Raw genomic sequence first — 288,358 nt, 5'->3', positions numbered from 1 at the left:
AGTGTAAACACAATCCAGCCATCGTGTCTGCACTCCAGGTCGCTGTCACAGAAAAACCCTGCCCCCTCTCTCCCGAACTGTCAGAAGAAAGACAAAGGAAAGCGCCCTAAATTTGCAGAGCCACCCATTCTCTGTAAAGAACATGCTTTTTCCCACCACAGCTGGCAAAAAACCACGACCACATCTGGTTGACTATTCACTGGGGCCATCCTCTGCAACTTATTTAAATGTTGTGTGGGAAAGACAGATCCGACCAGTTATCCAGATAGAGAAGTCAGTTGATGTTGCCAAGTGTAAGCACGCAGTGTCCTGATTGACTGATGATCCGATCTGCTTGATCGGATCACGGTGACTGAATGTTAATGCCAAGCGTAAACACAGCCAGAGACCAATCAGTGTGTGCTATGTAACACTGATGTCACAGCTATCAGTTTGCACCATCTACAGTTTCAGTCTCATTTCAGAAAAGTAATCAGTTTGAAATTCACTGTTATTCTTTGTGTTATTACTGTAATTTCTCTTACGCTGGAATGTAATGGTTACTTTTCTCAAATGACAGAGCCTCTGTGAGGTATTCGACAAATGCAACCTCTGGAAATGTGACACAGCCAATGTTTTTGAACATTTTAACTGTCATTTTCAAAATCTTTATTGGCTCAAATAGTTTTCTTCTCACAGGATTGTTAATACACAACTGGATAACTCAGGAATGATATTTGTTGTTCATCTGTACCTGTCTCCAGGCATTTCAGAAGGGCAGAAAAGAATAAATCTTATTTTAAAGTTTAAAGTTTAAAGTTAATTGTGAGTTTTGAAATTTGCAGTGTTTTTATTGTAGAGTAACCTCTTGTGAATATCAATAACTTTTCATTTCATGACCCCTTTAATAAAACAACATTTTAATGCAAATGTATGTCCTTAATATTTTACCTAACAACAGCCTTTAGCTATGACACTAATCACAATATAACTTTATTTTTTCATTTTAAAACTATGTCTTGTAAAAATGATAATAAAAGGACATGAAGTGTGACGGGACCACCACCTTGGCTTTCTGGCCCATTATGAAGAGGTCTGTTCTAATCTTTTATTAATAAATGCTGGAAAGAATGTCTTTCGATGCTCTCCTCTTCAACATAACTGGCACATACACAACTTTCCTTTTATCTCTTAATAACAGCTAGCATGGGATGCCACTTAACAAGTGTTTCTTCATTACATTCTTCCATGTTCTTTTTTTGAGTCATTCCCAGTGCACATACTATAGTGAGTCCTTACGCTGTACTTGACTGGCCTGTGTAGAAGACTTTTCTAAAGTGTTTCATAATTGTGTGGTGGCAATGAATTTTTCAGATTTGTTCTTTTATTCATCAAATTGTGGCCACGGGACATTACTGACGTTTTATGCATTTGACACTTTGATAAGGGCATTTCATGTTCCTTCATGTTTCGCTATGTTGACTTTAAAGATAATAAAGCCTCTCTGGAATACTGAAGTCTGTTTCTGCACTGCTCTTTCTGGGATGAATGTTGTCTCAGGGTGAGGTACAAGTAGCGGTGAGCGATCTGCGCAGTGCTGATAACAAACACATGCAGTGCACGTTCAAAACATGCTCAATCTTATTTTCTCACAACAGTCAATTTGTCCCAGTTCCTTCATACATGTCTCTGTGTTTTGCTGCTGCCCTGTAGATAGTGACACACTTCAGCTGCACTTAAAATATATGAATGTCATTGTATTAGATAACAAAATAACTAGGGCTGTCAGTCGATTTAAAAATTCGAATTTAATCAATTAGATGATGTTTTGATTAATTAATCATAATAACCACAAAATAAATTTGACTGTGAAAATATTATTTGAAGCTATTTTGGTGTCAGTTGAGAACGTCAAGCAGACATGACAAAGTGCAGCTTTAGAAAGAAATATTTTATTTAATTCATCGTAAACATTTATTACACAAACATTTAGGCTGCAAACATCTCAGTATTTGTCCATACGAGTCAATGGTAACCAAAACAGCTTTGTTAACAACAGTCTTCAAAATACCTAGTGCGTTAACTGTGTTAAAATATTTTAATCACATTATTTTTCATAATTAATTAAGTTAATGCATTAAACGGACAGCCCTAAGTGGAACATATTCATAGTTATTACAGTGATCTACTCTGCTAGGATACCTGTGTGAACTTGAGGCTCACTGCCGCCTGTCTACATAGGCAGCTTCCTAGCCATCATGGAACCTCAGAAGTGACTTATTTGGAGCACTTTACATAGTCATGCAACAAGTAGCACTCCACACACAAACCACACAAGACACTCACAGATTTAAAGAGCACCTATTATGCAAAATTCACTTTTACATGTTGTTTGAACATAAATGTGTGTTGGCAGTGTGTGTACACAACCACACTATAATGATAAAAATCTGTCAGCTCCTCTTTTTTTTTTTTATCTCTATAAATCATGAGCAGTGTCTTATAGCTTTCTGATCACAGAATCCATATCTGTATCACATTTTACCAGTCTCACCCACCATAGTTTACTCACCCACCCTGAGAGATGCAAACACACTATCTGCCATGTTTATCTTTACACCAGAACATTTAAAAGCAGCATTCAAGTAAGACATGTCGTCTTATTACAGCTACTGTAGTAGTCAACATTTGAAGTGGATCAAAATAGTTAATCAAAGTTGTCTTAAGACAAGAACAAAATTGTTTTGGTTTTAGGACTTCAAATAACGTTTTAATCCACTTCAAATGTTGACTACTGTGTGTGTATAATATGTATGTCAGTGCTCAGACCATACGCTGCACATTGCAACAAGTCGGTTTGCTTTGGCACCATCCGAGAAGGAAGCCTTTTCTGAAGCTGGCTTAGAAGAAAGCCCGCAAACAGTTTGCTGAAGACAACCTGGAACCATGTCCTATGGTCTGATGAGACTAAGATAAATTTGTTTGGCTCAGATGGTGTCCAGCATATGTGGTGATGCCCTGGTGAGGAGTACCAAGAAAATTGTGTCTCTCCTACAGTCAAGCATGGTGGTGGTAGCATCATGGTCTTGGGGCTGTATGAGTGCTGCTGGTACTGGGGAGCTGCAGTTCATTGAGGGAAACATGGATTCCATTATGTACTGTACATTTCTGAATCAGAACATGATGCCTTCCCCTCCGAAACTGGGCTGAACAGCAGTTTTCCAACATTATAATGACCCCAAACACACCACCAAGATGACAACTGCCTTGCTGAGGAAGGTGCAGGTGAAAGTGATCTGACCTGAACCCTATTGAGCACCTATGGGGCATCCTCATGCGGAAGGTGTAGAAGCGATTGTAATAGATTCTAATTTTAATGAACCAATATCAATTCTTAAATCACAACCGATCTTTTGGTCTACACTATTTTTAGCTGATGAATGAACAGTACATAGTGCGTCTTCCTTCCAATAAATAGCAATAGGCTAGGCTTTGTGTTACTTTTGATATGAAACAAAGATTTCAAATACTGCCCATGTTATTAGGATATTCAATCAATGAATACAGTTTTGGTGCTCTTTAATGTGGCGTGATAGATCGTAATCTATTGTAAACTGTAGCTGTAATTCTCACCCCTGTCCAGCTGGTGGCAAGTGTGCTCCTGTCTGGCAGGAGAGCGCTGGATCCAGAGCAAAAACTAAACTGTCACGAATGTTTCCTGTGTTTGATTAAGCACAGATGAGTACACAGAAGCTACAATGATCTATCACGCCACATTAAAGAGCACCACAACTGTATTCATTGACTGAATTTCCTAATAACATGGGCAGAATTTGAAATCTTTGTTTCATATCAAAAGTAACACAAAGCCTAGCCTATTGCTATTTATTAGAAGGAAGACGCACTATGTACTGTTCATTCATCAACTAAAAATAGTGTAGACCAAAAGATCGGTTGTGATTTAAGAATTGATATTGGTTCATTAAAATTAGAATCTATTACAATCAGGAAGTTGATTTGATGTACTTTGATGTGAAAAAGTATTTGATGGACGTATACTGTGTGTTGCGAGCATTCACTCAGAATCATTATCTCATTTTTGACCGAGATGACTTTGAGCTGGCTTCGCATTTGAACTCTTCATATATATATATATATATATATATATATATATATATATATATACAGGGGTTGGACAATGAAAATGAAACACTGGCCAATATAGTGTTGGAGGTTTCATGGCTATATTTATGCAGCCTGGTGGCCAGTCTTTACTGATCGCACATTCCACCAATAAGAAGAGTGTGAAGGTTGACTTTGTGCACCCAATAGCTCAAACATTGTACCCTGAAGGTGGTGCCGTGTATTAGGATGATAATGCACCAATACACACAGCAAGACTGGTGACAAGAGTGATTTGATGAACATGAAAGTAAAGTTAAACATCTCCCATGGCCTGCACAGTCACCAGATCTGAATATTATTGAGCCACTTTGGGGTGTTTTGGAGGAGCGAGTCAGGAAATGTTTTCATACACCAACATCACATAGTGACCTGGCCACTGTTCTGCGAAAGGAATGGCTCAAAATCCTTCTGGCTACTGTGCAGGACTTGTATTTGTCATTCCCAAGATGAAATAATGCTGTATTGGCTGCAAAAGGAGGCCAAACGGCATACTAATTGTGGTCTAAACCCAGGTGTTTCAGTTTCACTGTCCAACCCCTGTATATATATATATGCTATTTTAAACATATTTTCTTCACTGAATTTAAAATGTCAAGTTGCCATGGCTTAACATGCCTTAACTGCCTTATAACAATTACCTTGGACTAAGTTATATTAAGATAAAATATTCATGAACACCTAAAATATCATACCTTAAGACATGTAACATGAAATAAAACAAGGGCAGCAGTCAACTAACTGATCATTTGGACTAGAAGTCATCCTGACATCACAAGACAAATAGTAAATTCATGTGACAATAAAATAGCAACAATGTAAATAAAGCTAGCAAAGAGTCAAACAATGTCACCATATGAATCATTCACGCTCCTGTGCACACTGAGAAAAGGACGAATGCTACTGGACTGTTTTTTGTGTTTTTGTTTTTTGTTTTTTTTTTCCCTTTCTCTAAAGTAGGTCTATTTGAACTAAAACAAATGCATCAGTCCGACTCACCCACTGCTTGCTGGTTCTGGAAAAAAAAAAAAAAAAGGAGAGAGATCAGAGTATATCATACTATAAAAGGCTGCAGTTACTGAAGCTTTGTAAGACTTACACATATTAAATCTTTTGTTATTTTTTAGCATTATTTGTTTTTTATCATTATTTGTGATCTGATAATTATTTTTGTGTCAACAGCCCGATAACCTTGATTGATTCTTGACTTTGAAACAAATTATTCATGGATTTTATGTTTAATAAAATATGATCATATCTCTGCATGTTTTTAGAATATATTTACAAAATGTAATTATACCCATGTCAACTGTTAATTAAATTTTAAATTTAAGATACATGAGAGGTGACTTAACAGGCTTAAAAAGGTACACTTTATTCTTTATTTCACTTCTTTTCTTGTTATATTTACTGCTTTACCTCAGAATTGCTTTTTCTCAAAGGACCAACTTGTCTATAATAGTTCAGTGAAGGGCAGTGGAGCGTGCCATCTCTCCCGGAGGTGCATTGTCTATTAATAGGTTTATGGGACATCAAGCACCCTTCCCCCTATTTCCACCAACTCCAGTCCACATGCCTCAGTGCAGCAGCGCTCTGCCTTCAATACTGGAAACGCTTACAAAGCGTCTCCTGCTGTACCTCGAGCATCAGTGTGCCACTTTCACATCTGTATGTCGCCTGGGGGGGATCTTTCCCCAAAGAAACACAAATAAAAGGGTTTGTGTCTGTGACAGTTAAAGGATGCTGCTTTTAAATGATTATTTAAGGTTATGATTGACAGAATGAAATGTTACAGAGTTTTCAGGAATTGCCAGATCAACTTGCTGTGGAGAAAATAGAGAGATCTAATTGTTTGGTAATGTGCTCACAGAAGGTTATATAAACATATAACATTTGCATGTCATTTACTAAGTACCTTCCTAATTTAAAATAAGTAAAATGCACAGTCAGTGTTTAAAGGTTTTTTTTTTTTTTTTTTTTTTTTCCTGGACTGTAGTGTTGGAGAGATGCTGTTCAATTCCTGCATCCTTCACTCAGAACTGATTTGCAAGATTAGGAATTACGCCATGGAAATTATTGTTGTTGAACAGATTTTGTGGGATTTTTTTTTTTTTTTTTCTTTGGGGAAAACTGTGTTTAATGAATCAAATGTGTAACAGAGACAGCCCATTTCAATAAATCACTATCAGCAGGTGCAATTCATTCTTAGGGATTGAACCCTAGCCCTAATTTACTAAAATCTCAAAAAAAAAAAAAAAAAAAAAAAAAGGGGGAATGATAAAGGGCTTGTAAAATCTACAAAATTGCAAGTGCCCTTTGTGGACCAGATGACTTACTACAATTAAATGCAAAAATAACCACACTTTAAAACAGATTGGACACTCTCCAGAAGGAGGTTTGCATGTGATAACTGCACCAAATGTTAGCCATGCTGCCTATATCTGTATTATAAATCAATACTTTTATTCAGCTAGGAATAATAATAAATTACCATCACTAGAGTAATGGCCACTGAACAGGAATCCTTGCCATTACAAAAATTAAATAAATTAAAATATAGAACAGTTATTTTATTTTGGAACAAAATTAGTTTTTTTGTTTTGTTTTGTTTTGTTTTACTATTCTTGATTAAATAGGTGCAGCCTTGGTAAACATAAGAATCATCTTTCAAAAACATTAATAAACACTTCATGAAACAGTGGTGTATATTTATTAAAGAAAAGTTGCAAAAACTGATACACTGTGTTATTGTGCATGCAGGAAAGACACATTTCCCCATAGACTATGTTCGTTCACATTTTTGTACAATATTATGCATGTAGTTAATCAAGGTCATAGTGTTTTTATATATATATATATATATATATATATACACATATATATATATACACACACATATATATACATATATTATACATTTTCCAGTAAAAGAAGTCAATGTTCTTTGTGATGTTTTGGTAACTGCTGGCATTAGTTTATAATTTGTGGATAGGAAATAGCTACAATATACCCACCATTTGACTTTTACAGTGTTGTTTATAACCTGCTCGTTCTGTGTCATAAATACGCCACTGGAACCTTGTTACGTGATGGCAGCTCTATGACAACACCAGTGTCAAAAGGTTCAACCAACTGCCATAACAACCTAAGATATACAACCAGCGGCCATTTTACTTTCATGCCTGACTGTGAACTGCAACAGTAGCTGTAAATGTCCTTGGCCAAATCAGTCTTTCTACATAGATTTTTTTAACACTAAAATACACTTACAAATGCTAAATAAATACCACAAAAACCATGCATTTTTTGTAATAAAATAAATGTCAACATAGTCCTGTCCCATTCAATGTCAGCTAAGCTGTCTAATTTATAGGTTGACTTAACAATGGCAGAACTGGGTCTCTTTTACTAATGGAATTTGCAGATGACGTAAACATACAACCATTATCTCAAATAAATCATGATTCATCAACAACTTTCATAATTAAATTCATTCTAAATAATAAACAAGGAAACAAACAAATAAATAAAATCCACTTTTATTATTATTATTATTATTGTTGTTGTTGTTGTTGTTGTTGTTGTTGTAAGGTTCACTGGTTAATATTAGTTAACATGGTTACATTTTATTTAAAGGTGTCCTTGTTACAGTGTAATTATACATTTAAATACTTAGTTACATTAACTACATGTACTTAAAATATAGTTAGGGTTAGGATTAGGGTTTGGTTTAGGGTTACTTGCATGTAATTATGCATAATTAATTGTTATTATTATAGAAACTACATACAACGTGTAACAAGGACACCTTTAAATAAAGTATTGCCATTAATCTCAGTTAATGTTAATCTCAGCATATACTAATGCATTATTAAAATCACAAGTTGTGTTTGTTAATAGTTAATGCATTGTGAACCAACATAAACAATGAAATAATGTATTTTTATTACTAATATTAACAAAAATGAATAAATAGTGCAATAAATGTACTGTTTATTATTCGTTCATGTTAGTTAATATATTAACCGATGTTAACAAATGACACAATGAACATATTTTTGAACAAATGAATGAACAAATGGATAAAAAATGAAGACTAGTTTTTACAGCCTTCTTTGGTCATATTAATTAAGGGTAGCAAAGGTTTTGACCATGACTGACCACTGACCAAATGTGTATGAGAGGTTAATGAGAGGTCTGTAATCTAGGTCTGTATAGAAGCTGTTTATTGTGTTTGAACTGGTTTTTGAGGATGAGTGATAGGAGGTTTGTGTCAGAAAGCCCTTTCATGGTAATTTTTGGTGTGCTTTATGGTATGCAGTCACTTTTACTTATAATACTTATAATAGGTCATTAACATTACAACAAGGTTATAAGAACAAAATAAATAAATAAATAAATAAATAAATGAGACCTACTATTACCCCACATTTTTCTTGTTCTGTTCAAGTCAGTGCAAAAGTGATTCTCCCATGTTGTTTGTTGACATGTTGTCAGGAATGAAACTTCGTGTTCCTGTGTTTCTTCGTGTGCATGAATGTGTGAACTAAATTTTGTCAGTCAGGAAAAGGATCTTGTAACTGACATGCCTCATTATTCACTGATCATTTTCACCTCCACTGCAGCACTTAAATAAAATATTCTGTCTATGGCTAAGGCTGGGTGTCAGTGACATCAAACATCATTAATTCTCGCAACCGAATGTCATTATGTCAATCCTGCAGCACAGGTGCCATGTTTGATTTGAGATTGAGAACATTTTCAGTGAGTAACAACTTATAGCTCAGAAAACTTAGAATAAAGTGCACAGGTCGTATGCTGCTTTTACCATGTGCATCTTTTGTTTATTCTATGTCTTATTTGAAGCTTAATAGTCCATGGCCATGAACTTGTATAGGAGCTGGATGGATTTTGGTCGGTTCCTCATCTGTGGGATGCTTTTGGTCTGTACTGTATGATGTTTTATAATGTGTGCTTGCATTAGTAATCAAATACTGAAATCTAGTGTTTTTGTGCAGGTTATGTAGTAATAGAGTCTGTTCAGTTCTCAAGTCAGTGGGGAAAATAGGACAAACACCATTTGGGGGAAAGGTGTACTGATGTAACGAGAAACTTCAAGACTCAGTGTCAGTACAAGCTGAGAGTTTGAACAGCTCAGTGTGCCTATCACAGGTCTGAGGTCAGCTGAGAGCCCTGGAACAAACAAACAGAGCATTCATCATTTTTCTAAGCAATGGTCTGCACACTCGCAGTCTTCTTGGTCATGAGCCAGTTCTGCTTCTACATTTGCATTTTTTTCCCCCTCACAAGAACTCAGTTTACTTGATCTCCAAAGCACATCAAGGTCATTCTATGCAAACGACCATTAGTGCATCTTCTAGTTTACTTTTATTTATTTCTTTTTTAAAAAGAAGCAGCAGCAGCAAAGTATCCACCAATGCCATTTCATGGGAATCTAATATAATGATTAGGCGAGTTTGTTCTCAATCTTGCCTTGGAGCCCGAGTGTCTTTGAGTGTTATGAGGAGCAAACATCATGATTTGTCATTCAACAATGGAAAAATACATTGATCAAGCCATCAGCTCACGGGATTCCTGTTGTGTTTTGTAGTTGAATGCTTTCATTAGAAGGATTGATTACACCACACCCATACCTTCCCAAGACACAGCGTTTGTGCTGGATGGAGGGCCAGTGCAATTCATTTCCTTTGTTGTTGTGGATCTTTATCTATTTGTACAGGCTTAACCAGGATAACTGTTGCTAATGCACGATTAAACATACGTACTGTATATATGCTGCAAATGTTTGTGATGGAGTAATAACAATGGCTTAAAGAATGCATTACTATCTTGGCATGCAAGTTTATGTTCTGTATAATTTAATTAATTTAATATAAAGGCTTTGCTAAGTAACCTTCTTTAGATATATGATACTCAGGTGCGTGTGTGTGTGTGTGTGTGTGTGTGTGTTTTAAGAAATATATGTTTAATTTGTCAAAAATCATCGGCAATCCTGAACCAGTTAAACACAATGCAATTTTTGCGGTTGCTAGGCTGTTCTGGATTCTAGCTGGGTCTCCTACAATATGTATATATGTATTTATTTATTTATTTATTTATTTATATTTTAATGAAAATCAATCAGCATGTAACAGAACATCTTTCATAAATAAGTCACATGATTTTAAGAACCATTCATATTTTAACCAAATATAATGTGGGATGAGTTATATGCTAAGTTGTGATAATTTGGGGTTATGGGGTTTTCTCAAAGATGTTTAATGTAGTAAGCATCTAAGCAACACAATGTCATGGCAATTTGTAATTAATGTATGTTTTGGTGGATTGGTCGCTATTGGTCAAAAGGTTGAGAAATCCTCAACAAAGAGAGGGAAAAAAAAAAAATAAAAATAAAAATAAAATAAATAAATAAATAAATACATTAAAAATGGTGCAGCGTGATGTGTGTGTGTATATATATATATGTATAATGGTACTGGTTAAGCCAGAAGTTGGCACGTCAAGCTGCTCAATTAAAGAAATCAATATTTGATAGCATCGCCAGACCACAGTGTTTACACTCTTCAGAAAGTTAACCACAGTATACTATTAATCTGTTTTATGAGAGTGGATGTTACAGTCACTCAAAAGACCTTCAGTTGTAACTGCAACATGATAAACATCATCAGCTCTGTTTGCAACCCTCTGCAGGCTCTATAACGCGACAATAATTGCTTATCATCACTTCAGCATGAAGAGCATTAAAGCCCTCAATGACATATATTAGTATCATTGGCTAAGGTTAACAAGATTCGTTAAGAGTCATAACTCATTTGATTAAGGCTCCAAGCCCGTCCTCTAATAACAATCACACTCAAATAGACCTGATTAAAAAACTAATCAGACATATTTTGATTGCCTGCAACTGCACTTCTCAACTCTGTTGTCAGGCTCGATCTATTACACTTTTCAGCCATTTTCATTCAGTCCCAGTGAAGAAGTATCAATGTGTTACAGAGCAACTGAAGCAGGGTAGTGCTGCCCGACTCCACCACGGTCCGGTTTAGATGATGAACAGGATTTTTTGCACTGGCCCCCGTGCAGATTCGTAACCCCCCACTGAACAATTGGCCATCAGATGGGGTCATCACTGATATCAGTCACATCCGAGCCCTTCCCAGCATCCTCTGTCATTCTGCCGTCTCGATTACAGTAACATATATTGTTCCCTGAGCTTTCCTGTGAAGCCTTTGTGAAGACACAATCAAGCTGAATTGATTGAATCCATCAAGACAGAACTAATATTGCAAGCGATCAGTTACGCCGTTACGCTATAACAATTTTGCTGTTTTCAAGCAAGCCACATACAAGCTGGTGGTATCATATTTATTATTTTGATTGAGATTTTTCAAAAGTGTGCTTGAGAGGACAAGGGTCTTCATTTGTTGTCTGCTGCCATCACTATTTTTTTCTTACCTTAGGGTTAGGAATGTGCTACAGACATGAATAATACTTCTAATCATGTTTTTTTACAGAGAAGAGATGTGTTATTTCTTTTATAAGTGATCAGATTTATGATTTTCACCTGGCAGATAATAAAATGGGTGAAAAACCTCAGATTTACCAAACATGTCCACTTGACATGGACTGAGCAGAGCTGAGTGGCTGTTGCCAATACATTGTGTGATTGACAGAAGAGCAGAGCAAGCATGGAGTGACATATGTCAAGCTACAATTTAAAGAGTATTAAATTGACACCGTAGGTACAAAAAAGCAATCACAGACTATACACACTTCCTTTTTTTCTGTTTTGAGCAGGTTTGATCAGCACCAGTGGACACACATGAAGGAGGGACCCGAGCCAGAATGTCACAACAACTTGGGGCTCAGCTTGGACTTGGTCCAAATAACCATTCAGGGCACCATACGTACCACCTGGCTTTGAAAAAAAAAAAAAAAGAACACCTAAGCAACCACATTGCAATGCCCTAGCAATAGTTCAGAACACACTAGCAACCACCTAGCAACAGTGTTGGGCAAGCTACTTGTTAGCTAAGCTAACACTTACTCTTCATTAAATGAAGCTTCACTACATTATAGCTAAAGCCTTGAGCCTTGAGCCTTGTAGCAAGCTAGCAACATGGAAAAAGTACTTTACTTCATCTAAGGTATTTTAAAAAATTATATTATATTATATTGAACCAACATCATACCAATTCCATGCTCTCTCAGTGATCACTAGAACTGTCAGTCAAACAGAGAGGCATTGTGTATTTTAGCTTTAATGTACTTTTTTTTTTTTAAAACAAAGCAGCTGATATTTGCCATAGCGACAGCAAGAAGGTAGTGGACTGCCAAATTGCTTTCACCCCAAAACGGCAGAAGCGTAGGGCTGCTGCAGGGCGCCACTGTTGCAATTAGAGGTCGACCGATATTGGATTTTACCGATACCGATAACTAGGTTGGACCACACTGGCCGATACCGATTAATCGACCGATAGTTTTTTAATTGGATACTTAATGGAAAATAAATAGTGCTCTATTATTTTAAAAAAAAGTAGTCTACTGAACCATACTTTGTAAATGAATAAAAAATATTAATAATAATTATATATTGATCATTACAGTTAGTTCATTGTTCATTAATGTTAACAAATGCAACTAAATATTTTTTAAAAATAAAGTATGTCAGTAGATGCTGAAATTAACACACTCTAACAAGGAACAATACTTCTATTCTACCGCTTTTATCAATCTTAATGTTACAAATGTACTCGTATTGTAAAGTGTTGCCTTTACATCAATAATCAAGCTAAAGATAGGCATCTTTAAATATCTACACAAAGGCCACAGTATTGAAATTGTATACATATGGATATTGTATACTTTCACAATTTAACTGCTTCTCTTCTAGAACATTTGTGGTTATCTAATCAAAATATAAAAATATGTTAGTCACACAACTGGCAAAAGTGCAGCGCCGCAGCTAGAAGAACTCACAGCTATCCGGCATCACACACACTGGACGCGTCGCGTTAAATTCAAGCGATGGTCTACGAGACTTTATCTGATCACCAAATGGGCAAAAGTATACAGCTGTCCTTTCTCCACTAATGAATCAACAAATTCATCACTTAGTAATGACATGAAAACATGTAATTGACATAAAAACATACTGTACACACAGTTTCATTGTCATTTTTTTTAATCCGCCTTTGAAGTGTCCCGCTTTGTGCAGCGTGCAGTGTCACGTGTCTAAACAAACAGCACGTGCTGTCAGTGACGTGCAGAGGCCACTCTCATGCTGTATAACAAAGACTATAGGGACTTTGCTGTATAATGACGACCTTCTCAGCAGCTCCAGCAATGGACCCAATCCGGAAAAAAAAAAAACTATCGGCTATGGATTTTTGCCGATAACCGATAGTTCCGCCAATCAACTATCGGTGCCAATTAATCGGCAAAACCAATACATTGGTCGACCTCTAGTTGCAATGGAACGTTCTACTGGCTTTCACTTCTTGTCAGTATAAGTTCTTTGTCCAGGATCAGTGATCCTTAGCAGTTATATTTCCGATTTGAGCTTGCGCTTTAGAAAGGTTGGATAATGTAGCTTTTGTTGATGCTACTGTGCCTGTTTAAAAAAGAGCTTCGCTACTGAAAAGCTATTTGATTAAGAAAACAGCAACACTACCACTACCACGTTATTGAAAAATGTAGTTAAGCTAGCAGCGTCACTACTTGTACTGTCCATCACTGCCTAGCAATGCATTAAAACACCAGAACACCTTAGCAACAACATTGCATTGCCCTAGCAACCACCAAGCTATGCACTACCCTTTTTTTTTTTTTAAAAAAAAAAGAGCTGGTTTGAGCTGGTTATAAGCTTGTTGCTCATGACTAGCTTGTCACCAGCTCTGGACCGGCTTAAACCAGATCATGGCCAACTAAGGACCATCTTAAACCAACTTGACTGTTTGCTGGAGCTCTAGAGGTGCAGTAAAATGCATGTTTAGCTACGTCCTTAATCACAAAACTATTGACCCTTCAGGTCAGGAAGGAATGTCTTATTCTTTTTCTATTTTTTTTTTCTTTAGACTTCCCATAGAATTTGGTTTGAATTGAGAACTGAATTGGGATTAAAAATCTCCTTTTTGTTCTTACAAGGAGATGAACTAAAGGTCACCTTTTCAAGGTTTGATCAGACTGTCAGTATTGTGCATTTAAAAGGGCACGGCATCTCAGCAGAGCGTCAGGCCCGACTATCTCATTCCCAATCTGTGCACTCCATTTCATTCACAGTGGGCTCATGTCCTGCTCATGTAATCTCGTCTGCACGGATAAGCCCACCCTGTGACATCTGGGCCTCCTCCAAAACACTGAACCATGACCCAAACCTTGAAATGAAAGGACTTGCCGCAGCCCTCGCTCCGATTTGACCTTTCAATCTGCTGTCAGTCACCCTGCCTCCTTACCTTTTTGGAATATGCGCAAGCCTTTTTTTTTTACTCTGTGCGTGCACAAATGCATTTATTGTACATTGCTAAGAATATATTTGTATCTTTTTATTTGGTACTTTTTGAGCTTGCTGTAAAGCTCCTTGCTGACAAATCTCAATATGAAAACCGTTCCAGCACAGATTTGGTTCCGAGTCCCAGCGGACACCATGAAATGTGGTTTTATTTAGAGAGCATTCCTGAGCCGCACTGAGAATAGCCATGAGATTATACATGCATCCAAGAATTGTCATTCAAGTATGCCCATTGTTGGCATCAAGGACACGAACGTCGTCATAGAAAGAAATCATCTGCCGGCCTCCAGACATCAGTGAGGCATGATCAGACATTACTACAGCTTTCTGCTTAATTCGTCTTTCCACCATTTTTTGACACGTATGCCAAATTTAATTGCTAAATTTGTGTTGCTTGTCATTCAAGGGCTTAATTTCATCCAAAGTGACTTATAGTACACAAATCCCCTTGCGGCAACCAGAGGTCAAGTACCTTGTTGGAGGGAATGGTGAGGAGAAAGCAGGTGTGTGATCTCGGTAATTCTAATTTCAGGCTTTGGGCTGAACCTGCAGCTCCCGCGTTAACAGCCGACATCCTGAAATATGGGGCATTTACCGCCATTTACAGCATCAAAACATCGCTGAATGAGCTGTTTAATGTTGAAAGTGCATGCGTATTTGAATTAAAATAACATTTTACCATATCCTGTGATATATAGGCTTTAATTTATTTTCTTTTTTTTTTTTTTTTTTTACTATTTTGCTTATTTTTGTAAATTGGGGCACAGATGTGACCTTAAACGGCTAGGCTACATATTGGTTTATCTTTTAAAAAATAGGTCTTATTTAATTATGAACCTTATAACAGGCAAGTCTGTTTGATAAGCTATGCTTCCATTTTATAGAGAACTAACCCAGATATTAGATTTAAGTAAAAACAGTGCCATCCAGTGGTATACATTTTACAATTTCTGTATGTAAAGTCACAACATTCATTTTATATTAGCCCAATTCCCAGTTAGAGTGTGTTCTACTTCTAGAGTGTTTTTCCCCATTTAAAAATGTAATTCATCTTACATACGATTAAAAAAAAAAAAATGCATAAAATATTAAATTGAGAATTATTATATATATTATACATCACAACATTATTTGAATATTAATGACAAATATAATTTTTCTTTCTTCCACATAGTACTTTATGTACATGTACACCTTTATTAAACTGCATGATTAATCTCAGTCTAATAAGCATATCTCGCATGAGCAGTTCTTGAACTCCATCACAATTGTTGATCAGTTCAGTTTACAGTATTTACATTCAGCATAATACAACATCAAAGTGATTGTAATGATCCCAGAGTTGTAGCATGTGAGGAAAGCAAATACGGATTCCAGCTCTAATATTCACAGAGTTGAAATTAATTTGTTTACATCAGTCACAGCTCTTTGCTCACCTTTAATGAGTTATGATAATTAGTTTGCAGCTTAATGGGTCACTACAATCTAAGCTGTGCTAATTACTGTTACCTGTTGTTCTTTCTGAGAGCCGCCTTTATCTCAATAATTAAATAATGAGCGTCTGATAAACTGTGGTATGTGTATTATACAGGATAGATCACCTGTGATCTTTGGATCTTTTTTAAACAATGATAAAATATTGAAGCTCAGATGTGTAGCTGCAGAACAGAGTCAAAGAAGTGTGTGACACATGAGACCTTCAGTTCACTTCAAATGTGTTTGTGTAAAATTTTCAAAAGCTTTTCAAAACTGAACGATACATACACACATATACACAGATGTTTACTGACAACATATAAGACACACACAGAATTTTGTAACAGTAACTCATTTATTTGATAGTCAGTGAATGCAATGTACTGTAGATTTGAATGTGTGTATTATTGTAAGATAACTGTGTAGCACAGAGAATTACTTTACATCTAATCTACCCTTAATACAGTCCACCATCCTGGAAATCTGTGACATTTTGCCTGGTCTGGAGGAGATATAAAGATATCTTGAAAGTGAATATGATATGATCATCTTTTGAACAGTAAGACATTTAATGTGGCCGAGCAGTGGTGCAGTACTGCTCGCATTTAACTCGCATAGGGAATACAGCATTGTGTTGTCTAGGTAACGTTAACAATGCTGTTTAATGCCTATTAAGTATTTAATGGCAAATAAAAACATCATATAACATGATGCAGTTGCTTTCTTTGATCAAAACATTGTTTGTCTGCAGTGCAGATGTTTGTTTTGGCTCAAAGCATTTAAATTCCCCCATGCTCAAAGAGAGAATAAAGAGCACCGCCCCCCCCCCCCTTCCCCCTGTATATTCATTTTATTATATTGTGTAAATTAGAGATCTGTGTTCACCCACCATTGTTTATAAAATAAAGATAACATATATGTATTATTAATATTGTGTGGTTTATTGTATATATTTTATTTATTTATTTTTATTTTTATTTTTTTACAAATTAACCAATTCACCAGGAAGAATGCTTCTTTCCAAAAGTGCATACAAAAGTGAGAGATGCTTTTTTAGACTGAACAGATGAACAGGTTTTATTTTGGGTAAGAGCTCCCAAACCAAAACTACAAATCAGCTGCATGTGAGCTGCAAACTCAGCAATTTGAGAACTGAATCAAACTGATACTCTCTTTGTTTTAAATAAATAGTATTAAATTCATCTCTCTGCCGTAGCTTCCATTAAGTGCCGTCAGTATAAGCACCAAAGTTGTATACATGATTAAACAAACAGGAGGACAGAAAATTACAAATGTCTTAAATGATTTGGTGTTTGGTAAGTGGAGTAAACAGCTTTGATGAATGTTTTGTTCAGCCTTCTTTGCTCAATCATTTTCCTTCTTAAATTGAGCAATTTGTTTGTCTGTGTGCAATCTGCTGATGCTGGCCTCTGATGAAAAATAGAAAGTACATCAAGTAACTCACACTATACTCCAACCCTCCCCTCTTTCTCTTCCAATTTCTCTCTCAATGCTTAAAAATGACAAACAAAGTGTGACTTGGGCAAGCCATTATGAGACATTAGAGTTGTAATTAGCATAATAAATCTTGTTAGAGACAGTTGGTGACTGGCATTTATCAGTTTTCAAATGGAATTACTATGGTGTCCACCTTTCCAATATTTATCATACTGTGCACGGTGGAACAGAGGAAGCAAGATGGTCTGTATCTGTCTATGCAACAGTTCGGCCAAAACTGAAAATGTTATCATTCACTCACACATGCTCATTTACTCTTTATATTATCACTCCAAACCAAAATGGCTTATTTTCTTTCCACAGTGCAGCACAAAAGACAGCGTTAAACTGTTTTAGGAGCAACGCAATATATTTCCACATTGTACAGTTATGTGAAGTAGGATTTTGAACCAATGAAATCTCATAGAAGTTTAGACAGTTCAAACACTCTTCTTTGACTTATTACTGATCATAATGAGAAAAGTTTAAGCAATGAGGGAAAAGAGTTTCAGTGAGTAAAACTTAAAGTAGAGTGAAAATTTTTCAGTTCCTTATGTACTGTAATCTTTTTTTTTTTTTTTTTTTTTTCTTTTCTTTGTTTTTGTAAGGTCTTGAAAGTTGATGCAACAAAGTCTGATCACTGGAACTTGGACTTGTTCATTATTACTTACATCAGAGCTACAGATCTAAATACAATAGGAATTTCTTGTGATGAGCAGGAAGTGTTCTCTTGAAATATATAAAAAAAAAAAAAATAAATAAATAATAATAATAATAATAATAATAATAATAATAATAATAATAATAATAATAATATTGAGCAAGAGATATTGCATAATATATATGCCCAGACTGTTTTTCTTTTATGACTGCTTTGGAAAGCAACATAATAGATTCACAAGAATGCTTAAAACATTTAGGGTAATGTCTAATGTAAAAGACGATTTCAATGTATTTTCTCCAAAAACATTAAGTACGAAGGCACTCACTTTTCTAAACTCCTGTTTGCCACTACTAAACTGTGTGAAGTGAACCACACTGATTGTTCTTCACAGCAGAATCAAGGGTTCACATACTTTCTTGTGCCAGTGTGCCACTTCATTACAATGAGTAGAAGAGCTAAAGAATAGCTCTCTCCAGGTTTAATGACAATGGTGGTAATGGTGGTGATAGTGGGAAAGATTCATTACAGGGCATTTTGTTTAACAGAAATATTGGACACACCCAAGAGTGCAAGATGAGTCATCAATATTTTTGGTCCATAAATTTAGCCAAGCGTCTATTTACACTAAATGCAAATAGCCCACCAGAGGCTATTTACACTAACTCTGCCCACCAATGTGTGATGGAGCCAGTCAACATTACAAAGGACGATCGTCTGAAAATAGTTCTGGCGGCTAGATAGTAAAAGTGTACAGTGTACGGTTGTCATTTTTGACACGATCGAGACGAGTTAGAATCCTTTTGCTTTCCCCCCACCCCTCCCTTTTCAAATCTCATATCACATTGAGAAGGCATTTATTTTCAATAAACATGAAGGAAATAATCGAAAATATTAAAAATAAAGTATAAGGTTAAGGGTTAAGGGTTAGGATAGGTGTAGGGAGGGATTTGTTGTCCAAATAAGGTGGCATCCATTTAATAATTTGAATGTACTACAATATTGAGGTGCAGATAATTGCCACTATTTGCAATAAGTAGAAATAGCAGAAAGTCCTGCTATTTTAACATAGTATATGAAGAATCTATAGCTGTTTGCACTTAGTGTAAATAGAAAATTGCTAAATAAATAAATAAATACTGCTATTTTCATTTAGCGTAAATAGCATCTATCACTGAGAAAACGTGCCATTTTCACTTAGTATAAATAGCATCTGTTGCTATTTGTACTTAGTGTAAATAGCCTAGCCTCTATCGCTATCTATCTACTGCTTAAATTTTGTCTTCCTGTATCTTTTACATCAGTATGACTAATGATGTTTGGGGCGGAACTATCTGTTTGTTTCACTAAAGACAAAAAGGCGAAACCTGTTTGAAAGCAGCGATTTTTGTCTGTCATATGTTGGGTGAGACTACTGACAGAAACTGCACACCACAGCTTTAAAGAACTGCTGTTTAGAGCAGAGTGGATTTGATGATTGGTGTAACCCCATTATGCGCGGCCATGGTGCTACTCCATTGCAAAACAATTGACCAGATAAAAGTTTGTTGGTTTCCCTACAGAAGAGATTTGCATTTATGTGTTGTCAATTTCTTCTGATCTGGCAGGAGTTTGTATTTCTTGTTTGTGTATAGTCTTCAGGGGCAGGTAACTCATAAACAATAGCAGTGAAAATCCATCCACTACCACAGCACAGTAGGAATTAGAGAGCTCATACATTTCTGTAAGGAATATTAGACTTTGCTTTTGTCTTCCCTATGGACAGCACTGAGGTCCTGTTACTGGTCAATGTGACCGGTCCCATATATATATATATATATATATATATATATGGGTCATTCTATAAATAGGGGGACATTTAGAATTTGTTTTCTTTTTTCCCCAAAACCCAAACATGACCTTACATAGTTTACTGGGTAACACAGTTGACAGGTAACTTAGCTGACATTTTTAGTGTTTTGGGCCTATACTCAACATGAAACCCTAGAACTACTGAGCATATGGTATGCTTTGAAATATATTTTCATAAAGAAAACATAAGTTTTAGTTAAATTGTCTCATTAAAATCTGCAGCAATAATACTTGTGTAACACAGTTGACAGTCAGTTAATCCACTCTTGACACAGGTGTGCTAGTTTAACCAATACTAGGGGAAAGAAAGAGACCATAACTACTAGTGTTTCACCCATGTGCTTCTAGAGGAAATATCATCATACTGTGTGAATTTTGCAAGAATGGGACAAACCATTCCTTTTTAAGGGGAGGTTTTCTGGTGGGTAACTTAGTTGACAACTTCTTATTTTTAAAGCGCACACCCAAATGTCTTGATAACCTAATCTAATTGAAGGCAAAACTATGAAATTAATTTATATTTGAGGTCATTTTCATGTGTAAATGCAGAGCAGAATGAGCAACTTTACAAAATCAGACAGTTGAACACCAGGGTTGCATGTGATATGAACATAATTTTTGAACAAAAGATATTGGCTTTTTCAACAAATAGTAGTGTGATTGGGAAAAATATAATTGTGTACTAGAAAATTAAGCATCAGGGCTTTATATTGATGAAAATATATTAAAAATATACTTCACTGACATGAGATGTACCCACAATCATAGAATGACCCATATACAAACAACTGCACTGCTATGGACTATATTGGTAATGGTAATTTAAAAATTAATCTTAAGAACAGCATAAGCGAACAAGAGACAGGAAATGCAATCTGCTACAATTACTGAAAGATGAATGACCAAAGGTTTATGGGCTGCTGCAGATTTCTGGCCAGTGGATGTTGAGTATGAGGTGAAAGGAAATGGCAAAAAGACAGTTTGGCAGATTTACGTGCCAAGATAACTGTGAGGCAGACCATTAGAGTGAACTACCTTGATGCTGAATATCAACGTGCCACCGATGTGCTGTATCTGGCCATGTAGCACCTGCTGCTCTGCAGATCATTCTGAAAAAACCCAGCATTTTTTTTTTTTATCAAGATCACTTATCATTTCAGTTCGAATTTAACAGATAAACAAAACATTGCAGCACTGATTGAGTTGCGAGCATGTAATGTAGGTTTGCAAAGAAGCTATCAGTGAAGGATGGGACAGCACAAACTATACTAGACCAAGTCCACAACCTGTGTGTGAGCACTGTAAAGCATGCCTCATTTCACATGCAAAGTTGGTTTATAGAAGTCTTAAAGGTGCAGCAACAAAAAAATGGTCTGTTTAATTAAAAATTTAATTTGGCACAAAATTTACAATATATGGATACTTCAGAGGAGAAACTAAGTCATAAGAACGTATATGGCACCTGTTGACCTTGTATTATATATATAAGACAGAAAAAAAACACTGTGATTACATAATTTTTAAAATAAAATGAACTTATGAATAAAGAAAGAAAGAAAATAAAAAATGCATCTGAAATGACATTAGATTTAATTAAAGAGTGTTTAATTTGGCTCAAGGGTGGTATAAATTTATTTACATTTTGCGTAATTAATGTGAGACTAATGTTTTAAATATAAGGTTAAATAAGTGCCTGAGAGTTATTTCTACAAACTCAGTAAATGAAGGAGTCTCCCTATAAACCAAAATGAATAAACTAACATCAGTAAACACAAATACATGTTTAAACATGGGCATTAAACAAACATCCAAGAAACATGAAAGGGAAACAGATTCTTACATTAAATAAGCAGAAATCTTTAAAATTCTTCATCTGGACTCTGAAAGTGGTTACCAAACACCATGCTGTTTAACTCAAACACATCTAACTTCTTCTACTATTCACTTCTACAAAATACTAAAGCCAAAAGCCAAAAGCCAAAAAAAAAAAAAAAAGAAAAACTCCCCATAGTGGCAGGTAGTATAATTACACATGGGACATACAACACTGTGGGTCTGTCCAAATACCCACACTTGCTGTCTTGGACATTGAGAGTGTAGCACACAACATGAAGTCTGTGTGCAAGACTGTCCCAGGTCTTAGGAACACCAAAACGGTGCACTTTAATGCACACTGAATCCACACTAAGTCCACCCATCATGCATCATGTTCTGGAAATTAATTGTGAGACTTTTTTTGCTGAAATAAAATGTTGCAGAAATCTTTCCATATAATTACATATATTACACATAGGGGAGACCGGGGACGAGAGTAACACTTTTTGTTTGAGCATCAGTAACTCAGTGGCTGTTTGTGCTGGATCTCTCAAATTTTGATATATGGTAGCCACATTTGTCTACTACAAATAAAACCCAATTGGACGTGTACTGCATAATCACAGATTATGTGAGTTAATGTCAAATCCAAAGAGTTCCATTGGGGTGAGTTGTAACACCGGCAGGGGATAGATTAATTAGATTAAAGAAGTAATTTGCTGAAATAAGACCCATACTTCCAATTTATGCAAAAACATGATTGAAGAACAAAGAATAACCTTTTTTCTTTTATTTTCTTTTATTTTTTTTTTTTTTTTTTTTTTTTTTTTTTTTTTTTTTTTTTTAATAAAGTGAACCATTTAAAGTGACAAAAACATTGTACTGTATTAATTTTAGGACTCATTTTAGCACAAAAACAATTGCTGTGTGTGTTTGTGAGAGTGTGTGTGTGTGTGTACTGTATTCAATCACTAGCTGTGTTGCCATCTACCTATTTTTATGTGAATTTTACGAGTGTATTTGTCCAATAAGAAGATGCGCATAAACTATGATGGAAACACATTTTACATAAGTCCCTTAATGTGCAACAAAAACCTGAGTCAACAGAGAATGTGATTTAATAATTGGACTCATTGGAATCATCATGAGGAGTTAGCTGTAACATTTTAATGAACTGTTACAACTATCCCCACCCCAAACAACTATAACATAGCAAACTGTTTTAATGTGTGGGTTTTAAGTTAGCATTAATGCAAAGTATCAAATTAAACTAAAGAAACCACTACTTCAGGTTATGTAAGTCAAATAATTGTATCTACAACACAATATTGCTAGGCAAAAAAAAAAATGATCTTAATTAAAACAATTACTTTCTTTCCTGAAGATCTTTTTTTTTTTTTTTTGGTCATAAAATCTACAAAGTTGCTCACATTCACATGCCACTTCTCCTGTAACATTAAAATGTGAATGGACTTTATGATATCGATAACATGCACCACACCTTTCTGACTTGTCAAACTGACAGTGTTACAACTAATTACATATAATATGGAAGTAGAACATAAAGTGTTGCACATTTTATTGGTACGAAGATCAGTATTTTTTATTGTTTACAACACTTGCAACTTCTGTTTATCATTTACTTAGAAGCACTGTTATACAGACTACTGAACAGACATTTAGAAGACTATTTTAAAATGCAAAGTACTGAAAATCTAAATAAATCTGTAAACACTTGCATTTTTACAACAACATTTTACAACCATTAGGGTGCCCCATTGGGTAATGCAAAGTTCTTCACATACTTGTGGTCTTCACGCCCACTTTTATGGAAAATACAGGAAATATGTCAAGTAGACAAGTGGTCAAATGCAAAGACCACAAGTAGGGATATTTGGACCAGCCCTGTGACTGGCAGGCCAAGACTGTTACACACTCAATCAATTTGTTCAAAATGTGGATACATTTAGGGCAGGGGTGCTCAACCCTGGTCCTGGAGATCGACTTTCCTGCAGAGTTCAGCTCCAACAAACACACCTGTCTGTAATTATCAAGTGCTCCTTCAGATCCTAATTAGCTGGTTCAGGTGTGTTTGGTCAGGGTTGGAGCTGAACTCTGCAAGAAAGTCGATCTCCAGGACCAGGGTTGAGCACCCCAATACATAAGCTTTCCATTGATGTATAGTTTGTTAGGATACAGGGGCGGACTGGCCATCGGAAGCACAGGGATAATTCCCGGTGGCCTGGCAGCCCATTTGGCCCGCTGCCCTCCAATTTATTCTTTATTTTTTTTTCTCAATATTGTTGTTGTTTTTGTTTTTGTTGCCTGGCAAATGTACTAAAGTGATTATTTTGGAATTCGCCATTCAATAATTAAACTCTTATAATAATCATGAATCAGTTAGTTTTGACTGGCAACGTGTTTCACCTCGTGCACGCTCCACTAAAGTTAAACTATGGTAACTACAAATTAAAAATGGTTTTGCTTCACTATATAGAATCACTATGGTATTTGTAGTAAAACTCTGGTTATACAAATGGGAATCAATCTGAGAAAAAAAAAAAAAACACAGTTACTATACGTTTATAGGCCCAATAATACCATGGTTAATTTTCCCTAGGACAAAACATGACCCATGATAATGCAAAAACATGTTCAGTTTTAAGATTTTTCTATAAGACATATTCAAGATGTAGCTAATATTGTATTAATTTTGACATTTAGGCAAGCTGAAAAACACATGGTCCTAATGTAATACTTAAATTTTTCTAAAATAAATTACAATGAGGTGGTTGATGTGTTGATGGAAAAAAAGTGACAGATACAAGAAAATGAGTGTAAAGTAAACACACACACATGAGAAACAGAGAAATTAAAAAGAGACTAGAAAGCAAAGTGGAAGTTCAAAAAAAATACCTTTAATTATTTTGCGCGGCCCCAGTCGATGTAAACTTTTTTATGTGATGATGATGATGATGATGATGATGATGATGGCCATACAAAAAATATTGTTGTCCATGGTTTGAAAATTTGTTGTGGTTGTATGGGATGGCCTGGGTGAGTGTGAGATTTCCCAGCCTGAAATTTTGTCCCAGTCCACCCCTGTTAGGATATGAAAATATTTGGCTGAGATACAACTATTCGAAAAATCTGGAATCTGAGGGTGCAAAAAAATCTAAATATTGAGAAAATCGCCTTTTAAATTATCCAAAGTTCTCAGCAATGCATATTACAAATCAAAAATTAAGTTTTGATATGTTGATGCTAGGAAATTTACAAAATATCTTAATGAAACATGATCTTTACTTAATATCCTAATGATTTTTGGCAAAAAAAAAAAAAAAAAGAAAAAGAAAAATCAATAACTTTGACCCATACAATGTATTTTTGGCTATTGCTACAAATATACTTGTGCTACTTAAGACTGGTTCTGTCATCCAGAGTCACATATAGCAAGAAAGTAAGAAAAGAGTGATCCCTTAATAATCACTGAAAAGCTGTCACTCATTTGAGTTTATCGCAATGTCATAAAATTCTGTTATAATCAATGATTCTCTCTACACTGCACAATAAATCTATTATTTATATTGCGTGTACATTTGGTTTGTTATAATAAGTGGATTACCTTGCAGAACTCAGGACTGAACAAAACTCCAGCATTTTGAGTGGATTCTGACAAGCTGAAACACTGGCCATTGATTGGCCATTGCATTCAATAAATCAACACATACGTCAGTGATTGGCTGCAATGTTCTGCGCTGCATAAAGCATGTTGTAAATCAAAACCTCCAATGCTGCCCAGAGTGGAGAAACAGAGACAGATATGCACTGGGGTCTGCCTTGAGGTGGCTGCCACTTACTTTCATTGTGTTGTTTATATTGTTTTTTTTTTTAATTACATTTGCTGGTTTCCACTTTCTTCTTCTCTGAGTCTCGCACTTTGTTACATATAAATACATATAACCACTGTTTTCAGTGAAATATGGGTGACATATCTCTTCCTGAAATCTTGACTGATGCTTTGTTTGATGTCTCTTATCAGCGCTTGTCAGGATCTGAGTGAGGGGACCCAAAAGGGCACAGGAGTACACAAATCTTGACACAGCTAAAGATAACTAAAGATAATGACCAAAGCAAAAGAGAAATCAAGACCAAAAATGCAGGTTCCACCACAAAACCTAAAGCAAAACTACTCATCTCAGTGAGAGGGACCCAAAAGCAGAATGAGTGAAACACAAAACTTTTTTGTACACGCAAAGTTCACAAGGTACAGGGTGAGGGATCGGACGATCCTCAAATGCACACTGTGTGTTTTGCCTCAGAGCAACCATACATTTGTGTTGTGTTTTGCTTTCTTTTTTATATATTCTTAATTTATTCTTCATTCATTTATTCATTTATAATCATTAATCATTAATCATTGAATCATATAATCATTTATAATAATCATTATAGTCATTTATATATTCATTTTATTGATTCATTAATTGATTAGTCATTTATATTATATTATAGTTGTTTTTTTTATATATATTTTTTCCATTGTTGTTTAGTCTTATGACCGTGTAGCTTCAAGGGCTATTTGTCTTCATGAATAAGAGATACAAGGGAATGTTTATGGAAACTCAAGGTTTATGGGATGTTGTTGTGAACCAGTTTGGTGTAACAATACTTGTTGAATTTGTGTTCTCCAGACAAAGTCTGAGCATTGAGACATACGCAACTAAGACTATTCAATAAACTCTGCTCCTTTTTACCATCATTACTTCGTCTCCTGCTTCTGCTCTTTACTTTCATTGGCTTTTTCCTCAGTCAACTTCTTGGCTGATAGAAGACTGTTAATAGTGTTTTGGGTATTTTTGGGTACCAGACAAGACCTCCTGTTAACAGGGTTTGGGTATTAGATCACTCTGCTGACGAGTTGTTCTGATACAGGACAAACTGATATTTTCTGACGGGATCTGGTGTCTGGGGCTGGATCTTATGGCATGGAGACAGCGATCTAATAAGGGGTAGACAAAGGGATATTATGCCATATAAATTTTTCCCCCACCCCTAGTTTCTGGTCCCAGTTTCTGCTCCACAGTGTATGGCCCTTGTCACTTGGCCAACAGTTCATTTCAGTGACTCATCCTTTCTCCTTAGTTTGCTGACGTTTTCTGGGATCCTCCATTCACTAGCATTGAGGCCTTCCACAGAGGTCTCTGAGAATGAAGTACCCAGGCTTTACTTCTGCCACTGTTGGTGTGGCTTTCTAAGGCCCTTGGTTCCACAACTAGAGCGGACGTAAGAAATCAAATGTTTTGCTTCAGAATACTTCAGAGATTATTACTTTTTTAAAAACAAATTGTAACTGTAGTTGTATCTGCCTGTTATTGTCACACCCCTGTGGACTGTTTATGTTGGTTTCTCCCTCTTATGTCCATATTTGGTTGTTCCTGTTTCCTGTCCTCGTTTAATCATCATTAGTTTACCTTGTTTCACCTGTGCCTTAATTAAGTTCATCATTATCACCTGTCTTAATAAGTTGCATTCTGTTCTGTGTTTGGTGTCTGGTCTTGTCAATGTATGCGTGTATCTACCCTCCTCCTGTGGATTTACCTGTTTTTGAATTATCTGTGGAATGTAATAAAGACTTTATCTTTACCTTTGTCTTCATTCGCCCCTTCCTCGCATGATATGTGACAGATATATCTGAGATATATTGAGAAATTGTTAGGTTTAGGGGCAGGGATTTGGTTACATGCTCATAAATGTGTAAATAGCGTAATGTGTTAACAAAAAATTAAATAAAAAAAATAATAATGCTAAAATTATTACCCAAGATTAATCATGATGATAAAATTCCCAAGGCCTTTTGCGTCAGCACATTGACGGCAAAGGTGTCAAAGCAACAGTCTTTAATATAAATTGACAACACTGGGTAATCCACACAAAAAATGGTTGGTGAACATGACGTTTTGAGACCCAACAAACACAGACTAAACAGACTGGGGCTTAAATACACAAGATAACAAGGACAATAGAGAAGACACACCTGAACCAAATGACAATTAACAAGAGACAGAAACTAGGTCACACAAAGCACATGGTGAGAAAACACAGACAAAAGGTGTGTTTGACTTAACGCAGCGCTGCGCAGCTCGATCAGATTCTGACTTGAAGCAGTATATGCCAGTTAGAAAATTTTGTCCAACTTGAGGCGGCGCCGACACCTTGTGACTGTCACGTGTGGCATCAAAGTACCGCAGTAGCGTTTTGAGAGCAGCCGGCTGACTTAGCCGGCGCAGTTTCTTCAGAGCAGCTGCATGAGCTCTGATGACCAGATGGCTGTTTCACTATCGGCCAGATTCATCGCATGACAACGATCACGTGTGTTTCGGGTTTATTCTAACATCCTCAAGTCCAATAATGCTGACAAATCTGTGTTTTTAGAACAATAAAAGTGTTTGTACTGTAGTCGCAATGTTATATTGAGTCAGATCTATCATAAAACACTGATAAAAGCATATGTAACCCCACTTTATTAGTATTCAAATAGTATATGTTTATGTCGATCATTATTCTTGTTCAGATGGTGCTGTATTAAGCAGTATATGAAATGTGTTTCATGACCAGAAAGTGTCTAACTTGACGCCTTTGTTTTCAACTCCGCCCACGACTGCTCTCGGCTACTCTCGTTGATCGCCGTCTGTAGCTGTGGATGAAGTCGAACACACCTAAACAGTCCTGGGGTGTGACAGCTTGCCCCCTCCCGGAAGGCATATGATCGTGCCACAGGGACAAACAAAGGGAGGGACGGAGGGAAACTTAGAAGGAGGCTCAGGTGGAGGACGGACATCCGGGAGGAGGATGGCAAACATCCAGGGTGGAGATGATGGAGGGAGGAGTCAGGGAGGAAACAGGAGGAGCCAGGGCAGACCAGATAGAGGAAGAAGCCAGGAGGGACTTGGAGCAGGAGGAGCCAGGCAGGACCCAGGCCACAGCCATGAAGGTTACCCACAGTGGAGCCGATGGAGGGAGAAGGGTTGACGAATCCAGGGCGCTGACCGAGAGTGGTGGAGCAGGTAGAGGTGGAACCAAAGGCAGAAACAGAAAGCCGAAGAGCCAGGGCGACGAGGACGATCTGGAGGGTCAAGGTGGAAAGGATGGCTCAGGCGACCGAGGCAAAGGCGGGGATCCGGCCGCTGGGTCGAGATCAGAGCAATATATAATCCATAAATCTTTAATATAATCCAAACACAGGGTAATCCACACAAGGAATGGCTGGTGACAGAAGACAGAAACTAGGCCATACAGAGCACACGGGGAGACAACACACACAGTCCTGGGGTGTGACAAAAGGTTTCTTAGTTAAAATTAAAAGATTATGCTAAAGTACCCTGTGTGCCAAAAAAGTGATCCCTTCCTGATCAAGTGTCAATATGTGACAAGTTGGGAATGAGAATGTGTTGCTGCTTACTCCTCGTCCATTGCTATGCAAGCCTCCAATGGCTGTCTTGTCAGCAACAGAACACGCCAACAATTAAAGTCCTCCTCAGGCCACCTCAAGACCTGGTTAGACGCATGAACTAATAAAGATAGTTTTTAATGTCATCCCATTGCTGGAAGGCAGGCTTCTTTACTTTAGACCACTGCCTTGGTTGACTCGGAGCAAGCTCCATCGAGAAGCCTATGTCACATGTAGGTGAGTGATGTGTGGATACTGTCTGTGTGACCAGTGTTGGAAGTTCCACCCACAGGAACTCATGGATCAGGGCCACCATTACCTTGCCAAATGTTGGAGCTAGAGTGATTGACCTGGTCCATGGTGAACTGGACTTTTAGAAGATCCTCATCCTCACCTCCTCATTCTCCATAGTTTCCACCCAGGCTTTATCCTCCTTAGCCACTGCTAGTTTAGCCATGGTATAATTGGGTCATAATGCTATGAGAGAGCCCCTGCATAGGGTCATGGCACCTAGCACCACAGGGACTTTGGAGGGTATAAGAGTATGTAAGATACACAAATTAAATACGAGGTCTACACCAGCTAAGGTTCATATGTCAGGAAGTAAAAGGCAGATTATTATTATGATTTGCAGGATTATGATTAAACAAGCTTATTGCTTAGTGCTACAAAAAAAAAATAATAATAATTTTTTGTTGAACAAATAATTTGTTCAACATTTGTTCAATTGATTTTTATGTATTAATTTTTTCTCTTTGTGTTGCTCTGGGTACTAATTAAACTTGGAGCTCTGTTGTTGTTTATGGTCTAAAAATCTTCCTAGATCTATAATAGGTTAAGATGGGGTTAGCCTGCGGCCCACCTTTAAATATTTGATTTGAAGTCAGCTGGTCAACCTTCAAAGCTCAGCCCAGCCTTATTGAAATTCCACCTTTATGCATATAAGAGAACAAAATAAGCCTCAGTCTGCAACAACATGAAAGGCTGTGAGTGCTGTAAAAATAATGAAAATGCATGTTTCATTTGAAGTATAGCATGAGATAGCACGCCTACTGTAGCATTATAGCATTAGTTCTTTCTTTCTTTCTTTCTTTCTTTCTTTCTTTCTTTAAGAAACAGTAACACACTGACATAGTGAGCACTGTATTTAGTGGCAAAATCACATTAGCGTGATTGTAAACTAAGTGTAAACAGTGATGTAAAAGACTAAATCTTAAGAAAAAATCTTACTGACCCTGGTGAATGGTAGCATATTATAAACTTTTACTTTAAATTGGTATGTGCATTTATTAGGTTATTATTTTAATACCTATATTTAATGTACAGTATTATCATTTTATCTGTCAAGTACTGCCTTACATTACCATGTTTATGCAAACATTAGGATTTTATACACTCAATATCTACAGTATAATCCACCTACAATTTCACCATTAGTTTGAATCTTATGTCTATTTGCGAAGATCCAAAGGCATGCTGTACATATGTATATTGACAAGTGAGCTATTGATCTGTTGACTGGAATTAAATGGAAACTTAACAGTGAATGAGGGCCACACTGACCGTTTTCCAATCATGGCCTCTCTAGTAGCATTAACTGTTAGGCATTCTGCTCACACACAAAAGTAACCGAAACAATTTGTGTCATCCATTTCAAATTACAGATGATGGTTTAATCAGAGTCAAAATTGTGCTCAACGCTAACACTCAGTTTCTATAGTGTGATCTTCACGGCACAGTAATTCTCCATTTTTACTCAATAAGCTTGACAGAGGCACAATCAAACATCACGGTTTATTCTGCCCTTGGAATGCCTGTGCTAATGCTGAAAGATTTGCTATAATTGAGGGCCAGCGATAAACTGGATTATTTTGGTTATCTGACCCGATATGTTATATGTAAACATGAAAGCTAATCTTTATTTAGCTAAATCTGTATTTACATGCTCTTACTAGCAATTCAAGGTCAAGCGGTAGATGAGAAACCTACTGTATATGGAAAGTCTGACCAAGGAAAAGAACTTCATTAAAATGTACACACACAACAGAGCTAAAATAACTACAAATACAAGTAATTCCAATAGGAAATCCACAAGAACACTTAAAATGTCTAGCAGTCTTTTTTTTTCTTCTAATTTTATTTTATTTTATTTTTTTAGTTTAGTTTAGCTTATTTTATTATTAATTGATTTAGCCATTTGTTTGTCTGTTTGTTTTTACAAATGCAATAATGCCCTCATAAGCAAGGTCTGCAGCAAGCACTTGCATACTAGTAATAAAAAAAAGAAAAAGAAAAAGAAAAGAAAAGAAAAAAAGCTTGTTTACCAAGATGACTTATAACATTTTGACTTTATTAAAAATATTAAGAGGATGGAGGTGTTGCTCACTCTGGTAATTATCCTGCAGTAATATCAGAACTCATCTCTGGATACAAACCACCTCCATAGGGACAAAAGATAACAGGGAAGAGCCAAAAGCCTCTAATTAAACTGTTTTGCTGCAAGTCTCATACAATTTAATGTAGTACTGAAAAGTGCTTTATTACTATCCATTAAAAGTCTCTGTGATATAGCAAGATTCATCTGTAGCACACATTTGAATTATTCAAAATAGTGCACAAACAGTCCCATCTCTTATAGCAACAATGCTAGTGGGTATTTGTTGTAAAGATAAGTTCTACTGATTGAGCTAAACAAATACAAAAGAAAAGTTAGCAAAACCAAACAAATCCAGCCTGGTTTAGACCAGATTCAGTGGGCTCACAATGCTCGATATAAACTCAGGGTTTGATCCAGAATTTGTAATTAAATCTGGAGCACCTGAAAGTATGACAGTCACACACAGCCAATCACACAGTGGTTTGATTCACTTCTCGCAAGAGTCGGCACAATTCACTTCTGTGCTAAAAATTAAGAGATGTCGTTATTAAAAATATAATGAATTTAAATACTTTTATAAGACAGGAACAAACACTGCTGCTGGTGCAAATTTTTGAGAAGGCTACAGAAAGTAAATATATGACTATGCAACTACAGAAGTTCAGTCATTTAAAAGCTTTATATATTAGAGTGTATTTATATGTATATTTTAATGTTAATTCCCAGTTCATATAATAATCAAATAAAATATTACTGTGCATTGTTGTGTGCCTTTGTAAATCCTGAGGTAGTTTTTAAACACCACAATAAAAATAATAATAATAATAATAAAATAAATAAATAAAAGGTTTGTGCTGGCACAAGTTATCTGGCGATTAGTGAGTTAAAGACAAATAAGACATCAAGTAATCAACTAACCATAACCTATTGAAGATGCCACAGTTAAGTAAAAAATATGATTCTGTAAATCACAATAACGAAAAATGTTCTTAGCATCTGATTATATTAAGAAACGTTCTCCTAATAATGACTTGGTTGTAATAGTGAAAAACGTCTCAGGTTACGTATGTAACCATGGTTCCCCGAGGGAACAAGACGCTGCGTCGAAACGCTTTGGGAACGCCTCCAGCGTGACCACGCTCTGAAACACGTGTGCAAACAGTCCAATGGAGAAGCGAGACGTCACAGGCGGGGTGACGTAGAGACCAGGAAGCTTAAAAGCACGTGCAGTGCATGCAGCCGGCAGCTTCTGAATAGAGAAGCAAGCGCTGCAGGGATGCCAGAAGTATGGCCCGAGACGCAGCGTCTCGTTCCCTCGGGGAACCATGGTTACATACGTAACCTGAGACGTTCCCCTTCAGGAACTCGAGCTGCGTCGAAACGCTTTGGGAACGAGATGCCCACGCCAGCAGACTTCAAATCCCTGCCCAGTGTGAAAGAGCACAGCTAGGGTGAGAGAAAAAGAGCCAAGTGGCACAAGTCCAGGAAAGAACCTTAAAGTCAAAGGGGTGGACATTCCACAGCATTCTGAAGCCAACTTAAGAGAAGAGAGCCTTGACCCCCAAGAAGGGAAGGTCAGAGGACTCAAAGCTATGAAATAGCATCCCGACCACACTTAGCAAGCTACACCTGGCCAGAGGCCTAGGCCTCAGCGCACCACGGAGGAAACGTGTAACGAGGGGGTTCCAACCCACTGAGGAGCCACCCAGAGGGGCGTGGTAGGCCGAAATAGCCGCCACGTAGACCTTCAGGGTGGAGTGGGCTAACCCTGTGGAGAACCGAACCTGCAGAAACCTCAGCACTGTACCAACTGGGCAGTTAACTGAGTCCTGCTGGCAGTCTCCACACCATGAAGTGAAAGGTTTCCACTTCAGGGCGTACAGTTTCCTTGAGGAGGGAGCTCTGGATTGGAGGATGGTCTCAACAACCTCAGTTGAGAGACCGGGAGCTATGAAGTGTGCCCCCTCAGGGGCCACACCCACAAATTCCAAAACTCCGGCTCCCGGGAGCAAAGCGATCAGGGGAAAGGCGTACAGACGAAGCCTCGGCCACATCTGTACCATGGCATCCAGCCCCCATGGAGCTGGATAAGTCAGAGAGCACCAGTGGTGACATTGCGCATTCTCTTTAGTCGCGGAGAGGTCCACCTGAGCCTGGCCAAACTCTCCAAATCTGCTTCACTAACTCACGGTGAAGCATCCATTCCCCGGGCCTCAGCCCCTGCCTCGACAGGATGTCTGCTCCCATATTGAGATGCCCAGGAACATGAACTGCTCTCAACGAAAGGGGTTTGTCCTGGGACCACACAAGGATCTGGTGTGCCAGCTTGTATAAGGGGCGCGGATGCAGACCTCCCTAGTGGTAGATGTAATAGACCACCGCTGTGTTGTCGGTGCGAACCAACACATGGTGGCCTATTAGGTCCGGGAGAAAGTGTTTCAACGCTCGAAACATGGCCAGCATCTCCAGGCAGCTGATGTGCCAAGTGAGATGGCGACTGCTCCACAGACTGCGGGCGGGGTGGCCACTCATGACTGCACCCCAACCGGTGAGAGACACATCCGTCGCTAGCGTTACGCGGCAACAAGGAGCTCCTAACACCGGGCCCTGAGACAGGAACCAAGGCTTCTTCCACATGTCTAAGGCACGTAGGCATTGCCGCATAACCTTGATCATGCAGAAAGGGCTTCCCCTCGGGGAGAACCCCTTGGTCCTGAGCCACCACTGTCGGGGTCTCATGTACAGCAGGCCAAAAGGTATCACGTTGGACGCAGCTGCCATCAGACCCAGCAGTTGCTGGGACTGCTTTACAGTGAGTGACCGGCCTTCTTTCACTCTCGTGACTGCAGTGAGGATCGACCGAACCGAGCAGGTGACAAACGTGCCTGCATCGTGGTCGAATCCCACACCTAGATAAGTGGTTCTCTATAATGGAGACAGCACACTCTTCTTGGCGTTCAGTCTCAACCCCAGCTCTTTCAAATGCGGGGGGAGAGTGCAAGGCTGACCAGAAGAACCTGATACTGGTAAGCTTTGCCCGTGAAAGCAAACCTCAGGAACTTCATGTGTTGAGGAAAGATGGAAACATGGAAGTATGTGTCTTTTAGATCTACTGTCACAAACCAGTCCTCGGACCTGATCTGTGACACTACTTGATTGATAGTCAAATTTTGAACATCAATGTCATTACTGAGTGATTCAGTAGTCTAGATCTAAAATGACGCATGCTCCCATCCTTCCTCGGAACAATGAAGTACCGGCTGTAGAACCCGGACTCCCTGACGTGAGGAGGGACCGCCTCAGTGGCCTCCTTCCTCAAGAGAGTTTCTACTTCTTGTTCCATTACCAGACCCTGCTCGGGGCTCACCACAGTGGAGATCCCGTAAAAAGGTGGCGGCGGAGCGCCAAATTGAATGCAATAGCCTCGCTCTACAGTGCACAGGACCCAAGCAGATACATTTGGCAGTAGTTTCCAGTAGTTTAAATACAGTCTCTCGAGACTGGCCTCTGGTATGAGCTGCTAGAGACCCCCACAGGGGTGGCGAGCTCCCCAGCTCCGCTACGTTTCCGGGCGGAAGACTGAGGTGTGGGCTCGCTGGAGACCGCTGCGCCCTGAAGCACCGGCAGGGTTGGCAGGCTAATCTCCCGAGGGCACCGAGGAGAGACGGGCACTGAAGAATGCGGCGGACCACGCCCTTTCCCCAGTAGGGCCTGCCCTCGGAGGTCCTGGACCAAATGAGTCAGGACCATAGTCTCATAGGTCTGGGTGAAAGCGTTTCATTAACTGAAACACGGCCAGCATCTCAAAACTGGATGGTGATTGCTCCACAGACCACGGGCAGGGGGGCCACTCATGACCACTCCCCAACCGATGAGGGACGCATCCATCGCTAGCATACGCGGCGACAAGGAGCTCCCAGCACCGGGCCCTGAGACAAGAACCAAGGTCTTCTCCACATGTCCAAGGCACGTAGGCATCGCCGCGTGACCTTGATCATGCAAAGCAGGTTTCCCCTCAGGGAGAACCCCCTTGGTCTTGAGACACCACTGCAGGGGTCTCATGAACAGCAGGCCAAAAGGTATCACGTTGGACACAGCTGCCATCAGACCCAGCAGTTATGAAACTGCTTCACAGTGAGTGCCTACTTTCACTCTCTTGACTGCCGCGAGGATGACTCAATCCGAGCAGGAAATAGACATGCCTGCATCGTGGTCGATCCCACACTATGCCTAGATAAGCGGTTCTCTGAAATGGAGAAAGCACACTTTTCTCTGCGTTCAGTCACAACCCCAGTTCTTTCATATGGGCGAGGACGACATCTCAATGCCGCACCGCCCATGCTCAGAATGAGCTAATACTGACAAAATGTCAATAAGGTTCAGTATGCAGATGCCCTGGCAGCCACAGCTACCACTTTTTCTTTATTTTATTTTATTTAGCAGCATCCACACACTTAGCGAAAGTACAGGGTGAGAGTGCAGTAAATAAATTTAATTAATCAGAATTAAATAACAATGGGAGAAGAACTAGACATTCAAAATGCACGTAGCTTTTTTTTTTTTACACATATATGAATGAATACAGCCCGCCCCCTCAAGGACGGATTGTACATGCTCAGCTCCCGAACAAACCACACATACATCGCTTGAATCCCCGTTCTTTTATTTATTTATTTTTTAAAAGCGAGAGCAGGAAGAAACGAGCAATCTAAAATGCAGTCAGCTCATATGCGGACAGCATCAATCTCCTCGGAGAAAGATGAGCTGCAGCAGCGCGAGCTCTCACTCAGAGGGGGAAGAACCGCAGCGCGGGCTTCCGAGCCCCGAGAGAGAGCGCTAGATCTAAGGAGAAAGGCAGAGAAAGGGCGGACCCGTCTCTAACCCGTTCACAGATCTATGCTGCGATCCCCACGGCCGCAGTCGCTGCTCTGCCTCGGCAAAAGCAGGACCGTGCCGCGGGGAAGTTCACGAAGACTCCCTCCTCGAAGAGAGTCCTCTGAGAGTGAACGTGAGCAGCGAGAGCGCGGGCCATCAACTCCCTCGAGAGCTGACGCAGCCCGCTTCGCCGCGAGCTCTCATTCAAAGGGGGAAGTACCGCAGCGCGGGCTTCCGAACCCAGAAAGAGAGCGCTAGATCTAGGGAGAAAGGCAGAGAAAGGGCGGACCCGTCTCTAACCCGTCCGTAGATCTAATTGTGATTCCCACGGCCGCAGTCGCCGCCCTGCCTCGGCAAAAGCGGGACCTGGGCCGCGGGAAATTCACGAGGGCTCCCTCCTCAAAGAGAGTCCTCCGAGAGCGAAGCGTGCGCAGCGAGGGTGCGGGCAGTCAGCCCCCTCGGGAACTGACACAGCCTGCTTCGCCGCGAGCTCTCATTCAAAGGGGGAAGTACCGCAGCGCGGGCTTCCGACCCAGAGAGAGAGCGCTAGATCTAGGGAGAAAGGCAGAGATAGGGAGGACCCGTCTCTAACCCGTCCGTAGATCTACATGCGATCCCCACGATCACGGCCGCCGCCCTGCCTCGGCAGAAGCGGAAGCTGAGCCGCGGGGAATGCAAACGCTGGCAGTCAGCTCCCTCGAGAACTGACTCCCATGCTTCACTCCCATGCTTCGCTCCCAAACAGACAACAAATAGGCGGTGTGTATCGCCACCCGAAATAGCACAGGCAGAGAGGAACACACAGTTGAAATGCCGCTGCTTATATTCGTAAGAATGCTTTGTAGGACATTGTGACACTCTCAAATAAAAGCTGTGCGAACTAGCACAAAAAAACAGAGTGACACACACACACACACAGAGCGCTTACTGACAGACAGAAGCTGCCGGCTGCATGCACTGCACGTGCTTTTAAGCTTCCTGGTCTCTACGTCACCCCGCCTGTGACGTCTCGCTTCTCCATTGGACTGTTTGCACACGTGTTTCAGAGCGTGGTCACGCTGGAGGCGTTCCCAAAGCGTTTCGACGCAGCTCGAGTTCCTGAAGGGGAACTAAGGCATTAGTATGAGAAGGCTTATCATTATCATGACATTTAAGTTTCTTATTATTATAAAATGTTTAGTCATTTGAATGAGAAATACATATGTGACCCTGGATGACTGTCATGAATCTGGTCGGTGACCTGCAGTCCACTCACCACCGGATGTCGCTCTCGCCCTGTCATCACACTCTGACTGTTGTACTACACGCCGGACTACTACTCCCATCTTCCAGCGCGCTGATTGGGTCAGCACCTGTGACCAATCAGGCACGCTATAAAAGCCCCGGTCTTTCCCTATGCGAGTGGCGTTTGAGTATTGTTGTTGTGATCATCATTGTGGTTGTTTGCATTGTTGTTTCCCGTTTCCCGTGTTCCTAGTTCCAAGTTCCCCTTGTATAGCTTTCTCGCCTGGCCATCTCTTCTCGGATTACGTTTGACATGGATCTACTCACGCCTGCTACACGGACTATCCTCACGCCTTGCCTTTGTTATACCTGTTTGCTACTGTTCTGACCCTGCCTGTTTGACCATGTATCTGTCTCGTCCCTTGAGTAAAAGCTTGCAAGTGTTTACACTCCGTTACAGAATACTCCGTCACACAAGGATCCAGCAGATTCTCACCCGGACAATCTACAGGTATGGACACTACAAAAATACTATTCCGATTAAAACAAGGACCACGTACACTAGAACAACACATCTGTGAATTTCTGGCTATCGCAAACCATTCCACCCTCCCGGACTGTATTATAATTGAAAATTTTTGTGATGGCTTAAATGAACCATTAAAGGCAAGGCTGAGACGCGAGGGTCCGCGGTCATCGCTAGCTGCTTTTATAGACTTTGCCCTATTGACTGTGGGCTCATCTTTCGCTGTGGGTGTGGCAGATGAGGAACGCGACATCCCAGTGATGCCGGCCGCTCAACCCGCACGTGAAATGGCGGCCGCGTTGGAGCGCGCTCATGTAATGGCGGCGACTGCGGTGCCCGTTCGCAAAATGGCGGCTCCGTCACGTCACAGCTGCCACACCAGAGCCATGTAAAGTTGCAGCTGTGTTTCCTGAGTCCAGTCAAGTTACAGCTGCGTTTCCCGAGTCCAGTCAAGTAACAGCTGTGTTTCCCGAGTCAGGTCAAGTTACAGCTGTGATTCTCGAGTCAAACAAGATTACAGCTGCTGTTCCAGTGTCAAGTCAAGTTACAACTGTGTTTCCCAGGTCAAGTCAAGGTAAAGCTGTGTTTCCGGTGTCAAGTCAAGCCAAAGCTGTAGTTCCTGAGCCAAGCAAAGCTAAAGCCATGTTTCCCGACTCAAGACAAGTTACAGCCGTCGTTCCTGAGTCAAGCCAAGTCACAGCCGTCGTTCCTGAGTCAAGCCAAGTCACAGCCGTCGTTCCTGAGTCAAGCCAAGTCACAGCTGGTCTCTACGAATCAAGTCAAGTCATTGCTGATCTTCACGAGCCAAGTCAAGTCACCGCTGATCTTCACGAGCCAAGTCAAGTCACTGCAGATCTCCATGAGTGTAGTCAAGTCACTACTGAACTTCACAAGCCAAGTCAGGCCTCAGTTGATCTCCATGAACCAAGTCACGTCTTGTCTGACCGTCCAGAGCCTCGCCATGTCTCGTCTGACACCCCAAGGTCACAGCCTATCATGACGGCCAGCGTGCTGGACCCATCACTAGTGTCAGTGCGGGCAGCAAACATCTCCATGGCATCAGCGCCTTCTAAACCAACTATTAATGAGGTCCTGCCACCTGCTGCTGCTCTTCCTTTAATGGCAGTTGCCATTTGGTGTGTGTGGGCTGCACACTGTGCTCCTGAGGTCACGTCTGTTCACAAGTCTGCTCCTGAGGTCACGTCTGTTCACAAGTATTCCCAAGAGGTCTCATCTGATCGCAAGTCTGCTTCAGAGGTTCCGTCTGATCGCAAGTCTGCTCCAGAGGTCTCGTCTGACCACGAGTCAGCTCCAGAGGCCTTCCCCGTCGGAGAAGCTGCGCCAATGCCTCCAGAGGTGTCAGCGTTGGCTGTAGAATCTTCTATGGAGGTGGCGTTATCCTTTGAACTCTCTGCTTCTCTCTCTATTCTGTCTGCCTCCTCTATCCCTGCTCTCCCCAGGTCCCAGTCCTTGACTCGGGTGCCTGCTCCGCCCTGGAGGGCCCCTGCGCCTCCTGCTCCGCCCTGGTGGGCTCCTGCCCTCCCGGTCCTGCCTCAGTCACCTGGTCCTCCGCAAGGACCTGGTCCCCCAACCCTCGCCCTGTTTCGCCCCCGCCCCACCACTCCCCTGGACTATTGGTGGGTTGAAGCGTCTGGAAGCCGCTCTTTGGTGGGGGGCTATGTCATAAATCTGGTCGGTGACCTGCAGTCCACTCACAACCAGATGTCGCTCTCGCCCTGTCATCACACTCTGACTGTTGTACTACACCCCGGACTACTACTCCCATCTTCCAGCGCGCTGATTGGGTCAGCACCTGTGACCAATCAGGCGCGCTATAAAAGCCCCGGTCTTTCCCCATGCGAGTGACGGAGTATTGTTGTTGTGATCATCATTGTGGTTGTTTGCATTGTTGTTTCCCGTGTTCCTAGTTCCTAGTTCCCCAGTTTCCGAGTTCCCCTTGTATAGCTTTCTCGCCTGGCCATCTCTTCTCATCTGTCTCGCCGCCTGCCCACTGGACTATCGCTCGTTTCTTGGATTATTCCCTCGTCTCGCTCCCTTACGGATTACATTTGCCATGGATCTACTCACGCCTGCTACACGGACTATCCTCACGCCTCGCCTTTTATTATACCTGTTTGCTACTGTTCTGACCCTGCGTGTTTGACCATGTATCTGTCTCGCCCCTTGAATAAAAGCTTGCAAATGGATCTGCTCGCCTCTCATCTCACTCACACCGTTACAATGACAAAACCAGTCATAACGGTCAATTTTTTCGAAATTGAGATTTAGACATCTGAAAGCTGAATAAATAAGCTTTCCATTGATGTATGGTTTGTTAGCATAGGGCAATATTTGTTTGAGATACAACTATTTTAAAACCTGGAATCTGAGGGTGCAAACAAATCAAAATATTGAGAAAATTGCCTTTAAAGTTGTCCAAATAAAGTTCTTAACAATGTATATTACTAATCAAAAATTAAGTTTTCATATATAGTAGGCATTTTACAAAATATCTTCATGGAATATGATCTTTACTTAATTTCCTAATGATTTTTGCCATAAAAGAAAAATCTATAATTTTGACCCATACAATGTATTTTGCTGCATATATACCCCAGCGACTTAAGACTGGTTTTGTGGTCCAGGGTCACATATTAGGAAAGAAAGAAAGAGAACAAAAACCTTTTTAAATATTGAATCCATTTTTTAAGAATAGCACTTCTTAAACATTCCTTCTTAAAAACATTTTTGTCTGCAAATTTGAGCAGAAAAACATTATTGTGCACTTTGGCTTGTGGTGTGATGCTACACTTTGAAAAATCTTGCCATGATGAGTTGAAGAGAAACCTTGAAGAGATGCATGAGTCATTACAGAGCATACATAACATGAGGAGTATAAAATGAATCTTGTGCCGTAGTTCCAAACTTTTGCTGTAGCAGATGTTTGATGATGCTCTCCTGCTTAAGTCTCTAAAGACTCCTCACTCACATCTGCATTCAGAACAAAGCTGGGATTGGCAGGCACATCAAAAGCGATGCTGTAAATCTTGAGAGTAGAGATCGGTGCTCAAGAGAATTCTTTAGCAGGTAATTTTGTTGCCTTCAAAGAAACAGAGCTCAGTGCTGACTTTTCTTGGATCTCATTCCAAACAGGCATTTGCAGTTTGAGGTCAGTCGGTTTGAAGGCGTAGGGTGCGTGGTGGTGATATCAGCTCACATCACCACTCCTTTCCACAGCATATTTTCCCTTTTGTGTTGGAGGACTGTAGAGCAGCTTGATGAGAATTAATTCATGTGACAAATCTCCAAGCATTCCCTAATGAAGGCAGCTCATCTTCCTGGAAGCGTTTCAATGTTTACGACAAGTTATATAATTCATCACATACTCATTAGTTTATAATGGCATACATGTGACCACTGTAGCGCAGTTGAATGATTTATGTGATCATAAGGGAAATTTAGCATTTGTCTGCAAATTTAGCTCAGCAAAATAGACTTGTTTTTTTCCTGGAACGGGGCATGCACAACAAAGAGCCTGTCTCAGCTGACACATCAGCGGCTTCAAAACAACACACATAATTACTCACGTACTAACCTCGGAGTGCACTGTACACCAGGTCAGGGCTTCTCAAAAGGCAGTCTAAACCTCAACAGTTACTGCTTTCGAGGACACTTCAGAGGCTCAATTTTGAAAACAATTCTGTCATTTTCTCTCTGAGCACTTTTAGTCACAGGGTGGGGGCGTCCATGAGGAAGGTTTATGCTTATACTTAAGAACAGACAAGAATCGCTGCACTGGATGACCTTTTCACATCTAAAAAAATATTCTTAGGGTGAAAATCAACATAGCTTCAAAGCTGACCCAGTTTTCTTAATGCACATTCCTAATCATATAGTGCACAATTCAGTGAAGCGATGAAAAAGAAACTGGCTTGTCTTTGTACTTTTATCATCAAAATGTAATAACTGAAACTGGTTTCCTTACTGTAGAGAATAAAAATAAACGTTCCAATGGGAGTTTTCACAGTGATGCCATAGAAGCACCGTTATTGGTTTTCGCTACAAAGCAGCTTTTGTGACATGGGATGCTTCCACGGATGTAAAAGATTTGTAATGGTTCCATAGATGCCAATAATGTATTATAAGGGTGTATATCTATGGATTGTAGCGTATTGTTTAAATGCATGTCAAAATAAAGTTCTGTCCTACTCTATTTTTTTCCTAACTCAATATTCAGTTTCACTCTGAAATGCTGGTGGCGAGTGTAGTTTCATGTTGGCTCTACTTACATTGGCTGCTTTCTAATAGGTTCCCATCACAGTGCCCCAATGCTAACATCTCTATTAGATAGAAACTACTGAAATAAAAGGAAAGCGTCTATGATTGAATTTCATCAGTCAAATGATACATTTATATTGCCCATCTCAGTTTCCACAGCTTGAATGTCAATGAGCTCTTGTTTTGGAGAAAAGGTCATTTTTATGGCATGTATGAGGTGTCGGTTTCATCAGGGTTTGATGTTATTGTAAGCATTTGTCACACATAAATACTCCAGAATAGGCTGATAAGAGAATTTACGTATTGTCAAGTCTTTCCCCATCCTCATTATACAGTGCATGGCTTAATGGTTTTTTTTTGTTTGTTTGTTTGTTTGTTTGTTTGTTTGTTTTTTCTCTCTCCCCCAGAAGGGCACTCTCAATGGAATCCATTATAACTTTAAAGAGTTTTCTTATTGCTTTAATGAAATTTCTCTCTGACTGACTGTTAATGTACTTTCTGTTTGCTCCTGTGGGGAGAGGCAGTAGTTAACCTGTCCATTTTCTACAGCAGAAAATATCCCTCTGGCCCTGGTGTCTATGTATGTTTTAAAGGTTAGAATGAATAAAGCTAGAATTAATAAGTTATTTTACTAAAACAATTCACTTTCAATTCTGCAGTGTATTTTACACGAATCTTTGTCTAATTTCAACTGAGCAGCAGTTATTTATTTATTTTTAAATGCATGAAAACTTTTAAGCATGTGCTATAAAACTGCAAAATGTGCATCTGGTCAGCGTCCAATGAATTCAGATGTTTAATTTAACAAACCATTTTCATTTTGCTATTTATTCTGCACGGCATGAGCAATAAGCTGGAGGTCACATGAAGAAATAAAATGTTTGTCAACCTCCATTTTCTTCAATAAATGTCTGAATCTGGCTACTGGTTATATGAAAGCCACTGGGTGTTTAATCATGCTGTCACATTTATGTGATCAAGGTTTGGAAGTGACGATAACAAATAGGATCAAAGACTCATTAGGATTATTTCCGTGGCAACAGAGCTGGACATAATAGCTCGATTAATGATGTTGTTCGTGAGCTAATTAATCAGATAAGTAGTAGAGCCTTCAGATAACTCACAAAGAATATGAACTTACGAGTGAAGACACATAAGCCTCTTCATCATATGCTGTTTTACAGCTTTGTAAAATATAAAAATCACCAGGTCATCAGTGATAATAAAATGTCACTAATGCTCAATGATTTTGGCAGAACCTCTATGTAAATAATACACAAAGGCTTACACAATACACAATATATTCTTATTAGTGGTGTTTTCTAAGGCAAGCATCACCTTTAGTTGACTGTTGCTCATAATATAGGGTCAAACATTTCATAAAACTCTTCACCCAGAGTAATAAACTGGTTACTTTTATTTATGAATGCATTCATACATATATGCATTATTGCAGGCTTCATATTTTGAAAAAAAAAACCACCAGCAATGTCAGTTTGATCAGCATTGCTGATGAAACATTGTGAACTTTGTGAATATTGTGATGGGGAAGATTTGAAGTTTTCCAATTACAAAAGATCCACAGGAAAAACTCACATTCTCACCCTGGCTAAGGTATGAATAGCTGTAGTTAAATAAGTGTACAGCTGGAAATCCTGATCCTGGCAATTTGATGAAGTTAATCCATGTAATGCAGATAAGTCGAATTAGGGGATTTTAACCTGAAATCTCTGTAATTGGCTCCTTTGGGTAAATGACTGAAGAAAAGAGCAAAATAAAAGCTGTAAGAGAGTACGCGTGTACGCGACAGGCTTCAGTGATTTTGGGCAACGAGTGTAATTAGGAAATTTCATTCCATACAATTATTTGAACTGTTAAACAATACCAGGGCCATTTTATGGAATGGGTCTCTGTCCCAGATACGTTTTGTAAATTTCTAAGCATTCAGTAGAGAATACAGTGTATTTATTGCTAATAAAGTATTTGTGCAATCTTAAGCTTATTTAATAACTTTGAATATAGAACACATACTTTATATAATGACTTCAGAAAGGTAACAAGGTTGGTATTAACAGGGCTGATTTTTACAGTTCAATTTGAAATTACAAGACCTGTGCAAGCAAGGTGTTTCTTGCTTGGATTAAACATGACAAAAAAAAAAAACATAAAAGAGGATTTACATTTGTCAAAGGATAATGACAATGTTTTTTTTTCTTCTTCTTCTTCTTCTTCTTCTTCTTCTTCTTCTCCTTCTCTTTCCTCTGGAATAGAAATCACTTTAAAGTGTGAAAATATATGAAGATAATAGTGTTGACACATAACCTGGGGACACAACTTACAGTAATCTTTATAATACATGGTTGACAAAAATCTAAATATATATACACTGAAAAGTTTATTTGCCATCTTTGTCCCCAGAAACATCTTTTGCAGTCTGCTTTATATGATGTTCTGGACTCCTACAATCTGCTGGCAGATCCATGGAAAGTGTCTGCCAGGCTAATGGCTTTGTGAGTTGATGGTGAGTGTCAAAGTTGTCACCAGCCCAGCCTCATTTCACCACATGTTCTTCATATCCTCCTCCATCTACCTGATGGAGCACGCTAGTCAACAGCAGGGCTGTACAGCTGTTTTCCTTCTTTGTACCCATACTAGCTAAGGAGCTCTGCCAATGGGTCCTGGACAGCCATGTGAAGCAGTTGGATCCCATTAACCAAACCTGTTTCTCCTACATGTTGATGAGGATCTGTGGCCTTCTAAACCTTTGCTTGTATGCTCATGCTTACTCAACATCTTTAAGAGTGGCAAGCAGATGCATTAAAACCGACAAATTGCTATTTCATTACACAATGACTGCACATTTTCCAGGTGAGTGCATCATGAAGACAGTTAATTAAGGGTTATTGAAGGTGTTTTAGTTTAATTTTCACCACATCAACCCATCTGTACTCTTCACTGCTCTCTTCACTGGAATGGCATACAGTAAATTATAATGCATTCAAAATGATGTGGCATGTGCCTTAGATAAATGGTTAGTTAAAATGAAATCAAATCATTGTTGAACTGTATACAGAAATCACATATAATCACACAAAACATGCATATTATAGTTAAGTATAATTAACCAACTAAATAAATAAATAAATGAATAAATATTGTTACTTGAAAAAAAAAAAAAAAAAAAACTTTAACTGAAGTAGATGAAGTTGCTTTGAAACAATCAGTATTAATCTTAACAAACACCAGAATAGCATTTCAATTATGCTAAAAGACAAAAGCACTGATCACATCTTACCTAGTTTGGTGAAGTCATTAGGTTAAAATGTTAAAAAGTGGAGAAGTCCACTTCCAAAACAAAGATTCACATATAATGTACTCACCCCCTTGTCATCCAAGATGTTCATGTCTTTCTGTCTAAAGTCGTAAAGAAATTATGTTGTTGTTGTTTTTTTTTTGAGGAAAACATTTCTTCATTTTTCTCCATATAATGGACCACCATAATGACATGGTGCCCTGATTTTGAACTTTCAAAATGCAGTTTAAATGCTGCTTCAAATGATCCCACACTGTAAAAAATAAAAAGTTGAGTTAACTTAAAAAATTAAGTTAATTTGCTGCACAGCAATTTTGAGTTTACTCAACTTTAAAGGAGGGAAGTTGTGCCAACTCATATATAAAAGTTCAGTGAACTTCAGTGAAGTTGAGTGAACTACCAGTCAGAGTTGGCACAACTTAGTTCTTGAAGTTCAGTAAACTCAAAAATGCTTTGCAGCAGATTAACTTAAATTGTTAAGTTGACTCAACTTAAAATATTAAGGTAACAAGCTGCAAAGCTTTTTTGAGTTTTCTGAACTTCAAGAACTAAGTTGTGCCAGTAATTTTTTGCTTGAAGTTCAGTAACCTCAAAAAAGCTTTGCAGCCGGTTGCTTTAGTATTTTAAGCCAATTCAACTGCATTTTTTACTATTTAAATGTATAACTTTAAATCTTACATCCAGACTCTAAGCCACATTGTATGCTCCTCCACATCCTTTAAGAATACAAATGCATGCAGCATGAACAATACTGTAAATATAACACAAACAAGATTTTGTCATCATTACAGAAAGTATTTATTGGCATTCTGCAAAATGAACACAATTTAGCTTTTCTCCACTCAAACTATGATGTAACTAGGATGTGACTATTTACAATAAAAACACTCTTAAACAAAAAACACACACTTAAAAAATATTTTTTAAGTGCCAGAAAAATGTAACATTAAAAATATTAAAATTCTGCAGCCTTAAGTAAAGTTTTAAATCAAAAGTCACAAAAAAACTTTTATATAATTTAAAGGAAGCTAAACTTTACCGTCATTTTAAACGTTCATCTTGCTCCATCTATTATTTTGGCGCATTCATAATGCAACAAACACACTGGATCAAGAAGCAAAATATTTAAACTATTAACACAACACTTAAAGGAATAATTCAACCAAAATTATTCTGAAAATTTATCATTTACTCACTCCCATGTTGTTCTAAACCGTTGTTCACACTCAACACAAATTAAAATATTTTAATGAAATTTGAGAGACTTCTGTATTGAAAGGCTGTTCACCCAAAACTTCAAAGCGTTCATAAAGAGATCATAAATAATTAAATAAATATATAAGTTAATATGAATTGAGCAGTTTAAGTCTCCTGAAGAGACGCAATTGTAGGGATGCATGAAATAGGATTTAGAAAATAGTTTATTTTAATTAATATTAGTATATTTATACCTTTGATACTAGTTTTACTTATTAATATTATTTACATATATTATCTATTAACATTTTTGTTTTTCCTATAATGTATTTTAGCCTGTATTAGGGTTTTACACACTCACACAAAAACTAAACAAAACAGCATGTAGTTTCAGTTAGGTACTTTAATTTTTTTTAATTGACATGAACTTGAAGCAAAAATGAAAATGCTCTAAAAACAGTTATTGGCTAAATACAAATAATAAATGACAGTTGACAATGAACATGAAAAAAATACATCAGAAAGTAAAAATAGAAATAGAAAATAAATGACAAAATTTCCAGGAATAATGTATCTTCAGGATCCTCTGTGATGCCTTTAAGCCCATCAATGTGGTGTGATTGAGTGGCAGTTTCTCTGCAGATGATGAGGTTGTGTATATGATGCATCTGAAATACACAGTTGAGTTTACAGTTAAAGAGTGTCCATGTGTTTATGTAAAAACAATTATGCTTATGAAGGCCATAAGCAAAAATTGACATATAAGCAGTATGCCCTTCAAAATATTAAAAAAAGAAAAAGTGATTTAAAGTGGGATCTTAGGATAGTTTTATATAGCTTTAACACTTAAGCATAGACTCAAGTAATAATTTTACATTACTTAGTGGAGAAGAGAGTATCCTTAACCGAACAGAGCTGGTCACACAAAAAAGAACCTAAAAAAAAGAAAAAGACATTATTGGCAATGGGAAACAAGGTACAATATGAAAGTTAACATTTTATAGACATTGTAAGAAAGAACTTCACCTGTTGAAACTGTGTTGATAGTCTGTGTAGCTGGATAGTTGATGTCCAGAATATGAGTAATGAGGTGTTTTGACAATTACAATTTTTTTTTTTTTTTTTTTTTTTTTTTTTTTTTTTTAAAGCCAGGAATAAAAAAAAAATACCTAAACTCGGTTCTAAATAGACCTTTAAAGAACCATCTTTTTAGAGTGTACTTATAATGCAGTGCTAATTGACATAGCTTTTAAACTATCACTGTATAGAAAACTAAAATATAATACAATTTCTGGGGGTTTTTTTAATACATGTTATATAGGGCTCAAACTCACAGCACTTGGAGAGATGGAGCAGCATTTAGTGTGAAATGCGTGATGTGTAATGTGATCACGTCTCTTCAGAAGACTTTGTTTAAACCATTCGATTCTTATGTATTTGTTTTACAATCTCTTTATGAACATTTTGAAGCATCAGAATTTTAGGTGAATAGTTTTTCAGTGAATAGACAGAAATATCTCAGGTTTCATTAAAAATATCTTCATTTGTGTATTAAAGATGAACAAATGTCTTATGGGTTTGGATCGACATGACGGTGAGTAAATGATGACAGAATTTTCATTTTTTTGGATGATCTAAGTTAAGCCAAAGAGGACAGCAACAGCAGTGGTAAGGCCATGTATATATTCCAACACAATCTGCGTCTCTAGTACTACATCCTAGGCACCTTTAGGTTTGAGTGGATGACAACATCATCTTCCAGTAATAGTTAAGATGCTCATCTTCATACCCTTGGTGTGGACATCCTCTGGCTTTGTGTCCTGCAGTAAAAAATTATATTTCCTACTAAATATTGACATTAAATGTTTAAAACATAACAAAAATAATAATAATAAAATTCTGGATAAGGACTAGTTTTTACCAGTACAGAAATAAGTCAGAAATAATACAAAAAATACATGTATAAAAAAATACTGCATATCTTCACTGTATGGAATAAACTGACTCTTATTGAAGCTGCTAAATTTGTTCAGTCAAGAGGAGTGAGTGTTGTCTTAGCTTTTTATTTATTTATTTATTTATTTATTTATTTATTTATTTATTTATTTTTTTTGTAACATTAACGGAACAAATATCAGCAGGTTTATGAGGCTAACGTTAATGCACGGATCAAATTTACTGACACACAGGCGATTTTATCTCAGACGTTGACTCTCATTTCAGACTTACAAGTGATTGTTTATGTAAATAATCACATTTTGACATAACTTTATGTGTATTTGACAATTTAAGCGAACTAAGCTGCTACAGAGAGATGAATCTGTGATCGCATATTTTCTGCACGCTTCGGTTGTGTCAATAAACACGTTTATCATCTTACACGTCTTGCACTTTCACATATATGCACCAGTATCGCGGATTCACAAAAAAACAAAAAAAAAAAAAACAACAACAACAACTATGTGTCAGATAAACTAGTAAGCTATATCGCCTAGCACAACGAAATACAACACATAATTAACCTCTATCTGGTTAATTATATACTCGTTTAATCGACATAAACATTTGAACTGTATCTATAAAAATATATCTGTATACATACCTTGCAAATGCTAACGTTAGCTGATCGTGCTTGGAAAAACAAAGCTAGCTAACTAGTTAGCAGCCAGACTTCATTCAACAATGTTTATTCTTTCTTTAAAGAACATTTACAAACCTAACTGTGTAGTTTATTTGGCTTACTTTCTATATTAAATCTGGGCAGAAAGAACTTACCTTAAAAGAAGACATCCACTCCCTTTGCCATCGTTGTTTATGTTTGAAGCAGTAAACTCCGTGTATAGTTCAGCGACGGCACTTTGCGCATGCGCAATAATGTCAAGTTGACCGCTCAAATGAAGAAATAAAATTACTGAGTTTGCTCAACTTTCTTATTTGTGTTCATTGAGAAAATTATAGTAAACATTGAGTTAACTTGTTTTTATGTGTAAACTCAACATTTTGCATAAAAATGTGTCCACTTGACTTACATTTTTAAACTGAGTGAACAATTTGCAAGTTGGAGTTTTTACAGTGCAAATGCGGTTGTAAACGATCCCAGCTGAGGAACAAGTGTCACAGGCATTGTGAGCGTGAATGAGAAGTTGGGACGAGGAGATCAGGAACATAGAGTTTTATTATATAATCCACACTAGGGAGACAGCAGGGAATTCACATGCAAACATAACGCAAAAGACTTCAAATCCACATGCAAACATAACGCAAAAGACTTCAAGACATGGAGTGACTTACAAGAACCGACAACCAAACGGGTAACAGAGCCAAACTTAAATAACCAGGCTAATCAGAGGGAGACAGGTGTGAATGATTACACAATGACCTCATGATAGAAAACGGAACAGGAAAGACCAAATAAGGGCATACACAGGGGAAAACCAAAGAAAACAGTCCACAGGGGTGTGACAACAAGGGTCTTATCTAGCGAAACTATCGTTATTTTCATAAAAAATAATACAATGTATATACTTTTTATTCTCAAATGCTTTTCTTGCCTTGTTCTCCCTGAACTCTGTGTATTCTGGCTCAAGACAGTTAGGGTATGTAAAAAAACTCCAATCGTATTTTCTCCCTCTACTACAAAAATCACTTCAATATCATCCTAAATCGCTGCAGAAGTACCAACCCAGTCTTTGCAAAGTGAACATGCAAAAGAGATCAAACACCCTCAACAAAAAAGGTAAAATAGCGATATAGGATGATTTAGAAGTGAAGGGAGAGCATGAGATGAGAGGTCTTGAACCGGAAAATACAGTCCAGGCAGAGTAAGACAAGATGAGCGTTTGACATAAAAAGTAGTTAAATTGTATTTTTTTAATTGTAAATAACTGATCGTTACGCTAGATAAGACCCTTCTTCCTCGGCTGGGATCGTTTTCAACCACATTAGGGATCGTTTGAAGCTGCATTTAAACTGCATTTTGGAAGTTCAAAACTGGGGCACCATATCAGTCTATTATATGGAGAAAAATCCTGAAATGTTTTCCTCAGAAAAGAAAAAAAATTCTTTACGACTGAAGAAAGAAAGATATGAACATCTTGGATGACAAGGAGTGAGTACATTATATGTGAATCTTTGTTTTGGAGGTGGACGTCTACTTTAATATTCTGCCATTATTTTGAACAACACACACACTATATTATTATTATTATTATCATTATTATGACCACCTTACTAATATTGTGTCAGTCCACCTTTTGCTGCCAAAACAGCCCTGACCCATCGAGGCACTCCACTAGACACTTGAATGTGTGCTGTGGTATCTGGCACCAAGATGTTAGCAGCCGATCCTTTAAGTCCTCTAAGTTGCAAGGTGGGGCCTCCATGAATTGGACTTCTTTGTTTGTTCAGCACATCCCACAGATGCTAGATAGGATTGAAATCTGGGGAAATTGGAGGTCAAGTCAACACCTAAAACTCGTTGTTGTGCTCCTCAAACCATTCCTGAACCATTTTTGCTTTGCGGCAGGGCACATTATCCTGCTAATAGAGGCCACAGCCACCAGGGAATACCATTTCCATCAAAGGGTGTACATGGACTGCAACAATTCTTAGGTAGGTGTACATATCAAAAATCCACATGGATCGCAGGACCCAAGGTTTCATAGCAGAACATTGCCCAAATCATCACACTGCCTCTGCTGGCTTGCCTTCTTCCCATAATGCATCCTGGTGCCATGTGTTCCCCAGGTAAACACTCCATGTGATTTAAAAGAAAATATGATTCATCAGACCAGGCCACCTTCTTCTGTTGCTCCATTGTTCAGTTCTGATGCTCATGTGCACACTGCCCACAATAACTGCAGTTTTGGAGATGCTCTGACCCAGTCATCTAGCCATCACAATTTGGCCCTTCAAAAAAGAGGAATTATTAAAGGTTTGGGATGACATCCCTGCTGAAAAATCCAGCATTGCTGGTCACCAGCATAAGGTATGTTTTGCATGCTGGGACCGGCATGGGATGCTGGTTGCTGGTTTGCTGGTCCCCAGCACGGAAAGCAGGTGTATGTTTTGCACGCTGGGAACAGCTTGGGATACTGGTGTGCTGGTGGACCAGCATTTGTTGTCTTTGGGTGATGGTATAATCCCAGCAAGGCCACAACAAAACTGTATGTGTTACATATCACATTTCTTTTGAAATTGGTTTGTGTTTGTAGAGATAGCCAAAGACAATTTTCCAACCAAATTTTCCAGTTTTAACCAATTTGTGTACAGATCTTATGAAACAGGAGACAATTCCTTTGAAAAGTTTTACCAGTTTACTAATGATGTTAATTAATAATTTAATAATAACTAAAGTAATTCAAATTTTCAGTTCTACTTTCAGCAGAGGAAGCAAAAGAAATTACAAAGTTATCATATAATTCAATAAATCATGTTTTAACCTTATATTGTTTTTTTTCTGTTGCATCATTAATGTGTTAAATAGAAAAAATGTGCAAGCAAAAACGGTTTGTCCCCAAAAACACTACATGCATACAGACAACTGGCCTACGCAGCATCACCAGCTCCATTTTGCTTGAGAACAGCATGGATATGCTGGTACACCAGCTAGACTAGCACTATACCAGCATAAAACAGCCTGGACCAGCACTATACCAGCAATAACCAACATAAACTAGCACTATACCAGCATAAACCAGCATAGACCATCACTAAACCAGCACTATGCCAGCATAGCCAGCATAAACAAGCTTGGAGTCCATGCTGGTTTGTGCTGGATTTTTCAGCAGGGAACTGGGAACTACATGACACATAAGAACCAATGATCATTTTGCTGCTTAAATTTCAAATTGAGGCTTAAATGTCTTTCAAACATACCTCACATATTTCATAGTGTCACATCTATAAAACTGTGTAAAGAAACAGAAATTGTGAAACTGTGTAAACTAACTAAAGGTCATATTCTGGTCCATTTCTCCTATTATTCAAACGTATTTTATTTGATATAGAATTTCTTATCTTATTTGAACACCAGCCTCGGCTTGTGCCATATCACTTTACTGGAATTGAGGTCAAGACTCTTGAGTTTTTGATCATTGTCATGCTGGATGATTCAGCTTCATTTGAGTTTTCTATCACAGACGGACATCCTGACATTCTGCTGTAGACAATCCTGGTGTAACTTTGGAATTCATTTGTCTGTCAGTGTCTGCAAGCTGTCCAGACCCTCAGGCAGAAAAACACCATTTACTCCCCTCGCCATGCCCCACAGTTGGGGTGAGGTTTTTAGTGTCACAACAGTGTTTTGTTTTCTCCTATCGTAACCAGAAAACTTTTATTTTTTCCCTTGAAGTTTTTTCAGCAGAGCAGTAGAATATTAACTTACTCCAAGATGCTTCCATGCAATAATAACCAGCAAAGTAATTTAATGCTGTCAAATACCTGAAAACATTTCATTTACAGAGCATTTCATTTGCATGTCTGCTATGCTGTGTTTGTTTTATTGCCCGTAGTTTATTTATCTGTTCATTGATATATTATTTTAATGTAGGCTTGTTGTACGTTCCATGTTTTTACAATACCAGGGATTTCCTATATATATATATATATATATATATATATATTACACATATGCAATTGCATGACAGGAACACATTAAAATAATTTTCATGAAAAACTTATTCGGTTTGTATCCTCAGTTGTTACAATATTATAAGCATATTAACCCTTGAAGGCCACATACCATTGCTTTGTTTCATTTGTTAATATTTATATTATTATAAAATGTCATGGATTTGAAATTTTATTACTGTCACAAAACAGATAGTTCACTTGCTGCCTGAATGCGTACTGATGGAGACTCAATCCTTTAGAAATCCTTTAGTCTTCTCTCCAAAATCTTGCTGTGATGAATGCCGTAGTCAAGTCATAACAGTGGAACACATGACTCCAATTACCCTCTTTTCAAGTAGTAATTAGTTTTCAACATCCTTGGGGCTTGTAGGTTTTCTTGTGTTCATTAAAGATACAGCTAAGTAAACCTTGTATGTGTTATTTTTACTATTAGTGGCAGGGATGTAAAATACATAAAATACTTCAAAAGACATTTAGGCTGCACTTCTTTTTTTTTTTTTTTTTTTCTTTTTTTTTTGTGCTGCCCTTGTTACAATTACACATTTAAGTATTGAGCAATGTTATTTAACTACATGGTAAAGGTTAAAATGAGGGTTTGGTTTAGAGTTAGTGGTAACACTCTATAATAAGGTTCATTATTAACTTACATTAACTACATTAGTTAACATGAACTAAGAATGAACAATACTTCTACAGCATTTATTAACCTTAAATAATGTTAATTTCAGCACTTACTAATGCACTATTAAAATCACAAGTTGTGTTTGCTAACATTAGTTAATGCATACTAACATGAACAAACAATGAATGGCTGCATTTTTATTAAAAAAAAAAAAAAAAAAAAAAAAAGCTTAGTACAGATACTATATTGAAGGGAGGGAACTGTGCAGCTTCTTGCGTTGTGATCAGCTGAAAAAAAAAAAGCAGCATCTAAATTAACTGGTTTTGTTTAAATATTGCTGAATCTACCCAAATACATTAATTTATACTAACAAAACTATTTATGGGTTAAATCAAGTAGAAATTAAGGTACCAGTTGTAGCTCACCATTTTTTACATAAAGTATTTATGTATTAATTTTTAATGGTTTGACGGGTTCTAGTTTACTATGAGGAGAGAGTATTATACTGTGACATTCAGTGGAACTAAACAAACTGAGCTACAGGCTTTTTTGTCTGTGATATTGATGAATGTGAAGTGGCTGCAGGTGTGTGATGTCTTTCTGTTTGTCTGCCACATGCAGTTGTTTGGACGCTGTCCAGGGTGCTGAATCCATGCAACTTAATGTCAGATAGAGGTCTCAGCTGCACAGTCCCTGTACCACTGGTGCAAAAGAGAGCCAGCGATGGAGGATGACTGTCCTTGAGCACTATAAAGACATCCTGATGTAGGAACATCCTCCATGACATTTTAGTGCCTGATTCTGTGCTAGTCTATACTTTCTAACCTTTCTTCTTCTTGTGTTTCAGTGCTGTGTCCAGGTTAGCCACTGTTACGCAACACAAATAACTGACATTAACATATACACTTCCATATACACGTCCAACATTTGTGACTGGGCCGAACTGAAAGAGCTAATAAGTATGCTAGCGGCGGGACTGTGGTGCAAGGAGATGTTGAGAATGTCAGGTGGGTCATTCCTGTTATGCAGGACCTTTTGAACTCAGTAACTTTTAAAAAATTAGTATGCTTTTGTAATTGGATGTATTTCTATAAAAGGATATATCAAACTTTCAGAAATATGCTCAGAACAAGATATGGAGCTGAATACTGAAGTATTAATGTTTATTTAACTATTCACTTTATGATTGTTTAAAGTTTTTTTTTTTTTTTTTTTTTTTTTTTTTTTACTGTATATACAGTGCATTGTTATAATATTGATATGTACATGACATTGTTGAACTTCCCATCCAACTTGAAGCACTTCTTTTCAGTTAAGAAAAGAAAGAAAGAAAACTTTTCAATTAGCAAAAATACGTCAATGACAAAAACAGCAACATTTATTCAAATCAAAGCAGTGATCAAAGGATTTAAAATTCAACCCTGTGTTTACCTGTAATACTGTGCTAAAAGGAAACTAACAGTTTTTCTCAATTTATTTCACTACGCCCTCAAAACAATTATCACAGCTATCTGAACACTTCGTAAATTTCCTTAATGGAAGTTAAACAAATTATGTATTTAGATTTCATGCTCAGAAAAAAAAAAAATGCACATACAACGCATGTGAAGCATGCAATAATTGCATATAAAGTAATAAGTATTATTCTGTAAATGTAATAAAATGCGTAATTTCTTCATAATAAAATCTTCAGCTCATAATGTAAGAGTTGAAATGTGTCTATGCATGCATCACTTGATTACCTAATTTTGTAAATCATTTGTAAATCATATTTCTGACATCACATGATTATGGAAACAAATAACACACTGCAGTGAAGGTTTCAGAGTGAAAACAGTGACTCATAGCCTCCAAATTTGGTTGTTGCCTGACCTCTAGTGTCTGTGAGATGAGTTACAGTATGACATTAAGAACGGAAGGAAGAAAATTAAACACATTTAGTTCTGTTCCATTTCTTATCAGAGCACAAGACAGTTTTATGTTTATTCTGTGAATTAGCATGGCTTTCTTTTTCTCTCCTTAATTTCTCCACAACCAGTAGAACAGACCGGGGATGAAAAAAGGAACTTTTTATACTTCATTTATTTATGTGATGGCAGCCCCTGTTTTGTAATTAAACTGTTTATTGTCTGTCTGTGTAGATATTTTGTTACAGCTGTTAGCTTTAAGGTGACCTAGTTCATGGCTACAAGATTCTGGGTTAATTGTAACATCAATGAAACATTATAACTTACTCCAAGCAAATTTGTTTTATTTATGTGTTTTCTTTGAACTTCAGTATGCCTAGGTCTTAGAAGAAAAAGATAATACAAGGGTTGTCTCTAAATATTCAAGTTCAGTTATGGCCAGTTACTACAGTATGTCTGACATTAACAAACATGTTTAAACACACACACATGCACGCTATTCAGTTTTAATACCATGATGCTAATGTAACACACACACGCAACAATAATGTTAAAAAGTCAGTGTTGAATAAAAAGCTTTCAGAATAAATGTTTTGTCATAATCCTTGTTGCATAATGTTACAACTCATCCCATGGTATGTTACAACTAACCTGAACTATAGAGTGAACTGTAACATTTCACTCCTCATGTTTGAAACTAAAACATGCATTTTCTGTTTGTGCTACAAAGATAAAAGCTAAGCCATTTAATAGCAGACACTTGTAACTAGTTTGAACGCACTGGCTTAGAAGAACTACAAAATACAGATAGTAATGTCAAAAATGTTACAACGATCCTCGGTCTCCCCTAAAACTGCAATCAACATTTGAACTAAATAAATTATATTTCAAAGTAATTCAAAGATAGCATTTTATTTGTGTGCATACCTCAAAGTGCCACCGCCTCAGGCTAAAGTGTGTCTGCAAATTAAAATGTAACAAGAGGTTACTTTTAAGCTACAATTAAAAATTACCATTTTGTTTTTGAGTAACTGAGAGTTGGTGCCCTATGCAAACTTCTGCAGATCTTCTGGACATCTCTTCTTACCATAGACTGCACAGCAAAGAAGCCATCATGGTTACAGGCCTTCTACCCCGTTTAATGACAATGGAGCCTATAACTGGACAAGTCGCCAAGTGGACTGTTCTTATCAGAGGCTGGAGAGACATCGACTTCAGGACATAAAAAGGGCCATACCTCTTAGCAATTTTATAGAAGTGTTAAAGAGGAACATCACAGTCCCTTCATGTCCCTTCACACATGATCACGAGTAGCAGCAGCAGCAGCAACTTGCAAAAGGCCCAATCTTAATCCAAATTGAATCAAACTAATCTTAGTTATAGCTATACATTTTTTATTGCCTGTGGATTATATGACGTAAGAACCTTGTTGTTGTTATGAACTATGGACATTATTGAGTTTTTTGACAAGTTTGTGCGCCTCTCAACTACGGAGTTTCAGCTGGGCTAGGCCCTGTTAGCCTGAGCTTTCAATATACACACCACCTGAGCTTTAACATCTACCTTTTTGCATTTTTTGGGTACATTGTGGTAAGACATCATGCCACCCAAACAAACTAAAACTTCACCTCCTGAGGACGACTCATTGGTTACAATGAGTACACTTACTCAGTTAATGGAACAGCAGAGAGAGTTTTACCGAGAGATGCTTCATCAACAACAGGACAACTTCAAGAGTTTCATCCAGCTGATAGTAAATGGAACAAACAAAAGACTGGATAGAGTGATCAGAGACATGCAAGATGTGAAGGCCAGTCTGGAATTCACACAAAATAAAGTGGATGGACTGATGGTTGGATACAAGGATGCTGAGGTAAAGATGAGGCAGTTTAAAAAGGATATAATGAAATCAAAGGAGGAATTGGATGGATTCCTTGTCAAATTGGATTATGTTGAAAATCAGATGAGGAGGACAAATATTATTTGTAGATGTTATCACTGACGAAAAAGACGAAAACTGGATGAAATCGGAGGTAAAAGTTCGGGAAATTCTCTCAAGTAAATTGGGACTAGATGACTCAGAAATGGAAATTGAACATGCTCAGAGGATTGGACAGTATCAATAAGGGGGTAAGCCCAGAAAAAATGTTGTTAAACTTTACATTTTAAAGTTAAACAGACCATAATGTCTTCAGCCAAGAAACTATAGGGTACAAATATTTTTATTAATGAAGACTTTTCTGAGGTCTTCAGTTGAGAAGAAAGGAAATACGGCCTAAATTAAGAGCTGCACGTGACAGAGGTGAAAGACCCATCCTGAAATATGACAAGTTGGTCATCTTGCCCAGATCTGGAAATATTCGAAAATAGGCTTAGTGCAATTGTAGAATGATTTTATAACTATTATTTTTACAATTTACTCATTGTTTACTGTTTTGTGATGATGCAGGGCAATTTTACATCATCTCTTTTATCGATGCTGTCAAAGAAAGGAATCATTTTTGCACATTTAAATATATGTAGCCTAAGGAATAAAATTCATGAGGTGGCAAGAATATGTATTTCAGATAACATTCAAGTTTTAGCATTGTCTGAGACACATCTAGACCCAGCTATGAGTAATCTTGAGCTTATGATCAATGGTTATAAATTGTATAGGAAAGATCTGGATAAATAAGGAAAGATCTAATGAACAGTTATATTGAAGTGATATGGGTTGAGATTTCTGTTCCACATTGTAAACCAATTTAGTTGGTTGTCGTTATCAGCCTCCTAGTGTTAATGTGCAGTATTTGGACAGCATATGTGAAACTATGGATAGGGTAACAGACAAAATAAAGACATATTTTTACTTGGTGATTTCAACATTGACTGGCTTTCAAAAAATTGCTCATTAACAAAAAAGTCAAAATCAATGGCTGATGTTTGTAATCTTACACAGATGATTACTCAACCAACAAGAATTAGCACGAAGGTTAACAATGTCAGTATTTCTAGATGCACTGACCTCATATTTACCAACACTCAGGAATTGTGTTCCAATTAGTATCAGTCGCAGTTGGCTGTAGTGATCATAATTTGATTGCAATAGCCAAAAGGACAAAAATTTCCCAAATCAGGAACCAGGATTGTATTATCTAGGTCAGGGGTGCCCAACATTGTTCCTGGAGATCTACCTTCCTGCAGAGTTTAGTTCCAACCCTGACTAAACAAATCTGTCTGTAATTATCAAGTGCTCCTTCAGATCCTATTTAGTTGGTTCAGGTGTGTTTGGTCAAGGTTGGAGCTGAACTCTGCAGGAAGGTAGATCTCCAGGAACAGGGTTGAGCACCCCTGATCTAGGTCATATAAAAGATTCAACCAAGATTTGTTCATTAACAAAGTCCAGAGTGTGCAATGGACTGAAGTATGTCAAGAAAAAGATGTGAACGTAGCTCTTAATACCTTTATGGATATAATAAACAAGATAATTAATAAATATGCTCCACTTAGAAAAAAGATCAGTAAAAGCTACAAATGCACTATGGCTCAATGATGATCCGAGGTCTTTAACGCTTCAAAGAGACAAGGCAAAGAAGGCTGCACAGAAAGTAGGAAATGACCGTAACAAAGAAATTGTATTGTAAGTTAAACAGGGTTACAAAATTAAATTGTATTAAAAAAAAGGGAATATTATATGAACAAAATAAGATGTGCAGCTGGTGATAGTAAGAAAATGTGGAAAACACTAAATGAAACAATGCGTAGAAAGACAAATAATTTCCAAGGGTGTGTGGAAAATGAGGGACAGTTTATTATTAAACCCTTAGATATAGCTAATTATTTTAACACTTTTTTCTATTAATAAAGTGAATAATTTACGATCTAGCATGAACAGTAATGATTTACAATTAGTGTGTAATCCTATTGTTAAAATGATCAAAGATAAAATATGCTGTTTTAATTTTAGTCCCCCTGATCAAAATACAGTTGAACAGATGCTGCTTTCAATTCCAAATGACAAATCTTGTGGAGTTGATCATTTGGATGGTAAATTGCTAAAAATAGTAGCTAATTAGCTTGCACAACCAATTTTTCATATATATAATAGTTGTTTGTGTAGTGGTTTATATCCAAATCTATGGAAAGAGTCTAAAATTATACCATTATTAAAAAAAGGGAAAAACTGAGTTGTCAGGATCTAATTGTATGCCAATTAGTATCCTTTCTATTTTGAGCAAGCCCTTGGAGAAAATTATTTTTAAGCAAATTTTACAATATTTTAGAATTAATTAATGGATTACTTACTAATGCACAACATGCTTACAGACCAGGACATTCCACAAGTACTACGCTTATACATATGACAGATGAATGGTTAGCATGTCTAGATGATAAGAAATTAGTCGGTGCTGTTTTAATAGACTATACTGCAGCTTTTGATGTTATTGACCATGAAATTCTTATTGCTAAACTAAAATGTTATGGTTTTTCACTTACAGCTCTTGATTGGACTGGGAGTTATCTTTCTAATAGAAAACAGAGAGTGTTTTATAATGGATCTTTCTCGGAGGCTGAAAATACATATTGTGGTGTTCCACAAGGTAGTTGTTTAGGTTTATTGTTCTCTATTTTTATAAATGATTTATCATATATTGTTGATAAGGCAAATATAGTTATGTATGCTGATGATTATGCAATGATTTCTGCAGCACATACATTAGCTGAGCTTCAGGAAAATTTAAGTGATGACGAGTTATTAACAATTACGAAGTGGGTTCGAATTAACAAACAGATTTTAAATATAGAAAAAACTAAATGTATTGTTTTTAGTTATAAAAATAGTATGACTAGGGCTGGTGATTTGAATGTATTTATTAATAAGGGGGGGCAGTGGAACAAGTAACACATGTTAAGTTGTTGGGTGTGATACTTGAACTTGACAAACATTGTCCTGGTCCAAACATATAGATTATATAGTAAGCACTATGGCAAAAGGTATAGCGGTGGCTAGGAAATGTTCTGCATTTATCCCATCTTTAGTTTTAAAAGATGCAGTACAGGCATTAGTTTTATCACATCTTGAGTACTGCCCTATGGTATGGTCAAGTGCATCTGAGAAACACCTAAAAAAAAAACCTTCAGATGGTTCAGAACAGAGCTGCCAGTGAAGGCTGAATTACATTTGAATTACATCAAGTATCATACTCCTTGTTTTTTCTTTTAAAAGCTTGTTTATGTGGGACTTAGGTATGATTATAAAACACACATTTGATGAAAAAGACTGTACTTAATCGAGGCTCTCTTGCTTGGAATATGATTCCTTTAAATATATGTGGTACGAATCTGGTCGGTGTTCTGCGGACCGCTCACCACCAGATGTCACCCTCACTCTACTTACACTCACACACAGTCTGTTGCATTCCACCCCGGACTTCATTACCCATCAGCCACCACTTGTGTCACCCGCATCCAATCAGAGACTGTGTAAAAGCCCCGGACCTTCCCAGTGCACTTCACGGATTGTTGTGATTGTATTGTTGTATTTGTTTCGTTAGTGTTTCCTAGTTTCCCAGTGTTTAGTTCTCTTGCCTGGCCCATCCCATTTTCGACCGTACGCCGCCTGCCTTTTCGGACTCTCGCTCTTGCTTATTGGATTATTCTCTACGATTGCCTGTTATATTCCTGTCTGCTCCTGTCTCGACCCTGCCTGTATGACCATGTCTTTGTCACGTCCTACAAATAAAAGCTTGCGCATGGATCTGTGGTTGCTAATCTTCCTTGGGTCCACAACTCAATCCAAAAAAACCAAACAAACAAAAAAAACAGATGTACAAATACATAAAATGACATAAGAAAAACAACAAAAAAAACACTATACATCTCAGCAGTAGCAGCACTAAAATCAGAGGGTTTTTTTGTTTGTTTGTTTGTTTTTAAACACTGCGCTGTAGTCCTGTAAGTTCTAATGGGGATCACAATAAACATATGAGTATGACCTAAGTTCCAGTGCCTTTTTTAAATTAATTAATTAATTAATTAAGGAAAAAGTTGGTTCCACTATGGGCTACGTCTGCCTATTGTTTTCTTTTCTCAAATAACTTCCTAGCTTTTCTGTTTTTATTTTATTTTTTTCAAGGTTGTGGTTATGTACTTGCTCATTCAATCACCACATAACGACAAATGATTTAAAACAACAACATTTATTCCCAGTAAAGATGAACGGTCACGTTTTCCTTTCATTATCCCTCACCAGCATCACACTCACCATCCTCACTCTGCTCACTCTCCCTTGACTCCAATCACCAGCACATGCTGTCAATCATCTCCTCATCAGGAACTCTTCAAATCTCACACACAAACACAAACTTGTCAGCTGTTGTTCACTTTGATTACAGACCCTGCTTATAGTACCTGGGACCTGTTTCAATAAGGAAGTTCAACCAACTCTGAGTTAAAACGTGAACTTTGAGTTGACTTGACCCTGAAATGGTAAACTATAAGTTGAACAAATATTGATTTTCATGGTATCCCATAGCAAAAAATAAATAAATAATAAATAAAAAGGTAAAAGTTTAAGGATTAAAGGTTCCTAGGTGTAGGCTATGGGACTTTACAAACATTTGACATATTAAACATCATTCAGTGTTTATTTCAGTGAGCAGCATCTTTTATCCATATAGTCTAACGCTTGTTTTGCTTAATCACAATTCTCTAATCCAACTTGTTACATTTTTTAGTTAGAGTAATGAAATTAACATCTGACTTGTACTCAACAGCAACAAAGCAGAGTTTCACAAAAGGTTCTTTGTGGTGAAAGCAGGTTCTTCAGATTATAAAAAGGTAAGAACGAGATGGTTCTTTAAAGAACCTTTGACTGAATGGTTCTTTGTCGAATCAAAAATGGTTCTTCTATGGCATCGCTTGAAGAACCTCTTAAAGCACCTTTATTTTTAAGAGTGTATATCTCATACTACCCTTCCATCTGACATCCTTCCATTCCATACAGTAATTTCATTTTCAGAAGGTGCAATGGTGGGAATATGTGTGCCATCAATGTATCCAACTACACTGGAAATACTGAAGAAAATTATAATTATTAGGTCACTTCCAGAGGCACAGCAAGATGTTATCAAGTTAACGTCATTTATCGGAGTACCCTTATTTAAACTGATTTCTACATGACTTTAAAATGGCACCGCTCAAATAACTATGAAATTAAATAAATATGAAATGCACTAAAAATGCACTTAAATGCACTTGTTTCCCACAAGAAATGTGACAAAATATCTTTTATATTATTTTTCATATATAGAAAATGCATCTTGACTTAAGAATTTTTATATATTTGTACTTGAAATAAGACAAAAATGAATGAATGAATGAGGTATTTAAACATTGCTTACGGTTTAAAAAGGGGGAGGAGACCAAAAGAAAACCTGCTTCCGACCAAGTTAGGTTCACAGAGTAAGTTACCATGGTAACTGACTCTGAGTATACGTTTCCTCACTTTCAGAAACAGGCTTGACTTACCCTGTATTCCCATTCTGAAATGGAAAACCCAGAGTCTTCCTTATTTCTGGGTTTACACACCAAGAGTTTTCAAGCTTGCCATAGAAGAACCATTTTTGATTCTACAAAGAAGCATTCATTCAAAGGTTCTTTAAAGAACCATCTCGTTCTTATCTTTTTTATAATCTGAAGAACCTGCTTTCACCACAAAGAACCTTTTGTGAAACTCCCCCCATTTTGTGAGCCTCTGTTTTGTTGCTGTTGACTGAGTACAAGTCAGATGTTAATTTCATTACTCTAAGAAATGTTTGGTCATATTCTTTGGTGGTATGTGTTTAGAATGGCTTTGTTATGTTGGACCCCAAATAGGGTCATGACATAAATTGGGGACTCGTCCAGGATATGAACCACCTTTTGTTTGAAGAGCTACCTTTTTTTTGTACCATGCTTTGTTACTTAAATGCTTTTGGTTGTACTACTATTTTTGTTTTGTAGAATGCTTTGTAATATTTATGCAATGCTACTTTTTGTGTTTTGTAGTTTGCTTTGAGGAATTGAGGCAATTCTACTTTTGTGTCCTGTAGCTTGTGTTATGCACTGCTACTTTTGTGTCTTGTAGCTTGCTTTGTAAGTTAATGCATTGCTACTTTTTTTTTCTTTGTAGCATGCTTTTGTGTTTTAATGTATTTCTACTTTGTTTTTGTAGCATGCTTTCGTATTTAATGCATTGCTACTTTTGTTTGTAGCATGCTTTTGTATTTGATGCATGGCTACATTGGGCTACATTGATACATGTCCTATTGGTTGCATTTAGTAGTTTGAAAGGTGGGTTTTGACCAATTCTTGTCATTCTTTTGTGCAAACCATTTTTCAGTGGCCATGGGCTGAAGTTTTTGTTTAATGTAAGTTTGTTCAGTTTCCTTCATTAGAACTGCTTTATAGCTGTAGGAAAGTGGAACTTCAAAAAAATTGCAGATTCTGGTCAAATAGATTGTTTGTGGTAGTCTTAGGGTTGCCACGAGACAACTTTTATCTGCATCAGCAGATCAAAAGGTATTTTCTAGTGATGCTGCTTTAATTTCTGCGGACTATTCTTTTTGATTTGCATAAAGATTTATTTGTTGAAAAGTTTCATAATGTGAAGGAACTAGAACTTGAATTGTAACTTGAACTGCAGGTTAAAGAAAAGCAAATCACAAGTGATAGCTCAAAACATTAGAACTGGAGTCAGGAAATCGGAAAATGGACAGAACTATGCATTTGAAAAATTAGAACTCTGAGCAGTTACACAAAGTTAAGCAGCTGTAACATCTGAAGCTAGTATTGACGTTGCTGTTTGTAAGAACATCCATTTGGTCCCTCCCTTTATAGAGAAGAATGTAAAGCGTTTTAAGCGTGTAGCTCCAATTTTAGGTTGGCCTAAGCACTTTACTTCTACAGTGTATTCTGTATGTTCCTATGTAGAGTTTGCACATGAAAAGTAGAGCTTGTTTGACTGTTGGTGCATTTCTTAGTGAGTTACAGAGTTTGATCATCTTGGAGAGATAATTATTTGCCTTCCCAAGACTATGGCAATGTTCTTAATCCAGGTATACAGAGCAGCTAATCTAGCAGATGAGTTCGTTTTGACTCAAAGTGTTTGGTCAGCCATGTTGTACAAAATCTGATGAGTATTGAAAATAAAGCCGTTTGAGGAAAATGTGTCTGATCTTGATCAGAAGCTAGTTTGTTTTTGTTACAAAAAGCAGGGTCATTAAAAGGTTGACTGCTTTGTTGTTGAAGGCTTTTTCTAAGTTCTTCTAAGCCTTAGCTTTAGTGAATGGCTTCTGAATTAAACCTCCATCTTTTGAGTATGAAAGTAAAAAGGGCTCTGTTCTAAATTGCTGTTGTAGGGGTCAGGCCTGAACTTCCTGTTGAGGAGACCAAATGAGGTGTCCATGAACTATCCAGACGCATTTCCTGCATGCGTGATGTATAGGAGTTTATCAATTACATGCAGTAGAGGCATTAGTCTAGAACACATGAAATACAGTAAAGAATATACCCTGCTGAAGAAAAATAAAAAAACATAAATAAATAAAACATATAAAACCAGCCAAAGCTAGCTGGTTTTAAATGGGTTTTAAATGGGCCACTTCCTTAGCTGATCAGGCTGGGAGACCAGCTGGAACAACCAGCTTAACCAGCTAAGATACATAAAGGCAGTCAAAGCATACTAACTCTAAGAGCATATCACCAATTCACTCTACCCAGTGCCATCATCACACCCAGTTCTGAAGCGACCTTCATTCAGTGATGACCTTTATATTCCTTCATCTGATAATTTTCATTTGAAACGCTTCCACAAGGGTGCAAAGTCACTACGAGTGCCCTTCAAGGGCACAAAAGCTTGGAATTCATCCAATCTCACGAAAGTCAGATTTTGATAGCACAATAGTAATAAGATTATCCTGCAGACACCAGTCCTGAAGCCAAAACCCAATTTAGTGAGTCAACAGTTTCAAAATCCTGTTGCTGTGTCTGAACCCAAACTCCACTACTTTTACACCCCAGACTAGATGTGTGTCCGTATTTCGCAACAGTCCCCAGTTTATCCCGTCACAATGTTGTTACCATGGACAGACACCTCAATGTACAAAATAATTATAGATAAAAAAAATATAAAGTTATAGAAGCAAACGAACAAACATGGCAGACAGACAGGGGTGGAGTATCTGTGAAACGCAGACCCTTATAGCTATGAAGTGACAAATGTGTTCAACAAAAACGTTCTCGAACTCATAAAATGAAGTTTTTTCACATAAAATGAGCAAGCTTAGTTATACTAGCACTTGGCAAAAGTGCCACTGAAAAATAAAAAGTCTAAAGGTAATGTGCTGAAAATTGAAGGATAACAACAGTAAAATTGGAAGGGATTATATGCATGCAACCACAATGCAGAATATGCAAGAAAAAAATGCACACATTTAATTAAGATCAAGCTGACAGGGTCAAATGTATGCTATATCCATAAATGTGTGTCCCACAAACACATATATATGATATGTAAATATGATCATCTTCTTGCTGTGCAATTTTTTGGGAAGAAGGGATATCCAGAAGATTTGCAGAAATTTGCACTGGGCAAAAACTTTTAAGGGGCACCATCTCAGTTATTCAAAAGCAAAAAGGTCATTTCTAATTTGAATATTTAATCAATCCATTTGTAAATATACTATTTTACCTCACCGTGCATGTATGATAGATACATGATAGATTTAAAAAATAAATAAATAAATACAAATACAGTGGTAGGAGACAATGGGACCTGTTGCTGAGAAGTGAAAGAAAGAAAGAAAGAAACAAACAAACAAACAAAAACAAAATCAAAACAGTAGCTAACAAACATAACAACTATTTGTTTGCATAAAGATACACTCAGTTAAGGGAGACCGGGGATGGTTGTAAAACGGGTCAGTTTTAACACTTCCAATTTCTCAAATAAGGAACAAGTTACAAATTAATTTCACACATTCTTAGTTTAATCCTTATTCCACATGTGAGGAAGTGGAGCCCTGTGGCAGACACAGCAGATTTTAGAAGAGAAAAAAATAATAATTTTGAGGTAAAAAAGTAACTTTTTATACTTCATTTATTGTTATGATGGCAGTCCCTGCTTTGCAGTTAAACTCAAATCAAAGTTAAATTATGTCTGTTGTGTGTCTGTGTAGATATTTTTCATGCAAATTGTTAGAGCTAATGTTTTGGCTGTTAGCTGTAAGGTGAGCTAGTTCATTGCTACAAGACTCTGGGTTAGTTGTAACATCAATTAAACATGTTACAACTTACTCCGAGCTGTTTATTTGTTTGTTATCTTTAAATTTCAAGACAAACCAAGGGGTGTCTCTAAATTATCAAGTTTAATTTTATTATGTCCAATTGTTATGTCTGACATTAACAAACATGCTTAGAAGAACTCTGAGATACAGAGAGAAATGTCAAACATGTTACAACCATCCCTGGTCTCCCCTAATGTTTTGCTTACATAATGCTGGTAATATCATAAGACAGATGTCTTAGCCTTATAATGGCACTTATAATGTCATGAATGCAGCTTCATGCAAAAAGAGTGATTTAATGGTCAAAATGTACTGTAAGAATGTATATGTTACTGCTGTATATGCAATTTGATCACTGAATCATAAACCATTATTAATCATTAGGCACAGATTAATAGTTTATGTGTCAAATTCAAACTTAGATAATAAGAATGTGACTAAATTAGGTGATGAAATATGCATTACTCATGATTTAATTATAATTCAATAATTAATTAATTAATTTATAGCACAAAGTAATTCTTCCATTAAAGAAAGGCTTATCGTCCATACATGCAGTGTGTCAGGCTTAAGTCTGTAAGCTGTGAGATCTTAAGAGGAGTCAACACAGATTACTATATGTACTGAATTGTAGGGTTAAGAACAGCTTACATTAACTCTTCTGTGTCACCAGATGGAGCCATTGACTTTAATTCAGTTCAGTATCTTTATTTCAGCACCAACATCAAACCCTATTTTTTAGGATGGAAATTAAGAACCATAAAGCAGTACACTGTAATGCAGAAAGTGTAAATATTTTTTTTTCATCCTGTTTATTTTATTTATAGTGACATGTGTTCATACCCGTCTCTCTGCAACAGCAGTATTCACATCCAGGAAAGGTGTCTTAGACATTGTTGTGTCAGATACTGTCAACAGTTCTAGTAAAATACCTGGAAGCTAAAGACCTTGATATATAACTTGGAACAGGTCACCAGCAGTCTGACATGTTCTTAAGGATCACAGCAACAAAAAATGAAATAACAATGACAACTAAAACCCAGAAACACAAAACACAAATCAACCCGTCAATATTAAAGCCTGTGTATGTAACAGACAAAATACAGCTTACATTATATAAAGCAGACAGGGCCATCAAGAGACTACTATGACATGTCATATAGTATAGTGTTATTACATTTTGACCTAAAGAAAAAAATGTATTGCTCTTTCATATTAATTCAAGAGTTATTGTCATGTTTCAACTTGACTTTGATACTGAAAAAACATCCTATTATTATTAACATCCATGTCCTTATTAGGGACCAAGCACAGGAGGTTGGCGTTCTTCTTCTTCTTCTTCCGCTCTTGAGTCCATGGCAGCCCATAGAACCGCTTGTGGAAAAGTTGTGAAATTTGGCACGCTGATAGAGGACAGTCCCAACATTAACCATAGCAAATTTGGAGTCTCAAACTCTTTAGCGCCACCACTTGTCCAAAGTTTCACTCATGTTTATGCTAATAACTTTTGAACCATAAAGCCTGGCTTACACTACAGGATTTTTAAAATCCTACTTTTAAAATTATGAAATCTGGTTGCAGCGCACACATAAGGAGAATCTTTGCAGATTATCTTCCCTGAAATCTTAAACATGCACACACTACAAGATTTGAAAATCGTGGCGCATCACACACTACAAGATACTACTGAGATTATCATTTCACTATAACAGATCATCATTTCAGCAACTAATGTGTACATATGTTAGCTAGTGTGCTAGCAACTTTATGCACTTCAAAACTGAGACGATTCACTCCAGAACTTTCCTTACTCCATGCGGTTGTGGTATGTTTTCAACATATTATACAGACAGTGTTACTACAAAAACATAAGAAGCAGTTTCCTCCATCTTCACTATCCAACGGATCGTACAGCAGCTGTTTTGTGGTCACGCATTGGCTGTTGTGAAAGTACTGATGTAATCATAGCCATGATCATCCCGAATAAATCCTGAATATCAAACATGTTTTATATGATTGGGGCGGCCCCGATTTGTGTGAGAGCAGATCAGGAGGTTCACGATCTGTGAATGTCTCACATTACCAGATAATCCGTGCCAAACATCGGGACCGATCAAGGTGCTCGACAAGATTTTTGCTCCGATTCTCAGGAGGGCAAAATCAGGCTAAAAATCCTGTAGTGTGAGCCCGGCTTAAGGCACAGAATGAAAATTCTTTTTTTTTTTCTCTGAATCCTTGGCTCATGCCGAGTCGAATGAAGTCCAAAATTCAAAAATCGTAAGGTTTAGTTTTATTGCTATAATTAATTGTTCGAAAAAACTACTTTTCGAACTCGTCCTAAATGGTCTGTCTGATTTTCACCAAAATTGGCTCGGATCATCTTCAGACCATGCTGGCAAAATGTTATGAAATTCAAGTTGATGATTCAAAGCGTTCTCGAATAACGCACAAACAAGTTCTACGAAAAGCACAAAAAAATGGATGTGAGGCTACATCTCCACAATGGTTTGGCATATTGAGAGCAAACTTGGTGTGTGTTATAACAAGCATGACCCGGCTACCTGCAGTGTTTCAGCGTAGTGCCACCTGGTGGTCAGGAGATATAAAAATGGCTATATTGCTTATTCCTTCTAAATGGTTCGGCCAAAAAATTGACAAAACTGGTCTCTTTAGATTTGGTGCATCATGCCAAGTCGAACTATAGCCAGTTTTCCCATGGCAGCCATTTTGGGTGTCAGCCATTTAGAATTTTGTTGTAAAATGCTATATTTTTCGAATGCATTGATATATCATTATGAAACTGACAGTACTCAAAAAGTTTGGAGCCAGTGCCACCTTGTGGTCAAAAGTTATAATGAAATTTTGAAAAATGCTAATAACTTTTGTTATGTTATGTTTGAAACTGGTCTTGATATATTCCTTGGATCATGCCGAGAACATTGATACCAATTACACCATAACTGAATGAACTTGTCCGCCATTTTGATTAATGTTGAAAACCTACTTTTTCTAACTCCTCCTAGACCGCTGGTCTGATTTTCACCAAATTAAACTTGGATCATCTTCAGACCATGCTTCCTTGCCTAATGCTTGGCCCCGCAGTTGCTGCTTGCAGCTATATTTCTTCTTCTTCTTCTTTTTCTTCTTCTTCTGCTCAGGAAGTCTATAGCAGCCCATAGAATCGCTTGCGGGAAAGTTGTAAAATTTGGCACACTGATAGAGGACAGTCTCAACAATAACCATTGCAAAAGTCTCCAACTCAAACTCTCTAGCGCCACCACTTGACCAAAATTTCACTCATGTTTATGCTAATAACTTTTGAACCGTAAGGCACAGAAGGACAATTCTTTTTCTCCCTCTAAATCTGTGGCTCGTGCCGAGTCGAATGAAGTAATGTTTAGCTTTTGCTATATTTAATTGTTTGAAAAAAATGCTGGAAAAAAGTCACGGATTTTGTGTTGATAGACAAAACCGTTTTTATATAGCACCACTACAAATTTGAGGCATGATGCAAAAATGACTCTGAGGCTGTATCTCTGCAAAGCTTTGACATAGACACCAAACTTTGTGTGTGTCATTGTCACCTCACACAGAACACCTCACATCAGTTTGAAAACAGCACCACCTATTGGTCAAAAGTGATAAGCCATTAAATTATTTTACTAGTGGTTGCATTTATGATTTTTCAGCCATTTTGACTAAAATCATCTTAAAATGGTTTTAATTACTCAATGCTGCAGTCGGTCTAATGCTCCATGCCATGCTTAGCTTCTCATTTAGCTTCTGTAGTGCTTGGCCCCGTAATTGCTGCTTACAGCTATATTTATTATTATTATTATTATTACATTATTTAGGTTTAATTACATTTATTTATTTATTTATGTATTCTTTATTTATTTATTTATTTATTTATTTTTAGTGTACCGGCATGTTTTCTCTGGAGACAATTTTGAGAAGCAGGAGAAGAAATCCAGAATGCTGTCCAGAAGAAACAAATGAGACATTAAAAGATCTCCTTTGTGAGTTTTCTTCCCAGCGTGGACTGCCTCTGTTTGCAAATGAGCATATCAATCATACTTTCCTCAACTAAGAATGCAGTTTAGCTCTGGGTAATGAGTCTTCATTCCACAGAATCTTAATTGGTTACTGTGTAACGGCGCTGCCGAGAGTGAATTCAGTTCTATTTTCTAGTAAATCCAGGAAGAGGTCCATATAAAAGTCATTTTAAAGCACAAAGTTTTTCTATGCCACGGGAATGAATTCTTTGTGATTTTGAGTTTTACACATTAATTTTGCTTTCGTAAACCATTAAATAGAGTCTTTGCCTGCACCAAAGAATTTCAGAGCATCCAGAGCAAGTGTCTTCAGTTGCCTAGCAACAACAGCCCCAGTAAGGACCAGCCGTGTGATGCTGTCTGGGTTTGTGAAGGTAATTCAGGGGGCAATCTGATTTTAAAATAGGTCCATTGTGGGCGGGACCTGAACTTTACATAATTATTGCTGTGAGCTAGTGCTCCCGCTTTAGGTTGGATGCATGTCAAATCTGATACAAATATGACGGCATTGACCCTAAAATAGCAGTTTAACCAGTCGACCTGATCTCTGCTCATGTAACTTGTGTATTTTTCACTGAGGTTATGCTGACCTCACACAGTCAGCCCGTCAGGCTCCCTTAGTTTTTATTTTGCTTGTCGTTTTTGGCCCGATACTGCAGAAGTACATCACGTGGATTTCAGATCCTCTAGAGGTTTCAGAAAGTCTCTGAAGCCGATCATTTGTTTGCTCTTGGTGTTTTGCCATCTGTTTTAGCAAGATCAAAGCGATGCACATACAAAGCAAACCATGTCTTTAAACCGGAGGACGCTTTGCATGATGTTTTGCATTAAAATGGTTTACCTCTATTAAAGGGCATATAATAAAGTGGCCCTCTGCTGTTTTTTCCCCTTACATTTCCAGGTTTTCCTGCCTTGCCGAGGCTATGCTCTTTTAAAACAATTCCACACTGCCTTCAGCAAATCACCTTCTCTTTCAAGCCTCTCTCCATCCCTGTGCTTATTAAACTTTCATGGATGATTTTTTACTTTGATAGCATATGCATATTGTATGGGAGGTGGGTGGAAGCAGGTTACACCGTGCGACTTGACCGGCCGCGCTGCTCTATTGCTCGCTCGACTTGAAGCTTTGCATTGTGTCACAATTGCCTCGTGTCAGTATTATAACATGACGTGCACATTTGGTTGTTGTGCTTTCCAGGCTTTCGCAGTGATTTCTAAAAGTCCAAGCGCTAACGTGATGTTTAACCAAAGATATAGGGCAAACGTATTTTTAAGCCATTTCACGGTGGTGACTTAATATTATTGCCCTGTTTAGAAACATTCTCCATATTTCAGTCGTTCTTCAATAACTGTCGTCTTTCCGTAATGAAATAAATCCATATATGCATATGGTACAAGAGTTATTCTAGCAGACTGGGGGAATTTATGACTGCAAATGTTTGGTGCTATTATAAGCTCAATCAATTTCTTGCTGTAAAACTTCATGTTGTAGCAGATATTACATCACTACGAGGTGGCAGAAAGATTTTGCCAAGTGGAACATGGTCCTGAATCAATTTCTTGTTGGTCCTGGAATAAATTTCTGTCTTATTCTGACCCTAACCCATTAACATGCCATAAAATCTTATTAGCATGTTCATACTTTGAAAACTGTAAACGTCCAAACATAATCAGCATGACATCACTGACATATTTATTTTTATATTTAAGTCTTATTTTGAATGATTCACCAGTGAACCCTTTCGCTATTCCTATTTCAGCCTGCTTGATAGTAACCAACAAAGAGTCCTGTGTGCTATACATCAAAATCACTGTAAGTATCAATAAAAATGTGTCGCCATCCTTGTATTTGGATGCATATGAACAGATTTAGCTGGCACGTCTGCTGCAAAGACCAAAATGAGATGTGGGATGAGTGTGATGTCGTGTCCAGGCACCGTCGAGCCAATCACAAGCAGACAGCAGCCACCATGCACAGGCACTCCTTCAGATGTTCCCTGATGCATTTGCACCATTCTCCCTTTCCCTCCTAAAATCACTTTGTCACATAGTAATGCATCATTTCACATACTGAATTTTTTAAATCTGGGCCTAGAAATCCTTTCTGAGCAAGCAATATCCATTAGGAGGAAAAATTATTCATGTGATTCCTATGCATTATTTATCAGTTGATGAAGAAAAAGATGTCCTCCTCACTTTGTCATTATTGTTGTCATCTGAAGCCACACCACAAAGGGCTGGATCCTCAATTGTCAGAAAGTTTTCCAGCAGTTCTGAGAGATAAGTGAGAAATGGCTGCAGATTAGATACTGATAGGTCTTCAGGTTGGCCTGAAGCAGAAAGGATGCAATATTGCAGGTCTTCTGGTCCATTTTTCTGTGCTACATGTGTAAGATTGCTTTCTATGATTTCTGCGTTTACATATCAGCATGCCATTATCACAGTATCATGCAAGAGCAAAGACAGCGACTTGAGAGCTTCTAGAATGAATGTGATAAAAACGCCAAAGCAGAGCAAGTGCTCATTCACCTAGAAGCCTATTTAGAGGAAAGAGGGTTTCAATTGTGGGTTCAAAATGTATTATAAAGCAAACCCTGGATGCTTGGCCAAAGCATCATTGTAGCAATCCATACAATATACAAGCGGTTTTGATGCAAAATATATTCATATTCTCATTACATATACAAAGAACAAAAAACGGAAACGGTACTAGTCATATTCCACCACAACATTATCTGTTAAGCTTGTGGATTTCCTTTATCTCTAAAGCACAACACAATGCGATGCGTAATTCAGAATAAGGGGAAAATAACTGTGAAAAATCAATACAGAAAATTCCTGCATATTAACACAGTACACTGTGCCCTATTTTTACAGACTTTTAAGGTGCAGTCACATTAGCAACATTCTGCAGGCAAAAAAAAAAAAAAAAAGGTCAGTTTTCTTTTGTGTGTAGTTTAGAGATGTCTAAAGCACAGCTCAGAAAGATGTCATTTTTGAACAAAGCAGCTTTCTGTTGGTCAGTGGGGCTAATTCACGTGATCAGCTTACACAAGAGAGAAATCTGCATGGGGAACTTTTCTGCTACACACAAATAACTGGATTTCACCCACATAATGTTGCCTAGTGATAATAAATATGAGAACAACATTAGATTAACCTTGACTGATGTGAGGGTCCACAGTATATCTTCAAGCGCAATATCCTGATGAGTGTCATTTTCTGTTCCGTGTTGACATAAAATAGGAAGCTGACATTAGACATATCACAGGCCTTATCTTTTTTCAATATCCAATATGATTTTCTATGCTATTGCTAGATGCTAGTATATCTCATTCTTGAGAGCATTTTATTGTGGATTATTATTATTATTATTTTTATTTATTTATTTTTTTTTTTTTTTTTTTTTTTTGATGTCATCAATATATTTGGAGAATAATCTGTTAATAGCAGCATGAGAGTAGGAAGAGCACACTTAACTTTTGATGTACACTTAGTGTAAGCAGCATTTGCCAAATTTTTGCAATTTTTAAGCAAAATTTGTTTTACTACAATAAAATGTTGCATCCTCAATATTTTTATCCAAAAAACAATTTCTAAAACCAACAATATACTCTTAAATCTTAAACCTTTGGCATAAGGAGTCGGTCGCCACTTTGTTGAATAAGACCTTACACTTTTCCATGAAGTCTTTCAGAACATGTGGGGGGGCAGTGGGGATTTTCTCCCATTCAGACACAAGAGAATTAGTGAAGTCAGGTGCTGGACAAAAGATCTCACAATTAACATTCTATTTTAACCCAAATGTGTTCATCGGATTAAGCCTTGTCGAAAAAACTAGCGTATGCTGGTTAGGTATGTTTTGAAGCATGGTAGCTGGTTTGAGCTTGTTTCCCGAGCTGGTTATAAACTAGTCCTGAGGTGGCGTAATCAGCTTAAACCAGCTCATGACCAAGTAAGCACCAGCCTAGATCAGCTCAAACCAGCAACCATGCTTCAAAACATACCTAATCAGCATATGCAGCTTTTTTTTTTTTTTTTTTTTTTTTTCAACAGGGAGGTCTGGGCTTTGTGCAGACCAGTCAATTCAAAACTTTCTTGTCAGTCTAAAAACAGCTTATTTTGAAGCCAGTTTGCCAAAACAAGAGGTACGCAGAACAAAACGACAAGATGCTGTGCAGTGCCAAGTTGTTTCCCAGCATTAGGAAGGAGTGGATGAACTTTATTTTTAATGAAGTTCCAGAACGCGTCAGGGTCTTTTGTTTAATTAATTTTAGCATGGATTCGTTTACTAACAAGGCACAATTTGATGCGAGATTTTCAAAAAGATGAAACTAAAATGTTGTGTTGACTGTATGGATCCGTCAGTAATGTCGCACCACACAAGTCTGAGTAACTGTTTTTATTGCATGCTCACTATTGCTTTGTGTGTTATTACAGATCGTTTGATATGTACTGAGTATTTATGCATCCATATGTGAAGGATGTAGACTGGCAAACATACACAGCTGTTAGCCAATCATAGCAGTGGGCGTTTACTTCCGAGTCTACAATCTGCTACAACTATTCAAGCGCAGCGTTCAAGGGGGTCAATATCAGGACAGAAAACAGCCCATTACTTCTAAATTATGATTTTTTTTTTAATGTAAAAATCTCTATAACATTATAAGTGGACTTTAGAGAACAGTACAAAATAATAAAAAAGGCAGTTCAGGACCCTTTGAAAATAGAGGTTCTTTATTTGCATCTATGGTTTGACCCTATGATCCTTCCAAAACAAACAAACAAGCAAACAAAAACGAATCACTGAACAGTTATTTGGAGAATGAAAAAATTGATATTTGTAAGGTTAGAATTTCAGTATAATACAGCTGTGTTTCTGTTGCTTAAAAAAACATCTTGTTGGCTTGAAAATAAGACCAAAAACCACATCTAACCACAATAACAAGCTTCTACAACAGTCGGACTGCTCAAACTAGAGTGCAACCTGCAGACGCAGCGCTAGCTGGGACCGCAGAAAAGCCAGTGTTATGTTAACGGTTCCTGCCTCTCTCGTTCTGTTGCTCTGTGACAAAAGGAGCAGATGGAGGCTTTGCAGGTGGGAGAGTCTGGAACTTCTGTTCCTGGGGACGCTGGAGAAATAAAGCTGTGAGTCTATCTGAATATCGCCCTCGCTGTGAGCTTTGGTACTGATGGTGATAAATGTATACACGCAGACTCTTGCACAGCTGAACAGATTGACGGGCTGGGACGCCATTGAGTTTGAACTCATTGGAATCATGTTCTTGGAATCTTGTCTTCTCAGTATATAGGTCAAAATAGGATTACCATTGAATAATGGCTTAACTTACAGTCTGGTTTATTTATTATTCTTTTGGTGCTTGCATCATTATGATAAGTGTCTGTTTGTTTTTTTCTCTTTTCCTGTGTCTTTCAGCTTCACCTTTGTTTGTTACTTTCTGACTGTCAAAATTTCTCTCCCAGTATAATTAATAATTCATTCAGTGGCTTCTTTGATGTGCTGCTAGAAGCTGCATTTTCTCCTAACCCCCTCGATACATCCCAACAGTCCACGATTCACCTTGCACAAACCTCTATGCTCTCTATAACAATGACCTTCTCTCAAAACAGAAATATGATGGGTTATTTATAGATTGATCAGTGTGAACATGTCTGCCTTTAGTGGAAAAGACAAAATCTCAATGGAATACATTTACTGTACAGTATGCTTGATTCACAGTTATATTCAGTGACAACTTGTATTGGTAACAGAGCTCTGACTTAAAGGAATAGTTCACTTAAAAATGAAATTGTATTGCACCCTGTTCAGTGACATTGGCAAGTTGCATTCTGGGAATCCATCTGGTGGCACCACAGGACATTCAAACTTCCGCATATCCAAATGTGACTTTGTTTGGTTACAAGACACACACACCGAGGGGGTCGATAAAGCTATCTGTTCATCTCAATTCATATTCTTCTCAACGGTAGCTGCTCAGCTGGCGCGGGACCCCCCAGAAGTGTGCAGCATCTTTGCTGCTATCTTTTCTTATTTTTTGAGCCAGTCATCTGAGCCATAAATGCTGTGACTCTGTGAGCTGCAGGTTACACATGATAACACTGATGGCACCACAGTAGCACACAATCTCAACACTCTACTAGTTAAAAAAAAAAAAAAACAATGTGAAAGAAAAGGCAGCGTTTAGATAATATTTGTTTAGATAATAATAATGTTTAGATAACACAAAGAATGCACTAAAGAATGCATACACTGTTTAAAAGTCTGGTGTCATTATTTTTTAGTTTTTTATATATAAATGAATACATTTATTTAGCAAGGATGCATTTAATAGGTAAAAAAAAAATAGTAATATTATAATATTACTGTTTTTACTGCACTTTTTTTTTTTTTTTTAAATACATGCAGTCTTGGTGTGCAGAGGAAACTTTTCTCAAAATCATTTAAAAAAAACATCTTACAAACCCCAAACTTCTGAATGGTGGTCTATGCCGAAATATTAGTGAAAAAAATATGTCTAATGTTTCTCAGTTTTAGAGCTAATCAAACGCTATATCTTATGTTGTTTTCCCTCTCGGGCACTTGGGAGTTATTATACTGCCTATAATAGTCTTGTTTCAGCAAAAGGAAGTTTTGCTTTCCTTTTTATGCTGTGTAGGGAAAATATATCCCATAAGTATAGCTGTTCTTAATAGTTTGTGCAAACCCTCAGCCAATCAAAGCACCGCTAGCATCTAGTTATTTAAGAGAAATTTTAAAATAATAGATGAGGCACAACACTACTTGAGAAGATATTATGATATAAAGCAAACTGCCTAACTGAAAAAAAAAAAAAGAAAAAAAAAAATGTTTTTTACATCACAGCATACAAACATAGCTTTACATTTCTTTTACATGTATTTAAATTTATGCATGTGGCCGATGATTTTATTCAAAGTTACTTACGGTGCATTCTACACATTTTGTTAGTCTGTGTGTTTCCTGGAAATCAAACCCATGACCTTGACATTGCTAGTGTCATGGCCCAGCAGTTGAGCTACAGGAACAAAATGTACCGTTTGCATACAGCCCAGGTCACTGTGGAGTCCTTTGCACGTCCCATTGTGCGGCTGTGACTTTGCATGCCTGGCTCTGTACATTAACCTTCAAAACAGCAGTAAATTCTCAATTCTCTGGATGAAAGCGGCAATCTGCTCTCTGCGGAAGTGTACGTTGCTTGCTTCTGAGGATGCTGGTCTTATACTGCACTTGGGTAAGGGTTGCACTATTAAGTAAACAGCAATGGTTGAATATCCATCATTTGAATACAAAACTAGATTTTTACTTCTACAGAAAAAGTGTGAGTTGTGTCTGCCCATGCAACACTCACCACCAAAATTGTGTGTGTGGATGACTGCCAGGGTGTTGCCATATGTTTTCAAACATATGCTGTTTGGTGCTGTGCAGTGTTACTGAGAAAATATAGTCTTTTTAAATTCTCAGGGGGTCCTGAGAGTCTGGGTTGAGGGGTTCAGAAAAGGTTGATGATCTGCATTCAATAGTTGGATTCTGAAAGACACTTAACTTTCAGCTACTTGTTGATGTAACCACACAAATCATTGGATAAGAACAACAATTTAACTGACCTAAGCTGGATGGTGGCACTATCATCTTCTGTAGAGCTGCTTCACAGCTAAATCACATCTTACAACATCAACAGTGGTATTGAACTGAACTGAATCAACACTGAACTGACTTAAGCTGAATTGATCTGACTGAAGCTTATTGATCTAAAGTGAAACTGTCAGTCAGGTTAGACACCATATTGAATTTAAAGGGTCCTATTATGCTTTTTCACTTTTTCAACTTTAGTGTGTAATGTTGCTGTTTGAGCATAAAAAAGATCTGCAAGGTTACAAAGCTCAAAGTCCACTCTAAAAGGAGATATTCTCTATAACAGAAAACACTTTAAGAACCACAACAAACAGCTCATTCAGATTACAGTGCACTTCTTCTGGATATTGTGGCACCACAAAGCCATTGTCAGGGTTATGATAAGTTCTTGTCCTTGTGTTCGTTGCGTTTTCAGTTGGCTTATTCCCCTGTGACCTAGTTTCTCCAGTAGTCTTCGTCCGTTCTTAGTCATTATTGGTTGTGTGTGTACTCCTTGTCAGCCTGATTTTTAGTTATTATTAAAATCATATTGTTTAAAACTTCATTCTCCAGTCTTCATCTGCCTGCCTGCTACGCAATGTGACAGCCATCTAAATGGCTCAAAATAATCGAAATAATCCCCACCAATGAAATGGCGAATGGTTCGCCAATCACAATGTACTGGGCCAGCTAACCTATCAGTATTTCAGAAGGAGGGGCTTCAGTGAAGCAGGAACTAAACAAGCCATTTTAGACAGACTGGGAAGAGGAATATGTGAAAAACAGTGTGTTTTTGGAACAATCAAGCATGGAAATCTATTCTAGTACATCCCAAAAACCAAATCAAAGCTTTGTAAAAGAGCATAATAGGATCCCTTTATCATGGATGAAAACAAGACTGTGAGGGATAGACTTTACAATAATTTTTACAACTCACAACTTTCAAAACAGTTTTATGGAGTTTTACTCTATTGAAAGTTGTTTAGGGAAGCTATTTCGTCAGCTGAACAATCAGCATGTTGTTAAACAACAATACAGTCCACTGAACGCACTTCTATCCCTCACAACCTCATTTTCATTCTTGTCAAAAATTAAATATGGCACTACCTTGACTGAGGTCTATTGTCTTTTCGAGCTGCTTTACAGTAGAATCCGAGTTGAGTTCCCATAACTGGTTCAACTTATATTTGAATTATTTACCTGTTTATCTCTGTGAACCTGCCTTCACAACTGTATTGTATAAAGCGTTATAGAAATGATGATGACTTAACTTGACTAATAGACATTCATTAAATATGCATCAATCCACAATTAGTTTACACCCTCCTGATTGCCTGTAAAACAATAATTAGCAGCAGAATACATGTCTGACCTCACAATTCACAAGGATTGGAAAACACGCTGAAATTGCTAGCAGGATTCTGGTGGGCAGTGCAGAAGTCCATTTTCAGGCAGTCCCAGTCTACTGGATCCACCTGCGAAGCCCTGCTCACTGACATTGGCAGGTTGCATTCTGGGAATCCATCTGGTGGCACCACAGACAGGAGGAAACCTGCTAATTAGCTCTCTCTGTAAAGGGGCTGGGTCGAAGCGAATTCCCAGCTGTCATTAAACATACTCGGAAAGGGGGAGAAGGATGAAAAACACCAGGGATCCAATGCTCTAATTCCTCTTTTTAGACGAAGGGAGAGCCAAGGATCAGTTTGTGTTACGCTATGCGCGCTTGATACGCAGAACCTCTGTGAAATGCACCGCCGAGTAAAATGCTGGTTCATTGGGATGTGTGTGCTGTAATGAATTGCTCTATTGTCGCTTTCCGCTGCTTTTGAAAGAGGAAAATCCCTTGGTGTCACCTTTGGCACACCTTCTTTTCAAACCCCCGCAGAGCCTCATAGAGACAGAAGGCTTGAAATCACACGAGGTACTAAAGTAGAGCGCAAATGACAGAACAAAATATGCAGAAATATACATAATAGCTCTCCGATGACTGACTTGCGGTTAGGCGACAGCAACAAACACGCTTTAAGTGGCGCGAGTCCTTTTGGAGGAAAATATAAAGGCCGGAAAAGCTCCACTTTGGCGATTAAAGCTCGCACACTGAGAATTCTCAGTCCTTTTTCCCTTGAGCAATTGTGTTTACACACATGGCCTGCGCAAGCATTCTCATTCAATGATTAAATTACTGTTTTATCCAGGAAACTATAGCAGCCATTCAGATCCAAATGACTTTAATCTCGGCGCTCCGGTTGCCCAGTCACCGAGTCGACAACGACTGCTCGGAATTCTAACGCTGATCACCTGTCTGCATCCCGCCAATCAAACGTTTCATGGGCCGCTCGGGGCAGAATTTGCCTTCGTTCGTGAATAAACTGAGCAATGAGATTTCTGGGATGTTCCCACCAGATTTATAAACAATAAATATGTAAATTGAAAAAAGCAAGCATTTATATAATCATAGAACAGGAGTGAAATGAAGTGATCTGGATGTAATGGCACTCTCTTGAATACATATCATTAAAACCCAACATTTAAACCCAACATCAAAACCCACCTTATAATGGACATGTTTCTGCAGTGTAAGGGTGGCTGTCACATAGGGAAGTTGTCATATGTTTTTTTGTTTGTTTTTTTTTTTTTTTTTTTTTGTGCAACATATTTCATGAAATAAATACTGAAATAAATTGATATAACTGATAAATTTAATGTAATATCATTTCAATTGTAATTATTTTTTAGTAGTATTTGTTGCACAGATTTGTATATAATAAACTTGTGAGCTATATTCCTCTTTGCTTTAATCCTCCATTAATATTGTTTCATTATGATGAAATAAAATAAATTGTACTTAATTACAGTATATATTTTGGTATAGTACATCATTGACAAGAAATAAACAAATTAATATTTAAAATATCAAACACATTAAAGGAGTTTAGAGGGCAAATGTTTAATTGTCCTACAGAAAAAAAAAAAAAAAAAATTGGAGTCAGGGCAAGCAGTCACATTTGTTTTACATATTGACAATGTTTGCTGTCCAAAACAAAGATTTTTTTTATTTTTTTTTATTTTTTTACAGTAAATAAATAAATAAATAAAATGAATAGATATGAATGGCAGATTGTTATTGTGACAACATGCCCCACTGCAGTAACTACTAGGTTATGGTATATATAGACATTTTCTTTCAAAAAGAAATCTACCAAGAAAAAATATTTCCACAAGTACAGACTGTTACATCTAGCCCTGGGCTCCCTTACAAGGCACACATCAATTAGCCGTAATGAGATTGCTTTAGTGTTTGTTATTTTGTTATTCTGTTCTTTTTTTTATATGGCCTTATTGGTTTTATATTGTGGAAATGCAATTCACATAATTCAATAGCAAAAAAGCTCTCTATAGATGTCCTGGAAAGCAGGGTTACTCACACCCCCTTTCTCCTGCATGCAGCATGTGTGTGCGCTTTTCGGTTTCCTAGTAACCCGCGCCTGTGCTGGCGTTCCCGAACACTCAAGCGTGTCCGCGCAGCGCGCACTCGTGAAGCTCGTGTGGGGAGCTCACGAACACGCAGGACCAGAGCATCAGGATCATACGCGTAGGAAAAACACGAGAATGTGACTGGAGTGTACAGGATGAAGGATGCGTTCGCTGGAAAAGGTCACACGAATTGCATGAAGAGCGGTGGGAGGAAATCTTAACACAACTACCACGGATTACCACTAACGCACACGCATCACGGCTTCTTTTTTGTAGGGAACAGGAATACCAGGAATGGGGGATTTGATATTTCACCAAAGCAGGTGAGTTGTTTGTGAGGATAATGCTTGTTTGTGAGGAGAAGTTATTAGTCACCATACGAACGGACTGTAGCGGTGTTACGCACCGCTATATGTTTTATCCCAATATCTGTTGTGTCAGGATTGCCACTTAACAATTGGGTGAACTTCAGTGTTCCTTGCGTCTGTGGTGTGGAGATGTGCAGTTCCGTAGATGAAGAATATGTGAAGCGGGCTTGTTGAAGTGAACTAGGCAGGCTGCGATGCCGGTAAAAGTAACAGGAGATGAGGATGAGGATCCTTTGCACTTGTTACACCCCATCTGCACTGGAAGCGAGCGACGCGACACAACTAGAACGCCCCCAGAAGCGCGCAGAAGAGACAGCGTTGGAGCTTTCTAATAGTGTCGCGTCGCGTCCCGTCGCTCGCATAAAAAGTCTTTCATTGGTCCACTTGGTACCGACGTCAGGATTCCATCCGCAACCTTTTGGTGCTTTTCGTAGTTTTGTCGCGTCGCGTCGCTAACAGATGGCGTATCATTTTAAGCGTCTTCCATGTTGCGTTCTTGTTACGCGTGGATTCCATTACGAGCTGATGATTGGATTTATATGTTATTGTAAATTCATTTTCAACATTTCGCAATTATTTCTCATTTATTTGGACATGTTGAATAATGATAACAGTAATAATGTTGAATTCATGGGTTTTAGAAATGTTGCATGCGATATGTGCACATATGCATGTAAATGCATGTTTTTAAAACTTATTTCATAAGATTTCCATATATTTGCATAAGGTACAATGTATATCTAGAGTCAGTGTAACTGATCACTTTTCCCTTTAAGAATTATTTATTTATTTATTTACACTTTTTAAATTGTCCTGCTGGGCGACTTCTTCAGTACAAATATGCCATACAGTCTCAACTAATATGAGCTCATAAAAAGTGCATGTGTGAAAATTCAACAGATCGTCTTAATGTTTGGTTGTTTCATACGAACAAAAATGCTCTGAAAATTCATGTTATGACATGTTAAAATGGCTGGTGTTAGGGCTTCTCATATTTTCATTGAAGACAGTCTCAATTGGCTTTGCAGTTTTAATTTCAAGGACTAGACTGTCAAACTGTAGTTTAAAAGACTTGGGAGACGATTTGCACTGAATTGCAAAGCAGAGAGAGAAAGAAAAAGAAAGAGAGAGAGAGAGATGTGCCTCTGAGTTGTCATGGTGATTTGGTGAATAAGCAATTGTCCGTAAAGGCAACGTATTAAAAGGGATTGCTGTTGCCATTCCCTATCAGTGAAGAGCATATTTCAGCTCTCACTTCGAGAAGGGCTGGAGTTGGGTTAGGGTTAGGCTTATTTCGTCGTGAGAAAACACACTGCAAGTTTAGTGATTGTGATTGGTCCAAGCGGATGGTATCTCCAAAGAAAGCCTAATTCCGTAGCCCTGCCATTCACGCTGGTTTATCTTGTGTTTTTACGGAGAGAACCTATTTATGTGCTCTGGCATTTAGTGTCTTGAAGGATTATGCACGGTCCTGCTTTTGAATTTTCTCCCTCTACCAATGTCTTTATTTGTATTTCGGCCTCGTAGACTGGTATTTTTGAAGTAGACGCTGATTTAAATGCATTCTGAATGACACATCCAAGTTCAGAGCTCTTTGCATCGATGAGATGTCTGCTTTTAAGTTAAAGTTGTTAGAAACAGGCTGGTCTTTTTCATACAGATCAGATAAATCCAGAACAACTGTAGCAATTTACAGTACATGAATAGCCTGCACGTTTGGTCTTATACACTGAAAAATTCAAGAGAAGCGAAAATGCATTAGGTATTATGTAACATTTTAATTTCTCCTATTTTGAAGACTGTTTTCTATGGTTTTGTCAAGCAGGGCATGTTCCTGGATCTACATATGTGTTAATAACAACTAATAAACTTAACCCCATTTTGGGTTAAGGTTATTAGTAGCATTACCGTCAAAAGATCCGGGAAAATGTCCTATTTGACAAAATCACTCTCTTCCATCTTTCCCACAGTTTGATGTAGGATCAAAGGGATTTAGTATCATGGTCAATATATCTTAAATAAATATTCTGCTACAAATCATTGCTAGCTACTGGGTTTTCCTGTTTTCATTGTTACTGCAATTTTTCATACACTGAATGATGGGAACGCTCTGATGTCATTCTTAAAAACAGAACTGGAAAATTAGAAAACAAGAAAAGCCCCATAGCATCAACTGTAGTCTTTCACTGTTAGATCAAATCATGTGATCTGTTCTCTGAGTCACCTTTATTGACCTCCATGGTTGAAAAACACTGGACTATTGCCATCACTCAGATGAAGGTCACTCAGAAGACAGTAATTCATCTGCCTCTGTGTTTCAGCTTAAAGTGTCTGAACGCAAAGTACTGCAGAACCTGCTAGAGAACGCAAATGATAACTGATCTGGTTTTCTGTGTCAGTTTATCTGCTGAATCTGAACTGAATGAATATCTTTTTGAAGGGTTTTCTTTCTTTCTTTCTTTTTTAGAAATGAGAAAAAACTCATGCATTTATTTTATTTAATTTTATTTAATTTTATTTAATATTATTCCAGATAGACAATGAAGGCTTACATTTGACAGCTTTATGAGTAAGTCATTAAATTATTTAAAAAAAAAAAAAAATAAATAAAAAAACAGGAGAGAAAAAGGAATTTATTATTATTATTATTAATAAAACATGAATAAAGGTGATTATTATTATTATTATTATTATTGTTGTTGTTTTGCACTGTAATTTTATTGTCATGACAATTAAACAAAATTTTGTCAGTAATGTATTAAATCAAAGAAGAGTATAACTGGATACTCACTGGATAAAGTTATTTATAAAAAAAACTTTGCGCAATAAATACTACCATGACAAATAATTACAATTTATATATAGTTACAGAAATTTAATTTCAGTTATTTTTTATTTCAATTATATTTTTGACTTTTTACAATAAATATGTTGCACAAATAAACAAATAAACAAACAAACCAAAAAAACGCAATTTAATGAATGAAGACATCAGGCAGAAGTCACCGCTTTTTTAATGGACTTACTTGAACATGTTTGTCCTGGCACTGTGTGTTCAGACTGTGCAAAATATTGATACACGATATGCTGACCATTTCTCTAGCAATACCTATTTTAGTCTAGTTTAGTCTATGATCTTACCCAAATACAGTGCCTACATACTTTTAAACTAAAATGGATGACTTCCTGTCTTTAACACCAGCCCAATGATACACAAACCCCAGCGTAAATAGCAGAAAAAGATAATAGGCTTGATTTTACAGATCATTTCAACTTCCATATTCCTTTTGCTTTTATTCAGAGCTGAGTTTAATGGCAGTCTGCAGGATGTGAGCTGCCATTGCCCTTTGAAAAGACTGCTGGTGTGTGCTAGGTGCAACACAATGTTTGTCTTTGTGCTTTAACTGGCATGTGAATGCATTTGTATCAAGCACACAGACATGCACACTTTAATAGCCATTTCAAAGATTTAATGTTGAGCAGTATTTTGCACGCATGTCTTTCAAAATGTCTCCTTGTGTCCTCTACAAAACCGCTGAGATTTTCTGTCAATCAGACAGGTCAGTCCAGGCTTACTTCAATGAAAAAGGTTTTTAGAGGAGCTTTAGGCATTTGTCGGAGGCAACAAAAAAATTGGTGAGGTAATTCAAATCTTCTCGAATAAACTAGTAACTAGGTGGTGTGAAAACAGATTTGTTTAAAGGCTAAAAGGGAAAATCCTGTTGAAAAGATAAGCCTACATATCCACTTCATATCAGTCTCTTGGCAAGCGAGATGCCACTAAAAAGCAACAGGAATGGAATCTAAATGTTCTCGGCCAGCATTCCACTGACCTTGTCTCAAAAGATCTCTTATACTCCCATAAAGCAGACTAAAGCACTGCACTTTCCAAAAGGACAAGGACGCCTTTATTCCAGGCTCCTTATTTTTGTTCTATTTACCAAAGGGTTGGACAAATGACCTTGCATCAGCTATTTTGTAATGTTATACAAATGTGAGGGTTCTGCTTTGGTTCATACGACTGACATGACTGCGTGTTGCAAGGTGCATCAAAAGCGTGAGGTTACAGGGGAAAGGCATGAAAAAAAAACAGAATGCAGACTTGGGAAAGACAATGAAGGCCTGTCTTTTTAAAAGTCATGGTCAGTATCAGAAGTAAAGGGAAATCAGGAGATGCAGAGCAAAGTCAACTATGATGTTTTTTTTTAGCAATATACAGGATGACATTTGGCAACAACAACAAAATCCTTTTCCTAAAAATGCTAGTTAATGTTATCGCATTGGATTAAAATGCATATTGCATTTTTTCACACAAGGTATAACAGTGTCCCAAAAGAAGAATGTGTGTGTCTGTCTATCATTAAATATTGGATTTAATCTTTGTACCAACTTGTTTTCTTTCAGTTAGCATTTTATTTATTTATTTATTTATTTATTTTAAGAATTGATTGATCTTAAGATGGGCTATTTGCTTATAGTTAACTTATAATAACTTAGTCAGATATATTAACTTTTAATAAATTGTGTTAAAATCATTTAGTATTAGACATGGAAATTAATTTCTATATAAATGCACCAACCTGCTGTAAACTGTAAAGTTAGGCTAATGATCTATATTCATTACACTGTAAAATGAACGTTTTAATTCAGTGTTAGTTTGCCATTTCTTTATTTTGAAATTTACATTCAATTTCAAATTTCAAAAAATTTCATACAGAAAAAGAGGTATTCTCCACGTAACTGTGGTCGAATCACTGCAGTGTCTGAAGTTTTTATTCTAAGAATCTGGAATACTTACAGAGTATTTAGTATTCATATATTTTGTAAAGAATATTTATAGAATATTGAAACTGTATGCTGTTGACAGAGAATATTGATTGCATCATCATTTGGTTCAATTAGTTCAGTCATTATTTCACATAAAACTCAAACAGCAGTGCTAGAGTAGACCTTAAATCAGCATGACAGCATATTACACACAGAGGCAGTGAGAGCCTCTATTGGTTGTTTCATGCTTAGAAGAGTCGGCTCGAAAAATGCATCATGCTCTGTCTATCTGGAGACACAGAGAAAGAAAGAAAGAGAGAGTGTAGAGAATGGGAGAGATAGCTCCATAATGGCAGCATTCAAAATTTTCTGAATATGTATATATCACCAGTGTTGGGGGTAACGCATTACAGGTAATGCGAGTTACATAATATTATTTTTACTTTTTCCAAGTAACTAGTAAAGTAACGCATTACTTTTAATTGACAAGAAAATATCTGAGTTACTTTTTTCAGTTAAGTAACGCTAGTTACTTTTCCCTCCATTTATTGATTAAAAGCTCTCCTGTCCTCATGTTGAGAGAAATTTTAAGATGTTAGTTATAAAATAAATGTGAACATGCATTAATTCATCTCACTCACATAGAACAGATTCAGTATTCCTCAAAATTAATAAAAACAGTGAAATTCAGCTCAGAATATGATGCAAACCTGCAATAATTAAATATGTTAAATAATACATATATCCTTTATGCATTTAATCCCATTTTATTAACCAATGTCTTTGCTGTGACCTTCGATGATCCAATTCAACCATACTAATAAGCAAAAAGATAATCTAACATTTGTTTTCCTTTTTTTATTGCTGAAGAGTTGACATTTTTTTCTTCTGCGGTCTACTGTACAGACGTGAATTTACTTTTCTCAAAGCCTGAGGTTTTTGGTGAGAAAAGGCTTTTACATCTGCCAAAAGTAGAACTTTTTATAATTAAAACAAACAATCAAGCCCTGCCCAGATTTAAAAAGTAATGGAAACGTAAAGTAACACATTACTTTCCATAAAAAGTAAAAAAGTAACGTAGTTAGTTTTTTTTAGGGAGTAACTCAATATTGTAATGTATTACTTTTAAAAGTAACTTTCCCCAACACTGTAGACCAGAAGGGTGAAGAGGTTGTATCTATGTATTTATTTATTTATTTGATGTTAAGGACAGCACAGACGTTGTGCGCTGGAGTTCTTTGGATAAATGAACAGAGATAAGGCCCTGAGAGGCTGTTCCCAGAGGCTATCATTGATTCCTCGGGGCAGCCTTTTAAGGAGCTTAGTAAAAGCTGCTAGCAGGAACACCATGTAGAATAGCGCAAATGGGCCACATCTGAACGCCTCCATCAAACCTATATGTGGGTCACAACCATTAGGGATTTAATAGCAGTTCTTTTCTTCATCCTTTTGTTAATTTTATAAGGTACTAATGGGTAGCACACTGTAACAAAAAATCCTGTTAAATTTACAGTTCAGAACTGACTGCTGTGGTTGCCAGAAATTCAGTGTGAACAAAAGTACAGCACAGTACATGAAAAGTACAGTACATGAAAATGTACAGTTTGGTGTATTAGCCATATATATCACGTCAAATGCTAAAATATTAATATGCTATTATTGCTGAACTAATAAAAGCTGCTTTGTATTTAAAGGAGTTTACTTCCAGAACAAAAATGTACAGATAATGTACTCACCCCATTGTCATCCAAGATGTTCTTGTCTTTCTTTCTTCAGTTGTGAAGAAATTGTTTTTTGAGTAATGTTCCCCATATAGTGGACCTCTATGGTGCCCGTGAGTTTGAACTTTCAAAATGCAGTTTAAATGCGGCTTCGAAGGGCTCTAAACGATCCCAGCCTTAACCTTATCTAGCAAAAAGATTGGTCTTTTTAAAAACAAAAAAAACAAAAAACAAAATGTATATACTTTTTAAACTCAAATGCTGGTCTTGTCTAGCTCATGCCAACTTCAAAATCAGCCTATGACGCTATTTTACCTTTTTTGTTAAGGGCATTTGACCTTCTTTGGAGTTGGAGGAGAAAATGAGATGGGAGTTTTTCAACATACCCAAACTGTCATGAACTGGAATGCACACAGAGTTCACACACAGCTAGACATGACAAGCATTTGAGGTTAAAAAGTATATACATTGTTATTTTTTTATTTATTTATTTTTTTAGGAAAAACAATTGTTTTGCTAGATAAGACCGTTATTCCTTGGCTGGGATCATGTAGAGCCCTTTGAAGCTGCATTGAAACTGCATTTTGGAAGTTCAAATTTGCGGGCACCGTAGAAGTCCACTATATGCAGAAAATCCTCAAATGTTTTCCTCAAAAAAAACCCCAAAAACATCATTTCTTTACAACTGAAGAAAGAAAGACATGGACATCTTGGATGACAACAGGGTGAGTACATCATCTGTAAATTTTTGTTCTGGAAGTGAACTACTCCTTTAACATTTATTTAAAGATTTCGCCCCCATGACCCATAGCTAATAAACATGGGCTTATAGTGCTATTGCTTACACAAACACAAAACACATGATACTACAGTAAAGCAATAATAGATACAAAGTAAAAACTGTTAAAGAAAGCATTGTACATAACTGATTTAAAAATAAGAAAGCATACAACAAATGAAAGGGGTCATATGATGCAATTTCATGTTTTCCTTTGTCTTTGGAGTGTTACAAGCTGTACGTGCATATATAAGATCTGTAAAGTTGCAAGTCTCAAATCCAAAGAGATATTCTTTATAAAAGTTAAGACTCAGCCACGCCTTCCTAAAACAGCTCATTCAAACACGCCCCCCACATGTCTATGTCACGGTGTGGGAAGATTTGCAGAACAGCGCCCAAATGTATACACAAAGAAAAAAGTCATAACTTTTATTTTCACTGTAGTATAGTTGCAGCTGCCGCCATGTTGTGGAGACGCTGTGTGTTTCGTTGTGAAAGCGAAAGTGCTTTGTGTGGCCTTCCAAATGAGTACACAACTAGAAATCAGTGGTTTAGTTATATTTACAACAGTGTTCCAGAACAGTACAACGCAAATATTCGAGTGTGTGTAGCGCATTTTACAGAGGACTGTTTTCTCAACCTGGGAGAGTAGCTGTGCACACTTTAAAGTGGGGCAATTCCAACTTTGCAAGGACAGTCTTGCACTTCTGACTCACAGCCTGTAAGTACATTTTATATTTAAGAATTTGCAACTGGCTATTAAAACGTGAGTTTGGAGCAGTGTAGAGTAGTGCTTGTTGTTTTTCATTTCTACGATCACAAATGCAGACATGGTGTTATGTTGCGTGGCGTAAAACATGTAAAAAGACAGTATGAGTCATTATAATCAGTAATTATGTCCTCACTGGATGCAACAAATGCCTCATTTCTAAAGGGTTTTATTGTTTTTGTCTTGTCGCGCCAGGACACGGCATCACATCATGGTAGGGCCGTAACACGCTGAGGTATTCGGCCAATCATGTCGCACTGGTTAGCTAGCTCATCATTTTCAGAATGATGAGCTTTGTTAAAAATCGATGCATTTCAGAAAGGCAAGGCACCTCAAATCACAAGAAACCTCAAACCACGTAAATACATTGCATTATACCAAATTCACAAAATAATGTTCTTTTTAGGAACATCATATGACCCCTTCAAAATATGCAAACACACTTTATTTTTTGGTCCAATTCTCACTATTAACTAACCATTAACTATGACCTTAATAAACTCCTAATTTGCTGCTTATTAATATTTGATAAGGTGCTTGTTAAGGTTAGGTGTGGGTTCTAAAATATGGTCATGCAGAATAAGCTTTATTTTATAAGTACTAATAAACAGCCAATATGCTAGTGATACACATGCTAATAAGCAACTAGTTAATAGTGAGACTTGGACTATAAACTGGTCTACATTGGTCTAAAAAATGTTGCCAAATATGCAAGTACGAGGCATCTCACAGGAACATCCAGAATGTTTGAAATTCCACCAATATAAATCTAGTCATAAACTTTTTATTTTATGAACCAGTATTGAACCAGTTAAACTCTACCAGTCAACATGGAGCAGCTTACAAGATGCAAACAGATCACATAAAAAATAAATAAATAAATAAGTAAAATCATAAATTAAAAGGGAGCCAATTCTTCGAATTTGAAAAGAAGAAGAGGCAAAAGAAGTAAAGCAAGTAGTGTGTGATTCTGAAGACAATGTTATTTGATTGTGTATGTGACATAAATTTCAGTAATGGGTTTTCACCCTAGGCAAAGAGTTCTAGAGACCCCAGTGTTTCATGTCTGCGGCTGGGGTCCCACTGTATTTTCATCTCCTCTTTTCTATTCAGAGTTTTCAAGCAAGGTCAAGTTGTACATACAACCCATTACTGAGGAATTAACATACAAAAGCCACCAAGCCTTGTCAAACAAGAGCTGAGAGTAGAAGGTCAGGGTATGCTGAAGCACGGTGGCCCTGTGAAGTGGAAAACAGGGTGATAAATGAGAGCGTTATGTCTTGCGTATGTTAACGGATTGAGACGCTAGCTCATGGAGAGTGAGCGGCTGCAGTAATGCTGCGGATTATTGAAGTCTCTCCAGCTCTGGTCAGCCAGACCATTTGCTCCAGGGTTAGAGAGTGCAGATAGATGCATGCTGCTTGGTTTGCAGTGGGCAGCAGGGTTACCCAACACATCAATCCTGTACTCCATCACATACAGAGACTGTTTACTGAACACTTACTCAGCTGTGATAAAAGTGGGAGGGTGAGACCTTTGAAGTAAATATGTGTTAAAATAACCCATGATTCCATCTGCATTCAGGGGGTTTACGTGACGTATTTGCAGCATTAGATACACTGATATTTCTCTGTAGTTGTCAGAAGATCTGACTGCTTGTATAAATTGGATTTCTAAGTCAAACAACTGCTAACGTGATCATTGCTATTACTGTTTCTCGTATGCATACTGTAAAACATGTAACCAATCAGCATCAGCAGGCGTATGATATGGAGGAGAAAGAACAAGCAAGAGGGAGATTTGACGAAAGACTGCTGATTAGACAATGCAAAAGAGAAAATCTCAGAAGAGCATCACTGGAAATTCCTCTCCATATGTGAATAACACTGGTTTTTAGTTTCATTGATTGTTTAGAGCTGCTGTGCCGTTGGCTACTAACAACAAACGTTTGTTTGTATTTACTGTTGTGTACTGTACGTTCATTATTTGTGCTTGCTTGTCATTCGTTCATCATCTGTGCTTTATTGTTTTTGAACCATTATTTTGTTGCATGTCTGCTATGATAAGCAGACATTCACTCTTGCATTCATGTGTGTAAAAGCAGGCCAGCTAGTGAGATTTGTGCAGGCAAACCCCTGATCTCAAGAGGTGCGCTGACGACTGCTAGAAAATGTGCTGTTTAGCGTCATTGTTAATGCATTCACCTTGCATACTGGCGATCAGGGGTCAAGACTGACTCGAAGCAGGGAGGTTACACGCTTAAAAATAAAGGTGCTTCAAAAGATTCTTCAAGCGATGCCATAGAAGAACCATTTTTGGTTCCACAAAGAACCATTCAGTCAAAGGTTCTTTAAGAACCAATTCTTGCTTACCTTTTTATAATCTGAAGAACCTTATTTGCCACAAACAACCTTTTGTGAGACAGAAAGGTTCCTTGGATGTTAAAGGTTCTTTATGGAACCATTTAGACAGAAAGTGGGGCAATAAGGAAAGGGTGTGTTTGTTTGGGTTGATTTCAAATGTCAACAATGTCCAGCAGCATTTTGGGAAAATTGCTTATTGCAGCTTGAATGTGTGTTGTGTTATTTTATGGTTGTATGTGTTACCATGATGGTGTTTTGTGTTTGTACATTGTCTGTGTATGTATATATATATATATATATATATATATATATATAGTTTTTATATAGTTTTTTTTTTCAGAGATATTGTAGAAATCTAGTATTATGAATAATTTCGACCTTTAGTATGACCTGTAGACTTCATTGAATCAAGTATACACCATCTAATCTCCATTCATATGATAGTATTAATATTTAATTATTTGGTGTTCCTCCAAGATTCTCAGAGATAAGCACGCAGAACCTCGCCTGCATGATAACTCACTTCACTTCCACATGCAATATTAATATATTTTGATCATTACACTGACCCTAATTTTATGCTAGCATGACATTAATGGAGTACATTCATTTTACCTTAAATATAAGGTCATTCCATCTCAAGTGGTCTGAAAATTGTAAAGTTGGTTGCAGTTTTGATCCTGTACTCTTTCAAAAGATTATTTTTTTATTAATAGAGCCTTCTAATGTATTAGAGTGAAAACACAGAAATCTATAAAATTCCGTCAATGGCGGGGAAAGAGTTAACTTTCCTAATATTTCAAAACTGGTGGGTTTGCAATACCAATTCACAGAAGTATGCATTTACACATTTTTCATAAAGCACATTTTTCTGAAGGAAGATGTGACAATTCATTGTAACAGTTTATGATTTATGATCATAAATTCTTACACTGTTTTGCAAGGGTTTTGCAACTGATTTACATTGGAATTAATTTGGCTCGTATTCCATGAAAGAGTCCCGCAGTCTTTAATAAAGAGCCTCTAAAGTTATTAAAAGTTGTCATACTCCTTGATAGTTTGTGGCTGGTAGCACTGATGTGTCTTCTACCGAAGTCTATTTTTAACTAAGGCCAGGTTGGCAAGGCCTTTTTAAAGACAGTCCTTGTCCTTTACGGAGCTTACAGCCCATCTGTGCACTTCCCAAAACCACCTTGCTTATTAGAGTAGCCTATTCCCCTGTGACGACACGACCATATCAGCATAAAGAGCACACATTCCAGAATATTAATGAGACATTAATCTGTCACAAGCAAGAGCATGTAAATGAACGTGTGAAATGTGTTCTTGTTTTCCCTGATTAGCTGGAATGATCTTTAGAGAGACGAGCTGCCCAGAATTTGCCCTAAATTTGGCACAACCCGAAAATGGGTTTGTGCCCCAAATTTCCCTAGGAAAATATTTTAATATGAAATCACAGAAAGAGAGAACATATGCCAAAAATGAATAATCAATTATCAACCTACCTCCCTGGAATGCCATGATGCTAATACTGTTGTTTATATTTTGTTCTTAATAAATCTTAATACGTTTGTATTGTCTCGCATAAAGAAATTTCCACAGGCTTTGGAATGACATGAATGTGAGTAAATCATGATAGAAGTGTAATTTCGGGGTGAACTATTCCTTTAAAGTGCTCTTGTGTGCATTATAAAACTGCCTAATGAGCCGTCGGTTCTTTAATTAGGTTATTTGCGTTGCTGCATATTGAATCTTTAATATCGCCACATATAGAAGCTTACCTCAGAATTGAGGTCATTTCAAAAATAGACGGCTGGATTTAGTCCCTAAGAAGTGTACAGCGATGAATTTGTCGTTGTGGGTCAGTGTCACAGTGGTCTGGGTGAAGGAGACAAGGAAATAGAGTCATTACGGGAAATTCCCAAGCCTCTGTCTGCTTGGCAAAGACAGCGCTACGTGTCTGGGGAACGTTAGATTATGTTTGAATTGTCATCCAAAGAGCAGACAGACCGGCTGCATTGTGTATCCTGCAATTTCTTTGCCAGAATCAAGCTAAATTGATCAGTCTATCAGCACTTGCTTTGAAACATGTAATTTGCAAAAACAGAAATCAGGTATTGCATTGTAGTCTAAAGCCACTGGCAACCACACCACTGATCTGAACAAATGTGTCATTTGCAGCTTGTGGCTATAATGTGTACGGCTTACCTCACGTAGGGCGTCTCAAGTATATGTAGGTGCACATGGGAGATGGAGAATGAATAGGGGACTGAAGAGGCTACGAAACAGAAAAGTGAAATGGAGGACGGGGAAAGAGGCTTTGAAGATGATAGCTACGATGTAATGAGCCTCTTCATGTGCAAACAGGTGATGCGATGGCAGGATGTTCTCATATTGTTATATTTTTGCATGCAGTGTGGTGAGTAAATGGGACTATGTGAAGTGTAGCGTAAGAATTCTTGTTTTAAATTCAGGTAGTTTCACCTAAAAATTGATAGCAAAATATACCCACACATGAAACCGCACACTACTGAATATACGGTATTAAGTTGCTGTGAACCATTAAATGGTTACAGTGTTACTATTCATTTTGCCATTAAAAAATGATATTAATTTTAGATTTAAAGCTGACATGAAACAACTTATGTTATTTCCATTAAGTGACATATTTCTGAGTGAAGCAGGTTATTAAATGAGAACAAGAAACTGGAAGGTTCTGTGGAAAATAACATTAATAATAAATTATAAAAGGGAAGGAATAGTTTGGGACTCAATTTGGAAAGAAAGTAATTTCAGAAAAAAAAATCAATTGTTCCTATAGTTTTAAAAATGAGGTAATATAGACATTGCACTCACAAAGTACTATAAAAAGTATTGTTTTAGTACTATTCATAACTAACAATACAGAATGTTACATGACATTTTAGAATAGTATTAATTACTGTACCTGTGTATTGACTGACTGATTGATTGATTGATTGATTGATTGATTGATTGATTGATCCGGAAAGAAATACCCTGCACTGATGAATCATTCACAGTAAGACCAGGAACAAATATAAGACTGTAGATACAATTAATTTTGTGTAGATTATTTTAAATGTATTATGTTAAAGTGAATTTAAATCAACAATCATTTTAAGCGTTAGGAAGTTGCACCATTGCCTGGGAGCTAGAAAGCTTTATTTGTTCATCATTTATCTGTGCAATGGAAATGACTGTAGGAAATGTAAGTATATTGGAATAAAATGAGACACTTGTTTTCATGAGTCGTGAAGAAATAATTCATGCAGAAATGAAACTTCTGTCATCATTTACACTCCCTCATGTTGTTCCAAACCCGTATGACTTTTTTCCTTCAGTGAAAAGCAAAAGGCAGAATGTTGTTATAGACAGAATGTCAAGACTGATAGACGCAGTCACCATTCGCTTTTCTTTGTATTGAAAAAAGATGCAACGGAAATAAACTGGAGCTATCAGTCCCTAACATGCTACCAAACATTTCCTATTGTGCTTAATGGAAGAAAGCAAGGTGAGTAAATGATGACAGAATCTTTATTTTTGGGTGTGCTGTCCCTTTAAGGACGCAGTATTTTCACCCTATATTCCCTTCAGTCAACAACACTCTAATCCCAGTTTTACTGGATGTGTTTTCCTCAATACAATCAGCAGATGCTCTTGATTTGCAGGAAAACTGACAAGCACAAGGTTCATCTTGTGTTCTCTCATTATACATGCTTTTTACAAGGCACACTCAAGATTTCTGTTTGTAGATGTTTTTCGTGATGTTTCAAACTAGAACATGGAAGTGGACCATGTCTGTGAACCAAATGATCAATATTGCTATATAATAATAATAGTATTTATTATTGTTATTATAATCAAACAAAAGGTTGTTGTTGTTGTTTTTAAATGACAACTTTAAAATTACATTAATAATGTCTACGGCTGTCTTCATTTCTTCATTTTCAAACATTAAGCCATCAAACATTCATTTCTATGCAAACACCCACAGATCATGAATAAAAGAACACAGTGCCATGATTCACTCTGAAATACAGATATATTTTGAGTATATATACAGTATATAGAAAAATCACAGCCTTTGTATTTCGTAATCACACTAAGCCGTGCAGCCTTATGGCACAGTATGTTATGTTACATTTTAGAGAAACCTTTCTGAACACTTCCCTGCTACTGTACGCCAAAAATGACTTCAAAGGAGTATGATGATCCAATACTCAGTATTCATAACAGCTTAATACAGTAGGTGATTAAGATTCTGAATGGGCTGAAACTGGTTTTCTTATTAGGCAGTATAAGTTTTTTCTTCGTAATATTTGGAAAAGCGCTCTCGTCAGAAATGCACCTATGATGCCTAATAGCGTTGTCAAATTTAAGCAGCTCGGTAGGTTTTGGTTAGAGCTAGTATGCCGTGTTGTAGGTACAACAATCGCTTAAAACCACTTCCTAAAAACTTGCTTACAGCGGCAGAGATGATACGCTCAGTTTATAGAGCAGACCACGAAAATTTTATTACAAATCTGCTTTGAATACATCCCCATTTCCTCTAATAGAATACTTGGATAATCTGCTCATAGACTTTAATGTTGTCAGACGTATCTGGCATCATCCTTTCTTTGACCCTTGCGTGACCCAGTATCTAAACCACATATGGCCTGACGAATGCTTTTCATTTCATGGAGATGCTTTTACCTTGAATAGCAAGAGTCTGAATAGATGAAATCATGCAAATACTCGGATGTAGTTCCTGTAAAGCCAAGAACGGACGATACATTTGCATGATGGGGCAATTCTGCAGAAATCTCTCTTATTTCAACACAAGGACATTGTGCCCTGCAGTGACGATTGTTCCTCTTCCTCAAATACTTAAATATGCCTGTGAAATTGTTCAAAGCGCATTTATTCTAAGCATGCAATATGTGACTCAACCCATTTTACCAGGGCAGTCTGAGCTTTTGTTGGCAACAGTTTATTGAAATAGGAAGTGGAAGGCACAGAAAGTGTGTGTTACCACAAAAGATGTAGAAACATGTGACATGGCTCCCAGGGGAATGGCGTTCTTTGTCTGTTTGTGGCCCACTTTCTTCCCAACGATGTCCAGTGGTTTATAATGGGTGGAAATGCAGTGATGTAAGTCGGTGACTGGTGGATGAATGGAGATGAAAGCTTTCCAGAGCATGCAAACAAATCAACAATCTCTGGTTCATCAGATTGAGTGATTGCATTGTGATGGCATTAATGCTGGGTGATTCTCTGTATATTGTACTTTGCTGAGGAAAACCATATTGCAATACAATTTCTACAGAGAGTATGATGTTTAGTTTTTGCTGTTTTTATTGATTTTCTTTAACCTTGCATGTTTTTTTTTTTTTTTTTTTTTTTTTTTTTGGGGCTGCCAATGAGATTGCAGTTTGCACATTAGTTCCGCCCACTACCGGAGAAACTGTTCGGCGAGTGAAAAGAGTGAAAATATATCTGTGCTAAACTTATACTTCTCCAACTCACACACTGGCGAGTAAAATCTAAGAATTTTAGACATCAATTAGGCACCTGGAGTGAAGAGTCAGCCATTGTAAAGGGTTAAAATGCATGTTTACATTTAGTCTAGATCTGCAGTAAGCATCATGCGCACAACAGATAGCCTAGCGGGCAAGTGAACTGACATACAGTGCCGTTGCACAACGGGCTTTCCGAGTTTGAATCCTGGCTCAAGGACCTTTCCTGATCCTGCCCCCCTCTCTCTGCTCCACTTCACTTCCTGTCTGCTCTCCACTATCTTATCATAATAAAAAAGGAAACACACAGACAAAAAAAAAAAAAAAAAAAAAAAAAAAAACACAGGAATGTGAGAGCTGTCAGTCAATAAATGGGAAAACAAAATAGCTGGTGCTACTTATTTGAAAAAGGAGCTCAGCTATTTTCTTGTAAATGAAAAAGTTATGTTACTTTACTAGTTACTTGAAAAAAAAAAAAAAATCTGACTCACATTACCCCCAACACTGCTCACCAAAGGCTTTTATTTGATCAAAAATAACAGGAAAAAAACTGATGTTGTGAAGTATTATTACAATTTACAGGGCTTCAGACTGTGACTAAAATGGTCACATTTTTTGCTGAGGTTTGCCGGTGGCGACTATATATATTTACAATTTTCAAGTAACAGCTTTTTTCCTGCTTGTTTTGCGATCACAACTTTTGTATGTTCACGTATTAAACTGACACGATGTGCATCAAGTTCTAGTGGGAAAAAAGACTTTCAAACAGTCCTCATCTTTGCCAAACAGCCGCGTTGACGACACACATGCTAGACGCAGCTCCAGTTGTGCAGCATGAGAGAGTTTGAAAAAGCATGCAAAGTGCTGTCCATTTCGTGCACAACTTGAACAAACTACAACAGGTAAAGCTGTCAGCTGTGTGGATATTGGCAATATCGTTGATAATTCCTGTTCATAATCGATACTATGGCTTCTTGTTACCAAGATCTTAGTCTATATGCTGTGTTCTGTTAATGCGTGGACTTCATATTAGCCTATTTGTAGCGCACTTGCTGTAGTAATCGCAGTAAGCTTCGTGCTTTGTTACTTTTTAATAAACAAAGTATCAGCTTTAAAATTATGGCAAATTCATAACGAAATAAAACAGTAAATACAGTTTTGGTGCTCTTTAACGCAGCAGGCGATCGCTTTGGTGCCTCAGTTCAAGTGGGAAGTGAACCCATTATATCTTTCTCTTTACCACTATAGTACGCGATGAACATGAAATAACATCAAAAGTTAGGCTATTTTTTTCTGTGTCAAACTGTGGAAAATGTGTAAAGGTGTACACCATGACAAAATTTATAGGATGCACTGAGGAGGAATTTAGTTTTCACTTTTCAAGAAAAGGTTAGACATAAACACATGACTGATGACGATTGAAATGTTAAAATGTAAAAAAAAATAATAATAATAATAATAATAATAATAATAATAATAATAAATAAAATAAAACATTTTTATTCAGTGGCACCTAAAAAAAATATAATTTGGTGCCTAAGTTTTTTCTTATTGGATCCGAGGGCTCCTTACTCAGTTTTGTTTTTTTTTTTTGTCTGGAGCCCTCATTTAAAAAAAAGAACTGTTAACTATTTTATTATATTTTAACATGTAATTTATTTCTATGAATGCAGCCATTACTCCAGTCTTTAGCATCATGTGATCATTTTAGAAAATCATTCTAATATGCCGATCTGGTTTTCATTTACTTGAGTTGAATAAATATATCCAGCTACTGATGCAAAATGAAAAATTCTGAACTAAGCTTCTAAATTTCTTTCAAAATGTCAAGAGGTCCAAAAGGCACTACATACAAAGATTTGCCTAGCTATTCATCTTTGGACTCTCAAAGCGTATTGTGATGCTTATCTTCACAAGCTATCGAATGAGGAAAAGATATGTTGTAATGCTGCAATGGTTTCACCCTTAACTCAGCAAATATGAGAGAAAGCCGCCAACGATCAGTGACAAATTTCCTAAATCCTGTGCTGACGCTGAATGTTAAGACAAACAGTGGAACAATAAAACAGGGCCCATCGTTTTTATCTGGCAAGCCCACGCAACCTTACTCTCAGATTTACAGCATCTGATGCCCAGCAGCACCAAATCTTCAGAGCCAAGTTGCCACATCTACTGGTTATATATAGTTAGTGGGAAGAGAGGCAAATGTGCATGGGTTATATAAACATATCACCCATCTGGGATATTTGTTTTCTCACCTATGAGCAAATTACAGTGTGACGCTATGAAATATGGATCCAGGGTGGCATAAAGTATTCAACAACCATGAGCATTTCTCATGTCTGATATAAATATGCATGTTTGCATTGCTCTAATGCAGCTCCAATGATGAGTAGTTCACAAGCGAGGAACAAACAGTAGCTAAAAGAGATCGTTTTCCTATTGGCTTTACAGCTGGATATCAGTTTGTGCTCTGCGAAAGGTTCAACCATGAACAAACAGCATAACTGTCTGCATTTCTTTTGGACTGTTTGCAGACCAACAGGACAGATTAGTATTGCATGTGTTTTGCTGTCCGGAGGTATAGAGATCTGCAAGACAAATACATTTGTAGAATACTAAAATTTTTGTCATTGTTTTGTTCCAGAAGTTTGCTGTTGTGCTGCTTATTGCCTGCATGTACCCATACATCCTAACCCTCATCTCACCTCAGAGTGACCCACTTGTAATGCTCCACATAGGCAGCAACTCCACAAGCACCACATATGCATGTCTTATGCATATAGAGTTAAGTTAGCATGTTGCTAAGCTAACAGCACAGTGCACCAATAGACATTAAAATAAACAATTTTCAGCATTATTATAAATTAAATACTACATAGGACAATTGTATTGATACTTTTATGTTTTGGAAGTAAGCCTAATGGACATTTCTCTCCCGTAATCTGCCATCTTGGATTTATTATTGTCTTGGTTTATTTTTTATGATGCAATGGGATAGACATAACAAGATACTGTATAAGGTCTTAGAATTTAGCCCAAATAAAGTATTTTAGGCTACTCAGGCTCATTGGAAATACATGCCTCCATGTACGTTTCTGGAAAAAAACACACACATTTTGATTTACAGGACCAGAGTTTTGATTCAGAAAGCCCAATTTTATTAACATTATGTTATGACCTCAAAACAATTGCTGTGAGATTTGAAAATGGATACTTTTGAATGCTTCATATGTATGAGTTTTCTGACTGGTAGCTCATTGGATATGGCATTGCACTTGTGAAGTAAAGTGCTCCGGTACGAATCCTGTGCAACTATGGTTTAACAAAAGAGATCAAACCATAAGTAAGTTAAAATAGCATGGTTGCACTGGTGAATGTGTTTGTATATCACTTTTGCATTCATTAACACTTTAGGGTTCAGAATTCTGAGCCATCGCAATACGTACCTGAAGCTACATAACAAAAATGCTGCTATATGTGCCAACATAATAAAAATGTGGCCAAAGTCACGTATTAAACGTGTGTTTTAAGTTTTTGTCAGTGTTGCAGAAATATCGTCATTGAGCCTACACTGATTTTAGGAGGTAGCATAATTAAGATGCCTTTTGGAACAGTAGGGAGCAAACTGTCTTGAACTTTTTTGTTCTCATTAATAAAAACTGTGATTTCTGCGAGATTAGGTTTTTAATAAGTTGAAATAATTCATTTATTAGTCAAGGTACAGTGAACATGGAGGCATGTTGTCTTGATTAATAGCTAAAATTTGACATTGTTGTCAACTACATTGTCTGCACATATATTAGAGAAATCTTTTTGCTCATATTCTTGGTATTTCGCACACTTGAGGCAATGTGACCTTTTTTGTTAGTCTTTTGTGTTCGACCTCCTTTCTAAGTGCCTTTTCCCTTCATTGGCAGATACTTACAGTACATGTTTATTTTTGTAATCTTTATTAGAATATTTCTATCTGCGTCAGAGCCGTGGCCTATAATCTGGCTCATGTCACTTTCTGATCCCGTTTCCCCTAATCATTTTTTAGCGCTCTCAATAGGTGTCAAAAAGGCCAAATATATATTCCCATCTGTATCCAACTTGTTTAAGCTCTCTGTGATGCACATTTCTTCAAATAAAGACTAAAGGCAAACTGGTTTCATTTCAGATAAATGTGATTATGAGAGCAAACTCCATTGAACAAGAACCACAGAGAGGCTTTTATTTCAGACAGAGATAAACATCCTCACTTCTGTGACAGATTGTTTATACATTTGGTGGCTGCTTTTACCCACAGCAGCATAAAGTGCTTTCAGAGTTTACATTTTGTCGGTTTTTGTATTCCTGGGAATTGAACACCCGACCTGGTGTTGCTAGTGCGATGCTGTAGCAGCTAAAGGAATACTAATAATGAAAATGCTGTCATAACTTACTTCATCTCATGTCGTTCCAAACTTGTATGACCTCTAGTCTGGAACAAAATTCAGATATATATCTTTGAATTACATATCTCTTTTTTTTTCAGCTTTCATTTTTTTGGGGGGTCTTTTTTGGTTTTTATTTTCGGTATTCCTACAGGAAAAAAGAGAATAGATAAGAATAGATGTATTTTCAGAGAGTGGCAATGTGCATGAACCATGAAATCTCTTTGCCAAACGTGCATCTGAAATGTGATGAATCCAATCCATTGCATGAAAAAAATATCATCTCAATTTCCTCCTCTTGGTTACTTTTTAATTCATTTTCACATGCTGACTGGAGCATTTCAATAAAGCAGGTGTATACCTTCAGCAAAGCCATAATTAAAAAGTCTGAAGACTCATAAATTACCATTTTACAGAATCATTTTGCTTCTTGGGAAGTGTTTGTAGTCTATAGTATTTATTTAAATTAGTATGCTAAATTCAAATTTCGGTGATCGCTCACGCCGCTGATAAAGAAACAATTCCAAAGCAATTAAATGGAAGGGCTTGAATGCTTTGGGTCATGATAGCGCAATATTGGCCATCTTTAATTCCACCTGTTTTATTAGTAATATAGCAAAGAGGATTATTTCCAGGCTAGCATTCATCTCACTTTGCTTGAATACCATGAGAATTTAATCACATATCATTACGGTAACTGTCAGCTTTGTTATTTGGTGTGCTCTCGTATCCTTGGGGATAGTAAAAGTCCCATCTGTAAACCTGTCTACCAAAAGCAGAGGAATCAGTTTTGACATATCACCTGTTTTTTTTTTTGTTTTTTTTTTGTCTGATTCTTAGTGGTGTTTGCAAAGACAAGCATCACTATTACTTTTGCTTGTATTCAGGGTTAGTAATATGAACAAACCCCTAAGCTTTAACTGTTACTTGTAATGGATGGTGCCTCAAATGTGTGCTATTAGTCTTCTGTGTAACTGTGCTTTCAAACCAAAAATAAAACAAGTAATAATTATATAAAAAAAAGACACACACACGTGCTCAAAACACCCTAACATTTTAATGTCAGTTAGGCTCATTTTCCCCCAAATTGTAATTATCATAATTTTTTTTTTTTTTTTTTGTAATTCACATTATTCTCCAGTGGTGATTCTCATTAATTCAGCTGTACAGTACAGTAGTTTTATATTAACTGTGAAAAGAAGCTTAGCTTTTCTTGTGCTATCAGCATTTGTTATTGCTGTTGCCTTCCTCTGTGTACCTCTTACATTGTAGTGACAATAATTTAGTGATGAGCTTTTGTGTATTATGCGAGTCTGATTGGCGGGTGCAGTTGGTTGTTTGGTGAGCAGTGTTTACTGTCCACTGTGAGCGTAGCGTGTGTTTGTGTGTGTGTGATTGAGCTAGTTAGATGTGCAGCATTGTGGGTGGCTAACTCTGTCATTACAGAGCTGTGTGTGTGCGTGTGTGCGCATGTGTGAGAATAATGACCAGAAGAAGACAGTCGTGAGTGCTGTGGTGTAGACTCAGGAGTCAGCAGTAATGACAGTGCAGTCTACTGCCCATAGAAATGGTCCTAAAGTGCTTTCAGAGAAGAAACATCACAGCAGTCATAACTTATATTAAGCTCAGTTACGCGGTGTTCAGCTTGTAGGATATGTCCCCTGAATGTCAAGTTGGTATCAGATTTCAACAAACGTTTGTAGAGTACTGACAAGCTTGTTTATTTATTTAGTTAGCTGGCTAGTTAGTTAGTTATTTTTATTTGTGAAAGTATTATATGTGCCCAGGCCAAAAAGAAAAAAAAACAAAAGTATTCATATGTAAAGTATGTCAGTTGAATTTATTTATTTATTTAGTTGCATAGAATGTTATATGCAATTTATTTGCATCATAAATTAAAGAAAATACTGTAAATGTGTATTATTATTTTGCATTAAGATAAGGAAAATTTAGAGGAGTAAAATATGCATTATAATCATAAAAAAATAATTTCAGAAAGCCAAAAATCATAATGGTCTTAGGACATGTTTTAGCAGGTTTTGTGACTTTTACCCAGTATCCAACTTAAAGTTCCTTTATGAAGATATTTCCATGTCTCATAACTTTTCCTCAAAAGAAGGAAAGAAAAATGTAGCAATATAACAGTGCAGTGACAGGTGATGCATTACTTATAATAGCTTTGGCATTGCTGTGTGTTTGGGTTGCAGTGCATAAATCAAACACTAGATCTCTGGACACATTTGGCTATAGCTGACCATGACTGGAATTAGAGGGGCGATACATATGTTTGCCTTTTCAAGTAACACCAATGTTTTTTTGCCCTTCACTGAGACCCTAATGTTTGCTTACTGAATTTGATTTCCAGTGACTCACATGGGTGAGTTTTGAGCTTGTTTATTATTTAGATTACTGTGAAATTGAAGGTTGATTAGAGTCAGACTGTTGTACACGAAAAAAATTTGCATGCTGTCTTGACATAAATCTTCCTGAACTAACAGGCCAAGTAAAGTATGCTCTAAAGAATTCTACTTAACATTTACTTAAAACCACTAATGAAATCCATTTCATGGTGAAATGTCATTGGTCACATCTATGGTCATTCACCCTTGAGGAGAAATGCTTTATCCCTCACATCACTCATAATACAGTCTTTGGCTTAAAGCACTATGTTTTAATTATTATAGATACTGCTGAAGATGAAGAAAAAAAAAAAAAAAAAACTTGACGGTCAGTCTATAAACAACATTATAACAGTACTCATATGTCAGACATCTATAAAACCAGCTACTGCTGTATTTAAAGTTACAGCAATTTGAGGTGTTAGGTTTGAATTAGGGCTGGGTGATAAACAATATGGTACCAAGACTGTGATAAAGTTAATGTTGATAATGATGATAAGATCATTTTACTCAATATGGATTCATCTAACAGCCCATCACACAGCAGAAATAAATGTAACAACAGCCAGTCAGAGAATGGGGGTAATAAGTCTGCATGTTCTGTGTGTCTCTGTGAATATGCAGCATGGTTTCATCTGAAACACAAACTCAAACACATGTGACACTCACAGTGTTTTTAGCGTCTGCGCCTCAATATATTAGGACGTAAACACTTGAACTTCATCTCCAGAGCTGCTCTGATTGTCACTTCTGCAGCTTTACATGGTTACATTTAATCAAAACTCACAGATCTTCACAACAAACTGCCATAATAAAGGTTTGGCTTAACTTGAAGAAATTATGACAGATTTCTATAGATATTTCTATATTGCATACTGAAATGTGCTTCTCAGAGTAATAATAATGATATGATCATTTTTAAGGAATATCGTACAACCAAGATTTTTTTTATACATGTTTTGAATTATACAGTTCTGTTGTGCAGCATCTTATTTAACAACAACAAACTAAATAAAAATTCAATGTCTTCTTGTAAATTAATTATTATATTATCATTTGAATACTCTTTAAAAGATTTTAATTCACTTTATTATTCAACATTTAGCTCATTAATACATTCATATTAAACCATTAAACATTAATATAAAATACATTTATATGAAACCATAATCCAGTGAGCAAGTAACAAATAAATACGTAAATATATACATTTAAAAAAAAAAAAAAAAAAATGGAAAACACAGAATTTAGATGAAAATAAAATGGATATCATGGGGCCCTATTAAAGGTATCTTACTCCCTGTGGAGTTTAATTGTGAAAAAAACAAGTTATGTTTACATTAATTCTCAAGGGCTAACAAACATGTGGAATTACCAAAGTAAATTAACATTGTGATAAATATCAGTATTGTGAGATACAAATATTGTGATGCTATTTTTTGGCCATATTGCCCAGCCTTAGTTTGAATGTATTGTTATTAGTTGTGTCCTATAGCCTTATACTGTTACATTGTCAATTATAGTTTACTGTAATTGTTACAGTTTGTGTGTCAAAATTGCTCTAATGAGAAAAATATTGGTAAAACTTTAGAATAGGGAACACCTACCATTCGATAGAGTTTTCCCTCATTAAACTCCTAATAAACTGCTGCTTACTGATAGCAGGGTAATTGTTGTAGTATTTATGTTTGGGTATTGTTTATTATCATTATTGTTAATTGTTAACATTAAATATGGTCATGCAGAATAAGGCATTAATGTGTGCTTTCTAAGTGCTAATAAACAGCCAATATGCTAGCAATATGCCTGCTAATAAGCAAGTAGGTAATAGCAAATAGTGTTATCAACTCGAATGCGTTCCCAAAATCTCCTCTGCATCTTGATTTCATCTGTGTTTTTGAATACACAGTTAAAATGTGATAACATTTTTGCATTTGGTTAGATGTTTGGAGTTTTAATTGACTGGCCACTGCCCTGTACTTTTTACACCCCTGCTGTGTACATAAAAATAGAGCAGACGGAACTCGCTCCATCACACGCCGAATACTTGAGTAGTCTGCTGATTTATCTGTCAAGCACTGGAGCAGTCAAAATGACCCAAATGCACATCCGTGGTATTGGCTGTGTCTCCGCTGTGGAGTTGGTGCTGTCTCCAGTTGTGGTGTGATGGTTGCTCCTGTCGTATGAAGGCATAATCAGCGCTGTTCCTCGACAGCCGAGCACAGGATGGAGTTTGAATGAAGACAAGGAAATTCTTGCAAATCCCCTGCTGGCACACTTGTCTCCACATTAACCAGCTCAGCCCAGCGTATTTCCCGCCAGCCCTTTAGATTCACTCATATTCTGCCGGATATTTCAGATTAACCTTTTTGAGAGCTTTTGGGACAACCAAAAATCCAGCAGCAGAATCAGTGGCCAAAAGCAGTGAGCGGCCAACACGTGCGATATCTCTGCATGAGGTGTTTGTTCATCTGGAATGAATTATATTGGCTCTGTTTAACAGCTTTAACAGCAGTTTTTTAAATGTAAAACACATTTTATGCTAGATTTTGCAATATGCATTGTTTTATTCAGCTACTTTTCTTGCAGGTGTTAGAGATTGTTAGCTTTCAAGCTATGTTTAATGGCAATAAAAAGCATGACAGGGTAATTTTTTCTCTGCAAAATTGATTGTCAAACCCTGTCAACCAACAAGGTGCAAATAATGTTTGAATATCAATTTTGTTGTTTACAGCAAGATCGGTGATGAAGACGATATAAGCAAAATCAAATCAGACAGATGAAGCTAATCTGTTTTCAAGCGTTTTAGCTTTATACACGTCTGCATTGATGAGTAAACGAAATGAGAATTATTGTACACTGTAACAGAACGTACACTACCAAGGTTTCAAAGGTTCTTCTAGAACAACTTCTAAAGCACAGGATTATTTAGAATAGTCATTTCAAGACAAATATAATTAAACATGGGAATTATGTAGTGACTAAAAATGTCAGAGTGATACAACTGTCAACTTATTATTATGTCTTATATAAAATAACAAAACTACTTCATATCTGAATAAATTATCCACCAAATCAAAAGTCAGTCAAATCCATAAACACACATGGGTAAAATAAACTAAACTAAAATAATAAGCAGGACCCCGCAGGCCCTCATGACTGTGAGTCAAGGTCAACAAGTCTCTAAAATATCAAATAATTAGAATTTTTCATGACAAGGCAAGGCAAGGTTATTATGTAGTGATTCCCAAAAAGCTTGATATTTATGAACAAATATATATTTTTATGATATTATGAAAATGCTTTAGATGCAATCTAAAGTTGCAAGGAAAATGTTATCTCATTTTACTTGATGGATACCCCACATGGTATTTTAAACTCTTACTTAAATGTAATCTTTCCAAATTTGAATCTTTTTAAATTTCAGCTTTTCTTGGAAATGGTTGGTTTATTTGTTTAAAAACAAAGTGAGCACAGAATATATTAGCGAAGAACCAGCCTTGCTTTAAGATTAAGATTTTTTTTCCCCCTTCTTTTATTTGTTGTTGACCCTTTTGCCTATCAAACGTATTTCGAACTTTAAAACAGAAGCCTTTCATTTTTAAGATCAGAAACATGAATTCAGTCAGGTGTGTCTAAACTTTTGACTGGTGGTGCATGTGCTCAGCGTGCTTTTTCACTCAGTCAAACGGCTTGAGTGTGCTTCTGTAATTATCAGCCTCAGCATTAAAAATGACATAATGGATCACCTCTGTGCTTTGGTGTACTCAAGTCTGTTGTTAGCTCGTTGGCCATAACGTTAATTACATTTACATCAACTCATAACAGCCCCCACCCCCAGTCTGCGTCTGTTGTCATGGCAGTATCTCGTCTCTCAGAACCCTTTCCGATTCACGTCGAACAATGTCGCTTTAATGACTGTAATTAGTTTTGTTGTGTTTTAACTCTTGACATAACTAATTTTGCTCATTATACAGTAACAATTTTACGGTTAGGTCTTTTATATTGCACGCCACCATCAATGTACCATCTCATCAAAGCTCTGCCCACATAAACACTGAATAAATAAGAGATGGGGAATATTCCGCACTGCTGTTGAACTGTAAGTATATCCTCCTCCGGCATCTGTAAGCAAACCGAATTAAACGGCGTGCTTCAGCCTCAGCGTTGCGTATTTCTCCCTCTACATGTTAATGTTGTCATGGTAGGTCGGCTGCAAATGTCAAGGCACATCTTGCTATTAATAGAGCTCTAGTTTTACAGTTAACATCTGGGTCACAGTGTTTTTTTCCCTAACAGCAGTTAATTCACGTGTACCCGTCGAAATCCAGTTTGTGTTTTTGACAAGCCACTTTGTGCTACGCAAATTTGAATAGATAGACTCTAATAACAGCTTCTGAATTAGCGCTGATTCCTGCCGCCAGCAGAAACAAGGCTCATGTGTCAGAATAATAACAGTGCCAGTCCAATCAGAGCCTCCATACTGTGATGGAAATATACACATCGCAAACAAACAATTTAATATACAATGGGCTCAAAATCAACCGTCACTATAACTATAGACTTTACTGCATAGATTTGTAGACTGTAAAAAATGGCATAGTTGTTGTTAATTACCCCAGACGATCGGAACTGGAATTGTACTCTTTGTTCACAAGACAGACAGCACATGATGCATTTCAGTCTTTATCTTCGCAGGGGCTACATGCATGATATGTGGTAAAAAAAAAAAAAAAAAAAAAAAGGTGCCAGGTAAAGCTGACCTACGGACGAACTGAGAAATGATATCAAATTGTTGTTCAGGATTTTGTCTAAGGAAGTATCTGTTAAATTCTTGCCAGTGTATATAACGAGGACACCCTTAATTAGCAGTGCCACATTGTTTATGCTGGGAGGTGTTGCAGCTCTTTCGGTGTGTGAAGCTTTCAATAGGAGTCTTGGCCTTGTTGTTATGTCTCTATAGTCCTTTAATATCCTTTTAAGAATGCTTAATTGCAAGTGAGAAACACTATGCTCTCACATCGAATGAATGTTCACTTTTCTGCCTGCTTGTGTTTGAATATTGTGATTTTTTTTTTTTTTCTTTAAGGTGTTGATTATCAACTCTATGTTTTACAACGCAGCATCACATCTAAAGACAGTAGCTTCGGTAATTAAATGTGGATGTAAGCAGGTGTAGAAATACTTAGGTTTTTGCTTTTCTCTATTTTCAGGTCTGCTTGTTCAAATAAATATGTACTGTAACTTAATTGCTTCAAGTGAACCAGGGTTTATGTAGTAAGTATACAAATATTAATGTACTAGTAGTATACTCGTAAGTGTAATATTTCCATACTCCTTGGGACTAAATTGGCCCACTTTCTAGTATATAAAATTATACTTTTGTAGTTTAGGTATAACAGTAGTAAACTTTGAGTACACAACAAGTTTACATAAAAGTTTTTAGCTTGTACTGCAACTATACTAAAAGTGAACTTATAGGTATACTGATAGTTTACTAATTAAATGTGTGTAGTGGCATTTTTAGTACACTTTGAAATATATGAGTTGATCAACACCCCAAAGCTTTACAGTCATTATTACCTTTTCATTGGTCGACATTTTATTCCATAATGTTACACAGTTTTGATGTTGTTTTATGTTGTATGATGATCGTGTTAGATTACACGTGGAAGCATCTGTTGTAACCTAACAATCTACTAATACTCCTAACAGTTGCTGACATGTACTTGCAAGTTGCTTTATTGTCTGAAGTGGACAATACTGAAATAAAGTTTAACCCCCCACCCACCCACACCCAAAAAAAGTTATGTAAAAATGTGTCACTGTTGTATGGTCAGTTTGGTGGGGAGCCAAAATCACAACTTTAAACACATCTGATGCATTTTATGCTCTAGATAATTTTTAGATAACACTTTATCTTACATATCGAATAGTTCTCTTTCAAATATAAATCGTTCTCTGAAGAATGTACGTTTCGTGCCTTTTAAAAATATATATATAATGGGACATCAATTTGTATCCTTTTTATGGAGAGTTCCAAATAGTCCTGCAAAGTGGTTTCAAGAATTATACTGATGTTGGAAGGGCAGGCTCATTTCTAAGAAGAAATTTCACCAAAAAAGCCCACTCTATTTAATACCTCTGAACCGTTGCATTCGTCAGAAACCCTTTCAGTGCTCAGGGCAGATTTGCTTTCAGTGCGGCAGGAATCTTGCCGTTCTGAACGCTTGACTGTATTTGCATAGTGAAGGATTATGGAGGGCCGACGGAATGGCCCCTGTGGTTTCTGAAAGGGTCCCTGGAGAAATGTTGAGCGATTAGCTACTTTAAATATCCTGCTGAGGGACTGTCTTTTGGTATTAGGTCCACTGTGGATCATTAAGATGATGAGCTCAGAGGGTCAGTTTTATTTAACAAACGTTAGCCCTTCCAATCCTGTGTTTCGCAATGAAGACGAACGCAACATTTGCGAGGAAAATTGTTCTTTCCGTTATGTAAGAATAGCGGGAAGAAGCTGAGAGAAATGTGCTGCGAGGAGTGTGGAGTGCCCGCGGTGCTGGAAAGGTCTGTGTGTGGAGTTTATTCCAGAACTGTGTGTCTGTATTCTTCTGTTTGGATGATAGAGTGCCTACACTTCACAGGAAGTAGATTCCCTCTCAGACTGCAGCGATGGAGGCTTATGGCAGCGGAGATAAGACACAATAAGAAGCGAGTACACCTCTTCACACCTGCTTAAAGTGCTCGATCAGCAGAAACCACGCATGTGAGCTGTTAGGAAGGAGAGAAAATTAAAGCAGGCTTCGCTGTCACTGTCGCAAATGTGAAAATTCGAACGGATTTTCGAAAGCGCTGTAATTATTAGTGGTTCTTGCTAAGGCAGACGTGAATGAATATTTAGCAGTCTTTTGAAAGAGGTGTGCTTTACTTTGTTTGGGGGCAAAACAGAATATCATATGAATATCATAGAGAATTGGGGATGGGCGCTTTTGATTGGGCAACTTAGCAACCACAATGGTGAAATCCTCTCAGAACACCTTAGCAACCGCATATCAATGCCCTGGCAACCACCAACAACATGTTATGCTCAAAAATCATAATGCAAAAAATAATTTTCAAATGTCTGTGACAATAGTGCATTCACTGGTTCTACTAGTGGTATTGTAATTAACCAACAGAACTGCTGAAGTATTTCTGGAAACATTTCCGAATATAATCCTTGAAGATGGTTTGACAGTTTTGCTTTGCTCAACTTGTCCAACATTCATTCTTGTTGCGCTGGAGTTTATAATTTTCAGCGTGTTCACCATGAAGCACTCAGCTTCCACAATTGCATGCTTTCAATTACATGACAGACTGAGCATGTATTCATGGGATGAGGTTAACACGCATGAATGCATAATCCTGGAAATATACAAGCTGCGACATGTTTGTTAAATCAGAATGGTTTGGCTTCAAACAACCATTCAATTTGCAGCATTTCTTGGCAATAAGACAAACAGCCTTTGTAGTATTAAAGTATTTTCGCTCTTATATGTCAGGTTGTGATATGGTAAGCAGTTTACCATATTCAGAACTCCCATCAGTCAGACAAGCCGAGAGACTCTCCCAAAGGCCCAATATTTACAGTCAACATTTTTTATGCAGTAAAGTTGAAAGGTTTCTGTCTTCCTGTCAGAATTCTCCGCTCTCTATGTATTTTATGCATCACATCAGCCCTGGTTCTAGACTGTCTAAAATGGGCAGGTCACTGCTAAATGGATGGACACAATGTAGTGTGTGTAAGGGGAGGGAACACAAGCTATGAAGCTGGGTCTGATAAAACAGTTCAATAAATGCATATGCTTGTATAACAGCAATTTGCTTATAAAGTAAAATTATGTTCTGGAATACAAATTCAGTCATCATCTGAGAAAAATCAACAATAAAAATAATATATACAGCTTCTGGCATGAAACTCAGATGGTGCAGTCTGATAGGTCTAACTCATTCTGACATAATGACATCATTTTCCTATGGCACAGCTAATTGGTTCTCTCCTGTATTGGTAGCCAATGAGCTCACTGCTCAGCATTAAAATATGTGACTAGTGCTTGCTATAGCAGTTTTGCAGTGTGTGTCAGAAACCCTCCACCTTTATAGATCTGCTACAAAGTGATTATGTGTGCTTACATGAGGGTTATTTCATGTATGTTATATGTGCAGCAGCAGTATTTCTTACATGCTCACAGCAGCATGTTGTGGATGTATTGGTAGTAGCAAGTCTCTGTGCTTGCTCTGCCACAGCAGCAGGAGCAGCGTAGCAGATCTGTTCCTCCAAGACCAAATACATTAACATTGTCATGTGCATTACCATGCCAATCCCTCCAAGAGTTGACAGAAATATACGGTAACGCTTTAGATTACAACCCGCAAAGAACTACGTAAGTAAACTGAATTTACGGTGTATGTTTCTGTAATTATAGTGTACCTATAAAGAACGTACATGTAGGTTTAAGGGAACAATATGTTATATTTGGGTAATAAGGGGATAACAAACCAGATATTCAACCTGCAAAGAACTACATAAGTATACTGAATTTACGGTGTACGTTTCTGTAATTATAGTGTACCTATTAAAGAACGTACATGTAGGTATACGGGAACAATAGGTTACGTTTGGGTAATAAGGGGGTAGCAAACAGATATACAAATAATTTATAATGGATTAATTTAAAAAAAACTTAACAGGTGCCTATTCTATTAAATCGTACGTTTGGTGTATCTATACGTCAGCTTTTTAAAATTACTGGGAAAATATATGTTCCATGTAGTTACAGGGTAAGTGTGCCCTCTGCGGGCTGTAAATTAAAGTGGCGATTGTTCCCCTCTTGTTCAACGAAGTTACAGGGTAGGTATACAATATAACAACGCAATACACATAACGCGATGTAAAATGTGGTTCCACAAAATGTACATTTATTTACATTTTTACAGACACTAAATGTACAATACTGACATATTTACATCATCTAAACATTTAACGTTTACTTAATATGAAATTATAACATTTCATTCTGTTCTGTGCGATTTCTGTTGCCAGCTCGTTTCCAAGAATAGGTCTACATAATGTTATCATGACTACACGTTAAACCCTTAAAATAAATAATATTTCTGCAATCGTTTAATAATTCATGTAATATTAACTTCGTTTGCCGTGGTGGAACACAAAGGCGTTTTCTCTAACATGCTGTGACTAACAATAGAACCATAAAATACACCGAACACGCATCATAATTACAAATTAAACAATTTTATTTGTGTGCTGTAACCCAGATCTTCAGAATCCATACGATTTGCGAGGACCAGAACCAAATTCAAGGCTTTGTCCGGCGATCTCCATCTCTAGCAGCGAGTCCAGCAGCAACAGCCATAAACCCGTGCTAAAGTGCATTTTGCGACAGGAAAATCGGACGTTCATTGGCTCTCGCATGCATTCGTCACAGATTACGACATGCAGTGTTTCTGGTGAGATGTGTTGGAATGACGCGCGGGCGCCTTCGAGGAGTGGATCAAGACAATAATCTGGATAATATTTTCAGCGATTAACAATTTAAATTCTGCTCTCATCCTGCTGCACCTCAAACCTACTGTATTCCGCCAGAGAGGACTGCGGCTGCAAACGCATCGTTATTTGGATTACTTTTTTGTATGGCTGTTGACATTTTTGCAATAAATAAATGATTGTGATTGCACTTTCCTGTTTTTTATATTTTTATTACTGTTCAGTCATAGTTAACGTTAGGTTTAGAGGTAGAAGTGGGATTAGCGACTATAAAAAATATTTTTAGATATATTTTCAGATTGTGTGTTTATGTATTGTACCTACCCTGTAACTTCGTTGAACAAGGGGGGAACAATCGCCACTTTAATTTACAGCCAGCAGATGGCACACTTACCCTGTAACTAGATGGAACAAGAGTATATTTTCCCAGTAATTTTAAAAATCTTACGTATAGATACTCCAAACTTACGATTTAATAGAACAGGTACCTGTTAAGTTTTTAAGTAATTCCATTATAAATTATTTGTATATCTGTTTGCTACCCCGTTATTACCCAAACGTAACATATTGCTCCCTTATACTTACACGTAGGTACAATATAAATACGAAACATACACTGTAACTTCAGTTTACTTGCGCAGTTCTTTGCAGGTTGCATATCTGGTTGTTACCCCCGAATTACCAAAACGTAAAATAGCCTATTGTTCTCTTATACCTACACATACATACGAATAGGTACACTATAATTACAGAAACGTACACCGTAAATTCAGTATACTTATGTAGTTCTTTGCAGGTTGAATATCTGGTTTGCTATCCCCTTATTACCCAAATATAACATATTGTTCCCTTAAACCTACATGTACGTTCTTTATAGGTACACTATAATTACAGAAACATACACCACACCGTAAATTCAGTTTACTTACGTAGTTCTTTGCGGGTTGTAATCTAAAGCGTTACCAAATATACATTATTCACATCCCTTTACATTCTAAACAAAAGTGTTGCCACTACAGGAGCGTGGGGCACAAAATAATGTACAGTTCATTGTAAAACACTTGGTTTAAATATGTCCGCACATTAATATAATCGAATTTACAAGTTATCAGATGAACACTAGGTAGAGGGAAAAAGTGCGCGGAAATTCGAAATCTCAGTTGTTAGCATTCATTTAAAATGCTATTATTTTAATCTCCAATCTGTTATTTATCAGTTTTTTAAAGCTTTTAATGCTTCACAGATAGTTTTTAATGCTTCGCTAACTAGCAGAAGGCACTAACAGATTTAAATTGCAGCTCCACAGATAGGGAACTCCGTAAACAATGTGCCCCGCTATTATTAAACTATGCTATTATATGACGTTAGCGATGTAATTTATACTATTTACTTTTATGGATTTTAATGACAAACCACAAGAAACAGGTGGATAAAGACTGACAGTCAATGTTTAATGTTATAAGGCATTTTGGCTCTGTTATGTGTCTCTTTTAATATGAGAATTGTGCGTGGAGGAAGGGGAGTGTATGTCTGTGTTTTTTTCTGAATGTCTAAATGTGTTTTTTCAGCTGTTCGCCCATATTTTGAACTATACTGTATAGCTGTGTCTTGCAATCAGGACCGTCCCTGATGGCATGCTTGCAATGTGTTCATTGTCAAACTCTAAAATTAGATTGTTTTTAATTCTTAAAAACCACTATGGTTTATTTTTTTTTTTTTAAAGTTCATTTTATTTTATTGACAAAATATTTTATTTTGTATATATATATATATATATATATATATATATATTTTACATTAGGTCAGATAGCATTTAAAGCTTTCATACAGTCATATACAACACGCCCCTTTAGATGTTACAATGTACCTCACCTACGGTGCATGTTGTCACATTTCACTTCCATTTACTTTGGGGTAAATAAAGAAAAAGCATATACACTGTATTTATGAAACAAAGCGGCATATTTGTACTAGACAACTGTGGAATTAATGTGGATAAAAAAAATTATACTCTAATCCCCACATGGATTTACACGAACTGAGAAAGTCAAGAAGTTAGGTTGTGCCCCACGCTCCCCTATAACAAAGTAGTTACACACTTGCTTCTCTTGGCTTATACTTTATTCATATTTCACAAAAAATAAGGTGGATAATAACTTGACATATATCAGTTAAAATGACATTTTCATGATTGGAAACATGATAGGGACCTGATGTATTGTGGTACTGTGGTGCTTAATACCATCATATTTTCTAAAATACCCTAGACAACCATGTAAATGCAGTGGTAAATGACTATGGTAAGCCGCATACATTAAACTACTATGGTATTATTAACTGATACCATGGCTGTGTGTATGGAAGTGAAGACAGCCTGTGCACATCTCTAGATCTCTTTTTTTTTCTGTTGGGACTTGACTATGCTGTTCTTTTTGCTTGATGCACAGCCAAACCCAGAGCTGGGCTCCAGTAATGCATGGAAAGGCTGTTTCCCCAGTCACAGTGCTTCTGGATGGAGACCGGCTATTTCCATTTAAAGCAATATTGCAGTCTCTTTGATGAAATATAGACGAGTGTTACACATGAAGCCTTTGCACACAAGTTTTTAGACATTTGAGGATCCAGCAACCGTTATTATCCATTTTTGTTTCTTTCTCTTTTTTTTCCTGACTTTTTTTGCTTTGCACACTAAACTGTCATCATTCATGATTAATATGCTCTTCTGTAGTGCTCAAAGCAATATTAATCCTAAATTTTACAAACTTTATAATTGCTTATTAAATTTAAATGTAGTCCTGAGGGGTTTCACTTTCAGAACATTTGACACCCACAATATATGTGGTATGAAAACATGTAAAAATTTAAAATTGGATGAAGTGAATCTAATCTGATCTAATAGCATAATATAATATAATATAATATAATATAATATAATATAATATAATATAATATAATGTAGTTTCTTCTTTGCTTTGTTTATTTTGACCGGTTGACTATAGAATATCCTGCTTGTTACACTTATCCCTAGAGTCTCACATAATAAAATAATAATGCATTGTACTGTATAGTATGTGGGTGTGAAGTGACATGCATGATATGAAACTAGAACAGCTAGAAATCAGTTGGAAGGAAGTCAGCTACACATTAGCAGTCAAATATTTAACTGCAGAACGCCTCATTGGACCAATAAGAATCAAATATTCCATAGAGCCATGTCATAATCAACTGGCAAACTTCCCTCACTTGACCCGTTTCCAGAAACAAAAGCCATCACCACATTTTGAACGAATTTGTAACATGTGACTTTTAAAACTCTACTGGTTTCTAATGTGAATAAAATGGCCAGCTGTTGTCCTACAAATGAATAAACCACAGCTGTGTGTCTTCAGAGCTGATAAACATATCTGGATTACCCATCAAGTTCTTATCTTAACCAGCAGCATTTAAACATGGATTTAACCTAAAGGCATCCAAGTAGGTGACGCCTGTCTAGCTTTCCATTAAGACCCTGAGAATGAGTGATGTGACGTGACAAATCTAGAAAACTCACCTTATCCAACATCAGCTGCATGCTGTGTGGACACATTGTAGTATATTTATTTGTTATTTCACATTATAGATGTTATAGATGGTGGGTAGTTGAGTATACAGGCTGAATACAGACAGGCAGGAGAGCGTTGCAAATGCAGAAACTCAGTCTTGTGAGCCTCTGAAAAGCCTCTTGTGGACTCTCCGGTGTGTCTGCATGTTGGCTTTATTACCGGCAGCAAGGCCAGCCACATGAGACGATCAATATTTTCTGTTTTTCTGTATTTTCCCATGGTGACAATACAGCAGGTGTTTAAAGGGATAGATCACCTAAAAATGGAAATCCTGTCATGTACTTTGCTATTTTAATGTCAGACTTTCTTCTGTGGAGCACTAAAAATGAAGCTATCAGAATGCTTAGGCAGATTTTTGCAATGAAAGTGGACATGAGCTCCAAAAAGGGCAGCAAAACAGAAAAAATTATTAATTAATGTATTAATTTATTTTGAGAACTGTGGTTATGAGTAAGATTTTTTGTAAATAATAACTGTTCTTTGCACAAAGACACCCTATGGCGTCAAAAGGCTTGTACACAAATCATGGACTACTGTTTTAGAACTTTTGTGGTGCTTATTTGTCATTTTTGGGGGTTTGACATTGCCTGTCCCTTTTTACTGTCACTGCATGTGAATGAACAGCAGGAATAATCTGCCTAAAATCTAAGAAAGAAAAAAAAAAAAAAAAAAACAACAGATGACAGATTTTCTCTTTATGGGTGAACTATTCTTTTAGAGCCTGGGGAGCCCCAGAGGTCCACAAGAGTACCATGTGCTCTGTAAAAAAATCGTAAACTTGTTATATGTTTAAAATGCTTAATAATAATAAGATTTAATAACAAATGACATCACAGTTTTTGTGGTTAGAAATTATTCATCACATTTCTTCACAGCCATAATGTTTATTTAGGTGTATGTACAGTAACTGCACATACAATAGTTCACATTTTTTTGATAAACTCAACTTTGCAGAAGCAGAGGTTTACCTGTGCTCTGAATCTGTCCTTAAAATTCAGTAAATGTAGCAAATGCATAGCTGTTAGCATTATCATTATGTTCACTTAAGAGGCAATGAAATTTGTTTATTTACCTTATATTTGGTGCCTAACACCTTTGATTTCCATGTAATGAACATTTTTGTTTCCCATGCGAGTGTTCCATTAGTTGTAAGATGACAGGGATTCCCGACAGTTAACCTCATCATGCACAGTGTGCGTGACGTACAGTAACAAAACTTGCGTATTGCTGTGAACCTTCCTGTGGTGTGAATGGCGGCCGTTGTGGAAGTGTGAATCGGGGCACAGTTGCCAGAATAAAGACGTTCAAAGTCACCGCACCACGTCACTGCTCTTGTGTGAGTGACACTGCTCAGCTTGATGCTAGCTGTGTTGCATTGCTGACGGTCGCTGTCACTTATGTCTCCTCAAATCACCAGCTCTCGCTGGAAATGAATGACTTCTGATCGCTTTGCCTCTGCAGATCGCTGTCAGTGTAAACGCACCATTAGTCTTACTGAATTTAAAACATACTGGGATGTTGTGTCTATTGGCATTGTTCTTTTTGTCTTCTTTTCCCCGCACATTTCATATCACATATTTAGGTGTATTGTTATACGGTCCTTATTGTCCTGTGGTGTTATCACACAACACACAATCAGGGTCATCTGTTATCTTGTGCACCTTCATGCGTGATTTTATGTTGAGCTGATAGTTTTGGAGCCTCAGGACATGTGCATTTGAACCAGTAATGAGGTTTTGTTCCCTAAGGCTTTGTCCTTTGCAACCCAAAATGGAAATGCAGGTGGGCTCATGGTGCCATCATGTTACTGTCTTTAGTAATTACTCTTTTACTTGTAATGCATAATGCTTGGGCACAAATCTAATACACAGCTGATTTATGTGACAATGCTGGCAAAATGTAAATCTATAGTTTTAGTTTCAGGATAATGTTGACGACAGCTCTGCATATTCTGTGCTGTGTTAAGATGGTGACCATGTATTATGCAGTGTTATATGTGCTGGCTGCTCACAATGAATCCCAATGCACACTCCCTTAATGGTCATAATTCACACTCTTCCATCAGGGATGGAGATTCACAAGTCTCAAAAGTGAGGTGTGCAATAAAGTTTAATTCAGAAGTATACTAATCAAATCTACAACAGAAACATCTGGCAGCCGATGACTATTAGCAGTCATCCAATAGCCAGTCAACAGCCAGTATTACGTTATACTACAAGATGTATTCTTATTGAAACAATGTACAATACAAATCATGTTATTCAGCATTTTTAGGAATTTAGCAAAACAGTTTGGGCTAGTTCTTTACTTTAAAACTAGTTATATATACACAATATATATGCACAAATGAAAGTCAAATTTACTTTAGTCAATCAATCTTATTTTTTTGCGTCAAGCAAAAAAATTTATAACTTTTGTTTACAGTAATAACAAAAAAATATGTTTATAGTTGTAAGTTAAAAAAAAAAAAAAAAAAAAAAAAGAAAAAGAAAAGAAAAAAAAAATTGTCATTACAAAGTGGAAAAGACTTGCAAAGCAACTGGCAAATACCAGGATGAGCAGCTGAGAATGCACAATGTTTGCCAAGCTAGTTGAGTTTTAGCTAAGGAAACTCCTAACAGCTACACATAGAAAATACAGAACTATAAACATGCTGCTGTACAGTATATACACCAATATGTGAGTCCCTGAATGTGAACACTTGCCGCTCCCATGAAAGTGATGTGGAGTGTGACAAAATAAGAGGGGCGGGTCTCAATGAAATCCAACCACAAGTGTTCACAGGAGACGCATTTGAAACGCATGTTCATATTGGATAGAAACAGTAATGCGTCTTGGCGGACCACTTGTGATCAGATCAACAAAATTGCATGTTAATATCAGCTGGAAACAGGGTCTCAGGTGTTGGACGCTGCCTGGTTTCACCACATCAAAGACAATGATCAACCTGGCTGATTATATAGCATCAGCTTGGTTGAATTATACATAAACTAGGCTAAAAAGGTGAATGGTGCTTGCCAATTCAAAAGTGTTTTGATGAGATTCTATGATATTCTGCACTCTAGATATAATGTTAAACCCCATTCATGCTTTGATAAGGGTTTATTTTTATTTTTTTTTTTTTTTTGTATGTATGTATTGTATTATGTGTTGTTTTCATCTGCAAGAGACAAAACCAATAATCTGAAGAACGTCCTGGTTGCTTTTTTACATACAATGAAAGTGAATGGGAATGGAATGGAATGAAGTGGGAGCTCCAACATTTGAAAAGTGCATTTTTTGGAGACATCCAATCATTTTGTCTTAGAAATTAAATAAAATTGAAAGAATTGTTTTAGCCTTTCAAAATGGCTGTAAAATCTCACTCACATTTGCCTGTAGGTAAATGCATTATTTAAATGTGTATCATACCAGGTTTATCATCCTTGACATCAAACGTGAGATGGTCCTCACTGCAGATCACAAGATCCAGGGTGTGAGGGAGTATCTAGATTCAACTCCTCCCACATTACATATCTCTAAACCTACCTGTCTCCACCCCCTGATCCCTAAACTGACCCATCTCCACCCCTAAACCAACCTAGATGTAGATCCAACCCCACCCCCTGGATCTTGTTCTGCAGTGAGGGGCTACTGTCAAACCTTGGTATCATAGTCAATCATCATGGATGAACATGGCACAACATGTTTTGACTTATAAGTGTACAAGAATTCATTTCGGGTTGTAGTATAAGTTTGCTGGAGAGAAGGAAAAAAAAAAAAAAAAACATCAATTCTGTTTAGTTCACAAATCAATTGTTAAAATCACTTCTCACTCGAGTAGTAACTGAATAGCATAAGTCATGAGTTTGAGAAAACAGTATGTTTAAAGTCTGCCAAGATTGGGCCAGACATTTCCTCCGCTTCAGTGGGCATCTCTTCTCTCTGGAGATCAGCTGTCCCGTCCAGAGGCACCAGCCGATTATAGGCAGCAGCAAGTGTGTGTGGATGATGCGGTGGAGGATGAAGAACTTCCTGCCAGGCTTTGTGCAAATCAGCCCAAGTTTGGATAGGAGTTGTGGAGTGATAAGTGCACCTCCAGGAAGATTCATATTGCCTCTTGTCTGGTGGATACTGCTCCACTAGATACATTATAAATCATTTACAGAGTCATTTTGGAATGCAATATCCGCTACTAAACTCTGGCTTTTCTCCTTGTTATTATTCCAAGCCCTCCGAGGGATGGAGGTCTGAGGGTCTTAAGCTTTAAAAATTGAAAATTGATCAGCAGCTGAGCAGGGAAGAGTTTCTCTCCACTGGGGATGACCCTCCTCATCATTAGCATTTACAGTGTTAGCACAGGCGCCCGCAAGGCACTTACAAATACCAGCTTTCCAGAGATGGGGACAGGGGACCTGTGCCTCAAAAATCTTTTATTTAACACATTTCTGTCAAATTTGGACAGAGTTGTTATTTTAGCTTGATGGAAAAACCCACATACAGTACTTTTTTTTTTTTTTTTTTTTTTTTTTTTTTTACGGCTCTCAACTGGTTTTGCTTTAGGGACCTAGATTAGGGACCTAGATTTCGGTAGTAATTAGTTTAAAATGTTCTTTACAAGGAAATCCTGGGTATTAAGACTTTTTATAACTTAATATAATGTAAATTATGTCTCTTACTAAAATATGTAGTAGAAAACCCATGAAAGATTTACGTTATTTAAAAAATCCACATTGTTATATACATATTTTGGACTGTGGAGGGCACCATTATTTTGATTACGTAGAACGGTTGTACTCAGTGAGCTGCTGGCATGGAGCAATGCTATTTCTACTGCAACACAACTCAGAATACACAACTCGGAAAATAAAACACTGATATGATGGCCATAGCTACTGAAAGAGCTTACAGTGGCAATGGATAGAAGTGTAGGCTTAAACCAAATGCTGTACCATCGTTTTTCCACACAAAGAGTCTAAACGCACCCAGATATCGAGTGAGATCCGCGCTGAGAAACTCCTTTGGCGGGTGCGGTGTCATGACAGGAGTCGGCATGCTTACATCGTTTGCAAGCTCTTTCAGTAGCTGTGCTCCACTATGTGAGAACTGAAGAACCTCAGACACTTTGATTAAACAGTAAGACTGGAAAATACAGAACATACAGACATTTGTCTCAACATCTCACTGAGAGAAGATGTAAGAAAAGTCACTTCTCACCTATCTATTTCCTTCCCTTCACCCATTGTCCTTTCACTCAGCTTACTCAGAATGGTTAAGAGTATAATGCTCTACATTAATGCAAGTGTTATTCACAGTACTGTTTGGTATCATTTTAATTGTCTCTGTGCGTCTGGTACAATAGTCTTACAAGAAGTAGACTAAAGGGTAATACAGATCCTTAGAGTATATAAATATTTTGCATACTGTAGAGGGTGCGAGATCAGAATCTTTCATGCACATTACCATCTGTCGCCAAAAGGTGCAAACAATCATGTCTAGGACTTGATCAATGCAAATTCCAATTGTTAGTTCCTGTCTCCATTTGGAAGATGTTTGTCTTGGTCTGAGGTACTTAAGGAAATGTTTCAAGAGGATCTGGGCGATTCTGTAGTCAGAAGCCCGTATCGTACAGTGTGTCCACACACTCTATGCTATGTATTTTTCCAAAGTCAGGTATGCATCTTTTACTCTTAGATTCATCTTTGAGAGTTTGAAGTCTTGTATTGATTTGATATTCTTGAGTTGGCATAATACACATTTATCTGACTGATAATAAATTGTCACATTTGAGTGTATTCTGACTTACTCTGAAATTATTTTCTCAAGTAGATTAAGTGAAGGCGTATGTTACCTGATGTTAAGTACATACTAGATTTCAGGTTAGATGGAGCATGGGGCACATCAGGTGAGATTCTAGAGATTCTAGAGATTTTTTAACTAAGTTGTAGGGGCTGAACAGAACCACTATTTAAAGAATTGTAAGCATGGGCGACCTATTAAATAGTTAGTCAGAACCTCTGACTAATGTTCGACTGGAGAGTTTGTGATCGTGGGGGGCCACGTAAAATGGCTGGTGTGTCGCACCCTGAGCAACATATATTCCTAATGAACAAGTATAAAAGTAAGAGTTAAATAGAAAAATCAAATGTCTGAATAATAATAATTACAAATGGACAAACAACCAATTTGCATAATAAATTGGAGTCAGATTAGATAGTACAATGAAGTCAGATTTTAAATTAACCTAAATTAAATAACTTTGCATGCTGAAAAGACTGAACACGCAAGAAACCTTCATCCACCATTGGATACCACCGTTGGGCCAATCGAGTGGACCTTACAAAATAAAAGCCTCAAAGGCATCAGGGCTATTGTGGAGAAAACACAGATGTGGGCCTTTAGGAAGTTTTATTCATCCACAGGCATCCTCCTATTCTTTTTTCCTCTTCTTACCACTAGGAAAGCAGTTAAGACTTAAATTGCTTCTCTTGTTGACGCTATCTGTTGCTAATTTTACCGCAACACAACTTGGAATACACAACTTTGAAAATAAAATACAGATACGATTCCATGTTTTATGGCTTTAAGATGCAATTTTCAGTAATTTACAGACAACCTGACCACCAGGCAGTTCAGCCACCATTTTTATTCACAGCTGTCGTAGAATCAGACATGGAATAGTGGGATATCATAGGCAGCAAAGGATACATCTATGTCTGAGAAGGTATCTCAGTTGATAGGATGTGACACAATCGCATTGATGTGTTTTGTTGCTTTCATACCTCCGTATGCTGTCTGCGGAGGCAACATTTTTCAGCTTTCGGACACAGCCTCTGTCCGTGTTAGCATCTGTCTAATTTAGCTACTGGCTAAGTGACTGATGAACCAAAATACTGCTGAGTTTAATTGGGCACACATGCTTTGACATCAGTGGGAAGCAGTTACTATGTTGCTATCCTAACTATCCAGGATTAAATGGCTATTTACATTTTATTATTAGCATTTAGCAGTGTTTTCACCTGCCATTTACAAACTTATTAGAACATAGGTAGTTGTGATCCGCCATTTGGGAACCACTGACTGTCAACCAAGTTTCTAACGTTTGTAGGCATGTTTAAATCAACCTGAAGTTGGATTTATTTGCATAAATTTTGCAGGCCTCTGGATGCATTAAGAGCGCTGTCATATTGATGTGTGCTGTTCTATGCGCATACAGAAAAACCAAAAGTATGAAAAATGGTCCCATTTAAAATTTTCCTGTCTTGTTTTTTTTTTTCCTGCAGGAGAGAGGATCTGACGAGAATACTGGACAGTGAATGAAGATTCGTCCGGAGGGGAACGGAGCTCGTGCATGTGTTTTTCTTCGATGACAGGAGTAATCCGCCTGAGTTTGAGGGTCTGAAGGCAGGAGACACGTGCTGGAGGAGATTCTCGGAGTACGTCGGCATCTAGCAGCAGCGGCTATTTTCACGGACCATGTGGTTCGCGGTGCGCAAAAACCGGCACCTTTTGCACCAGCAGGACTGCTGCAGTGGCAGGGCTCATGACGTTTCTCTGTGGATATGGATTTTTTGTTGGTGTGTGACACTCATCAGGGGACAAAGCTACCACCCCACCGTGAACACGCAGTACGGGAAATTACGGGGCGCGCGGGTTCCGCTGCCCAGCGAGATCCTGGGACCGGTGGACCAGTACCTGGGCGTGCCGTACGCCGCCCCACCGGTGGGGGAGAAACGTTTCCTACCCCCTGAGCCGCCCTTGTCTTGGTCGGGGATCAAGAACGCCACTCATTTCGCACCGGTGTGCCCGCAAAACATTCACAACGCCGTTCCGGAGATCATGATGCCAATTTGGTTCACCTTTAACTTGGATATAGTTGCCACTTACATACAAGATCAAAACGAGGATTGTTTGTATCTAAACATCTACGTTCCAACAGAGGATGGTGAGTGTGTCGGGTATAACGAAGAAAAAATAGCGTCTCGCTATTACATTCTGTCACTTCCTGTGTTGTGTTTGAAGCATGAGTTGTTGTCTGGCGCATGCCGTGTCTGTGTACACCATTTCCGTTCCTCATCCTGACTTGACCTGCCATGAAGTCTTTCCATCAACTCTTCCCTTCCATGCCACTGTTATAGGTTCCTCTTTTGTGTTGTTCAAGAGAGCAAACCAAAAAGAAAGAAAGAAAGAAAGAAAGCTAGAAGAAAGCAATCAAAGAGAAACTAATCTTTTTAATGTAAGAGCTCAGATTTTAATCTGACATGAAGTTTGGATGTAATGATCTTGGTGCACCTCCCTCTCCTCACTGTCTTGACTGTTCTGGGGGATTAGCGATCCGAGATTAGCTTGCTTGATGCCAGAATGAGCCTTTTGTAGAGTTGCTAAAATGTTCTGGAACACAAGAGGCCTGTGGCATCAGTCCTAACCATGTAAGACCCTTTACTGTTCCACTTTCTTCTGTTAACGTTCAAAGCCTGTCTTGAGCAATGTAAGATCTTTAAATGAATTCGGTGATCAAGTTGAGCATTTGCATACGCAAACATCTCCCTAGCACAAAGAGCATTTCTTACAAACTCTTACAGATTTGAAAGCGAAAGCGCTAGCTCTGTTCCAAAACCCAGTGAGCTGCCTTTTAAGGACACATACATGCTAGAGAAAGCTAGAAGACTTTGAAGCAAAGCGGAGACATTGATGCTAGGAATGCATTAAGTTCATTATGAGGGCATGGATAGAGCTGTATAGGTTTAAAACCAAAAATAACACTACTGTACCTGAAATTCTCACAGTATGTCACAGGAAAAGATTATGTTTTTGATTGTTTTAAATTTGCATCTGCAGATTTTACTCTATTGAGAAAAAAACCTCAATTAGCTGTGCTATCAAGTATCACGGGACAGTGACAGTGATTACAGCATCTCCCAAGAAGTGGAGTGGATTAAAAAAATGATGACTTTTCCAAAAATGGTTGCTACACCTCCTGATCCTTACTGAAATCCAGCCTCACAAATGGCAGATTTGGACTGTTCTACATAAGCACACAAACAACGCTCCTCACATGAAGAGCATGGGAGACTTGACAGCTGATTTCAACTGAGTTAGCAAGTTGCTAAGCTAATGACACAGTACTCTAATAAGCAAACTAAAGCACAAATATTGGAGTCCGGCATTTTTCAGTGATCTCAGTACAGTGCATTCTGGGATTGCCTTCACTGTGAAGGATAAATGCGCTGCTCCATTTTAATTTGGGCAAAATTTGGCATCTAAGAAGCCAGCATAATGTTACTGCCAACTTTTGTAACCAGCAGTCCTCTGACGTATGAAGTAAAATGCTGTCCATGTAGTGCACTATGTTTTGGAACAGACAGCAAAAATTGTCAAAAGCAGCAAAAGCTGCATAAGCTATTTGGTGTTAAAATCCATCTTAACTCATAAAACCAAAATGGACTTAAAGGTTGTAAAGCACACTTAAAGCAATTCTCTGCATATGTTCTCAAAGCACATTTGGTGCATCGTGCAACAGAGCCATGCATTTCCCATGCAAAACCTGGAGTGATGCAGCGGTGCAGGGGTTGCGATAAGGAAGAGTTTATTTTTGTGCTTGTAAAGGGTCTTATATAGCAGTGCATGTGAAACTAGGCTTCTTGTGTTCCAGGGTGCAGCAAATCAATTCCACCTTTTTGGAATATTTTCTGCCCAAAAGACAAAGCACCCCAGTGAACGTTCTGGACAGGTTCTCTTTGTTGTTCTTGTGGGGAGGGGGAGTGACGTTGTTGCATGTTCTCCTCAAACGTTTCTTCCAGAGCCTTCTGTTATTTTGTAGTCTTTTATTCATTTTACAGTCAAAAGAATATCCAAGGAATGTGCCAGAAAACCCAACAAGAAAATATGTAGAAAAGGAGGTATGTAACAAGCCAACATTGGAGCGATATACAGAGAAGAGAGCGACTGGTACGTCCTCTCTCGTACCCACGGGATATCTCCTTCAACTACAGAGTGTTGTGCACAGAGCAATGTTAAAAATGTCTGTATATTTCTTTCAACGTAGGGATTTTTTTTAATCTATTTATTTTTTGTGTGTGTGAATATGTGCAATTTTAAATTGATATATAGTGTGTATGTAGACAGTGTCCTGTTTTCACACGTTCAACCCTGTTACATTCAAGAACTGACACAAGCTGAAGATAAGTGCAAAAAAAATCACTGATCACTAGCACATGTGCTTGCACCATGTCAAACAATTGACCACGGAGAGTTTATGCTATTATATTTAATGGGAAGAAGCATAGCAGAACAGGGTTGAACAGAAAGTTCAGGTGAAAAAAAAAAACAAAAATCAGCATTTAAACAGAAAAATATATATACGAAAGATAATAAAAGCCCAAATTATTAATTATTATTATTATTATTATTATTATTATTATTATATGACACATACAGCACAAAATGTATATGTAATGTTTATGGACATGAAATTTGGCTGATGAATGGACACACATTTAGTGCTTTTTCCTTTTTTTTTTTTCCATTACACACATTGTTAAGACTTACAGAGTTAAGTTAAGTCTCCTAAATAATCAATTATGACATATTACTGTTAATTATATCATTTGCAGTAAGTCATTGGGATACACACAGCACACAGTGATACCATTTCCTGACAATGACCTATATATACATGATATACACAATGCTAAACTCCTGTTTTAATTGACAGCACATCCAATTTATTTAGCGTTGTGTCACTGATGTCATAACACAAACCATCATAACAGTAAGATATGAGTCACTGATATCATACAGCTTGATATGTGTCAGAACATGTGATATCTTATGACACAATTGATCGTAAGTGTTCCTGCAGTCACAATATGGAGTCTGTCATTACAGAAACCTCTGCACCAATGTCAAAATCAGTGCATTGTTATAAAAAGCAACAGCCATAATGATAGTTACAACAAATGTAACGTGTTTCGACTAGCAAACATACACCTCACAGATGATACGGACTAGAAGCAACACAATTCCAATTAGGATTCCATCAAGTCTTTAAACGCTACACTGAAACTTTATTATTATTCGGGATAAAAAGAATGCAGTGACAGCAAAAGGTTAATTGATTATGGGATTCAGAAAGCTGCTTTGTCAACACATCTCCTATAATTATGCAATAATAATTATAACCTTAAAAATACCAATAATAAACATATTGTGAATTCAGTGGCTGAGTAAGTACTTTAACACAGTAAACAGTATTAATAATGACATCAGCTTAATCTTATGATACATTCTTGTTGGAATTTATTGAATTGCATTGAATTTAATTAAACAAAACAAAACAAAACAAAACAAAAAACAATCTGAGTTTAACACAAGTTGTATAGGCAGCATCTGTGACTTGCTGTCAATAACCGCAAAATAATTTAGACTCACTCATCCGTTTAAAACCTTTTTTTTTGTTTTTTTTACAAGAAATATCATGCTAACATATATAGAAATCAATTAACAGCAGAAGTCTAGTAGAAGAAGGTTTGGTAAGTGAATTTAATCAAATTAGTTTCATGTTAGCATAGTGTATAATGTTTAGGTTTCGTGGATGCACCTTTGAAACAGTGTGTCTGTGTAACATATCACCAGCACAGTCACTTTCCCATATATACCTCCATCATAAGTATATGTATTTGCTTTTGTGACCTGATAGATAGGTCTAAATTATTGTCACAGATGCTGTCTTGCTTGGCACCAGTACATTCCTTAATGTTAACATTTTATGGAGATTCATTTACATTACACGATGTTTATTAAAGCACACTATAAGTGGAACAACGCAACCTTCTCTAACCACTCAATTTGCATTTTTAAAGAAAACAAATTAGGTTTATACTGTCTAATTGTTTTTATTATATATTTAATAAATTTGTGAGATGTTCCTCACAAACTGATTGCTCAATAGGACCTAAAACTAATGAATAATGGGTAGTTGGAAAGAAAAAAAAAGTTGTTATTATGACAGCAAAATAATGTTTTCTGGCAGTAATTTGTGCATTAGTATTTAACAGACCTAATTTGATCTATTTTCAAGAACAATGGATTTTAAGAAGTGAATATGAAATAATGTTACTCTGAAATTAAAAACACCATGTTGAAAACATAATGTCAAAACCTTTACGGTGCACAGTAATTGTTTGTTTTAGCATTTTCAGTTACTAATTGTTGTAGAAATTTAAGCATTTTTCACAAGTTACAAAAATAAAGCAAGCAGTATTTCCTTATGAAACAAACAAACTGATGTAGAAATGGATATATTAAATATATCCATATGTTGGAAACTTTTCAGTATACTTCAAAATATGCATTGATGACTCATGGATATATATATATATATATATATATATATATGAAATGAGAAACATTTTTACATGTAAAAGCTTTATTGAAACACTTTATCTAGCTTTATTTTCAACTTCAAATATTCTAATATATGAACATAATATATTATTCTGTATATTTTCAATTTAATATACTGATTGTTGATATATGAGGAAATATATTTTCTTTGTGTAAGGTTCAGCTGGTCATGTGATATCAATATGGCTCCCCCATAGGGTGATCTGCTCAATATAATGTGAAACAACATACATAGAGTCTTCGTCTTCGTTTTAAACAAAATGTTCAATCTGTAAGTATGAACACTGTGCTTTGTGCTTACAAAAAAAAACAGCAAAATAACATGCAATATCTGTCACATTTGTAGAAGGGGTGTCTGAAAAATAATGGCATTGTGTTCTGCATCAGATTACGGCAGCATGTTGCCTGGAAATCTTCTCGAATCAGAGAATGGAGACAGGCAGCACAAAACACGCTACCGTCGCAGTCTCCCGTGATCTTGTTATGAGAAAAGTAAATAACAGCTAAGCATCAAAACCAATGTCTTTACACAGCAGCAGCTGCTGCTGAACTATTAACAACAGTGTTCAGGGGGAAACTACAGTTTGGAACAAATTTGCAGTGAGTTTGCGCTGTCGGTTAAATGATCTATGTGGTGTGAGGGAAAGTCTTAAGGGAGCAACCCCTCCCCAGAGGAGCCGTCTGTCTGTATATGGGTCAGGAACAAGAGGAGCTAGCATTTACGCTACCTTATTTATTTGCTTTAGTAGATGCTTAGAATATGCTGAATCTACAGATATTATTGCTGATGGCTTAAATTAACATTAAACAAACCCGTTGAAGGCTATTTTTGTTTTCAGTAAAATGATAGGCTTCGTTAAATGGTGGTTTTACGAGAGTTTCTATTTTCTGTTTCAACACTTAAGCCTCTAGACATTTATAACTGTAATGAACTGTTTGCATTTTCACAAGGCTATGCCTTGATTATCTTAATAGCACGTAACATATTAACATAACAGCGGATGAAGTTTTGAACTTGGAAAACACAAACATAAAACATTTGCATTAGAAAGCACGATTCTGAACTCCAAAATTAGGGTTTTAGTTTTTAGAGTGCAATCTTTTTGATCACACCAAAAATAAATAAATAAATAAATAAATAAATAATAACCTATTAGTCTCAGCGTGCAGCAACATGAAATCTTATGTAAATTCCGGCAAATTTGCATAACATAAAATCATCAGTAAGGGTTGCCAGGCAACAGTACGCTTGTGCTCTAAGAGCCTGTTGATGGTCTATCCACTCTGTCGAGCTGTTTCAATCCAATTTGCCCTAGGGATTTACAAAAGAAAATTTTATCAAGACATTATGTTAGGTAGAAAACCTGAAAATGTGACACAGAATGGAGGTACTTTCAGGCTGAATGACACACACACACCTGTATGAAAGGTGTTACAGTGAGTGAACACATTAAAGTTCATGTAATCGTTCTTCTGAAGAACATTAGCACGCACACTTCGGTCCATTACCAGAAGGCTGATTTGGTGAGAGCTTTTGCGGGATGCAAACAGGCAATAGTAAATAATAATCTTAGTTCCTCATTTGCCTTAAAAAATCTTATTTCTAATCCCATAAAACTGATCCATTGACATATCATGAAATTGCCTTTTCACTGCTTTTTTTGTTGTTGTTGTTGTTGTTGTTGTTGTTTTTGTTTGTTTTTTTTGCTTTGACATGACAAGTTTACAGACTACTTTTGCAGCCTAATTTGATTTTAGTATACTGCGCTGTCAGACATTTGGATGCAACTGTGTTGTTATTCACAAAAAAAACATGAACATCCATTTACTTCTATGATGTTATGGAAATATTTCCAAGTGAAACAGCATTGTCCATGAGGAAAATTGTGAGACTGGATCTTTTTTTTTTTGGTCTTAGGTTTTTTATTTGTTTTTTTATTTTTATTTTTTTGTTTAGGCGGGGGGAAGAAGAGGTGTCAATAAGTATGTCGATGACTGTCAATGCTAAATGTCAATAAGAAAATTAAAATATATGGATAATTGGTAACAATAATTAAACATTAAATTGGCTTATCAACTTTCAAAAGGAGACTGTGCAGCCAGTCAAAACCATCAAATGGTGTATTGTCACAAATTCATCTATTACTTGGTAGTAGGAGTATTATTGGTAGTATTAACTGAATAATATCTTTCCTTATTTAACCAAGGATATTTTTGTTTACTTTTAATAATAAACTGTTACAGTGTTGTGTTGTATCATGACTTGGTGCCCAAAGTAAAACTCAAAATTAAATATCATGAACTTACAATGAACGTTTGTATTGCTAATTTCATAGTTAATTAAAGTTTATTAATAATAAATTAACACACAAAAAATAATAAGAATAATAATATATAATATACTTATAATAAGATGTTCTTCAGAGAAATCCTTTAGGTCCCACAGATTCTATGTTTTTTCTGTGTTGTTGTGTGTTTGGGCCCTTTCTGGCAGTGGCTGTGTGGTTTTGGGGTCCGTCTTTTCACGCTGAGAACTCATGTGTGGCTGTTGCAGAGGGTTCGGGCTCTTACTGGTGCTCAGGGAGGCACAGTGCATTGAGAGCCGGGGGCTGAAAACTTTTTAATGGGAAGATCAAGGTAAATTTTTGTCTTCTGGGGGAAAAAGTATATTCTGTAGCTTCTAAAGGGCAGTACTAAATGAAAAAAATATGATATTTAGGCAAAATAAGAAAAATGTTCATATCTTTATTTTGTTTGAGAGTTTTCTTTTTAAGTCTGGCCTATAATAACAAGCCTATATAATAAATACATTAGAGTACCAAATTAATATTAATTCTATACTTGGTCATTAAAGTTATCATTATTTATTTACAGGATTTTACATTTGTACATTACATATTTTATGTGGGAGAGACAATATTTAGCTGAACTTTAGCTTCTTAATTGTAGCTTTGATTGAGCTCAAACAATAATTGGTGGACCTCCTGCAGTATCGCCGCAGATTCCCGAGGGTTACAGACCCCCCGTGTTAACTAATGCTAATTTATACAACTTGAAATGTTAAAATGTATTAGCACAAATAGAAATTAACATTAACCAAGATTAATGGCTTTAAAAGTGTTCTTTTTTTTCATGTTAACTATTGCAGTAACTAATGTTAATGTATAGGATCTTTTTAAAGCATTTTCACAAGACCAATTTCAAACCAAACTACATATTTTCAATTTTTTGTGTTCCATACATACTGAGTGCTGAATGTTTTATATTTATTCCATGTATATGATTCTAACAGGAGGCACTTCTAATGAATTTTGTAGGCTAAACTTCAATGCATCCAGTTTTTATCTGTTTATATATTCAGTTTAAGAATTCCCTGGGATGAATCATGCTGTTAATAGAACATTTAATGCCTAAAGGGTGTTTTTAAAGATTGCATTAATACCCTTCCCCAAGTACAGGATCAATTATGTTTATTTGCTTCTATTAACATAATTTTCTGATGTTGGCTACACATTTCCTATGAAACACGCATGCATGATGAAATCTCTCAGGGAGCTTTTTCTGTCATGTTTCAAATGGGCTTTGACAAATCACTTATAAAGAGAAATGATTCCTGCTATAATTTTGACTTTGGTGCTCTTAAATTGTTTGAGAGAAGGGAATTTGGTGGGATCAAACCAGAGAGCCTATTTACATAGAGTAGCAGTTTTTTTTTTTTTTTTTTTTTTTTTTTTTTTCCCATGAGAAATACAAATTCACAATGAATGGGACAAGCCATCATATTCCAGCAGTCTGCCAACGTGATGGAAACTGCTAAGTGTTGGAATCTGAACTAGGCTCTGACTGAGCAATGACAGACAATAAAATGGCATGGAAATCGCTTTTGGATAGCTCAACTTTATCGAGGTTTGAAATGTGTGCGTATGTACCCTCAGGCTAAGTTGCATGGCAAACAGCAATGGCATAAATGGAGAAAGGGGTGGGCGGAAGTTAAGGAAGAAAGGCACAAGGGAAGCGGATGTCCCCTCTGCTTGATATGGAACAGCTCTTTTAAATGTGTGGCAGCCCATAGGCCTGGCGTGAGCGGAGTCTTGCCAGTGGCACTTCATTCAGTCCGACTTGAAATGCAAGACACAGCTTATCCAGGAAGTTTTTGTTTGGATCCCACACTGCTCACTGGCCCAGTATATCTGCCCGTTCAGAGCGCAGTGTCTTCCAAATGCTCTTTGTTGTTAGTCCCTCTATAAAGGGCCAGTTATTCTTCCAAGGTCGGGCTGTAGCTGTTTTTGTGATCTATACGTCGCTGGTTCATTTCATCCTTAGAGGTGCGGCGAAAACAGAAGGTAAACAGAATGTATGTCTTCGATAGAAACAGCCGAGGATTTCAGTGAAATATTTCAGCCATCTTAATGTAATCATCGGTTTCCGACCACGGTTCTTTTTCATATGCGTTCTTCGCAGTCACTCTCGGTTATTGCCGTAGCGGTTAACGCCAAGGACAGCTCATAATGCGCTCCTCTATTTATCCAGCACTTGTAATAAAAACAAAAGGCCTGTGATATAAAAGTCTCTGGGCTGCTAAAGTCCTGGTGTAAATTTTTGGCTGTCCTTTCTCTAGGATTATAGTCTCCCTAACCTTTAAAGTCGACAAGTCGAAATTGGCCCTCTTTGCTTTCTTAATACATGTTCCTGGTTTGATTGTACACAATTCATTAATCTACGACAGTCTTCTGAAACAGAATTCCTTTCTACTGACATTACCTAGGCCACATGTGGGGAAAATCATTTGGACCAAACTGCTATTTGAGCATTGTTTTAGGCTATTGTAAATGATGTAGTCTTTCTAAAAAGATGAGTTAATGGCAATAATAGCAAATAAAAACCCTTTCTCAGTCTCAAAGTAGCTGATAGTGCTGCATATCGTTATTTGGACCACTTTCCCCGTTGAAAAAAACAGCATATGCTGGTTAGGTAGGTTTTAGCTGGTCTTTAGCTGATTTATGCTGGTCCTTTGCTGGTATATGCTGGCTCTTTGCTGGTCCTTAGCTGGTTTAAGCTGGTCCTGGACCAGCATAAACCAGCTAAAACCAGCATCCCAGCATCAAAACCTACCTAACCAGCATATGATGTTTTTTTCAACAGGGTTGATAATAAATTATTGCAATTATTTGGTTATGTTTAGGTTTAGCTCTTCCAATCTGACTTCATAATAAATATAATATGTGCTGTTGGTGGTTATGTTTAGGGATAGGGATAGGATTAAGAGGTATAAAATACACCTAGAAAAGAAAATGTAACTACAGTATAACAAAAATAGATGAATCCCACACACTGCTATAAGTTGCAGATCATATTTTAGTGATAGGGGTGTAACGGTACACAGATGGCACAGTTCGGTACATACCTCGGTTCGAGGGTCACTGTTCGATATGATTTCGGTACAACAGAAAAAAAAAAAAAAAAAAAAAAAAAAGCAAATCTACTATGCTAGGTTTCTTTTCATTTATTTTAAACAGACAGTAGTACAAATTACATTTTTTTCTACCTACATGTGAAAATACTAAATATTATATCAAATTAATGTCATATATAGGCTATAAAATCTGCAGTACATATGAAGAGTTTGGTTCCAAAACGCTATAAATCCATTTTGATTCATTTGATTAAAAATGTGTTTTCTTTACCAAGAAAGTGACAAGATGAAAATCCATATTTTCTGTTTCAAACTTTCACATAGCATCTTTATGTTATAATAACATAAAAAATTCAAATCCAGATTTAGATTTTCAAAGATTTATTATAAAAACTGATTTTATTTCTCTCCCCAAAATGCAATAAATCCATCAGGGCTTTACGCTTACTTTTCTTTTTCTTTTAACTTCAAAAAGCACCTTTTAATCAATAATCAAATAATCTGATCAAAAGTTATCCTTCCCATTACGAGGTGATATTTGACTCCTTAAAGTGAATTAGATGGGATTTTGTTTTTACCATTGTAATGGCATTTTTTAACACTTTTTTATATATATATATATTTTATAGGCTTTTTTAAATTTCTAATTAAAGCAACAGAATAAGAATAAGTTACCAATCAAATGAAATCAGTATTAACAAAATTTAGAGGTGGCACAGAAGAACAGAGGTGGCACAGAGGTGGCACAGAAGAACACAAAAGTGGCTTGTAGGTGTATTTGCATATGTTTAATGAAAAGCACGTTCATTCATAAAGGAAACACAGCTGTGTTTGAATAGAGATGCACAGTAGCTCAGTTGTGACTTTGTTTCAATGAAATAGAGCAAAATCAGACAATAGTGTTATAGTCAGACAATGTTAGTCACTTAATATTAACTTCTTGGTAATTTAACTGTTGTATTAAATCAGTATCTTATTTACAAACTCCCTTAAAAATCGTTAAAAGCTGTCACTCATCTTAGTTCATCGCGATCTCACAAAGTTCCATTATAATCAACGAAGCTCTCTACACTGCACAATGAATTATTTACACTCTCTCTACACTTTGTATATTAAAGGATTTGCCAGATATGTCTGTGATACATTACTCAATGTTGAAAACTAGGATATGTATTCAAAGCATCGCCTTTACTGTTTACAATGTGTGAAATGGTGCGCTGTGATTGGCTGAGCGGATGTATCGCATTTTGCAGAGAAGTGAAACTGGCGTTTGTCACAGTTTGTAAAAATAGGGAGAAAACATGACAGAATAACACGGCAGATATCGCATTTTGTGTAAAATTAAAAGCTGCCTTTTCAATACCGACCAGATACAATACTGATTTTGGCAGGAACTCAATTTTGTAAAAAAAAAAAAAAAAAAAAAAGGTGTTTATCGCGTTTTGGAACCAGACTCTTCATACATACATACAAGGAATAAATACTTGAAATATATTTAATTTAGTTAACTGATAGACAAGGGAAATAAACTGTGCGACACGTAACGTAGCCTATATTTGCTAAGTTTCAGTTTAGTTTTGTGACAGAAAGGAATCTCAAATGGCAGAACGCAACATCCTATTTGTTTTTTGTTTAAGTTGATTTTGCTGATATGAGGAAAGTTGAAGTAATTGCGCCGGCGCACACAAACACAAAACATGTCAGTTCCAGGCTTCTAGCATTGCTAACTTGACAGCGCAGTTGGTCTTTTATCAAAATAAAACACAGTGAACCAAACATCAGCGCGCCCGCCTCACTGTGTCACCGTTAGAACGTGACTGAACTACAAAGTCTAGAATTTACATAATAAATAATAGTTTAGCATTTGGATGCATCGCAAATATGATAATATTATGAAATATTTGGATTTGTGCCGAATGAGAGAGGTAGGAAGAGCACAAAGCTCCATTTTGCAGACAGTTGAGTACACAAGCCTTTAAAATAATGTTATACTCCTTTGCCAGTGAGAGACACGTTCAGAATCAACACATGATCACTGTCGAGTGTGCAACTCCTGGCATTCGCTGTTCTTTTGCCGGCGGTTATCAAACAAAGTTGCATTACTAGAGGCGCCCCCTTCTGGATTGAGGGTGAATTGCCTTCGTTTTCATTGTAAGGCCTCATGCACCGAACCGAGATGCCCGTACCGTGACGGTTCGGTACGAATATATGTATCCTTACACTTGCATGACTGAAATGTCGTGTCAAAACATGGTTTGCAAGCTGTCATATTTTCATCTATTTTCATCTTATTAGTCGATTTGCTTCTATTTATACTTACAGTATGCACCTGCTTATAAGATTAACAAGAAGCTGTAAATATATAACTAAAATTATAACAAAAAATTATAACTACTTTAATTTCATAAATATTTAACATTTCTACACGTAATACTGCTTAAGTTTTAGATTCGGTCAGTACATCCTTATTGTACATTTCAGAATCTACCCAAATGTCCAAAAAATATGTTTTGTACTGTAAATGTTACATATGAATGGCTACATATCAACAGAGAGACCAGTTGTTGACGAATGGTTAGGTTTAGGGGTCATGAACACAGATGGCAGCAAACAGGTTTTGTAGTCACAGGCCAGCTGAGCAACTGCCATTGAGATGAATGGGAATGCTAACGGACAGCTTTCTACAGGTATTATTCAGATTAATTAATTCATACGACCTGGTCTGTTCTGGTAGAGAATGCCAGTTTTCACCAGCCTGTCAATTCCCGACTGATAAAATAAGTTCCCACTCTGCATTTTAATCATGTTGCACTTGGAAATACCTCACATTATAGAAGTAAAATGGGTTTTCAGTCAATCTTTCACCTAGGATTGATACTGAAATCTGTATACGTCACTCTGAAATTCGTTTACAGATGTAACACAAGATAAAATGCTATGACAAACGCTGAGGAATGAGAGAGGATGCGAAACAGAGAAGACGAGGAAGACCACAGGAGGATTTGAGACAGACAGTAAAGTGAATACCATCCTGAATTGTTAGAAGTCAACATTTCGCCAATAGGTCCCTTGCCACATTGTGACCTTTCCGATATGTAAATCTGGGCTCAATCCATTGTCACTTTGACCCTCTTCTCCTGCTCTTCAGAATGGGATGCACTTTACATTCAGTGAGCTCTTTACGCTGACGCATAGGTCACAGAGGCTGTATTAGCTCACTGTAAAAACACTAGTGCGTGGAGACAGTGGACCAGATGGACTGCCGTCCTCTGAGGCTTATATTATATAAAGTGCTATAGAGCTGGGAATCTTATTCAGAATTGGTTCAGTTTTAAACAAATGATTTTCATTTGGTGAAAATCATTTCTTGAACATTTGGGATTTCATGCACAAATACAGATAAAACTCTGTACTGCAAGGGTGGTAAATGCAATGCAATGTCAAAACAAATGGAGTAGTGATATTTTAATGAAATGGTTGAAAAGATCCAAAAATTAAAATCATGTTATCTGTTTGAATCAGTCTAGTGACTTAAAACTTAAATCGTTATTTTTATTATGTCCAAGGTTTATGAAATAAGTGTAACTACTAATAAATTCTTTGTATAACCTAAAGGTAAAAAAAAACAAAAAACACACACACACACATTAAAATATGATTTCAAAACATTATTAGTGCATAAATATAAAAAGATGTTTATGGAATTGTTAAGGTACCAGTGTTATTATTATTAAATTCTCCTAAACACTCTTAGGGCTAAATTACTGAAATCAAATGAATGCAGCATTTGACCTACAAATGTAAAATATTAATTGACTGTGCGTAAGAGACGACACCAAATACAGGCTTAATTTGTTGAATTCATCATTCATTGATGTTATCAATGGTTGATGAATCCAAAGGTTTTGCATTTGATTTTAATTATTTCAAAATGTGATTTTCACTGATGCATTTAACATGTGCCATATATTAATGCAGAAGCATTTGGACTGCAAATACTCTCAATGAAAAACAGTAGAGTTTATGGGAACACGATGCCATTAAATCCAGATGCACTATAAAGGACATTTGAAGTGACAGAGCTTTCTCGCCTCAGGTATCACAGCTGCCACCTCTCTGAAACAATGCCTTACTTCAACTTAACCTAACAGTGTGATGCCACACACCTAGTGGACTACAATGCACATATAAAACAGGTTGTAGCATTGAAGCTTTGCATTTCTTAAAAGAACAAAAGAGAAAAACATGCATTTTATGATTAACATTTAAGAGTTTCGTAAAAATCACTTTAAAAGATTGACCTAGCTACTCTGATCCTTTCCCAAGTGATTTAAGACATGAATTAGTGGGTGATAATAATTTTACCAAGTAAGGCAAGTTCTTGGAACAGCATTCCAATTGACCTAACAGATTTTAGGGTTAGGGGTTACGGGAATGGCCATGTTTGACATAAATGCTGTCCAGAACCAACAAAACATGTTGGTCAAAGCGTGTGCTGATTCTCCAACTGTATCTGTACAAACACTGTTAATGACATTGGTGATGTGATGTAATTAGCTGCATCTGTGTTGTGGTGGTAGAGGAACTGTAGCATTCATCTGAAATGAACACTAATGTTGAAATGATTGCTCTTTGAACAGCAGAGTCACATCTATATTCAGACATTTTAAAATAGAAAGGCTGATAATGAAGTTTTCTCTATCATTACAAATTGTAGCTTGTCTTGTTAATGCTTTTTTATTTATCAATAGTGTGTTAAGCTCTTGACCCTCTGAAAAGTATGTCATTTATTTTAATGAAACTCTGCAGCACTCACTGTATTGTAGTACTACTTTGTTTGAAAAAAAAAAATCTGTATGTATTTGTAATATAAAGAACAGGCTTAATAAGAGGATCGAACTCAACTGATGATTAATTTAATTATCTGCTATTATGTACACAAAATTATCTGTCATGTTTTAGCCATTTAATCAAACGGCAGCTAAATTCTAACCTCTTATTAGGTTGTGTTCTAATCGATGCACATTATGTGAACTTGATTATGTATACATGAACAATCATGTTATACATTTAAGTGATTTTTTGTTATCGGCCAGTTTCATGTAAGGTAATACTGTCTAATATTAATCACATGTATAGCTAAATACATGTATAGCTTTTTTTTTTTTTTTTTTTTTTTTAAGTCTATTTCTTGTCTTGGTGATCATACTATTTTGAATTCTCCTGTGCTTCTCTGTATTTTTCCTGCTTTACTAACAGGAACCCATTCCAAAAAACAGGGCGAGGATTTATCCGATAACGACGGTGATGAAGATGAAGGTATTCACTTTGGTGACGAAAGACAATTGCATGTCTTGGATTATTTTATTTTATTATTTTTTCTCTCTCTATACTTAGAATGCAGCCCTCCCTTGTGCATCTTTTTTTCCCCCTTTCCTCTCATAGTCTAAAGAGTCATCTAAGTCCCTTGTATGGCTGTGGAGGATGACTGTGTCTCGAATACTTCAATACTTACTGTAGCATGTCAGGGAGATTTTTAAGACCGAGAGTAAATTGCGTAGGTGCATCGTGGCTTTGTATGTTTTCTCCTTCATCTGCTTTATGTGGTATATCCAGAATTGTTTTAATTAGCGCAGTGGTTCTTAACTAATTTTGTTTCACAATCCAACATAGTACCAAAATTATTTATCACAGAAAAAGAAAAAAAAATGTACTTAAATCATATACTGAAATCCATTTATATGACAATGAACAGCATCAAACCCAACAATATGCTATTGATAGTTTTCTGAATGTCCTTGCATTTAATTTGTTTTAATTATCAACACTATCTCATAGCTAATCATTTGTACATGATGCAGTAAACATATGTTATTGCTATACTGAAAGCATCAATGTAATGCATTGTAAGTAAGATTTTTTATTTTATTTTTTTATTATAGTGCCATTTCAATTGATCTTTCAGGATTCCATGATTGTTCCATGATCTAGTATTAAAATGTTGAAATGAATAATTGAATCATTGTCATATACACATTACATATACACATATATATACATATAAATATACTGTTTATACCAGGGATGGGAAACGTTAATCCTGGAGGGCCGCTGTCTTGCAGAGTTTAGCCCCAACCCTAATCAAACACACCTGAACAAGCTAATCAAGGTCTTCAGGATACAGGTAGGTTTTTTTTTTTTTGCAGAGTTGGAGCTAAACTCTGCAGGACAGTGGCCCTCCAGGATCAACGTTTCCCACCCCTGGTTTATACTGTAAAATAGTTATTCCTTCCATAACCATATTTTTATTACACTGAGTAATAGTAAATAGTACGGATTCAAGCTTTATCTAGGCATTTTCACGTCACACGTCTTCAACAATCTGCTAAACACAAATGTCACACAAAGCTTTGACCTCGACATGAGAAGCGTTGCACATAGTATCACAGAAGGCTGATTTTTATCATTTGTTCATTTACACAGAATATGTCATTTGTACATTATGTACATTCTCTGAATGTTATGATATGCCTATGTTTGTGTCATAAAAAAACACTTTATAGTTAGATGCACAGGATCTGTCTCTCTTTCATCTCGTAAGTCAACGGCAGATGAGGTCAAAGGTGAAATTATTTGAACCCTCAGCGCTGTATAGCAGTGCTTGACCTGCATGCAACATAACACAGGCTCTATTGCTGAAGCTTGACACTTCGTTCCATTGAGTCTCATTTAGTCGTGTAATAGCTATATAGAATAGCGTATAGATTAAAAGTAATTAAAATCTTTTTGTTGTGGCTTGGCTCCCTTATATATATTTTACTAACATGTAGGACTAGCACTGTCTGTGTCCAGCAACGTGGAGACGCGTATGAGGCAAGCATGGGATATCACAACACAGTTTTTAAAACAGGCGAATGGATTTAGATGAGGAGAGAGAGGCTGACAAGTTGCGGTAAGAGGATTAGCAATGGAGGAGGAAAAAGCATGCGCGTGAGAGAAGTTGCCAATCAGCAAGAGCATTGTTCAGTTTCAGCATTTATCTTGGGATATTCTGGGCTCAGGGTGGATATCTGGCGAGATTAGAATAGGGAAAGTATTCTTCCCCAGTTACTGCGAAAGGCTTAAACCCCAGAACCTCAAATCCTGTTATTGTTGTTCCTTTATGCTCCTAAACTGACAATAGATTTTATAGGTGAGGGACATGTTCAGTGCTGGAGTTATGGTCTAGTTATACACCCCTACTGAGCCTTTGTTGGTTTAGACCAAGTGCTGCTCTCGGTTCTTGTCTGGCTGGCCACATTTATCGTGTTCAGGTGCTGCAGGTATGATGGCTTTGCATCGCCATTCTACTGTTGTACTTTACAGCGGTGTCCAAGGCTGAAATGGAAAGTGAAGCAACTCAGCGACTCAGTCAGGGGTATTAACAGCAGTGTTAATCGATATGCTTTCTTCAATACCAGCGGAGGCAGAGGCCTTGTAATGCACACGTCTTAGCCCTCCGCATGTAGGGAAGCTTCCCTCGCGAGGATTTGGACTTCCAATCCAAAGCGGTTGCATTACCTTTGCAATTGGCTGGTTCAGACAATCCAGTTTCTGACTTGTGCAAATGTGGTGGCTCTCCATGAAAAATCCAGTAGGCTCCAGCAGTCAAGCAGCATGTCCTTCCAGAGGCTTTTCCGCTTGGTCTGGAGGTTGGATTTATGGCCATAGCAGTCCCAGTGGGATGTGGATTCGGCTTTGGATTGAGATGTAGTCCACCGAGATGTCCGTGTTCTAGCCCAAGGCATGTTTTTGCATGAGGTGCCAATTACCCTGCATCAATGGCCTGCCTATTTTTCCTTGACTCTGAATAGCCCAGGGGTATGGCATCAACAGTGACAATAGGGAACACGGCTTGTGAAGCATGCCGGAACATTAAAATAAAACAAGAATACAAAGCAGGCAAAGGTGGCAAATGAGTTGCCCTAGATTGGGAGGTTGTGGTTGGTAAATAGTTGAGCTTCACTTCCTTGTTAAAGCATTCTGGTTATCTCCACTGAAGTTATCAGATGTAAGAGTGCTACAAATTAGTTTTGACACTTGGGCAGCACTGGAATGATATTCCACTTGAGCCAACTACATATCAGTATGCCCCGTTTGTCTAATAAGACGTGCAAGTCAAAGCAACAGTACTCGCACACAGAAACTAGAATTGAGCTGCCACTGCATATTTGCGAAAGATAGCAATAGTGAGCATGACACTTTGCTCACCTTACAACCTCTACTCTTCTCTGACTACATAGTATCATTGTGAATCTAGGCCATCCTTCCTTGGCAAACAATTCTAGACGACTTCACCACACACTTAACCCTTCGCCAGGTCAGCCAGGAGCCTTTAGGCACAAATTAAGGCAACTGTGTGAATGCATCCCAGTTTTTCCATCTCTTTCTGCTCACTCTGGCTGAATCCCAATTTATCTGCTTCTAGGTAGGAATGTGTGCAAGTAAGTTAATACGTCAGTATTAGGACATCTATCTCCATGCAGTTCAGTGTGCTTTTATTTGGAATGCACCAATCCTAATCTGGTTTACTGTATATGATGAATACAGTGTGACTTGGGATTCAGCCCAGACGTCTGTCTTTAGCTCTAAAATAGGCTGGGCTCAAATGACATAATGTAACTAGCAAGCTGTTGGCATCATTTCTCAGCTGGTGATCCTCATTTCAGTCATCAGGCTTGGCACAAACAGATTGCAGTGCCTATCATTCTATAGAACATAATTGGTAATTAAGTCAACCTTAGGTGCTACTAAACAAAGCTATAACACCTCTTACCAGTACAGTTTGCAATAAGGTATACTGTTATGGTACTGGTACATTAAGTAGCTGTATATTTAGGCACAGGGAATTAATTCTTTATGTAGCTAGAGCATGGCAGTAGTGATATATTGTGGTTAGCTCACAGGAAGACATACCTTGTCTCAAGTGTCTGCTGTCTTCCCCACTTCTGACAAATAGATGCACATAGCTATTGCTTGGCTCGCTTATCCATGTGCCCTAATTAGACAAAAGAGCCCTTCCCTCCTCCAGACGCCAGCCTTCTTCCCGTGGTGCCAGTGGCCAGGCCAGCTCCACCTGCTTGGGTGTTAGGACGGATTTCAGTCCGCATTCCAGACTAGAATGGAGTTCAGTACCCAACGTCACACAGGATGGGTTAAATAAACAATTGGCCAAATTGGATGTATGCCTGTTGCTATAATTTTGTGCCAATAGCTGAAGGAACAGACTAGAAACGTTTATGGCTTAAATGTACAAGTTGCGTGGTTGGCTAGTGATTTGAACAAACTACTAATCTAGTATGAAACTTTTGAATATAATGTGTTACAAACATGAATGCTAGCTCAAATTACACGACTTGCAGAGGTGTGCAATTTGTTGTGACTGAACTTACGATGGTCACCTGATAGACAGTACATTGGGTTGAAAACTAAAAATACTGAAGGTCTGTTCACAACAAAACAAACAACCTAGGCTCATTGGAAATACATGCTTGTGGTGACATTTCTGCAATACTGAAATTACTTGCCTTACTGCAAATTTCGCAGCAGTTTCAAAATGAAATGTCCAGTGAGTGGCTAAAACGTGTTTAATACACAACCGTGGCCACATTTTTATTACATTGGCACATATCGCTGAATTCAAATGTCTGTGGACTGTCGCTAAAAGTGTTAAAAAAAGGGTAGGTTTAGGGTAGGTTTAGGGTTGGGTTTGGTGTAGGCGGTCTACACCAAACCCAACCCTAAACCTACCCGATAGTGTTAACAAATGCAAAAGTGATATAAAAGTGCATTTGCTGATGCAGCAGTGCTATTTAAACTTACTTCTATGCAGGTTTTAGCCGTTTTGTCAAACTGTAGTTTCACAGGATTCATACTGGAGTGTTTCACCTCGCAAGTGAAGAAGGTCATCACTCACATCACTGTATCGCGTGAGCTACTGAGAAAACCTACAGTTCAAAAATTCATTGAAGCTGTATATGTGACGCTAACGTTCAATAGTATCAGTTTTCAAATCTTTGTAATATTGTGCAAGGAATAGGTATTGCAGCATTGTAGGCAGAGGCATGTATTTCCAATGAGCCTGTGTAGCAACAGAATGTAAGGTGCAAAAAATTGGTGCGATAAATATTTTAATTTGATTTAATGGTCATTAATGCCTCTGTTCAGACCAACACAAATGTTCATATATTGGCAATAATATATATATATATATATATATATATATATATATATATATATATATAATGATTTTTTAAATCCTTAATCTATGTTCCATCGCACTACAAATAAAGCTGGGCAGCCAATAAATTTCACACTTATAAAACATGTTTTGTTAAGTGAATATCAAGGACAAATCCAGAACTAGCTCTCTTGTTAGCATATTGAATACAAAAAAAAAAAAATAAGTTTGTGAATACTGTTTTACTTCCTATATTCTCTAAGTGGGTATCAGAAACAGGAAGTTGTGTAGAGCTTTGAATACTGTGGTAATTAGAGTATTTATGTTTTTTATGTGCCACCTACAGTCAGAATGTGAAATTCCCTTTTGCAGTTTTTTATGCATTGGTCTGAAGAGACAATTTACACGTGAAAACTGGGACAATTTTTTTGTGCCGAACATTTATGCTGGTGAGAACAGGCCTTGACATTTAAGGAGGGTTCTGAACTCTGCTAAAGAAACCAGAAACATCATAAAGAGTTGGGCCAATTATTATTTGACCTAGGCTATTAAGCAACCACCTAGACATCCCAGCAGTGTGGTGCTAGGTTTTGCATGGGCAAACAGCACTCACATTTGTAAAAGTCTATTTTCCTTGGCATCAGTGTCAGGAAATTGTCGCAAATTCTTGTTTTTCATCATAATGCAAATGAGAGTATGGTCAGTTTGCATAATTGTAAGCTCTTTGCAGCTGTGTGCGGTAGTGCTTTTGGTTAGTAGCATGTGAGGTGTCTGATGGTGGTGCAGTGAGACTCAGAGCAAACTGTCTATACCCTCCCCCTCCCCCTTCGGTCTCTCTCTCGGTCTCTCCCCCCTCCTCATTCACTGCTAGAAGCTGGGCTTCAAAGAGCACATCAAACCACCTGTCTGTGTGTTAGTACCATTATATTTAATGCACAAACACCACAGCCCAGCCTCAAGAACCCGCCATCTTCAAAGGTCACTCATCCACACCTGGATTAAGGTTGAGCCATTGAAATTAAAAATACAAATTGCCACATGCAAACCTTTTGCATTTCACTTAGCCAATATGTGTTATTAAAACTTCCATTAAAAATCGATTAAACTTTGCAGCACAAACACTGCAGTATCATCGTACCCCACATCCCAATATGCCTACTCTCTTGCTAAACTGAGTGCAAATAGCAGTGTGTGAAATACCCAGATGACACTGTACTTCTGAAGTCTGCATCCGATGAACACTTTACTATACAATGAAGCTGAAAGGCATATTAACATGTGCTTAATAGAACATACTTAATACTAATGCTAATACTAACATACTAATAGTCACAAAGTTCCTCATCAAACAACTATGGCAGTAACTCTCCCTGTTGAAAAAAACAGCAAATGCTGGTAGGTAGGTTTTGATGCCCAGCACTAAAACCTACCTACCAGCACACTGCAAAAAATGCTTTTCTTACTTAGATTTTTTTTGTCTTGTTTCCAGCCAAAATATCTAAAAATTCTTAAATCAAAAAGGTTTTCTGCTACCCCATTGGCAGATTATTTTGCTTGTTCTAAGCAAAAACTCACTCAACTTTGATTTCTTATTTCTGAAAACCAGATCATAATTTTTTCTTGTCTAGAAAATCATTCTTGATTTAAGAATTTTAGATATTTTGGCTGGAAACAAGACAAGTAAGAAAAGCATTTTTTTTTGCAGTGATGCCGTTTTTTTTTTTTTTTTTTTTTTTTTTTTTTTTTTTTTTTCAGTTTTGGCCTCAACGATAGCCTTACAAAACTTCTAACACCCTAGTAGCCACATAGCAACTGCAAAGCAATGTGCTAACAACATTAGCATTGTGGTAGTGAAATTTGAGCAAACACCACTCATATTTTCAGAAAATATGTATATAGTTGTAGAAATCTTGCTGTAGGCCATGTATGAAGCCCGCAAGTGTGCATTATGTATTTTACTGCAGAGTCCGAGCAATGCCAGCTTCAGAAATATTCAGTCTGACCTGGAACTGTCGATCTTCAACATTTATGTTATCTGTGGTGAGCTCAGCGGTGGGGTCTAAAGTCAAAACCTCGACTCGGGAGCTCATACAATGCTCACAATAAGAATGTTTGACAGATTCCATGTTTTACAGCGTCAGTGCTAGTCTGGGCCACTTATCAGTGCTCACGCTGCCCAGTTCCTCTAGAGTGACAGGCCGTTGAGAGGTGGCCCGTTGAGAATTTTGAGAGGTTCACAGATAGCTTGACGCGTCCTCCTCCTGAGCTTTGCAGACATGCTGAGCGTTGCCGCCCAGGTTGGACATCCACCATATTTTAACACCCTAACCACAACTCTGATGGAGATGCAGAAGACTTTGTGAAGAAGGTCGTTCAACCATTCGTGCCCTCAGAGGTGTTAAGTGTTGTTTAATTTATAGGGAAGCAGGGGTCTTTACCTTCTTTAGTTCACTTGGAGATGATTGATGGAGGTTATATAAAGGAATAGATGCATGCCGCCCGCTGCTTTTGAAGATGAAACATATGCATTTGTTTGTGAGTCTGTGTGTGTGTCATAGCGACTGAGTCATGTTTTCATGTCAAAGAACAAATTTGTACATTCATGAAGCTGACATTTTAGTTAATGTTCTATAGTTTCACCCCTTCTGTTCAAGGTCATTTATTGTCCTGTTTATTCAAATGATGTGTTTGTGAAATGCAAGTGTCTTTACGGTGTGTTTTAATCAATATTTCTTTTCTTTTTCCTCAGGATATGAATTCTGAATCTTTTTTAATGTTCTCAAGATGTCTTCAATGGGATAACTTGATTTTGATGATGACATTATTTATGAACATTTGGTAGAGAAGAGATCAGTTAGCAGAGTATTATGTTTTTATGTCACATCATACCAACGTGATGTGAATCAACAAAAGAGGTTACTGATAACAATGACATGACTAATCTTTTGTATTGTTTTTTCTAATTGATCTTTTTCATCCGATATCTCATCCTGTGCATCCCTTGTGCAGGAAATCTTGTGCATTTTTTTCTCTCTCACCTTCTTTTTCCCACTCCATACATTGTCTTTCTTCCGTACGATAAGTGTCAACAGAGAATTGTCATTTCAAAGCAGTGCCTTATCATACTTCTCTCAGATACCAGATAAATCTTTAAATGTGACCGTAAATGTTTCAGCTGCCGGATCTGAAATGGAAAAATTCTATACAAATCAGTTCTCGCTTGTTCCATCAGATCAGGAGCGTAACGTGTGAATGCGTTCTTGCCATGTAAATCAGACTTTAAGCGCAGACAGTGGCACAGTGATTGCAAATAACATTCTTTTTTTTCTTCTTCTTCTTTCTTTTTTTGCAATAAAAAAAAGCCAGCCTGTAATTTGCTGTGACCACATACATGCAAATAAGCGCATCTTTAATAGGAGGCCTTGAATGCAAACGGGGGCAAATGCACTGGAGTGGTGTTTGCGATTAGCCGTTCTCAAAGATTCTGAATTTTGATCTGCCGTATCCATGGCAACCCTCAACACAATACAGCATTTTGAGCCTTAGCCCAGCAGTGCTCGCTTCTCAAGGCTTCTGTCTCTTTCATCTCAGTGGAGAGAAAATTTTCCCAGCTTGTGTTTTTTTTTTCCCTTTTAGATTATGTAATTAGCAGAAAACAACAAATTGATAATGGTTGATTGATTAATGTCTATACAAAAACGTTTAAAGAAATGAGGAACATATGGTGATGTATTTTAAAGGAATAGTTTGGCCAGAAATGAAAAATGCTTGTTCTGTGTTATAGTCTTTCTTCCAGGAAACACAAAAGGAGATCTTGGATAGAATGTCCAAGCTTCTGGTTTCCATATTATGAAAATGAATGGTGTTATACTGTCAAGCTCTAAAAATGAGTTCAAACAGCATACAAACTATAAGTCAGACAATAGCTTTGATTGAGGAACATTTGAAGTTTAAGTCATTCCTAAGAATGTTGTTTTAAAGGAGCTATATGTAATAATTAATGTGTATTAATCACCTCAATTACCAATGTGTGAATAGCTTGTAACAAAATTTAAGTTGTTTATGCCTATAGACTTATTTTTATATGAAGGACGTTTTTTTGCCAAGTAACTCAAAAGGATGTAAAGTTTCTGCCGAGAACCTCTCTTCCAAAAAAAAGAAAAAAAAAAGCTTATACAACGTTCAGGTTAATGTCAAAAGAACTATTCTGTACTGTGTCGTGCAAAGTGAAGGGATGAATTGAAACTAAAGTCTCCCACAGCCAGACATATAGAATCTCAAATTAATTTTACTTGATACTTTATCAAACTATCACAAGTGTAATTTCAATTACCCCAGATGTCGACATGATGCCAAATCTTGGACTGCATAGATGGTGCATAAATATCCACATCACTACAATCACATGCTTTTGCTAACTGCTGCGTTCTTACCACTCTGGCTGTGTATTAATTTTGTTGTTGAGAGGAAAGCATGTCAGGATGTTGGTTAGCAGTACATCTCTGCAAAGGTATTTCCGCCTTGTTTTACTTCAAAGCAAATAATGAAAAAGAAATTCGAGTACATTGTTGCACTAAATCATGCTCAGTCTCCCATATGTTACCTGCACATGAGTGCTAGCATTAGCAGTTAAGTTTTCGGCTGCAATTTACTTAACGGCCAATAACAAGGGTTTCTGAATTCTGCACAATGTGAGGTTACACCATATGAGAACCAGCAGCATTTGGCAACAGTAATGTCAAACCTGCTGTGACCTCCCTGTGACTACAGAATTTTTTGTGAATAATGGCATACATTTTGGTTTGATTTTAGAACATTTGGAATATTTGAATGGACTGCTTTTATGCTGGTTTTTGTCCTTTTTTGAGCTTGGCAGTAGAAAGCACTTTTGCCTATGATGATTTTGCGTTCACATAAGCAAAACAATAAGATGAGGTCCAAACACAATGTAGGTCATTTTCATTTTTGGCTAACTATTCCTTCAGCATGCTCCCCTATTAGATAAGAAATTTTGGCCTGCCCAATTGCTGCTCATTTTAAACCCTTCTGTGGCTGTATGCTGGAGCAGTGAAGTCTAACAAGGCCATTAAATTTGAGATGATCTCATCATTTAGGCCACTAAAGCATGTTAGAGCCGCCTGCAATAGCCAGTTAGGTTCTGACCTTCCATATGGCTTCATCTGTTCATATCTGTTTTGCGCATACTGTTCATTACGAGAGACAAATGACTCGGCTGATATGAGATGCATCTCAAAGTGTAATTGAGCTGGTGGCTGGTATCTGGGAGGACTGTGAGACGTACTGCTGTGTTGAATCTTGCTCTGACGGGGCAGTGGGGGAGTGAGAGTTTAATGGTGGCCACTCTTGCAGACATACGAGATACTGGAGCCAAGCCTGTGATGGTGTACATTCACGGAGGATCCTACATGGAGGGCACCGGAAACATGATTGATGGAAGCGTGCTGGCCAGTTACGGGAACGTCATCGTCATCACGCTCAACTTTCGAGTCGGCGTCTTAGGTAAGCACTTTTCTATGTTATATAACATTTTCCAGGAGCAGCCATATTGGGAAAATTCCACTTACTAACTTATCAGAGAATAATTACTGCAAACATATGTTTGCCAATATCTGGGTGCCTGTGGTTCTGTGTGCATTATTAAGACTACTATTTTTACACTTGAATGATACGTTGAATGCTTTTTGCTGAATCAGTAAATGTAAAACAGTGAGGCAGGAATGCAGAAATGTTTTAAGAGACTGAATTAAAGAATATTGCTCAAAGCGATATAAAAGCCCATGCCAAAATTCAATCTATTGCCCCCCCTTTTTTTTTTGGCTTGCACAGTGTTGTGTTGATTACTTGTTTAAAGCTGTCCAAAAAAATGTTCAGTCATCCAATTATGTATTAATTTAGAACATAAGCAAAATAAATGAAATTTCAGAGTGAGTTTATACAGCCAATAGATGAATACTGAATCCAAATATATCCCATATAGCAAAAAGAAGAGTATATGTTTTACTAAGGAGCTTTAAAAACAGAAAGTGTTTCTTTAGCAGATGCTTTTATCTATTTGCATATGTTAAAGCTGCAATCATTTTGGAGTAACTTGAAGTCAAATGTCTTGATCAAGAGCTCATGTGTGACTCCTTGCTGGATTCGAACTTACAGCCTTTTGGTGAAAAGCCTACATCTGTTAGGGAAAAAAATTTGAAAAGGGTGATTTTTAGGCACTATCCAAAGCAGAGTCTAGTAGCTGAATTATATATATCAAGCATTTTACAAAAGATTTCTATGTGGCTGTTATACTGAGTGCAGATTTAAGCACATCCAACCAATGTTTCACTGTAGGGCAGGTGGAAATATGTGTATGTTGTACATTCTCTTTCCAGACCTAAGAGATTATTTTAAAAATACATATGTTCTCCTGAGAAGTGGTACAGTCTTAGAAACTGCAAACATGAGAGTAGAATAAGAGTCTGTACAGGTTTCCTGCTGACATTTATTTATGTATGTATGTATGTATGTATGTATGTATGTATGTATTTATTTATTTATTTATTTATTTGCAGAACTCAGTTAATAAATAAAATACTCTAAACATAAATATGTATCAACATTTTGGTGTGAATGTAAACATGCTCAATATCATTTTGTTTTAAAGTCACTGCAGTCACTAATTTTATTAATTAAACTCATCTTAAATAATCAAAATTAACTGTAAAACATTTTTCCTGAGGAAGTAATTTTTTTTCATGCTTTAAAATGACTTAGTATAACTTAAGTATAACTCGACACCCTTACCTTATTTAGTAAGTGTGAAAATGCAAATTAGTCCCAACCTCTACTCAGTCAAACCAGCTCAGGCTACTTGCTCTACTTTTACTTGGTTAACTGAAGTAGTAAATGCTACAAAATGGCAGGTGGCACTATTGGATTAATTGATTAAATGGTTGAAGTAGAAACTGATTCTGAGGAAGAAGAGGAAGAGCAAATCCACCTACAAGTCCATTTATCAGAATGGTAATGCATTTTATGTATCATTCTCTACAACTACAGACACGTAATGGTAATTGATATTGGCTTTACTACATTGTCAAACAGCTATAACGTTGCTCATATTACACAAACCATCTTCCTGTTTGCTATCTCAGACAGCTAATGAAATAAAAAGCCCCACCAAGTAGTTGATGGCTATTAATTTAATGATTTTTACATTTAAGCTGTATATGAATCAAATGAACAGAATTTTCAAAAATAAATTACAGATATACATTTCATTTGTAAAGTATTCTAATATTAGAAAGAAGCATTACTACTTGGTTATTAAAATATATATTTTATATAAATAAATTCTTTCAGTTTACATCAAAAATATCTGTGATTATATGCCATCAGCGTGATATAAAAACTTATGCCATCAAATGTAATACTACTCATCCTGGTGTGAAATATAATACTTGCAGTAGTTACTTCCTGATTACTTTGTTTTATTTATTTCTTTTGCTTTTGCTTTTTTTCTCCCCCAAACAGGTTGCATTTGCCATATATTTTACAAAATATGTTTTGCTAATGGTACAATCTCTGCAGGAATGATGGCAGCACTGTGAACTTTGCATTTTCCCTTTATTAAAACACAGGACACTGCTCATTTGCATAGTGATAGCTGCAGCAAATGTAATTGAAATTCAGAGCAGTCTGAACAATTCCAAGGAAGCAAAATAAATGAATAATAGGATATTAATACAAAAAAAGAGAGAGAGAGAGAGAGAGAGAGAGAGCCTCTTTTTAATTATGCAGCTTAAAGGTACGAGGAGAGAATTATACAGTATGTCAAAGAGTCCTGATTTACCTTGTGGCTATTCTGACTTAAGTATGCTCCATGAACACGACTGTATGTAGGTTACACGGGTTTGATGTAAAATTCATGTATTTATGCATGGATGTGCCTAATTTGGGAAGCACGTAAAACAGCACTCTAGAATGAAAATAGCACTCTAGATGTGAGCGAATACAGCCTGGAAATTTGCAAGACAATAACAGAGATCTCCACACTGTACGGTCTTTATTACCGAAGCCTGTTTAATAAGTCTCGCTGGAGTTTTATCATCTCACTGCAGCGTTTCCACCTGTCCTGTGGATGTGATAATTATTGCTTCTAAGTGTGGACCCTGTCTCTCCAGGGGCCCTATTTGGAGACTTTCGCATGTGAACTCCACACCATGTAGATGGCTGAGAACTCATTACTGGTTTAATATTTAATTACAAATGCCAGATCACCGGCGAGTCTTTCCTGCTGTTGGCATCCTGCGGATGGGGCGTCTGACTGTTTGTGACTGATGGGATATGTGAATATTGTGCCGCTCAGATTTGATCAGACACAGAGTTTGGCCAGAGACAATTTGTTTATAGAAATCCTGTCTTGTTGGGCATCGATTGGTGCGCGTGCGCGCATGTGGATTAGGCCGGGCTCGCTGGGACCCTTTAATGGCGTGTAATGACTCCTAGTCAGGGGGGAGTATCTTGTATCACTGCTCTTTACAAATATAATTACTCACTGGCTCTCCAGAGCATGTCAAATTCCATTTCCTGTGGGGAAGACTTAATTACTGTTTCCAGATGCATTAAATATTAACAATAGCCACCTCTCTTTTAAAAATCCATGGACCTTTGCCCTTTATCGTGGTATGCCGGCGGAGCAGTTGCCAAATGTGGTTTAGAGAAGATTTGAAATTATACCGGCGCTATGAAAAATATGGAATAAATCACCATCACTTATGTAACATAATGTTATTATTATTTTATGTTATTTACTTTTGTGACTTAAAGCAGTACATTATGGCAGTTTTAGATGTTTTTATATTTTTATTTTTCCCAGAGCTCATACATGTTTGATTGTTGAATGCGTTCCATTACGTTGGTGATTCTTTCTGACATTAGACAATTTACATTTCTATGAACATAACCAGAATGGTTGGGCATGTAGACAAAACATCCATCTGCAGCAAACAGTATGCATTTGTTCCCTGTTACGGGAGTCTAATTAAGAAGATCATGTGTATGTGACACAAGAAAAATGGTTTTCATGCATGGATCTTCCGTGACTGGCTGGCACAGCTGCAATGCAAATCGAATTCAGAAATTAACCATTCAGTCTTTGTTCATGAGATGATATTAGGTATTGGTGCGTAGATTTTCCATGTCACTGACAACTGTGCATTACTGCAAATGGTTTCCGATTAGATTCTGTGAAACCTTCTTAGCATTCAGAGTAAAATCTTGCATGTTCAGCAGTGATGTGAAATTATATTTCATATGACTTCCTCAAAGGCTGTTCCAAAATCCCCTGGCAAATATATGTTTCATCTAGGTCAAGAGCTTGAGATGAATTTCATGTAAAGAGAGAAATGCTACAGTGAACGTGGCCTGGTCTTTCTCAGGAAATGGTGCAATTTGTGCCTGAATGGGTCAGGATTTTTAAAAACCATTTGATTTTAAATGCTTATTGCTGAACTCAGGTGCGAAGTATGAGGGCAGTATAACCACCATCCAGATTTTCTGATTAGGAGGCAGAGCATTTCATTGTCTATAAAATAAGTAAGTAAATAAATAAATAAGGATACTTTGATGAATGGAAAGTTCAAAAGAGCAGCTTTTATTTGAAAAAAGACATTTGTTAACTAAGTATTTGCTGCCACTTTTGATCAATTTAATGAATAAAAGTATTAATATCTTTCAAAAACTACATCTTACTGAGCCCAAATATATCTTTCTCACTACTGGAAAGTTTTGTCCATTCAGACAAATTTTTGAAGCGAAGCACTAAGATTAAAATTGTGAAAAATGTTTTATTCATGCTTGCTGAAAAGCAAGAGTGATGAGGGGAGAAATTCAGAAGCCATTTTTTCAGTGAAACAAAGGCCATGTGCTCAGAGAGACAGGCACCCGATTAAATTATAGAAAACATGGAAAGAAATTACAGTTGTTCTAATCAAATGAGAATGAATCGGAGGAATAAAAACATACTCTGAAATCAATTTATAGGGCAAATTAAAAACTGAAATGCCCAAAGGCCAAAATAAATCGAAGATGAAATTCTGCAAATGTTTGGCCTGTTAATGCATTAGCTGCCCAGAAGCAAATGATGAGGTCTTCAACTCCTCTCGCACAGTCTGTGGTCTCAAAACTTTTCCCAAGTGTATCAAATAGCTTTTCGTGAGTTCGTGAACGAAGGCAACAGAATCATCAAGGTTGTTTGGAACTTTGCGCTCCAGCATTCCCAGGAGCCTCTGGTTTTCCTCAGGCAGTGCTGATTTACCTCCAGGGCCTGCCAGTTCCAGCGCTCATGCCTCTCGGCCTTTGTGGGAGAAGTAAATTACACAGAAACCTCAGTAAAAACCACAGTCTCTTTATCCAAACCTGACCTCTGGGTTTGAGGAATTGATCTTCAGTATGATGGCTGCTGTCAAAGTGTCATTTGAGTGCTGTGACATTTGGGTTCTTCCTGGCCTAGTTTTTCACAATTGAGAGATTTGTCAACAGTTCAAGTGAGACAGACCGTGTCACAACAAACTCTTTCGATCACATAAGCCACCAACTTTTTTAGAGCTCTGGCTTTTCACTGAGATGTTTTGTACCTGTTTACACAAAAGACCATGTTTAATATGCTTCGCTTTGCATACATCTTGAGTGTCAAACCAATATGCACAGCAAAACAAATATGTACATTTTATAGAAGTGGATATTTACCACATGCTTTTATTCAGAACAGTTTACAGTGGGGAAGTTCTTCTAGCGCTACCTCGGGTGTCTTGCTCAAAGGCAAATTACTAGTTCATGAACAAGTAGAACCTTTCATATTTGTTCAGACTAACTGCCTTTACATGCACCCAAATAATCTGTCAGTAATCGTATTGAAAAACTGCCATGCAAACACGAACTGAATGAAATTTCAGTAGGATTAGAAAAGGCCTTGAAAAAAAAAAACATAGTGAAAAGCAAATGCTTACTTACAATTATTTTCTCAGTCGGATTCAAAGGTAGCTTCTGCACATGCAAGGTGTCGTTATGTGTATGTTTACCAAATCCCTTTTATAATAAGAGCTCTGTCTTATGTTTTACTAATTATGAATGTGCATATGTTTTTTAGCGTATTACAAACTGTTCAGTGGAGGAGACTAAATTTGTGTGTTTCTTATAAAGGTCTGGAGACTTGAGTTGAGTCCTATAGGCTAACGTTTGAGATTTGCATGTTGCTAAGCTAAAGGCACAGTACTCCAGCAGGTATTAAAAATTCATGGTACAGAAAAATACTGGATGAAATAACTGTGAATTATTCAGTACTTTGCAGTATTGAATGAAATATATTTATAGTTTTGCGTTACATTTGAAAAGTTTTTCAATGAGCTTGTTCCAGTGGACTTTGGTATTGCCTTTCCTGTGAGTGAATGAATGAATGAATGCATACATATGCATATTCATACACACACACACATACATGCATACATACACAAATGTGTGCTATGCTGCTTAATAACAAAAGGTTATTTTACTACTGTCTAACATTTCCACAGGCCTTAGCAATAGGGGCAATGCTGTAAAATGCTAGGTTTTATAACAGTTTCTGTTTTGAGTTGAGTTGAGTTTTTTTTATTTTATTTTTTTTTTTTTTTTTTTTAATTAACAGTATACAACTGTACAAGCCATAGCCCATAGCCTTTATTTATTTTCCACTTATGTTGCAGAGAGACCAGCCATCTATGTTTGTTTTTGGGAGGAAAGTGACATGTTCTTTCAGGGCGAATAGAAACTTCTAATGACAGGGAACTCCAAGTGATGTGCTCCTCAGGTTGTTTTTTTTTAAAAAGAGATATTCACTGATGGTTTGGGGCCAAGAATTTCTGCCTCTTGGCCAAACTTTGCATCCATCATGAATGTGGTGACATTTTGCTGACCTCTAAATCTTGGAGTGTCTTTTTTTAGAACTGGATCCTGTCTTAAAGTATAAATGGCTACTGGGTGAAGAATTCCCTTCCTCTAGCCAGGGCATTAAAGGGATAGTTCACCCAAAAATTAAACTTCTGTCATTAATTACTTACCCTAATGTTGTTCCAAATGCATAAGACCTTTGTTCATCTTTGGAACACAAATTAAGCCTTTTTTGAGTTTTCTGACCCTGCATACTACGCGTTTTTACAGCGTTGCCCATTATAACCAATTACACACGACTCTGTTGAGTTTAGAATGCAGTGGCCAATCAGAGGCGTTCAGAACAGTCATTGCTGAAACCTGGAGTTTTGTTCAGATTGAACTCGCGAATTCCCTCATCATAAACAACAAAGTGCAGATGTAGGAACTATGTAAGTAAGAGATTTATTTATCACACAGTGTATGGACAGCTTCATTGATTATAAGAGGAGTTATGAGTGCGTTCTTTCACTGCGTAATTCAGTCTATTAAAATGCATTTTCCCAAAATTCAGGATATGGGGGCAGAAAATGTATATTTATATAATTTCATATAGTTAATCAATATCACTCGAAGAGTGCCTTTTTTTTTTTTTTTTTTTTTTTTTTTTTTGCAAAAATCACAAATGTTCACAAATATTGATTTTATGCAACAGTTAAATAAACCAGAAGATATTATTAAGAGACTTACGTTATAAACACCATATTTATTGCCTTTTTTTTTTTTTTTTTTTTTTTTTTTTTTTTGCTCTATTTCGCCAACAAAAACACTGCACTGTTTTGCGTCTGTAAACAACATGACGTTTGTTTCGTTCCTGAATGAATCAACCGTTTAAATGATTCGGTTCAATCGCAATGACTCACTTATTAACGGTGACTTACTGACACCTACTGGCGGTTGTAATTCCACATTTAAAGTACCTTTTTATTTTTTTAAATAATTTTAAATATTAGCATTCAACGTTTTAGGATTAAAATAGTAAAACATGTTTCATGCATTTGTAACTGCAGGTTAAATGCATTAATGTCCTGCATTAAACAGTGGGTAAATACATCTAAATGCCAATTCAGATGCAGAGTTTGTTTCCTCTATATTGAAAAGATGAATTTTGTTGATAATTATTTTATTGGTGTAATAACAGCCTAAAATGTCTTATTATTCTAAGTGACTTTATTGATTAAATATAAGAATTTGACACAAAAGATAATGCACACTTTCAGAAAAAGGAATGGCTTTATAAAGGTTAAAAAAAATGCCCACAAAAGGTAAAAATCAAGCCCCCAAGAGCTATGATACAATGCGAACACTGCCTTAAGCTGTACCTTATCGTCAATACATGTTTCCCTAAACGTTCTTAGTTAAGTATACCTTCTGTAAGTCATACTTTCGTAAGGTTGGTCTGGACCACTCTTAGCTATACCTTATCACGTTTGACAGTTCACAATTCTTTACATCTCAGTCTATACGAATGTAATTCTTAAGTTGTAATACACCCAGTGTTGACTCAGGCTAACTGAAGTGTTTTAACGCAAAGAAAAAATTGTCATTACACTGATGGTCGTTTTTTTATTAGACAATATTATCCAAAGGCACATCACCTGGCAAACCATTAGCAGTAAAGGCTTAGGAGTCTATTTAAATGAGGAGTTTGTCCAACTATGGCAGCGATACAGAGAATAACTGTGCAAAATCAAAGATGGCGCCATCCGCGGAACTATAGTGTATATGTGCACTAAAACTTTAGCCATGAGAGCAAATTCAGCAACTTTTAGATATTGTTGATCCGATTTTGTTGAGCTACCCCCCCTCAGCCCCGAAATTTAACTGCTGGCGGCTCTCCTCTCACTCTTATTTTTCTCTGCCATAGTAACTGTTTATTATTTGTTTCAAATGGGCTTTTACTGAGCAGCTCATTCAGTAACAGAAATTAGAGATTTACACCAATAATGTGATGCAGCTGCTGGGCAATCAACCCAGGTTGTAGAGTAAATTAAGACACTATGGAAAATATATTATGATAATATAAACGACCCTTGCTGGCTTGCGCACTTATTTCAAAATTATGTAAAATTTGCAGGGTTGGATTTAATTTGCAATTTGGATTATTTTAGAAGATGCCATGAGTCCTGATAAATACAGTTTCAACTGTTTCTGAAGTGCTTCTTGTTGGAAAGAACTCTTACTATAATGTTTTTTACTAGACTGTATGTTTTTTTTTTTTTTTTTTTTTTTTTTTTCTTTTTAGAAGTTAAAATATCAAGCTGTGTCTCATGTAGGTTTGTTTCTCCTTGTATTTTATGTGGTGACCACTGGGAGGTACTTGGGTTGTATATATATATATCGGGTTATATTTCTTTCTTGGTTTTCTTCCCTGATGTGATGTGTGTTGCAAATCGCCGCATTCTAACAGGAACGAGTGAAATGTATTTATTCAAAATCAACATTTATTTTATAAAGAAGACCGCTTTCTCAGATAACGCACTGAAGCAGACCCTACGTAGATTGAATAATCCATTTCTGAGCCATTAGTATCAACCAATTCAGCACCATGGACAGCACCTGGTAAGGTTGCACGTAACATCAACAGCAACATCATCTACCAGTTTCACCTGTGAGATTGCTGGCTCTCACATCAAAACATCTACTTCTGTCAAAAATTTAGGTGTAATCCTTGACTCCACACTTTCCTTTCAGTCTCACATTAAATCTGTCACTAAATCTGCATTCTTCCATTTACGCCGTATTGCCCAACTGCGTCCCTTCATCAGCACCAAAGACGCTGAAACTGTCATCCATGCATTTGTCTCTTCACGCATTGATTTCTGTAATGCCCTTTTCATTGGTCTGCCTGCAAGCTCCATCTCCAGATTACAGTATATTCAAAACTCTGCGGCTAGAATACTCACTCATACCAAACGTTCTGCTCATATAACCCCAATCTTGTATGACCTCCATTGGCTCCCAGTTCCATACCGTATAAAATTCAAAATTCTCCTCCTTGTTTTTAAATCCTTAAATGGCCTAGCTCCCTCCTATCTTTGCAATATGCTTGTCCCCTACATCCCTACTCGATCACTACGTTCCTCCGACTCTGGCCTTCTTGCTGTCCCTCGGTACCGCCTCTCTTCAATGGGGGGCAGATCATTTAGTGTTATTGCACCCAAACTTTGGAACTCTCTACCACGCTCACTCTGTTCTGTCACTAATATCTCAGAATTTAAATCTTTACTCAAAACTCACTTGTTTTCTGAATGTTACGCCTCTGATTTGATAAACTGACTGCTCTGCTTGATCAACCTGTACTCTGCATGTTTGTCTCTTAGGTCTTGTTTTATATTTCCAGTTTGTAAGAAGGTATATCATAAGCAACCTCGTAAGGTATAGTTCGGGGAACACACCTAGAAAAGGTACACCTGATACACCTGATATACCTTTAGAGTCTAAAGACTATGGCAACCTTGGGATAAGGATGTGAAAGACAGACTAATATTGATGCCATTCTTTTTACAATGTAACAAATATATCTGGGGTTATGAGAAGTGTTCATGGTTCAGGTTACTTTTGAAGTGTTTTTTAAATTTTTTTTATTTTTTATTTTTTCAGTTTTATCGAAACATAAATCTGGGAATGTTTTATTACATTAGCTATTGTATGTATCACTGCAGTTCAGCGAGTGGCACTAAAAGGGTAATGCTCTAACTTGGAGGCGTCCTACCTACACTAAGCCTGACCATGCCATTTTAGCTTGCGTCTGCAAGTCTTTTATCGTGATCCTGTGTTTCATGGGAATCACACTCAAGCACTTTGCATTGCAAGTTGCAGCTATACCAGGTGAACTACAACGCATGTTTACAACGTCAGAAAAGCCATATATATCTGATTACGTGATGCAAACTGTTTGCTGATGTCAAAATGTTTGCACTAAAAGCATTTTGAGATCATAACATAGTATTATGCAAGAAACAAGTCTTTTTTTAATCAATAATCTGCCTTTGTAATCATAGTTTATGTAAAAAGGAAAAAAAAAGTTGGTGGTGTTTTACTGTCACTAGTGTACATATCAGCTGAAAACTGCAGTGAATTGTATGTATACATATATTTTTTTCTTCTTCTTTTTTACAGTTTTACAAAAACGTATGTACAGTCGAGGCACATGAGCCTGTGCTGCAAAGGCATATTGATCTTTGTTTTTGACACGTTCTAGAGCAGATCGGGTCAGCTGGAGGCAAATGTGTATAAATGTTTGTTTTGTTTTTTTTTTCAAATGAGCTCTCCATGTATCAGGCTTCTTGTTTACAGTCTGTTGCCGATATCTCTGGTGATCCATTACTACTTCTGACTTGACACTCATGCTGTAGCACAACTTTTTCTTCCTCTATTTCAGCCAGACTGTGCCCTGATCAGCTCATTTGTCTTCAACATTGAGGGCGGGTTTGTCCATCATCAGGTGTGTTTGGGTCAGAAATGATCTGTCTTGAGAGACTTATGTTGGCTCTCCAGCCAACTCTTGCTACTTGTCTTGTCAAGTGATTAATCATGCTTTGGCCAGTGAAGGAACCAAGGCCAGCTGTCTTAACGCATGTGGGAGGCAATATTCTCCACATTGTGTCGGCTGAAATGAGGAAGGTGGGTGTGGAGGACCGGCAGAGAGGTGTGAAGTTGGGAGCCATGAGAGTAGACGTGGGCGCCCAATCCACTCACTTTGTGTGACTCGACAAAAGAGAAACTCAAAAGCACAGGAAAAAAAGAAGAAGAAAAAAAAAACCTTTGCTGAGTAGGTGTAATTATTTACATAGGGCGCGTGTGTGCCTCTTGTGAATGAAAAGCCTGTCAGAATTGGTCACAGGATGTTTGAATTTCTAAAGTGTTGCTTTAGAGGCAAAGCTAATTCAGAGAAACCAACACCGCTCACATGTGGAGTGGGAGGAATATCGGAATGGTTGAATTGAAGAACCAGTATGTGAAGACTGAACTTGGTGTGAAATCCTATATCATTCATGCAGGATTAGAACCAGGAAACGGCTTTGTGAAGATTTGGTATGGAAGGTTTTATGGAGGTATCTGATTTTATAGTAGGAAATCTTTCCTAGGCATTAGGAAATTTTATTTCATCTGGAACTTATATGACATGAGAGGTGTCGAGACTTGTCATCTTTACAGTAATACACCCTGCTGTAATGCTGCAGTGTACAGATGAGCTTGGTTCCAAACCCACCTAAACAGCATTTAAAGGCATCGTAGGCGCTCTGCCATCGGGGGGTCGGGCCCAGACGTACTGTAATCTGCAGACTTTATTTATATTTGAGGGAAAATCTGTGTAATTTTTCAGAATGGATTTAAACTTGGTAAACTGTGTACTGCAGTCTTAACTGAAAGCATAATCAGATTAGCTAAAATATTTAATAAACAAACACACAATGCACAGGGGATTTTTATGAATGACAGCAGGGACGGGCACATAGAAAGCACAGAGATTTTTCCTGCTTGACTTGTGGGCCAGCTTATTTGTCAAAACTAATTTTATACACATATAAAGGGAGAAAAAAATGCACATATTGTCAGTGATTTAGTTCAATATTTCAGCTCTTACCCTTACTGAATCTCAACTTTTCACTACAGAAATGTGAGGGAAACCTAGTTAGTCCAACATACACATCGGACAACTTCTTTATATTTTAGCATTAAGTGAATCTTCTTTAGAGATGTCTAATAATAGTAATTTTTGTAGTAGTGTAATATCTAACAATGCTTTGGGGGAATATTTATTGGTGCACAGTACTGATAATGTCAAATGTCTGATTTAAAAAATACATTATCCGGTAACACTAGAGTAATTGTCAGTAACGGGGGTGGGGGGTGGGGGTTTATTGGGTAATAGCGAATTTAGGATTTAGGATTGAGATTTGAGGTTAGTGTACCTTACAGAAATATTTTTACTATTTAAAATAACTGCTTTCTTTTTGAATATATTTTAACATGTAATTTATTCCTGTGATCAAGACTACATCTTCAGCATCATTACTTCAGTCTTCAGTGTCACATGATCCTTCAGCAATCTTTCTAATATGCTGATTTGCTGTTCAAGAAACATTATTATTATTATTATTATTATTATTATTATTATTATTATTATCATCATCAATATTTATAACAGTTGAGATGAATAGAAAGATTCAAAGATCAGCATTTATCTGAAAAAAAAAAACTATCGTAATACTACTACTACTACTACTACTAATGTTTCTTGAACAGCAAATCAGCATATTAGAATGATTTCTGAAGAATCATGTGACTGGAATAATGATGTTAAAAAAATCAGCATAGAAATCACAGGAATAAATTACATATTAACATATATTCAGATAGAAAACAGTTATTTTAAATATTTCAAAATGTTACTGTTTTGCTGTACTTTGGATCAAATAAATGCAGGCTTGGAAGAGACATCTTTAAAAATCTTACTGTTCAAATATATATAATGTATGTATGTACAGTATGTATGTATGTATAATTGTTTGTGAAACCCATGTGACGCTTTGGTGTTACCTCATCATTCTTGAAAATCCACTGGTGATTTGAACTATTATTTTGGGGTGAAAAATGTTTTTAGTGATGCGTGCTATGAAAATGTTCATAATTAAAAAGGCAATTGCTCAGACAAATTGAAGTTGTGATTAGCAGTAAACTGATAATTAGGTGACGCTTTACTTTAAGGTCCAGTTCTCGTTATTAATAAACCATTAACTATGGCTTTTGCCTCAATAAATTCCTAATTTTCTGCTTTTTAATAATTAGCACAATAGTTGTTCAGTTCAGGTATTGGGTAGGATTAGGGATGTAGAATATGGTCATGCAGAATAGGTGTTTTATAAGTACTAATAAACAGCCAATATGTTAATAATGGCATGCTAATAATTAACTAGTTAAAAGTGAGAATTGTTCCCTATACTAAAGTGTTACTGATAATTACATAAAGGGCTGCGGAGGGGAAAGAGTGAATTTCGAGGGGGGACAGCGTTTCACTTCCAACTGGTTACGTTTTTTGTTTTGTTTTGTTTTGTTTTGTTTGTTTGTTTGTTTGTTTGTTTGTTTGTTTGTTTGTTTGTTTGTTTGGAAATTAAACTGATTTCTATATTTACCCATTTAAAAGACCACGAATGCGACCCCAGTTCTGCATATAAATGTAGCACAATATAGGCTAAAAACACAGCAGGATATGACAGACAGCTTTTGAACGAATCAATTTAATGAATTATTCAGTCACAAAGATTTTGACTTGCTGACACCTACTGGCGGTTTTAGTTTCATTTTTTAAACTGAGTCATTTAAATTATTTAAATTTCTATATTCAAAACTTTTGATTTAAAACATTAATCTCATAACATTGTTATTATGTGTTACATTGATTGCACCTCTGAGTCATATCAGAAATTCTGTAAATATTCTTTAATGCCACATTTGAGCTCTTCGGTGCCATGCAAAGATGAACTGTTGATACTTATTTCATTGGACTGGTAACCTATTCAATCTGATTGTGTCTTAGTATTTTAATTGAATTTTTATTTAATTTAAATTTTTGATAAAAGTTTATAAATCTATTTTTTTGGCACAAAAGATCACATACATTTAATTACATTACCATTACAAAGGAGTAAAATATCACCTTATAATGGGAAGGTTCATTTCTGTCACTGTTCCTAATTTGTTGTTATTGTTGTTGTTGTTTTTAGTGCTCCTGAAAAGAAATGTAAACGTAGAGTCGTTAAGAATGTAATGTTACCTTTTAAAAAACTAACTGCAAACATTTTTGCAAAGTGTAAACTATCAAATATAAGCTACAAATCATGCAATACTGTACCAGTAAATAAGAAGTGTTCTGAGGGCTTAGCTAAACAGGCCAATTAGAGACATTTTTAGAGACTTTTTTTTTTTTTTTTAATTAAACACAGGGGGTCAGTAATGATGCTCACAATATAACGTGCAAATTCACACACAACACATCTTTAATTTGGCCAGAATTGCAGGTGCCAGTCCTAATATACAAGGTTTAAAGAAAATATGAAATGTTAATGAAATGTTATTATAGATATAAAGGTTTTATAATTATAAATTATAATTATAAAGGGTTTTATAATTAAATACAACCGAAAGGTCCCCCCCACCCAGTGAATTGTGGCCAGTTCCACCACTGACTACAACAAGCTACTTTCTGGGTTGGTAACATCACAAACCCAGATATTTACATAAACCCCGCCCCCAGGAACATGCAACAAAGGGGGCGAGGAAAGAAGAGGAAGAGTTGTTGCCATTTCGTCAAAACTAGGGGTGCACAAAAAAATTCTATTCACATATGAATCGCGATTCTGTCTTCTAACGATTCTAATGGATTTCAGAATCAGTGTTGTAAAGCAGCAGTTCTTAATCTTGTTTCTCGCGTCCTCTCTGTTTTGCATCTCTCTCTCACACACACCCCTCTCACCCCTATAATAAAAAATTTGTAATTATTTATAATTAGTTAAAGTGCTCCTATTATGCCTTTTCAAGTATGACCTTTCATGCAGTGTGTCATGTAGCTGTATGTGAACATAAACTATCTGCAAAGTTGTGAAGCCAACAGTGCCCGATAAATAAAGTTATTGTCTAAAAAAAAAAAAAAAAAAAAGTCGGCTCACAATTGCTTGAACAAGTTGTCTGGAATACGAATATTATTCTGTTACTATACGTCACGAAGTAACACATTTGCATAATGTCCGCCCACGTTCTACGGTAGTCTGTGCTAACTTGTTGATCAGTCACTTCAGCCGTTTAATCATCAGACTTTGGCTCGAATTGTTAAGGTAAAATCGATGCCATCTTTTTTATGTATTGACAAGTCTCCAGAGCTGTCATTCAGTTATGGCAATGGCCGTTTCGTTTTCCAACACGCGCTGTACGCGATAGACCAATCATAAAGGACTGCGCCATCTGACCAATCACAGCAGTGAGGGCTCACGGAAAGGAGGGGTTTAGAGAGACTGATTCTTTGAACTGCTTCGCACGAGTCGTTACGAGTCATTTAGAAATAAGGTAAAATAAATCTATTTTTGGAGAAAACTAAAGTGTTTTTTGACTTTGCATACATGTAAACGTGTTTTAGGAGACTCATAAAACATTATTAGCAACCTTTAAAATGGCATAATAGGAGCACTCTAATAGTTAATAGTTCTAGTTAGTAGTGAAACTGTTTCATTCAGTATTCATTGATTGCCCAATAAGGATCTCAGTCCTAAATTCACTATTACTTACAGGTTAGTTCATTTTATTTCCACATTAGTTTTTAGTAGCTAAAATGTTCATGTAGTACTTCTCATTTGTCCTGCATTACTTCCTGCAGAGTTACCTATTAATAAGGGAGCATTATTCTAAAGTTTTCCTATATCTATGTATGTAACACAAGTTGGTATTTTCAGCAGAATTATGACCATTCCTCTGCTGGTGCCACTATTGCCCTGTGCTCCAGATTGAGTTCACCAAGCTTTTTCAAAGCATTGACTACAAAACCGGAGACCACTGCTCTTGCTTTTAAAAGGGTAACAGACTCACTACTTAGTGTCAGCTTGCAAAAATGAAGTTGTCTAGACAGTTTTGCGAGTCAGGTAAGATGAGCTGGTGTTTTACTGTTACTCTCTAGGCAAGGAGAAACTAAACAGCGGCAAAACTAAGGTACCTCATTTTAGTTATGCTTTGTATTTTAATATGTGGGGGATCATAAAATGTGTGTTGCAATCCCTTAACAATAGATTTTGTAAAGCTCTCAAAAATGAATCCAAGATGGCAGACAGAGTTGAAAGAAATGCAGAAGTGTACACTTAGGCAGAGTCTATTGTGCGCTTTGCATGAGGAGCGTTATTTGTGTAAGTAACATTTGTCAAGTTATTCACTGATGATGCTGAATAGCTGTTAGGATGCTCCCTAGAATTTAATTTCCTGCATAGGTAGTAGACACTGAGTCAGATGTCTAGGTTTTGGGAAAAAAGCTATGATGTGGTTTCTCACTTACCTAATTTATATACCTCCTTATGTTGAGACCACACAAGAGGTGAAAATCCCATTGCACAGCGTAAATATCATCCTTGGATAGGGTTTACCCAATACATACACTCAACTCCCTCAGGGGAAAATAAGGCTAGTGTGTGCTAATGAATTGGAGTGCTGTGTTTGACTACAGTAGCTTCAGGTGCTCTGTGACATTCTCTTTGAGAAAGTGCCTGTCAAATGGTTTTCCCTCCCGGTGAGTCACGGTTTGAATAGCACACCACCTTTGCATAAATAGCTTAGCTACCTCTGATCCTGCAATCTGCTTGCTTAGGTAATGCGTGTATATACATCTTCAGTTGGAAGCATTATCATGTTATTCTATTCTGCATTTTCACAAATCAACGGATATCTCTGGATATGCTGCTAGAAAGACCAGCTCGAGCCAACTAGTTAATGCTAGTTGGATGCTGCTAGCCTGTTGACCTTCATAACCATCGTATTTGTTTCTTTTGATCATCACTGTGTTGCATTGCATTTTTATTGTTTGCCTTTTGTCCCCCACAATTAAAACTACATAGAGTGATAACTGATATTTGCATTTTATGTAAAGAATCTGGTATTATGTTATATAGTAAAGATCTCAATCAGAATTACATATAATTCTATATAATTTATATTGGCCATATAAATATCAGCAGCTGCACCAAATTGAATTTATTTATTTATTTTGTTTATTTTGGGCCTCAGCATACAATCCATATTCTCTATTATCATATTAAATGTTTTTTTTTTTTTTTTTCTGAGTATTATTTCATGTGCCATGCTTGACAAGATTAATCTAGTTTAGACGCCTAGTGGGGGCACAAACACACAAACATCTCATGCTTATAGGCTACAGGTAACCATTTATGGTAGCCTTTTCAGCAGATCCGTAGATACAGCAATAACACTGTGATCATAGTACTGTGAAAAATGCTAATGCGAGCCGCTAATGTATTGGGCGGTGCTCATGTATTGGCTTTGTGCCATGCGTTTCACGACCACATGCTTTCTTCTGCGTGACTGCATGCTGGTGCCATGACCTTCTCCATTAACCCCTCAGTGTGTGTGCTATTTGAAGTGTAATGATTATTGAGCTCTCTCATTGGAATGCTGTCGAAAGGTTATATCACAAAGTATGATGCTGTCCATCACTGCTTAACATCTGAAGGCTGTAAATGATATGGTAAATGTTGGTTTTTGGTCTGATGTGTCCTCTGTTCACTCAGCTATACACATGTACCACAGTGTTTGACTGGCCAAATGATAATGAGCACACAGAGCAATTCAGTCAGCATTTCGGTGCAAATGCTCTGAAAGCTGGTGAATCTCAATGGAAGGACAGCTGTTTCAGAAGATAATAGTGTTGCTAAAAGGTGAAGTGTGTCATTTTTTTCAAAGTTAAAATGCTTCCTTTTAACTGAACCTGGAGTGGTGCCTGTAAGTAAACGCAATGACACAAATTCCCTTGTTTTGCTATTTCTTATCAACCCTCTACGGACACCATGGCAATAGAATCGCCATTGGCTAGTCAATTTTTTAGTTTACTCGCCAGACTGATATACTATACATATGTATTATATCTGAAAGTACACACTTAACATCAGTCAGTCAAGCATTATAATATGGTATTATGATAATCAAGTATTTTTATTATTTAGTGATAGAACTTTAGTAATTAGAATTAAAGCTTGGTAACCATGTATGAATGCATATTAGTGTTTTTAACTGACCTAACAATTATACTCATAAGATAATAATATTGCGAATTCTACTACTAAGAACAATATAAAACGCAATAAGGATTAATGAGCTGCTGGATTCATGAACATTAATCAGGTTGTGTGCATTCGCTCGAACTGATTTGCTGAAATCAAACAGGGACAATAATAACTGAGCGCCAGCCAATGAGATTGTCCTTTGTGCATTAGTTCCGCCTACTACCGGAGAAACCGGCAGTTCTTAAAAGCTGAAGAATTCCAAAGGAACTGCGTTATTTTGACAGGACAATACAACAAAGAATATCGTTTACATGTAGCGTGTCAATTCTGCATGGTATATGAGACTCTCTCGCTCTCTTTCTCTTTCTTTGCATGTAAGGAAAAAGCAAAGCAACAGTGAGTCATGCACCTGCTCAGTGCTCAGTCAGTGTTTGGCGAGTGAAAATGTATGTGTGCTAAACTTATACTTAGCCTCCAACTCACACTCTAGCCAGTAAAATCTGAAAATGTATTAGCCAGCAGCTAATATTAGACATCATTTAGTTGCCCAGAGAGAAGACTTAGTCATGTATGCGAGTGATTTACTTGCAATGTAGAGGGTTGGTTATGTAATCAACGTAGGTCCATTGGAAAAACAAGACTCAACCTACATATTTGCAAAACTCCAAAAATTACCTTTACATACAATTCAATGCAGTTTCCATCTGATATGTAAACAACAACTTTTATGTATTTTCACGTAAATTATGAATACAGGGGGAGATTATCAAATAATAAAGATTTATATTTACAAAATTAAACATAGTGCATGATTTGTAAACTAATGCAATTTGAAGTTTGATTTGTAACTAGCTTAATATGTATGACTTTTCTGATGTAGTAAATTCAGTAGCTCACCTGGTACAGCTGCACTCAGGGCCATCGCTAGTGGAGTGAAAGGTGGTGACAATTATAGGGGCACATGGCTGAGGACACTCAGGACAGTTGACGGGCCACTGCTGTGTGTCATCACGAAAGTCTATTATTTGCATGTGTTTTTAAGCCTTGTCAGTTTAAACATTCAGAAGAGTTGAACACAAGACACGCATTTGAACACAAGACACGATAAAACTCAACTGAGCACTCTCTTCGGCAGGCACACAGAGAGCTGCGTCTCAAAGACAGCAACACCGAACCAAGCTCTCCTTTGCGTCCTTTTGCAACTGAACGAACAAATACAAATCGCCAGTTTAAACATGCAAACAGAAAAATATGTGAAAGAACCCAATTCAGCCCCCACGCGCTGTGTTCTGTGCGCTCAGGGCGCACGCAGAGAGATGAATGTCAAAGCGCTTGAAAGCCAAATTTGCCTCTTTTTGCTCTTGTACCGACAAATACAAAATTATGTCGAAATATCCGCTTTGGAGAGTATCGTAGAAAAAAACTGTTGGTTATGTCCTAAGTGAAAGAGAAACAGTTGAGAAAGAAATCGGATGTATGTCAATATACTGGATGTATTGTCTCTTAAAGGGGCCGTCGGATGCTAAGTTCACTTTTACATGTTGTTTGAACATTAATGTGTACCCTATAATGATAAAAATCCATGCAGTGGTTTTTAATTAATCTGTAAAAATAATATCCCCTTTTTCAGATTGAGCCATTCTCAGATGCCTGTCGTTGTTGTGTCATACCCACAGAGGCCGCTCCCACGATAGTTGATTGATATTGGCGTCTTACCTCAGATCAGTTGTAACAGTCCGACCTCCATGTTTTGATGCCGGAGCTGGGATGTAAGTTCGATAAGAATTGAGCGATTGAGGTGTTGTGTTCCTGGGTGTAATAATGAACATAGTGGTCGTCATTTACTCCCGACATCTGAGCTGCTGAAGATGCAGTGGATTACGCTTGTTTGTGAAGGCAATGCACCACCCGATCTACATATATCCGTCTATGTTCGCGCAAATCATTCGTGATCCAGCTTCACTTACAGCAGAAGTGAGTATAAGCGTTTTTTTATGAATCTTTGCGATCGCCTTTCCTAATAATGTGCTAGTTAGCAAGTTTAGCGGCTAAACGTGGCTAAAGTAAACAGGCTCGTCTCTCCAGAGAGAGAAGAGAGGGGCAGGGTGAGCAGTGCTCATTTGCATTTAAAGCAGCCTCGACCAATCTGGCTAGCAGAGCTGATTTTGACAAGGCAAAAAGGGTGTTGTTTTACAAAACCATTGAGAATTTTTAACCAAAGTATATTATAGACTTTTCATTAAGACCCTAAAGAATCATATCAACTTGTGGAAAATGGGCATCCGATGACCCCTTTAATGTTAGTCCAAGAAAAAGAAAGAAAGAAAATCACTCACTGCTCTTGACTGAATTACTTTATAGTTTTAGCAAGAATTAATCTATATTTAATTTATACAGTGAATACTGCGCAGTGCTATTTTACATTTAATTATTCAGTTTCTATACCTGGACATCTACAAACTTAAACATTGTGTAACTAGCACAAATAAATAAATAGAACATACAAACAAATTAAACCATTTCAAACAGTGCCCACGGGTCCAACTTGCATTGGGGCCCCGCAAACCCCAGCTATGGCCCTGGCTGCACTTGTGGAGAGCTCAGGTATGAGTTCCTGTGAAACAAGGAGGTCAAGGATAAGAAATCATATGATTACAGAAGTCACAGACTTATAAAAACAAGATAAACTGGCATGTATAACATATAACTGGTTGTTATAAGAACAAAAGCTCTGTTGTTGCTGTTTTCACATAGGCTTGATAGCTTGGTCTGAAGTTTGATTGGCCCTCCCCCCAGATTCCCTTTTCATATGGTTGCTGTTGTTTACTACACTTGCAACTGCAGATAATGACTAGAAAGAGAAGATTTCAGCCTAACTGACTTTTTTGGTTTTTCTAAGCTTCAAACACACAGATCGCCACTTTCAAATCTGATTCAAGTCTTACACAAGATGCTAAAAATGCAACTCAATTGCAAATGCATGCAATAACAATACATGTGGTAACAATCCACCTTCGCAAGGATGGAAGGATTGCATTCAGACTATTTGCTTAACGTCTCGAAATACAGCTTTCACACCAACTAATCTTGAATTCAGACTGACTCAGGTCCACACCAAAAGGTTTAGTCAGGTGAAAGCACCACTGATGCACAAGTATCTTGTAGAAGAGTTTAGGAAAAAAACATTTTATAAAATGCAAAGATAAAAAATAATAAATCAGCTGAGCAGCTCAAATTGCCAAAGGGGCTGGTAGTTTGAGAACATCAATTCTTCAGTTTTTTGCCCTGAGGAATTTGTCTGACTGGGTAATTCTTGGCTGACTTTTGGATGTTTCATATTTTTCCTTGCTCTCTCTCTCTTTTCTTGGCTTGTCTGAATCAATTGAACAAACTGGCATGATATTTGATGGCCCCTGAGCTCCAATTATTACAACAATATTATGGCACGGGTAAGTCAGGAGTTTCTCAGCAGAATGCCAATATAACAGGGAGGCTATTTGTATTTGCTGCTAGTCCTTTAGGGCACCAGCAAGGACAAACTGCTCAATAACTCAATTTCTAACAATTAGCCCTTGACACATCCCTATGAGAACTGATACATCACTATATCGTGGATGAAATCTCGGAAAAATACAGGGATTAGCACATTTTGGTTCTGCATGAAACAAGTCTCATGTCAGTGAGAACCTGTCAAGAACAAGTGTCGGTTTTGAACAAAAGCAAACGTGGATGAGTCTCTTTTCGGAGTTTACGATAATGATGAGGTTCTTTCACTTTTCGCCTACACTGCATTGGTGCAATTTCTTGTAGGCATCCACCATAATTCACACAGACTGAATCGGATAGCATAAAACGTTATTTTGGGCTTTGCTATATAGGCCAACTATAGCAATACCTTACCATAAACAGTCACGCAAGAGACTATAGTTTTTAAATCAAATCAGAATACGCAGAGCATGCTTATCATCTATGTATTGCAGCTACATAATTATGGCTCATGTTCATATTCACGGCCGGGCCCTTAGGCTGGGTTAATAGGCCTGTCATCACCTTACTGTTCAGGGCTGGAGTGGCACAAATCCTAAAAACAGGGTGAGGCCCTGGGCCAACACTAACCTTGCTGCATCAAAAAGGTGAAAACCCCATGCAGAGCAGGTTGAGTTGGTATATAAATGAAGGCCAAGCACTTTCTGTTTAACAGCCTTTGCAAGCCAGGTCAATTGAGTCAACCCTTTAATCATTTGTGTATAATTAAAATTTAAATTATAATGGTAATTTATTTGATTCGGCAAAATAAGCACCATGCAAACCTCACACAGAGATGAGATGAGATAGAAATCAAAAATGTTTTAAGCCTAATTGGTTTTCAAATTTCGTTAGATTTGTCGGATGGATTTTTTTATTTGTTTCTAATCATTGTCGTGGTTTGTGTTAAATGCATTTTCACTTCTATGCATTGTTAGTTAGTTCACTGAATTAGGATAATAAGCAGACACGTAGAAAAACCCTACTAACCAGCTGTGTCAGGATTGTGCTGGCATGTCTTGCACAGACATCCAAGACTTCCGTTTTCATTGGTTAATGTAAAACTCTAGTTTTGTTTATACTGTAAGATCATATCAGGTGCTGATAGATCAAATTCTAGAATCTTATTTAAGTAAAATCCTTTAGTCTCCATTCATGCCTAAGATGTGAATGCGAGTCACGTAGCATGCGTCCATTATCAGTCGTGTGCTGGAGATTTTCCTTCTTAATTTTTGTTGATTCATGACTGGAGGTGTTCGTGCAAATCCAAAGATTTTAATAGCAACCTGGCAAATTAGCTCTGGAGCCACTAAACGCTCCACACTAACATCTATCTGGGCAGGAGCTGCCTCATTAAGTTAAATAATTAATGAATCTGTCATAATTATGAAACTGCTCACAAGCAAGACTAATTGTACTCATAGTTTAATTAGGGTAGACGCCTGCCACTCAAACGCTCCACTCCGGTTCTGTTCCGTGTCGGCCGGAGATACTCCGTGTCCAAGATAACGCTCCAAATGGGAATTCAGTTCATATCCCAGACCCCAACATTAGCCAAATTGTGGAACTTAATTAATATTCTGAGCAAATTTCCACAGCCAGATGACCAGCACTAATTGCTCAGTGTTGCACCTGTGGTCCATAACTGCTCATGACTGGACGATGTTTGCAGTGGTCTGCAAATTTTGGAAAAAAAAAAAAAAAGCCATAGAAAGGCTATCAATCTCTATATCATCCGGCGAGCTGCAGCGGCCTACGAATCAAGTGTGCTGAGATGTAATGCATGCCCAAACCAAACAACCACAAGGTCACACCACAATATCATCAGAGGCCTTGAGTGGCCCGACACGGACCACTTTGAATAATGAGACCTACTTCCTCTTTCTCTCTGAGCCGCCACCTCATCTACACTCTGACAGAGAAAACCGAGCACTGCCAGGCCAGCCAACCTTCAGAACAGAAGAGCAGAGAAATAAATGAGATGGCATCGACATGCAGATGGAGAAGGAGAGAAAGACATGAAAGTTCAAGGGAGGAAAAAGGACCTCTTTCAACCCGTCTACCCCCAAACCCACAGCAGACGATGGGTAGACAGGCCCACTTCAGAGGATGAGAAAAACGTGGCAGACTGACAGTTACTATAAGATCTAGGAGAGTAATTTACATACAGTACAATTGGCTCAGCACTCTAGATTTCACTGCAGCTATGTGATGGCTGTGTATCAATAAAGGGAAAACTAGATTTACTCAACTATACCTCTAATAATTTTAATCTACTAATTCGACACTAATAATTCGATATTGTTCTGTTCACAGTTAGTCTCACAGGGCGAAATTTTGCAGTAAGTTTGGTTCTTATTTTAACTCAATCTGGCTAGCAAATGTCCATTCACATGTGAAGTGGCCACCTGACTAAAATATTAAACCACCAATCACACTTGATTTTGTGTTCCATTTAGGGTCGGGCAGTGAAACAAAGAGCATGTTTATTTGCAACTGTGATATCATAAATAATCACAAATAGTGATGTGCTGAAATCATCTTTTCTTATTTTCTTACTGTAGGCTTTTTTCTTCAGCTGTAATGCATAAAGGTCATGTTTGATAAATAGATAGATAGATAGATAGATAGATAGATAGATAGATAGATAGATAGATAGATGAGCAGTGTATGAGCAGTACTAATCGCATAGATGGGCTTGATATGGATGACTGACACGTCTCTGTTCGTATATCAGTCGTCCTCTAATAGAAATAGGAATGCCTTCAGCAGGTATTTTTTATCCATCAGCTCAACAGGAAATGTGGCGCGTGTCGTGCTGTGACACGGGTCTCTCCCAGACAATGGCTCATCTATTTCTGCACTGTCAGCTCGCCCTTAAAGCACAGTTGTCAAACTTAATTGTATTACCTGCAGAGCTGGGAGCCCTTTTATTAATTTATTCCTGGAGGAGGGAGAAAATAGGATGTGAGATGAGGTTCTGCGGCTGTGCAGTGTGTTCATACTCTCTAAAACATGGATACGGCAAAGTAGCATTAACTTGGAATGACAGGAGTAAACGCTTTGGTGTCCTCCAGTAGCCGAGCCAGTCATTTGATTCTTCTGGCTTCATTGCGCAGAATCTGAATACGATCATCTTTGGCACAAAAGCAGTTATCTGAGATATGACTTGTATTGTTAAAGAGACAGTGGCAAGTTGTGTTACGAAACCTGTGCTGCCTACCTAGGCAGCATTTTAAAACATTACATTAGAGCTCCCGATGTGAGGGAAGCTCATAAATTATTCTGGCCTATAAAAAAAAAAAAAAAAACTGGCCAAATTCAAAGGAAGCATGCATGATATCCTTTAGAGATGAACAATGCACCACAATGAGCTTAAATATGTTAATATCATGGGGAAAAAATGACCTTGGCAGGTCTTAAAATTTGGAAAATAAAACCTCAGATGATCAAGAACACATGACATATCAAAAACAAAGGCAATATGGAAAAGCCATCGGTGACAAACTAAAGACACCCTATGATTTAAATCGTTTGTAGATCCACTTTTAGCAGCAATAATTTGAAGTAATCTTTTTCTGTATGACTTTATCAGTCTCTCACATCATTCTGGAGGAATTTTGGCCGACTCTTTTTTACAACAGTGCTCTAGTTTATTGAGGTTTGTGGGGACAGCTTTCACCACAGCATTTGAGTCAGGATGAAGTCTGGACTGGGCTACTGTAACACCTTGATTCTTTTTCAGCTGTTCTGTTGTAGATTTGCTGGGGTGCTTGGAATCATTGTCCTGTTGCATGACCCAGTGTTGGCCAAGCTTTAGCTGTCGACGGATGACCACACATTTGACTCTAGAATATTTTGGTATACAGAGGAGTTCATGGTCGATTCAATGACCATGAGGTGCTCAGGTCCTGTGGCTACAAAACAAGTCCAAAATCGACTTTTGGTATCAGGTGTTTGTGCTGATATGCTCTTTTGGCTTTCACCAAACGTAGCACTGTGCATCATGGCATCATGGTTTCAGGCTTTTGAGGGGTGCACATGTGTATGCAATGCCTACAAAATCTTATATCAATTGACAAACTGTAAACTATAACTCTCCGAAGAGCTGTCTGTTACGAACACAAAAAAACTGATGAAAATCATTCTAGATGCTGGCGGTGTGCAAAGCTACATCCGTCATTTAAAAAAATAAAAATTAATACCATATGAGCAATAGGGCAATGTCTATGGTAACATATTAAACTGTAAAATGGCTGTAAAAACATGATTTACAGTTGAGATATAGGTTTTCACAAAAACAAACAAAAAAAAACATCTAAAATGATAAACCTCACATTTCAGTCTTTAAACATTTTTTTTACAAAAGGGATGAGTCAGAATTTAAATTATTATATTAATTTAAAGCAGGGTTATATGGGTGGATGGGGGGAAGCAGCAGAATAAGTAACGTGTGCTCATGACAGAACTGTGCTCAAGAACCCTACTTTATCAGATCAAATTGAAATGCAGTCAAAACTTTTCGAAAGAGAGTACCCTTCAGAGACACATATGAAAACACCCATGTCGCATCATTGTCTGAATTAGTAAGAATGAGTAAAGTATTTAAAACTATAGCCTATAGTGTTGAAAATGTGCAAGGAAAGTCCTCTGAGTTACCAGGGTAAGTCTATGTGCTGGGGCTCAGCCCCAGACGTGCCTGACCGTAGCCTGACCTTAGTTTATCACCAATGGCTTTTCCTAGCTTTTGTTAAATAAATAATGACACAGTGTGATAGAGTATGTCATGTGTTTTATTTTCCAAATTTTAAGACCTGCTTAGGACCAGATTATTTATTTTATTTATTTATTTATTTATTTTATTATATCCTTATGTCCTGATACAGAAAATCATTTTCACATGACTGTATATGAAGAGTTCAGATGCAAAACCAGCTAAGATGATATTAAGTGGATGCTCCTGCCACATAGTATATGTCCATCAGATACTTTTACTTCAAACTTGCTAATTCCAGCCTCAGCCCAATCAGAAGTACCAGTACTTACATAGAAACATATACAGAGTAGCCAGAAAGAAATGCTAATTTGAAAGAAATACGTCAGATGGATTTAGCGGCTTTTGCATCTGAGCTCTTAATATATATATATTTTTTTTTTTCTTCTTCTTTTTTAATGGATATGATCAAACCACTTCAGCCAAACCACATCAAGCTAAGATCAGAAAACCAACTTGAGCTGTTTATTTTAAATCACTGATACCACTATAGTATCACTGTGCACAAGTGTATGTAGGGTTATGATCAGATTTTTACTTTCTGTCCAAAGAGGCTAAATTGTTTCACAGACATAAGTTGTTATCTTGCTTGGTAGCTAACCTGGTACAGCATAGCATTTCCTATGTGGCACAATAGCATTCGAGTCCCGATAAAAGAACACCAAGACTTGTATAAGCTAGCTAAAATGGCATAGTTGCTTCCGCAAATGCCTGTTTATGTCATGTTTGCTATTGCTAACACTATTGGTTAGGTTTAGTGTGCGTTATTTTTAAACACAATAGCGCTGAACTTTGATTTAAGAACTGCAGTGATACATACAGATTCACATTCACTTGTTTTGGATAAAATTGAATGCGCTTTTAGCACCACTTACTGATATTTCACTTTGAAAGTGATGCAAAACATGCAAGAAGCAACGTAATATCATTTTGAAGAAATGTTGCCACAGGCATGTTTCCCAATGAGCCTAGGTTTCAAATAAAGATTAGACTGGAGGCTAAAACTTTTCAAGAATCATAAAAAAAATTCAATAGAACACTCAAAGAATTTCATTAGAAAGACGCTAGTCTGAGCAGCTAGCATGTGAAGCTCTCGGCCACTGTGCTGTTGGCTATCAGGTGGGCAATGCTGGGCTAGCCATTGGGCAGCCGGAAAACAAAGCCACGATGACATTTTATCTGATGGAGAGTCCTGTGGGGAAAAGCTGTGGCGCTGAACTGTCAGGCAGATTTCTGTGAGATGTGGAAGGGATGAAAAAAAGCCAAACAAACAGGGGCCCTGGCACAAGCTCCCATCACCAGGCGCAGGAGCGCAGATAGGGCTCTCACGGGATCGCAGGAGGCAGAGATGAAACACAAAGAGATCTAACCTTTTTTTATTCTTTCTATTTCTCTGGGAGAACAGAGTTCTTTGGTGCTGAGAGATTAAAAGGGAATGACAGAGTGAGATAGATTAAAACGAATCAAAGCCATGCGTTACTTATTTGCAGTGAATGTCAGCTGAAGAAGAAAATATTACATTTGTGCAGTGATGAGGTGCTATATAATTGGCAACATTTGGTGTTGTGTGAGAGAACATTTTACATGTCAGGAGAATATTTTACTTCAAACAATCCTTGATAAACTATGGAAGTATAAGTAAAAAAAAACTATACTTTGCAAATGATGCAATTGAAATAGTTTACATTGAGTCTTTTAGGTAATTTTCTATTGGAAACATCTTTCTTCTATTCTCTAATGCTCTAACATCCCATGTTAGCTAACATTACCTTATTGCTGTTGTCTAGTTTTGTTCAGAATAGATGTTATGCATGTAAATTAATTTGCAAATCAGACTGCAAAGTTTAGGGTTCATATAAACAACTTTCAGAGGTACCTTATCATTTATGGTCATTATGGCCAGAAGCATGAACTTGTACAATCGCTTAACCTTAGACCTAATGGAACGTTCATTCATGAAGGTTTATGTTATCATTAAAAGGCAATTTCACTTGTGAGTTTTTGATGATATGTTGACTCTAAAACTTTCATTTCAAATGATTCATTAAGCAATATTGATTTTTAAGATGAAGTCATCCTAAAATACAACCAACTAAATGAGGCATAGCTTTTTAAAACCTTTTTTTTTTCACAGTAAAAGGCCAATGCTGATATATTTGTCATGTGGGGATGTGATTTGTACTAGTGATTATGATATTGAACATATCCTTGAATTGAAACTCTTGCAAACAGGTTGTTTTTGACTCTTCCGTCTGAATGACAATGATTACATGTCTAGAATTAATCACAGAGTTTCTACAGACATATTTTAGAACATTAATTTCATTTCAGATATTTTATTCCTTCCACTGGTGACGTTCACCCATTTGACATTTATTCTGTATGTCAGATTCATAATAAATATATTAGGAATAGGTTAGAAGGATGGTCGACTATAGTGGTCCAACTTTCTTAGTCTTTTTAGCTTTTATATTTTTAGCTTTAATGCTTTTAAGAGGAATGAATTTTGAGATGCACCATCTCAGAGAGGGTTTTAGCTTGCCGTATAATCACTAAAAATACAGTATTAAAGCCAAAAAAACTAATAAACTAGAGCTTTCTCATAAACTGTCCTTTCTTGAATGTAGTGTTAGGTAGTCTAGTCTGATTCATTATAGTGGCCTGCTTTATTTGGACAGTTTGTTAAAACAACAACAACTCACCAATTCATTTGATTCATTCCTGCATAAGTACTGTTGAGGCATTCTTATGTAGCAAAATATTTAGTTATATGCTATTGCTCATCAATGTTGTTTAACTGTCACCCTCAAAAAGATCCTCATTGTTTCTGTGCTAAAGACTGTTGTGAATAAAGAAGTGAATAATACAGTCTGATCGATCTGAAAATATATTGCCCCACTTAAATGACTTCAGTGTAGCAAGCTACATTGCTAATTATACACTGATCAGCCACAACATTAAAACCATTAACAAGTGAAATGAATAACATTGATTATATCACTACAATGGCACCTGTCAAGGGGTGGGATATATTAGGCAGCAAGTGAACAGTCAGTTTCTGAATTTCATGTGTTGAAAGCAAGAAAAATGGGAAAGAAAATAGACCTGACTGACTTTGACAAGGGACAAATAGTGATGGCTAGATGACAGGGTCAGTGGATCTACAAAACAGCAAGTCTTGTGGGCTGTTCCTGGCATGCAGTAGTTAGTACATACCAAAAAGGGTGCAAGGAAGGACAACTGGTGAACCGGCATCAGGGTCATGGGTGCCCAAGGCTCACTGATGCACGTGGGGAGTGAAGGCTAGCATGTCTGATCCAATCACACAGAGGAGCAACTAGAGTTCAAACTGCTGAAAAACTTAATGCTGGCCATGATAGCAAGGTGTCAGAAAACATCAAATGAATCGCAGTTTGCTGTATATAGGGCTGCGTAGCTGCAAATTAGTCAAAGTGCCCAGGATGACCCCTGTCCACTGCCAGAAGTGTCTACATTTGGCATGTGAGCATAAAAACTGGACCAGGGAGCAATAGAAGAAGATTGACCGGTTTGATGAACCATATTTTATTTTAGATCAGGTGGATGGCTGTGTGCATGTGTCGTTTGCCTGGAGAAGAGATGGCAGCAGGATGCACTATGTGAAGAAGGCAGACTGGCGGAGGCATTGTTATGCTCTAGGCAATGTGCTGCTGGAAAACCTTGGGTCCTGCATTTATGTGGATGTTACTTTGACACAAACCACCTATCTAAAGATTGTTGCATACCACGGACACCCCTTCATGGCATTGGTTTACCCCAATGACAGTGGCCTCTTTCAGCAGGATAATGCACCTTGCCACACTACAAAAATTGTTCAGGAATGGTTTGAGAATCATGACAAAGAGTTCAAGGTGTTGCCTTGGCCTCCAGTTTCCTTCGATCTCACTGTGACTGAGCATCTATGGGATTTGTTGGACCTACCGTCAGGCATCTGAGAATGGCTCGATTTTAAAAAGGGGATACTACTTTTATAAAATATTTAAATACCACTGCATGGATTTTTATCATTATAGGGTAGATGGTTACATAGACTGCGAACACACATTAATGTTCAAACAACATGTGAAAGTGAACTTTGCATCCGATGACCCCTTTAAGATTAAATAGCCGTTCAACCCACAGACATCAAAATATGTAATTGCACACTCCTAATATAAACTATTATCAAAACCGTTGGAAACCCTGCCACATTAAAAGCTGTATTGTTCCTAGATTTTCAACATATGGTGCAATCATTATGTTCTGGATAGAAAAACTGCATACTATTGTGTACAGGCTTTTGCAGATAATAGACTTCAAAGGTTATTTGCAGGGGGCATCCAGCACAAATGCCCAGCTCATTACTGTAGCATCACGATACACAGAGTTTCATCCCATATACAAGGCATTAGATGTGTTCCCATTATTTAGCCGGATTAAAAGCTTCAGAGGTTCAAAGCCCAAGTTATGTGTTAAGCTGGAGTTCAGAGCCCCAGGGACGCTTATCAAATCCCTTGCCCAGTGCTTGCTTTGCACAAGCAGAGGCTCCTGAACTCTTGAAGAGGCCGTTTTAGAGAGAGGCCATTTCTCTGAGTAGAAAGAGCGTTTACACATGAGATAGATCAGCTCGAAAGGTATAGAGGTCAGTCCGTTGAGACCTGTGTTTTAAACAGTGCTTGCTGTTTCCTGTTCTGCTGTTATCGTTGGCTCAGAGCAGCAATTTACATTAGAGATGTTGGAGCTTATCACATCATGGTTATTCCCTGAGGTATCAGTCCAACCCAGGTTGTTCATCCTACAAAGATCCAAACATCTAAAGTTCATCAGTTCATCCACCCACCTTTTAGGCCACTTTTTCCCCATACATTTTGTCTATAGACATTTCAAAAAATTCTTATAGACTTATGCTCCAGTGTTCTTATGGATTCTTAAAATACACTAATTGGGATTTCTACCATTACATTACATCCATGTTTGGAATCTTGTTTTTGTCCTCAAGTTTGATCCACAAATTTTAGTGCCAGATAATACTTATTTGTGTAAAGTATATTTTTAAGCTTTACGCTGATATGCTCTTTGCTGTAACTAGTAAAGCAGAAGAAACTACGCCATTTTAAAGGAGGCAGCTACAGCAACCTGTCACATTAAAGAACATCAAAACGACACTTATTGTTTGAATTTCATAGTAAAAATTACAGAATTCAAAAGTTGAGATTTGTTTCATATTAAAATTAACAAAGCACAAAATTTGGGATTATTGACCCTAAGGTAGGGTCACTACAAATAATGTTTAGTTATGTTTACGCATCAACAGAGAACAGCGTGGACTAAAATATCGACCTTGGAATTCAAGAATTGATATTGGTTTGTTACAATTAAGATTTAGTGAAAATAAGAAATTGCTATCAACCCAGCCCTAGTGTCCATAAGCTTAAATGCTTACATGGTATAGTTGTGTGCACAAAACAGCTGTTGACAGTTAACACTCACCGTCGGATACATGCTAATAAAGCAACAGTGTTTCAGTCAGCTGTTCTGGCTCTTCAAAACCATTTTGGACTAAATTTTGGTTGCCAAAATTTCAAAGAATTACTAGCAAAGCCGCTTTTTTACATTGTGATTGATTTGTTTCACACAACAACCTTTGAGCTTATTGTAGGGCAGATATTTCAAGATTATAATTGCATAATTGTCTTATGGAGATTTTGCAGGCTCTATTTAAGTTGAATAGCTGCATGGAATCACGGGAAAATAAACAGTTCTCAGAAGTGAGTGTTGAGTAGTAAGAGGCAGAACTTCATTTTGCAATGACAGCAACAATAGAGGACTACAAATTACTGCACCATTAATGTGAAGTAACTGTTTCCTGAGCAATGATTGCGTATCAGTGCAGCCTGTTAAGAAAAACTACTGTCACTTCAGCTTGATAAAGGTGAGTTTGGTCCACGGCCTGAGAAGAGGAATGTGTGTGTTTGTTATGCGTATGTGTGTGCGTCTCTAACCTGCGTGAGAGGATGGAGCAGGTAGTAGTGCTTGGGAACTAATTGAAATGAGAGGCGATGTGCAAGTCTCCTCCAACATCGCCAAGCCATTCGTCAGGGTGACATCACCGTACTCACACCACATCCATCTTCTAGAGCAGGCCCAGGCTTGCACCGCTCGCCGTGATTAATATCCATACCTCCCAACCGCACACCGTCACTCCCAGCGCATTCAAACACAAGCACACTGGGAGGCAGCGGGCAGCTTCCCCTGTAATCTTCTGTAGAGCTGGACAGCTGTGGTGTGGGCTCCTTTTCCATGCCTGCGCCACTAATGGCGGAAAGGGATTTGGCAAGGAAGAGTGGCGGCAAGGAAGAGCGCTCCTTTATTGCCCATCCAGTAGGAGAATACGCTGGCTCTGCTGGTAGCCGAACGCTCGACAGCCCCCTAATGAGTTGGATGGAGTTTTCACCTTCGACTCCAGACAAAGTGTTAGCAAAACACAAGACGCAGGACAAGCAAAACCGCAAACCATGCCCACAGCAACCACCTGGAAGGAGTTCCATCCACATCTGTGCTGATAATTAAAGGAAGAGTTTTTCTAATGTTAAAAATGGAAACCAACTACTCGCCCCCATTTTCTTCCAAACTTGTAGGATAAAGACGAAAAGCTATCAAACTGTGAAAATGAGCTGACTGACAAAACAATGAGATGTAAGTGCTGCAGCAAAGGGCAGGATTTTTACTTGGTAACCGTTTCTCACACAAGATTGGAATATTAAGTTTTCCCCCCCGTCAGTGAGAGAAAGAGAGAAAAAAAAGCCAGTTTCGCCAGTATGTTTTTTTTTTTTTTTCCGTTTTTGCAAAAATTTCATGGTCCCCAGAAAATGTTGTTGTATTAATACCTGAACATGCAATATGTCAAAAGAAAGAACGGTGTCGTTGCTTAAAAAACAAGTAAATTATTCTGTCTTGCATTCTTATTTTATCAACTCTTCAATGTGGGTAAGTTTCATTCAACAACAAATCAAACCAATCAGCAACCCCATAGCTTCACAGTTCCTACACTACAATATACTGTATTACAGTGAAAATACGGAAAGCCAGAAAATTCTGTCAATACTGGGTAAAGAGTTACATTTTATAGAGTGCAGCAGACACGTTCAGTAAGTAAAAAATCAGTTTGTTTTCTCCACAGGGAAATTGATTTTAACTTACAAACCTTTAAAAACAATTCCGCAAATTGCGCCAAAAGATTTTGCAGGGAACGTCCACGACCATGAAACACCTCAAATGATGTAATCACATCAGTCTCCCTATGATCTCAAAAGACTACATATGCACACTTTGTGCATATTGCAATAAACCTTTTATAGACCTTATGTAGCATCCCATTTCATCACTTTTTTTGTTGTCTTCCATTTGTATTTCCACAGCATGAAGGAAAGGTCATGCAAATTTATGAATAAACCGCTCGTTTTAAAATCTTCACAATGTTTACATTACAATGCACATGATAAATTTCATTAACTATAAGTAAATCCACTTCTCTAGCTAATACTAAAAAAATGGTGCTACAGAGCAAAAACTGAAGTTCAAAGACAAAATTCTAAAGATGGCTGCGCACTTATTTCTCTGACGCATAAGGTGTATAGATATAATTAACGGCTTTGTTGAATGAGTAGTTTGACAGAAGTCATGTGCGCCAATAGTATAACAGTATGACAAAGTCAATAGTATGACAAAAGTCATACAGGTTTGGAACAACATCATGGTGAGTAAACACTCACGTAATGTGATGTTCAAGTGAACTATTCCTTAGAGAACAAGCTGGAACCATGCGATGACAGAAGAAAAAAAGACGGTCTCATCAAAGCAGTCTGTCAGAGACCGAAAGGAGCGTCGCAACCGCGTTTGGTGCTTTGCGTTGCTTTTCTTCAAACTTCTGAGCTAAAGATCCCCCACCCCCCAAAGCCTCTCATTATCAGGAGATGAAATTGCAGCTCCCACCTGCGATCGGGGGCGAGCAGCACTTTGAAGATGCTCTGAAATGTGACCGTGTACGCCCGCTCCCTTAGACTGATTTGCTTTGATAACCCCCCCATCTGATGTACGCAACAGTTTCGTATTCTTGTAGCTCTCAGGCTGCAGCTTACACTTAGCGTAAAAGCCTTTTGCTGTCTTTGAGATGCAGAGCAAGTCGCCCCCACCCTGACACACACACTTCCATTCAGTGCCATTCAATGCTGGATGTGATTGATTGGGAAGTGCTCCATGAGAGCAGGGCCGTTCAATGCGCACCACTCTTTTGTCATTCACAGGGTTCCTGTCTGCCCAGAGAGAGCATGTCATGTAATCAGATTAAGAGAAGTGCTGTCACAGGACAGGATGGCTAACAGCTGGCCCATAAGCACCCTGATTTACTTTACGCTGCTTACTGCATACTCCTAAAGGCATTGGACTTTAGTGGAAGCAATCTGTTTTATCAGTCCCAAATTTCCCGGGTCGTTTATCCTCGCCTATCAACAATATGGGTTTTGGTTTTGAAACGTTTCACCACGGCACATAAATATGACAGGTTTTTGTGTCTTTGAGGTGAATGTACTTAATACCTTCGAAATTGCATGTCCATTGCAATCTCATCAACTGCTCATTTCAGCTGAATTGAAAATCAAAATTCCAAGAATGTGTTTCCTGTGCAGTTACACACGCACACACGCACCGGTTGTTTCATCTAATAGTAAGGAGTTTGGACTGAGATTCTTCACGTCAAGAGCTCTTACTGTTATTAAGAGCTCAAAGATGGAGAGGCGGTCTTGTCAGAGCTCATCTAAATCTACGTATGACATTCCTCTAATGCTGCCCTATCATATATCCGCAGTCATTAATACCACGCCAGTCACTCAGTCACAAACCTCTCCTTGATAAATGATGGAATTATATGATTTATAGGTCAATGATATGGTGTTTGTTTTATTTTTTCTAAGTGTTAGTTTTTTTTTTTTTTTTCAAAAATATATCACGGTGCACTACACAGAGACAGCGACTGGAATATGCCTTTTTGTGATGAGTATGTTAATAAGTCAGAAATGTCAAAATGGTATAACTCACAGATACATTAAAAAGAAAGTATATATCAGTGCTGCCCCATCTTGAACTGTTAATGAGAGCTAGTTAAATGGATGCCGAAGATTCCTCAGTGCCTGAAATTAATTGTAATACTTCAGATAGCATTTTAAACTCATCACAAATAATCAGACTGGCAGACCTAATGTAAATTATGAAAACTGCACTGTAATTATTATTCATAATAAGGGGCTGTTGAATGCTTGAATATGACTGGCTGACGAACGTTCTAAGGTGTGCAATTATTTTTAGGAAAAAGCAGGGCTTTAAAGTCGTTCCAGGTAGGTCTTGACCGCATTACATGTCAATATCACTTCACCAAATTAAATGATTTCAGTTATTTCAAAAGTTCCTACAGCTTACAACAGCAAAAAAAAAAAGGAAATAAAAATAGTAACCAACTAAAATGGCAAATAATTTATGGGTTATTGGCACAAAGTTACCTTTTATTATGTACGGAAAGCACATACTCTCTTTCTCCCGCTCTCTCTCTTACAAGCGCACATTATATGCACACAGACAATTATATATACATTATATGCACACAGACAGGTGTTGTCAGTGCTACTCTGACGACTTTTGTCAGTAAAAAAGTTTAGCAACTTAAAAGCTATATAACATTTTTCACAAGCAAGGTAATAATGGCGCTGTTCTTAAAAAAGATGAGTTTGCATTTTCGGTATTAGTAGAGACGCTGCTGCCACTGTTGAGAGATGCACAGACAGACCAAAAAGGAAAATTATACATTTGGTCTTGGTTCGCTTAGCGTTCACACTGACATTTTTGACAGCAAACATAAAGAGACCGACCATAAAGGCATAGCGATACATTCACAACCAGGGGTGCGTTTCCCAAAAGCATAGTTAGCCAACTATGGTCTCAAGTTCTGTCATTCATGTCATTCTGTCATTTATAAAAAAAAAATACTGCTTGTTGTAGACCACATTTACAGGCTGCTGCCGTAAGAGATCCTAATCTGAGATCATAACGAAGAAAAAGCCTAAAAAGCCATAATAGTTTTATTGTTTTTAAATGGTATAATATTTTTAAAAATGCACATTTAACAGAAAATATTTACTGTTTATTCAAGGTATAAGGAAAATATAGTTAATATGTTATTGTATTTCATTATTTTTACAACACTTCACACTATCGTTAAAAGTCATTAAATTGCATATTAAAAATGTATGAAATCAACAAGAAAAACAACATTTAAACGTGGAACTGAAACATCACCAAAAATTCAAAACAGGAAGACGCAATAGAACGAATTATAATGAATTAATAAAATTCTAACACAGTGGACTTCAGTAATGTGAGTATGTAAAGCATCCCAGTAATTCGGAGAAAAATGAGCCTTAGCCCATATTTTCCTGGATGCCATTTATTGCATGCTGGAAGCACATCTATTTCGCATAGAAACCTTTAGTTGTGGCTTCTTCTGTTCCACCCCTCCATCAGAAAGTGAGCAGAAATGAGATGTGAATGGGCCCCAGTGTTCAGAGAGCCTTAAAAACAGCTCTCTTGTTCTAGCCTTCCCCCAACTTCCCAGACACATCATTGAAGCAGCCAGCGAGTGTCTTTGAAGAGTGGACTGTACAGTGATACAAATGGCCCGCTCTTTCAGGGATGCACTCCCCACCCCTGCCTAGCCCTTTTTCTTTTCAAATCCCATATTTTCCGGAATTCAGTGGCCTGACAGGGACTGGCATAAGGGGGAGGTTGAGGTCTGGGAAGAAGGAGTTGCTTCCCTGGAGTGAGGGGTGGGGGAATCCAGAATCCTTAAGGGAAGCAGGAACACATTGACTCTTTATGTTTTTTGAGGGTGGCCTTCCCTTTCCCTCGTCATCCTCACCCCAGAGCCCCTCTATTCAGCCCCGGGGAGAGAACGGAGGGGGGTTATGAGACTGTCAAGGCTGTGATTGTGTAGCTTAGGTTGGGCAGGCGGGGTTGGGAGACTGGAAGATAGTTCAGACACACAGACAGCCTTGTTAGCTGGCATCCACACTGAAGGAAAGAGAGGAAGACAGACTGGCTGATGTCAAACGCTACTACTCCATTGCATCATCCTTTTCCTCCCTTCCATATTGTCTTCCTCTGTTAATAACAAAGCCTCTACTTAAGCTCTGTAATGAGTCTTGTATATTCGCCTTCCTTTGGCTTCATCTTCAGAGAGATTAGAGGTATAGTTCATTCAAAAATGAAAATACTGTCATCATTTACTCACTCTCAAGACTTTCATTGATCTCCGATACAAAAATTAAAATGTTTTTAATATTCTCTCATAAAATTGTCCATCCTTTGAAAGTATATGCATTCAACGTGTCAAGTTCGAAAAAGGAAATCCATATCAATTGAGTGGTTTAATCCAAGTTTTCTGAGGAGACGCAGTTGCTTTATATGATTAATGGATTTATTTAAGCTCTAAATCACATATAAACATTCTTCTTAAACTGGAAACATTAAGTCACACTACCCAGTTTTGCCTTGGCAACCATTTTGGGTGTCAATTTGCAGTAAAATGTTATTATTTATGAATGTAGTGATATATTGCGAAAAACTTGGTATCCGTCATCGCCACCATGCCTTGTAGCAGCCTGAGAAGTTTGGGACCGGTGCCATCTAGTGGTCAAAAATAGATTGATGTGCTTAGAAATATTGATATTCTTAACATATTTTCTCGCCGGATCAAATCCTTACATTCCGCTGAACATGCCGACAACAATACCAAAAAGTGGCCTGTCCACCATTTTTATTTATCATGCAAATTACTCTACCAAATTGTTTCTAGGTCATTTGTTTGATCGGAATGAAACCACTGAAATAATCAGGGTGATCACTTCTTTCTTGTTGGAAAAAAATTTGATTCTTCATGCCAAAGGATAATGTTTATTTGAATATGAATGAATATAACTCTGAAATGGAATGAGATGTGTTCGGCAAATTTGACACACTTGTGTAAGGCCTCGGGACACACAAAAAAGTGCAAGACTAGGCTGCTTATTGGTACTGAAGAACATTATCATATAATCATGAATTGGTTTCTAACTACAGAACCATTGATCCATTTGATCTCAGAATTAGCATACATGGTTTTGTCTAAGTTGCCATCATCTTGAGAAGTGTCTTAAGAAACATGGCCACTATTCTAATGGGAACATGTCATAAAAAATCCTAGGCTCTGTTTCTGCAATGTTTTGGCATATTGAGATTGTCCCTATATGCACCATTGTAAGCATCCCATGACCTATTAATTTCATCACTGAAATAATGTGTTCAGTCATTATTTTTGCAGATAGTGGCTTAATTACAATAGTAGCTACTTGCAGCTATATGTATTATTTTATTTATTTAGTTTAATGGATGTTTATCATTTTTAACTGGGAGGTAAGACAAACATACATTTGTGTGCCATTCTAATATACAGTAGATAAATAAAAATTATAAGCGTGTGATGTTTTAGACTCTTGGGAACGCATGAAATGCGGTAATGATAGAAAATTTTGATATTCCAAGCATGAGGCTTTCTGATGAGCTGTCCAGATGACAGGGTAGATGAATGGAGGGCGAAGCATTGGATGGACAGCGGTGTGCAATCCGTCCGACGGCTTTAGTGATGAAAGAAGGTGAGAAAATCTCCAGTGGGTTTGCTGTATATTTAATGTGGTCATATTCCAGCGTCAGCTCCTGCCCAACTCCCACCAGCTCAATGTCATGTCATTGTTGCCGCATCGATCGATATCTGTGTGTGCGATTGAGCCAAAAAGTGTTTTACAATGGAGGAATGTGAACATGCAGGAGTGGCCTAAGACAGAGCATTCACCCTCTTTCTGTCTGCTTTGTGAATAAGAGCTGTTGTTAAAAGCACTATGTAGACAAAACCTTACCAAAAAGAAGTATATTTCAAGTTCATTTCATTAAGCATACTTAAGTAAAATTCAAGTATATTAGTAAGTATACTTTATGTAGTAAGTATACAAATGTCAGTACTAGTAGTATACTAGGAGTATAAGTGTACTATTTCAATACTCATTGGGACTAAATTGGCCCACTTTCTAGTATATAACAGTATATATTTATGTATACTTTAAGTATAACAGTAGTAAACTGAGTACACACCTAGTTTTTATCTGTTTTAGTTTGTACTGCAACTATACTAAAAGTGAACTTATAGGTATACTAGGAGTTTACTAATTAAATACTTGTAGCATTTTTAGTACACTTTGAAGTATAGTCTCAGTAAACTACTACACTGTAAAAAACAAAAAAACTGCTGCCTTAAAATTTTAAGTTCAGTCAACTCAAAAAAGTTTAGTCAACTTGAAATGTTAAGTTGCACTGAGTAAAAACTTAGATATTTATGTTTGTTAAACTTAACAGATGGGTAAGTAACCCAGCTGCCTTAAAATTTTAAGTTGAATCAACTCAAATATCTAAGTTGTCACTTAGTATAATTTAACATTTCAAGTTGAATAAACCTTTTTTGAGTTGACTGAATCTAAATTTTTAAGGCAGCCAGGTAACAAATTGTTCTAAGCTGACTCAAATTGTTTTTTACAGTGTAGTTTAGTAGTTTAATACTGCAAATATACTCATAAGTTTTCTTTAAGTGAACTTCATACTTTAAGTATACTCCTATGTCCCTGTTAGGTAATAATTTGTATATATTTTGTTATATGAATATCTGAACATAAAAATATCAAAAGAAAGAACAGGGTATCTGCTTGCAAACAAAAAACATTTTATTTATTATGCATTATTTTTATAAACACTTGAATGTGGGTAAGTTTCAGAAATAATAATAATAATAAAAAAAACAATAATAAAAAGACTATAAATTGAATTCAGAGTGATAATAAAAACGTAGATGGAGTCGATCAGCACCCCAAAGCTTGACAGTCATTATTACCTCTTCATGGGTCACATTCTATTCCATAACGTTACAGTTTTGATGCTGTTTTAGGACTGATGATTGTGTTAAAAAAACATGTGGAAGCATGGTTTGTTTCAGTTTCTTCTTCGCTTGTGTTTTGGAAACTCTGTACAGAAGATGTGTAATAGTGCCCCCTACCATACAACAATGAAAACATGGATTTAGGGATGGGCGATACAGGCTAAAAAATTTATCACAATAATTTCTGGTATTTATTGCGATAATGATATCAATGACGATAATTCATGGAAATCCTGTTTCTTTAGAGAAAAGTATTATCTTTCCTATTTTTATCCAAAATAGGGTGTTAGGCATTACCGAGTACACAAGTAATGTAATGACTGTTTACCTCACTGGAATGTTAATCAAATTATTTGTACTTTCTGTACTGGAAGCTCCTAACATTAAGACGAATTCCTTGTGTACTAAAAGTATACTTTCCTATTTTTAGTTTAAAAGAAGTATACTAATAGCACACTTCAATAAACTTCTTTTTCATAAGGGAAAGCCAAAAACTATTGTAGGAGAGTCTGTGTTTCATCACCTTTAGTGATGTTAAGCACTACTGATATTGTAAGTCACCTTATGAGTTTTATTTCTGCATAAAATTGCCTGTGGAAAGCATATTCCATTCCCCAAGGGGATAGTAATATTGTTATGTATTGCATTATCATCAAATTAACAAGTACCGTCATCTCTAGAGGCCATATATGATGTTGAAAATGTACAGATAGCAGATTACAAATACAGTGTTGTGTGTGTGTTTTTAATCTATGCAAGTATAAAATCTTGTACAATTCTGTGAGAGTCCTACAAAGCAAAAACATATTAAAGTGACGTAACAGATGATAACAGGTTGAAGCAAAAGCAAATATAATGGCTCGTCCAACCTCAGTATGACCCCAGTGGTTTGTAAATTCTACAACAGCACTGCATTAAAACCATGATGTGAAAAAACATCTTTAAAAAAAATCTTAATTGCTTTCCAAAGAAAACATTTGCTACCACATTTCCAATTAAAGTACATCCACGAACCATGGAGAATATATTTTAAAATGTAGCCTGTGGGTTGGTTCGCTTCGTCTTCTGTAATAGTTCTGGATCTTGTTTTCAAATAATCATGAACATCCCCAATTTAAGCAGAATCATTTTCAGTCCAAGCCATTCCTACATGTTTTAAAGACCATTTAAAGACCATGTGTTGTGTTTTTATGTAAAATGTAAAACAAATTCAAATAAATTAATAAAAATAACAACAATGCAAATGTAAAATTATTATAAAAAATAAATGCAGTACAAAATTAAATAGAACAGAAAATATTTTAAAATAGAAAATATGACAAAAAAACAGGTTTTACATGTGTATTATTACTGCAATATTGTATCATTTATGTGAAATTTCTAACTGATTTGCTAAATTTGCATTTTCAAACTGATGTTCTTGAATGCTTGGGTGAGGTCTCACTCCCTGTAAATAATCGCAAGTTTGGTTGTGCTCATTAAAGAGCATTTGAGAAGAAAAATGCTGCGGTATGTTTTGCATGAATATAAGTGAATTAACTCGCATTTGATTCGGCGTGTGGCCCTACGTCAATATAAAGTGACATAATGAAGTGCAGAATGTCTGCCAATGCCCTTGAGATGTTCAGGAAAGCTGCTCTCTTTAAACCTATTTCCTTTATCTTTGCACGCTCCTCTGTACAGGAAACAGCGTTTCAAAAAACACGCTTTATTTGATATGCTAATATATTACATGCTGTTTAATTGATTTGTTCCTGATGAAAGCACAATAAAAATGGATTTGGGGAACAAGATGGTGAACCTTCCTTTCCATCCGTGTAGGAACAGCACTCCCTTTACTGATATAAAGAGGTTTAATCAATGTCCATTCAGCGTGCTAACATGCTAATGTTAAGCTGTGTCTGAAATTAAGGCAGCCCAAGGAAATTCAATCCAAGACAACTCTTATTTCTTGGAGGAAATGGAATCATACGTTAGGAATGAATTTATTACTTTTAACTGTTTCATAAAATGGCACTTTTATTCTTTTCACCAGATGAATGGATACATTAAGGATACAACCAGGTGAAGCCAGCTCAGCAGATAGGAGGTTCAAATATTGGATTTGGACATGCTTTCCTACTTTCTAGCTTTTTCAGTTGAGAGAACGTGCAATTGGTCTGCCAATATATTTGATATTACCCATCATTCACTGGTTCCTTGATTGTAAGGAGAAATTCTCTTCAACTGCAATGCTCTTCTATTTCATCTGATCACCATGTTGATCATCTGCCACGATCAATATAGCACATTCTATAAAATATGACTTAATTTACACATGGTGTAGCACTATTACAGAACATTTTGTGCCTGCTTAAACTGCATTGCAGGTGGTTTGTGAATAAGAAGCAGGGGTTTGCACCGAAATGCTACACGCTAAAGTTGCACAGCTGTTTAGTGAATCCCCTCTTATCTCCCTCGCCCACTCTCCCCTTCTCTATTTCAGTCTCTCGTTTTCTCTCACATGCGCACGAACACACAGTGGCACACGTTAACACCAGCCCTGCAATTTGAGGCCTCCCCTCTAGAGATGTCAGGTTGTCAAAGCTAACCATCCAGTGTCAGAGTGAAGACAGGAAGCAATGCAGATAAAACATTTAACCTCTGTGTATCAGAAAATTCATTTCCCTGTTAGGAGAGCTAATAATAGCTCTTCTGGGAGGCAACATGTAGATTAACATTGTTTCAGTCTTGTTTCTCTATTCCCTGCTAGGAAATCTGGTTAGGAATTATGGTTTAGCACAATAATGTGGTTGAGAGTGAGCACAAATATCAATACAGCATTCTGCATTTGCTTTTATTATTTTATAATGGTGCATGTTTTTCTTGAGATGTCCTTCACAATCAGAACGCTGTCATTTCTACTGTCATTTCTTCATGTTTTACTTTATGATTATGTTCAAATGTGTTCAAATTACAATCCAATAAAAAATATATTTTATGAAGAAAATGTGAGTGGCTGTGTTTGGAAGGCATTGCTAGTCACCAAAGTATTTGGAGTATTTTAGTGCATTGCTTTGCAGTTTCTGAGATTTTAAAGCCAAAAGATATCAGCCCTCCATGATATTAGGGTTTCAAGATAAGCATTCAGTCCCTTATTCAAATTCAGTCTATGGAATTTTTTCCACTCTTTTTTTATTATCTAGTCAGATTTCTTGGGAAAAAATAAAGAAATAAAATAACAGCATTTCGCAACAAGCTGCACAGTCTTGAGGTATCATTCCAGTCCAGTGCAAAAACAATGTGGGACCAATTATGAAGTTTAAGTCCACAAGTTTGACAAGAGCCTTAAGAAGATTCCTTGGGTGCCTCAAGTTTTCTCAACACCATGTGCCCTCTGTTACAGGGTTCCTCAGCACAGGAGACCAGGCAGCTAAGGGAAATTATGGGCTTTTGGATCAGATCCAGGCTCTGCGTTGGATAAGCGAGAACATTGGCTATTTTGGTGGAGATTCCAATCGCATCACTGTTTTTGGATCAGGAATTGGTGCTTCTTGTGTGAGCCTTTTGACCCTGTCCCACCATTCCGAAGGTAAGAGAACATTTCATTCCACGGAAGAATAAAAAAAGTCCTCATCAAAATAAAATCCTCTTAGAACTCAACTTTGCAAAATGATCTTTGCATTATAATGCGAAGGATTGAAAAAAGTAATATTGTGAGTTAAACACAACGTCTTTCTGTGGATAACGGTCAATTAACTTGAAAACTTGAAAATGTTGATTCATCACTTAATCCATTAACAGTAATACTTTTTTTAAACCATTACCATACAAAATAGTTATCATATATTGTTATAATTATTTAAAAATGTATTTACAGTATACATTCATGGATGAATTATTGCAATATAATTAATAAAAAAAATACAAAGAACAACAATATAAAAGTATAGCACAATATAAAGAATAAACTGTTCAGCATATATGCTCTAAATACATGGTGGACAAACGAAAGACGGGTTGCTGCAGATGTACTCATTTTCTGTTGATATCCTGTTTGAGATTTTGCATAAAACACAAATGTACTTTTAATTGATGACAGCGATGATGGACGTTCAGCCGGCGGTGAATTGCAAGCAAAGTGTGTAAATTAACATGCATAGTTATGAATTTATGCAGCCATAAAGAGGTGGCGGTTTTTCTCAGGACTTACCAAGGTTACATTTATCATCTTAGCAGTTGTACCATATCAGTGTAGCAGATTCTAGAGGTAAATCTAAAACACATTCCCAGTAGGCTTTTCTCAGATGTGAGACATAATTATAGAAAAGTCAATTGGCTTTGTGGGTTTCCGTGTCATTCAATTGACTGTTGAACTTGAGTATATTGAATCATAACACAAATGTTCAGAATCATTAGACAAATGTTAACTGTAACTATCAACTCCTTTGAGATAAATATGTATATACTGTGCAAGCAACACGTAAATTATAAAGTTTTCTAAAATTCTAGATATATTTGAAGCCATGACATTGCACATGTAGAGATGCAAGCAACTGATATTGTTTTTTGGAGGCTATTGCAAAGGTAGCTACTGTAATTATTTCACTCCCTTTTTCCATACAGATTGAAAGTTGTGTCTGGCTTTCACTATTAAACGATCGTTGAAGTTTCAGATAAGGTCTTAGGCTGTTTCTACACTTCCCTTTCTGCCATGAATAATTTTGCGTGTTTGTTTGCATTCTCCAGATTGCATCAGTATGTTATTAATTGCTTTGATTTACTTTGGTTTTGGATAGATTTCTTTTATCATAAATGTATTTTTTATTCACATATTTCATATTGCCAGGCCTAATGTAGAATGTTATTATATGGTCACATCAAACGCCTCATTCTTTTCTCAGTAAATTGGATGTTACTGATGCTGATGTTTCCCCTGAATAGAAGTATATTCCCTACTTGGTTTGATGAGATAAAAAAGCAGTACTGGGGGGAGCTGGGTTTTACTGACAGCCTCTATAAACTATCAGGATCCTTGAAAATTGAAACAGGAATCCTGCTATTGCAAGAAGGGGTGCTCGCCGCAAGTGCTACCAATATCAATCAGCTAGCTCTGCAATACTTCTCAAAGCTGTGATTTTAGCCATCACAGCAAGGGAAAGAAAAAGGATTACCAAATGGTAATGGCAAGGCTTAGAGGAATGCAGTAGTAAAGAGTCCATTTATTTTTTTTATAAAAAGTAGATGTCATCACAACTTGAAGATTGAGAAATATAGCTGCCTTGGTCATAGCTATGCAGTGCTTATTAGCACAAGTGCTACAGTTTAGACCAGTGGTTCCCAACCACATTCCTGGAGGCCCCCCAGCACTGCATATTTTGCATCTCTCCTTTGTCTGACACACCCATTTCAGGTCTTGGAGTCTCTACTAATGAGCTGATGATCTGAATCAGGTGTGCTTAATTAAGGTGACATGGAAAACATGCAGTGCTGGGGGGCCTCCAGGAACGTTGTTGGGAACCACTGGTTTAGACTGTAGGTATGGGAGACAACTGAAGAAACATGTTCAACAAAGTGTTTGTGTACCCTTACTGAGAAAGAAATCCAGGTGGTTAAAAATGTAATCATGTACACTCTGGAGATGATGTTGGAAGGGTTTCAACTTATTTTTGGTTGATAATGTGGTAAGCAATGTCTGTTAAAGACATTTCTTTTTAATTATTAGTAGTTGATAACCTGGTAAGCAAATCTGTGTAACAATGTTTAATATCTACAAATTAACACATCATTCTACCTAATTTTAAGGAACGTCTTAGCAGCATTTTCACGATCATCCAAAGGAAAAATTACATTTCTTGGCAAGCTATGTGGGCTGTCTGAAAATGGATTGTTCTACTAATTGGCAAAAGATACAATTGTCCTTTGAGTAAAGCAAAGAACATCCTTTGATGAAACAGATTTCATGCACTGTCCAGCTATATCTGAGGCTGAAATCCCACTGTAGGTGAATCCCACCCACAGTGCAAGAGCCATTCACATTTCCCCTGACCCTGATCCCCAGGAAAACACAATTACCTGAATCCCATCATCTGAAATACCAAAGGCCCGGATCAAAAAACACTTCAGCTCTATCCTCGCAGTGCAGTGCAGTGTGTGAGATTGAGTGTGATGCTTGTTTGGCAAGTGTGTGTATTTGTGGTGGTGTTAATGAGGCCACTGTGACCTGTCTCCTCCTTGCAGTCTGGCTCATCATCTTATGGGGCCTGCTGCTCCCACATGGAGCTTGCCCTGTCTGGGCGTGTGGCAGGCCAGGAAAGAGGGCTTCATCTATCAACCCACTCCTCCACAGGAGTTAGCCTGCCCGCCAGGCCCCCGCTGTGGGATGGATTGCAGATGCATCCCACTGTCCTCCTCCATCATCAAGTTTAAGGGCAGTCATCTGCCTCGCTTCTTTGATGGAAATGGGGACCTTAAATGAAGGGAGAGAACATAGGTGGTTTGGTTTTCATTTATCTGCGTGGAGTTTTTGTAAGATTAGGCTTGGATGTGATCACAAGATCTTCCAGCCATCTGTAAGCATTCTCATAAAGTGATTTGCACAAGTGGGAGAAGATTCTAGATCAACTGGAACAACATTCCTCTCAACTGTCATTACCCTCTGATCTTCTGGTAGGTTTAGGGCAGAGTGACCGATTTTGCTCCTGGAAGGCCATCTATCTCCAACCATAATTAACCACACTTGAACAAGCTAATTACGGTCTTCAGGATTACTAAAAATGCTTAGGCAGGTGTGTTGAAGCAGGTGGAAGCTAAAATCTATAAAAAGGTGGATTAGACAGCCTTGGTTTAGTGCAGGGGTGCCCAAACTCAGTCCTGGAGGGCCAGTGTCTTGCAGAGTTTAGCTCCAACTTGCCTCAACACACCTGCTGAGAAGTTTCTAGCATGCCTAGTAAGAGCTTGATTAGCTGGTTCAGGTGTGTTTATTTGAGGTTGGAGCTAAACTGTGCACGACACCGGCCCTCCAGAAAAGAGTTCGGGCACCCCTGGTTTAGTGCTTTTGCTAGAGCCAACCAACCATATATACCAGGGTTCCTCAGATCTTGCCCTGGATGGCCAATGTGCTGCAGAGTTTAGCTCCAACCCTGATCAAACTCTCCTAGCTGTGATTATTTAAGGATCCAGAAGACATTGATTAGCATGTGTTTGGTGTAGAGCTAAACTCTGAAGGAAAGTGGATCTCGTGGGCCAGATTTCAAGATCTTTGATACATATACACACCTTCTGATTTTAGAGTTAGTGCCAGGTCTTGCAAAGGTATAACTATCAACCATTGCTGTCTGGTTTTAGATGTAGGGCTCCAGCAGTGATGTTCTATTCTGCTAATAGAGGGCCAGATTTCACACACCTGAACCAGCTTATCTAGATCTTCAGAACCGACAGGTGTGTTGAAACAGAATGGAGCTAATCTTTAAAAAACTTGCTTACCAGGAGTGGGATTGGACATGCCTGGTTTAGAGTTTTTGCTAGAGCCTGCAAAACTCTAATCAAGTGGTTCCCAATCCTGGTCCTGGAGAACCCACAACACTGCACTTTTTTGAAGTCTCTCGTATTTAAAACACACATTTAAGGGTCTTGTAGTCTAATGAGCTGGTGAGTTGAATCAGGTTATATTTGATTAGGGAGACATCTAAGATGTGCGGTGTTGGGGGTTCTCCAGGACCAGGATTGGGAACCAGTGCTGTAAACCAGTGGTTCCCAACCACATTCCTGCAGCCCCCCACCTCTGCACATTTTGCATCTCTACTTTTTCTGACACACATTTCAGGTCTTAAAGAAATATAGTTGGGCTTTAAACCCCTGCTTTTAACAGTAAGTCTACTTCATGGATAAGCAATATCGGTCCTGGAGTGCGGATGTCCTGCAGAGTTTAGTTCCAACCCTGAAAACCTGCCTGTAGCCCTTGTGATCCTAAAGACCTTAGCTTGTTCAGGTGTGTTTGATTATGGTTGGAGCTAAACTGTTTAGGACATTGGCACTCCAGGGTTGATGTTGCCTTTCCCTGGTCTACTCTATACCTTCTGACTGAGTTAGGGCCAGGTCCTGCAGTACCATTCCTATCAACCAGTCATTACAGTACGTCTGATTTAGGGGTAAGAGTGCGGTAGGGATGTCTTGTCCTTTTCATAGAGGGTCCGATTTCAGCTTCAACCCTAATCAAACAAACACAGTTGGAGCCGATTGAAGCTAAATTTTGTAGGAGGACTCTCTGTAGGTAATTGGCTCTCCAGGAGCAGGATAGGACAACCCTGGTTTGAAGTTATTGATAGAGCCTTGCACAAAACAAGTCTGTGACTTTTAATTGATTTAGATTTAGGGTCTGGGATTGTAACAACATTTTTATTTTAACCAACTAGTGCCTAAAATCAAAGTTGGATTAGGGTCAGGGCTCTGGAAGGACTGTGACTGTTTATATAAATATTACTGCAGGACTGTGTCCTACATTTTTCAAAGAAGAATTCAGATGTCCAGTCAAGAACGTTAAAAATCTTAGCCATTCCAGGTCCTAGCTGCAGACCTGCCTCTGCCCCCTCCTTCAAAAGCATTTCAGCTCGCTCTTCGCCTGTTTTTCTAGCATTGGTGCTCAGGGAGGGAGAGCAAACAAGAGGGAAGGAGAATGATGGCGAGAATGAGGAGTTCTAAATCAAGGACATTACCCAATCTTGTGTGTTATTATCTATTTGGCATAAGGCTGACTCTAATTGAACATGCAGATTTGCCTTTTTCTTTCTCTTTCCTAATAATAATTATGATGTCAAATGAGAGATGGCTCCACAGGCTGCTGCTGGAATATTAAACAACTGGAGCTTTGGCTGTGTGTGTGTGTATTGGAAGGATGTTGGAGGCCTACCAGCAGTGTTACTGAAGGTCATCGGGAGTCCTTTTTTTCTATTCCTGTAACTAATCAGCCTAAAAGCTCTGCTCGCGAGGACATGCTCCCCTTTTAATGGAACGTCTCATACATTAAAGGGGACTCGTGAGGGGTTACGTTGTAGGATTCCTTCTACCCATGTCAGCTCTCATTTTTTATGAAGACTTTTGGGTTATTGAGGACCATAAATATGCACACTTAAATTGTGTTAGTTTTATTAGCGGGATGGTATTCATGGTGGTAGCTTTGTGATGCACGACTTTCAAGCATTAACACTTTGAGCTACAAAACTGTGCATGAGTAAGAGGCACTTCAGTCTAATGAACTAAATGAGATGATGGTTTAACAAAGACTGCATTGAACAAATAACCATCAGAAGTAGTGACAACATGTTAGAAAACAAAAAGAAATTTGCTGTGGCATTATGTTTAAAATAATGCACAGATAAGTCCTGGCCAGTCGACATGTCAGGTCATAGCTTTTCTTTATGACTGAATATGGTCTGGTTTTAATTGAAGCCATAATGTGGCTATACTTAAAGTGACAGTGTCTCATATAGTGAATAAGAGCTCTGAAAAGGAATCAATCTACTTTATGACTTTAATATCATACACATTCAGGTTAAGCAAGTCCATTTGCTTTTAGTGTACTGAAAGCACTTAGTTTAACTGAACATCATTCTCTGGCTGTCCTCAATCACTCCACACAATGTTTTTACACGTCACAACTGTTATTCACGCCTACACTCTTCTGCTGGAACTTAGAGTTGGTACCTAACTTCTTAAATAATTACGCTTGTCTTCCAAACAGCTGTGTTGATTGGACTAATTGCTATTCATTTTTAGGGCTTTGTAAGCATTGAGGAAGCTTAAAAATACTGGGTGTTGTGGAGATGGTCCTCATTTTGTGGAAAACAGGTTGTGAATAATTACATTTATTTTGGAGAATTAATATTTCATGACCTAATAACTGATGCTCAGGGAATTTTGCTGCATCAAAGTTTGGCTTTAATCTGACTAAAGTCTCTGCAGGAGGGGATTATGAAAAGACTTAGCAAACAATCATGCGCTAGCATTAGCTTTATTTTGACAACCGATTGTTTATTCATCTTGTATATTATATTTGAGTCACCACAGTGAATGAATGTTACTGTATTTAACAAATGAACATTTCACATGCATTGTGCATTTCTTCTCATATTATTCACTTAAATGCAAAGTATAAATGCATATCACATGTAGCATTCACCATCACATTAAGTAAACGTGTCATGTTGTGGACTTAGGGTGGCAAAGTTCCCTCTATGTGTTTTCATTTGTAACTAAACTGTAAATTAGTCAGTCAATGCACAATCAATGTCCACTTAACACAATTATATTATTTTCTATCAATTGTCTTCACAAAAATCCTACTTTATCCATTATGGGTTATGAATATTATAAGCTCAAACAAATATGTTGTGCACAGTTTGCTTAAAAAAATTGCATTGATGTCCCATAAATGACAGTTTTTAAGAGAGTGGGTCTTAAGTTTAAAATAAAGAATTTAAAAAATACATAAATAAAGTCAACATCATGCAAATTAAGTTTGAATAAAATGTGAGTTTAAATTTTATGGAAAAATTAAGAAAATGTTTTATTTTTCTTATGGCCACAAAATTTTTGTCAACTATGTTACTATGCCACCAAAAATGATGCATCATGACACCATGTGAACAGCATTAAGTATTATGTTGTTTTCTTTTGTGGTAGACATTTTGAATTCAATATTTTATCTACAGTAACCTATTGTCAAGGAAGTATATTAACTGATTGTCAGCTATGTTGAGTATATGGTTGTGGTTCCTCTTTTAAAAATGAAAATTTGAAGTTTATCTGCTTACCCCCAGGGCATCCAAGACATAGGTGTCTTTGTTTCTTTAGTAGAACACTAACGAAGATTTTTAATTCAAACCGTTGCAGTCTGTCAGTCTTATAATGGCAGTCAATGGCTCCCAAATCTTTGAGAGTAAAAAAAAAACTTACACAAACAAAACCAAATTAAACCCTGTGACTCGTGACAATACACTGATGTCCTAAGACACGAAACGATCGGTTTGTGCGAGAAACTGAACAGTATTTATATTATTTTTACCTCTGATTCACCACTATGTCCTACTGTTCTGAGCGCATGCACAGCATCTGGCGCGTGACGTGTACACGCTCTGGCATATTATACGCAAGCGCCGGAAGCGATCTGCGCTTATATTCACTCATTGTTTACACAGTGCACAGAGATTGCGGACGTATTCACTGGCACTGTGAAGGTCTAAAGATATTTAGAAGTACAGGTCATCGCAATGGAAGACGATTTTTATATATCATCAGACAACGCAAATTTTTTTGCCCAACCGTATTTATTTATAAATCAGAGAGATGGAGGAAGCAGCTGCAGCAGCAAGTCTTCAAGCTTCAGGGAGACAGAGATCTCTTCAAAAGTGGTGGTGTTCTTGTAGTAAGTGTTATGAGGATGCCAAGGGAAGAGCATCTATAAGCGCTTCCGACGCTTGCGTATAGTACCCCAGAGTGCATACACGCGCCAGGTGCTGTGCATGCGCTCAGGATAGTAGGACGTCGGTGAATCAGAGGTAAAAAATGATATAAAAATTGTTCAGTTTTTCACACAAACCGATCGTTGTGTGTCTTAGGACATCAGTGTATCGTCACGAGTTGCAGGGTTTAATTTGGTTTTGTTTGTGTATGTTTTTTTTTTACTTCCAAAGATTTGGGAGCCATTGACTGCCATTATATGACTGACAGACTGCAATGACTTTGAGTTAAAAATCTTAATTTGTGTTCTACTGAAGAAACAAAGTCACCTACATCTTGGATGCCCTGGGGGTAAGCAGATAAACATCAAATTTTCATTTTTGGGTGAACTATCCATATAAGGAACTCAGGCTGCATCCTCTAACAGACACAATGGGGACTGCCGACAGCAGGACCCATGTCTGAAGTGCATGTAAAACAACTGCAATATCATTGGCCCACGTAGCCTGTGACGTTACATGTGGGCGCCCAGAAGTATAAGTGGACGCCTGGCGAATACATCACCAACTTTTGTTGTCTTCAGGAGCTGTTTGTTTGACAGTGCATATAAAGGCATTATGGAGAAAGACAAGTGAGCATTCTAGAAAGTGTGTGTCTCTGTGTCCAAGGTTTCTGACACTGAGTGTCTTGGTAAGGAGCATGCATGTTCAGTGTTTGAGGATCAGTGAAGACTCAGATTGTGAGGTTTGCAGTTTGAGCTTGCAGAAAAAGTTTGAGAAGGGTATGGAAGGTTATTTTGAAACCTCCCGCTGCAAGGTCAAGCACTCGGCTAGATCCAAATGCTTTTTCTCTTGTGTTGTCAGATCCCGTGGATAACACACTATTAGGTTCATCTAGTAAGAGTGAGGACATGGATGTGGTTGACGATGGCGATGGTGATAATAGTGTGAGCACTGAGTCCTCTCAACCTAACTCCAGCCCCGCATATGGGGAAATGCTGGGAGTAATGGCGCAAGCCACTAAGAGGCTTGATTTAGTCTGGCCACATGAAAAGCAGAAGCTTGCCTGTGGCAAATTAGATGAGTGCTTTCTGACCAGTTATGATCTCCCCTTCCCCAGGAGTCTCCCCTTTCTTTCCGGCCTCCACACAGAGTTAGTGAGATTGTGGGATAGACCATATTCAGCTCGGCTGCATCTTTCAGCATGCAGATTATGCTAATGTTGAGGGTGCAGCTGAGCGTGGATACGTGAAGATGCCCCCTGTATGTAACCATGGTTCCCCAAGAGGGAACAAGACGCTGCTTCCCCTCGCCATACAGGGCTTGCCTGTTTTCACGTCTCCTCCAAATAACCAAGTTGGCGATGTGTTCGGCAGGCAACCTCTTATACTTCCGAGTGCCCGCCTGTGACATAACAGACTATGTGGTCCATTGGGATTGGAGTTGTTTCACACATGCTTCAGACACCGAACCTGCTGGCGGCAATCCCCATAATTTCCACTAGAAGTTCACTGTGTCTTGTTCCCTCTCAGGGAACCTTGGTTACATGCGTAACTCAAGATGTTTGTAATAATTTAATGATTTTAATTCAAATATTTAACCTGATTAAGAAAATGTGGTTGGGCAGACAAAACCTGACAGTAAAATTATGAGTCAATTATTAAATAAGTTTTTCTTGTAGAGCCACAGAATATCAAAGTCATGCCATGACCCCCTACTGCGTGAATGTGTCCACTGATGATAATTAACTGTTATCAACCAATTGTTGCCATCCAATTTTAGAGGTAGGACTCCTAGAGGGTCACATTCAGGTTTAACCCTAATCAAACAAACCCTGTTGAAGCCAGCTGGACTTTATAGTAGATGTCCTTTTCTTTTCTTCATGATTTAACAATTATGTTTCAAAGGAGACTGAATGTCTGTGTTCAGGAGCTACTGTAAAAGTGTGTTATATCTTTAAGGCAGATTTATGATTAAAAATGCATGCATGCATGAATAAATGAATTAATTAATGAATTAATTAATTGATTGATTGATTGATTCTTAAAATTTCTTTAAAACACTCACTGTGCAGTAGTTACTTGAAGTGTAGCATTATTCAGAGTAGGTCTGTAGCTATCGATTATTTTAGTAATCGAGTATTCTACCGATTATTCTATCGATTAATCGAGTAATCGGACAAGTGATTTTTCTTTATTAAAGAGCAATACTAAATATACAAGAGAAAATAAGAATCTCTTAAAATAAGCAACTAATTTGTTTCCTTTTTAGAAAAAAAAATTATTGATGAAATTGCATACATTAATAACCGTGAAAACTAAACCCATTTAATGCATTTATTTGCCAAATTACATTTAAAATGCAAATATATATAATATGAAAAATAAATTAAATAAAGATATAAATAAAACTATACTTTAGAAAATAAATATAAATATACTTTTACTTTAGAAAAGGTAAACATTACAACCTAAAACTAAAGCATAAATCAATAAATATTAACATCAATTTAACATTAGTTTAAAAAATGTAAACAGTTCAAACTGTTCAAATAAAAATATTAATAATAATAATACCTAAACATTGTATTTATGTTGTGCAGCTTAACTTTCAAGTTTCAGCCTAACTAAAGCTCAAGCATGACATAAGCCTTTACTTCTTGGAAGGCTTTGTGGCATTTGTAAAAGGCAAACATCAGTGGACAGGAAGGTGACAGGGAACAAGAACAAGAGTCCGTACACAATTTCTAAACACATTTTTCTGCAACAAGAAATTATTTTATTTATATATATATATATATATATATAAATAATTTCTATAAATTATTATATAAGTAATTGAGTTACTAATGCTCAACATTTAACCTGGTAAAAAAAAAAAATATATATATATATATATATATATTTAGTGTTATCTGTGTTATATTTCATCTGCAACAGCAATGTGATCTTTTATAAACATTGTTTCATCGTTAACTTTTAAATGCATCATTATACAGAAAATATGAGCGGTTTTCGGCATGAAAGACCTGCAACTGGCAGATCAACGTGCTACTTCTTTTCTCTCCAATACAGTAGGAAGTTAAATAAATTAAAAGTGGAGTTAACTGTGACAAGATGATTAACAGGCCAGTTTACTATGACATGCTAAAGACGCAGTTGTGTGACGTGATAGTATGTCCCAAAGCTTGCCTACTCTTCTACTACACACTCAAAAGTCTGTACTTTTTCTTCACCAAAAGAGTACATACTTTAAGGGCGTAGTATAAGTAGGCACATTGGGATGCAGCATTAGTCTTTCCGAAAACATAGCTAACTTAGGGACATCATAACTAACAACCACTGACTTGCAGTCTAAAATATGTCCAGCGGTTATCGGGTTGTGCATCAGTAATAATGGTCAGTGGGGAAACAGAGTGTTCTGTGTGTAGTTACAGTAAATGGACTAAACAAAGCCTAGAGACAAATCATTTGCCTCGATTTTTTGTATTCGAGGTACTCGAGTGACTCAAGTTACTCAAAGAATCGTGTCAGCCCTAATTCAGAGTGTGTAGTGACATACAATTTGTCCATAGCATATTTGACAAACTCACTGGGCAAAACTTCCTTTCCCTGTAATATTAAAATAGTGTTAAAGGCAGGGTAGGTGATTTGGTTCAAAAACATTTTTGGTATGCTGGATGAAAGTCTTTTTTTTGTCATAGTAATGACTAAGAGGTCTAAATTTATTTATATGTATTTATATCGTCTGTGGAAGGCGTAGGACCATAAAATGTCCATCCAACCGAACATTATGCTGTTCTGCCTGCCTGTCAAAATATGTATTTGCCAGAAATAAATATTATAAATATACAACAATGGGAAAAAAAAAAAAAAGAATAATTTAATGAGATAGTCTGACAGCGTTGCATTCCAGCCTCCACCAATGCTGTCCATCGCTGTCTGAGTGCATTTATGTGTTTTGGAAGAGGCGTGGCTTTACAAATTTATTATGCAGGGAGGGTGGAGATCTTGCTTTCAAAGCTACCTTGCTATTGTTTCCAAAAATGATTACCCTACCTTTAAATGATTCAGCTTTGCAACTACATTATATATGAAGTGAAACCAGTAGTAATTTTATAGAATGAGCCAACTATTAACTGTTGTTCTGATGTTATTAGTAAGAATAATCACATTTTTTTTTTGGAACATTGTTCAACAAATTCTCAGTAAACTCAGCAGGTGTCATAAAGGTCACAGGTAATGATGTGCACTTTTAATTTGCCCAAGCTAAATGGGATGCTAAAATCTGATGCAATCATTAGTTCAGGTTCGTTTTGATTTGGATGTGACCGAAAGTAATGTCAGCGTGGGTGAGTTGATAAATCTGTAATTATTCTGTCCGTTGCCACCATTTTGATCCACTGATGCAGATTTACAGACTGACTGCAAGTACGAGAGATAAAAGGAAAACCAAGCAATCACAGTTGTGTTGAGACATTGACTCATCTTATGACTTTTCACCCATTGAAATCTGTTCCACCTTCACATTTAAACCATGCTATAGGATCTCAGTGAGCTCAAAAGAGTCAAAAGAAAGATGCCTCCATTTAAATCTTTACCCACTGGTTTTGCTGTTTTCTTTGTGTGTGTGTGTGTGCGTGTGCGTGTGCGTGTGCGTGTGTGTGTGTGTGTGTGTGTGCGTGTGCGTGTGCGTGTGCGTGTGTGTTTGCTCTACATATAAGAGTACATTAGTTGCTAAATGTAAAAGTGAAGGCTTAAAATAAGTGTAAACACAAATATAAACAGACTGGTGTAATATTTCTTACACGGTGGGAATGGTTTCTGTATTTCCTATGCGAGGACACAAACAGTTTGTGTGACCCCATTTCATGTAGCTGGTGAGCACAACCCCATTCTGCAAAATGTCAGAAAAACAGGCTAAAACATGTACATCAAGAGCCTCTCTGAAAATTCAGTGATCACATTTGACCTTTAGAAATGACAGAAATCTGGCAGTATCCATTCTCTTGCGTTCACTCTGAAATCAAACCTACAAGGCCAGTTTTATAGACGGTAGCAGCAAATGTGATTTTGTTGAATGCGGAACATTATAACCACCTCCAATCACTGGCCAGCGTAGCTGCCGTGCACCGGCAGGTAAATATCAGATCTGAGATCAGAGAATAGAAATGTGACTGTTTAACACCATCACTGATTTCTGTATTAAAAGAGTCACTGGATGTAGTTTTTACCGAGTATGGCCCAAGACACTGACAGCTAAATAGTGATCTTTCATAAGCTATCAGGCTTTTAAAGCTGCAGTCTCTTTGTCTCTCTTCAAAGTATTCAGTGATATTTTTCATCCACAGCATTTCATCATCTGATCACAGGAAGCGCTAAAACCCCTCAGAACCTCCATCAGGTGTGGCGTCTTTCTTCAACAGACAGTTTTTATAAAACAGTTAGTTACTGTGTTTAAACTTCTTAGAAAATAAAGCCAAAATACTTATTTATAAACAGATTAAAAAACATAGGAGGAATCAAAAGTTCCTTATCATTTGAGTAAATAAATAAATAAATAATCTGGAGGAAAAGATGCTGTAATTTTTAGAATAAAAAAAACTTCTGCAAAGATGACAAACAAAACAGAATCCCAGTAAAAGAGATGGCCACTTTATTAGGAGCATCTGTTCAGCTGCTCATATCTAATTAGCCAATCACATGGCAGCAACTCAGTGCATTTACGCATGTAGACATGGTCAAGACAATCTGCTGAAGTTCAAACCGAGCATCAGAATAGGGAAGAAAGGTGACTTAAGTGACTTTAAACGTGGCATGGTTGTTGATGCCAAACAGGCTGGTCTGAGTATTTCAGAAACTGCTGATACACTGGAATTTTCACGTACAACCATCACAAAGAATGATCTGAAAAAGAGAAAATGTCCAATGAGTGGCAGTTCTGTGGCTGAAAATGCCAGAAGACAATGACAAGACTGCTTCGAGCTGATAGAAAGTCAACGGTAACTCAAATAACCACTTGTTACAACCGAAGTATGCAGAAGAGCATCTCTGAACACACAACACTTCGAACTTTGAAGAAAATGGGCTACAACAGCAGAAAAACACACCGGGTACCACTCCTGTCAGCTATAGAAAAGGAAATACTGAGGCTACAGTTCACACAGGCTCACCAAAAACAGACAACAGACAATTGGAAAAAGGTCGCCTGCTCGATTGAGTCTCAATTTCTGCGGCAACAATGGGATGGTAGGGTCAGAATTTGGCGCAAACAACATGAAAATATGGGTCCATCCTGCCTTGTATCAATGGTTCACGCTGCTGCTGGTGGTGGCATAATGGTGTGGGGGATATTTTCTTGGGATACTTTGGGTCCCTTAGTACCAACTGAGCATCATTTAAACACCACAGCCTACCTGAGTTTTGTCCATGTCCATTTTGACCACAGTGTACACATCTTGTGATGGTTGCTTCCAGCAGGATAGCACACTATGTCACAACGCTCAAAGCATCTCAAACTGGTTTCTTGAACATGACAGTGAGTTCACCAAACACTAAAGATGGTCACCAGAGTTACCAGATCTCAGTCCAATAGAGCACCTTTTATATGTAGTAGAAATTCCCGTCAAGGATGGTCAGCCGACAAATCTGCAGTGAGGCTGTCATGTCAGTACGGGCCAAAATCTATGAGGAATGTTTCTGGCACTTTGTTGAATTGCTGCAAGGTGTGCCTAATAAATTAACCAGTGAGTGTATAGGCAAATGAACATATAAATATTAAATAGACCATATTTTAATTGAAAATATGCCATACACTATAACACTATAAACTCACCATAAATTCACCATTAATTCAAACATGATTTCACTTAGTCAGCGTGTAGGTTTTAGTGCATATCAAAAAAGTCTGAAAGGTACATTTATCTCATGATACAGCTCATAATGAGCCCATGAATTGCAATAAGTATTAAATTAAAAAATAATAATAATGCTATAACAACATGCCCTATGTGCCAATGCTTGTGGGATCATCTTACCCCAAGGACCTAATTTTATCTTTCCATTTCAAAATACAAACAATATATCTTTACTCCACAGCTCTAAAAACATGTGTCTACAAACCCCCCCTCATTAACAAATAAACACAAAAAGCTCTAATATTCAGCATAATACAATGTTGCATATCGCTATTATCCAGAGACACAAAATTAGATCAGTTACCCTCAAAACATTTTCGATTACAGATGTTGATATTAGATGAAATGACAAACTTTTGAAAATAGGCTAATTTTCCAACTCCCCTAGAGTTAAACAGTTGAGTTTTCGATCCATTCAGCCGATCCCCAGGTCTTGGTTCCACTTTTAGTATAGCTTAGCATAGATCATTGAATCTGATTAGACCGTTAGCATCTTGCTCAAAAATGAACTTGACTTTTCTGTAGTTACATAGTGTACTAAGACCGACGGAAAATGAAAAGTTGCAATTTTCTAGGCTGATATGGCTAGGAACTATACTTTAATTCCAGCATAATAATCAAGGAAATTTAGTGCCGTACCATGGGTGCAGCAGGCTCAATGATATTACGCAGCGCCTGAAAATAGTCTCCCTGTGCAAGCAGGTGGTCACGTTGGTTATGTTGACGGAAGTTAGCCTATTTTCATATCGTTTTTTTTTTTTTTGTGGAGTGTTCCTTTAAAAAGAGCATATTCATGTATCAAATGTGTTGAGATGTGATTTTCTTTGACCTGTCAACTCTGATTCAATAGCAAACCAGCATGTTATGTCTTAAAAAAAAAAAAAAAAAACATACATTTTAACCAATAGACTGAAGCATTTTGAGAAAGAAGACTATTTCAGTTCAATGAAGTTTAAAATCCCAGCCCAAACCAGAAGGACCCAGTGCGGACACAGCAGAGCGTGAAGTATTCTCAGTTGCTGCAATATGTCAGACCTCCAACTACAGGCCGCGTGTTGAATAACTCTGGGAAATGATCGATAGGTCTTAAAGCTGCTGCCCGTAGCTACATGTAGATGCTACTTACATCCAGCGCAGTGAAAGCAACACTGAAAGTGGTAATGGATGGACGGGTAGTATATAAAGTATAAAAAATAGCCATTTGTCCCAGAGGGAGTGCATATCCAGCTCTCCTTCAAGAGCAATGGAGAAGTGACAAATTGCCGCCCATAGGAATGTAGTTCATTCTGGGACTGGAGGCATCCGTCGGGCACCTGAAGCAGTGAGACAGGTCTATAAAATATAATACCTGGTGATTTGAGCACTGACAAGGGTGAGATCAAAAGAAAAACTAAAAACATGAGGAAATGTGAAAGAGGATAAAAAGTGAGTAATACATAATGCATAGCCATCAAACTATAAAAATTATTTCTCCTCTTGTCATTTTATGGTGCCTTGAGAGTTTTTTTTTTTTTTTTTTTTTTTTTTAATGTAAATTGTAAATTTGATTTAATGTAAATGAGCACATGTAACTCAACCAATGTTCAGCAGTTACAACTATACTGGTGCAAGGCATTAGAAGTGTCCAACGTGATCTTACAAGTATCCATATGTATTTTTACATAAAGTGTAGTTCTATGACGTACATTTACTTACATGTACATAGACACTGAAACATAAAATATTGACAGCATGTAAAATGTAAAACGTTTAGAGATATCTTTAGAAACATCTAAATGTGTACAAATCCATATTTAAGAATAATGAAATCATTATATTAATATTTTGATTCTATTTTTATTTATTTATTTATTTATTTATTTATTTATTTTAGAATAGGCATATGCTGTAACTCACAATAAAACCTTAAATTACACAAAAACTAAACTTTGCAATTGTACATTGTATTTGTATGCAGTAACACAAATATTCAGAATCAATATAATCCAATTATAATATTGTGATTATTCTTGTACATCATAATGTTTTCATTTTAGAAGTTGTTAATACTTCCACTTGTACATTTCAGCATCTATTTAAACAAATGTTTATTCTGTACCTGTAAATGATATGTCCTAATACCCACATACAAACAAGGTGAAGTGTCATACATATTTCTGAGACAACTTTATTCTGAATTTCATTGAAATTATTATAAGCAGTTTTTATTGAATTGCCGAAGTTGTTTAAAACAACTAGTTTTTTAAACAACTTTTTTTTTCTTTTTTTTTTCCTGCCTTGAAAACCAAATGTGCTCCCTCAAAAAAATGCATGATGTCACTATGATGCACGTTAAGACAATATAAATGTTCCCCAAGGTGCTTCTGTGGAATGGCTGCCATTTTCTGAGCAAATGGAGCCTTTTCTCTGGCTGTGTACTTTGGTTTGCTGTGCCTCAGGTCAGTGACCTTTTGCTAGAAAAAGAGTGCATGTTAAGCATGCTAATCAATCCTCAAAAACATCTCAGGAGCAAGAAATGAAACCCTGCTTCTCATCGTCAAAGATGATGTTGTTGTATTTTACAAAACAGTTCGACAGTTATTCAATACATGCATACCTAATATCCATATGCCACCTGACCAATAAAATTTGTGGATCAGAACTAAGTGTTGTATCATCTTTATTATAAACCATCTAAAATCTAAATCAGTAATCCACATGGATTAGCCGTTTGACTAATGAATTATATTAGTGTGCTTTCACAGTTAGTTTAATTGGTCCAACCCGAGTTTCATTACTCCTTTCCTTGTTTTCACACTTTATTTTTTTGATTCCGAGCTGCAGTACATTTGCATTATCAAAACGGCAACTATTTGCCCCGTTGCTTGATACAGCAATGATGCAGGAGAAAACAGCGACATGCATGGTGTGGCACACTTCAGTTTTATACTCTGATTTTGTTTTGAATTGTAAATGGACGCATGAGCCATACCCAAGATTTCTTTGTTTACTCCATAGCCTATATTTGATATGCCCTTTTCTAAGGCTTCTGAATGATCAAAACTGCTAAAAAACCATTCTACTGCATGCCTGTTGTCATCTGATTGATACTTTAGCGAAAGCAAGTAAAAGGCCTTTTAGTATAATTGCAAAAACTTCCACATTTAGGTTGTAATTCACATGTCTTTTTGCTGTAAATTCTTTGCCAATTTGTATAAAATAAGCAAAAGAATAATCTTTGTATTGTTAGAAATATTTTAAGATGAAGACTTTCTGAAGTGAAGCAACATAGGTTTATGTGATTATACATTTATTTAATTTTTTTAAAGAAGAATTAAAATGTGAGTATCAAATATGATACAACACGCTTTCTGTTTATACCTTTCATTACTGTATTGCATTGCATTGCATTATATGTTTTGCCCCCTACAACAAAAGGTTTGCTGGTAAAACTAAGAATTTAAATAAGACGTTATTGAGAGATATAAAGTGACAAGTAAAATTTCTATGCATTTTAAGTAGTCTGCTATACTGTTATAAACATCTCATTGATGTCATTATCTGTTTCATTTCAGAAAATTAGATTTGGTAACACTTTGGGTTAGGGAAGACATACTGTATTTACTATTAACTAAGAGCTTCTCTTAATAAACTAAAGTAAAGTAGTTGTTGTAGTAGTTACGTTTAGGTGTGGGGTCGGATTAAGGGATCTAGAATATTGTCATGCAGAAGAAAGCATTAATATTTGCGTCATAAGTATTAATAAACAGCCAGTATGCTAGTAATATGCATGCTAATAAGCAACTAGTTAATAGTGAATAGTGTTCCCTAATCTAAAGTGTTAATCTAAAGGCATGGTAATGTTTGAAAACTCTGACGTCAAACAAACTGGGGTGCGCACCAAGCACATTTTCGCTATTGTGAAAGCACCCTTACATTGAAAAAAACAAAACAAAACAAAAAGTTATGATTTACACTTGTTTAGTGGTATTCATTTAGCAGATTGTTTTTTATTATTATTAATAACACTGCAATTGTTTATCTGTCTCTTTTACAATATTGTCACTGTTGCAACACTGCATCATGCACAAGAATACCGCTCAACCATGGTAAAATCACTGTAATGCACAGCATTTTGTGGCTTATTGCCTTATTTACTGGCACAGGATACAGGCCGGTGGAATTTATTTCTCAAGCGTTTCCACAACATATGCCATTCTAGACATACTACAGAAACAATCCCGCCTGGAGCAGCAATCTACACTTTTAGCTAATCAATACATTGCAGCTTATGCGATCCCAGATGATGGTAGTTATATGGTTCTTTCCGTGTAGTTTCTCCCTCTTTTACTCGTACTGCAAATTCATGGCTCTCTCAGTTCTGAGAGCTGCACTGCACTGGTTTCTTTCTTCCTCTGAGGCAATACCTACCCTTTCCTCCATCATTTCGCAGCCTCCTCCTTCGCACTCGCACTCCTTCGCTCTTTTTCTTGGTCCTTTGAGACCGTGCCTCTCTCTGGCCCTGTGAAAAGCAGCCATTATAGTTGGATGCGTGGCCGTCTGAGTTGGCACTCCTCAGCGCCCACCTGCACAGGAAGCCTAACACAAAGACCATGACAGCTGAGCGCTCTATCCCCCCTCACTCCCACCCCACCCCCCACTGGCCTCCTCTGCATCGGCCCTCGTGTCAACCAGCTCTTTGTCTCCGCATCTGATAACATCAAACATGATCGAAATAAAACTCCTGTTTCCACATGCTGCCTGAGAATCGGTGCCAATCAGCCTCCGAAATGACCGTCTCACTCCCCCACACGCTCTCTCTCTTTTCTCGTTAACAGTTCCAGGTCTTTGGTGCGAGCTTAACACCTCTCCTTCACCTCGTGAATGCTGCTCACATAATGCTTTGCTTATTTAAGACTTCATTAACAGCCGAGGTGCATGCAGTAAGCAACGGCAGATCCGGCCAGTTATTCAAATCACATCACTCAGTATCTGTGAGTTTCTCTGCAGCGCCGATCGTACACCAATCGTTTGAGCACGGCTTGATTTCCTGGTCACCTCTCTTGCTGCTAGGATGTATGATGTGAACAATATCTGTATGCATTGAATACCCCGATGGCCTGCTACATTTGCTGTAATGTGAAGCACACTACCAGAGCACACTGTGCTGGGTAATGACCTTCCACAATGAATTTCCATAGTGACAAATGAATTGGAAATAATATCAGACATGATTATGACGTCACTTTTTTTATTCATTTATTCATGTAGAAAGTCATTTTCACATAAATATATGTGAAAATCATGTGCGTGCTTTCAAATGGGGCAGCGTTTACTACATAGAGCCATAGTTCACTGACGATATCATCGATATTATACATCGATATTATCAAATCGTGCTGCGATAGTATACAATATGCAGTAAGTTGTAAGTTTATTAAAATATGCAGTATACAAACAGGGCACACTGAGATACTGTATCCCACAATTCTGTGCACTCGAGGTGATCTTCCAATTTGATAAATGAACCCAAAGCAATATTAACCATTTTAAATTATTGCCACTTTATTGATTGTACTGCCAACAGTTATGACAAGACATTTTTACACAAAATTGGATTAAAATGGGAAAATAAACACATCTATTTCTGCAGTGATAATTCAACAAATTAATAAGCACCATTATGACATCTATGCGAAACTACTGTTGGAAACACTGCAAATTGCATAGTGCATTACATATTAATTTTAAGTCAATCTAGTGCTCTTCTCTGTGCTGCAGGGTTGGTTCCAATTTCAATAATTTCATTTGCATTTCCACATAGATTTGTCAAATATTTTTAGTTTTCTTATTTAAATCATCCCCATTCGCACTCTGCTGAATAGTAGCACATTGGCATCAGGTATTGAAATTTGGAAAAGATTGGTGTCCTTTAAATTTTTGCTACCCAAGCTCTTTTCCGTGGCGATACATTGTGTAACCCTACAATAGTTTCAGTCGTATTGTGTTGTAAAGATTAAATTCACGTCGAACTATGTTGTTTGCCCTGCTCTTCAACTAGTGCTATTGAAATTACCCATCCATGTTCCTGTCAGCCCAATCTCACTCAAGGGCTCTTCAACCCCCTCACCTGCACAAGACAAGACTATTCTCTGCTGTTACAGCCATTGCCTTTGATTTCAAAATATTCGTAAGCACGATGAGCTGCTTGTTTCCTCTGAACATCTTGCAGCCTGGCGAAAATAATTAGAGATGGAAAAAAGGAAAAACTGAGGGACAGAAGAGAGTTTTTCCTTCCGCTCTCGCCAAATCAAAACCAATCCAATTTATTGAGCTGTGGGTGTGTTTGGTGCACATGGTACACTAAATTGTGGCTCGGAGAGAAGCTCTCATATGCAGTGACATGGGGAGCGTATACCATCTGGAGCATTAGGCGTTAAGGAACATTGCCACTGGAGTGCACAGCGACGGACAGTTGCTTTCATAGCGTGCAGGCATCACTCAGCCTGACACGACTGCCTTATCTGTAAAATGGGATGAAAAATGCACTGTCTGAGCATGGTTAAATCCCAGATGGGAGGAACATTCATGTTAAAGAGTGAAGAAAAAAAAAAAAAAACGCCTAGCACTCAGCTTGTTTGGAAAAAAAAAAAGAAAGAAATCTTTAACCTTCACTCCTGCAGAGTTGCAGAGGATTTTGAGCTTCAGAGAACACAAACGGTTTCATTTAAATATATGGATTGTTTCAGAGCAGTAGGCTTAGCGACAACCTTTCAGACTAAATAATGTGGCAGAACAAAAGTGGATGACAATTGCTAAAACTAGATTTGTTGTTTCCCTTCCATAATGTGCTGGGGGTGGGGGGGTTGTGTGGCAAACTTAATGTAAAATATGGGGGCATTCTTCATCACAGCGTGTCAAACTGCTCAGAGATAAATGTGCTTATGCAATCTTTCCTAGACTGTACTGTTCCATGGAGTTACATGAATGCTAGTCTCACAGGGCCAGACGTTTGACAATCAGCAAAGGGTCCACATTCCACCTTATTCTGGCCAAGAGCCACCCACTTAGACAGGAGAAAGGCACCTGAACAACATATTTTTTATCATTATGGATTTTCTCTCTCTCTCTCTCACTCTCTCTCTCTCTCTCTCTCTTTCTCTCTCTCTCTCTCTCTTCTGAAATGCTAATGGATGGTTGAATGGATGGATACAATATTAAAAGTAAAGTTCTTTATTGGCATCTGTGGAACTTTTCAGGGTGAAAAAAGGCTCTTTAGAACTCAGCAAAATGTTCTTCTGGGAACTTAAATGGCTTTTCTATGGCATCACTGTAAATCTCCCACCCCTCCACCCCTGAAACTTTAATTTTAAAGAGTGTAGAGGCTGCTTTGATTATTTATTTATTTTTTAATAAATGAATAAAATAAAGCGTTCTTCTGATTTGTTTGTAAGCACATCTGACTATATTTTTCATACGAGTGTCTTCACTGTAGTTTACCTCATTAAATTTGTTTACATAATAAGGAGCTGATAGCACCAATCTGACAAATGAAAGTGCCCGTTGTAGCCACATGGCATTATGACTACTAAAAGTTGTGTAGCAGCTTTTACCGGTTTTGTGTGCAACATACATCAGACGGTCAGGGAACGGGCTGTGGGCGGTTTGTGGGCACGCCATGTGACTTGGTGAATGTTATTAGCATACTGTGCTGCTTTCCACTGAAAGAAGTGATGCAACTTGCAGATGAAAGCCGCAGTCCTACCCAGACACGATTGTTCTCTGGAGGGTTCCCCGACTCCAACAAACGAGTAAAGACTTTATTAGCCACAACCAGCTCCGGTGCCGAAAGAACATCTGTTTGCTAACTGGCGGCATTGTTAGCCAGTCGTCTTTGTATGCCGCACTGCCAACACGCTCCCCCGTCTGCTAATAGAATCCTCATTAGGCAGCAGGTTCTTGATGGGGAACAGTGCAGCTATGCAGTACCTGCTCTCCCATCGGTGTCTATTAAATGGTGTCCCAGAGCCACGGACCACCAAAATTATTTCACCTTGACTACGTTGGGATGCAAAGGGAACATCATATTGACCTCACCGCTGAGAGTTTTGTCATCTTGCCTCTACATACCCCACTATCGATTCCCTTCTTTTATGTATTAGGTCACACGCTTGCTCAGACCTAAAGATAATAGGCTCTGACCAGAAACAACACTTGCTCGGGCTGCTGCTCGGGCTTAGCGAGAAGGTCAAAGCTGTTGTTTTTCAGTTTAGTCCAGAGTGGGGATTCACTGGAGCGTTCAGAACGCACCTCTATAATTTGATGAGAGCCACTGCAAAGTCCATTTCTCTGTGTCAAAACCGATAAAGTTTCGATGTAAACTGAGCAAAGGGGGCACGTAACGAGGCTGCTTTGAATGCATGATCTCCGTAACACTTCATCAGCAGCATATGAAGCCGTTAAGCTGGAGACTGTGGAAAAAAAACTGTTTGGGCAGACGTGTCAGGAGGTCAAGTGGACCTCTGAAAGCCAATTAGGTCCTTACATAATGAAGCTGATAATCAGTAACTCAGTTTCGCCGCTTCCCTGCGTGGACGGGCCTGTAGGAGAATGATGTGGCAGCAGCAGGGCTCTTTCATCCATCAGCCTCATGGGAGGCTGAATGTTTGGTTTATACAGAGGAAGCACACCTGCCCACACCTTAATGTAGTCCAACCGCAGATGTGTTGGATATAATGCATTTCCTGTTCAGTCTATTCTGTGTGCACATTGCTGAGTAGATTATTTGCAAATTGTAGTCCATTACTGATTACAAATTGCATGACAAAAACAGACTACTTTTTGATTACTTGAGACCTAACTCGTTTATCACATTGAATTAAATATGATAATCGTATACTATATTGTTATAAAAACACAAAGAGAAAGAAAATATATTCAATTCGTTCTTATTTACAACATTAAGTGCATTAAACATTGCATTACCTCAAGGCTTCCTAGACTGGAGTTTGTAAAGAAATTTCAGGGGGTTCATGAATGTAATGAAAAGCTAATAAATAATGAAATCATAAAAAAATATCAAATCATTTTAACATAACAGCAGTCAAAATAAAACACATACTAAAATGGATTAAATATTTTATTTGTTTTCCTGCATGTCATGTAAACATGCAAATGTTATATCATAACTTACTATGATATACATAATAATACATGGTTATATAACCCACTCAGTGATAATGCAAATCAAAATTTAAGTGTTCATTATAGATGATGCAAAGAAATAGTGAGAAAAAACTTCTTAAAACTGAAATTATCACCATGTGACTACTGGTCTTTGAGAATGTCAAATTTTGCATTTCTGTAATCCACAGTAGTAGCAAGCATGTGGTGAGATGAAAAACAATAATGGCTATGGTAAGTATGATACAGCTTCTAGTAGGAACTCATGGTACTGGCAAAACCCCCCTCTTCTGTCATTTTATTTACTTCAATTCTATTTACTAATTTATATAGTAAAAATTATAAAAAATTATTTATTTATGATGATTTTGTTTCAGTGGTTTGTTTACATGTCAAGTATATAATTGTTTATATATTTTTTTTTCTAATACGAACATTTAAAAAAATAATAATAAAATAAAATAAAAACGTAACAATCAAATTACAAGTACTTAATCTGATTACATAATCCTGATTACATGTCAGTTACTAACCAGCACAGTCTGGTGGACAGACAGATAGAGTTGCATAATTATTATATGAATTTATTATGAACTTCTATAAGTAATATATGACAGCAGCTCTGATTTCAACTGCACAGAACTAAAGCTTACCTAAACTTTAAACACTATTCTTTTGCTGGTTTGCAACCATAGATACTGTATCTGCTTTATTGTGGATGCACACTGTGGTCTTCAGGTTCAGATGACTGTATTATCACTTCCTCTCCCTTGATCCCAGTTTTGATAATGGTGCAGTTATTTGCATCAGTCTCACATGTTCCTGAAGTCCTCTTGACAACCTGAAGTTTGACTGCAGTTTCTCTGCAGAAATCTGACGTACAAAAGCAAAACACACTGAATTCCCAGAACCAGAGAGTGACATTGGAATTTTATTATTATTATTATTTATTTTTTTCTTATTTGGCCAGTTGCCACAGCTGTAGCCCTAACACACAAACTACATAACACCCCAAATGTGACATAATATCCGGAGGTAGCAAAGCTGTCACAGTACATTTGCTTTCTGATGCAAAAATAAATAAATAAGTAAAAGTGAATATTTGACTGAAGCAGTCGATGCTCTAGATTCTCTCTAAATCTGTAATCTGTAATTTAGGCTCTTTAAACATCAGTATAGTCAGTGGTTACCATCACACTAATTATGTCTCAATACTTTGACACAACTTGAAGTACCTGTCATCAGAAAACATTCATGATTGATGACAACTACTGAATTTGTTTTAATTACAGATGTGTTCAGCGTGGCAGTGCACATTAAAGACATTCACATCATTTGATTTGAAAAAGAAAAAGAAAAATAATAATAATAATAAATGAATAAATGAAAAAAAGCGCATCTTTCTATTCTGGATGGACAGATCAGCCAAAAGGAATTCCTCCCAGCACACTGAGCACCCTATCATGGAAATCAGATGAGCTCATGGCCTGAGAGACCTTTGCACGCTTTATTAGCCCATGAGCTTCATGAACATTATGTGTAAAAGCATTTCTGCCTGAGGGCATTTAGTCCCTGTTACATGTTTGATTTATTGCCTTATTTTATTCAGTCAGTCAGTGTATTGCATACAGAAGTCCAGGCGTTATAGTGGTTCTCTCCGAGCCCTGAAATCTGGGGAAGTTATTTTTGGCGCCAGCTTGACTGCTAAAACTGCTGCAAAATGTAAGAGCTTGACATATGACCACTTCAGGGTAGTGAAACTGGATTTTAGAGCTGAATATTCCTTTTGTCTCTCACTCTCTCCTCCTCGCCCAGTAGTCGAGCTAGAATACCTCTATATGTTAAAAAATTACAAATGTGTAGACTTTAGATTAAAGAGGAAACAAACGTAAGGAATGTCATTGCATTTAATGCTCATAATGCATTTACAGAGTTCACCGTTGCTCATTGCGTTAGTTATTTAGAAAATCTGCATAATTTTGCTAAGCTTATGAACATTATGGATATGAATGTAAAACTGCACAGCTTGTTGAAGAGAGTAAATGATCAGACTTGGATTTTTACCATGCGGATGAGGAAAAACTTACGTTGAGGGAGTGACTTTGAACCATATCTGAGGAACAGAATATTAGAGAGAATGAGAGGTAGGCTCTATAATTTTGTGGCCAAAGCAAGTCACCACATAGCAACTTAAGTAACCAACCTGAACCTAGCAACTGCATATTAATGTGCTGAAAACCACTGAGAACAACTTAGCAACTTCATATCAACAGTTCCACAACACACTGTTGCAGTGAGTGGTCCGTGGGCAAACACTATGAACACTTTGTTAAAAAATAAATAAATAAATAAATAAATAAATAAATAAATAAATAAATAAAATAAAGACATTAAAATTGCTTCATTCTGGTCGACTTGATTTTTAAACACTCTTTGGAGTAATTGGAACCTTTACAAGAGCACCACCACAGCTGTGCACACTAAACTATTTGGTAACTTCACTTGTTTATCAGTAAATTACAGAGAAAGACCTTTTTATGGCTAATTTATTTATTAAATAAAATCCAGATGGGGCTTTTAACACAAGTGAAATCTGTTGCACTGTTTGTGTGGTGGAATAATCAAAGGCTAATAAGTATAGTAAAATACCACTGTAAAATAATACAACACAACAAAACATATGATACATACTGCATTTTTTTGTGTATGTATATATGTATATATACACAACAAAATACAGCATGTGAGACATAAAACACAATATACAGCATAAAAGATTTCAAATTTCACTTGTGTTAAAAGTCCCATCAATATTTTATTTTTATAAATACACTAACCATAAAGATGGTCATTCTCTATAATTTGTGTGGGGGTCTATGTGTATGTATGTATGTATGTATGTGTATGTGTATGTGTATATACACAGTACATATATACAGACGCGCACACATGCACATGCACGCACACACGCACACGTACATAATTATCGTTGTTTATTTATTTATGGCAGCGGCTATTTGCACTAAGTGTAAATGGCAATTAGATACTATTTACACTACGTAAGCGAAAATAGCATATTTTCTTAGCGATACACTAAGTGCAAATAGCGATGGATACTATTTACATGTTAAAATAGCAGAATTTTCTGCTGTTTATACTACTTACTGCAAATAGTGGCAATTATCTGCACCTCAATATTGTAGTACATTATAAAAGAGTATGCAATAATAACAACATATTGAGTGTAAATTCATTATATTTCAAATTATTAAATGGATGCCACCTTATTAGGACAATAAAGCCCTCCCTACACCTCCCCAACCCTACCCGATACTTTATTTTCAACTTTTTGATTGTTGTCTTTAATTTTATTGAAAATGAATGCCTTTCCAGTGTGACAAAAGTTTTGAAAAGGGACAAAAAAAAGTTTGGTAAAAGCCGGAATCGAACTTGGGTCGATCGCGTCAAAAGACTCCGGCTCCCACATTACCATCTGCCCCACTGGAGCTGATTAGTATGCAGATGTTATAGTGTTGACTACCGTAATCACACGTTGGTGGGCGGAATTAGCGTAAATAGCCTCTGCCAACAAGGTGGGCTATATGCACTTAGCGTAATTAGACACTCTCATTATGAATAATAATAATAATAATAAATAAACAAAGAAATCTATCCATTGACGTGATTGGTCATTAAAATTCGTGACGTAGCAAAAAAAAGGGCTGTTTCAAACCGAATTTCAGGGACAGCCTTTGGGAAACTACAGTTTTAAGGAGAAAATACTCAGCAATGGTGTTGATTAATGGATTAGCACGGTTTGGTTTGTCTAGAAGCATATTAAAAACTCCACACAGACAAATAAACAACATAAAAAAACGTGATTTTCACTACAGGTGGACTTTAAAAGATAAGCACCTAGGCATATGGTACAAAAATAGCAGCAATATTGTCTCAGAAATCAGCCCTCTTTTGACTCTTACCAGATTGCATTGTCTTTCTGATGCATGGGGGTCCTGCTCCGAGGCTCAGGGGCCAAGTTTCCACTCACTGCCGGACCCACATGCTACAAGTCAGGGGGTCAGAGTTCCTCAGAGGTCCTTCAGATTCGTGTCCCTGTGCCATATGCCTCGTAGAAAGAATACATATGGTTTGTCAGGGGCCTTAGGCACTCAATGGCCACAGGAGGTTTACATCGCCGATGGTAGGTAGTATTGATAATAATTGGTAAAACGGTAACAGCAGTTCCTAATCCAATTTTTCACTACCACCACACAATACCTTTGCCATTTTTCAAGAGTGCTACCAATGATGCATTTGAACAAAGGCAGACGATCTGTAGCAATAACTAGAATGAGTGCAAAACAACTTGGTTATGGCCTGGAGTCGCCCATAATGAAATACCGTGACTCACCAAAGACATTCAGATGCCTGAGTGTGTGCGCTGAAAGGAATGCAAAATCAATTTTGGCATTTGGGGCATTTTTTTTTTCAGCCCACAAGCAGCCTTGGCCTGTCAAGAGCTGGCTCACAGGACTGTGACTCGCCGGAAAGAATTCAAATAGCGTTTCCTTCAGTGAACTGCCACAGTCCCTGGCAAAGAAAAATAATTGTATTGCGCTCCATTTTATACTTCTAACACAGTCTGCGCTAGAAGAGTAAAATGGATGGGAATAGTATATTCATGTGATCTGAACTGTGACTTCTTGTCAGGAGTTCTAACACTGTTTATCTGCAGTAGAACTCATTTATCTGCAATAGAAATGTAATTCTGTTTCATTAGTGCACCATAATTCTCTTTTGTTCCCTAATGTCTCACGCTTAGTTTCCACCAGAAATAAATTCTTGTCATGCACCAAACACCAAACACACGGGTAATACAATAAACATAGGCTGTGTACAGAGTTCTACATATTACATATTTTACTACTACTACTACTACTACTACTACTACTACTACTATTAAAAAAAAAGAAAAAACAATAGTGTGTAAAAAGGCATGCAATGTTTTAATAAAAATAATAATAATCCTAACAGTGGTCTGCAAGCAAGGGGGTTAATTCCCATCTTTTTCATTCATTTTCATTTTTGTTTATTTTATTTCATCAGAATATATGAATGAATAATAAGGTCATTCTTGGTCAAGTTTAGCACAAAATAACATACTTCATGACAGGCACTGATCTAACATTACTTATTTCAATTGTATATAAATAAATATATTAAAATCCACTCTGTTCCCATTCATCAAACACCAACAAAAGGCACAAAAATGTCTGTACTATGTTGACAAATTAGAGAGAGAGAGAGAGAGAGAGAGAGAGAGAGAAAATGAGAAGATATGCAGGTCATATTGTATTAAAAAACAAAAAATCATTAAGTTAATTGTTGCTTAAGATTAGCCCCGTTTATAAACACAGAATGGCCTTTCTGGGGTAAATGTAATGATATGTGACATGGTTTACAAGCTGTTTTATTGCCTTCTTTCCATGGTTGAAACATGATTACATGAGACATGATTCATATCAGTAAGTTTTCTGTTTCTTTCAACATGTCATGCCATCGGATGCAAAATTCACTTTTACATGTTGTTTGAACATAAATGTGTGTTGGCAGTGTGTGTACACATCTACCCTATAATGATAAAAATCCACCCAGTGGTGTTTTTTTAATCCCTATAAATCGCATCCCCTTTTTCAAATCAAGCTATTCTCAGCTTCTTGGCTGTGTGATGTCACACAGACCAAGGCTGCTCCCGCAGTAGTTGATTGACACTGCTGTCTTACCTTAGACCCGCCCTGTGTGAACCGTAAACTGTCCGACTGCCATTGTTTCGAAGCCAGAGCAGAATGTCTCCTAAACGATTGAGGTATATTGTTGTTGGATGGAATAATGAACATAGCAGTCATCATTTACTCCCAACATCTGAGCTGCTGAAGGCAAAGTGGATTACTTTAGTTTTTAAAAGGAATGTGCCTCCCAATTTACCTAAATGCGTGTATGTTCACACTAATCATTCGTGATCCAGCTTCACCTACAGCAGTATACGGTTCTTTTATGAATCTTTGCAAATCGCCTTTCCTAATAATGTGCTAGTTGGCAGGTTCCACGGCTAAATGCGGCAAAAGTTTACAGTCTCTCAGAGCATGGCCATCACTGCTTGGAAGAGAGAGGCAGGGTGAGCAGAGCTCATTAGCATTTAAAGAGCCATGCAACAAAATGGGTTGCTGTGAGCAGAGCTGTTTTTTGTAAGGTAAAAAGGATGTTTTTAACACTACCATTGAGAAATTTTAACCAAAGCATGTTATAGACTTTTCATTAAGACCGTAAAGAATCATATCAACTTGTGGAAAATGGGCATCCGATGACCCCTTTAAACAGCATCAAAACCACATTTGCTATTTGAAGTTTATTTGAAATTTGTAATTGTTTTACATCAATAAGGACCAAACGTATTGCAATTATGTTGTGTAGTTCTGTTTTGCTCATGCATTGACAGACAACAAAATAGACAAAAAAATTAAAGATTCTTAGCGCTTACCTGTTATCCACATTGTGGGCATGAAATAGATACTGACACACTCAAAACACTTCACTGGAGAAGTGCTTATTAAACATCACTGCTTTGGTCAGTGATTTTGACCCTCCAAAGCTGTTTTTGCATAAATAAAAAATTTACTCACCACTGAAGTGCTAAACTCTACATATATCAGTGCGAACAAAGAGCAAAAGCATTACCAGAGGGTGGTTAGAAGATTTCAGCGGCATGAGAGGGACGTCTGACAGATGTACACGCACTCTTCTTACAGAAAGTAATCTCTCTGAGAGGAGCCGAGATGGAGGTACCAATCTCATCTTTGCAGTTCACTTTCAATCTTTAATGTGTGTGAATGAGTGAAAACAGAGGGGCTATTTTCAGTTGCATGTTTACTGAGAGTGTCTGTTCGCATTAGCCAGAGCATGTGCGCTGTCCGCCTGCAGGGCTTGTTATCGCAGTAGCCGGGGTCCGGTAAGTGGGCTGGGATGGATCCGTTTGTGCTCCAGATGGACACCATGGTAACAGCGACTCATAAGGGGGACGATGTTTGCGCCCTCAAGTCAAACATTTACCTGGCACTGCCTGTCCAGACATCACTGTAAAGTCAACATTGATGCCCACATTCCCAGATTATGCACACAAAATGCCACTTCTTCTATTTTTAGCCCATGCTTCCAGGAAAAGGGGAGCTTGACAGCTGTTTTGCATGACGTTCAGGGGCTGTTTGGGCTTCTGTTATTTCCTAGAAACACAGAAATGTGTTGCTTTCTGTTGTGACGGAGGAAATGTTACGCATGCTCTGCATGAGGCACCTAATGAGGAAGAACAGTCAGAGAAGAGGAGGATTGTGAGGAGGAACATAGAGGGCAAGAGAGAGAGAGAGAGAGAGGAGCGAGAGGGGGCACGTATCACAGTAATTGCCCAAAGGTATTTCATTGCATTTTCACAGCGTGTAAGTGGGCGCAGATCAGCCTCAAAAAGTGTTTGACATATGATGTGTGTGTTTCTGCGTGTGTGTGAATTTAAGCTATTTTTCAAATATCCGCATTGTGTGGGATACACCTGCAAAGTCTTTATGCAGTATATAAGCTAATGCTTTGGGGGAAAAAAAAAAAAGATTTTGGCTTACTTTATTATATATATAGCTTATATATACATACCTGCTGGTCGGTAAAATTATCTAGTTCAATTTATAATAATGGCATACGGTTTCTTGCACAAACAACTGTCATATTTTTGCACTCATAGACCAGAGTACAAGAGTGTATTTTTCCTATCATGTCTGAACCAACCAGCTATGAGGTGAATTACTAACATTTTATTTGAATCAAAGTATCTGAAAATCAGACCAAAAGACAAAAGGGAACCAGACTGTGTACTTAACAGCTTTAATGAGGTGAAAGAACCCCACAAAGCATTGCGAATGACATAATCATAACATTCACCATCATTTTATATTTATATGACAATTTTTCACCTGGGGCTCAAGGTTTGTATGTTTTTTAGCATGGCCCAGTTTGCACTGCTAGTAGATTTTGTAACCAGTATGAGGACAAAAAGCATTTTTCTCCATTTATAGTCATTCAGTACTAGTTGTGTATTCTGTATCAAAAAAAGAAAAAAAAAAACGATGGGTGGTATTTTAAAACTGTGAAATATTCTAATCTTTTTTTTTCGTTTTTTTTTTTTTTTTTTTCATTTCATTTTTTTATGTATTCATTATATATTAAAACATAGACTATATAAAAAAAAAAAAAGATGGATGATGCTTCTCCACTTCATTCCACTATAAAAAAAAGTGAGGCCAAAACATCTCAGTATGGCAGCTGCCATCTTCCATTTGCCAAACTCAGCCCCAATCACAATCATGACACCACAGCCATCTTTTATAGCATCAAATATCTAACTCAAAGCAAACGTATTAGAAAAACATTAACTTATATATGTATAACTTTAACATATATCAGCATGATAAGAATTACCTAAAATGATGGAAACCATCTCTGGAAAAAATATGTTTAAGTGTAATTTGATTAGTTAGTTATTTAGTCTCACGTCCTATTACGGAGAAGGCATAGTTTATTACCTATACTGGGACCGGCCACCTGGGGGCAATCAAAACATTTTGGCTTCACTTTTCCGGATATGTGCGGCAGACCATCAAAATAATACATTACAATTACCTACTGGTTACATGAACCCAAGTTCAAGACATTTAAATCATTGGTAACACCTTATTTTAGGGACCAATTCTCATTACTAACTACTCGCTTTATTAGCATGCATATTGCTAGCATATTGGCTGTTTTAAGTACCTACAAAACACATATTAATGCCTCATTCTGCATGACCATATTTTAAATCCCTATACCCCATACCTAAACTTAAGAACTACTATTAATAAGCAGCAAATTAGGAGTTTATTAAAGCAACAGTTGTAGTTAATAGTTAATAGTGAGAATTGATCCCCAAATTAAACTGTCACCAAATCATCTTTTGCCTATAAACTATTATATAGCATTACTAACAAAATTTTGGTGGTTATACTAAATTTGACTATGCAAAAAATGTTTTTATACCAGTGGATTTTAATAATCATTTTAATGTTTCCACACAATATTTGGTCACACATTTAATGATATGAATCCCAGTGTATTTAGTTAACTATAATTATGTACGTAATGTGTAATACAGTTGCACAACACATGTATTATTTTATTAAAAAAAAAAAAAAAAAAAAAAAAACACTTTAAACTCCATCCCAATCATAACCATCAATGGGGTGTAGATGAATCATACTAAAACATACACATGGGATTATATGCATTCATACAATTTATACACCAATTCACCAAAACATAAAATAGTTAGAAACTGCTGTGACATTATGTTGACATTATACTACGGGGGCCATTGAATGTTTGAATCTGACTGGCTGATGAACGTTCTAAGGTGTACATTATTTTTCAGGGAAACACACGATGTGCGTAGTTCCAGCCAGGCAGCTCTTGACATGTCTATATCACAGCCAAATGATTTCAGTTATTTCAAAGATCCTTACAGCCTAAAATAGCAAATTAACCAAAACCCCCAATGACACTGGCTAAACAAATAAATACAGTAAACAACAGGATAAAAACGACAGATTATTTCCATGTTTTTGCCACAAAATTACGTTTTATTATGTATGGAAAGCACATACTCTATTTCCGCCACTCTCTCTCCCTTACAGATGCACATAGTTTGCACACACCTTAACATACCTGCTAATGTTGTTAGTGCTGCTCTGGTGATTAATAACTTAAAAACTACATGACATTTCTCACAAGCGAGGGAACAACAGCGCTGTTTGTGAAGAAAATGAACATAAAGCTTCACTGTTTGTAAAGACACTGCTGCCAATCACTTTTGAGAGACGCACAGACTCAGAGAGGTAATTCACAAGCTTACTATTTTTCCCCTTCCATCTATCTGCTTGTCTGTCTGTCTAAAATTCTGTCTAAACTGTCATAAACTGCATTAGTCTGCTATCAACGGCTCAAGCGTCATTACTAGGTCTAAAATTACATTTTGGAATTAGCAACGGAGGCGTTGGATGAGATGCGTACAAAATTAATCCTACCCACAATACCGTTTTAAGGACAAAAAACGGACAAATGCCTTGAAATACATCATCTGATCAATGTCTTAAGGTGTGATAAACATAGTATAAGTGGAATAATTTACACTTCATGCTTCACATCATGGCTGCATCATCACCTCGGGTGTGTGCGTGCATTATTTTCTAAGAATTCAACAGCCCGTCGTCAATTATTCCTTACATAACCCACACATTATCACTTTTTTTTTTTCTCATTTCACTTGTTCCTTCCACTAAACCCTTCCTCACATCTCGCCTTTCTCCCGTTTCTTTATCATTATTATCCTTCCACTAAACCCTTCCTCACATCTCGCCTTTCTCCCGTTTCTTTATCATTATTAGCATTCTTTACAGTGGAATTGTTTCCAATGTACAAAAACACAATAGACTAGATATCATGTTATCTTTGCCTGTAATAGGTTTCAGTTGTTGGGTGATCACCCTGGAAACCAACGAGCATCCACATACTATCCAGGTGGAAAGAGGGCTGTAGTATCTGTTGATGGTCTGGGTGGAGTGTGTCTGTGTTCCTCCATTCATTTGTCTGTCACAGATTTAACTGCTCCATACGCCTGAGCTCTCCATAGTTTAAACTGTGAGTCTGTCGCCCCATCTGTCTGTGAGTCACGCTTCAGCACAGGCTTGAGCTATTCAATCCTTTCCTGCTTCACAGCTGAATGGCTGTATTTGTTTGCTACTTTCAATTCCCTCTTGCACTAGTTACATTAAAAATATGATTCATGCTTTGCGTACTATACACCACAGTCCCACTGACGTTTTTCTTCCTCCTTCAGACTGATCTGCAAAAATCGCACATCTATTTTGAGGCTTCGTACAGTTCTCCCAAAATAGAAAGAAATCTTTGTGTACTGTCTAGTGTAGATGTATGTAATGCATTGATATTTCTCAGTACATTCTGACAAGGGTTTGTTCTTAATCGTTGAGTCATATTCTACATCCCTAATCCCACCCAAACTACCCTAACTATTACTAAGCAGCAAATTAAGAGTTTTTTGAGGCAAAAGTCATAGTTAATAGTTTGTGACTGGACTGCGATCTCTATTGTATAAAGTGCAATATTAAAATAAGGTGAAGTGTACACAGTTGACACAAAATAATGGATAAGCGGCTCTGATGCAGCATTTCATTTACACAGAACCTATAAAGCTTAAACTTACGTAAACCTTTAACATTATTCTAATGCTGCCTTCAGGAAATGCATTTTTTCGTATTTTTCTTCTACATTAGTTTTAACTCTTCAGTCAACTGTGTTCAAACAACCCTATTTAGACTTTTTGTTTTGTCATAAAAAAATATAACAGTGATGATGTAAATATTTGCATATATTGTATTAGTCATCTTTAGACCAGTTGCAAATTATGATTGGCATATGGAAAGCAAAATTGTATTTTTATTTTTTATTTTTTTTTACTTTCACTGATTTTCCTGATATAAAATTTAAATGAATTGATTATCATGTTAATGAATTATATATTTACCAGAATAAATTCGAAGAAAATATAAATTTCCAAAAGTAAACAAAGATAATTTGTTCTTACTAATACTAAAGAGTGCACGTTGATATATAAAAAGTCATGTAAATACACAGTACTAACAAGTGTCTTAATGTAACGAGATTAGATGAAGATTAGATGAAGAAACACACATAGATACATCAAAGAGATAACCAGTCATAACCCAATAATAATTAATAACCCCAATCATTTCCAGTAGCTGTAACAGCAATAGTCTCGGCTTTTGGCTGTGCAGAGTTCTGCTGTCATTACTGCAGAAGAAATGTGGGTCTGGACTGGGCTGAAACACTGAGCAGTGCTGCACACTAGAGTCTATTAGCACCTTATGTAAGCCTGTACAAAAGCAAAGAGTGAGGAAAAGGTGAGTGAAAGAGAAATGCATCAGAAAGGGGTGTGAGAAAGAGCTTTTGATAGAGGACAGAAAGCAGAGCGTACTGTGAGAGAAGAACAGATGGAGAATGAGTGAGGGGGAAGAAATGAGATTAACAGGACTGGTGATTAAAACAATGCTGCGTATGAATGGGAAGAGGTCTCGGTGGGCGGCAAAGGAGGCCACGCTATTGACCGCCGTGTCACACCGTGATTAGTGGGAGGTATCAGCCGCAACAGGCAATACACATCGATCCCGTGAGCCAGACCCTGTCGATCGGGTCATTCTTGGCCAGACCTTTCTCGTTTTCATGAATCATTCCTTATCTGGACGCAGCTCGCTCTCCTTCCTCGGCCCCAGGGCTGTTGCTCCACTTTTTCCCCCCTATCTATCTATCTATCTATCTGGGCCTGTACACACAGAAACTCTCTCACTGACTCTCACAGCTGTGGCTGGAAAGCACAAGCAAACGTGCAGTTACTTCAAATGGCCCCTGCATGCACTACCCTGAAAGCAATTAAAACCAAGGTCTATTTTAAGATGAACCACAGAGGAATCGTGGGTAGTGCACTGCACTTCTAATCTCCAAAGCTTATTTGAATTATAAAAGAAAACGCACAGTTCGTGTTGTTGGGGAATATGTGTCCCGCTGTTGTTTATGCATAGATTAACAAAGAAGTCTATACATTTTTGCAGTTTTAAATTCTTTATGCTTTTGCTCTGCTTCAGAAAAAGACAGTTGTGATCATATATTCTGTTTGCATGCTTTGTAATTATTATACACAAAGCCTAAGGCCAAATCAATGTCAAACACTAACGCAGTCTTTGCTAAACAAGGGTTTGAGAATCCTGAGGGTTAGTGAGGGAACTGCGGGGAGTTCATGAGTTGATGAAAAGCTAATAATTAAATCAAAATAAACAAATGAGGCTGCACAATTAATCAAAATAAAGCTGTGCTATATCTTTTCAAATCATGATTATCATGTCTAGTGAAGAGCAGCGCTGTGCTCATTTACACACAAACAGATTTTAATGTTGTATTTTCAGAGCAGATGCTTCACAATAAATGCTGCATCTCACAAACTTCATCTTCAGGTTCACATTCACATACTTTCCAACATCTCTGTGTGTGGAAGTTTACAGCATTTCACCAATTTTCCACCAAAATAAAGGTTTAGGGGTTGAACATTTAAAAGTGAAGAATTTAAAGAGTTTTTTTTTTAATGTCCCACTGCACATGCTTGGTGAAAAAGACACAAGAGTGGTCCCATGCTAAACGTGCCCATATTCTATGGGTATACAATAGCGTTTAGTGAAAAACAAACAGAAATCTGACATTATTTAATGAATATTCTGACGTTGGCCGTTGGTTTCTGTTCATAACTGCTTATTCATGAGACTCTATTAGCACAGCAGTTCACTCCAACTTGCCCAGGTAAAGCACAGTTGTGAAAAATCTAGTTTATTAAAATAATACAATTCATGTGCTTTTTTCTCTGAGGTAAATATATCTGTTGTGCTCGTCGCAACAAGTTATTGCGTTCATTTGTCAACTGTCACTTTGACTGTAATGCCAGAGATATTCAACTCAGTGAAGCAATTACACAGATACTTTTTTGGGTGGGGGGTTTCTAGGTGTTGTTTTATCATGTCGTGTTTTTATTGATCTTGATTTCTCACAACTTGGGTGCTTAAGTGAACTGCTATGCTAATAGCGTCCGAATGCACAGTCAGCATGAGAACAACAAGGGTGAGTAAATCACGACTTAATTTTCATTTTTGGGTGAACTATCCCTACAAGACATAAATAATTGTAGTGTTGGTTGGTTGGAAGAAACCTTAAAGTAGCAATTTACATTAGCAGTAGAGTGTTTGTTCTTTGTGTCTGGATGTCTCAGCAGTAGCAATATCAGACATTTCACAATTTTGCAATTTTTGCTAAAAATTGCTAATATTCATGTATGCTTTCCTATAAGAAAGAAAAATTACAAATGATCTCTTAATCGTTTTTCCTAGACTGCTTAAATGACTGATTAAATGACGGCGCCTGTTGAATTTCACATTAGAGCTTTTGGTGCAGAGCTGGGCCTGTCTGACCTCAAAGTCATCAGGTTTTCTTTTGACTGATGTGAAAGCTGTTTTTGAAACTTAGGTCCGCTCCAGCAAATTACCTTAACTTGGAACAAAGGTCTGGGGTACAGGTCATGTGGACATGACTTGCAGATGATGTAAAAGCATCTGTGTAACTTCTGTATGAGAAGGTCTATTGATGACATTTCATGTCACTGTTTTAGTGTAATGCATTTTTCATTGCTGCTTGCCTGAAATTGCTTTTAGTAAGCAGATCACTCTTGCGACGGATCTGTGTAAAGCACAAGTGCCAATTTGAGTGTTTTAAGGTCTTTTAATGACGCCATATATATTATGTCTAAGTCATATTAATAAAACATCCCTTAAATGTAAATGTTCAATAGGCAGTGCAACCAAACTAGGTAGCGCAAAATAAACTGTAATCAAAAAATAATAAAATAAAAAAAGAGAAATCAATGCACTCTACCAATTGGCTGCGTATAGATGTGCAAAATTAATAACTTCTGATCTCAAAAGAACAAAATGGTCTTTTTTCTTTCGTTTTTTATTATTACTTTTTATTTTATTTTATTTTCAATTTTTACATCTTATAGCACAGCACATGTGTTATTCCCTCTTTTTCAGTGCGTCATTTACTCACACTACTGCACAGAGTTTTTTTTTTTTTAAATGCAGTCTAATGGTCCCCAGGTGTGTTTATCCACTTCTCATTGCAGGTGTTCAACAGACATGATTTAATCACTGATTGTTTAACGATCTCAATTAGACAAAACTTAAGTGCATGTGTGACGTGATCCAATAGCCTATATTAAGCACGCAGTGTTATTAACACATTCATCATCATCTTAGAGCAGGGGTTTTTAGACCCATCCTTTTTATTTTTTCTGGATTCTGTTTTTTTTTTTCAGTTTTAATTTTTCTCAATTCCTTTTTAATGGTAAATTAAATGTTTAAATTAAATTAAAATGATTGTTTCATTTTTAGTAGTAGTAGTAATAGTAGTAATATATTTCTGGCACAATGTCTTCAAGTAAACCAGACTTTTATTTTGATGGGTTGTAGTGTCTACCTTTACATTTCTGTGTGTATAGGACCTTGGAACGGTCAAATGCTAAAATCACCACGAGTGTCACACGCGCCTAAGTGTGTGTTGTAAACAAAACCGCTCATCTGCTCCAATCATTAAAATAGAGACACGCAGAACATGCAGGATTCACATTTAAATGGTATTTTTGTGGTGTAATATTTACAGATACTAGTCCATATTACAGTTTGATTTAAGTGTAATGATCTACTTTTGATTAATGACATTGACACATCATTAACACAAATTTGAGTAAAGAATAAAAAATATACTGTATATGTCATTCCTTAATAAGTATCACCATCTTCAGTAACAGTACAACATGGCTTAAGCAGAGTAAGGTTACACAAGACAAATCAGGTCAAGTTTTTTTTTTTTTTTGTTGTTGTTGTTTTTCTTTACATTTCTGGGTTTGCTACTTTTTCCATTCCTATACAGCTTAACTGTATTATATCATGTTAACAATCATGAAAATGTCTTGTGAATTGTAAATTGACATCACATCTCCTAATAGCTGATTTATGTTCACTTATACATGTCTTGACATTTTTCCAACATTAATGGACAAGGACATTTTAACATATAGATCACATGCGTTGTAGAACATACGTTGTTTATATATTATATATAAAATCTAATCGTTTACCTTATGCGCTGATTGAAGCCAATTGTGTGGGTTTCCTTAAGATTTAAACTAATTAAACATTACATGTTCTTCAAAACTCACCTCTGAATCATAAATTCAGCATAGCTGATGAAATTGACTAAACGGCAGTCCTGTTTTTAATGAAAGAGGAAGATAACTATCAACTGAAAGCATTGAATTTCTGTTTGTATGCTTCTGTCAAACTGTAGTTTTAGGATGCTATTTTGCTTTAAGGTTTAAAAATGAAGAAAATTAATAAATTTATGAATTTTTGGAAGAGCATACAGTACTGGTATAATTTGGGATGATCCTTTATCAAAAACGTCTCAGTTACATCTGTAACCCTTGTTCCCAGACGGAGATGTTACGTCATGACTGACGTCTATGGGGTCTCCCTTGGGAGCCCAATCACCTCTAATCTTAGAAGAAAAGGCCAATGAAATTTGGCTAGTGGAATTTGCATGACGCATGATGAATGGCACAGCAAGCTGACACCGATCCATCCTCCTGAAAATTACCTGATTTTGCCTTAACACATGGGAGGAAACAGGCTCTACGTAGAGATTGTAAAATCTTGCGAAGGTGTTAGGTGTCACCCAGCCCACAGCTCTATATATGTCTGCAAGAGAGGCGCCATGCGCCAAAGCCCAGGAGGAGGCAAAACTCCTAGGGGGCACAGCTCACCCTGGCACTGGTAAGCCAAAGTGATGGCATCAACCACCCAATGGGCCAACCTCTGTTTGGAGACAGCTTTCCCATTCTGCTGTCCGCCAAAGCAGACAAAGAGCTGCTCTGAAGCTCCGGGTGCGGTCCACATAGATGCGAAGTGCACACACGGGACACAGCAACGCTAAGGCCAGGTCTGCCTCCTCCAAGGGTTTGGAGCGCTTGCAGGTTCACCACCTGATCTCGAAAAGGTGTGGTGGGAACCTTTGGCACATAACCGGGCCGGGGTCTCAGGATAACGTGACAATCAGCCAGACCAAACTCAAGGCACGATTCGTTGACTGAGAATGCGTGCAGATCCCCCACCCTCTTGATGGAAGTGAGCGTGATCAGGAGCAAAGTCTTAAGGGACAGATATTTAAGCTTAACTGATCCTAGCGGCTCAAAGGGATCTCTTCAAAGGCCCGTAAGGACCACAGAGAGATCCCAAGAGGTGACGAGGTGTGGACGAGGCGGATTTAGCCTCAAAGCACCTCTCAGGAACCTGACGATCAGGTGATGGTTCCCCAGGGACAGACCATCAGCTGCGTCATGGTACGCAGCAATGGCTGCCAGATAAACTTTTAAAGTGGAGGGGGACAGCCTCCGCTCCAACTTTTCTTGAAGGAAGGAAAGCACCACTCCGACCGAACATGTCTGAGGGTCCTCTCTGCGAGAGGAACACCAATCAATGAACAGACCCCACCTCTCGCATACCTCGTAGAGGGGGCTCTAGCCTAAGCGATAGTATCTATCACGGCCTGGGGAAGGCCTGAGAGGTCTGCCGCCCTCTTTCCAGAAACCACACGTGGAGGTTCCATAGATCTGGGTGCAGGTGCCAGATGGTGCCCATCCCCATCCCCACCTTGGTAATTGATGTAGGCGACCGTCGCCATATTGTCTGTTCAGACTAGCATGTCTGAACAGACAATAGCACCGGATGAAACCGGCAAAGAGCAAGAAACACTGTCAGCAACTTGAGGCAATTGATGTGCCACTGCAGTCGAGGTCCTGTCCAGGAGCCCGAGGCTGCTTGCCCATTGCATAAAGCACCCCAGCCCGTCTTGGAGGCATCTGTGTTGATAATCACGTGTCTCAAGACCTGGTCTAACTGCACTCCTGCCTGAAGGAAGGCAAGGTCTGACCACGGGCTGAAAAGGCGGGGTAATGCCGACCCGGAACATGCCATGTTGCCATGCCCATCTCAGGATCCAGCCATGAAGCAACCCGAGCAGTGTAACTGCGGCTGTGGCTACCATATGCCCCAGGAGCCTCTGAAAAACCTTTAGAAGGACCGCTGTCTTGTCCAGCTGAGCACTGACTGCGCACGCTCCTCCGTGAGGCGTGCCATCATGTTGACAGAGTCCAGCTCCATACCGAGAAAAGAGATGCCCTGCACAGGGGAGAGCTTGCTCTTTTCCCAGTTGACCTGAAGCCCCAGATGACTGAGGTGCCGAAGTACCCGGTCCCTGTGCTCGCACAACAGATCGAGAGATAGTTGAGTATGCAGACTCTCCACGAGTTTGGTAAAGACACGGGGAGACAGGGCCAACCCAAAGGGGAGGACTTTGTACTGATACACCCGACCCTCGAAAGCAAACCGAAGAAACGGTCTGTGTCGACGAAGAATCGAGACATGAAAGTACACATCCTTCAGGTCGACGGCTGTGAACCAATCCTGATGACAAATGCATGAAATAATGCGCTTTGAGGTTAACATCTTGAACGGCAGCCTGTGAAGCGACTGATTCAAAACCAGAAGATTCAGGATGAGTCGTAACCCACTGCTCTTCTTTGATACAATGAAATAGGGACTGTAAAATCCAGATTCCATCTTGGCAGGAGGGGCAGGCTCGATTTTGCCAGGAGAACCGCAGTCGCTGCACGCAGAAGAGAGGCATCTTTGTCTGATCAGACAGATGTGAACAGGATGCCCCTGAACCTGGGCAGACGCCTTGCGAACTGGATCGCGTAGCCGAGTCGAACCGTCCGGATCAACCAACGTGACGGGTTGGGAAGTGCTACCCACTACCCTGGGTACAGGCTTTGGACGGGAAGCGGAAGCTTGGACGATTCCTCCAGGTGGCGGCATTTTGCGGGCATAAATGCACTGCAACTGCACGCTCCACCTGAGGGATGTCAACGTACCCCCCTGGCTGCCCCATCACTGAGGGTAGGAAGGGAAGAGCCTGGACGTGTACGGGCGCTGAAAAGTACTTTCCACATCCTGGTGAGCTCTTCATGGACTTCCGGGATGAAAGGCACTGGGGCCGGATGTGGCTGTGAGTCACGTCGGGACCCCAGAAACCAATCATCAAGCCGCGAGGGCTTGGGGGACAGCGCCTTGTGCACATCCAGCCCCATACTCTTGACCGTCCGGAGGAGCATGGCCACCAGTTTGGCATCAGCCTCCGACTGAGCAGCCGCCGCTGAGGGACTTCTGAGGGGGCTGATCCGTCAGAACATTCCGGACTGTAACCCTTAGGTTGCCCTTCTTCCTAACCAGTGTAGCTGCGAGGCTCTTAGAGCCCGATCGACTAGACTGGGGAGGAATGGAAGGGAGCCTTCTCGTGAACGAGAGGCATAACCTAAGCGTGGCTATGGATATGCACTCACAATGTGGGCATGTACCATCCACGAACGCTGTCTCAGCGTGCTGATGGCGCAGACATGTGAGACAGCGATCGTGACCGTCACTAGGAGTCAGAAAGCTACCGCATCCAGAAGTACACGGTCAGAAAGACATATCGAATAATAAGCTCTCGAAGGCTGTGTAAGCTGAGGAAATTCACTCTTTTAGCTGGTTGCCCAAGGAAGGACCGCGGCACTCCCGGTGCACTCACGGGCAGTACTTCGCTGAAGAATGCAAAAGAGAAAGACAAGAGAACCTCTCGCACCTTCTCCTGCAGCCTATAAACTCTGCAGCAGTAGAATTTTTCTTTTCTTCTTTTTCTTCGTGTGTTTAGGGTGATCAGTGATCGGCTCTGAATCTGAATGAGTGGTTGCATGCCGCCATCTTATATACCCATATGTACGGGGGAGTGGCGTGTCATGATTCCACTCACCAAATTTCATTGGCCTTTTCTTCCAAGATCGGAGGTGATTGGGCTCCCAAGGGAGACCCCATAGACGTCAGTCATGACGTAACGTTGTATAGTACGACTGAAGGGGTACTTGAGTTCATTTGTTCTCAATGGTTTTATTCAGAAATGTGTTCAGTTCTGCTTCATAATTTGATGTGGGATTGAAAGTCCATTGCATGTCCTTAACTTTTGTCACATACTTTGGTTTGTCTTGTATCACCATATTCCCTCATTTATCAGGGAGAACAGTACTTTTGGGTTTGAACACTTTAAAGACGTTACTAAATTTAAAATTTATCTTTAGAAATTATATAATTGCAAATATCATTTAAATATACAACATACAAATTTCAGTAAAAATGATATTAAAGTATATTTTATCCCAAATGCCTGTCAGTACAGGTTGAAAGACAGTAAAGTAAGTATGAAATTACACATAAAGATGCATTTAAATCCTAGTTAAGTGTGTATCTGCATACAAAAGCTATAGAAGATGTTAAATCCAAGCGCAGTTTGAGACATTGTCAAGATTTACAAAGAGACAACATGTCAGAGAATCAATATGAACTCCAATATTTCTCATATAAATTGTCCGAGGCTAAATTATCTCTGCGCCGCCCAGTCTATTTTTGCCAAGCACTGCACTGAATCTAAGATAACAGCTGTTTGGTTCATAGCTAAACTTTGCAGTTTGGGGTTTATAGATTATTTAACATTGGGTGTAGATGTAATGTCCCTCTCTATGCAAATAAAATTTTATGACGATCAAGTTTTTTTTTTATAATTATTGATGGCCAACTCTTGATGATTAAAAAAATAATAATAAAAAAAAAATAAAACTATTAACATTATATAATTTATGGCGATTTACAAATTATGGTTATTTACAAACACTTAGAAAACTAATTATAATTATTAAAATGTGATAATTGTGAAAAATGTGATGCGCTACAGCTTCACTTATGTGCAAGTTTTGTGAAAGTTTGCTATTTGCTGTCTATTTCAGTTTAGCCTAAGGTATTTTTCTTCTGGGTTTGCAGATGTTTTCTCTAATTATATTTGGAGGAAAACACATGGGCAAGTCTGTGTCAGTATTGTTTTCACTGATGTGTAACAGGTAGTACGCAATGAGCAAATGTCTCTGGCACGTGTGAGTTGATCCAGCAGTAGCGAGTGTTTAGTGACCCATTTGAAGCGTCTGATGTCATGTTCTATTGTTTATGATATAGTCTGCTGATAGCACGCAGCATCAGATGCTACATAATCTACCAGCTAATTTTACACACATGCACTGTAGCCAAAATCCCGATGAGATTGTAATATTCTATAGCACTGTCAGTGTAAAAAAAAAAAAAGGTAAAATGCTGTTTGGCCATTGTGATTGCAATGGAATTGATTTGCAGCCAGCCAGCTCACCTAATCTATAGCGTCTTGCTATCATGGGGAAAACAAGAACATTATGGTATTTCAGAAATCGCCCTGACCCTGGAGGCAATTTGTTGCATTATAGGCATCACTTGGCTGCCTCAGAAAATGAACTCCACAAAACCTCAGCTGCTACCTTTCGTGCGTGGATGTCGCATGTGGTGTAGCTATGGAGACGGACGTTTCTGAGTCATAGAAATAAGCGGAAATAAAGAGGAATTGTCACTTATAGCACTGGCTCTTGCGTGTGGTGTGGTGACAGTAAACTGTGTTGATGAGTACAGCCCTGTTCTTCTGGTCTGTTACATAAAATCCGTCAGAGGGTTGGAGTGGGGAGGCAAGAAAAGAAGAGAAGGGGCGGTAATGACATGCTGGGCATAACCAGAGGCTGTCCCGCGGAGGGATCCCGCTTTATAGCGGCTATAGAGAGACGAGAGGGATTTGATGCTTGGGAGGGATTTTTAGCTATGCTGGAGAGACAGCTCAGAAGAATGAGCCCAGAGCACAGACGGGCTAAAACACATAATCAGTGTGTGTGTGACAACCAATGGATATGAAAGTCGGGCTTATGATGAGAGTCTGCAGTTCTGAGAATGAGCAATAGTCCAGCCCACTTTCAGACACAGATAGATAGATAGACAGATAGATAGATAATATACACTTTATTTAAGTACACTTGGTACACTTCCATAATGTACTTAAAGTGCTCTATTTTCACACACTAATTTTGTACTCAATATACTAAGAATTATTCTTTACTACTTTCTGAGAAAATTTTAAGAACAAGGATGCACATCCACAATGCTACGTATTCTATTAATTTTGAACGAATCTTTAATGTGACTCAGGAAGAACAGTCATCTCGGGGAGTGATTCGTTCAGTCACGCATGTGCAGCGTCCTATTAGGTTCTTTACTGGTCTGAAGGTCCGAGCTGGTAAAATGATCCGAACTTTCCATCACTACTACGACCCACGTGTAAGTTAATCATCGTTACGTCATGACTGACGTCTATGGGGTCTCCCTTGGGAGCCCAGTCACCTCCGATCTTGGAAGAAAAGGCCAATGAAATTTGGTGAGTGGAATCATGACACGCCACTCCCCCGTACATATGGGTATATAAGATGGCGGCATGCAACCACTCATTCAGATTCAGAGCCGATCACTGATCACCCTAAACACACGAAGAAAAAGAAGAAAAGAAAAATTCTACTGCTGCAGAGTTTATAGGCTGCAGGAGAAGGCGCGAGAGGTTCTCTTGTCTTTCTCTTTTGCATTCTTCAGCGAAGTACTGCCCGTGAGTGCACCGGGAGTGCCGCGGTCCTTCCTTGGGCAACCAGCTAAAAGAGTGAATTTCCTCAGCTTACACAGCCTTCGAGAGCTTATTATTCGATATGTCTTTCTGACCGTGTACTTCTGGATGCGGTAGCTTTCTGACTCCTAGTGACGGTCATGATCGCTGTCTCACATGTGAAAGGCTCTGGAACGCACAATGCTACACAAGCTTTTGTGCTTCAGTATCAGTAAATTCTACAGGAAAATGTCAGGACATCTGTCGGAGAACTGAATCTTAGAAGAAAGTGGGTCATGCAGCAAGACAATGACCACAAGCACACAAGTCATTATACCAAAAAATGGTTAAAGAAGAAGAAGGTTAATGATTTGGAATGCCTGAGTCAAAGTCCAGACCTTAATCCAATTGAAATGTTGTGGAAGGACCTGAAGCAATCGGTTCATAGGAGGAAACACACCAATATCACAGGGTTCAAGTGTTGCTGTACTGAAGAATGGGCTATCTCACAAATATTTAACACTGGATCATGTTTCTCAGTACATAACTGACAAAGTATGTTTTTTTGTCTCATTTGTTTGATTGGGTTCTCTTTGTCAACTTTCAGGACTTGTGTGAAAGTCTAAAGGGTTCACAAACTTTCAAGCTGCATTGTATATTATGAATATTTCCAAAATGTATTTATTGCCCTCAAATTTTTATAGATAATATAATTATTATCTATAAAATATAATTATAATTTTTATAAATAATTAATTCAAATGTGTTCTAATTATATTAACATTCCCTTTATGTGATATACTTAACTAGCCTACATGTTTATGGTGTCTTTACAATCGAGTACACTATTACTATGTCATTAGTTGCTCTTTGTTCCACATTATAAATATAGCACTTCAAGTACTTCAAAAGTATACTAACTGTTAAATTGTGAATTTTGGTACACATCTAAACACATTCTAAAATGACACCTATTGTCTAGTCACTTCATGAAGCTGTTTCCATCATTAATTAATTACCTACTTAAATGTTTACTTAAAGTTACTGTAAATGTAATTCATGTAAATATAAACACCCACAGATTGAAGGATAATTATCCAATTACCATATAGATACAACAATGCAGCACAGGTGTGGTATGTAATGTACAAAACAGTATCTCTTTCATCAAAAACTCTTTATATTTTTTGTGACGTACAACAAAATCCTTTCACACACCATACAAATCCAAACGGACCTTAAGTAATACTGTATTTTTTTATGAAAATGCAAATAGAACTTATGGATAGTATATTTAAAAATCCACTAAAACTTTATTGAAAGCAATCTTAGCACACTTTTAAGCAATGCAGTTATACAACATTTCTGATGTACTTTATCTGACTACACTTAAAATCAATTTCTGTGCTATTAGCTAATTAGTGTGTTTATATTAAATATACTTGAGTAGCACAGCTGGACAGTTGGAAAAATGTACTTAGAAATATTACATTACTAATATATTTTAAATAAAAATCAATTTAATTTAAACTTAGGATAAGTATATACAAGTGTACTAACATTGAACTAATTTTTAAATCATTTAAAGCACACTTTTTAAGAAATACACTAATAAAAGTACACTTTTTTTCAGGGTACTAAAAATCCATTTAAATATCAGTGGTTTTTAGTATATTTTTGCAATTGCACTAAAGTACTGTAAGTAAAAATGTACAATAATACAATATACAATAATATACAATATATAATTTTAATTAGTGTATTTATTGTGTTTTAAAAGTTTAACAATTTTATATAGCACAAAAAATAAGAACTAAAATGTACTTGCTGGTATTTAAGCATTTTTTAGTGCATTCAAGTATACTTTATTTTCACCTGGGAAATCAGCCAATTTGAACATAACTGATGTTGTGTATACAGCTGGACAAGGATTTCACTGTGGGTGGAGCTGAACAGCAAAATGCCACATCTGGTTAGGACACAGTGTTATGAGCTGAGTAAAATAAAAATTTTCCTCAGCCTTTTGATGAATTGGAAGTGGTCCATGCTGAAAATATATTGAATTCTGAGTGACCTGTCCCATAGTAAAGATGTGCAGTAATGATTATTTGAAGGTGGGTTGTTATCGTTGTCGCAAAAAAAATGTCTGAAATGAGCAGCCGCTCGTCACTCCGCAAGGTCACTGGTCACGGGTTCGTACCTGAAGTGAATAATCCTCAGTTCGCAGCAGCATAAGCATGTTCTGTTCCGCCGTTTCACCGGTGTCTTGAGAACAGTGGCAGCTGAGGTCGAAAGCAGAGCAAAGCAGCGTGTTTTAGCGAGGCCAAATGAGTGATTACCTCCAACTCCTGTCATAATTCACCATGACCTCAATCTGCCACTGGAGCCTCTCCCTGACTGATCGCAGTTCAGGTGCTCTGCTCTGATGTTAAGTGTAGTTAGAGAGAATTGCCTTTATCTGTCGCCTGTACAGGGCTCACAAATTTGATGTGCAATGCTAACGGTTCAGGTCGGCACTAGGGAGACCTAATTACATCTGTAATCAGTTTGCTAATGTGTTGAGTTGTCGATCTGCACCAAATCGTGTTCTTGTTGAAATGGGACATAAATTCTACAGCTGTGACATTAAAAAACGATGTCTAAGTATAACATGTAAGCACAAAATAATTAGCTAATAGAAGCAAGAACACAACTGGCTTTTTATAAAAGAGCAGTCTCTTTGTCAGCACATGAATCTACAATACCATGGTGACCTTCACCTGAAATAATTTCTTGAATCCAGCATATGAATCACTGAGACACTGTGGTGACCCTTCTGCTGATCTGGGTTCAGGAACTAGGATAGAACTGTACAGCATATTTATTAGCACTCTAACAGCATTTGTGGCCCAGATTGTAATGCTAACAATAGTAAATACATGCACGTGTTACTCATGTTTCCCTCTTCGCCCTGGAACGAATGCAGTGTGTCAGCAGTACAATCAAACATCAGATATGTTTGCTGTTTTTAGCATTGCACCATCTGGCTGATCAGAGGGTGTGCAAAAGGAAGGGTTATATAAAGTTCAATGATTGTGTGATCTGTGTGGTGTGCATAAATGCTAGTCATCGAATGAACTAGCGTTCTGCCATGTTGAGATGCTGTGGTACATCTGTGATGACTGGTACGGTTTGAAACTCTGATTGTATATAAATGCAGATGCTTTGAGCTGCGCAAACTTGATTTCACGCGTTGGTGCATTCTGAAATTTGTCAGAGTGTAATTTATAATGCAAGTATACAGAGCATTATTGGCTACAAATAGCTATTAGAAGCTGCAATGGAAGGGATTTCGAAGTGGCTGGAGCGATTTTGCCTTCGCTTGGTAAGACAAAAGAGATGTTATTGTCCAAAACTTAAATTCAGTCTTCCAGTGTTTACTTTTTTAATAACGGTGAAAAGATAGATATAGTTTCTTATTTTATTTATATCTCGATAATGGATTCAAATCGTAATTTTAAAGAGGTCATAAAAAAAAAAAAAATTAAATGTTTTTGATATTTATACATATGGTTACTCTGCAATAAATAACATACTGCCAGTATCAAAGCCTAAAACTAACTCCCTATTTTAAAATATGATTTTTTTCCCCCAACCCTTCTGAAACTCCCAAGATTTGAATTTAGGAATATTTGGCCGCATTTATCAATCTAACATAGAAACGAGCACAGATCCAAGCGCACAAATCAACTTACAACATCGGCATTCGTATGTCATATGGCAATCCTGTCATACAAAAGATTGTACGTTGATAAATGTGGCGGCAGAAAACAATCGTCATTTGAATATCACGGCCCTAAAAACACCCAGGTTTAGAAGCCTTGCCCCTAGACTTTACGACCAGAAGAAACATAACCAGCCCCAAAAGAGGAGGTAATCTTATGAAAAAGAAATTGATCTTACTCTAAAAATACCCTTTAACCTTATAACTGCAAACAACTGCATTAATTAATATGTATATTAAATACTAGTAAATATAACTAAACATTTACGAACATTATAAACACTATTTAGTGCTCCGTAATCCACAACAAATCCTTTAAGTTTAATGGTATTAAAGAAAAAGAATGAAAAATAAGTAACTTAAAATTTAAAATTTAATATTAAGCTATAAAGTAAAACACAAATTAGGCTACAGTGGCATTCATTATAAACAGAATACAAACGTCAAGCTAAGATGAATTAAAGCAAAAATAAATGCATTGGGCTCAGAAGCCCTAGTAAAAAATAAATATACTAAAAATATGCTAAAATGTATTTAAATACATTTATTTCATGCTAACTATACAACAAATATATACATTTTATGTACTTGCTAAAAATAACCTGCAATTGTACTTTTAGTATACTAAACTGGTATATTTAAAGTCTGCTAAATTGGTACAACACATTTTGTACTTAATGCACTTTAATTGTACAGAAGTAGTGCTGAAGTCCAACTAAAGATATACTTAGGTATATTTAATTGTTCTAAAGTGGAACTATTGCAAGTATACATTAGGTACACTTTAAATATTTTGCATTTAAAGACAGATGTTATTTAAAGATCATACAGTCCTCATCGATAGTGACTTTAAAACTTATTTTAGGATTAATATTAAGAAATGTGCCTTGTGCACAAGTAGTACTCCAAATAAAGTTTAATTACAATCGTTATATCATTAAGTCTCGAGTGATATGTCAGTAAATATATTAATAGACTTGAACTATACTTAATATAAAATAAATGCATTTTAAATCTATTACTTTTTACTAGGGTATATTGTGATTATTTACAGAAAGTAAAGAACATTCTCGCTGGAGCAATCATTTAAAGGTCAGATCAGTGATTTGATTTCTGCATTCTAGCTGAAACTTCCATTATAATAAATGACAGCGTTTACACTGCTCAATAAGTTTCTGTGTACGTTGTGTTTTCACTTTATGTATGGTGAAAATATTTGTGAGATTGCAGAAATCGCATAGCAAAAAAAAAAAGAAATCATTGCATCATGTGCTCAGCAATTATGAATCAGCATAAAACAATACAATTTATTCAGTTAATACATATGAGCATTGGTAAAAAAAAAAAAAATGTGTTTAAAACATCACAGAAACAGATGTAACAGAAATCTTATCAGTTTCATATGCATATTTGTAAATGAAATGGATAACGTTAAGTTTATTAGTTTATGATAATGAACAGTGTAATCCAAATGGTTAGAAATGTTATATGCTATTCAAATACAGAAATTTAAATAATTCTGCCTAGTATTTTACTGCGTATTTAGAGCTCAGAAAAGCTGGGCCATTGGAACGAGAGGAAGGGAGCAGATAGAGTCTTGGCTTCCCGAGCCCCAGGTGGCCATCTTTCATCCTACAGCCACCCTGTGAATGCTTTGGAGAGAGAGTCGATATCCTTGACATCTGCTCCCTCGCCCTGGGAGTCTGGCCACTGTCCTGTCCGGAGCGCCTGCAGTGGAGCGAAGAGCTCTGCTATTCTCAGCAGTGAACGCAGGCGCGCACACAAATACACGTGTCAGGTGTTAACAGTATACCAGCATTGCATCTGACAGCACGCCACCAGCACATTTCCCCATCCACTTCAACAGAAGAGCAATTGCAAAAATGAAAGGTTACGCAGGTTAGTTGGATTGGAAATATCACAGCCTGCCCATCTGCAAGGTGCAAGTCCTGGATATTCGAACTGCTTTGGATTCTCTTCATCGCTTGGCCTCCAGAAAGTTATCTTTGGGGAAATGAGGAAACCTAAGTAGTGGGTAAATTTCCTTAGTGTGCAGCGGGCCAACAAAGAAAAGTCTCACGGAGGATCAATTGTGCAGTCAGGTAAGAAAGTGCCCAAAGGAGGGTGAAGCAGGAAGTCTCCAAGAAAAACAAACCCGGTACGAGCACAAAGGAGAAAAATAACTTTTTTAGACTGTGTGATTCTGAGCCCTCAAACGCGCACTCGCCTGAACATTTTCAAGGCATCCATAATCATTGAACAGTATGCATATGCTAGCTCACTTGGGTATTTCTGAGTCTCTAGCTGTGTACACTGCAGAGGGGCGGTAATAGTAATATTGAGCGGTCATTAAGGTGGGAGTGAGGCCAAAACAGTTCTCACTGCTGGGATGTGTGGTACGTTGCACTACCTACGCACTGCTGAGCTCGAGCTTCTTTGTTGTTGATAAAGAAGGAGTAGGAGTGTAAGTGTAGTTGAAGAATTAGATTCCGTTTGCATGTGCTTATCGGTGATCTAAGCTTTAAGAGCAGAGGATGTGTTGAAAGGATCGAGTGCTGACATGTGCATGTTAAAAAGTGAGTCGTGGGTCTCGGCACATTCAGATACACATCTAGACACAAATGTGGGTGTAGATTATAGCTGTGAACGTTTCATCGCAGTGGATGAAATTATGTCGCATTCCTCGGCCCCCATCTGTGCCCATGTTTGTGCAATGATTAGGTTTAATCATATTCTACGTTCTGTGTTGCTTTGGCAGCCGTGATTATCTGAGATCAATGCAAACAAACTCTGAGAAAATATTTAGACCTAAACGGGTTTTGCTGGGCATTAAAGTATTTTAATTAAACGCTCACACTCTCTAATTGTTCACCATCTTTAAATAATAACAGAAGGCTTCTCATCTTTTTTTAAGTGTGACTTATAGTAAGGTTGTCAGTCAATTAAATTATATTGATTTTAATTAAATAGCATACTGAATAATTAATCAAATTATTCACAGGTGCATATATAAATATAAATAAAAGTTTATTTATTAAGTTACTTTATTTTTTATTTTTTATTGGTCTATGTATGTATGAGTCAGATGATACCTTTGATCAGTGTGTTGAGTCTTGCTGTTTTCTAAGTGTCTTACTTCATGAGCATTGCATTTTAAGGTGCAGCGTCAAGTTTAAATGCATTCTCAAGACCTATGCATTGTGTTTTATTTTGTTGGGCTCTGTTTAGCTGTTTTTGACTCCAAGAAGACATCCTATGTGAACAACAAAAGCACATTAAAAGTTATTTTGACATAAAATGTTAACCTTGAATATAACAGAGCGAGAATAATTCAGATTGTTTGCTCACGCATTTATTAATTCCGTATAGCGAATACTGCATAGTGTATTGTATATGTAATAGGTAGTGATTTCACTGACACGAAAGCAAATAAAATCTCAGGCTGTTTGATTTGGTTGTGAAAAAAATTCACCTCTGCTGGTCAATGATACACAGCAGCCACGTGTGTGTTTATTGTTTGTTTTGTGGTTGTGAAAGATTCAGTCCATTTTGGGGTTGCCCCCATGCCTTTTTGCAATAGCCTACTTTTAGACAGAAGGTGATGAGTTTATTAGTAGATTTTAACATTCAAGACTGATTGCATGTAGTAAGTTCTACGTGCAGTGCTTGGAAACCAAGATGCCTTGCTGGTCAGACTGGGAGACCAGTTACATTCTAAGACCAGTTACATGTTGTGTACATTTTAAGGCTGATTTGCACCCCTGAACGATCGCAAACAATTTTTTTGTCCAAAAAAATCCTCTATTGTGTGGTATCTTTATGATTATTTAACTGCTCCCGATCGAGACAAAGCATCCCCGAACACGATTCTTGATCGGATTGCCTCTGACGTGATACCTGCATCAGCTGATGAGAGCAAGCAAGCGCCACTTACCGGATACTGCGTGCTTCTATAGCTGAAACTTGGCAGCTGCAAAAATGCCACGAGAGCAGAATACATTTTTTACTGTGAAACAAAACGCGCACCAGGGGAACCAGCTGACAATGTCGATTGTCTTCAATTTGTTTTTCTTCTCTAGTCACGTTTGATCTCGCGAGTCTCCGTAAGCTCTCATGTCACTGTGACATCGTTCCTACAGTCAACAAGTGTGTGGTCTCACAGTCTGGTCAAATCGTCTAGTGTGTGCGTTTAGAGGATTATAAGGCTAAAAATCTTCTGAAACTGTCTCCCATGGATGTAAAATCATATTTGAGAATCGTCTAGTGTGCGGCTAGCTTTAGCAGTAGTGGTAGTAGTAGTAATCAGTTAGTACTAAGCTTAGGTTGTAGACTAACATACTAACATACTAAGTAGCTACTACATTTGCATTAAATCTTTGATCATTAAAAAAAGTTCAATAGTGTGAATATGGGTGGTATTAAAGAAATTTGCACTTTATGCACTTTATCCGCTATCTTATCACTTTCATATGACCTACCAGTGTCAGTTTTGTTGGACTAGTGACTGCATTTACACTAGTGTGTTTTTGTTTTAAAATGCATAACTTTTCCTACGGTTACGCCTGTCGTTTACACTACTCTGGCGTTTTCGAGGGGGTTGCATTTCAGTGTAAATGGACCAAAACAGAGACTTTTGAAAACGATGGCATGGCTGCCCACGTTCTCTCTGCGTATCCTTGATGACCGTGTAAATAACATCAAGCTCATTGTTGTGCCCATAGATATGTATAAGTAGATGCATCATTCAGCTGCTCCAAGCACATAGATGTGTCTGCCATCTAAATAATAGGGAATCTACCTATACATATCTATCGTTGTAACTGCATGAATGGTCATGTGACATGCGTTTTCGGTTGTGTACTGTAGACGGAGATCATTTCTAAAATGCAGTGAAAACGCTAGTGTAGACAAGGATCGTTTTTATTTTAAAACGCTGTTTTAAAACGAAAACGCACTTGTGTAAACAGGGCCTCTTTTGCCATATTATTTCCTCACACTGCATAGTATGAAAGTTGGCATATTCAGACACACACTAAGCAATTAGCTTCCCTAGCGAAACATAAAATGCAAAAAAAAGGAAGGTGGCTAATTTGGCCATCTACAGCTTAGTATAATGTGGTAGATTAAGACGTTAATGTTAATAATTTGATGATAACACTACATGACTATTTTAAACTTGCTAACTGAAAATCAGGCACAGAATAGAACTATTTATTTAAGCAAACTATGCTGAAAACATTGAACTCGCAGTCCTGATTTATAATCATTGATTCCTGATGTGAGGCACTGGTTAAAATGCATTGTTTTTTCCTCCTCTTGCTACAGGACTGTTTCATCGTGCCATAATCCAGAGTGGCTCAGCATTGTCCAGCTGGGCCGTCAACTACCAGCCAGTTAAGTACACAAGGCTGCTGGCAGAAAAAGTGGGCTGTAATGTGCTGGACACACTAGACATGGTGGATTGCCTGAGAAAGAAGAGCGCTCGTGAGCTGGTGGAACAAGACATCCAACCAGCTAGATACCACGTAGCCTTTGGCCCAGTCATTGATGGCGATGTCATTCCCGATGACCCTGAGATCCTGATGGAGCAGGGTGAGTTCCTCAACTATGACATCATGCTGGGTGTCAATCAGGGTGAGGGGCTACGCTTTGTAGAGAACGTCGTGGACTCTGAAGATGGTGTCTCGGGCAATGATTTCGACTTCTCGGTCTCTGACTTTGTGGACAGTCTTTATGGTTACCCGGAGGGAAAGGACACGCTACGGGAAACCATTAAGTTCATGTACACGGACTGGGCAGACAGAGACAACCCTGAGACCCGCCGTAAGACTCTGGTGGCCCTTTTTACGGATCATCAGTGGGTGGAGCCCTCAGTGGTGACGGCAGATCTTCACGCCCGGTATGGGTCGCCCACTTACTTCTATGCCTTCTACCACCACTGCCAGAGCCTGATGAAGCCCGCTTGGTCAGATGCAGCCCATGGAGATGAGGTGCCCTACGTCTTTGGTATTCCCATGATTGGACCGACTGACCTCTTCCCCTGCAACTTCTCCAAAAATGATGTCATGCTCAGTGCTGTTGTCATGACCTACTGGACAAACTTTGCCAAAACTGGGTAAGTGCCTACCTTACAACAAGCAAAGTCTGGGGCCTGTGCCATTATGTGAGTGCATGTTAGCAACTGATTTTTAATTGATCAATTCAGGCTGCTTTGTCTCTACACAGTGGCTAATATATTAAAGCAGCCATATTATGCTCAATTACAAGTACATAATTTTATTTTTGGCATCGGCTAGAATACATTTACATGATTTGAAGTCCAAAAAAAAAATGTTATTTTTCTCATTCTGTACATTGTTGCAGCATCTCTTTTTACCCTCTGCCAGAAACACTCTGTTGTAGTTTCTGTCTCTTTAAAGCCAACCTTTTTCCAAAAAGCCCAGTCTGTTCTGATTGGTAAGCTGGTCTAGCCTATTTTGATTAGTCTTCTGGGTTTCAGCTCCCGAGGCTTCATGGGCAGCTGTAAACAGTATTATATCTATCATATCTATGCTATTGGACTGTTGAAATTGTCCAATATTGTGCTACTGGAAGTCTATACTATGCAGTAGGTAATACAAGCCAAATAGGTGGATCTTCATTAACACTATTAACTAATATGGAAACAGAATTTACTAATCAGTGAGTAATAGCCAATTTGGGACTGGGGTTCCTTATTAGGTAATCAATTATTACTGAATGTGATTAACCTCATTAAGAATTGTTAAATAACTATGATAAATTATTTTAAAAATGCTTAAAAATGACCAATTGATTGCTTAAAATTACTTAAAATTAATTACTGAGATGTGAGCTATTGTCTGTTTTACTGTGAACAAGGTCGTAAAATGCACCACTACTTACTTAAGTGTTGTTTAGTTACTCTGCAGGAACTACTAGTGATCTGGACCAAAAAGAAAAGGTTTTCACTTTAAAATAATGGTCCAGATCAGTAGTAGTTTCTGAATAGTGTCTATGTAACATTTAGTAGTGAGACATACAGTACAACCTTATGATTTAAAGTGGTGATTATAACTTACAGACACCTTGAATATGTAAAATATATCACCGGAATATATCACCGAAATATGTAAAATGTAAATTATTTTACCAAAATAAGAAGGATCATGCATGTCGGGTGAAAACTTTTTCGATTTGAAGATCAGGGTAAATTTAACTTATTTTGTTTTCTGGGAAACGCAAGTATCCTCTGTAGCTTCTGAAGGGCAGTGCTAAATTAAAAAAAAAATATATATATATATATATATATATATATATATTATATTTGGGCAAAATAAGAAAATCTTCACATCTTCATTCTGTTCAAAAGTTTTCACCCCAGCTCTTAATACATTGTGTTTCCTTCTGGAGCATCAGTGAGCATTTGGACCTTCTGTAATAGCTGGATATGAGTCCCTCAGTTGTCCTCAGTGTGAACAGATGGACCTCAAAATGATACACTCGTTGTTGGAAAGGTTCAATACACAAAAATGTTTTCTTTGCAGATTCTGCAAAGGTGTATGTAAACTTTTGACCTCAACTGTATATTCTAACAGACAATGTTGTGATTTGGAGGAAGGTTTGTGGTTAAAGAACATAATGTGCCTTTGTCTAAACTTGAGTACTGCCCACAGGCCCGCCTTTACCTGTTCACATTTGTTTAATTATTTTTGTTATGTGCCAGTCAGTAATGAATTGGGGCATAAATGACACCAAAATTGTCCCCAAAATTAAAGATATTGGACAAAAAATAAATAAATAAATAAATACAAAATAAAAAAGCCCCTGTAATTATTATTATTATTATTTTCTATTTATAATAGAACAGACAATTACTGATGTCCCAGACACATTAAAATTGTGGTTAGTGAATAACTGATCAGTCTTTATAATTTGTTAAAGTTATTCAAAGCTGCACTATTAGCTGACTCATTCAAAAATAATTCATCTCAGTCATTACTTATGATCCACTAGAAGTGCATGTTGCTGTTTGTGTCTACAGAGACACTGTCCTCTGTCTATTTTATTTTTTTATTTTATTTTTTTTTATAGCTGTGGTTGGGATGTTTTTGAGCTGCAGCCTTTGGTCAGTAGGCGTGTCGTCTGTGTCTGGAAGCTCCACTTAGTTTTCTTGTATTGACGCAAACACAAATCGCTAATTGTCTTACTCACTGATATCTGTAACTCGACAAATTACTAGGCATTATAATTACATTTTATGATGACACATAATTACTGTTTATTAGCGAGCTAGACTGAATATGGCTAAACTCACTCGTAAACTGTTCATTCATATACACACACACACAGTGGCATTTATGCATGATAAACACAATATTTGAAAAAATATTTGCTATGCACGTCATCATTCATCTTCTCTGTCTCATGTGATGCTGCTGGTTGGACTGTGCCGGGGGTGTGGCCTCTGGCAGTCCTGAGCCCGCCCGTCAAGTTTGCATGCCAAATTTTGAACGTTGTGTTTACAAACAGTAACGAAAATCCAGCAAAATGCACCTTTAATAGTTTAATCTCATTCAGTAATTATTGATTACCCAATATAGAACTATCTCTGTCCTAAATTCACTATCACTTACTGATTAGTTAATCCTGTTTCTGTATTAGTTAATAGTGGTAGCTTAAGGTTGTACTAATCATTTGCCCTGCATTAATTCCTGTACAATTTAATATTATTAATGGACCATTATTCTAAAATGCTATTATTTTCTGTTTGAGAGATGAACTCCCTTGGTGTGGACTTTGTGATTTGCAACTTAAGATCATTTACATGTGCAAACTGCTATATTACACACTTAAAGAAAGGTTAAAAAAAAACGTAAAAGGTGCCTTTTGGTAGACAAAAGTGTCATGCCTATTTGAACAAAACAAAAAACTGGCATAAATTAAATTTCTGAAGTTGTCGAGCTGAATAAATGCGCACCTCCTGCAGATTATTTGCATTAAATACAACATTTTGTAGCTCAAATACATTCAATTTTTTGGTCACACTTTCTATAAAGCCCGTATTTATAAGGGTATTCTTAAGGCATTACAATGAATGCATAATGCTTTTTAAAAACCTTATATGTTGTATCATCTTATAAATATTCATAAGAACAGTTTTAATGTATTATTACAATTACCTTATTTTGGTTATAGCTTTTAAGAGTATGATGATATATAACACACAATGCATCCACTTAAATTACAGTTGATTATATTTCTCAGTTATAATGTATTATAAGTCTCATATCTTGCCATGTTACTATTGTTACTTTACTTAAAGCAGACCAAGACCACTTATAAGTAATAATAATATTTTTTTTTTCAAACAGCTACAACTAGATATCAGACCAGGTGAATGTGTAATATGACATTTGCTCTGAACTATTTTTATTGTAATAGCAGTATGATTATTTTGATGATGCCCTTTAGACAGCTGGTGATAAGAAACTCTGCAATTATATGTCAGCTAGCAGTCATTAGAGTATTAGTAGTATGTTTGCTAAATATATGCTAACACTTTATTTTGATGGTTCCCCAACATTTGACCTACCCTAACCTTAAACTGAGTCAAATATGTAAGTATTACAATGTATTATAATTATTATGTTTATTTATATGATATAACACATTATGGTTTTTTATAACGCATTATGAATTTATTATAATGCCTTAAGAATACCCTTATAATGAATTATAAATATGGGCTTCGTAGAAAGTGTTACCAATTTTTTTTTCTTAACATGACATTGCATGACACCTCTGTCAACAGGTTTATTTTATACCATTTTTAATTAAACATCTGAGAAATCAGAAAAGAAAATGTCCAGATTATTCACAGACAAGATTGTTGGTAGAGAACTGTGAGGAGGTAACTAGTGGGTACGATTATCAGACATTGCTGATGAAACCAAAATGCGACGTATCACCCAGTAAAACGAAGTAACCAGTATACTTATGTACCACTAGTGTGCAACTGAAAGTCCATGTACGCTAGGTACCACTCATTGAGTTGGTCTGTTTTTGCTTCCTGTGAGTGAAATCTGTTGCAGAATACTACTGTTTACAGCCTACTGTATGAATGGGACTTGAGACCCCGTGCAGAGGGAATTATCAGTGGAACTTACCGCATTTTTGCCCCTCAGCAATATCGATCAAAACCCCTCTCTTCAGTTGATCACTGCCGCCCCAGGTGACCGCATACTCAACAACACCTCCTCCCTCGCTCCCCCTTCTCCTTCCTGCTCAATCCTGCCCAGAGCACAAAGCATTATAGATCTGTATGAGGAGTGCTTGTAATCAGCTCTAACAACACAAATCTAATTTGACAACTGCTGTTACTGAGAAAAATTGATTGGTCATGCTGCTGCTTCTCCACTTTTACCAGACACAATAAAAATAACACCCCTTGACATTTATAAATCATTCTTTAACTGTTAAGTGCACACTAGGTGTAGCCAAAAAATAACATACACAGAGTGGAAATGCTAATGGCTGAGTACCGCAGGCTATTTTTTTTTTTTACGCTGAATGCTCAAGTCAACATTCTGCAAGCATATCAGAGAACTTTTTCAGAACAACATCTGTCCAGAAAATGTCAAATTAACTCAAGGGCATGGGACATTTGTACGCTAAAAACTGATTTCCTCCCACAGGGTAATAATTTTCTCTGTTAGACTGCCAGATTCCCTCAGTTTCTCAGCAAATACAAAAACAAAAATAAAAACAAAAATCGATCTTCTTTTTAACAGTCAAAATATTGTTTCTTAAATATTCAATATTGTAACTTTTGATACGAGTCTGTCAAATTCTGACAGTTTTATTAAAAATGTGTTTTTGCAGGAATTAATGAATAATGTGCAATTTAGATGTTTAATTATTTTTTAAAGTGTTTATAATAAAATACATTTAAATTTTATATAGTAACATACCTACTGACAGGGTTCCCTGTGTAGTTTATTCCCCGTGTAGTTCCCTCTGTTATACCTGACATATATCCAAATGAATTGATAGCAAATCAAGTCAAGATCAGAATCAAATCTAACTGTGAAATTTGTGCAAATACCCAGCCTTATTTCCAGTACTGAAACAGGAAGTTAGGAAGGGACACACTGAAGGGCTCATTTCTTTTTTTAACATCACAGATCAAAACACACTTGAGTTGTACTATGGATGAAAACAGTAAAGTTATGTTCAAAACAAATCACTTGTTTTGCCATAGTTTGATAGTTGGGAAAGGAAATACAGCATGACACAACAACCACGACTTGCTATTGCTTGTTGAAAACAGATGATATATTCAATTTAGAGGACATTCTCATTATAAAGAACATATTATTGGACAAAAAAATACAAACCTGCAAAATGACTCATCAATATTTGTGGTCTGTTTTAAGATTATAAATTGTAAATGTGTATATCCGTATATCTATGAAGTCTGTCCATTTTAATACAATATTAAATCGATGGCCTTAGAGCTTATTTCCAATTTCTAAAATGCCATTTCTTGAACATATTTTGATGTGAAGACACAAAACCATCTCCTAAACCCCTGCTGTGTCATATCTGCTATTTTAAAGCATCCTTTCAGAAATACTATTATATAAAGATTATTTATTACATGACAAACACTGTATCCTCTTGTAGTCATTCATCTAATGGCTCCCAGTTGAAATGGCATTATAGAATCCATTTCAAGCACTACTGATGTGCTGAGTATTTTTATTCTGATATTTTTATTCTGATATTACTGCCCATAGATTTGCTACATTTGTGTGGCTCTATTGTGAGAAGCGGATTATATAGGATACTGCTTAGCGGTCGGCTTGTACAGAGTAACGGATTAGATGCCAGGATAACGAACCTCTCAATCGCATAAAGTGAGCAAATCATCACTTCCATCTTAACCAGCAAACTCTCTGGTTTAGTTCTGATGCATACTAATGATAGCCACAAATGCGCACTACAGCATGTGAAGTGTGCTTACAGCTTCTCCATGTGATGACCTAGATAGCGCTCCCTGGCATCTCTCTAAACTGGACACTTGTACCCAAGCCAAATACAGAAATATGGAACCTAGAGATGAATAGGTGAACGTTATATTAAGCTTGTGCGACTTGTGTCCTCCAGCCCCGATTAAAATAGTTGAGGGTTTCATCTTTTGTTTCCTGAAGCAAATTAAAAATAAAATGGTTTGGCAAACAATATGTTTGGATAATGTGCTCTTCTGTCATTCCAAATAAATGAATACATGTGGAAAAAATCCTCTATATTATCCCCTTCTACCACGCGCTCTCTGTTCTCTGTGGTGCCTCCTCCTAGCAACAACAAGTGCATCCATTTCAAGCACAAAATAGTTAAAGACATGCTTTTTTGGGGTTAAATAATGGCGCAAATCCCAGTAATTTGACGAGCGTAAACAATAGTAAATTGTGTTGCGTGATTCATTTGAATACTCTCCTCCCATAAATTTGGCATCTGAAAGGCAAACGCAATATTCAATAGGGTCAGGCGCAAAAATAACTGTGTCCACGCTTTTTCAGCGCTAATTAATCACTGTGCGTCTTTGGTAAAACCTGACAGTGCAGTTTTTTTCAAATAATTTGTGAATTATTTGCTGTGGTGACCCCTAATACGTGCAGCCGAAAGTGTGAAAGATATTAAAATGTTACATAATTATTATCAGAACTATCAGTAAAAAGCATACATGTCTTCTGTTTGAAGAGGGTTTTACAAACAGGTGGTGGGTCTGACAGCTCTCACAATGTGTTGAATCTGTGTAATATTTGAAAAAATGGCGTTATTACGTATTTCTTCCTAACAAGTCTTTTTGAAGAAAAGTCCAAATAGACATTTTATCTGTCTTTGGGACAATTATTAAAAATCATTAATCTTTGAAATGAATGGAAGAATAATGATAAAATGCTGCCAAGTGTAGTGCCATTAAATTGAATTCAAACCTCAAAGGGTTTTTAGACATTTTCTCAGCAGGTTTTGAAGAGTAAAAGTGTAATACATTAGCCCCCTAATTAATTTATCAAGTGTTAACCAGTGGCCATTAGTCCTGCAGAAAAACAAAAGCATCCAAGAACCTTCTTCACACTTGAAAACTGAATTGGCGGTGCATATCGCCTTTGTTCAGGCTACTAATGGACCTCAAATGCTGCCGTCTGCATTTCTATAGAGATCGTAGCGCTAGCATTTGATGGACAGGGGCTGTTTCCTCTATATTCTTCTACTGTGTCATTCAGCCTCCAGTCAAACAGCCCATGCTGTGCCGAGCCCAAAACGTTGCTGAGCAGAATGCTGTTGTGCTTTTCCTTTTGTCCTCCTATTTTCTCTGCATCTCCCATCATGCTTTCTTGTAACAAGAACACAAGCCACTCTCAGAAATGCTGAGGCCTGCTGGGATGAGTCCAGATATTTCTGTTTGAAAAGCCCATGTTTTTTCATGATGCTGTCCCTTGTGGAGACAATTCCACTCGAAGAATAAAACATGATTAATCAATAATCAATAAGCCATGATTAATAAATAAGACTTAGCGGCGCACGTGCCAGCTTGGCTGTAATCGCTCAATGATTTGACACGACCTGCATTCTGCGTTTTATCGATGCATCTGTATTGAAGTCTGTTTTATTGAAATTCTGTTGCCTGTGCTTCATCTGAATGGCAAGCAGATGCTCATTAACTTACACTGTCTTGTCGTATCTGCCTCGTGATTGAGAAAACAAAAATAATAATTTCAATGCTGCATCTTAATGAGCAGCTTCCCTCACCGCTACACCCAGACAGAGTCTCTTGAACATCAGTTGACCCTGCACCCAAGGCCAAGACAATCTCTTTCTCTGCCTTTGAGCTAAATTGCTTCCCGCATCCGCTTGTTTTGACGTTCCTAGACTACGGCGAGTCCAATCGTGAATTAAAAGAGATTGTGTTTAGTTTGTTAAGCAGTCTCAGGGCCTTCTCAATTAAGTTTAGCACTTGATACTGTAGGAAATATCTTGGCAATATACAGATTTGCTTTGGGGAAGGAAAGGAAGGATCCTGCATAGGATCTTGAGAGGCCCTGGATGCTCATGACGAAGAGGCCACGCTGCATGTCGAATGTAATGAGCTGAAGCATCATCAGAGGAGAGCTGAGAGATCGGTGCCGGACAGGAGTCAGGACTCATGTTGACCATCACTCACCTTACCCATCCGATCAATAGCAGTTATAATGAAGAGTGCACAGGGGCCCGTGTCCTGCAGCTACCTGTATTATTTCAAAATCATTGCCTTCTTTTTGGCTTACTGAAAGAAAATCTCCCTGACAGTGATATAGAGATGTTCTAATACATTTCAAGATTCAGTATTTGAGGCTGCTTTTATGAATAAATACTTGAGTTAATTGCCCATGTAAAAGTCACCATTATGTGGCAGTGCATTTTATCATAGGTGTTAGGTTAAGAAACTTAATCAGTATAAACATGTATTTTACTTCCCCTCACTCGTTTACATTTAAAGGAGAAGTCCACTTCCAAAACAAAGATTCACATATAATGTACTCACCCCCTTGTCATCCAAGATGTCCATGTCTTTCTTTCTTCAGTCGTAAAGAAATTATGTTTTTTGAGGAAAACGTTTCAGCATTTTTATCTGTATAATGGCCTGATATGGTGCCCCGATTTTGTAGTTTAAATGCAGTTTAAATGTAGCTTCAAACGATCCCTAATGCAGTTGTAAACGATCTCAGCCGAGGAAGAAGGGTCTTATCTAGCGAAACAATCGGTTATTTTCATTAAAAAATAAAATTTCTATACTTTTTCATCTCAAATGCTCGTCTTGTCTTTCTCTTCCTGAACTCTGTGTATTCTGGCTCAAGACAGTTAGGGTATGTCAAAAAACTCCAATTGTATTTTCTCCCTCAACTTCAAAAATCATTTCAAAATCACCCTACATCGCTGCAGAAGTACCGACCCAGTCTTTGCAAAGTGAACATGCAAAGAAGATCAAACACCCTTAACAAAAAAGGTAAAACAGCGATATAGGACGATTTTCAGGTTGAGGGAGAACATGAGATGGGGGTTTTTCGCCATACCCAAACTGTCATGATCTGGAACAAAAACAGTCCAGGCAGAGCAAGACAAGTTGAGCGCTTGGCATTTAAAAGTATGTAAATTGTATTGTTTTTCTTAAAATAACTGATCGTTTCACTAGATAAGACCTTTCTTTCTCGGCAACCGCATTTGGGATCGTTTGAAGCCGCATTTAAACTGCATTTAGGAAGTTCAAAACCGGGGACCATATCAGTCCATTATATGGAGAAAAATGCTGAAATGTTTTCCTCAAAAAGCTTAATTTCTTTACGACTAAAGGAAGAAAGACATGAACATCTTGGATGACAAGGGGGTGAGTACATAATATGTGAATCCTTGTTTTGGAAGTGGACTTCTCCTTTAATGGCATTCAAAACAGAACAAAAATAAATACATACATGGATAAAAAATAAATTATAGTGTCATTCATTACAAACAACATTTATTTTAAATGCTAAATATATATATATATATATATATATATATATATATATATATATTATATTATTATTATTATTATTATTATTATTATTATTATTATTATTATTATATATTTATTTGAAACCAAACTGAAACTAAACCACGTGATGGGCTAACTAGGCTCACATACCTCTCATTCGACATGACTCGTTTCATGAGTGAATCATTAGACACGGTGTAACATTTGGTTGCTAAACTATTTTTTATTAAAGAATATAGTTTGAAATAAATGTAATATTTTCAGGTTACTTAATTTAATGTTAATTGCAGTTAAATAAAGATAGTTTTAGTTTATCTTAAATGTAGTTAGTTGAACTTACTGTAAGTACACCTTTATATGTAATTACATAATTTTATTGGCTTTTATCTGAAATATGGATAAAGGAATATGGATGACCCCTTGAATGTACTGACAAACATTTATTATTGTAAATTTAAACATACTTTATTCTAATGTCTTTTCTATTACATTTTTTGTGATATATTTAAATATATTTGTAATTACACATTTGTAATGATGAATGTTGGAATTTAGCACATTTAAAATATATGAACTTGAATATCAAGTAACACAACAGTTAAAATTATACTCTAAAGTACTTTACAAATGTTTTCTATTGCTGCATAGGAGATGCAAAATAAACATTACCAAAGCAACTGACTATCTAAACTTTAAGCAACAGCAGTTTAAACTTTCTGGGCTGAATAGCAAGGTTTGTTGAAAGCATCCCCTCTCTCTCTGTCATGTTTTATGTTATGTATTCTATCTGCTGACCTTGAGAACAGCAAAGAGAGATAAGAAAAACTCTAAATGTAACACTGCATCTTTCAAAAGATAAGCCAGTTGTGTGTGGACCTTGAAATGCACCGTAAGATGAAAAACCAGACGAAGCAGTGCACGCTACATCCTGTATTTATAAATAACCCCTAGATAGAAAACTTTCAAATTAAAAGTACATACACTACCTTGAGTTACAACCAATGCTATTCAGTTGAAGATGGAGTTTTCATTGAAATAAGTGACCCTGACCAAAGTACACTAAGACATTGAAGTGGAAACAGAGGCTTTTATGATGCCCCATCGGATTTGGTGTCTCTATGTCCACAGTCATTCAAGCGCTGCAAATTAGACTAATGAATAACCAATGGAATTAACTCTGACTCGTTTTCACCTTCTCATATTCATTAGATTTATTCTGCTATGACTGCTATGTGGAAAAAAGACCTTTTAGGGTTTAGCATGTTTTTGTTTTTTGTTTTTTGTTTTTTGGGGGGGGGGATTTCTTTCTTTCTTTCTTTCTTTCTTTCTTTTATTCAATTCTATATGTAAAAATGAGTTTTTTAAGTGGCTTATTGCTATGGATAACTGGGTAATACTTTAGAATAGGGAACACTTATTTACTATTAACTATGACTTTTTTCTTAATAAATCCCTAATTTGCTGCTTTTAATAGTTTAATAGTTAGTAAGGTAGTTGTTAAGTTTAGGTATTGGGTAGGATTAGAGATGTAGAATAAGGTCATGTAAAATAAGGCATTAATATGTGCTTAATTAGCACTAATAAATGGCTAATATTCTAGTAATATGCATGCTAATTAGGGATGTGACGAGATCTTGTGACGATATCCCCATGAAACATTTTGCAGTGTTTACAATAGAACTGCACAATTAATCCTTAAAATATTGAGATCTCGATTCAAACACCCATGCGATCTTATTCCTGAATGACAACGATTTAGCTATGCCTATTAGGACTGTTTCACATCGCGAGTGTCAGTGAAGCGTGAGAAGCACGTTTTGCGGCTGCTCATGCTAATGAATCAGAGGGTCGGGGTAAATGTGAACGCAGAAAGAGCAACACAAACAGTCTTTTCAACCACATTATAATCATTATTTCTGTGTTACAGACATTTAAATAACAGAAGTACTGGGATTAATTTTTATCGTTTGGGTATAAACACTTACTGTCTTCAGTAGCGATCAAAACGAAAGTATCTTAAAGGGGTCATCGGAAGTTCACTTTTCCATGTTGTTTGAACATTAATGTGTGTTGGCAGTGTATGTACAAATCTACCCTATAATGATAAAAATCCATGCAGTGGTTTTTAATTAATCTGTAAAAATAATATGCCCTTTTTCAAATCGAGCCGTTCTCAGATGCCTGTCGGTGTGCCGTCACACCCACAGAGGCCGCTCCCACAATAGTTGATTGACATGAGCTCTTACCTTAGACCAGCTGTCACCGCTAAAGATGCAGTAGATTACGTTTGTTTGTGAATGGAATGCGCCTCCCAATCTACATATGTCCGTCTATGTTCGCGCGAATCATTCATGATCCAGCTTCACTTACAGCAGAACTGAGTATAAGCATTTTTTTTACGAATCTTTGCGATCACCTTTCCTTATTTCCTTGGTAGTTAGGAAGTTTAGCGGCTAAACGCGACTAAATGCGGCTAATGTAAACAAGACCGTCTTTCCACAGAGAGTAGAGAGGGGCGGGGTGAGCAGAGCTCATCTGCATTTAAAGGAACAACCCCTTAGAATGAGATGATTTTTGCAGAGCTGATTTTGGCAAGGTAAAAAGGGTGTTGTTTTACAAAACCATTGAGAATTTTTAATCAAAGTATATTAGAGACTTTTCATTAAGACCCTAAAGAATCATATCAACTTGTGGAAAATGGGCATCCGATGACCCCTTTAACACTTGGATGTATTGTAACGCTTAACGCTTATCCTCTTCCGCCAGGAGGTGGCGACAACTGCCCGTTTAAAAAAAAGTATGTCATTGAATCATTCATTCAGATTTCAATAGTCAAACAAGTCTTAATGATGTGAGACACTGACTCTTTCATTGAATGTTTGTTTGTTTTTTTTAATCATTATTATTTAGTTTAAATAAATATAGGTTTTTAAAAGACTTAAGCAATGAACATTTTGTCAGAACCACCAGTAAATTACGTTATTTTGTTTAGTTGTCTAATCTTTTTTCTCCAGAATCGTGAGAGAATCATGGTCTCCAATTTATTAAAAATAACTGGGATTCTCAATTTATCCAGAATCGTGAAGCTCTTGTTTAAATGTTATTACTGCATATAATTCATTGAAATGAAAGTTTAATTTCCTAAAGTTCAAAATGCAACTACATTTTTTTTGCATTTTGTCTTTTTCAGTTGAATAAAAGACTATTTTACCTATATATTTGATCATTGAGGATTTCTTAAGAAAAGTTTAAAAATCTCGTTTCGTATCGTTCTCGTGAACCCAGTCTCGTGTCTTGTCTGGTCTCATGGGATAAGTGTCTCGTCACACCCCTAATGCTAATAAGCAACTAGTTAAGAAACCAGAAAATAAAGTTTAGAAGTACGAACAATTAGCCTTAGCAAATTTAAATGTAAAATTTAAAAATAATTGAATGACCGTTAACAGTGGAACTTTTTCCAGACTTAATTTGCTACTAGAAAACTAGAATACTACACTGCTAAGGTTGGATTCATTGATGAAAATATCTTCAGACAGACCTCTCCCTTTGGTGTTAGGATGGCGTTTAGGAAGTCCAACCTAGTTTCAGAATCTCAATTGTCGTGGAGTAGTTTTCTCTCAGGGCCTGAGATCTGAATGAGTGGCACTGATAGAGGCTGAAGTGCTGCTTCACCGGGCAAGCCCAAGTGGCCTGAACCGAACCATTTGAGAGGTTTAGGAGTCGATTTGAGTGGGTGACCTGACAGAACACTGTCAGCTAATTCATGGCCTCCATTTGCACATACACTACCCAGATTGTGGGTTAGTGGAATGAATGGGGCACCAACTTGGTCACTGGAGAGGGATAACACTTGTTATACATTATTGACATTGCTATGGTTACCTACTGTAACAAGGCATAGGGCGTGCAGTTTTATAATCCTCAAGCAGAAGTTTATTAGAAATATGCAGTCCTATATCCAAAAGAGTAGTCATACACTGTGGCATGGTCAAAATCTAAATAGTCACAATCAGGGTTATTTTTGGCTCATTTCCACCAAGCAGTACGGGTCAGTACAGTATGGTACGATTCAGGACCGAACACCGTGATCCAGCTTGCGTTTCTACCACCAACAGTACCCTTACTTGATAGGTGTAGAGTATCCCAGAAAGTAGCGACTGACGATAAAGCACAACAATAAGCACAACTCTGCCTCTTTTTGTTAAATGTCAGTTTTAATGAACAATAATAGCCATTATAAAAGTATAAGTACAGAGTATAAGAGGCTTATGTAAGAGGAGATAAAGACAAAAACAAACAATTCAGTCAAACATATGCTTGAAAGTCAGCATGGTGAAATTCAAAATAAATATATAAAGTTAAAAATAACTTATAATAAAAACAATACAAAAAATAGATTCATAAAACCAACGATTGCCTGTTAAATGTACCCAAAACAAATTGTATCTCATGTTTAGTCCTTACAGAGACATCAGAGCCAGCAGCAAATGTCAGAAGGACTAGCCGAGCTAAGGCTGCTCTAGGCGGGATACATGAGCACTGAGCGCCCGGTATAAATAAACCGCAGATTTGAGTTTTGAGTCAACAACTACATTCTCGTCTGAAAAAACTCTTAAAACTACATTTCATGACACAATAACAGTAATATTTTGAAATTAATCCATAAGAAGTGTCCATAAGAACAGACAAGAACGCATATCGAGAAATGGCTATTGTCTGTGTGAAAATATAAAATTATAAAATACACTGTTTTTGTTTTTTTGTGTGTGTTTGCACACTCTAATGTAAATAAGCCCAACACGCATGGACAGCATAGTGAAATGAGTGAAGGAGACGCTTTATCTCTTTGTAGCAGTTTAGCTCCACCCTTTTAGTGCACTGTAAAAAATAAAAACACAATTTGTTGAGTCAGCTTAAAATAATTTGTTACCCTGCTGCCTTAAAATTTTAAGTTTAGTTAACTAAAATAAGTTTAGTCAACTTGAAATGTTAAGTTGTACTAAGTAACAACTTAGATATTTGTGTTTGCTAAACTTAACAGATGGGTAAGTAACCCAGCTGCCTTAAAATTTTAAGTTGATTCAACTCAAATATCTAAGTTGTCACTTAGTATAATTTAACCTTTCAAGCTGAATAAACTTTTTTTGAGTTGACTGAACTTAAAATTTTAAGGCAGCCAGGTTACAAATAATTTTAAGTTGGCTCAACAAATTGTTTTTTACAGTGTACCCTTTGCTGTACTAGGTACCCCAACGCAAAGGTACCAAAAATGTGGTACGGCACGATTCACTATTTTGGTACCATAGAAACCCCCCACATGTGAATTTTGTGTGGCACATTCACACGGGATAACCGAAGCCTGTGATTTTATTCGAATTTATCGACTTATCTCCCGGATATGATGGCACTTAATTTTTATTTTTAACACATTACTCTCGAATTATGATGTGAACCACCTTGCTTGATTGTGCGCTATTTTGGATAGGTTATTGCTTGGAAATATCTTGTCATTATCGGTCTAGCTGTATGATATATCATAAACAGAAGAATGTTACCACATGCTGTTATACATGTCATCCATATCCATCTAATCATTCTTTGGGTTTTTGCTCTTCTGATTATTTTCAGCTTTCTCATTACACAAATTGTGTTTTTGTATGGTGTATAGCAATATGACCCACAACCCAAAACACTCCAATGCAGCCTCCATTCTTCGCAAAAGAAAAATAAAGATAAAAGATAAAAAGACACAAATGAACAACAAATACCTTAAAAAAATGATATACAACCCCACCAAATCCTGGCCAAATCAAAGAGATGCTGATTTGCACACTACTATTACTATACTATTATACTATTATTATATCACAGGACCTTGGCATTCGGTGAAATATAATTGGTAATTTGCAGAGGAATTTTTACTTTACAAATTACAGACATGGACAACACGCACAGGATTATGGTCAGAGAAAACCTTCTGCAATTGTTACAAATGACTAGAGGTCACCAGGTAATACTAATCCCTTGCGAACAGGACTTAAAACTAAAATTAAAATAATTAAAATAATTATAATAATAACAACAAAAATGCAAACAGGAAATATGAAATGAAAATGAAAACAAATTACAATATATTATATTATATTATATTATATAAATATAATAGAATATTATGTAAATATAATGTAATATTTACAGAAAAGAAACATAATAGTATCTCAATCTAAAATGACAGACAGATCATGCAAGAGATCAGTAACATAACCAAAACATGAGCTCAGTATAAATGGCCATAACTGCAGGATAAATGAGACTTCACAAACATTGAATGACTCACGCTGCCTTATATCAGAGCCCCTCCCCTAAAGGGAGCCTTCAAGGTTAACAAAAAGAAGCATAACGCTGCAGTACACTTGCAAGGAGACAAGACAGGAGGCCTTTTTAAATGGATGTCAGTGAAGAAGAGGCTTCAATACTCTTAAATGAACTGCTTTTGTGAGGAAACAACTCACAATCGACAGCCTGTTGGCTAATTATTGCCCATTATTTGAGATTGCATTCATGTCCACAGCACAAATGGTGCTGTAAGAGTACTGTGCTAAAACAGAATACTTTTAATACATAAAAAGTTTAGAAAAAATACAGAACCTTAAGTGTAAGAAATAGTACAGTCTGGTAGCACTAATTCTAATTACGCATCTTCATTTACATCAACACACTAAATCACAAGCTAAACCCTCACGTGTGAAACACCCACGCAAAGTATGTCATCACTGCAGATCAACAGCCTCTGAAGACACATGCAAAACATCACGACTGACCTCAAATCAGCAGTCAGTAGCATTGAAAACTCAGCTGCAAACACAAATATGCTGTGTCATGCAAGTCGGTTGATTGACCATTATGAGACTGTGTGGTGATATTGAGATCCTAGCGTTTCCTATTAAGCGAGAATGCCCCAGGTATACTGACTGCCACTCGCACGCCACGCAGCAAGAATTCATATATGCTGCACCGCTGCGGCACTTATGTCCTGTTCTCTGGCATGTTGCACCGTGGCAGATCAATATGACCTTACCTCTGCTGCCTGCTTCTTTGAAACTTAATTACTGATATTCAGCTACAAAGTCATCATGGTCCGGCTGCCAATATTCATTGGGGATCATTACCAGCCTAATAAAACTGGTTATTTATCAGCTTCTGAGCTGACATTCAACCTATCTGCATTTACTTCTCGGCTCGCAGAGGCACAGATGAGAAAAAAAGCACAACAAACATAAAAGAATGTGATTTGTTTTCAAACTAGCTGTTTTTCTGTCCTTAGACTTTATTTTTTGCAGAGGTGTCACAGCATAGACCAGTGTCTCTCCAACTGTTTTGGATGACATGACTTTAGAAATGTGTACATTTGTAAAAAAAAAAAAAAAAAAAAAAAAAAAAAAAAAATGTTTTATGTATAATTTTTGCATCTAAGACTCTTTTGCAATGCATGATGTGAAGCTGAACTGGCATGTCAACGGTTGCACAATGTAATATTGTGTGAGACAGGCCATCAACAAAAAAAAAGAAATTATTCTGTTTACCCCAAGTATGCAAGTTGCATCAAGATGCTCGATTTTCATAAGGGCAAGCACAACATTTCAAACATGATTTTGATAATGTAACGTCTTTAACACAGCAGTTCTAGACAGATGGATAAGCTTTTCTTAGCTTTAGCAAATTCTAAAATATGTTTAATAGTAATGCATTTGAATTTAATTCGCATAATAACACTGAATTACAGTGTCATCTTTTCTGAATGTTGTCATAGTTGATGCATTTTCTGATAGGACTCTTCCGCAGATATGCAAAGTTGCTACTTGGATTTAAAAGTGTGCGGCTTGCAGACTAGCAGACAGTATACAAACAGCTGCCATCTTGACTTCTTGTCACTTTTCATCCTCTGTGACAAAACATTAGCGACAGGGAATGTCCCTACATTTTGGAGTTGAACGACTCAAGGGCACACCAGTGGTATCTCTAACTGTTTAGTTCATGGGGTGTCTCTTCATTAGATCAAGTCTCTGAAACGTTACATTGTTCCATCTTGCAGTATTTTATCACAGATGAGGGGTCAAGGTTTAGCTGGTTAGCATGTCCCTGTTAGCTCCTGCTTGTTGAATCATACCATGTGGCAGCGAAAAGCATATTTCTCCACTGACAGTGATGAAAAAAAAATATTTCTGATTAAATTATTTTTATGTAGTGTATATTGTACCACTGCCCACTTTTCGAAGAGCTTTTAAAAGCTTAGGATAGTCACTAGTGGAGCTAAAAGACAACAAGTAGATGTGTGATTATTTAGATGGCATATGTTCATGCAGACGATAACTCAATAGTACCACAGAGGTTGGACGCCACCTTGCTTTGCCTTCTGTGAGCTTGTAATATCAGTTGGAGAAACAGTGACCCCTGGAGGCTAAAGGCTAATACAACACACACACACGAGGGCCTTTTGCCAGCATCCCCCCTTTAGCGTTTAGATTAATATGGTCCACTTTCTATCAGCACACTCGCTGTTAATGCAATCTGCACTGCTTTCCCAAAGCAATTAACGGAATGGATGCACTGCTGTTGTTTTATCAAAAACAAGTTGCATCCTGAAGCACATCTCAGCTGTTGATTTATTCATTTGTGTTTCACTTTAAAAGCCTCTGGCCCATCTCTTTTTTTACACAGAATGAGCCGAGGATGCGTGAAGCCCAGCAGGCAGAGGTGCTTAGAGATATGAGCTGTAACGTAATGTCACACAAGGGAGAAATAGAAAATGATGATTTGGAAGAAGTGCCAGGCATCTTTATACAAGAAGGTGAAACAAGACAGATAGTAGCGCAGTGATGATGAGGAATGTCTGTGAACGTAAAATTGTTTTGTTGATTGGCGCAAACTCCAGGGGTTGATATGAGAAAGGATGTGAGCTTTATGCATGCTTAGCATGACCAAGAATGAAGGTACTGTATTATTGAAAAGAAAGAAAGGCAGAAAAGAAGAAGCATGCAGATGTTTCTGCTGAAGATTGTAAAGTATGATAATGATAATAGAATAATAAAAGATAATAGATAATAAAAGAGCCAGTGTCAAATTCTGCTTCTGGAGGGCCAGTGCCCTCTTGAGTTTAGCTTCCATCTGCCCTAAAACACTTCCCTGGAAGTTTCTAGTAATCCCAAACTTGATGTGTGACAAAATTAGGACACCTTTACTGTTAACATAGGAATTAAGAGGGTAAGTAACGGTCAGACACTGCTAATCAAATATCTTTGATTAACTAATCATCAGCAAGCGTGAGCACCTCCATAAACAAAGATGTTTTGGCAGTTTGCTGGTTCAGAGAAATGGCAGGCAACCCAAGAACTACAGGCCTCAGTTAACATGTTAAATGATAAAGTTCATGATAGTACAATTAGAAGAATATGGGACAAGTATGGCATATTTGGAGGGGTTCCCAGATGAAAGCTTTTTCTATCTAAAAAAAAACATGGCAGCACGGATTAGGTTTGCAAAGTTGCATCTACACAAACCAGAAGACTTCTAGAACTATGTCCTTTTGAACAGACAAGACCAAAGCAGATGTGTTGCAATAGTCCAGTCAAAATCCAGACCTCATCCTGACAGAATTGCTGTGGCAAGAGCTGTGCATAAACAAATGCCAATAAACCTCAATAAACTAGAGCAACATTGTAAAGAAGAGTGGGCCCAAATTAGTCCAGATCGATGTGAGAGACTGATAATTCATTTTCCAAATTTTAAGACCAGATAATGCCAAGGACCAGATTTTTTTTATCATTTTTATTATGTCCTTATACAGAAAACCGTGGAATTTAATAGGTTGTCCTAACGTTTTCAGATGACTGTATTGACAGGGGGGTTGTCAAAGTGTAGACAAGACAAAAAGCACCACTGATATGGTCCATACAACTAGGACATTATATTCCAGGCCTTTTGAAGCTTTTCTTGAAAACCGAAAGCTTCATGTAGCATATGAGTTGTATGAGCTACATTTATAGTACCTAGTCACTAGATGTAACAATGCACCTTGATCCAGTTGAAAATCGATGAAAATATGTGATGATTCAAGTTGGTTGAGATGTCAAACGAACTGCGATACAGTTGGGGGCAGGGGTTTATAAAAATGAGGAGAACTTACTGTCTTCAGCAAAGTTTATATAGTATTTTATTTTCATCTTACCACTGTATAATTCAGTTTTTGATTCAAATGCATTTTTTTGTACAAGGTTCATTTTCTGTGGACATTTATTTATTTATTTATTTTTGTTATTTGACATTAAAAAATTTTAGTTTCACAGACATTTGCAGCATTATGTCTGAGAAATGATAAAATGACACTTTTTCATTTATAATTTGTCTTAAATCTCATTTTGTTAAAAAAAAAAAATCATGAGAAAATCATATTGTGAGCCGTATCCCATCTGAGCTGAGTGAATCATTACATCCCCACTGTACGCCTTCACTGAAAAAGAGCTCGATAAATGTTCAGCAAAACAACAACTTTTTGGATTCCACGAAAACATGAAAATCATGATGACAGAATTTTCATTTTTGGATGAATTATTGCTTGAACTCTAGCAATTTACATGAAAACTTTACTTCTCAGCTTAGCGTAGTTTATTCATTGATGTTCTGTTTGTTTTGCAGAGATCCCAACAAACCAGTGCCTCAGGATACCAAGTTCATCCATACTAAGGCCAATCGCTTCGAAGAGGTAGCCTGGTCCAAATACAATCCACAAGACCAGCTATACCTGCACATCGGCCTAAAGCCACGAGTCCGTGACCACTACCGCGCCACTAAAGTGGCGTTCTGGAAGCACCTGGTCCCTCATCTGTACAACCTACACGATATGTTCCACTACACCTCCACCACCACCAAAGTGCCGCCACCCGAGACGACTCAGAATTCCCTGTCCACCAAACGTCCCAATGGCAAAGCCTGGCCGTTCAACACCAAGCGGCCGCCAATGTCTCCGGCGTACAACAGCGAGAGTGGGAAGGAGCAATGGAACGGAGAAGAGGAGCCAGGCCCTCTGGTGGTGGAGAACCCTCGGGATTACTCCACCGAGCTGAGCGTAACCATTGCAGTAGGAGCTTCGCTGCTGTTCCTCAACGTTTTGGCGTTTGCTGCTCTGTACTACCGCAAGGATAAGCGCCGGCAGGAACAGCACCCGCAACCCAGCCCGCCACGAGCCACCACCACCAATGACGTGAACCGGCACGCCCCTGAAGAGGAGATCATGTCCCTGCAGGTGAACCAGATGCACCACGAGTGCGACGCAGGGCCGCCCGGCGACCCATTACGACTCGCTTCACTTCCCGACTACACGCTGACTCTGCGGCGCTCGCCTGACGATATCCCACTCATGACACCGAACACCATAACCATGATCCCCAACTCGCTGGTGGGCATGCCGAACCTACATCCGTACAACACCTTCACAGCTGGCTTCAACTCCACCGGCCTGCCACATTCCCACTCCACCACACGTGTATAGCTTTATGGCGATCCAACACAAGGGAGGGATGGGGAAAAGTCTTTGGTTTTAATGAAAACGTTGAAGCGAGAGGAGGGGGTTCAGGACGATGATGGAAACAACATGATTTGAATAGACTTTTACAAAAAGCAGTGACAAGTTCTTTCCAGATGTCAAGTTGTGCAAACCTGCCAAAACAGAACTGCTCTCTTTCCTTTGAAAAGGGACGAGCATTTCAAGCAGTATTTTTTCTAATCATCATTTTAAAAGAAAAAAAAAACGCCTTTTTAAGCAGAATCGGGCGAATGGGGCGATCACTTTTTTCTTGAATAAATAACAAAAAAACAAACAAACAAACAAACAAAGGAAAGTGCATTTTATTTCCCATCACAGTCTTTTGTGGGAAACATGTTTCAAAACAGTGGCCTCTAAGGTGACATCTGCATAATATTGTTTGCTTTGCTTTTCGATTTATTTTCAATGCCTTATAAAGAGCTGTTTTTTCTCTTAATTTGACGATCTTTCCCTGAGATGTGTCTGTGTGGAATGTAGCGATCTGACTTTTAATGGTTGGATTCCAGGAAGCATGAGACAGACGACAAATATGGAAAGCGATGGATTGAAACGGTAACTGCAACTTATTTTCCAGTTGCATAACCTCACATGTGGTGTTTTAACTTTTTTTTTTCTTGGTTCCACTGAAAATCTTTGTTTGAAACTTTTCCATTGGACAAGACTGGAGATACAGACTTTAAAAGTTACTGTAATTGTTTTGTTTAAAGAAAAGTGCATCTTTTACAACAAAATTATCTATCGGCTCCTGCGTCAAATTCCCATGAAATGCACACTTACACACAACGCTCAGAGCACTGTTTGACTAGTGTGCGTGTGTGAGAGATTCTGGGTGTGAACGGGAATATCTGAGTTGAGTCTATGTGTGTGTGCGTGTTTGATTGCCTTTGCCATGTTTTCTGTTAAATATTTGTGTGATGGGAGTGGGGGGGGCTTCTTTACCACTGCGTTGATTTTTGTTCACCACAAGTAGTGTTTCAGCTGCGTCTCTTGTCGTCTGTCTTTGCGAAATAGAACTTTTTGTTATTTTAAAAAAGTTACATATGTCTAATTTTGCTTAAGAATTACAAAATAAATATATTATTTTACATGCAAGAGAAAACAATAGCTTAAGATTGAACTGAACTAACTGACATGATTCCATTGACTTTGTAAGCGTTCCTCTCAACTGGAGACAGTGGCCTCTTTACACTGAATAACCTGACTTCAGTGTAAACCTGTGTTTCTTTAAATATATATATAAATATGGGCATACATACATATATGTATAGGGCTTTTATGAAGATTTTGCTCCCATTGACCTGAAAGTGTAAATGACCATTATTATTAGCAATTATTAGGCTGAAAGCACCAATATTCAGAGGGCAGAGCAGTTAGTGTCTGTGCTAGTTTTATCCTCTACACCATAATCTGAGGCCACAACAAGTGTCTTTTTAATAGCTCTATATGTATATTTATGTATAAATATATTTAATATTTATTTATGTATACCAGATGTATACATGCTGATTGTGCCATGTGCCAAATTAAACCATAAAACTGGCGAAGAAAACGGTTTCCAAAAAACTTTATTTTATTTATATTTATTTAGAATGTTTTCTTTTTGTACAACTCCATCACAGTTAAATGCATATTACCTATCTGATTTATGTTGCTTAATATATCAGGATTTTTTAATGAAATTATGGGTGAAATTCAAGGTAGTATGCTAAACCAATTATCTGTAACATCAAGTCATTTTGCAGTATGATTAGAACAGACAACTGCTAAAACACCCCTTGAAAACTCCATTTTGCCAACACATACAATGTACACACACACACACACACACATATATATACATGAGTCCAATTTCAAAAATGACATAATGGGTAAAACTGTTCAGCAAAGCATTCGAAGAGACAGGTGTGTAAATTATGTTTAATTACACAACTCCAAAATAAAACCAGAGACTACAGACATACAAAGACGGTTCACTCCTATACTAATGAATGGGAAAAACTGCAACCTGACGGTAGGCCAGCCAATGCACATGTGCAGTCATAAGCCCGTTACGAATGCTCATGCGCATTGGCTGGTCTAGAATTTTACGTCTAGGCTTTTTAAATGCTATTTGAGCATGAGAAACAAAATTCATGGGGCAGATAATTTCAGATTTTATTGCTGATTTGAAATATGTCATGCGAGTTCAGCGAGTCATTTTTGAGATTTCAGGACCATTCATTTAGATTGAAAATATGAAGAGGCTTTCCTTGAAAGGGACTTTAATAAAAACCTAACACTGCGTAACGTCATTCCAGGCATCAGAAAGCCTTTATGGTCAGAAACTGGAGTTACAAGCTAGTATGAAAATCCCATGCTACACAATCATATAATAATATAATAATAATAATAATAATAATAATAATAATAAAGAAATAAAAGAAAATTAAAATGTAAATATTAGCATTGTTTTTTAAATGCACTAATAAATAATTATATTTTCATTTAATTGTTTTTATTTAAAAAAATGATAGTATTAAAATATTTATAATACTAAACTTTATAAATAGTTATTTTGTTCATAAAAAATAAAGTGCAATAATACTATGATTACTATTATTACTAAACATACTATGATCTGTGAACCAGACTGAAAAACTTTCTGTTCAAGGGGTATTTCAATGAGGGTTTCTGAGGAGAGGAGAGAGGGTGCTTAGGACTACAACCATTTAGCCTCCAGCATCAGACTCAGGTTCTGAGATGAAGCGGCCTCTGATTTTTGCCAGACTCTTGTCCTGTTTGACCTTCATCAACCCCCTGCAGTTCTTCGTTACAATAACTCAAACCCCCTTCATCACCAGCACCATGACATGTGCGTTTATCTACAATTCTGACCTTAAAAGTCACATTACTTTGAACTGTATTTTAAATCAATGTCTCGTCTTCACCTAGCAGGTTCTCCATAGATGTCCAAGGTTAAACGTGGTCCACTGCCGTTCGACATCTGGTTGTATAAGGCCCGAAACATAAGCAATCATGTAATACAAACTTTAAAAGGGCAACAAACTCTACTTTACAATGTAATTAGCTGTAATGAAGAATGAATACCATGCCTCTGTAGTTAAAAAGCTCTTGGAAATTAGGTTTGAATAAGACTTCAACAGAACTCCCAGAACCTGAGTCATCAGCAGATGAGAGTGTTTATTACTCATGTGGGTGTTTAAGGATGTTTCGATGGCAGCTTATTCATCACTCATATTCAGCTTTTGATCCCTGATTGACTGAAGAAATATCACAACATACATCATGGAAGTCTCACAGGAGCAGCCGCGTTTCCTCGGATGAGCATGCTGCAGACAGGGGTTATATTACAGACGGCACTGATATGAGCAGATAGAAACTCTGAGACCCTTTGGGCCACATGACAGACACCTGCTTCAATATCTACTGACTGAAGTACTCGGGTGTCACGCTAAACCCGAAGAATAGGCATAAGTATGACATTAAACGAGTTTTTAGGCTGTGCAGTGAAGCAATTTGATTGTAGCTTTGTTCGCTTGAGCGTGTACCTGCCGTTGAGGAAATTACTTTAGCTCCTAGGCTGGAAGCCGCGGTGCATAACATCTTCTCTTCTGTGTCTTAAGTGCTGCTCTCATAAATCACATGATTTTTCGCGCTTTCCTCTGCTGCTCTGTTCCTCTGGCATCCTCTTTTACTGTAGCTCTGAAAGGGTCTAATGTGCAATAGAAATGAATATGACATTTCCATTAATTAGATCGTCCATTTTCTGATTAAATGAATTATTCTTGAAGTAACATCTACATATTTTACTGTATTTAGAATGCCAATCTTGAGAATATTAGAGCTTGATAATGATCTCGTTCTCATGCACACAATGTTTCCTCATGTCTGACTCTATATTCAATGCTAACAGAAACACTATTGCCTTGTTTTGACCTGTTGATATGGATTTATCCCTATTTATGACAGACAAGTTAACAAACAAATGCAGTGCTCTTCTAAATTGCTGTATGGTTGCTAAATTGCTGGGTCTTGATAGGCACTTGTTAGGATGCTCTGGGTGCTAGTTGTTTGCCAGTGCTGGGAAAGTTACTTTTAAAAATAATGCATTACAATATTGTGCTGCTCCCTAACACAACTAATTGCGTTACTTGGTTACTTTTATTGAAAGTAATGCATTAATGCTACTTCTGTGTTACTTTTTCTCATCTAGGCTGAGCTTACTTGGTTGCTTTTAATATAAAAAGTTATATTTTTAGAAAATATAAAGGTTCTTTCAGTAAAAGTAAAATGAATACGCCTCAAACAAAAGTAAATTCACATCTGTACTCTAGAGGTTGCAACTCAAACATACCTCTCAGCTGTGCTGCCATTCTGGATTGCATGAAGAATTGGCTGCATGAAAAGAAAATTCAAAACTCTAAGCTCTAAACTCTGTTTATAAACTAATTTTTGCTTACTAGTATCGATGAATTGGATCGTTGAAGCTCAGCAGCAAAGACACTGGTTAATAAAATGAGATTACATACATAAAGGATATTTGTGTATTGTGTACAGTCAATAAATGGGAAAAATAATTGCCGTTACTTATTTGAAAAAGTAACTCAGACTTTTTCTTGTAAATAAAAAGTATTGTGTTACTTTACTAGTTACTCGAAAAAAGTAATCGATTACATAATTTAAATGACTTGTAATGCATTTATATTACACTTACATTTGATCATTTAGCTTTTATTCAAAGTGACTTACAAATTAGGGCAATAGAAGCAATCAAAACAACAAAAAGAGCAACAATACAAGTGTTGTAACAAGTACCGGTTAGTCTAACGCAGTACATATAGCAATGTTGTTGTTGTTGTTGTTTTTATAATACACTGACCAAAATAATAAACGCAACACTTTTGTTTTTTCCCTTATTTTTCATGAGCTGAACTCAAAGATCTAAGACTTTTTCTATGTACACAAAAGGCCTATTTCTCTCAAATATTGTTCACAAATCTGTCTAAATCTGTGTTAGTGGGCACTTCTCCTTTGCCGAGATAATCCATCCACCTCACAGGTGTGGCATATCAAGATGCTGATTAGACAGCATGATTATTGCACAGGTGTGCCTTAGGTTGGCCACAATAAAAGGCCACTCTAAAATGTGCAGTTTTATCACACAGCACAATGCCACAGATGTCGCAAGTATTGAGGGAGTGTGCAATTGGCTTGCTGACTGCAGGAAAGTCCACCAGAGCTGTTGCCCGTGAATTGAATGTTCATTTCTCTACCATAAGCCTTCTCCAAAGGCATTTCAGAGAATTTGGCAGTACATCCAACCGGCCTCACAACCGCAGACCACGTGTATCCACACCAGCCCAGGACCTCCACGTCCAGCATTTTCACCTCCAAACAGACCGTGTGTATGGCGTCGTGTGGGTAAGCGGTTTGCTGATGTCAACGTTGTGGTTTGAGTGGCCCATGGTGGCAGTGGGGTTATGGTATGGGCAGGTGTATGTTATGGACAACCAACACAGGTGCATTTTATTGATGGCATTTTGGATGCACAGAGATACCGTGATGAGATCCTGAGGCCCATTGTTGTGCCATTCATCCACGACCATCACCTTGATAATGCACATGGGGCTGTGCATTATCATGTTGCAGCATGATAATGCACAGCCCCATGTTGCAAGGATCTGTGCACAATTCCGGGAAGCTGAAAACATCCCAGTTCTTGCATGGCCAGCATACTCACCGGACATGTCACCCACTGGCCATGTTTGGGATGCTCTGGATCAGCGTAATAGCGTGTTTCAGTTCCTGCCAATATCCAGCAACTTCGCACAGCCATTGAAGAGGAGTGGACCAACATTCCACAGACCACAATCAACAACCTAAACAACTCTATGCAAAGGAGATGTGTTGCACTGCGTGAGGCAAATGGTGGTCACACCAGATACTGACTGGTTTCGGACACCCCCAATACAGTAAAACTGTACATTTTAGAGTGGCCTTTTATTGTGGCCAGCCTAATCATGCTGTCTAATCAGCATCTTGATATGCCACACCTGTAAAGTGTATGGATTATCTCGGCAAAGGAGAAGTGCTCACTAACACAGATTTAGACAGATTTGTGGACAATATTTGAGATAAATATGCCTTTTATGTACATAGAAAAAGTCTTAGATCTTTGAGTTCAGATCATGAAAAATGGGGGCAAAAACAAAAGTGTTGCATTTATAATTTTGGTCAGTGTAATAATAATAAATACAAGGAATAAAAAGTAGATAGAAAGGAGATAGAATAGATAGAGCTAATAATAATAAAAGAAAAACAAGTAGATAGAATAGAAATAGAATAGAGAGTTGGGTTACACTTTATTTTAAGGTGTCGTTATTACAGTGTAATTATACATTTAAGTACTAAGTAATATTTATTAACTTCATGTACTTACTAAATGGTTAGGGTTAGGTTCAGGGTTTGGTTTAGGATTACTTGCATGTAATTATGCATAATTTTTATTATAATAGTAAGTACATGTAAAATGTGTAACAAGGACACCTTAAAATAAAGTGTTACAGAGAGTTGTAGTGTTAGAGGGTGAAGTGTAGATGGAAGAGATGTGTCTTTAGCAGTTTCTTAAACTGCTCAGATTGAGGCGGGCAGGTTATTCCACCAGCAGGGAACAGTTAAAGTAAAAGTCCATGAAAGTGATTTTGTGCCTCTTTGGGTTGGCACTATACTGCACCATTCACTTGCAGAATGCAAGCTTCTAGAGGGCACATAAGTCTGAAACCGTGAATTAAGGTAAAGGGGTGCAGAGCCAGTGGTGTTTTTGTAGGCAAATATCAATGCCTTGAATTTTTTATGTGAGCAGCTATTTGTAGCCAGTGCAAACAGATGAACAGAGGTTCTTTTCGGCTCTTAAAGACTACTCTTCTGGATTAGCTGTAGAGGTTTGACAGAACTGGCTGGAAGATCTGCCAAGGGAACATTGCAATAGTCCAGCCTGGACAAAACAAGCTTGAACAAAGGAGCATGTTCCAATAGAACGGGCCTGATCTTCCTAACATTCTAGAAAGCAAATCTGCAGGACTGCACAGTTCTAACAATGTGATCTGTGTAATTCAGCTGGTCATCAGTCACAGCTCCAAGGTTCCTGGAAGGTGTTATGGTTGATGTGCCTAGCTGGATGGAGAAATTGTTGGGTTGCCTGAGACCACAAGCAGTTCTGCCTTGGCAAGGTTGAGCTGAAGGTGATGGTTCTTCATCCAGCATCAAATGTCTGAAAAAAACCATAGGTCTCTAATATTTTACTGTGTGATTTTAGGTATATTTTGTGTCTGTTGCATGAACCTGTGCATACATGTTTAATGTATCTTTAGGTGTTTGTTCAAATAACTAACTCTGAGAATGAGCAATAATTATAGTAATAGTTACCTTGGAAAGTACCACTTAAAACTGCAAAGACTTATTCCTGCTGAGCAGACAAATGGATTCTGCTGTTTTTGAAGGCTTAAGTATTTTTCCCTTGATGATTGGACTTTCCATGTGAGCTGCAACCAGAGTGGTCAGAAATATATTATTTTCCTGTAGTCGGAAAAAGTTTAACCGTGATTAACTAGGTGAATAACACTTCATTTTAGAAATAATAACAAAGATGGACTAGGGAGTGTGGATGGTTTGCCAGCGCTTTTGGACTTGAGGGCCCTAACTTGAAGGATGAGAGCATTTGAGCATTACTCTTTCTCTTTCCCTCCCTCCCTCTCACTCATAAAAACTGTACCTCATAAAATAGTTTTAAAGATGATTAGCTGCGGTATTGCATTGAGGGCTATATAGTATCAACTGAACAGACTATTAAGGAAGTGCAGGAGATACACACTAATTGCACCCACAAGGTAATACACATTAAATAGAGCTAATAGCACATGCTCTAAGGTGTTAAGAGGCGATCTCAACCATGACAAGCTAACAGCGCATTTTAATCTTATTAACCTTATGTGCTGTGCCAACCCGACTGTGACGGCTGCACACAAACAATGAAATGATCTTGCAGGTAATTGCATGCAAAGGAAGGAGAATAATTGCATGTTTGAATGTTGCATATTAATTGAAGACAGTGAAGCGGTCATATAGAACTAATGCGTGTTGAGTGATGTGTGGATGTAATAATTGTGAACGACTTCCCATGAGACACAGGTTGTGGTTTAAATTTCATCTTTTATTGAAAACAGGACCCAAGAGTGGGGATTTCTGTCAAAGTCTTTTAGCCTTTTTTAATACTAAATAAAGCTTAAACAAGATTTAAATAATAATAAATAAAATTAAATAAATGAAATCCTGCATACATCTTTAGAGAAAAGTGTATTTATTTAAAAAATGGATTAAACATTACAAGGTAACACATTTTTTTTAATAAATTAAACTTGCACAAATAAATTGTTCCCAATAAGACCTATAATTTGGATTGGGTGAATTTTTATTTCATGCTGACTTTAAAGTCTAAAAACTTTATTTAGCCTGAAGACTTAGGCTAAATACCTAAGGCTAAAAGTGAGGTATGGTTGAATGGCTCTAGAATATTTGAATATGAGTAGTGTTTTCTTGTCAACACTACTTCCAGAAAGCACTAGAATGTTTAGGATTCAATTTTGTTACTTTCTGGGGCGTTCAGAATAAATGAATAACAATTTTTCATTTAAATTCTCTCTTTTAGTTGCTGTTAGTCACTTTATATCAGGTGACATCTCTGACCAGGCCTCTTCAGCAATCTCCAGCTCTTTCTTTCATTACCTTCAGATGATGTGCTTGTCTTTTTTTTTTTCTTCAGAGTAAACAGAGTGAGATTTAATACCCTGAATAGACTATACTGACCTCAGTGCTATTATGCTAAAGAACAAATATCATTATCATCATGTCATTATCTCTAGCTCCAGCTGCCTTAGAGCCGATTTAAGCAACTAAAGTCTAAACCCTAAATGAGATCTATAGAGGGCGAATTGAAAAGAAATGAATTTGGCCTTAAGTAAAGTCATATTTTCAAGTGGTTGTGCAGTTAACTCTCATATTGTATTTTCAGAAAGTTTCGGAATATTTGTCCTCTCTCCAAATTTGTCACTATACCGAAACACAGTAATAATAATTTAATTAGAAGGGTTATATCGACCTGTTAAGATTTTGCTTGCATCTAGATTGCAAATATATATTTTTGCTATTTTATAATTTTTTTTTTTAGAAGTAAATCCATAACAATATCAGGAAAATTAAAGCTGCAAGCAGCGATGATAGGGCCCTCGCACCCGGGCTCACCGCCGATCGGTGGCGAATGGTGGCACTATGCTTTTCACATAGTAAATTTAGGAGGAATATGTCAAAGTCATTTATATGTGCCAAACTTCCTGCTGCCAGTTGGTGGCGCTATGCCTATAACTGAATATTGGCATGTAGATGTGTTCAGGCCAGCACTTTTGTCAAACATATGAAGTTTGGTGCAGATTGAACATGGCATGCTTGAGTTAGTGTAAGACATGACATATCCTGCTTCCAACAGGTGGCGCTATGATTATAACTGAATATTGGCCTTTAGATGTGTTCAGGCCAGGACTCTTACCAAACATGTGAAGTTTGTGAAGTTTGGGGCAGATCGTCATTTTGTATGGCGCTGAGTTATAACAGCTTCTATACCCATGGTGAAACATCGAACTTTGTCACAGCCTATTCCCATGGCGGACGAACTTTGTCAGGCCGCCTAACACGAAAACTCAAGATCTTCACAATTTAACATTGCAAAGGCCTTTAGAGTAGACTGACCGAATTTGGTGTTGATCTGAATAAATCTGTAGGAGGAGTTCATTACAGAGTACACATGTCATGTTCTTCCTGTTGTCAGTAGGTGGCGCTATGATTAAAAGTGAATATGAGCATGGGCATGTGTTCAGGACCAGACTCTTATCAAACATGTGAAGTTTGGGGCAGATCAGACATTGTATGGCTGAGTTATAACAACTTCCTTTTTCATGGCGAATCATCGAAATTTGACAGGCCGCCACGGACACGCCCTCCAACGAAAACTCTAGATCTTCGCAATTTAACGTCACAAAGGGCTTTAGATTAGACTGACCAAATTTGGTGTTGATCCGAATAAATCTCTAGGAGGAGTTCGTTTTAATATGACGCCTGGAAATGGCAAAAATGACACAAAATTTGCTGAGAAAATGAAAAATAACCGACTTCCTGTTGGGTTTTGGGTTTTGCTCCAAGAGACTTTTTTGTGGGTATTGGTGTGTTACATGTGTATACCAACTTTCATACATGTACTTGAAATGTAGCAGGAGGGGCACTTCATTGAACGTGAATAGGTGGCGCTGTTGAGCCATTTTGCCACACCCACTTCTGAAACCTATATCAGACGTAAATTTTCGCCAGGTCTGATGTGTGTGCAAAGTTTCATGACTTTTCGGGCATGTTTAGGCCCTCAAAAATGCGATTCATTTTGGAAGAATAATAATAATAATAATAATAATAATAATAATAATAATTAAAGCTGCAAGCAGCGATGAAAGGGCCCTCGCACCCGGGCTCACCGCCGATCGGTGGCGAATGGTGGGCACTATGCTTTTCACATAGTAAATTTAGGAGGAATATGTCAAAGTCATTTAGATGTGCCAAACTTCCTGCTGCCAGCTGGTGGCGCTATGCCTATAACTGAATATTGGCATGTAGATGTGTTCAGGCCAGCACTTTTGTCAAACATATGAAGTTTGGTGCAGATTGAACACAGTATGCTTGAGCTAGTGTAAGACATGACATATCTTGCTGCCAACAGGTGGCGCTATGATTATATCTGAATATTGGTCTTTAGATGTCTTCAGGTCAGTACTCTTACCAAACATGTGAAGTTTGGTGCAGATCAGACATTGCATGTTTAAGTTAGTGTAAAATAAGTCATTTCCTGTTGCCAGCAGGTGGCGCTATGATAATAAACTGAATATTGGCCTCTAGATGTGTTCAGGCCAGGACTCTTATCAAACATGTGAAGTTTGGGGCAGATCGGACATTGTATGGCTGAGTTACAACATCTTCTATTCCCATGGCGAAACATCGAACTTTGTCAGGCCGCCACGGACACGCCCTTCAACGAAAACTCAAGATCTTCACAATTTAACATGGCAAAGGCCTTTAGAGTAGACTGACCAAATTTGGTGTTGATCTGAATAAATCTCTAGGAGGAGTTCATTACAGAGTAAAACATGTCACTTCCTGTTGCCAGTAGGTGGCGCTATGACTAAAACTGAATATGACTATGGGCATGTGTTCAGGACCGGACTCTTATCAAACATGTGAAGTTTGGGGCAGATCAGACATTGTATGGCTGAGTTATAACAACTTCCTTTTTCATGGCGAATCATCGAAATTTGACAGGCCGCCACGGACACGCCCTCCAGTGAAAACTCTAGATCTTCGCAATTTAACGTCACAAAGGGCTTTAGATTAGACTGACCAAATTTGGTGTTGATCTGAATAAATCTCTAGGAGGAGTTCGTTTTAATACGACGCCTGGAAATGGCAAAAATGACACAAAATTTGCTGAGAAAATTAAAAATATCCGACTTCCTGTTGGGTTTCGGATTTTGCTCCAAGAGACTTTTTTGTAGGTATTGGTGTGTTACATGTGTGTACCAATTTGCGTACACGTATGTGAAACGTAGCGGGAGGCGCACTCCGCTGAAAGTGTATAGGTGGCGCTATCGAGCCATTTTGCCACACCCACTTCTGAAACCCATATCAGACGTAAATTTTCGCCAGTTCTGATGCGTGTGCAAAGTTTCATGACTTTTCGGGCATGTTTAGGCCCTCAAAAATGCGATTCATTTTGGAGAAGAAGAAGAATAATAATAATAATAATAATAATAATAAACAGAGCAATTCCAAGAATCGCAAATCCAAATAATAATAATAATAATAATTAAAGCTGCAAGCAGCGATGAAAGGGCCCTCGCACCCGGGCTCACCGCCGATCGGTGGCGAATGGTGGGCACTATGCTTTTCACATAGTAAATTTAGGAGGAATATGTCAAAGTCATTTATATGTGCCAAACTTCCTGCTGCCAGCTGGTGGCGCTATGCCTATAACTGAATATTGGCATGTAGATGTGTTCAGGCCAGCACTTTTGTCAAACATATGAAGTTTGGTGCAGATTGAACATGGCATGCTTGAGTTAGTGTAAGACATGACATATCTTGCTGCCAACAGGTGGCGCTATGATTATATCTGAATATTGGCCTTTAGTGTCTTCAGGTCAGGACTCTTACCAAACATGTGAAGTTTGGTGCAGATCAGACATTGCATGTTTGTTTAAGTTAGTGTAAAATAAGTCATTTCCTGTTGCCAGCAGGTGGCGCTATGATAATAACTGAATATTGGCCTCTCTAGATGTGTTCAGGCCAGGACTCTTATCAAACATGTGAAGTTTGGGGCAGATCGGACATTGTATGGCTGAGTTACAACAGCTTCTATTCCCATGGCGAAACATCGAACTTTGTCAGGCCGCCACGGACACGCCCTTCAACGAAAACTCAAGATCTTCACAATTTAACATGGCAAAGGCCTTTAGAGTAGACTGACCAAATTTGGTGTTGATCTGAATAAATCTCTAGGAGGAGTCCGTTACAGAGTAAAACATGTCACTTCCTGTTGCCAGCAGGTGGCGCTATGACTAAAACTGAATATGACTATGGGCATGTGTTCAGGACCGGACTCTTATCAAACATGTGAAGTTTGGGGCAGATCAGACATTGTATGGCTGAGTTATAACAACTTCCTTTTTCATGGCGAATCATCGAAATTTGACAGGCCGCCACGGACACGCCCTCCAACGAAAACTCTAGATCTTCGCAATTTAACGTCACAAAGGGCTTTAGATTAGACTGACCAAATTTGGTGTTGATCCGAATAAATCTCTAGGAGGAGTTCGTTTTAATACGACGCCTGGAAATGGCAAAAATGACACAAAATTTGCTGAGAAAATGAAAAATATCCGACTTCCTGTTGGGTTTTGGATTTTCCTCCAAGAGACTTTTTTGTAGGTATTGGTGTGTTACATGTGTGTACCAATTTTCATACATGTACGTGAAACGTAGCGGGAGGGGCACTTCATTGAAAGTGAATAGGTGGCGCTGTCGAGCCATTTTGCCACACCCACTTCTGAAACCCATATCAGACGTAAATTTTCGCCAGTTCTGATGCGTGTGCAAAGTTTCATGACTTTTCGGGCATGTTTAGGCCCTCAAAAATGCGATTCATTTTGGAGAAGAAGAATAATAATAATAATAATAATAATAATTAAAGCTGCAAGCAGCGATGAAAGGGCCGGGCCCTTATGGGCGCAAGCAGCCCGGGCTCACCGCCGGGATCGGTGGCGAATGGTGGGCACTATGCTTTTCACATAGTAAATTTAGGAGGAATATGTCAAAGTCATTTATATGTGCCAAACTTCCTGCTGCCAGCTGGTGGCGCTATGCCTATAACTGAATATTGGCATGTAGATGTGTTCAGGCCAGCACTTTTGTCAAACATATGAAGTTTGGTGCAGATTGAACATAGTATGCTTGAGCTAGTGTAAGACATGACATATCTTGCTGCCAACAGGTGGCGCTATGATTATATCTGAATATTGGTCTTTAGGTGTCTTCAGGTCAGTACTCTTACCAAACATGTGAAGTTTGGTGCAGATCAGACATTGCATGTTTAAGTTAGTGTAAAATAAGTCATTTCCTGTTGCCAGCAGGTGGCGCTATGATAATAACTGAATATTGGCCTCTAGATGTGTTCAGGCCAGGACTCTTATCGAACATGTGTGTTTGGGGCAGATCGGACATTGTATGGCTGAGTTACAACATCTTCTATTCCCATGGCGAAACATCGAACTTTGTCAGGCCGCCACGGACACGCCCTTCAACGAAAACTCAAGATCTTCACAATTTAACATGGCAAAGGCCTTTAGAGTAGACTGACCAAATTTGGTGTTGATCTGAATAAATCTCTAGGAGGAGTTTCTTACAGAGTAAAACATGTCACTTCCTGTTGCCAGCAGGTGGCGCTATGACTAAAACTGAATATGACTATGGGCATGTGTTCAGGACCGGACTCTTATCAAACATGTGAAGTTTGGGGCAGATCAGACATTGTATGGCTGAGTTATAACAACTTCCTTTTTCATGGCGAATCATCGAAATTTGACAGGCCGC

The 288,358-nt window shown here is 37.4% G+C and overlaps 1 protein-coding gene across 3 annotated transcripts; it reads left to right on the top strand.

Annotated features, from left to right (window-relative positions):
- The first annotated feature begins 82,919 nt into the window (after positions 1-82,919).
- Positions 82,920-274,736, top strand: nlgn3a (neuroligin 3a). 3 transcript variants are annotated; one of them, XM_051127618.1, is made up of 8 exons: positions 82,920-83,206; positions 126,394-127,055; positions 128,950-129,009; positions 142,188-142,247; positions 152,518-152,667; positions 196,656-196,841; positions 252,276-253,065; positions 273,217-274,736. In XM_051127618.1, exons 2-8 carry the CDS (start codon positions 126,587-126,589, stop codon positions 274,067-274,069), a joined length of 2,568 nt encoding a protein of 855 aa, XP_050983575.1. In that variant the 5' UTR covers positions 82,920-83,206; positions 126,394-126,586; the 3' UTR covers positions 274,070-274,736. The 3 variants fall into 3 exon arrangements, with proteins under 3 accessions (XP_050983575.1, XP_050983576.1, XP_050983577.1); XM_051127620.1 differs by lacking the exon at positions 82,920-83,206 and having other exon boundaries at positions 126,918-127,055; positions 128,950-129,058; XM_051127619.1 differs by lacking the exons at positions 128,950-129,009; positions 142,188-142,247.
- Positions 274,737-288,358: the final 13,622 nt, after the last annotated feature.

The sequence above is a fragment of the Labeo rohita genome, chromosome 14, assembly GCF_022985175.1.
Source record: "Labeo rohita strain BAU-BD-2019 chromosome 14, IGBB_LRoh.1.0, whole genome shotgun sequence".
Taxonomy (NCBI): Eukaryota; Metazoa; Chordata; class Actinopteri; order Cypriniformes; family Cyprinidae; genus Labeo; species Labeo rohita.
This window is presented reverse-complemented; position numbering and strand designations above follow the sequence as displayed.

Bases quoted from the DNA above. Each gene is read 5' to 3' on its own strand.
- nlgn3a (XM_051127618.1), top strand. From the start codon at position 126,587: ATGTGGTTCGCGGTGCGCAAAAACCGGCACCTTTTGCACCAGCAGGAC. The intron at 129,010-142,187 runs GTATGTAACAAG...CTTTACTAACAG, and splicing joins GAAAATATGTAGAAAAGGAG to GAACCCATTCCAAAAAACAG. The intron at 152,668-196,655 runs GTAAGCACTTTT...CCTCTGTTACAG, and splicing joins CTTTCGAGTCGGCGTCTTAG to GGTTCCTCAGCACAGGAGAC.